Source organism: Oppia nitens, unplaced genomic scaffold (assembly GCF_028296485.1).
Source record: "Oppia nitens isolate AA-2021 unplaced genomic scaffold, nextdenovo-longstitch-racon4-pilon3 scaffold9_pilon_pilon_pilon, whole genome shotgun sequence".
Classification (NCBI taxonomy): Eukaryota; Metazoa; Arthropoda; class Arachnida; order Sarcoptiformes; family Oppiidae; genus Oppia; species Oppia nitens.
In genome coordinates this window covers 2,460,451-2,694,409 of record NW_026533253.1, presented here as the reverse complement: position 1 = coordinate 2,694,409, position 233,959 = coordinate 2,460,451, and the positions used below count along the sequence as shown (strand labels likewise).

The following is a 233,959-nucleotide window of genomic DNA, read 5'->3' as shown; positions in this document are numbered from 1 at the left end:
TTCATTTATGAGATTTGTTATTTGCATCAAATATGAACAGAGGATTCAATTTGCGGATTCAGAGAATCCAAGTTTTGTTTTAATTATAAAAATTATTATATGAATCAGTAATTATTTTACTTATAAATAATAATTGTATCAATTTTATCCAATAGTACATAATTTTAATAACAGTATATAATTTTTATATCTATATAGTATTTTGAATTTAAAATATATTTTATTTATAATCATTTCCAAAATGTAATGCTAAAACATTTTTTGTTTGATGTGTAAATGTTTGAATGTTTGAATGTTTGAATATACCAATTTTTATTATATTTTTATTTATTCAGTTATATACTAAACTTTAAATTATTTATTAATATTATTATGACGACATATAAATCATATGATAAATTTATAAAATTTTATGAAAACAAAATTGAATTGATTTTTTAAAAATAAAATATCTTCTTAATAATTGTAATACTTATATACAATGTTAAGTTTTATCTAATTCTATGATAGTTTAATCAAATTTTAAAAATGGATATTAAAAATTATATTTTAATACTATATTTTGAATTTAAATTTTATTTAATAGCAAATTCAATACACTACTATTGAATTTCATATATATATATATAGGGTTAAGCAAGGTTTTGGATTTTAGGGGGGTAGACTGGGGTGAAATTTACAAAATCTTGGGGTATAGACTTTTATTGCATTTTTAAACGGCAATTTTTTCACAAATCCAAAATCAAGGGGGTCAAGAGAAAATTCCCTAAAAATTCCTTAATTGCCGAATATTCCCATGTAAATTCCATAAAGTTCCCGTATAAATTCCGAGGAAAATAGGTAAATTTCCCCAAAATATTTTTAAAAATTAAAAAACAAATTTTAACAAAAAATAAAATAATGTATTTAAAATATAAAAGTAATTGATAAAAGCATTAATGATACACTGAGTTATTTTTAAAATTTTAATAATTAAATAATAATTAATGTTTATTGGTACATAATTTTATTTTTAAAATGTTATTTTTATATAAAAATTGACTGAATACTAATTATTTAACTTAATTTTTGTTAAAGTTTTAGTTATAATAATTATAAAATTGAAAATATTTTTTAATTATTTAATTAAAATTGTAAAAATTATTAATAAACTTTATATTATAAGTATTTATTGTTTTACTAACTTTATTTATCTTAAATTTCTATTTAAATTGTAATATGATTACTGTCTTTTGACAAATAGGAAATTTTTTATTTTTTATTTGAGTATTTTAATTAAAATAATGTTATTTTTAGATGAGTTTTAACGTGATTTTAACTATTTTACTTATTTTTAATTAATAATTAGATTTATATAAATTTTAAAAACATAATAACATTTATTAAAATAGTATTTATTAAATTTAAAATTTTCATAAACTTCAAAAAAAATTCGGCGCTTTTGGCGGGGGAGTCATTTCTTCTCCTTTTTAATCGACAATTTTTTCAATTTGGTCAAAAAGTCTGGGGGTAAAATCTCGATCTTAGGGGGTATTTTGGCCTTACCCTCTACCCCTTACTTACTTACCCCATATATATAATTATAAAAATTATTTACTGAATTGACAAAAAATACAATTTAACTTAAAATAATTTGAAAGGTTTATATCTAAACATTACTACTACTTATTAATGAAAGTAATTTACTATTCAATACATACATACAAACTCTTAATATGAGGACAACTATGTGACCGACTCTGAGATTTTGGCAAATATTTAGAGCAAATCTATAATTAATTTTAATTTTAATCATATTATTGTAGATTAGCTTTTAATTAATTTTGAATTAAAATTATAGAAAATAAATGAATATTATATTATATTATATTTTTAAATATTTATTGTGTATCTATAAAAATATAAATAGATTATTATTAAACAAAATAAATTATTACTCATAAAGATTAAAGAAAAAAATAAAAAATAAAGTTATGATATGATATTAATTTAAGTGATTTTTCTTTAAATATTAATCAATTTATTAAAAATTCATTTGTTTATAAAAATTAACTGTATTTTTATAAATTGAAATCTTTTGAATAAAGTACACAATCTATAAATAGTGAGGCCATCAGATAAATGTATGTTTTAATCATTTTTGATTTGAAAACATTTATTTGATTACAATTTTTAACGATTAATCAGAGATTAAGAGCAATGAAAGTGAATGAAACAAGAATTACAGGAATTGATGTAAACATCTTAGAGGTGATTCACATATTACGTTCTCGTTTGGAGGAGGGGTGTCGACCAAAGCGAACTTTTGCAAACGAAAGGGGGGAAGGGTAGAACCAAGGGGTAGATCTTAAGAACCTTTGTATGTAAATAATTTCAGGAATTTAAGGGACCGCTGAAACCATATCTACTTCGGATAACACCACCGGTAACTAATTCCGATGACCACTTCGATCACTATTTCTAAAATTATTTTCGATTTAAACGATTGGTTTAATTTTAAGTAAATTGTTTGTAAATATAGTGGTATTTTAATTTATTTCTTAGGGGTGGGGGGTTAGGGAGATGCGAACGTTTTTTAATGACTACATGCGAACAATTGTGAATATAGGGAGGAGGGGTCTAGATTTCTTAAAAAGTGAAATGTAATATGTTAATCACCCCTTATATGATATTAATGTAATTGTCAAATAAACTAAATTATTTAATTATATGTGACTTATTTCACGTAGATTTCAGAATTATACTAAAATCACTTAATTGTTTAAATATTTACTTTTACTTAATTTTATCATTTTATAGCAAAAAATCTTTATTTGTTTACATATAGTATTTGTAATTAAGATTCATAATAAAAATTATTTTAAAATAATTGTAACTTCAATTATATTATATATATTTAAGAATATTATAATACATTTACTATAATTTATATACAGAATAATACATTTAAAAATCATACAACAAATTTTATCTTAACTTTAACAATAAAAATTAAAAATTTTAAATATCATAAATATAGCATTTTTCAAAATTTTATACTTATATTAATAAAACAGCAACTTTTGATTGTACTGTATATTTATATGTAAATTATATAATATATCGTCTATTTATAGTTTCCACGGAGGCTCTGATATTGGCATTGATTTAGTGGCGAAAGTATAAAAATAATGAATGGATATAATAATTAAATAAATGAAAACCTTATAAATGTTAAGAAAAATCACTCACTTTTACAGACAAATCTGTGTTGACTCCAGTTCTCTCTTTTGCATTCATCGCTACAATACGTGACTCGACTACATAAGCGACACTTGAACTTAGGATTTCTATAACAACCCGGGTTATCGCATAGCGAGTCAATTGCTATTACATTATTTGGTATATATATATATATACATATATTTAAATGCGAGAGTTTAATAATAAAATATAATAATAAGTAACATATTATAAGTAATATATTAAAAATAATATATAATAAATAATAATTACAAGTAAAAAAATTTGGCATTTCTTCCAATTGGCCGCTTTCTACCTGTGCCTGTAGTTGTAGTTTTCGGCACAGGCGGATTCGGGTTCGCGGCGACACTACAGGCGATGCCATTGATGTCGGGGTCAAAGAGTATGGAGAAACTGTCAGTGTCTCGGTCTCTATAAACTAAGTGAATATCAATTTAAGGCTTTCCTTAACACATATAACTTATACACCAAATGCATACCTCTTTGAGGATATCTTTGAGGAGTTCTTTCGGTTATATAACTTCTCTTTTGTCTATCAAATGTATTTCTTTCGTAACTTAACTGAGAGTTGTCATCACTTTTTGAAATGCTATAAACACTTGATTTTTTTATACTTTTAAAATTATGTCCGCTATTATTGCTATTATTATCATAAATACTATTTCTTTTTTGAACACTTTTTGGTATCGAATAAATACTGTCTGTTTTTTGGCTTAAGTTTCTAGTATTCAATCGATTAGTATTATAATTATCGGTATTTTCAATGGCATTGCGGTTAGCGGTTCTGAATTTATTTTTGCTTCTGTATGCGAACGGAACCGATTCAGTGCCGGCATTGAATTTAATGAAAATTCCTTGAGTTTGGTAGACTTCATCTACCGGTGTGTATGACTCGTTCATTACAACCAATCGATACGATTCCGATAAGAATTTGAATTTACGTTTTGCTAGATTTCTGATGTTTTCATCGGGCGATTGCATCAAATGATATCTCAATTGTTCCAAAGTTATCCTTTTTCTTGTCGGTAATGTTATCCTTCCGACGCACTCTTTCTTTGTGTACGGATTCGTCTCTTTAATAATATACAAGAAATACTTTCTCTCGTTGTCTGTCCTGAGACCGACATTTCTTTCATCATAATATGGGTCGTTCTCATCGATCACAGCTCCGGGAATGTTAGCCCAACTAATATTAGGAGACGTTTGGACCGCAGTATTATGAGATGAATGAGTAGAAGAGTCTGAACTTTTGATCTTTCGAGTAGGAGATGGACTCTTAGGCAGTGAATGACCAAAACTTTGAACCGTTTTCACCACAGAAGTTATTGATGTGTTTGAAAGCATTTTTGAAGGACTCGATGTTTTAGATTTAGGACTACTCGACCTTTTATGCAAATCTATATTTTGCTCGTCTATCATATTGTTTTAGTAATATAATAGCAATTTTTAAATTAATGATAAAAATATATAATAAATACTAACCGTCCACTTCTGTTAACGACTCTAGAATTTGGTTTGATATGTTTTCTTCATGTTTGGCCTTATAAATGGACTGATTCGGCACCGAATCATTCAATTGTTCGGCAAATTGAGTGACAGATGGACTGTCGGTTGGATCGTAATGAGTATTGTTTGAAGTAATATCGTGAGCACTACCTCTGACACCACCGGCCAGTCGGGTCACACTCTGTACTTTAGTTATCGGCGACTTTATAGATGTTTTTTGAACCTCTAAATCTGTTTCCGGACTTTCATTTGACTTATAATTATTAGTTTCGGTAAGTTTTTTGTATTCATTTTCAATATTAGAAATATTATTATCATTAACGGACTCTTTTTTGTTGTCCATTACATCTTTTTGCACCTCTTGTACGCTATGTTTCGATGATTTGGATGAGAAAAGTGATTCTTTATCTGAATTGCGGGTCCGTTGTCTTCCTGAAGTCAGAAATATAATTAATATCTAAATAACTGGATTTGAAAATAATTTAGTATAAAAACTAACTCTTTTTGTTTTTCCAATAACAATAAAAAACAAATAAAACAAAAAGGAAGACAAGTATTGCATTGATAATAATGGCTGCAATCCATGGCAGAGGCAGTGAATTGGACTCATTATCACTGATTTTGCTTTGTTTTTGGTACTGAATTTGTGGACTTCTTAGTTGAAGACTGTGAACATAATTTTCGACATTTATTTCATAAACAATTAAACTTTTATTTTCATCACTTGTTAGTTGAAAATCATTAAAAGTTGGTTTCAAATCAATGAGTGAATCCTTTAAAGAAGTAGAAGAAGTAGTCTCTAATGATTTATTGCTTATTTTCATTAGGAATACATTTAAAACACTAAATCATTCACTGAATGATTTTTATCGCAAAATATTTACTTAATAAAAATATTTTACCATTTTTTATATATATATTTTACATTTATATATTTGTCATATGTATATAAATTATATGAATAATCGGTAGAGTAATATAAAAAATTTTAATTTTATAAAACAAAACTATTGGTCTCTAAACTTGATATAAATATGAAACTATGATTTTAATAATGAGAATCAATAAAAAAGTCTATTTAGTCGGTTAATTGGGTCAACAATAGTGTCCAAACTTTTGTGAAAAGCTTTTTTTGCGCACATATATGGCATATACTATACATATGTACGGCACGTGAGGACCGATATCTCGACAAACAGAGGAAGACCTCAAAAAGTTAATTATTAAGCTTTATATTGGGCTCAGATATCACGTTTGAATTTACAGTAGTGAATACAAATGTAACTAAAAAACTGAATACATAATTAAATTGATGGGTTCTGTAGTTAGTGTCAACAGTTTTACAGACAAACATATCGAGCAGTGGCCGCACCCACCTATAACTATACATTACTAAACATACCAGTGGTCATAAACGATCATCCCTTAGGATTCATACAATTATTAACTCTAGTTTTATATTTTGTTTTTTAAATTGATAAATAGTTTTAGTTTTACACTTTCGACACACTTAATGAACTATTTTAAATGCATAATGCATTCATTGAAGTCCAATATAATTGACAATTTTATATTATATTAGTTATGCTAGTTATTAGTAATGCTTTCATATCTATTTTAAATGTATATTTGTATTTTATATTGTTATTTAATGATAATATAGTATATAATTAATCAAATCAAATATAATTATTACAACTGGAAAAAATCTTTAACTTTGTTTACAAAATTAAACAAAGTATAAGTAAACAATAAATATAATAATTATAATCTAAAATACTTAAACAAAAAAAACAAGTGATAATAAAATATTAAAATAGAATAATATATTTTGTTATTTTATTATATATTTATGTGTTTTATTCATAATATTTATATAAATATAGTATTATTTTTGATACAAAGCACTGATTCAGTGAAATTCAGTTAATAAATGTGTTGTTCTATTGAAGAATACTATAAATAAAAAGATACATAAAATATATGTTATATAAAAATTTTTGGATAGTTTTGATATTAATTGAACGTAAAATGAATAAACACGATATACAGTAAAATATATTCTAAATATAATCCATAGTATATACTGTATTACATTATATACTGTATAAATGCAATGAAAAAATTATAGCACAAACACAATGATACACTACTTACACATTAAATATATATCTATTTTTCGGCAAAAATAGCACAAATCGATATTCATTTTATAAAAGCTTTTTATTTGACATTTATTTATTATCTTATATATTGGTATTCTATGTACTATAAGTTATAGTTTATAACATAATGTGGGCTTTTGTTTATATGTATTTTGTATATAAATTGGTATATTTTGTGAAAAGTAATCTTAGTGTCACATTAAAGGGTTTATGATATTAATGTTACTCATATGATGACAAATGGACCAAATAATGACTAAAAACAGTGAATACAATCTATAATTATAATAATTATATATTTCATTCATTTGACGTTAATGTCATTTTTTGTCAAATCCTAATCATATTTACTCTTAAGTAATATTAATTTTTAACATTAATTATTAACAGTATTAATATGTATAAATAAAATCTATTATAAAGTAATTTAATGACTATAAATAATATATTAATTTATTTAAAAGTTATACTTTTATCAAATCAAACAAAGATTATTACAGTATATACACCATTGCTTAATACCTATGCCTTGACTTTAATCGACAGCTTTTTTAGTGAAATAAATATCCGACAAATTGGTTCAATGAAATGGGTTTAACATTGAATTTTAATAATAAAGCGATGTTTCAATAATTTAAAGTAATTTTCAGTAAATGTCATTCATTGCTATTTTGTGTATACGTGTGTTTATAAATTAATTTTTTAAATTTAAATTAAAATTACTTAAATAATCATTATTTGAGAAATCATTAGAAAAACACCACATATTGCTTAATATTATGTGTTTTGTCTATTGATATTATATCACAAGAAATTAAATAAATACAAACATTAAATAAAAATAAAACCTTGAAAAATATTTCTTAATTAAAAGTAAATTTCTATAAATTACAGGTACAATATATTTCTAGTATATTTCTACTTATTTTTATTGTTATTTTTATAACAGTTCATTGAAAATGTTTTCCACTAAATATAATTATCATTATTTTTAAACTCTTGAATTCGTTGAATATAATTAAATAAAAATATTGTATTAAAAATTTAATAAAATATTAATTAGATCTATAAAATATTCATAATTTCACTTTTATTAAAATAATAAGAAATTTATAAATGGATTTTTGCATATTCTATAATATAATTATAATATTTATAAGTAATAACAGTTGAGAATGCTATATAGCATCGCCATAACGAACTATTAGCAAGCATATTAAATTGTTGTGTCTAAACAGTTAAAGACAAAATACTAGATAAATAAAAAATGACATTTAATTAACATTAGCATTGAATTACAAAAATAAAATAATTCTTTAATTAGAAAATTTACTTTTTGATGATTGTGTTGAATCACTCATAAATTTTATCGCTTATAATTAGTATAGTATTCAAAACAAATATTTAAACATCTAAATCAATAATGAAAATTGAATAATTATATACTTTTAAATAATAATAATAATTATGTTTAAATTATGTTAAAACACAATAAGCTTAAGATGTAATATATTAAATTTTTAATGAGTAACAAAAAAATGTACAATTATTTAATAAGTTTTATATTTAATATAAAATAAATAGTATCTTAAATTTATGAAAATTTAATATTTATAAAAATATTATATTACTAATTTTAATATAGTAGTAATTCTTATATATTGAGTAAATAGTTTTACTTAAAGCATATTTTTTATATTTATTATTATAAAATGCTGTTATTTTAAAAAAATGAATTACCTGTTTGTACCAATACTTATCATTGATTTTTTTTAGTAAAATCTATTTAATTATTTATTCAAAATATGATTTAATTAATTTAAGAATTTTTTCATAAAATTTTATATATTAAGAAATACATGTAATCTAAGTAAAATAATTTCGTTAAAACAATTATCATAAATATACCAAATATAAAAATAATTGATTTAAATATTGATCCATTATTTATTATTTAATGCTTTTATCATTTAAATATATAATATTTAAGTACATATAATCTATTTAATATACAGTTTAAGTATACTGTGGTATTAATAATTTTATCAATATAGGGATAATTAACATATTACGTTAGCACTTTTTAAGAAATCTAGACCCACTCCCCTATGTTGGCAAGTGTTAGCATGTAGTCATTTTAGAAAATTACGTTTGCATGTCTCTAACCCCTGACCTCCCACCCCTAAAAAAATAAAATAAAATATTATTTAAATGCGAATGTTCTTAAGGTTTCTACCCCTCCCCTCGTTCGCAAAAGTTCGCTTTGGCCGACACCCCCTCCCTAATTGCAAACGTAATATGTGAATCACCCCATATTGAAAATTATCAATTGACAAAATGTTGATTAATATTATTAATACCATGTATTTAATATTAAATTATAATTATATATTTTTAAATTATAATAAAAATATTGTGTAAACATGATAAATATAAAATAGTAGACTTGTATTTAAATTATTTATCTTTATTAGTATTTTAAAATAATTTTTATTATATTATTATTTATTGTAAATTAAGAGTAATGTTTAGATGCGAGTCTTTACTCATGTTATTATTATTAAATCTATTTTCGACTTTTGATACAAATATATTAGTTAATCACAATTATATTATATTTAGTTATATTACAAAAAATCACATTTTTATTTTAATTACTACCGATTATGTTAAACTTACAATACTTTAATATATTAATATATTTTATGATACAACATTAGATAAGTTATAATTTAGAAATTTTAATCAATGAAAGGGTATTTTGTGTAAAGTAAAAGTTAATTCATCTATAGATATACTGTATTTCCAAAATTAATAAAAAAAATAATAAGACATTAGCCTTTAATCGTGAATTGAATAAAAATACTGTAACTTATAAGCCATCTTATATTATTCAAACACTTGAATAAAATTTATAGTTAAATACAGTATACAATATACAGGTATAGGGTATATAAATATATAGTAATAACTGAATGACATTTTTAAAGAGTAAATTTGTGTTGTGGGCCTCATTAGCCCTTAAAGCAAAGCACTATATTTAACGATAATGTAAATTATATGACTATTAGACTAAATAATAATAATTCAAACCATAGTATAGTTACAGCCGTAATCAAAACGACGACAACTTGTCTGGCAGTTTAATCAATGGCTAAACATCACACATCACACCACTAATTATAATATCAATTACTGAAATCTAAAATATTTGTGAGTTGTTTTAGTTTTTAAAATATAAAGTTTATTTAAGTTAGCAAATGAATCGCCAAAAACCAGAATTCAATGGTTTTCGCTCCGAGGCTTTTGCAATAAAAGTCAAAGTGATTATCGAAATAAAATAAATAATAAAAAAGTGATTTTCAAATAATTTATTGAAGACGTGCTCATCAACACACTGTCCACAGTGTCGATGACGGCTCACATTAATTATCATTTGACAGATAATCAATCAAAAAATTTATGTCTCATTCATTGTATGAATTTCATACACTTTCAATAAACAATAAAAAAAATAAAAACTTTCAAAATGATAATGTTTACATAATTTACATATTAACCAAACATTTAGTGTATTCATCATTCAATTACTTATTCATATAATTTATTTAATACTATCTTAAATTAAATTAGCGGTTTGGGAAATTTTTATTTAATTTCTCAAATAATAAACTTAAATTGTTAGTTTATTTAGTAAATTAAATTAAAATTAACAAGATTAAATTGTGATTGAATTTATAGTGAAAACTATAATTAATTATTTTATATTAGATCAATGTTTACGAGAATCAATATTTTTTAGTTTGAAATGTCAAATAATGTAAGTATTATACTGTAGTATAAACAGTATTTACTATATATTGCTATTGTATATAATTGATATTTACTGTGAAGTAAATTGTTTAATTAAAACTTATATTGATTGTTATTTTGTTATTATTATTATTATTATCACAACAATAATAGCCTTTGGGATATAGTATACTAAATATAGACTTTTTATGCCATCTAAATGATTATATCCATATAAATGCAGTATATACAGTATACTGGTATACTACAGTATAACATCAATCAATAGTATTAATATAACTTAATGTGTCCGTTAAATATTAGTAATTATTATTATTATTATTATTATTACATAGAAAGACAAACTTTTATAAAGTTATGCCCACACAAACTTATATTGACTTATCTATCATTTATTAATATCTAATCATTTACTGTATCTCATGTGCTGTTAATTTAGAATTTTTTTAATTTGATTAGTTTTTTGGAAAAATAATGTTTTATTTTCAAGTAATCAATATTGATGTATATATTCATACATTTATTTATTAAAAATACTGTATGTTATAAATGAATGGTTTCATCTAACAGGTTATAGAGTAGTGGCAAACTTCCTGAGTTTCTCCCAGTCTTTTATATGAATTTATTTCTCCCTCACCTCCCTCTGCTTACTCAGCTCAGGTAGTTTTCCATAAGTTGACCGATATTTTTGTTAATATGTTTTCTCACCAAAATGTTGATCTGGTTTTAAATACAGTATATAACATATACTCTATAATATATGGTATAATATATTATATAAAACATTTGCGTTACAATTGTCATCGCTTTACCGTTCAATAGGTAACGAGTACTGTAGTGACAAATGTCTTATGCATAGACTGTTAAGCTCACGGACTTACCTGTCACTGGATTTTACCGTTTTGTTTGCTATAGTTAACAATAAATATATTTATTTTAAAAGGAAATCAATTGTTAAGTGAAATCATAAACAATATTTGACATAAAAAAGTGATGCAAATAGTTGTCATGTGTATGAAATATATAAAGTTTCTCCAAACGTATTGTGAATGTTTAACTATTTTTAAAAATTTTAACCTTAAATTCAAATTTTTTATTATATTATTTGATAGCTAAATTATAGCACATATTAACAATTAATAATTACCTGATCTATCAATAGTAAAAAATATTCAAACTTTTAAATATCAAATTTACATAATACCTAAAATCAAAATATTTAAACTTTTATTTAAACTTATTTAACCAATTCATATGACCCATTAATTTAACTTAATTGTTTGATTATAATTATTAAAATTGTAATTTGATTAAATTTACTTTTTAAAATGTTTTATTTATCTATTACTTATTTAGTGTATTAAATTATGTAAATAATAATTTGTAACTAAAATTACATTAATATAATTTATTTTATATAATATAAACACAATTAGATTAAACAATAATGATTTAAGTGTTATAAGATGGTCTAATGATATTCAAAATTTTGACTTTAGGTTTTATCTATTGAATCTAATATGATTTAAACAAAATAATTTAATAACAATATATGACAAATTTAATTACAATAATAATTATATTATATAGAATATTATATTATATAAATTAATATATAATATAAATACTGTATTTATGTTTTATGAGTATTACTGTATATTTAATTATTACAGTATAATCACATTTATACGATCGTGCAATAACCGAGTCATTTATATTAATAATAAGTCCAGTACTATAAGTATTATTTATTATAACTAATTCATTTATTTTAATAAATATACAATTATTTTGTTATAATACAAATTTTATTTATCAGATTTATTTAATTTTTAATTATACTTATAAATTCAATAATTTATTTAAAATATATTTTTATAATTGAAAGTTTTTACAAACAACTGATATCTGTTTTAAAAACAGTGAAATTTATTTGTTTTAATTAAAATAAAATATTTTAAAGGTGCAAAACATTATAATCATTAATTAATATATTTATAATAATAACTTATAAGAAAAACTAATGAATCTATAAATAAATAATTTTATGAAATCAAAATACAAAATGACAATGAAATTGATAATAATGTCTATGTATATAAAAATTAAAAATAAATGATTGATAAAACAATAAAAATAAAACATTTTCTAAGAGTTTCACAGATAATAATAATACAAAACATTACATAAAAATAATAATATTTTTGTTGATAAAAACTCTTTGTATTAAATATTTATTATCAGTTGACTCTTAAAATAAATAGTTAAACTAACATTTATTTTGAAACTAATACTGCAATCAATATATTGATAATTAAATTAGTCGCCAATAATCTCGGCTCTTATTCGGGACTCGAGATTATTGTTTAATATATTTAACTTTTCACTTATGATAGTAAACTTGAAAATAAAAATATCATTTAAATCTCTAATGTATTTTTCTTTATAATTTATGTTTTTGTCATTTTTGTTTTGTGTCTTAAATTTATAATTTTTATAATAATAATAAATTTACTTAAAATAACTCATTTTCTGTCCTCAGGCTATTGAAATAAAAAAAAGTAAAAAATTAGATTTTAATTTTTAAAATTCAATTGCATTAATACTAATGATTAATAGACTTACAAGAGTTGGATATAGAAATAGGGTAGTCCTGTCTGAGCCGTGCTGGTTGTCAGCGACGCACATGTAGTTTCCCATATCATCCCACGACAAGTCCCGTATTACAAGGTCTCCGTTCTCTAAAATTTTGTACTTTTCGCTATTTGTTAGCGTATTATCTTCAGGACCGACCCAACTGATTGTCGGTGTGGGCGTACCGCTGGCCCGACACAGGAGTTGTACATCAGACCCTATTAGCTCCAGTATGTTATGAGTCCACATATGAATTCTTGCCGGAGAACCTATTTATACATATATTGATAAATTATCAATGATAATATACAGTAAATTATATGTTTTACAATATATATACACTGCATAACTGTAAAAATATAATATATTATCGATCATTAGCTAAATTACAACATTAAATATATTTCGTGGCTTATTTTTTTATAAACACAACAAATAATTTTTATCATACAAATAACATCACTAAAATACTCAAATAACAATTTAGCAATATTTAATTTATAATAGATCAAAATTTGTGTAAAATTAAATTTCAATTATAATAGTTTAATTGTGGTTATATTGTATTTTTAATAGTTATAAAATAATTTTTAAAAACCTATTCATGATTCAAAAATGTGATAATGATTACTTTAAATTTATTTTAAGTTATATTTTACACATTGATATTTTAATCAAATATCTTTATTGAAATTTTTAAAAATTGATAAAATAGTCTAAAAATTTAAAATTTAAGACTAATAGTATAGTTAAATTCATAATATAAATGAAAAATATATTAATTTTGCAATAAACTGAAAATAATTTTATTTAATATCAATTTTCATGTTTTAGTGAAGATTTATTATATATAAATTTTTTGTGTTTTATATAAATTAATTTCCGTTATATTACTACTGCCATAATATAAATATAAACTAAAATATAAAATCAATTTTAAAATATGCAAATGTTATGTGATATTCAATATTTATAAACATTTAATTAAAGATAAAAGCAATTTTTCTAATCATAAAGAAAGTGTCGATTTTTTGTTTTAATTCAATAAAATATAAGATTTATCAAAAAAGTTTGTCTGGATATTATTTTCAAATTTAAAAAAAATATTCACTCTTTTTGAAAATTATAAACAGTATATTTTAATGTATACACTTAATTTTAAATATAAACACTAATAATATAAATGATTGTTAATTAACTGCATTAGTATTTAATTTTTTGTTGTTGATAATTATATTCAAATACCATATAACAGCAATAAGTTATTTATTTATTTACCGATTTTTATGTGCAATTAAAAAAGCCGAGATTTTATGCAATATACTGTGATGTTATAATTTATAAAACTTTATAATTATATAATTAATTTTATTTTTTAGAATTTATAAATTCAGCATGATATTTGCCTTATATTTAAGATATACTTATTTATTATAATATATAATACTGTAGTACAGTGTATTGAAATTATATAAACTTAAATACACTTTTTTGGGATAAAATTTATTACTCAGAAAACTCATACAACAAAAAATTATTTCCGATAATACTGTATAATGTAAATAAAGTTTGGCTTTTTATTAAAATATTCAATGAAATTATATTTCACTTAATTTATAAACATTATAAATTATTATAATGTTAGTATATTTTCATGTATTTTAGTACATTTAAGGGGAAAAATTAAACTCAATGGCAATAAAACATAGCTTATCAAAATCGGTAAATTCATGAAAAAAATTTTGTTTTATCAGCAAATTATCGGGAATTATCAGCAATTTAGCTAAATATTATAGATAATAAAATTTTTTATTATTTAGGACATACCATATGATTTCTTTGTTAGACATTTGGCAATATTATTGTCTTCATTTATCAAATCATTGGATGTCCTTAAATTGGGAATCACTTTCAGATGCGTCTCAGCGCTCACGCGATTAGCCGGTGAAGAGGCGACACACGTGTAAATGGCCTCATCTTTTGGATGAACACAGTCTAAGAATAGTCGAGAACGAGTCATACTTAGACTGAGCTCTCCTTTCTTAATGTTATCGTCGTCGTCATCATAGGAACCGGTGTCTCCCTATATATATATATATATATATATATTATTTACTTATTAATATTGAATTATAACTTATAAATATATTTAATATTAGAGCAAATTGAAAACATACTTGATCAATTTTGTTTCCATTTTTGAGCCAATGAATGGTAGGAGTGGGTGTACCCCCGGCCTCGCACTGTAGTATATGTGTTGAAGTCTCGGTGGCTGTTATTTCAGACTCTGGCACTTCTCTGAGTCTCAAATATGGATTTCTATACGATTTATTAGATTTTGTTGATTTATCTAAATTTAATTCCTTTAAATAAATAAAAAATTTAAGTATAAAATATCTGTAAAAACAATTGTTTTAAAAATAACACTTACTTTTGAAAACCTCGTTTCTCTGCCAAACAATTCAAAAGTATTTTTAGCGGAATTACTTCGCGGACGACCCTCTGATGGCTTATAATTGATTAGTATTACGCAAACCATCAAAGCTATTACCAAACGATTTATAAGAGATGAAAACAATCCCAAAGAGTAATTGTTATTTGATTTCTTCATTGTATTTATTTTTAAATCGATTCAATGATTGACTTTATTTCTAATCAATAATAATATGATATATTGAATATTTTATAGAATTTATCTGAAAACTTGTACAGTATTTGTCAAATAAAAGTTTGTAAAAGTAATTATCAAATCAATGATTACATAGATTTAGTGAAAAAGCACGTGAATTGCGAAGCAGTAATCGTGTTGTTAGTTAAACTGTAATTCAAACCAAGTTTTATAATAATTGTAAACTCGTTTTGTATGACAACACATATATTCAGTACAAACACACTGTTTGATAGCCAGAGAGATACTACTTGTGTAATGATATCGCAAGGAGTTTGTGAACTGAGAGGACTGTTAGTTCAAAGTCTACTAAACTTCTCAATCATTGTTCACTTGAGATGATGTACTGAATGAAGAATCGCTATAATTGCAGATTTTATGGGCAATTGTTGAGTCAGATCTGTCTGTTAGAGGTTAAGCTGTGATGAAATGTTTTCTTGTGGTCGTAAGTGTCGCCTATTAGATGATTCAGATCAGTATATACTAGGCTTGACGTCAATTTGGCAGTCCATTGGACAACCAATTGCATGATATGCCATCACTTATACAACCAATACAACCGACACATACAAACACACACACACTACCATCACATCCAAACTCAATTCAACAAAAATATATTGCTTCTCTCCCTCCCTCTCTCTCTCTCTCTCTCTCTCTCTTTCCTTTCCTATCCATTCAATTGCTTTAATACCCAATACTCTCATCGAAAACTAATAGTAAGAGATAAAACATTTTTAAAAAGAAATATAAGACTAATTTTGGCTCATTTCCAGAGATTAAAAAACTTTAATTGATTATATTTTATTTGATAATTATATATAAATAATTAAATATATATTTATAATTTTGAAAGTACTGTACAGTAGTAATATAAATATTTATACAGTATAAATAGCATTACATTTATTATTAACTAATTAGTACCTTAATTATTCTAGGTAACCTAACTAATTATCAATACTTCACTATCTCATTATTTATAATACCAGATAACAATATAAATAATAATTTAAATATTTATCAAACAGTTATATAATTTGATATATGATATACTAATACATTCATATTTAGCAATAATTAGTGGTAAGTCCCGACTCGCAAATTAATATAATATTGTATAGAAATTTTAAAGTTATTAAAAATATTTCTATAAATTTATTAAAATTTAATTTCAATTTGTCTACTATTACCATATTTAATTAAATTTATATCTAATTTTATAAATGAGACATTTTTATATCAATTATATATTAGAATACAACAAATTAAAACAAAATATAATATACCAGAAATTAATTTTTATTTAAATTTTAATAAATCATTAATTTATATAATCATAAAATATATGCTTATTATAAGTGTAATTAATTGATATATGATTTACTGTATATCTCATATCATTTGGATATTTGCGCCTTTCGATCATCTCTTCGCCATTCATTGTCATCATCGGCCTGACCTCCTGTGCCTGACCTTCGTTGGCCATCCATTGGTGATCTATTGTCACGCATGGGTCGATTTGATCGCCAATTGTCTGATTCTTTATCATCAACTCTTCTGTCATCTCTTCTAAATTTGTTTCTGTCTCGATCTCTGTTCCCATCTCGCCATTCATTGTCGTCATTCTGGGTTCTTCGTGATTCCTCTGGAGGTCTATTCTCTCTAAGAGGTCGATTCATTCGCCAACTGCCTGATTCTCTTGAATCGCCATCTCTTTCTAACCTTTTATCATCTCTTTTATCTTCTCCTCTATCGTCTCGTCTGAACTCTCTTTTGTCATCTCTATCATCACGTCTAAAGTCTCTTCTGTCTTCAGTTCTATCATCTCTTCTAAAATCTCTTCTGTTATCACCTCCTCTGGGATAACTTCTTTCTCCCCTATCATCACGTCTGTCATCTTTTCGTTCAAATCGTTTATCCTGTTGTCCACCACTACGCCATGTACTGTCATTATCTGCTGGACCTCTTCGCACACCTTCAGCTGGCGGTCTGTTGTCACGAGTAGGTCGGGGTGTTCGCCAACTATCTGTATCCCTTTCCTTTTCTATTCTTCTATTATCTCTTCTGTCTCTATCTTTAACTCTATTAATTTCTTGCCAATCATTATCTTCATCAGCCGGAGCTCTGCGCGGAACTTCTTCCCGTTTGCGCCAATTCTCCGGTTCTCTCGTATCTCTTTCTTCAACTTTGAATCGTTTTTCTTCTTCTTCTTTTTTCTTTTTCTCTCCGAATTCCTTTTCTCTCTCCAACTCTTTTTGACGAATTTTCTCTTCAATTTCGAAGTCTCGTTGTTTTTGTTTTTCTAGTTGTTCTTTAAACTTCGCTTCTCTTTCTTCGTCCTGCTTTCTCTTAGCCTCTTCATGTATACGCCTCTCTTCGGCCTCTTTTTCAGAGATATATTTCTTTCTTCGCTCTTCTTTACGTTTTTCGCGTCTTTCATCCAAAAGTCTTTTGCGTTCCAAATCAAGTTTTGTCTGAAATTCAGATAATTTGTCGACAAATACATTATGTCTTTCTTTGATAATTTTTTGGGCAAATATCTCTTTGTCGTCCAAAACTTTTCTCAATCTATCTCTACATTGAAGGGCTAAAATCCTCTCCTCTTTGATCTCTTTGATGCGTTCTTCTTCCATTTGATTCCATAATTCTTTATCTTTTACTTTCCATTCCTCGACAGATTTCTCAAGAAGGGGTATTTCTTCAATACGTTTTGCGCGTTCCAAGTGATCCACTTTGCGCTCCAATTTTCTCTGTTTACTTAATTGATCTTTTCTTTCTTTCTCTAATTGTTCAATTCGTTTAACTTGAATCTCTTCGGGTCTCATTTTAGCTAATTCTTCGTCATCCAAGTCCAACAAAGCACCTCCAAGTGAGCCTTTCATCATAGATATCTGATCCTTTGCCATTTGTTTCTTCAGTTCGATATCCTGTTTCAATTTAATTTGTTGTTCCCTCTCTTTCTTCTCAACCATCATTCTTTCCTCTTCTGCGGCTCTGATTTTCAACTGCTGTTCTTCAACTTTTCTTCTTTCCTCTTCTTCTCTCTTAAGACCCAATCTTTCCAACTCTTCTTTTCGTTCCTCAATAACTCCTTGTCGTCGAAGAATTTTTATGTGTTCTTCATTTGCAGTCATGTGGTAAGCCTTCATAATTTTGCGTTTAATGTCTTCCCTCTGAACCTTAACCCTATCGGGTTCTATCATATTGCGAGCCTTTTGTAATGTTGAATACATATTAACCAATTGTTTCCTTATTTGCTCGGAAGGCATTGATTGCAAATGCGGGCCTTCAATCACTTCCTCGCCGGTCGAGACACGTAATTCAGTGCCAAATATAAGACAGCCTTTTCTATGATCAATGCGAACTTGAAGATCATTTCTTCGGGCGGCTTCGACCACCATTTTCTCCAAATATGTATAGTTTGCAAAAGGGCAAAGTTCAAGAAGTCGTTTAAATTCAATTGTTTGATAAACCTGTGAAACTTCTTTTAATAAACGCATTGCTGTCACGTCTTTTAGTGCTGTCGTGTATTGTTTTAATTCAGGATAATCTGTATTTTCATTCATCCACTCTATAATTGTCTGAACGCGACCGCAAAGAACTAATGGATGAAAGTCTATCTCAAGATATCTATATAATTCTTGAAGTTTAGGTGAAGCACATTGAAGAACACCCATTCGCTTAAGGTCTTTGATGAGCGAACCTCTATTGGGAACACTAGAAGTAAGGCCTAAAAGTGACGCCAAATTTCGTTGATGAGCCTCAACAACATTTTCCTCTGTGTCAACCAATTTATCAATTTCCGCTCTATTGGGAGGAATAGGTATAGCAAGAGTTGCGGTAACAACTCTAGTGGCCATCTTTTGAATGTCTTCGGAAGTAATGTTTTTACGTAATTCTTTAGATAAGTGAAACAACCGGAAGAGTGCGGCGGAGTGAAAGAGAGGACAGTTAGCTTTCTGGAATACAAGCGACAACTTTTGATAATAATTAGCCATTAATTGAGGTTTCGGTGGTTTCTTAGACAAATTCATTAGACCAAAGCGTTTGATATCATCAGTAGCTTTATATGCCTCCTGCCATAACTCCATCTGAATTGCATTATCCAACTGAACGAGTCGGGTCTCCAAATGCATAGCTTGACTCTCAGGTGAACTCAAATTAATAATATTTTGTTGTTGATGTCCAACTTGTTGTTGCTGTTGTTGTTGTTTCTTCAAGATATCCAAATGTGTGTGTAAATTGTCACAAAGCTTACGAAACTCTGTCTTTCGGTTATAGTTAATACAAAATTTGAACGCTTGGTGTGCGATGTCATGATATAGACGTTCAGTACGTGAGTTATTCTTAAGCAAATCCAGACATTGACGATATGACTCCCAAAGAAACTTAACCCACGGAATGAGTACCACACGATCGGTGCGATCCTGATTGTCTTCATTGCTAACTGCACTCAACAATATATCCTCCGGTGTTTGTGCGTTATCCAAATCATCGACATCGAGAACCGTTTGTTTGCTCTCTCGTTTGGCAGACTCGGCCTTCTCTTCAGCCATTTCGATGTATTTGCGGACCACCTCTTCAAACGACTGTATATATGTCTGTTGACATATAATCTTATACTGATATATGCCTTCTTTGGCCACATAAGACTTCTTGAGTTCGACACATAATTCTAAGTACTTCATCATAATGTCTGGATGTTCCTTCTGCCAGGTTCTGTGTTTCCGTGACCGCAACACATCGCACAATATCTCCAAAGCCCGTGGCTTTTTGCCGACATCGATGAACTCTGAAGATCAACATTTGGGATATAAAAAAAAGCAATCAAACAATTTGTTAAATAATAATTTCCGGCGAAATGCCGGTCAAACAAGTGATAATCAAATTATATAATAATAATATATTAAAATAATAAAATGTATTCAAAATATAATCTTTTCTTTGATAATAACAACAAGTGATATATAAGTTAATTAAGTAAACAATTTATAGGCCATTGATTGACAATAATTGTTATTATTATTAATATATTGATTACGACTACAAATCAATTATTGTCACACATTTGCATCAATTATACAAACCATTAGCCCTTTTGAGGGCATTTCCCAATCGATGAAAATAAATGGGCATATCTTGAGACCAGTTTTGGTGATAATAGTGACAAAAATATGGCAAAAGTGGTGATGTGTTGTGTTTGTTGTGTGATATTTAATATACGGCTAACGCGTGTCAATCACACAATGCGTGTTATATTCAATGTGTCTCTCATTTTATGACACGTTTTAAGCACTCATTGCCAGACATTACATACACTTGACATACAATACGTGTAATAATTATGTATTGTTTACGTTATCTATGGATTGCATTGAATCACAAACAACACAAACGAGTGATTCAGTGATTCAGCACTTCATCTGTTGTCGACTGTGTTTGTCATTCAAGAAGAAGTACTTATTATTTAAAGACATTAACAATGGTTTTGGAGAGTACTATCATTTGGTAAGTCATTTGATGACAACTTTGATAAATAATTTATATTTACAATGACTTGTTGTGGTGACCAACAGTGTGGACAACAGTGAGTTCATGAGAAATGGTGACTTTGTTCCCACCAGACTTCAGGCACAACAGGACGCAGTGTCGATGGTTTGCCACTCGAAGACCCGCTCTAATCCCGAAAACAATGTTGGATTGTTGACTATGGCGGCAAACCCACAAGTGTTGACCACTTTGACCACTGATGTCGGTCGCATATTATCTAAACTTCATGCCGTCGAACCTTTGGGTGAGATTAATCTCATGACAGGCATTCGTGTGGCACATCTGGCACTTAAACACAGACAGGGAAAGAACCATAAGATGCGAATCGTTGTATTTGTTGGCAGTCCTGTCGATGCCGACGAAAAAGAGTTAATAAAGTTAGCTAAACGTCTCAAGAAAGAGAAAGTTAATGTCGATGTCGTCAACTTTGGTGAAGAGGCCGTTAATACGGAAAAGTTGGCCGCTTTTATCAAAGCTCTTGAAGGAACGGCTTCACATTTGGTGACTGTTCCGCCGGGACCTCATCTTTCCGATGCACTCATTAGTTCACCAGTAATTCAAGGCGAGGACGGAAGTGGAGCCGTTGGTATTGGCTCTTCGGGCTTTGAATTCGGTATTGATCCTAATGAAGACCCAGAATTGGCGCTCGCATTGAGAGTTTCAATGGAAGAGCAAAGGGCGAGACAAGAAGAGGAGGCCCGTCGTGTTGTGACTAATACTGGAGAAGAAGTTACTGCCAGTTCTAGTAGTGGTGCGGGAATACCTTCTGGAGACACTTCTGAGGCCCTTCTTGAGAAAGCTCTGGCTATGTCTTTGGAAACGGATGACCATCAGATGAGTGCTAGCAATGACACGCCATCAATGCCTGACTTTGCAACGATGACTGAAGAGGAACAGATTGCTTACGCCATGCAAATGTCTCTTCAATCGGCACAGGAATCGAGTAACAAACCCATCGATTCTCCCGTTCCGATGGAGACCGACGATACCGATGACAAGGTTTGTACCAAATATTTAGAAAATTATTTAAAATAAATTTTTATTTTTATTAGAAAGAAGATAAACAATGATTAAACATTGGGTTATGGATGTCAACTGAATACTGTTTATAATAACTTTTTATTCATATATTTTAATGTATGATTAGTAATAAAAAATTATTCATTTTTTTCTAAATAAAAACTTTTATTTATCAACTAATGTTTATATTATTATATAATTAAGTTATCAATACGTTTTTAAATAAAATTTAATATATTATTTGAAATTATGGTAATTATTAAAAATCAGTATAAATATATTTACTTTAATGTACTGTAATGTTTGTTATTATCGGTAAAATACTTATTAAAAATAGCATATATTTATAAAAGAGTACAAAAATACAATACATATGTTTTATTTGATGTTACGTCACTAAATTGGTTGACAACAATTAGTTTTATTTTCTCAAAAGTTGATTTAGGCATTGCTTTAAAATACGTATTGCAAAATATTGTATATTTTTAAAGAAAGATTTTAAAATTTATTTATTTATTAAAATCAAATAAAGTATTTTAAGCAAAACAGTATAAAATTTATTATTTTTACAGTTTTATCAAAGCATCAAAAATAGTGTTATTTATTTACATAAAATGCCGATTATTTAATCAATTTTTTCTATCTATAGATATTGAAAATATATTTTTTATTTATTTAAAATTTATTTATTTAAATATTTTTTACGATTAGTTAAACTGTAATACAGTGTTTTGACAATACTATTGTACAGTATATGTGTGACACTGCATAACACATGAATTAATATAACCAAACAGTTTTTTACAGTTTACTACAGTCTATTATTTGATATAAATTTATATAATTATTATATAAATATTGTATAAATAATTTTTAAAAATGACTATTGCTACTTAGTATAAATTAGTGTTTAAAAAATGTTATTAAATTTATTTAAAATATATAATTTATAAAAAAATAACAATAATATAAAGCAAATAGAGATAAAATAGTGTGAGTCTACTGTATAAAGCAATACCAGTAGTGCATCAATGCATTGATGTTATTGAGTATTGAATGTTATGTTTAAAAAAGTTATGACAATATAAACAACACATTGATTGACATCACTATTAGTATCAAATRATTAACACATTTATTGTTATTTTTAATGATAATTGTTTTATTTAATTAACATATTTATCATTTATTTGGTTATACGGTATAATCTAAATGATTATTATTGACGATAATGTGTGGCAACAATGACAGTCACCGATAACGTGTCCACTGAGTGGTCTTCAAATGAGATTAAATGATTGCCGAAGTGTTTGTTGCAAACAATATCTTATTATTAGTTTAGACCAATTGTGCCATAATTGTCATCAGTTGTGGTGATAATTGATTGCTTACTCAAAATGCAAGAAACGTTATCACCTGCAGCTGATCTCAATAAAGAGTCTCAACAACAACAACAACAACAGCAATATTTACAACAATTAAATAATGAAGAAAATCATGAAGAAAGTGAAACAAGGGATCAAATTAATACAAATGATAACGAGTTAGCAGTTAATTATGAGGAAAGCCATCATTGGTCACATCATATCAATTACTACAACAATATAACAATCGGCGATTGGTCTATTGGTGGCGGATCTGATTACGGACAATTGCCATATCTTATAGACTCTGGTGATATAATCATTGAAATTGATGGCACAAAAGTTGCGGGTCTCACCCGAACCGATGTCTGCGAGATCATCAACTCGAAGACATCCCATTCTATTAAATCAGTTCAGGCATCAAATGCTTACGGACTGCCGATTGAGTTACGCGAATATCTGGCCCGAAGGTTTGCCAGAGGAAGTATTGATCACGAGTTACAATCGACTATTCGGGACAATGTCTATATGCGTACCATTCCGTGTACAACTAGACCTCCGCGACCTAATGAATCGGATGGTGTTGACTATAAATTTGTCACTAAAGAACAGTTCATTGAAATGGATCGGTCGGGACTTTTACTAGAGTCTGGTGTCTATGCGGCACACTTTTATGGCACTCCATTGCCATTAACAACATTTCCGACCAATGATATGTCAAACAACGTGACAAACAATATCCCTAACTATGAACAACAATCGATGAATAGCTCGATGACATCATTAGCTGCGAAACGTCGTCGTAATCGGTCAAACATAGCGGCCATCGATGCGGCCTCTCTTCCTCACGGATGGGAACGCATATCCGATGCCCACTACGGTATCTATTATATCGATCATATTAACAAACGAACTCAATATGAGAGGCCATATGAGACTGAGCTTATCAAAGGAGTGTCCGGTTTTGGTTTTACGCTTATTGAGATCGATAAAGGATTGGTAGTCGTCAAAAGTATAATACCTGGAGGACCAGCACATACAGCCGGTACTATACAACCGGGTGATGTACTCGTATCAGTGTCTGGTGTATCAGTGGCTGGTTTGCAACACTCAGAAATTGCCCGATTGTTTGCCACGTTTACAGTCGGCGATCGTATTAAACTGACGTTTGCTCGCGGATATCAATTGCCCGCTGATATCAATGATGAAGAATATGATATTTTGAGTATTACTCTCACTAAAGGAATGCAAGGCTTTGGCTTTACTATAAGTGATGCACATTCGGGTCAAAAGGTCAAGAAAATCCTTGATATTGATCGATGCGGAGCTCTTAGACAGGGAGACATTCTTATGTCTATCAACTCGATCGACATGTCAAACATGTCACACTTGGAAGTGGTAGATGTTCTTAAGCAGTGTCCTATCGACGAACCGGCTGTTCTTATGGTTAAACGAAAAAAGAGATTTCGCTCAAAAACTCCATTAATATTGCAAAATAATTGGGAAAACGATGGTTATGTTCAACCAATCCGTAATTGTAAGACACCTAACGCTGAAATGATAGGACGGATGTCTAACACTTATGTCGACAACAATGACTTAATGATTAACCATTCAGTATCTCAATATTTACCAAATAGTAACTCATATCCAATCGATGGCTTTTATGTGAATCAAAACAATCTCAAATCACAATCCGCACCATTACTTCCTACTTTAACAACATTGTCACCAGAAATGCAAATCGAAACTCCACCTCTTCAGCCATCAATAACCAATTCAGATATGACAGCATCGAACTCTCTCGAAGAAGATTATGAATATTTTAGGGCATCACTGACTCGCTCTGAATCAGGTTTTGGTTTCCGGATTGTCGGTGGCGCTGAAGAGGGACGAAATGTTGCTATTGGTTCGATAGTCATCGGCGGTGTTGCCCATAGAGATGCCGTTCTAAAAGCCGGCGATGAAATTATATCAATAAATGAAAGGAATGTAATGGGCGCCAGTCATCAGGAAGTGGTTCAACTTATGTCACAAACGGGACCAATGGTCTCAATTCTGGTCAGACGTAAGCGTAACGCCGATACATATGAAGTGACGCTATTTCGCGAAGACTCTGAAGGTTTTGGGTTTGTTATTATATCGTGCGGTGACTGTGCTCTCATCGGTCGCATCATTGAAGGAAGTCCTGCGCAAAGATGTCAAAGACTTCATATTAGGGATCGAATAGTAGCCGTAAATGGCTTTGACATCACTTCACTCTCTCATCCGGATATTGTTAATATGATTAAAGAGTCGGGACAGACACTCAGTTTGCGTATTATTCCCGCTGATTGTTATACCGTTGAACTAATTCGTGGCCCAAAAGGCTATGGATTTTCAATCAGAGGCGGAGCAGAGTTTAATGGTATGCCTCTCTTCATACTCAGGATAGCACCGGACGGTCCGGCCTTTTCACTGCTCAATGTTGGCGATGAAATCATTGAAATTAACGGTTATTCAACTGTAGGTCTAACACATGCCGATGCAGTTAATGCCATTAGTCAAAGTGGACCCGCAGTTAAGCTAAAACTTAGACACAATTATATTACTCCTATCAATTGGGCCCCAAATATGTCTCCCTTTCCAACATTGCCAACATTTATGAATTAATTTAATTTGACATTTGGTTTTTTTACTGAAAATAATACAAATAATGGTTTATTTATTATTTATATTGAATTTATTTCAAGTATATTTAATGTATATTTATATTTTTATTGCAATCAATTTATATAAATTATATATAAATTGATAATCATTTTAGATATCATTTGCTCATATAATGTGCAAAAATCACTCAAATATTATATAATTTACATAAAATGAAACTGTATTTTGTCTCAATAATTATTGTGCTTTATTTCTACACTTGTAGTTATTACTAAATTAGTGAATCATTTATACATAATACCCTAATTTTTGACATTCAAACTGTTTGTTATTCACCTTTTTTCTAACATTTTGAAGAAATTTTGGGCTAAATATTTTATACTTTGTTTTTCTTCATATAATGTTATATACATTTAATTAATTGTTTATACATTTGAATCAATCGTTTGTATAAAAATAGATCTTATTTAAAATAAATTTTATATAATTCAAATTTTGTTCACTATAATTAAAATTAAAAAAAACACAATAAGACAATGTTTATTATAAAAGGAAACTTTTATTTCAAAACAATATTAAATCTTTTTTCATAAAACCATCAGAAATATGACAATGAAACTAATTATTTTTATAAATTAGTTAAAATTATTATTAAATAAAGAAAATAGTGAATTACTTATACAATGATTATAAAATCAATTAATAATATAACTTAGTAAAGAAAATCTAACAAATAAAACAAATAGCATTTGATTTTGTTTGATGTTATAATTTCATTAAAATCACAAAATTATGAAAACGACTAAAATATGTATTACTGTATAAATGGGATAACAAAGGAGTGCCCGACAATTAGCTRCTAATTTGACGACAATTCAATCATTTAATTATAATAAAGTACAACAGCTTTTTCTAATGTGTTTAATATCGCATTTATTTATTTAATATGCTATTCTCCAAAATAAATATTTCATTGTAAAATACAAATGAGATTTTAAAACATTAACATCAATACAATTAAAAGCAATTTGTATTTTTAAAATGTCTGAAAATGATGTTTAAAAATCTCAAAAACATTGAGTAAAAGATGATTAATAATAATTTATATATTTGTAGTGTATTTACAAATAAATATTATTCCCAAATAACGTTTAAATGAAACAATTGTCCTCATTATAAATTTGTTTTATCTTATATAAGGTAATAATATAGTCTTTAAAAATTCATTAAATTATTATTCAATCAATATGTAAATATAATATAATTTAATAATTATCATAATTTCAAATCTAAAATTTGAATAAAATGAACGAATAATTAAAACGCTTTTAGGCCTAAAATAGTCTCACTTTTGCACAAAAGTAAAAGTCTTAAATATATTAATATTAAAGATATATATATTTATTTGTCATTCAAAACAAAATCTTAGTTGAAAAACAAGAGTTTTAAGTCTGCCATAGAGTGGAAGTATCTGTAAAATACTTCAAATTGTCTTATCATTGGTTCAATGTAGGCGACGGACATCTAATACTTTTTTAATTTTTCCTCTCATAAAACAAATTGATTTATAACTCAAAACAATTAGAGAATATATTATAAATAATTATCATTTCTTATTATTTCAAATGGATGAGCAATAAATCCAAATTTATATATATATTTAATGCAACTTTGATGGAAAAATTGAGAGAAAAGATAAGCGTATGAAGTAATGGAGTTTAAAAACAAATATTCAACGCTGTGTTCAAAAAGCTTTTTGTGGCAGTCTTTTCATCAATAGATGAGCGAAGCATTCAATTTGTTAAATGAATTTTTAAATGCAATAAAACTCTAAAATGTCTCTAAAATTATGCCTCAGTTTTGTCTTTATCTTTCTTGTGTTTCTTCTTCTTAAGAAAGCTTGGCGTCCGAAAGCCTTTATCTTTTTTATCCTTTTTGTCTTTTTTGGATTTCTCCAACTCTTTAACAGGCGATCCCTTTAATTAATCAATAATCAGTCAATCAATTAGTGATATAAAACTTATCAATCAATTAAAAACATGTAATAATACCTCTTTACTGCTTCGGGAAGCACCTGAAAGGTCACCTAATTTATCTTCACCATTGACTGCTGTATCACCTAATGATTAATACATTTTCAAATTTAGATAATTGTATAAATCAATGTACAGTATTATTGTAAATTATTTCAAATGTTTTTTTAAATGCAAATAATTTAGTTATTTATTAATAATATTTACTTTCTATGTTTTAATAATATTATTTGTTTACTAAAACAAACAATTAAATCAAATTATAATTACATATACAAACTTAAATTACATCATCTCATCAAATAAGACAATAAAATTAATGACAAACCAAATCATTACAAAACTTACTGGTGCTCTGTTTATTTGGTTTACGTTCAGACCTAAAGCGGCCCCGAGAAAAGTACTTGTCCTCAGCGGCTATAATGATCGTGCAAAACATAAAATAATATAATTCATGCAAACAAAAACAAAATAATAAATAAATTCAAAAGCAATAACAATTAAAAAAAAAAGATAAATAATTCATAACTCATTGATTCAAACTAAAAAAATACATAATTATAATATAATAGGCTATCAGTTATATTATGAAAATTCAAATAAAATTAACATATGATTCATTCAATTTATTGTTTAATATATCATTTAAAAATACGCCTAATTTATACAAATAGTAAAATACCTTCAATTTTTTGAGACTCAGAGAGAGTAACTTTAATATTATCCATAATATAGATAAAGTGATGCGATATTTAAAAAGGGAAGAGAAAAGAAAATTTTTAGACAAATCATTAAATATTACACACCTTGAGCTGCGAGTCGGGCCGAGTGCGACCGGTGCACCCTATTATTGCTAGATATAGATGCTATCAAATGAAAAATTCATGCAATTTAAATATTTTCATTTAATTTAAATTTTAGAAAGTATTAGTATTAGTTGAAACGGAAATGTTTTAAAAATGCATTGCGAAAAGTTGTTAGATTTAATTAAGTTATGTTTTATGATTTTAACAAACATATCATTGCTGTCATATTATTGTTAATTACAAACATAGTTAGACAAACAAAATCATAATTTGTCATTTGGACTAACCATCACATGACGGTGTGATCACTATCAGTGGTTCACTTGAAACGGCTGAACTTTTGCCTATATTTTTATCCACATATTTATTGTAATATATAATAATTTTTATTCATTTAAATATTACTTTTAAAAGTATAAAAGCAGTGCCCAAACCACCATAAAATATATTCCCAAATCAAAGTTTAATAACACATTGTGTTTGAATGTGTATTAATACATACCATCATCATCAGAAAGTGGTGATGTGGGTGATGTAGGACTAGTTATGTCTTGTGTGGTTTGATTTTGAGAAACCGGTTCAATGAGGAGATGTCGCACATTGTCGGGCACGTCATCTACTATGATATCAATTTGTTTATTAATAAATACAATATATATATATATATTATAATGACAAACCTAATTCTCCCCTTTGTTTTTTCTCAACAGTTTGTTTGTAATCTTCAATTTCCTGTTCCGTTATGTTATCGAACGGATTCTTAGCGTAAGCACTCTTATAGACCATAGCGTTGTGTTGATATTCTCTCTGAATAATACCTTTAGATGCGGCGCCAACTAAGACAACCTGATCACCACTTTTTTGTTCATTCATATGCCTAATCTCTTCCCACGTGACACCCTCCAGAATATGACTTTGTGGTCCACCGGATATCTTATTTTGGAGGCGAACTTCTTTCATCTATTAGTTCAATCAACCAATTGTTTATAATTAAAAAATAAATCGATAAAACAAACAGTTGTGACAATGTCTGACCTCCTTTTGTTTTCGTTTGAATTCATTGGGATCGTGATTGACCGGAACAAATTGGTGAGGAGTTTCTATCTTAATAGGAGTGCTGTGTGATGGAGACCCATCCTGAATCCACTGCAATCAATCATAACAAAACATATCAATTGGTTTATTAAATAACACTTAATGTCAAATAAAGCAATTTATTTAAGCATATAATCTATTATTTTAAATATTTCATTTAAATATTTTACAAAATGAGATTACATTTAAATTGGAGTTTTTTGTAAGAAAAATACATTTTGATTACAATTAGAGATTTATATAATACAATTATCACTAAATTATTTATCATTCTATTGTTATTTAGTTAATAAATGTGGCCCTAATTGTCATTAAGTGTCAAATGAAAGCTATCATTGAATTAATTTCAAACCTTAGTTATCTTTTTAGGGTCAGGGGTTCCAGTTTCAAGAACTTCAACTTTTTGGTATACATTCGGCGAGTTTACCCAACGAAGTTTGTCTTGAGTCCGTTTGCCTTCAACTAACTTCTTAAGTGGACTCAACCATTTGTCCTCTTCGAGGTAATGCGCTAATGAAGAGGCCGAAGGAGGCTCTTCAACGTCATACTTAGTTCGTGTCTGATCTGCTCGAAGAAGTGGCTGCCGATATAGATATCCCGTACGAAATCCCTAATAATAAACAATATAATAAAATAATCTAAATTATTAATAGATTATATTATTTACCGCATTGTCTAACATTCGCATCTGTGCCTCAAACTCCAGATCCCAAACTTTCCATTTCTTGAGCTTCTCTTTGTGTTCGTTTTGGTCCGAATTTGAAGCAACAATTGAATCATCAGTTGAGGGCTTTCCCTGGACTTGAGAACCGGAGTGTTTGATAATAGAGCGAACCTGTTCTACGGCTTCTGGTGTCATAATACGAATGTTATCCAATCCACAGGACATTAACTTAATCTGTGTCTCGCAAGCGATCACTAAGTTTTGCATCAGATAAAGAGCTTCTTCTAAAGACTCGCCACATGTAAGGACTCCATGATTTCGTAAAACTAAGACCTGTTAAAAGTAATGGTCAAAAATTTATAAATTAAATTATAGGTAATTAAAGATCAAATAAAAACAAACAAACTTTTTATACCTTATTAAAAGGACCCAAATTTCGGGCTATTTGATCCTTTTCTTCGGGATCTATAAGTATTCCTCTGTAATCGTGATAACTTATATCACCTAAAATAGCTGCCTCTTGACTGGCGGCTAGTAATCCGCATTTCATAGCAGAGACGGCAACACACGGCGGATGATGTAAATGAATGATTGCTCTAATATCGGGTCGAGCAGAATGAATGGCTGAGTGAAGCACAAAACCGGCCCTAAAATAATCAAATCATTCATCACATTAATCATTATAATAAAAACAAAAGTTATAAATAATAACTATTATCTATACCTATTGAATGTAAAGTTAGTCGTGCCGGGATCAAGTATGTTGCCCTGCATATCGACTTTGAGTAGTGATGATGCCGTCACCTCATGATATTGAAGACCAAAGGGGTTCAACAAAAAATGTTCGGCATCTTGACTGACACGTGCCTATAAATTTGCAAATCACTCATAAAATACTATAATATATTATAATTGATTCATACAGTGATGTGATTATAAATGCCTTCCGACCAACCATACAGTTCAACGAGTCTATAAACAGCTGCGAGTTTACATCGAAGAGGTTTCTCTCCTTTTGCATAACGAAAAGCATCGACACCTCGAATGTCGTTAATTGGCATTCCTGAGTGACCTAACTTAGACAATGATGAACCACGAGCTGATTGCGGCAGTAAGAGCTCAGTTACTTGTTGTAGTGCCGATAGACTGGCGGGTAAATAGCCCTCATTTAGCTGCGATTCAATGATGCGTTCGAGTTCTTCCCTAAACACTTGGCTATTCATAATCATTTCAACCCGTTTCCTGCGATCCATTTCCTTCATATCGGCGTCAATATCGGGTGGTCTCCACATTTCTCTTTGGCATTCGGGGTCATCCGGATCAAACTTAACACTTCTAACACCGTTCTGCTCCACTCCAGACATACTTTATTCAAAACTTTTCTATAAAAATAATAATAAATTTTAGTTAATTTATAGTTCACTTATAATAAAAATAAGTTATTGAGATTATCAGAATAGTATAATTGTTAATTAGTAATGTTATAAAAAAAATTATTTATTTATTCATAAATTTATTTTATTTCTAGTAAAAATCATAATTTATAATCTATAAACTATTATACAGTCTAATCAATAGCAACAGTAAATTAGACTGATCATAAAAATACATATATACAGTATACACATATTAAATAAATGTGATTTAATCACTTATTTATTGGTTAAACTAACCGTAAGTTAAAAGTGATATTTTGGACAATTGAGTGAAGGAAAGTAGTATTGATATATCTTTTCGAGACACATGTCCAATATATCGATTGTAAATTAAGGTTTACTAAGTTTAGTCAAAAAGTAAGAAAATAAATCACTTTTTTTTATTAAAATAAGTGCAAATTACACTAAAATTTGATTTAAATCTATAACAACTATTTTTTTATTTGATAGTAAAAATATAAACTATAGTCTATAGATTAATGGATTAAATAAAGATTTTTTTCTACACTTCTATTTATTTTTTACTTAAAAGTTGTTCTAATATATTTAATATTAAACATTTTTAATACTAATTTTATAATACATGTAAATTATTGAAAATACAAAAATATGATTAAAAAATTGGTCACTCTTTAGTCTACACAATATACAAACATCATTGAAGATATAATATAAAATTTGAGTAAATGTGGCACAACTTTAGAGAAGTCCAACCCCTCCTTTAAAAACAAAGGTCGACGGACTCTAAATAATAGTCATTTAAAGTTTGATTATTGCATTGAATTTTATTACATTTGTAAGAGTTATGTGTTACCAAATAAATTACAAAATTAAATGATCACTATTTTATCTATACTTTCATATCAAATAAAGTTTTGCTTGTTTTGTATTTATGACTATTTTTGTTATCATTTCTAAAGTACTGTAACTTACATAATATTTTTGGGTAACGTTGAAAAAAGATAAACATTTATAGACAGTGAAAGCCACAGGATATGACTAATAAATATGCAACAAATGTAAAGATTTTACGCTTAAATATTATCCAATCTATCTAAATGTTTATTATAATCTAACAAATTAAATAATGGTTAACCTAATAATTATATCTCATCGTTAAGTCCTTCACTACAAATAAACATAATTAACACTATTTTTTAAGTATATTATTGTCTATTATTAACTGAGAAACAAACATAAGTCGAGTGGTGTTATATTTTAGTGTAAATATAGATAAGTTTTAGGAATTTAACAAATGTCTCGACAAACATGTAATACATTATATAAATTTATATAATATTTATTATATATATTTTATGATAAATATTTAAAAAACAAAATTAAAACAATAATATACTTTAATGTTAGTCTTCTGTTAACAAATAGTTGTGAAAATATATATTTTTTTAAATAAAAATTTAATGATAATTAAAAAATCACTCACTTTTATAATTTTATAAGTTATTTACATAAATGAGAGGTGTGTTCAAAACATATAATTAATTCACTATAAAATGTTGATTAATATCTAATCGCTTAGCAATAATTAACATGAAATATATATTTAAATGATTATTTTAATTAATTATTAACTATTAAAATTTAATTCACTGTAAATATTGTTAATTAAAGAAATTAAAATTTACACAAAAATTAAAACAATAACAACAATAATGTAAACATTAAATGTATATCAAATTAAGTGTGCAATTAATCAAATAGCAAGTGTTTGGTTACAAATCACGACTATTCACATCATGAGAGCCAAAATAAGACAACTTTTAAGACCAGTGCCGCTATTAAGGAGAAACTCGTTTATAATAATGTGTTTACTATATTAACAATACATCATATATATAGTGTTGTAGTCATAATCAAAAGGTTTATATTGTATTATAAACTTTATAGACAATACAACATTTTTGTACCAATTGTTGTGTAAGCTTTTACATACAACAAGGTCTGAGAGTCAACACTAACTTAATATTAAAACACATGAAATTCAGTTAATATACAAAACAACAAAAAACAAGACAACCCAACACTGGTTTAGAGGTATGATCTCATGGCTCAACTGTTTTACGAGTAAATCATTATATTTTTCTTTTATTACGTCCTTCTGACAGTTACTTTAAGACAACCCATATCTCTACCATTTTATTAAACATTTTTCATATTTCAATAAAACTATTTTTTATATTAATAAAAATTTTCAATATATTAAACAGAAACTGTTGTGAAATTAGATGTCAAATCAAAAGATGATAATCAAATCAACAAAGTATAGCCACTGTTTTAACACATCCCTCAATGCATTCAAATGTATACATAAAGTGCTGTTTAAATGTGTTTGTTATCACAACTGGTTTGACAAAAATCAGAAAAGATAATACAATCGCATAGCTCTGGCATTAAATAAGGCAAACCAAACCATACTATACCATCCATACCATAGTCCAACCCATCCCACAAATCAACACAAGCAATATGTTTAAAATATACATACATTCATAATATATTGTATTTTAAATGCGTGTATGCATCAGCCTTACGATTAACAATAAATATAATTTATATATAAAAATAAAAAATTATAGTCAAAGGAAATAAAAAAAACTGCAAATATATAATACATAAAAATAAATATAACATTCATTTGTGCTAACATTGATGCGTCTCATACTATCATACTATTGTACACATTATTTATATAATTTATGCTTTATTTTAAAATCACATATTAAATAACAATAGTTTAAAAACAATAATTTTGAAATAGAGACATAATATAATAATATATCCAATTAATCTTATTATTATTTGTTATATTACTGTTATTGTGATTACAATTTACTTTTGAAAGTTTTAATAACTCTTTAGATAAAATACTAAAAGTTATAATAGTATTTAATAACAAATTCTAAATAGTTTGAGTTACTATGGAAATCAAATAATTATTATCATTTATAAGGCAATCCTCATATTATACCACAATATAATATATGTTTAATAACAACACTGTTAACTAATATAATATATAAAATAATTCAGTTCAATAAAGAGTCAATACATTCATTAATGTTTGGGATGACACACAAAATAAAGGGCTGATAGGGTGATAGGGAAGGGGATGAAGGACTGCAGACTAAAATCATAAATGGTTTTCAAACATTTGCAATAAAATATAAAATGTTATTTTCATTGAAACAAATGATAATAGACTATTAAAAGCATCGACAAAATATACTTTTTTGTTGATTATACTATATTTCTTCAAAAAGAAAACTTTATTATATTTGTAATTTCAAGGCTTCACATAATAGCATTAAAAAGTAAAATATATTATTAAAAGGCTAATACAAGTCACTCTATTTAGCACTTCATTGACAAACATTTATACAAACTTATCTGAAAACTTATATTTCGGACAAATTTTTCAAATATAATCATCAATAATAATATTTAATATATTTAATAACATCTAAAACATTTTGATCATATATATTAAATATTACAACTATTAAATATTGATAAAATTATATATATGTTCATTGTAATGAGATTTTATTGAAAATTGCATTTACTATTCATGTATTACTATAGATAACCTTAAGAATATAAAACAAGTATTAAATACCTTAAATAACATTTAAAATACAATGTATTTTCTAATAGTAAAAGTGTATTTAAATTATAGATTATATTCATTCACTTTATTTTAAACAGTTTTGTGCTCATTTTTAAAACGCTGTTTAAATATAGCAATTAAATTAAATAACAAATAGTGCAAATCATTTTAATGTTAAAATACTATATATATATATATATTAATTATAAAAAATAAAATCTAATTAAATATCAAATATACAGTTAAACTAATAATTAATTCTAAAACGCTTTTAAAAGTATATTCATTGAATGCATTAAATTGATTATATAATAATAGTATTATCAGCTATTATAAGTAGACAATAACTATTATAAATATCAGTAAATTATTTAATGTAAATATTTTTACTAATATACGTTAATTAAATAAATTTTTATTAAAATGCCATTATTTGCAAACACTAAGTTCAATATTCTTCAATACTAGTATTTAATGACTTTATTACAGACAAATATATAAATAAATGATTCTTAATAATAGACATAAAAATGTATTTATAATATTATTGCATTAATTTTATTATATAATATTTACAACAAAAATAAACTATTACCACATTATACTTTATATAATACTATACTATATATAAAATAAAACATCAATTGTTTTTAAATATGAATGACAGTATATTAACTGTTAAATTATTTTCTAAATGTTATATTCAATACAATTAAATATGATATGACTAAAAATGACACTAAAATATATCATATAATGATTCGGGGTTTCAGTCAAAATATGTCAAGTATTGCATAAAAATAGTTCAGACATTTAGACAAATTATATTACCTATTAATAATAAAAATTTAACGGTTAATGTAATATAATTTTGTGGAAATATAGTATAATATTATCATATATTAAGTAATTTTAATTAACTGGCGATCAGTGAAAATATATCATATATTATATAATATTATTATCACAAATGAAATTCACTATTTTTGTCCTATCTTTTTATATAAACTAATCATCAATGAATTTATCATAATATATATATATATATATATATATTTATATACCTCGTGTAATCAAATACTAGTATATATATCCTAATGTATAAAATTATATGTTTAATATTATAATATAAATATATTAAATTGTATGTCATATTAAATATAAATGAATTCAAATGGCATTCAATAGCATCGACAGAGAATATCATAGTATTTATGTTAATATTATATTATTGCTGAAGCAGTGAAACACTGTTTTAAAAATAAATTGTATTCAAAATAGACTTACCGTTTGAACCAAATGTTTGACTCGTTTAATAAAAATGGGTTTTAATTATATGTAATAGAAATTTATGTCAAACAAGTGTCTCAATACATATATACAACTAATGGTCACTTATAACAGTCAACAGCACTGATAGCTGCTCTACAGTCAGCAGTGGACAGTCGGCACACAGTGTCGGCTGTACTGTTGGGGCGAACTGTGTTAGGGCGCGGCACTACACATACAGACAGACAGACACATACATACATACACTACCCATCCATCTATAATAGTAATGGCCGGCAATGAGGCGGTCCCTATCAGACAGCACTGGCATTAATAGTCAACTGCACCCAAACACACACTTAAACATCATTACTATTTATAGGAGTGTTTGATATACAGTTCATACCCTATAATGTAATCAATGCTTACAAATGTTTAATATATATTTTAAACATAAACTTTATGAATGACTCAATACAGCATTAGTAGTAACGCCTATTAGTAGTACATTACAGTATATACAGTAATACCAGTGCTTTAGTTATTATATACCAATAGTATATGTTTTGGCGCTTAATATAAATTGTCAGACAATTATGTTTACAGTAAATACTAGTCAGTGATTGGTTGAGCGCTTAATGTCATAGTATTGGCGCCAATATGTATGCAATGACCCGCTCTTTGCAATACAGAAGACAATACTTGAAAGTAATGACTGATAACAACAACTGTTTCCTTTAAATTGTCTTCAAAAGTCTTAACCATTTAATTGATTGTTTTAATTATCCATAAATTGATTACACAGTTATTGTAATCAAATATAACAGTAATATAATTGAGTAAATCTATTGGATTTAGTTGTCATTTGAGTGATCGTCCCGTTAAACCAATTGTTGACTTAAATTCAATTGTGTGACAACAAAGACATCACAGAAAAAGGACAATGAGTTTAACTAAAGAAGATCTCATGATTCAGAAGCACAAAAAGTTTGCCATAGATTGGGCTGAACTGTGCGACTCCGATGAAGACGAAGACCAACAATGGTCTCATGTTTTTGATCGTATGTTAGGAAAGTCTGTCGACAAATCCATTATTGAGCCACAAGTCGAGGGCCCAAACAATGAAGAGGGCAACGAAAATAAAGATAATAGAGATGAAGCGGTAGTGAAGACAACTGATGGAACCATAGATGACGATGAGCTGATGACTGATATGACTGACACATTCAAAGAACTGGATTCAGGTCTCGGCTACAGTGAAATCTCTAGCGAAGACTACCGACACTTACCGGCTATAAGTTCGACACCGAAGTGTGTCCTACGAAACACTACAAATATAGACCAAATGTATGATATTTTCAATTCTCCCAAATCATCACCCATTAAGAAATTGCAGGACGAATCCGTCACTGACAAGACAAAGAACTTTGAGTTCAGAACTCCTAAGCCTAGTCGTGTTCGTAGAAGTATATTTGGCAGCGAAACAAACAACAAGCGATCATCTGGTGGTTCATCTCGAAGATACCTACAGAACAGATCGTTGGACACTTCGGTTGAATACGAAACCGATTTGGCTATCATTCGCCGTCGTCAGAAGCAAATCGATTACGGAAAGAATACTATCGGTTATCAGAAATATCTAACTCAGGTTATGAAAAATAAACGTAAACACGAAGACCCGACAACACCCGAAAAATTCATTAAATATAGCCGACGCTCATGGGATCAACAAATCAAATTGTGGCGCAAAAGACTTCATGAGTACGACCCACCGGAACTTAAAGAAGCCAATCAAGACATCGACGTATCGGACCTGTTGTCCAATTCATCATTTGATTCATCAATTAATGACTTGTAGTCGACATTGATATAAATGTTAATTAATGAAGACATCATAAATAATTTTTTAATAATTTTATTTATACTTTTATTTAAGGCATTATCACATCATTATTATATACTGTGTATTATTATTATTTGATAGATTTTTACATTATATTGTATTTTAGATACAGTTTGCGTCCCTTTTAATGCTCTTTTTCTTTAGTTATATACCGTATATATATATATTTAAATTATTTTTAATGTTTTCACAAAACTAAACATAATATCATTTCTATAGACAATTTCATTGTCCCGATATTTAATTTTTTTAGCATTTGGTACAAAAATGTATGGTTTTTTGTTCAATAAATGATTATAATTTAAAAATATAATTGAATCAAAATATATCGTACAGTATATTGGAATAATTACTGCATTAATAATGTTATATTAAGCTAATTATTTTGTTTGGTTAAACATATTGATTACATTACAATAATATGTGTACGGATTGCACCTCAAGATAATAATAGGAAGAACTTATAAAACTTAGTTAACTATTAGTTTGTAAATACAGATAACGATAATGAAATGCAGTATTAATTGCATCGTTCAGTTAGCAAATGCTAAACATATGATAACTTAATAATTGTTATTTCAATTTGTTTTTAAAACTATTTCTTGTTAACCGGTCTTACAATTTTCAGTCAATACAACCGGTGCAGTATTGCTGTCCATTAATATATTCAAACATTAACACTGTATTTGTTATATGAAAATAATAATTATATAATAAATGTAATAATAATATAATAATAAATATTTATAAATATGTTTGATGTTTTAATGACACAATTGGATTTTAAATTATAGAATTTAGAATTAATATTAAAATTGATTTTTAAATTATGGTAGTTTTAATTTTGAAATAAACAATTTATTCTAACCCTATTGAATACCAATCTAAATAAGTATAAATTATTGGTATTTGTTAGCAAAATTGTAATTATTATATTTAAATCATAAGCCACATAAACAATTACGGGTTAAGTTAATGTGTAATACATTTTTAAATGAAAGTACTGTAAAGTTTATTGCATAAGACTGATAACAAAAGTCCTATTATTGTTAAAAGAGGACACATTTGATAGCACTGTATATAAAAACCTGAATAATGGTGAAAGTGTGGCAAAAAAGATCAGATTGTTTTTAAAAGGGAAAAACACCTTCAATTAAATTATTATTACAATCTTAATCGTGTCATCAAAAGTAAATCATCAAAAACAATGTTAACTTAATTTTTTTCATGAATACCAATTAGGTCTGACTCATTGAATCCACTGATATATAGGTTTGGTGTCTTGTAATGACTTGTTTGGTTAGGTTTTCCTGTTTATATAGAGCATCGCTTTTATACTGTTTTCAAACAGAGCGCAAAATTAGGTTATTATCAATTGGTTTAGGTTTGAGGTCACAACTATTATATATCAGTCATCAATGGCCAACCATCGGCATACAACATATATTACAATTAATTAATTATTTAACAATTACAATATTAAAATAACCATTGATTTTTGAGGCAAAAATAATTATTATGAGATCTGAAATAAGTTCATAAAAATTGTCGTATTATTTACAAAAATATATGAAAAACTCAATAAAAATTTAATTCAAACGGTTTGACCAATTGTTTACTCATCTAAATGTTGCGCTTCATTTGGCCTTTAATTAAATTTCATCAATGAATTAAATGTATAACAAATATTAATTTACACTATATGTAAATTATATTCGACATTTAAGAGATAGTTTCGACATTATAAAATGTTGAATATAATTTAAACATAAAACTTTATAATCAAATTATCGTATAAAACAAATATTTTATAATAAAACGGAATTATTTTATGGAATAATACTCTTTGTAAGCCATTATATGGCTAATTATAGCTAATGTGTTGTAATTACAAGTTTTTAAAATCAATAGTATTGAAACATATTTACTACAATTTTTATAATAAAAACAAAATTACAATTATTTAAATACAATCAAAATTAACTAATTAATAACTTTAACACTGGTATTCACAAACTACATCTCAAACAATACCTAATATTTTGAAAAGTTTTAATTTGATTTAATTTTTTAAAAATTACTTTTAAATAAAATAAAATATAATTTTTTGCTAAATATTTTAATGGTGTTTAAAATAATTTTACTATCTAATAAACTCATTCATATAAACTTCAATTTATACCACTACAGTACACAACCAAACTTACTTAAATAAATAAAACTTCATTATTTTAAATGTTTAATATGTGATAAAAGTCAACAATTGTTATCAACATTTTTGTTGAATTAAAATTTTGAGTACGAGTTTGAGTCTGTGTTGTAAATAAGGTTTAAGTTGTATTCAAGTTATAGTTATGAATACCAGTGTTAATGTCACTGGGATTGAACTTCGAGGAAAATAAGTGAGTTTACTGTATCCTATGGTAAGCATAAAATTGAAATAACAGACAGTTATTACAATTTAATAGTATTTCTAATCACAAATATATATATAAAAAAATTCAGAACTTATTTGCAAAATATATATATATTTGGAAATTTTAGGCTAAAAATAGTTGTATTTATTATTTTCACTTTCCATTATTATAAATATCAAGTGCTCGACAAATATGTTGAGCATTTACTTGTTGTTGATTATGTAGTTTTAAATAATTGAATGTTGCGTTGCATTACGTAATCAAATTAATAAATGGCACAAACATATCAACATTCAGTCCGATTCATGTTCTGTAAAAGAGGCGTCGCCACGACATATGGGACACGTCCTGTTAGTCTATACATCAATTAAAATTATAATTAAAAATATGAATATAAAAAATATAATCAAACTATAAATTTATATAAAAACCCATACTTTAAGCCATTTGTCGACACATCGGACATGAAATTCATGAGCACAGGGAAGAACGCGAAGGTTTTGTTTGGCTTCAAAGTCACACATACAGACCACACAAGTTGTTTGATCCGATTCGTGGGCGTTCTCAGGTTTGTATCGATACGATGGCAACTGTTCGATCTCATTGCGCGCTAAACCTCTAGGCTTGGCCTCTCCCAGTCGTTCCGCTAAACTGAGCAATGCTTCATAATTTTCGGCTTCAGGTGACTCTGGATTGCCTACAAAGTCTCCGACGCCGAATGTTCCCATAGGCAACTGATGCTGTTGGCTTGAAAACATGGCGGCTAACATATGAAACATTGCTGGAACATTGGTAACAGGAGGTGGTGTTATCGGTTGAACCGGCATTATGTTTTGATATGGCGACGGCACCGGAGAGGCATTAAACATATGTGATCGATGAGACCGCCGCATATTTGTCCGTCTCTGCATTAGACGTGGACTCTGTATGCATAGGTAATCATTAGGCTGTCCGCCGTCTACGTGCATAAAGTTGGTTACACTCGGAATGGAGATGTGATGTAGAGGTGATGAGGACTGAATGTATTGTGAATTATGAGCCGTTGCCGAACCAATATGTGAATGTGTGTGGTGTGGGAGTTGTTGTTGTTGCTGATAGTATTGTTGTGAGGCAGCTGCTGCTAATGTCGCCAAATTAAGAGGTAGATTTGGATGATTCGAGTGACTGTAACCGCGGATGCGATTCGAGTCGATATCAGGCAATAAGGTTGGCTCCGAAAGTTGGACTCCAGGAGGTGATCGACAATAAGAGTTAGTCAAACCTAATGGAAAGTTTGGTAGGGGTGGCGTTTGGGTTAAATTATATTGTCTCGCATTCGGAGATCCAAATAAGTTTGCATAAGTCTGAGCATTTCCCGTCGGTGAGACCTAAGTTTTAAAACAATAAAATTAATACATTTATTATACATCAAAGATATGAATTAATTACAAACCTGAGGTGATGCCAATCTGAGCTGATGGAGACAACACATGCAAACTGATTGCGAGGCAATGTTTGAATTGTGAGGTGTATTGTGAGGGTTCTGTATATGCGATGAACGGTATGAATGAGATCCAGATTGAGAATCAATTTGGTTGTGATTATTGTTATGACTCGTGTGACTGGCATTTATTAGTTGTGCATAAACTGCATTTGTATTGGAGGCCTGAGTCGGTTGAAGACTATTTTGATGGTTTGTATGAGGATTTCGATGATGGCTTTCGCGGTGATGTTGACTGTTCTGATGAGATTCTAAACTATCCATTCGATAGGAGGATGCCATAGATGCTGATCCAACAATACCAGCATAACCACCAATACTTGATTGACAAGTATTTTGATTCTGAATCGTTTGTAGAAGAGGTGGTGAAGTGCGCGCATATAGACAGCAGCGTCGAGCAGATGGACTCCGCCGAAGTCGCGGTACATTATGTCGGTCAGCAATTGGAGAAAAATGATGATTATGTTGACCACTGTTGGCAGTCATTGCGTTTATTGGTCGTCTCAGATTAGGTGTACCAGAATTACGGCTACGACTTCTCAGAGTTCGCTCCGAATTCTGGTCTATAAGATGACCACTATATCCATGTCCTGCTGGACCACAATTAGGCGGTGGACTGTCTGTTAGTGTGTTTAGTGAAGTCCGCCTTCTTTTTCTACTCGGACTCTCACTCTATATATCAATTGATTGTATGAAAAGTATCGATCAATATATTGAAACAATCAATTAGTTTGTGTTACACTCTATATAATAAATATTAGTTTTTTATAAATGTCAATACTTTTACCATTATTTGGGTGAAAGCATTGACACAAATTAAATATTAATTATTAAAAAGTACTAATTATGTGATATTTAGTGTATGTCTTAATTATAGCTCAATTACAAACCTTCCTTCCGATGCCATCGCTTGTATGTTGGATGTGCTGGAAGTGATTGGGAGAGTGTTGCATGTGTTGCGAGTGATGGTGTGGTTGTTGTTGTTGCTGTAATACCATTGTGTAGTAACTGTTCAAAAAAACAGCCAACAAATGAGTCATTCATTAATATTTGGCAAAATTGGTTTATCTCATACACCCATATATTATAAATTATAATATAATATATTGTGTTCAATGGGTTGTATTTCACAATACACTATACTATACAATATAACCTTAACTACACTTAAAATACATTAATATTTCATTCAAATTAAGTGTTACGTAAACACTCTTATTTGAAACTTAGTTTTCTTTTGTTAAAATCGATAATTTGTGGTCAAAAATGCACCGAAAATCTGTTTTAAACAATTGTTGTTTGCTATATATATTTAATTTACAATTATATTCAAAATACAATTAACTATTATATACTGATATCAATAGAAATGCGTTTCAATTTATATATAATTATGACTTATTTATAAATACTGTATATATATATATCATATTTATTACATGAGAGTATTAAAGTGTTTATTCAATACTTTCCAACTATCGGTTACTAACGATATGTCGGAAACAAATATCTATTTTTGATTTGATATAAATTACACATATTGTGAGAAATTTAATTTTTTAAATTCAAATCAATATTAACTAATTAATCAAATTTTTTATTAATATTATTTTATAATTGTATTATAAACCTAATAACAAAATGAAACCTAAAAAGTTGTACAATAATATGGGTTTTCACACTATATAATAGCATTAAAAACACAGCCATACATACAAATATATGGCTTTCCTTTTGGTAGACTTTTTTTTGGTGAACTGATTGTCATTTAGACTTTAAAATTAAGGAAACTATTCATTAAATTTAAAATAATTTGAATATTTTTGATACAAAGTCAAGTCTATGGACTAATCATATATTGTCTATAACTCAATGCCTACAACATTAACAACATATCTAACCCTTTAATCGACGCCAATGTGTGTATAGCTATTTGAAAAGTAATCAATAGTTGATTGCTATATATATTTATCATTTTATTAATTTTGAAAACAGCGCTAATCAATGCCATATATGATTATTAATAATTAATATATTAATATGAATATTGATATGAATTAGTGATCAATAGTTAACAAATTCAAAACTATGCGCTCAAAAAGCTATTAATATGTAACATAACATATCAAACATATAGTGTATATAATATCAAATGGATTGAAGAAAACATTAATGAAAACAAAAAACTAGACTTACTTTCAATGGATTGTTGTTTGTAATGACAAAATCACTTTAGTTTAGACGTCTTTATAATGTATATCCAATGGTATGTATGGTCAGTGTGTTGACCGATAACACGATATATTGTCCACAAAGACTTATAGATTCAATATCTTTTAACACAACAACTATGAGCTGATCTAAGAGTTAGTCTTTGTGGTAGAGTTTGGCACAAATGCCATAAAATGTCTCACAAAACACTGGTATACATACTATACATACAGTGACTGCCTATTCACAGGCTGTGCCACTGCCTAACTGAGAGATAGAGAGAGAGTTCCTAAGCTGTAATGCCAGTGCTTTTCAAAATCTAATGGCAAGTGTAGTGTTAGCACTGGTAGGAGAGAGCGCCAGTATTTAATTGTATGGCATAGACTCGCATGAGTTGTGTTGGTATACCAGTGCTGGCAGTGCCAGTGCTGGGCGTTTGAATCCAAGGGCATTACGTTTTGCTATTAGTTTTGGCATTGCTTTCCTATTTTACCAGACTTTCCAATACATACACATTTTGCTGGTCCTCTCAATGGCACTGGCATTACCTCCCGTCTCTTACTACCACTGGAACTGACTGTTTTCAAGACATATCCACACCATTTGACAATAGCCTTACATTAGACACAAACCCTATTTTATATTACATGTTGTGTTCATTATTGCCATATATTTATTCTCTATTAATCTTAATGTATAGTATATGTGATTCTTATGATTCATAATTATTCCACAATTCAATAAACAATTGATTTGTTTGATATTTATTAATATTTTTAATCTTTAATATAAATAAATATAAATAATATTTTAAACATTTTCTCCAATAGCTTTCAATAGCATTTTCTTTTACATTGTCATTAGTAATACTCTACTACATATTGTATAGTATTTTATTTTTATGATAAAACAATATTAATCATAAAAATAAAATAAACTATGTAGTTAAATTGAATAAGAAAATTAAAATATTAATAAACGTATTTTAATAATGTAAAAATTAATTAAATCTGATACAATGTATCGAAAATATGCCTGTTTTGTATTACTCTAGTATTGATGAATGCATTGGTATGGGAGTCCAGTCCATGTCGACAAAGACGGGTAGTCCCGTGTGTTTTTGTAAGTCTAGTTTGGGAGAGACCACTGGCACTACACATTCAATGCCGTATTCAATGCTAAACATTGTACAAAAACTATGCCATTGCTATGTATTATATCCACAATTGCTTCTATGGTTTGGTGTATAGTATACACAGTAGTATAACTTAGTATTATATTGTAATGTATTTATTAACCATTATTCAGTATATTTCGATAAAACTATTAAATATAATATACAATTCATTTGTTATTATATTTCTATATTTTTTCTAATCATTAATATCTAAATTGTTTCACTTGTTTTTTAAAGCAATGATAGAAAAACAGCTAAAAATTAATTACCCGAAAGCACTACAAACTAACACATGAAGAATGCATTTCTCTCTTTCTTTCTCTCTCTCTCTCTCTCTCTCACACACACTCTCTCACTCACTCACTGACTCACTCGCAAACATAACAATAGATAGCAATTCAAGTATTTTTACCAAACAAATAATTTGAAGTAATAGACAACTATTGGATAAGAAATACAATATAATGTATAGTAAAGGTATAGAAAATAATGATTAGAGTTTAGAGTATAGTTTGTCTCAAACTTCAACTTCAATGATAAGGTTTGTGCCGTTGCGTGAAGTTTCACACAATGTATAATCAAGTGATGGTCTCAATGCTAAAACATTTTTAATCTAAACCACAACTAAGGGATTACTAATGTATTTATTTGAGATAATGTGTTGCTTAAGAAATTGAAAGCATATATACTTTGTATTCATAAATCGTATGAGAAAAACATGCGATTCATTGCAGTATACCATTGAATGCATTGGCAAACAACACTTGTCTGGCATTTATTTATTCACAAAATAATTATTTTTAATAAATAAGATGCGATTTTTAATGAGAATATTGCAAACTTGATTATACTATACTATATATACTGTATGTGCAATAGTATTGAGCAAACGTTTGCCTAAAAATAAAATGCTTTTTGTAAAATATTCTGCAAATATAAGCGAAACTCAGAGAGTGACTGACAACAAAAAATTGGTTGCTATCGGAATATGGCTGATATAGTTTAGGGGAACGGCAGACAAAACAACTGAATTGTCAGGCTATTAGTGCTTTCCTTAGAGATCCAGTAATTCAAGCCATGAAAGTACGGCTCAACTCTCAAAAGTGTATTCAAGTTTTCGGAGGGTTTTATATTATAGCCTAAAAATTTTGAGCACTTCTGAAAATATGGGAATGTTATACATTTGGAGAGAAACATTGGGTCTGTTAGTCAAATGAAAAATCTTTAGACTAGAGTTCCGAACCGATCAGAGAACTGTTGGCTATATTATTGGGTGTGGTGTTAGTCACTGTGCTTTCATTTGATTCGCTTTAAGGTCAGGTCGATTCGGGCTAATGCATACAATACACATTGCACTGGCAGCTCATGTTTGGTACTGTATATACCATAACTTATATACGAAAATATATTGTATATATGCTATACATCGTAGCAGTGATGGAATGGGCGACTAAACCCACGACAACACCAAACAAAACCTAATTCTAACCAACACTTCTCTCTCATATTATTATTGTATGAGTAATAAAACTCATTTACTTTGTATTTAGTACTCAACAATTATTTTTACTGTATTTATATATTTTTATATATTCTTAAAAACAATATTCATTATAGTCTTTATAAAATTTACAAAATAATGATAATTGACAAAAATTAAAAGTTATGGTTTGTTTTGTAATTTATTGAAGCATTATATTTGCTTTTTAAGGAATATTTAATTGAAAAGTGCAAACATTTTTTGCATTCGCTGTTTCCATAGCTATGCCAGTGATTGCCTTAAGCTTATCGCATGAAAAGTACTGTAGTATTAGTTGCGAGAGTTAGGGCTCACTATTATTAGGGTCTCACAGACATCGACTAAAAGGGAGAGAGAAAGAGATTGAGATCAACACATATACAGTACATGTATAGTATGGTAGAGATGAGAGAAAAATGAGAGAAATTGCAAAAAAAATGATTAGAAATTGGTTGAAATTTTTGCCAAAAATATATTAGCAAAAAGGCATTCATTGCAAAAGTGGTGAAATCTGTAATAATTTAATCAATATTTCAATTGTTTGTAATTTTTACATTTAACTAATTGAACAAAAAACTATTAAAAATATAAATAATTATTAGACAATAAGCATTTCCCGATTATTGTTAAATTGTTAAAAATATAATATCAATAGTATTTGTCTTTAATTTTAAACTTTTTGCTGAAAATCCCGAAATTTGACAATTAAGTCTAAATTTTACCATATTATGTATTATTAATATTTTAAATTAATGTAATATAGTAGATATACTAATCATAAGCAAAAAACTAATTGTAGTTTTTTAATAGTTTACCAAATTATGACAATAATTTGATTAAAAAAATGTCTTAAGTTTCCACATTTGATGAGATGATCTTATTATTTGAACATTCGTTTTAAATTTTTTTATTTGTATACTAATTGTAAATTTTCATCAAAAAACACTGTTTTGAATACTTTATATGAATTGGTTGTATTAAACTTTTTAGTAAAATTAAAAATTACAATTAATTATTAAATTAAATTTATTTCAAACTATAGTAATAGGATGTTATATAGACAAAGATTTTACAAAATTTAAACATAAAAAATTTAAAAAGAGGTTGAGTTAACAAATTAAAATTAATATAATATTATTTAATTGTATTATACACTTTTTACATCTTTAATATATTTTTTTTATAAAACTATAAACATTTGTTAGTTTATTTACTAAATGTATAGAAAACAAAAGTATTATTATTTTTTGTTACTTGAATCGGAATTCAATTTTATCTAAACAATTTAAAAGACAAATATAAAGTTAGATTTATTTTTTTTGTTAATATTTAAAAAAATAATAATTATCTTTAGAATACCTATAATAATAATAATATTAAAAAGTAATTTTATATTTTAAAAAATTAAATATAATTTATTTTTATTTTATTTGATGATTTGAATACAATATAATTTATATACTGTAGTATAAGTTTGTGTCAAAATTGTTAGCTAAACTCCTTTTTGAGACAAAATGTCGCGACTAATGGTTGATGAATAAAGTATTTAAATTTTGGATAAAATTAAAAATATATTAAAAACCCAAATTAAATTAGTGTTAAAATTTTACAAAATAAGATAATAAAACAAAATATATTTTAGCAATTTTGTATGATTTTTAAAACTAAATACAATTATATAATTTCTCGATAATATCCGGAATTTAATACTGTATTATTCATATGTATCCCCCAAATAGCGACGATTTCGATCATTTTATTTTGTGAAAACTATATTTTATAATAATTATTGACACATACAATATTGACCATCAATTAACAAACATTACTAAAGACAAAATTAATTAGGACTTAAAATTGTTAAATTTATAAAAATATTACATAAAACAGACATTTTTAGTACTTTTTCAATGATTTTCAATTAAATTTTTTATTTAATATATTTAATATAATTTATAATACTGTAGTATAACAATCTTCATTAGATTTTCTGTAGTTTAAATAATTGACAGTTGACTTGAATTTTAATAATTATTATTAGTTATATTTTATCATTACTTTGTTTTCTCTAATATTTGAAAAAATAAATCAAAATATATCGACGTTTTTTTAGACTCTAGGATAAATAATTATGACATATATATGATATCTTATAATAATTATATTTTAAATTACTTAAATTTTATAATAACTATTATTTTAAATGTAAAATACTATGTACTGTGTTTTACTTTTTTAAAATCTTATTACTGTACAATAATTTAAATATATAAGAAAATTTAAATTATCAAAATTAAATAAAATGTTATAAAAACTACAGTATAAACGTGCATAACGTTGAAATGAGTGAATTTAAATGTATAATAAATTTACAGTAAAAACAATAACTATTAATACAGTATAAAGCGGAGCCTTGAAAACCTATGACTATCTATAAAAATAATGACAAACGGATGTGCGCTGGTTATGACCCAACCAACCATTTTTTGTTGGGGTCGACAACTGATACTGTATTCAAATATAATTACCAAACCTTAGGGACAGGAAATTTCGGTGAATACCTGTTTTACCCGATTAAGCCCAACGGCTGTTAATTAACTTTATAAGTGTCCGATAATTATGAGATTTCCAATGTTTTTTGTATTAAATTCATTTATTGATCACTTTATTTAGATCTTAACAACAAAAATCCTTAATCAATAAATATCTATAATATTTAATTATTACAATTATTGTAATATATTTATGTATTATATAAAAACATATCATATCGTATTCATACTGTATTTTAATTATCTAATTGTAAAATCAACTAAATTACTATTACATACAGTATATCATAGCTAAAACAATACTAATATTTTAAAAATTCACAATTGTATTGTACTTTTGTAATAAAAATGTTAAATTATTTAATCATAAAATATTTAATAATGTTAAAAATATCATTCATATAACATTAAACATACCATATATTGTAATTAATTAATAATAAATAATAAAAGTAAAAACAAGTGTGTAATCAATAAGCTAATCAACTGTACTATAATTGTAGGGTTAATACAATATTGTGTATACTATTAATGATTTATAAATGATTAATATTATAGTTATAGTCATTAATATAATATATGTTTATTTAAAAAGTTTGTATTAATATAGAGTTTATATACAATTAATTTGAATATAATAATAGTAAACATATTTACGTTATTTTTACTTATCATTGAAAATTGCAATACATATTAAAATGCAATCAGTATTATAAAGGCCTAAATGTTAGACATGTAACTAAATGTAATGAATGCTATGAATAGAGAGTTAAATTAGGAACTATTTGAGACAAGAATATGGCTGAATGAGTGAGTAGTACTGTATTATTGTTGCTATGCTTTGTAGTGAATGTATGTATTGAATGATATTATGATTCATACAATAGTTGTATACTATTATTGCAATCATTTGTTTACCTCTTTGTTGATCACTTTGTCTGAACCGATATGAATCAAATTGTCAGCCATTGATGACAATTGCCAATAATGTCAGAATCAAGTCCATCGCAGCCGTCGGGTGAGTGCATGACTTTATGGATCAAATTGTGTGATAGTTATTGATTTGAATGATCAATGCAGTCATGTATGATATAATGTCGAGCCATAAGAAACATAAGTTGATGGCCATCAGCAATGGTCACAACGGTCACAATGGCCAATCCGGTCATAGTAATGGTCATAATGGACATAATGGCCACAAACACTTTGCCGGTTCTCGATTTATGGAAGCGCCCGACCCGTCATCATTGCCTCGACCACCACTAGAGTGGCTCAAACATGACTTGACTGTAACCACAGATATAACAACAGAGTCCTCATCAGTGACAACAATAGTCAACAGATAACATATACATGTTTTATACAAAGTTTTATCAAATATGTTTGTGACCCGACTCACCATTTTGTTTATATTTGCATTTCATAACCTATTTTAGGTGATCTTATTATACATTGTCTTATTTTAGGCTATTTTACAGATGCATTCATCAAATAAATGATCATTTTATTGATATTTCTGTACAATCATTAGTTTCTTAATTATATCACATGTTTTAATATAACATCTCTAGTAATAGATATACAGTACATAAAAATAAATAAATTTTAAGTTAAAAATAACAATTGAATCACTTTTTCCTTCCGGAAAGTCTCTCAATTTCAACTCCCAATGTATTAAGATTTTCCTTTATAATTGTTAAGTGAAAACAATATAATTGTTATTTTTTGATAATTATTTGTAAACATTAGATTAAACTTACTTTTAATGTGATATTCTTTAAAATAGTATCCTCTAAGACTGCCTGTAATTTCTTGTTGATCTCAAGAGACAATTCTAGTGTCATATTGGCGTCATTGGGAGCGCTGTTATATAGCGAAGACATGATACCAGTGCCACGTTTGGCTAATTGGTGCTAAAAATTAAAGTTATAAAATATCACTTAAATTAATAACATTAAAAGTGGTGAATAAAATGTTTTATATATCATAAATGTTTTACTATTTAATTGAATAAATACCTTATTTTTATCCTTAAATGTTAGCAATTAAATGAAATATTATAAATTAACATATTTTTATCAAAACAAACGGTAACTTACTTTATGATTATCCATTGATGAGGTAGACAAAGCTCCGGATTCCTCTCTCATTATATAAAATTGAATTAATTTTGATTTTTTCTTCATCTCTTCCAAGAGTTGATGATTATGTTCTTCAAAAAACTCTATTTTTTCATTTTTCTTTTCTAATTGTTTCTGAAATTTTATGATGCGATCAATTAATAGCTGTTTGTCGACGTCTGGCAAAGCCGTCATATTGTAAGTGGAAGTATCAGAACTGTTGACTGAATCAGTACTATTGGTACTATTTGTTTGATGACTACAACTCACTGATGGCTTAGATGTCTGTGCTTGTGATGAATGAGATGTGTTGGAAGTGTGCGATGAACTTAATGGTTCATTCAATGAATTCAAAGAACTTGTTCGTGAGCCAAGACTCACACCATCAGTTTGGCTATTATTGGAACCGACATCCAAGTGTTCGGTTCGCTTTCTCATTGAAACTAACTCTTTATTGAGTTCTTTAATACTGGTAATGTGTTTCCTTTTATTGATTCGGATTTCATTTTCTAATTCTTCGACTTTAACTTTAAGTTCATCACTCAGTTTAGTCTTTTCAGCCAATTTTTTGGCTAAAAGTTGAATCTCTTTTTGATGCAATTCTTTCATTTGTCTGATTGTTTCATTTAGTGTTGAGTTTTCTTTAGTTAAATCTTCGCATTGCTTTTGCTGTCTTTCGATATCGTCTTTAAGTAACTGAGATTTCTGTTCCAAAAGATTGTGTTCGGACTGCAGATTAACAGTCTTAGCGGTCAAGCGTTCGGTAAACTCAAGAAGTTCTCCTTCTTTATGTCGACACGACTCCATCTCAGCTCTCAACTCGTTGTTAGCAGACTTTAATCTTTCAATTTCTTTCTGCAAATCTGTTGATAATTGTTTTTGTTTGTCTAACTCAAGATAAAGTTGTTCTTTATCTCTAAGTTTAGCCACATATTCAGTCATTTGTATTTCCAATTCATTGACTGATTGTTTCCATTTGCTAACACTGTGTTCGTAATCAAGTCGTTCTCTCTCAAGATTTTGGATTTTTGTGGTTAAACTTTGATTTTCTTCAGTAAAAATATTCACTTTTTTCTTATAAATTTCAATTTCATTATTTAATTTATCTATTTTTGAAATGACAATGTCATCACTTTCATCACAATTATCGTTATTTACAGATTCAATATTATTAGTGTTCAATAAGTTGTCTACTTTTTGTCGCAAACTCTCCAATTCTGTCATTAACTCCATTGTCTTTTTGTTGGTCGTCTCGAGTTTAGACTGTGTCTCGATGTGAGCCATCACTTCATCATTGAATTTATTAGTCGTTTGTTTCCATTTATTATCTCTATCTTTGAGCTCATCCTTAATTTTATCGAACTCTTTCTGAACTGTCGTAAGTTCTGACACTTTCTTATCAAAACTGGTCATCACTTGTGTCTTCTCTGTAGTTAACGTTTTAATTCTCAATCTGAGACCTTCTTTATCTTTTAATATATCTCTAAACTTTTTCTCGTAATCATCTCTAAGTTTCTTGAGAAGAATGACCTCTTTTTCATTGTTTGCGTACTTAATAACCATAGACTCTAATTCTTTTTGTGTCAAATCCTTCTGTTTAGTAATTCTCTCCAAGTTTTCCTTCAGACGATTCTTCATCTCATTAAACATAGACTCCTTTTCAGAGAAACCTTTCTTAGAGTCTTCCAATTGGTTCTGTAAATCATTTCTTTCTCTTTGCAGACAAAGTATTTGACTCTCATATTTGTCTTCAATAAGTCTAATATCAAACATTAATCCATTCTTGGTATTCATATCTTTAGTTATCTCTAAATCGGTTGAGTCGTTGCCATCGTCTTCATTGTTAAGGATATCATCATTTAAGATCAAATCCATCGACAATTTATCTTCATTTATCTCACAAATCATCTCATTATCATTATTAGCATTTGTTTGGTTGTCCACAATTTCATCGGTGGCCGAACTGTGGTCGCACAGAGAGATGTCGTCAAATGAGGCGCAAACGTCACTATCTTTTTGGTCTGATGTCACTAAAGGCTTATCTGGTGGTAAATCCTTGGCAGAGATGTCCTCCAATTGGTTATCAGTAGTCTTATCGTCGCTCATATCGTCTTTCAGTTAAAAGCTATCAATTAATGCTATCATTTGTTATAATTTGGCAAAAAATGGTCATCAGATTTGAAAAGAAAATGACAAACTCTTAATTGTAAATCATTTTTGATGACAATGTCAGTGATTATTAGGTGACAATCGGATACAAATGTAAAACATCTGTTGTGTTGTCACTAAAGAGCAATCACTGACACAATCACTATATTTGTAAACATTGTATTCATTTTATTATAACTAATGTTATTATACTGTAGTCTCTCTGTTGACTATAGTCTCCAAATAAACTACAAACACATCATTCCTGTTATTTTCTATCAATAATTTCAAACATTTATTTATTACATTAAATTAACTTTTAATTGAAATTTTTATTTTCTAAAATATGTAAATTTCATAATACTTTCAAATTTAGATTAAATAATGAATCCAATTGATTGAAAATTATATTAAATAATTAAATGATGATATTTTAGTCACTATACTTTTACCACATCTACTGTATTGTATATTATTAGTGAATCACTTGGATAACTAATAATGTACTAATATTTCCTCTTAATTGACATTAATTAAAAATTAAACAACAAATTAATTAGTATTAATAAATGTATTGATATTAATACATTTTATTATATTTTTAAAAATTTATTATATTTTTTAAGCAACTTTTGTAAAATTTAAATTATTTTACCATATAAATAAAATCTAATAAAAAATGTCATTGAAATAAATACTTGATTTAATTAATATTGATAATAATTTTAATGTTATTTGATGTTTTAACAACTTTTCAAATGAGCTTTTTTTAGTTTTATAAATAGTTTATACATATTTAATTGAATGTTGGGCTATAATTTACAAAAATAAATTATATACTATATTATATATACTATATTAATAAAAAATTATTAACCAAAATAATAATTTGATAGCAAAAACCAAAATGAAAACAAATGTGAAAAATCATATTAATTTGTGAAATCATATAATAATTTATAACGTTGTCTATTATAAATTCAATCCAATAATTTGTTAATAAAAAATGATTCAAATGTCTTCATCTGTATCACCCATTTCAGGAAAGTCACCGATAATGACATCATTTGGTCGAATAAATCCTCCGTACTTTGGTTTACACTGGAAATATCGGTGACCATCGACTGAACCGTCATTTTTCCCCAGAGGTTCATCGTATTCAACACCAATCCATAGGCCAGGTTTGAAGCGAGTGGTGCCCACATACTGGACAGTTGCCCGACGTTTAGCCGCTCCCTTAACACACACTTCACATCGCTGACCAACATTTATGTCACATTCCGTCATTTGGTCGTCGGTATTATCGCCGGCGCCGTCTATTTGAGCAAATCTTCCCAATTTGTTATTCATTTTAAAAGCCAACACAGAATCTGTTCGTTTTTCATAATCTTCTTGTGGTAATTCAAATTTCTCGACATTACTTACGTCTTCAAACTCGCCGATACTCTTCTGACTGTCGATCACATGAATGTTGACTTTGTTTTGATTGTCAATCAAATAACTCTGGAGTTGTCGTGAGTTGTCATCGAGTTGTGCGACTACTTCTTGATTGTTGTCTAACAATTGTATAGTCATTGTGTCGCTGTTGGCGCCGGTAATCAACTCGAGTTTGGCTTTCAGTTCACAAATGGTCACATTTGCCGCAAATCGGCGTTCGCTCGCAAATGAATTGGTATTTGTGGTGATAGTCAGCGAAAGTGTTTGACCCGTCGATAATATATTATCTGACATTGTGTTGGATGTGATCCGCTATAAAGTGATAATTGATGTGACAATAGATGTGAAGATCGATACAAATGATTATAAATAACAATCAAATTAACTCTTGTTTTGTGAGCTTTCAGTGACACGACTGCTGTCAATGTGTGGGTTGTGTTGTCATTGCAGTCAATCAAACCATTCAATTCATAATACAGTATAATTCACTTAGAATTGTCAGATCAGCTAATATTATATAACAAACAACAAAATCTACACTAAATTCAAAAATGTCAAGTAATTTACAAAATCATATTAAAAGTAATATTAACTAACATTTAAATAATTTTTAAACTTAAAAATATATATTTTCTAAAATTTATAGTTAAGTAATTCTAAATAAATCTAAAATATCTATAAATAACTTAAATTATTTCAAATAACTATATTTATTATAAAAATATTTATTTTTATATAATTTCATGTATTTTTATGCCATAATAGTCAAAAATATCATAAATACTGTACTGTAGAACTGTTTTCATACAATTTATTTAATAACAAAATTTATTTAATTCTAATTTTGCTATTTTTATATACATTACTGCAAAGTAGTACTGTTTATACATAAAATAAATATAAAGTTTTAAAAAACTAGTATTTAAAATTAGTTTTGTTTATTATATAAAATAATTTCAATATTTATTATTTTAAAAAAATATTATTTATTAATTATATAAATATAGAATTATTGTTAATCTGTAGTGTAGTCAGTGATTGAATCTCTGGTATAATCCGGCAAAAGTGAATAACTGGTTGGCAATTGTAGACACAATGTATATAATACTTATAAACACTGTATGCAATCATTTACATTATCCAATAAATCAAACAATATTAGTGTTATAATAAATTGATTTAAATTTGTAAAATTGGAGAATTAAGGTATAATTATAATATTATATAACAAATTTAATAAGTTTTGATAAATAGTTAAATTTTAGAAAATAGAGTTATTAACAAAAAAATGAATAAAAAGAATTATATTTATGGTTATTGTATTGATTAATAAGTTATAACTTATAAAATAAGTATCAAATATGTTATTATTTTTATCAAATTTATTAATTTAATTTATTATTTTAAGATTATTGCAAATATATAATGTATACAATTTATATAATTTTACTTAATATTTGGTGAAATAAATAGTATTTTGTGTCTATAAATGAATTATTATTATGAATGAAAGATTATATTTAGATTTTTATTGTTTTTCTTTATTTCTATTTATATTATTATATATTATTTAATACTCGGAAAACTCGTCAAAAGGTTAACATTTACCGACACTTACCGATAACTTAATATTATAAATAATACCTGATTTTACAATATGTTGCAATATAGTATCAAGGTAACAATACTATATTATTGTTTTTATAGAACTTATTTTGGTATACAAATTGTAGTTAACAAATTCAATTACAATTATCATAATTTTTAATTTGCAAATTTCAGTTTCTAGTTGTAATAAATAACAATATTTTAGTAAAATAATATTTTATTATTACAAAATATCTATAAGAAAATGTACGTTAAATACAAATATAATATAATATAAAATTTTTCTGTTATCAAACATATTCTTTGAGATCAGTTATTAATCCATCATTTCTTCATAGAGAGCCTTATTTATATTGAGAGCCAAACAACACGACAAACCCATTCCCAAAATCTACACATATTTACAATAAATTTACGATAATTGTAATCAAAATAATGTATAATTTGTGTGTTAAATACCTGAAAAAATGCCACCAAAAGCATACCGATTCCAATACCACTCAAATTATTACTATTTAGAGATAGAGATATATAAATATTACTAAAAAAACTTAAAACTTTCAAAATTTTCAATTGAGAATAGGTTTGGAAGACTATATGTAGAACTTTGAATCACATTTCAAACTTTGCTTCGGATTATGACCTAAAACTGTCCTCAATTGACGACATTATAATCAAAGTAATTGTAAACTTTAAACATAAGTTGTGATCATAATGTGATTTTAGATCAACAAAAAACTTGTAGTAAATAAATAAAAATTTTCAAAACAATTGATTTACTTTAATATTTGCAAAATCTGTTGATAGCATCCGTTTGGATACAACTGCTCGGAACTAACATAATCGCAAACATTTGGATCCCGACAACAACTTAAAGGAAAAGTCCGGTTCTCGTTTGCCCACTCAGTGTATATCCAGTCTCTAAATCCGTCGACACCACAACATTGCAACTGAATAAAAATTATTGATTTAGTTAATGACAATTAAATATCAGATAATTTATAAATATAACATACATTTTGTTGAATTCTGTCCCAATCGGTGTCCAATAAAGTTCCCGATCCGTACTCAAGAATTGTTTGATTGAGCGACTTATGTAAGCCTTCTTTAAGATTATCTCTATAGACATAACCAGAGATTGAAGCCGAGAATACAAGAATAAATACAACGAAGAAGAATATCGATAGCTATGATAATAATGATATCATTTTAGTTATAAATTGTTATTTAGAATAACAGCAATAAATTATTAATTATTTCATTTAAATTTTAAACAATTGAATACTAACTGTAAGCAGAAGTGTTGGCTTTTCATGTGCTGTACAACAACAGGCAAATGTGCCGACAATAATCATCAGTAGACCAGTTAGTATGAAAAGTGTGGCCAAACCAAAGTGAAACTGTGAAACTTCAAACACACGAGTTATCGATGCTCTCATCCATACGCCTGATATTATTAATATTAAGCCAATAATCTAATAATAAAAATCAATTATTTTTTATCATATTTTTTTACTGATTTTATTCATTATATATTAACAAATATCCAGTTAAATAAAATTGTTCAACAAATAATATATATACTGTATATAAATATACAGTATATATACTCTATATTTGTAAAATAATAAATATATTACAAAAAATATTATTATACAATATATAAACTAAAAATATTAAATATTAAAGTGATTTAACATATTAATAATTTTTAAAAAATCATTGTTTTAAAATTGTATATAAAATATGCTTTTATTTATTTTACTATTTTTAATATTCACAGTAAATTAGAATATTTTTAATTAACAATTAATGGGTGTATTTACATATATATTTCAAATCTTTAATTTTAATAATTTATATACATATCCTAAATTCAATCACTTGTCATTAAATTTTAATATATTGTACAAAAAAAATTGTCAGTAAATAACAAGTAATCATAAATAATTTAATAAATCAAGACAAAAAACTTTCGGTATCTCTTAAATTGAATTAAATTGAATTATTTATTTTGTGTGTCTTTCTTATAATATTTATTTGGTATAAATTAAACATATAGTTATTAGTTAGCTATTAGATGTTAGATATGTTTGTGTATTGTTGTTTAAATTTTTATAAGAGAAATTACCGTAAATGCCAAAATAATGTGTCAAATTAATAATTGACAATATTTTAAATGATAATTATTGTCAAACATTTTTCATAAGACTTTAATATAAAGTTTAGTTTCTATGCATTAAGATTGTAAGTAAACGGAAATAATGAAAATTCAGTAATGATTTATTAGTAATGAATATTTTTTTAAAAATCAATTCAATATTCAATGATGTCTATAAATTATCAACTTATGAATATAAATATCTATAGTTTTAACAAATTTATTTACTACTTATTTAATTTTATATTTAATTAGTCAAATTAATACAGTATATTAGTATAAAGGTATTAATATTATTGAACATAATATTAAGCTTTTATTAGTATTAATATAAATATTAAGAATGCATTAATAACACTATAATAGTATCACTACGTTATATACATATATTGTATAAATAGTACAATAGATTTTATTCCGGATAACTTATCCATACATTAATTCAAGTCAGGGATATCCCAACACATGACCTCACACTATAACCTCTTGCAAAGTCAATGAACTTTGTTTAGCATTAAATTAAAAACATTATTTAGAGTGCATTTAAATGATTATATAATATATAAAATAAATATTAAACATATATACTGTAAGACATAAGACATACCCAGAAGATTATATTAAACAACATCAGGAAAGTCTTTGCGCCCGCAATACAGGCTTTAGTTTGAAGACGTCTTTTAGATAAACCTTGCATTTTGGACATTCAATACACTTAATTCACAGATAGTATCACTAGATTTACACTTAATTTATATAATTTAATTAATATTATATAAATTACAACTAATATTTTTAATTAATAATTTATAATATAATATAATATTAATATTGGGTTTTGAATTTTTGTGAACATATGTCAGAAAGATATATAAACCAAATATCAATATTAAACAATTGATTTGAAAATAATAATATATTTATAATTTAAGAGTTGATAAACTGGTCACTAATATGTCGATAATTATCAGATTTATGACTGTTTTCAACAAAATTATGCGTCTCTTTTACAACACGTAATCAAATTAAATTTCATCTCAAATACTATGATATTGAAGTGGATATACAGTATTACTGTAAGCATTACATCCCAGAGCTGGCGATTACTGTCTACAGGTATTTCCAGTGAATGTATTACTGTATGAAAACATTGATCACATAAATCTCACTTTTCAAGTTTGCTGTTGTTTATCATTGCTATACAAGTATCATATTATAGTACACTTTTAAATACAACTTTATGTTAAATTTTATAAAATATGTTTAATTTTTATAATTGAGATCACTTTTGATAAGTTGTTTGCATTGAAAACAAACACATTTTAATTTATATTCAATGAGTAATTCATTGGATAGTTTTTAATACAATGCAAACCTATATTCATTTGATGTCAAATATCAATACATTAAAAAAATTAATTACTAATATTTTAAAATATTTTTATAATAACTTGTGTTTGAAAGTTGTCTGTAATGTGTTTTATTATTTAATTCAAACATATATATGATATTACTTTTTTAAATAATAGTTTTAATAATTTTATTTAAATAAAAGGAATTAATCGCATTTAATAAGTTTTTTACTGATTTTTGTCAAAATTACATATTATTTTAAACGTAATTAAAGATTTATATTGATATAAAATTTTGTTTATAGTGTAACGGCAAGAGATACTCAAATAAAATATTAGTCTTATTTTTATGGTTTAAATTTTCATAAAAAAGTTATTATCTATTGAATAAATACAAATGAATTAAGAATCTTAATATTATTTATATGATAAAAATAAAACATTATTGTGAATAATAACATGTAATGTGAATTGTAATATTTATATTACAATTTTCAAAAAGCATATTATTTGACTTTTATTTATTAATAGTATTTATTTCCAAAAAAATCGTATCATTTTTTGTTAAGTTGTTTATTATAATTACTATTTAATAATCAAAATCTCATACAATCTGACACTTGAATGTAAAATTTTGTAACTCAGTGGACAGTGTAGGATATATATCATATGTAATAATATATTATATTAATAGTATATTTTTATCTTTTCATTTAAAAAATCATAAACTAAAAATATTTAAAAAAAAATTAGTAGATATTAATTTATAAATAAAAAATTAATTTTTTTACAAAATTATTATAAATAATATAATCTCGATATTATCTAATTTAGTTAAACCATGTATTTGATAAAATTGATATTTACAGTACATGATTGTGTTAAACAATTGGTTAAAAGTTTATATAATATATTAATTTGATGTATAGAAAAATCAATTGATTTATTAATACTTGATATTTATTGATTGAAATGTTGTAAAACTAAGTGATATAATACAGTATTGACTTCAATATATTGTTATTATTTGTTATACTGTATTAATATTTGCATTATTTGTGTATTGATTTTAAATTCATTAATGAATTCATAACAAACCATATAATAGTTATTAAAGTTTTCAATCATTCAAATGACTATTGAAATCAATTTAATATATTGTTTGTAATGTCATCTCAAGCTTTAAACCGACGGAAAATAGCGACCAATAATAAAGAGCCGCAAACAGTCACTAACAGTGATCGACAACATGTGGTCAATGATAGGACACGCAGTGGTAGTCTTATTAAACAAATGATGTCCAGAATAGCCTTAACGGTGACTATACTTGTGGTTGTTTACTATATAACCGGAACCGATGATCATAAAGAACTTGTGATGGCGTCGGCCTCAGAGTCGATACCGGGTTCACCAAAAGGTCAACAAGTTATCTGTTCTAATGATTATAATGAAGATCGACAAAGATTCGGGTCGTGTGCTCCCAAATTGTGCGGTCGCTTCGTATCAGATGCAGTGGTCACTGAATCAGAGGCCAAGCACTTACTATCGGTGGCTAAAAAAGGACTTTCATTGGGTGGCTCTTCGGGAAGCGCATCAATACTTGACTTGCATTCGGGCGCCCTCTCAATGGACACTAATTTTGTCAACATATATAAATTAATGAAAAAGATGTCCAAAGAGGACATATTCACAGATAAAGACTTTGAAATATACCGAACGGTGAAGAATAAGATTTTACAGACAATTGCTATACATTTCGGTATATCCGGTCAGCACTTGTTTTTAACTGATCCGACATTCTTCTCGCGTTTGACCTCCGAAGCGGCCAAAACCAAACACGACGAGTATTGGCACAAACACATCGACAAAAACACATACAAATCATTTCATTTCACGTCTTTAGTATATCTGTCTACTTATGGCCGCGACTTTACCGGCGGTCGCTTTGTTTTTATTGATAAGACTATTCAGAAAAACATTACAATTGAGCCTAAATTAGGCCGACTGTCGGCCTTCACTTCGGGTTCAGAAAACGAACATTACGTCGAACGGGTGACCAGTGGTACCCGATTTGCTATTACTGTATCGTTTACTTGTGATCCCAAGTATGCAATCAGTGATCCGATGATTGCAACAAATAATATATAATAAATACATTTATGAATGAATACATTCGATAATTAAATTAAATGTAATTAAAAATGAAGTATAAGTTATATATTTTATTGATTTATATAACCGGTGTATAAGTGCTATCATTATAATACAATAATTGATATTAACTTTAACTTTATAAGAATTAACAGTTAATTTGTACTTAAAATTCAATGCAAAAGTGACAAAGCTTAAATAATAATTATTATTTAAAAAAACAGTTAAAATATGTGCAACTAAACGATAGTAAAAATTGAAACAAATATATTTTTTATACAAATTATAAATCATAATACAAAATTATTTGAGCAAAATATCATATAATATCTATTAAGTAAATCATTTTACGCATAAAATCAGTAATTAATCAATTATTAAGATAGTAATAATAATAAAATGTGTGTATAATTTATTATCATAATGACTAAACTAACGATAAAAACAAATTATAAATTAAATACAATATTGCCTAAAAGTGACTTTATATATGAGTAATAAATAAATATATAACATTTGTTAATATTAAAAAAATTATTACTTAATTATTGATTAAAATATACGGTAAATGATAAAAAATAATATATAATAATTTAAATTTCTCCAAAGTTTATGTGTCCAGTTTCGAGAGCGTGAGACTGGGCCTGACTGTTACCGCGGAGTCGGGCGTTACACGCGAGACAACGCAATGTAAAGTTCTGGACATCAGTGAACTGACGGCTATTTTTGGCCTCATTTCCGATTTCTAACGCCATCGACAAAAGCGTCTCGTTTGCCACCGGAAAGACGGTTTGTATTGGATTTTTGTTGTCCAACGGTTCCCACATTAAAGGATCGTAATGTATGCCATCGTATATAAGGAATATCCTTTGTGAGTAAGACATATCTTCGCCGAAACGGTTAAGTCTAACGTTTTGTGTATCGATAGCAACGATTTCAATGCCGTAATACTTCGATAAAATGGACAGTTCTATAGCTCCTCCCCAGTGATCTTCATTGAGAATCCAAGTGCAGTACTCGCGGTTTTGTTTACCCAAAAATGCTTCGTTGTATGTCATGGGATCGGCCGCCACAGTATCGGCAATGATTTGCCTTAAAGCTGAACCAATTGTATCGTTGTACTCACCGCCAGAAAGTGCGAAATATACGGATATAAAAAGACACGAATTGTTGGCCGCAACCACCCGACGCAAGAGGACACCGGCGGGTATACTATCCCTGGTTGAGTTGGACTGCATTACATCGGAATATGAATTTATCAACTGATTGGATGTGCTCGACGTCCGCGGACGCGACCGACGCTTATCTGATTTATAATAAAAGATAAATAAAATAATTATCATTAATTGTCATCTCAACCATAAGAGATCAATTAATATCAAACCATTGTCAATGATTTCCTCAATAATAAGTGTTTCTCTGTTTTGATGGTTTAACAGATCGGCTAACTTCTGAAAGTTGTTTCGGAGATTTAGTTCTCGCGGCGGGAAACCAACCAATACTCGAAGACCATTGGGATCAATACCAGTGATACTTAAAAGAATTGCCTTCAGATCTTCAACATTATTATCACCGGTTAAGCACTCAATCATATGTTGGCCTTTCGGTGTTTTACACCGTAGAAGAAGTGGTCGATTGAGTTCAGCCATCGATTGGTAAATAATGTTGTTGTTGTGTTGGACCAGTTGTTGGGTGATTAACACAAGATATATATAAAAGATTTAAATTATAATTAAAAACTATTTTCTAAACTTAAATAACATTGAAATCATTAAAAACTAATTTGAATTAAAATCTAAAACAAAACAACAAAACAATCTTCAATTGAGTGACACTTTTGTTGTGTTTATTGAATTGATTGTCAATACAAATACATTTCAATGCCATCTCATGGATAACACGTGTAGTTAACTATCGATTCATTTCATTATAAATAATAAATCTTTTATTAATAAAACAAAAGAAATAATTTAATTAATAATTTATATTCATTTAAAAATTCATAACTTTATAAATAAATTATTTTTAATAAATATTTTACTTTTTATTGCAATAAAATAAAACAATAAAAAATCAAATCTAACGACAAATGTTAACGTAATTTATATGATATAAAAAGCGCCAAAAGTTTGACATCTTTTCAATTTTGATCATTGATTTGAAACAATTGATTACAAGATCTGTTTATCGGGTAATTGAGTGTTCAATTAGTGACCATTTAATACCCGATGAAAATGGATACCAATATTAATGATATGATTAATGAAGTGATCGCTGTTTGTAACGATTTGGGTCACAAAAACAAACTCTTGGATAACAAATACATATTGAATAAGAAAGACTGTCATCATGTGCTTAAAGACCTGATCCGCTTCTTAAGGAGCGATAATAAAACACATTTTCCCGTCCGGACACAGTTGGGAACATCGGATATTGTAGACAATGATTTGATCCCAATTGTTGAACAATACTGTTTAGAAGACATTCCTTTGTTTGATAAAATACTTCGTCTGTTAATTGATTTAACAAATCCGGTAATACTTCTGTTCAGACAAACGACACCAACGGATAAATCAGAGTTACAAAAGTTTATTGAATTACAAGAATTTCTTTACTTATATAAAGTATCATTTGGTTCACACAAGAGATTCTGGTCAGTGATAGCTAAACACTTGACGCGAATCATTGAATTGGAGGCCGAGAACCGTCAGGTGGAGGACGGACTCATGTTTGAGCGCATTCTTATACTCATCAGAAATATTCTTCACATTCCCATCGATGGCCAACACATGAAAGCCGAAGTACATACCAATCCTCACGACCACTTACTACAAGTGCTACACAGTTCGGGAATCGCTGATCTCATACTTTATTTAACCAATGATGACGCCCATCAAGAGTTTTGTTTTCATTTAATTGAAATCATATCTTTGATGTTTAGAGATCAGAGCGCAGAGTTTATCGCTAAAAGTGTAACTAATTGTCAACAAAATGAACAACAAAGAAGTGATTTCGAGAAAGAAGTCGACAGAAAGGAGTTGAAAGAATTGAAAGCCAGAGATATTAATAATAAAATTAAAGTAAAACCAAATTTAAATCGATTTAATGGCACATATAGTGTGAAGAATATGAAGTCGATTAGCGATCGCGATATGATTTGCCACAAAACTCCACAAGACTTAACTCAATTGAGTTTTGACGTCAATAAAGACATTAAACGTAAAAATCGATTCAGAAAACCAATGGCAGACGAATCGGCAAACAAGAGTGCTATCGGTCCACAAGTGATACATAAGTCAACATTTACTGTCAGAAAAATTTTATACGATTTTTGCGTTGATTTTATTACCAATTCATACAATCTATTTATGAAAACAATTTACGAGAACTTAAGTCGAAATCTAAACCAAGAAAACGATGAAACATATTATCTTTGGGCCATTCAATTCTTCATGGAATTCAACAGAACTAATCCCAAGTCATCCGACAGTTTACTGGTGACCCAAACGATGACAGTAACGACCTTTCACTTCTTGACCACACAGTTTGAACGTTATATTGATTTTCTTAAGACACAAAAGGAAAATTTGTCTCTTTGGTCAAAAAGACTTCATTATGCACTGAAAGCATATCGGGAACTGTTGTTTAGTATGAATTGGTTTAGTTATAACAAAGATGAAAGTATCCGATCGATTGCTAAGCAAATAAAGAAATATATTTTTTATGAAGTAGAGTATAGAGATCTGTTGCTTCAATTGATTGGTGATTATAATGAGTCAAAAATGACAAAATCATATCTTAAGGATCTTATTGAGACAAATCATATATTCCTAAAAATGTTGGAACATTACTATAGAAGTAATACTAAGATTGTCGTCAAAGAAAAAATAAAAAAATCTAAGAGAAAGAAGTCACAGAAGAAGAAAAATGATTCAAAAATACCTCCTGAAGATGTTTGGAATGAAATTATTAGTATTGTTTCCGAAGCATTATCTGGAAGTCTAGATCTTCCGTCACCTCAAGAAAATGTCGAAATTCGAGCATTTGATTCAATTTCAGGAAAGAAAATTGAAGAACAAAAAGGTGATGTTATGCAACGCATTCATAATTTCTTATATGAGAAACGAGTTGTTGAAGCCGTCAGCCTATATAGAGATGCAAGAAGTTGTTGGGCCGGTGATGAAGACAACGCCTTTGGTAGTCAAGACATTCTTCCTGAAGATGAACTCATTTCATTAAATGAAATTTTAATGACTGACTTCCCTAACGAACCATCAGTTGAAGAGGTAAATAATGACGAAGAAATTGAGGAAAAAGACATTGAAGATAACGAAAGCCGAACACAAATAAGAGAACGAGAGATTGAATTTACTGAAGTAATCAATAAGTATTGTCGTCCAAATGTGATCACTAATTATTGTTTGCTTTTAAGACATTTTGATTCAAATACTGATGAAACAAATCATTGTATACTAAAAATGTTACACAGAATTGCTTTTGATAGCAAAATGCATGCAATGCTATGTCAGGTATCACTGTTTCGTACACTACAACGCATTTTGTCGGATCCGATAAGAGATTCATCAGCACTTAATGAACTGAAGAAATTTGCCAAATTTATTGTAATGAAATTTGTTGGAATAGCTAATAAAAACAAGAAAGTCTTTATGGAAATATTTTTCTGGAAGAACTGCAACGAAGCTTATCAGGTGGAGGAAGGATACACTGAGAGCAGAGGCACCAAAGTTGCCAAACAATTGTGGACTGAGGAACAAGAACACGAACTAACTGTTCTTTTTGAAGAATATAAAGACAAATGCGAAGGCGATAAGGATTACATCGACTTTATTCTTGAACATATGATCGACGATACAAAAACTAGAAGACAAGTGATTAAACAACTTAAGCAACAGGTTTAGCCATTTTTATCAATTTTATATAATTTATATAATATTTTTTAAAAAAATTAATTCATTTAATTAATTAAAAAAATATTTTAGGGACTTTTTATACCACTTAAAGCTAAAAGAACGTCAACTAAACGATCAAAAAATAAATCTGAGAATCCATTCGATGAGTTAAGAAGTGATGAGGAAAGCGATGAAGACATGAATGACAATTTGAACACTAATTATAACAACGAAGAGATAAACCATCACTTGAATGAGTATAATAAGGATGATAATGAAGTTAATGACGTAAACAGCGAAATAGTCAAATCATTAGAGGATGAGGTGAGTGAAGATAATGACGATAACCATAACAGAGATAATGAAGAAATATCAGAAAAGAGAGAGAATGAAAAAATGAAGTCAAAAGATAGTATCGATATTTATAGAAAAATTAAAAGAAAACGTCTTATAAGTGATTCAAGTGAGTCATCATCTGATGAATTACCCGTTCTTACTATCGATGAGTTGTCTACAACTGATGGAATTAAAAGAACTATTGATGATTCAGATGACGAAGTTGTGGTCAAACCTAAAAATAAGAAGAGACATCTGATCATCGATGATGAAGAAGACGAATGAATAATTCATTTGCCTATATTAACAATTTATTATTTTAATTACCGGTATATATATATATATATATAATTATTATTATTTTAAATGCAATAAAATGTGACTATTACTGTAAAATTACAATTTTAAATATTTAATAAATTTTCCAACATTTTATTTCAATTTTATTTAATTAATATAAAAAATTATTAATAATATTACGGTACGATAAAACTGTTGTCAAATGTCAATCAAAATTGTGATTTCAGATTTGGACAGAAGATTAATAAAGTAGAATAAAATCTATTAAATAACAGACAAAAAGTATATGAATTGGAGTAGAGGTTGTTAATTGTCAGTTATAATTGTTAATTATAATTATTACGGAAATTTCCTGAAATTTTTGAATATCTATAATTATAGCTTTAGGTGTTAAATTTTACAGAAGACATTCAATAATTTCTTAATAACATTTTGTTATTTAAAAGTTATAAATTATAATTTTAGACTTATTTGATAAAAAGATAATTAATAATATTATTAAAACTATATGTTTATTAAAAATAATTTATATAACAAAAAAATCCAACTATTAAAAACTTGTATCATATGATTCGTATGTCTAATTAACGCAAAATATACTGTATATATATTTTATTTATATATTTTTTATATGAATATTACTAAATAATACAATTTGACTGAAAAATGTAAGTTATATTGTTAATAAAAATGGGATTTCGACCTCCACTTCAATAAATTTAAAAAAATATATAAATTATAAATGTTTCCTATTTCTAAATAACAAAAGAATAACACAACAAAATATTTAATAAAATAATTTATGTATTGAAGATCACGGAAATTGTGATTCATTTTTCTATTAATATTTAGCTATTTTAGCAAACAATGTGTAACTAAAATATGCACAAAATTTGATGAAAACATATATTTTTTGGTTTATTTCCTCTCTAAGTCCGGATCTATCTTTATTTTACTGACCAATTGTATGAATGAGTTAACTGTTTTGTTTAGCATTCATAATATGAATCTCATATTATCATTGAATATGTTATATGAAGCACAAACTGATTGTATGGTTAAATCATACAAAAGCTAAAGTATGGGTTAATGAAACCAATGCAGAGTTTAACTGTCCCTTTGAATAGCCATAAGTGACTAATTATAGTATGTTTTAAAAGTCATGTCAAAGACATCGACATTGATTTTATTGATATTATTTAACTTTTGCTTAATAAGCGTTTTTTCATCACTTTATTCAAACATTTGAAAGTCTAGAGTTCAATCAAATAGGTTGTTGTTATTTGACTAAATTTGTGCTAACATTTGCTATACATTAAGTAATTATAATGGTAATGAAATTTTTTGATATATTAAAGGTTAATCAATTAATATCAATATTATAAATATATATATATTGCTAAAAATAGTGATATTGATGTCTGTTTTGGACACTTTATGTCCATTTGCGTCGTCTCAACAAACTATACCTTAATTCACATCTTATCCAAGCATTTGATAACCATATTCTTGGAATTAATTTAATTTTGAATAATTTATATATTATTATAAGTTTTTAAAAGTTTTTAAAAAGTATTTTTTGAAATATTAAACTAAAATAATGTAAATGAGAGACAGTATTTGTTTTGTGAATAAATAAAGTCATTGTAATTTAAATATTATAATATAAAAAATTCAGAATTTTAATTATAATTTGGATTTTAATAATTATGATATTGTTTACAAAAAATAAATATCTTTTATTTTTATTGCTATTTATATGTAAGTAAAAATTTTAATTATCTATTTTTTAGTAGGCAAATAGTTATTAAATTATATATTGTATTTCAAAATCAATGTTACAATTTTTAAAATTACAAAATTATTCTCACATTAAACAAACAATTGAGTTTAAAATTTAGTTTTATTAATAAAAATTTCTTTATATATTGATATAAATTTATAAAATAGTATATATATATATAATATATTTAATTATACTTTTTTTTGGCAATAGATTTATCATTAATATGGAGAGTTAGTGCCAAATCTAAATGTTATGAAAGATTGAATAATTGTACAGAAATGGTAAAACCATATCTCGAAGATATTCGATATATGTTTCCCACAAACCTGGAGGATGTCGACCAAATGTGTCGGTTTGTCAACAATTTATTATTATTTTTAATTTTTATCATATTTTATTAAAGTTATTTATTGTATATATTAATCACTTGATACAAATAGTTATTTTAAATAGTTATTTAAATATTGCTAATAAAAACTTAAACTTAATATAAACAATGATACAGAATGTGGAGTGAATTTGTTGATTGTGTCCGCAAATATGTTTCCCATTGTTTTAGTGAAGAAAGAAAACTATTATTTCAAAAATCAGTGGAGAATTCAGTCGATACGGTTCACGCCATTTGCAGTTCTCAACACTACCAAAGAGGTATGTCTTACAAGAAATTAAAAACACATTATTATGTAATATAAAATTTATATTCAATATATATATTCATATTATATATATCACTATTTGGATATTATTTTATTGGGATTCAGAGTATTTATCAAACGCCGTATGTTTTAAGCGAATATCAATTGATAATTGCGGACAATATTATAAGCAACTCGTGGCACATGTGTCTAATCCCAGAGCTCATGACGACCATATTTGTTGGTATGTTTGATAGTTTATTCACAAATGTTATCAATTTTGATAATTAATGTATCAGTTTTGCAAACCGTATATATACTACAGTTCATACGGCAAATTCAAGAATTGCGTTAACGATCCATTACTTCGGGAATGTGGTCGAAGAGCCAGAGGTTTAATGGATCATTCGATGGGATTTTTAGTGTCTCGATGTCCACAAACCAATTTGTATGAATCAAATTTATTAATTCGGGGTTTTTAAAAAAAATTAATTTCTACTATAATTTTTAGTGTAATAAATCGGTGTCCAAATCCAATGCCCACCACAACTGTTACCTATGAGATAACTGAAGAGTCATTTAATCAACAAAACGATTTGTCTGACAACAGAGCTCGCGCTGACCGTTCATTTGATACGGAAATGGCCGAAGAATCGACAATAAGTTGGACTCCGTATACAATTGCCTATACATTACCCCCTGAATCGGAAAGTCAAACGTCAGGCAGTTTTTCACTGTATTATAGACTCATAAAATCATATTATTATAATCTATTCGTTTTATTTGTCATTATAAAACACTTGTAAAATAAAAACTGAAAAATATTTTGTGATGTTTTTATTTAATTAATTGTTTAATAATATATATAAGATTAATATAAATATAAATTAAATTCTTATATAAAAAACAACAACTTTAAAAATTTTAAATATATTTAAATGTAGAAAATACTGTATTAACAAAAACATTTAAATATTGAAAAATAGTGTTTCTTAATATCAAAATATTTTAAATAATAAACAATTTTTTTTGGGAACCGATTCACAATTGTTAGTAATTGACTCCAAAAAAATTGATTTGCTTTGCAGATCAAAGATTTCAATTGTCATCGAAATGTTTTTTTAGATAATGTCTTATATTTTGCCACCAGATTGTCGACCTATAGTTTCAGATAACCATTTTCAAGTCTCTGACAGTCTGTAACTAAACTTTAATATATTATTAGATTTAATATCTGTAAGCATTAAAAAAATATGTAATAATTTCTGATGTTTTATGATATAAACAACTATTTAGACAATAATTGATGTTATGGTCTAATAATAGTTGTTTCAAAGTATTTATAATTAGTACCGAAGTTATAATAATCTTAAGTTTAATTAACATTTTATAACTTATCCTATACTGTGATGCCATCCAATAGAGGCCACTGTTTAGTGTTATTGCAAAATAACATTAAAATAACATTTTATTTTTTATGTTAATTTAATATTATTAATATAATAGTACAGTATATTGATGTTTGCTATGTTAGTGATAACCAATTGATGCAATAATGTCATACCGAGGAAGAAGCTCTTTGTCAGTAATTTTTGAAAGATTTATTGATTCACTTAAACCAAAACATATTAAGACAAATACTAAACACATGGGAACCGATTATTTGGGTAACAATTACTACGAATGTCTTCCAAAAAGTATTTATCAATTTTTAAAATTTTTTTTATAGCGATTATCTTAAATTAAGATTTCAATTGATATACAAATATTTTTTTGACAATTGATTTACACAAAGAATTATATGATTCGCGACAACAACCGAGACGATGGTTTAAACCACCGAATGAAGACCTTTGGGACAGACAATTGCCTCCCGAATGGAATGGTAGACATGAGGACATTGTCTTCATTTATCATTTTTTAAAATTAATCCAAAACTTTATTTTCATTAATAGCTTGGCTAAGAATGATGCGAAAGATTCCGCCGACAATTGAAGAGATTGAATACAATCGTATGATTGAAAATAAAAAACAACAATTTAGTCAATCAATAGCTGATCCAAACACTCAAACAAACAAACAAAAGGTTCATCCGGTCTCTGGTTTTCCAATTTATGACGAATACAAACACTGAATCTATAATTTAGTGACAAATATTGTAATATTTTAGTTGTAATACTGATTAACATTGTATTTATTGATTAACATTAAATATTAACTAAATTTAAAGTTAAATACAAAACTAAGAAAAGTGAAAAAATAGGCAAACATTTTAAGTAAAAAGATAATAAAAAATAAAACTTTTAAAATATGTTTAAATAAATTGTGACTAATTTTGTTTCTTTCGTTGCTTTATATTATCGATACGTTTGTTCTTCAGTCTTAACTTCTTGTTTTGATTGTCTATATGTTTGGATAACTTCCACGAAAGGTAAGCACTGATGACGAATAGCGGCGACAATATTATCAAAACGGTGTACAAGAATTGGCCCGGATTTTGGACACACCAGACGGACAACCATCGCATCCATGAAACTAATGACTGATAATATATATATATATAACATATTATATGATTTCATCCATTATTATCATTGTATACCTCAATCATTTGGTCCAATAATTAATTAACAATTCAATGGTTAAACAGTTAATGACAATCAATACAATTCATTGCTATTACAGTAATGAATATAATTTTGTATTAAATAAATAAATACATTATTTCTATTTATTATTGTATTGTAAATAACAGTAAACAATATTAAGTGGACTAATGGCAACTAAATTATATAGCCTTCAAAATGTATAGCATTTTACGTATTTGTATTCAATAATAGTTTAAATATTTATATTTTAATACAATATTAATATAAAACTTATGGCAACAAAATAATGAATCCCTTTAATTAAATTTATTAATACTTTAACTCAATTGAAATCAATTGAAATCTATTGAAATCTATGATAATTTTGTTATAATTATTATTAGCTTCCCTTTTGTAACGATATATATGAATATCACGTGATATACAACATAAACACATCAATGGATGTCAACAACAATAGCAACAAAAATATCCCTTTAATTGATTACTTGTTTGTGATTACAGTTAACTAATAATAATAATAATAATCATTAATATTATTAATAATAAACTAAAACATCAGTTATTTGTTTGCATTGATTGTACTATTAATCAAAATGTGACTTAAATTGCAATCACTTGTCATTGAATTTGATGTGATTTTACAAAATATATATAAATTGTTTTTAATAACAAAAATGTCTTCATTTGGATCATTAATGCATTCATTGATAACACAAAAGATAAGTCAATTGATATGCATTTTATGGACCATTTCGGTGATGATTGATATGACTAATGGCGACATTGCAGTCGTAAGTAATAATTGGTTGTCTTTTCGCATCATTTTTTTGATCATACTTTGGATAACTTTTGGCGTTTTTGTTGACAAAACACAGATATCACCAAACAATAGGACTGTTGATGTTTTCGTCGACTTTGAGTTAGGTTTTGCTGCATCTGTTCCTTCAGAAGGCATTCTTGTAAATACTTAAGTTATATAAAGTTTATATTAATTGATAAACTAATTGAATTGATTTTAAGGGCCGATTTGTTGTCGGTCAACCCGAAGATGGATGCTCTCAAATGGCAGGTCCACCACAAACCAATCAAACGGGTATCAAATGGTTTGTATTGGTTAAGCGCTATCCGTGTCAGTTCACTACTAAGGTATGTCTTTAAATGACTTAAATTATAAAAATTTATTAAATGTTGCATTAATTTAGGTTCAAAACGCTATGAACGCTGGCTTTGATGCCGTCATTATCTATAATATTGATGTAATGACAGTTAAAAAGTATTCATTAGTTCATTCACCGCAATCTGGTATTACATTTTGGATTAAAATTAGATTTGAAAATAGATTAATGAGATTATCTCTAAAGCTGTTAACTATTATAAAATAGCAGAAAATGGAGTCACAATTCCAGCTCTTTTAATCTCATTTGAAGACGGATGGACTCTTAAGAAGGAATATCTCTGGACTAATGGTTTTTATCTCATGATATTACCTGATCTACCGTTTAATTTGAACGCATATTTGTTGCCATTTGCTATTGTGATTGCCGTCTGTCTTATATTAATGATATCATTTATGGTAAACAAAACATATTGTAATTAAAATAATTAATTATTGAGTCATTAGATTTTTCAGATCGTGAAATGTTATCGCGAAAGAAAGAGACGACAAAGACATAGATTGTCTTCAAGACATCTCAAACAAATACCTATTCAAAAGTACAGAAAAGGTGATCAGTACGACACGTGTGCCATTTGTCTCGAAGAATATGTCGACGGAGAAAAACTTCGAATTCTTCCCTGTGGTCATGGTTTGCAATTTTTTTATTATTATATTTATAATGATTTCTACAGTAGTATTAGATTTCCAGTATAAACATAATTTTATATTAATAGCTTATCACATGAAGTGTATTGATCCATGGCTCACAAAGAACCGTCGAGTATGTCCCGTATGTAAGGGAAAGGTAGTACTTCCAGGTATGAGTGATATAAGTGATACTGAATCCGAATCAGAAGCACATCATACCGGTGCCAACGAGAGAACGCCACTATTGTTTGCCGATAGGGCTCACACTCGCCATCGAAGTAGACGTCGTCGTAGATCTTATCCACAAACAAGTGCTTCTAACGAACAAACAAATCAAACCAACTCTGAAATGACAACCAACTCTGAAATTATAGATCAGACAAATGTTGGTCAGAGTGCTACTGATAATGTAGTGAATGTTAGCGCCAGTGCACCAAATGTACGGCTCGTCGAAGTGGACATCGTCCCAATGATGGCACCCACTTGTCTCTCAGTTAATTGTGATTCTGAAGAGTCAATCGTTGAAATGGCTGATGACGTTAATCCAATGACCACCACTACTGTCATTACAGTTAGTGCTCCGCAAACAGATACTAGAGCTTCGAGAAATCGACGACAAGATGTGATCGTTTAAGAGTAGCGTTGAGAAAGTTTCAGAGTTGTATTGCAGTTGTAATATACTGTATATTTGATTGATTTACTATTAAATACATCAATAGATCATAAAATACATGAAATTAAAAAACTCATTTTAAGTGATTCATGTTAATCGTATCATATATTACTAATTATGTGATTATTGTCTACCAATATAGCAAAATATATAGGATTTATATATTATTATTATTTAGTCATAAGTCATGTAAATTTATAAAAATTATACACATTTTATTTGTTAATGTCATCACTTGAATATTTGGATCTATATATAGGCTCTTATTTTTGTGCATTTTATATATATATTTCTCGCATTATTTGCAATATATGTTGTTTTTGTTTGTTTTAATTAATTAATTTTATCGTAACTAAAACAATGATATTTTTCCAATATTGATATAAATATAGACAATTGTCACTTTGTATTGTAAGTGTGCAACAATTACTATACGATTTTAATTAATCGTATAATTTGTGCAAATTTTAATATTAAGTCAATAAAAGTTGTAATACTGTATATTGCAATAATTATCATACATTCAGTACTGTATATTACGGTTACAGTAAAGTGTAAATACAGTATTTTTAATTAATAAAAACTAAAATAAACTAGATCAAAATAATTTTATTTATATAATTATTATATACCGGTATATATATTGCTGGGATTCATATAAATTATCGAAATTAATAAAATTAACATAAATACGACTAATTAAACATTTTTTATTAAAATTATATTTTGTTTTACTGTACTCTAATTACAATACTTTTAACAATTATTAGATTTGTTATTTGATGATTAAATTATTAAAGTAAAGTAATTAAAAAAAAAACTATAATTTATAAGCATTGAATCAATTGAAGCAATGATCAAAAGTGAATATTAAGTGCTTTAAAATTATAAAAAATTTTGAGTAAATATTTCAAATTTTTAAATAGTTATGTAATCACATATGTTTGACATTAAAACAGTGTTTAAAATAATGAGAAATATCTCATAAAATATTAATCGACATTCAAGTGACTAAAAAAATTGAATAAAAATCATAAAATAATTTTATTTAAAAATAAGTTTTACTTACATTTTGATGAGAAAACATTTGTCAATCACTATAAATAATATTAAATATTAAATAATGATAATGTGTTTATCACTAAACAGTGTTAGTCAGTGATAGTGACTATACTTTATATCCAATTAGTCATGAATTATAAATTATAATTTATTAAATGATTATTAATTAAATTAAATTACTGTACTTTCAGTTAATTTATTATATATTTGATGGATATTACAGTAATTTAACATTTATTACAAATAAAAAGTATAAAACATTTGTGCGAAACATGTATGACATCATTGATGAACAATAAGGTGTCAAACATTTGGCGCAAATCAATGACCGTTAAGTTGGGAATCAATTAACAGTTTAGTGAAGTTAACTCTCAAGACATGAATTGCTTTAATTTGGATCAACTGTTGGCTCATTTCGACCAAAAGATATCACTTATCAATGAGTTGTTCCCATTGAGTCAATTGTACGACAATGAGAGTAATGGTAACGACAACAACAATGAATGGCAAAGAAATGTGATTAACACTCACAACAGTTCATACGATTATTATCAACAAATGGCTTACAAGAAACCAGATCTCAAAGAAATGTCACAAATGGTGATTGAAATGAAGGCTATGACTCAAGAAATTAAATCACTTCTTAGACAAGAAAAACAAAAAATGCTTTATTTTAATAACAAATATCACAACGATTTGGATATAATTGGCAGACATTGTGTTCATATCAATGACAATATACCGACATTTCTGCAAAAGAATGAACAAAATAAAGGTATCTTTTAATTGCTTTACAATTTGATACTATTTCTCAATTTTAATCCATATTAAGGCAAAATCAACGAAAACCAATCAACAAAACGACAGCCCATTAAAAGTAACAATCAGTCAAACAACCGGTCAGTTGTCTCTAAAGTGATGCCAAAAGCCAACAATAAAGTGATGACAAAGAGTATGACAAATATTAAGACTACACAAGAATCAAGAATTGGTGGCAAAAGTATCACAAAGAAAACGGTCATTAAAGAGACCAAATGCTTACAAACGCCGAATATTTCTTTTATTACAACTGAAGAATTTGAATCTATTCCACAGTAATTATACAAATCATTGATTTATAAAAAAGTTTATTTTTATTTAAAATTATGATTTGTTTAGATATATATTGGGACGTCTTTCCTATGAAGTGATGAACAGAACTGTTGCTGACTTTAACCGAACAATTGCAGCAAAATATAAGATTATTGCCAACTATTCGACCAAATATTCAGATGAAGATATGAGAAGATATTCTCACTTTAAAGAGCAAGAAAATAGTGAAACTGATGGTATGTATTGAGAAATATAGTGATTTACTGCTAATAATACAATTAATTTTGAATTTTAGGCGAATTTTTTTGTACAATCAATGATTTGAAAGACTTCAGTGATCTTAAAGTAGAATTAACTATTCGTAAGACACTTACATGTCTTCGACACTGCAAACGAATTAAAGAGATTCGCGGAAATCCATCCAAACTTATTAGATATGCCATCGTTAAGGATAGTTGTTCTCTCGATTTTAACGATTATCAGTAATATTTAATAATAATACTGTATTTTACATATTTTTTACCTGTAGTTAAATAAAACTAAAAAAGAGTTTTCATTTTAATTCCAAACAACTACTTCTGTATATCTTTTATGTAATAAAATAAATTGTTTATATTATTGATAAAAATATTTAATATATTATTTATTAAATAAATAACTTAATTAGTGCTATAAGTTATAAATGTTGGTATTTTGTTACTAAATTACCGGTAAATGTATAATAATTGTCAGATTATTATAATAATTAATGCAATGATGTAATCATTGGACATAATTGATGTGCAATACGACTGTGTATTGAATGTATTGAGTGATCGTTGAAAAGGCGCCACTATTTTGATGTCAATCACTGATTGACGACGTCTTCACTGAAAACACCAACACATGTGTTATGTGTTTCATATTTTTCACTGATTTGCCAATTGTTTTGACAAAACAATTGATTTATTGTCCAAATTAAGTGATATTTTTATTAATTAATTTAAATCAAGTGATATTTATTTTGTTTTTATCAAATGGCTAACGATTTTCAGCAAATATTAACCAATTTATTGAATGTCGACAACGATTTGAGGACTAAGGCTGAGGTTTGTCTGATAAACACAACATATTGACCACTGATGACAATTTGTCTTAATTTTATAGCAAATATATGATGCCATCAGTCCTTCAGAAAGATTACAACATTTGTTTGGGACACTTGTCGACGGAACCAAAGATGAAGAGGTATTTTATGGCAATAGCTTTGTATAAGAGATGTCGTCAATTGATTGTCGATAAATACAATCAAAACAATAATACAATTATAATTAATAATCATTTTAAACAACAAAAAAACATTTTAAAACTATAAGACAATAGATGTGATTATTGACTGCTATGTGTATTTAATGGCATATTATTGGTTAAAATTATCATTTATGATATCTATATATTTATCAATACATTTATGCCATAAAAGTCTAAATTTATGCATTTGATAGCGTTATGATATATTGTTTAAAATTTATAAAGTGTTGGCAAATAAACAATTTTTAGTGAACATTAATTTTAATGTTAGGTATAGTAAGATATTCTGATAAATATTCAGATAAATTGCATTTTTATCAAATAATATGTTTTACATTTTATGTTTACCGGTAATTATTTTACAATATTGTATCTAAAATACAATGTTATACAATAAGTACCGGTGAACCCAACTGCTGGTAATTACCAGTAGTATCTCATATAGTGTTTTTTATTATACTAAATCACTTTAGAAAAAAACTAAAAATGCATTAAATATTTACGGATAACCAACAAATTAGTTTAATAATATAGTAATATATTACTTATTAATATATAGCTTATAATATTAGAGTAATTATCTAAAATATATATAATATTTGATATCTCTATCTTATATACTTTACAACTAAGAAATCTTTTCAGTCTAACGGTAATAATTGCTAAAATAATATATTTTGTAATAATTATTGTAATATTGTATTCTAGTATTGTATCAAATATGTATAAAAATTAATTTATCGTTTATAATCATATAGTTTTAATGAGTTTACAAATATCTGATTACTTAACCAATAGGTGCGTCAATTATCTGCCGTTTTATTGCGGAGACTTATATTTAGTAGTTTTGAAGACATAATTAAGAATATAAATCAAATTTCATTTAACCAAATGAAAGATCAATTGCTACTATTTTTGAAGACCAATATCTCAAATAATTTGAGACGAAAAGTGTGTGATGTGGTCGCCGAGGTGTCCAAGAATTGCATAGGTATTACTTGTAATATATGTTAAATTTTATGAAAACTAATATTTTAAATATAAAGACGACAACGGAAACAACAATTGGCCCGAAATATTGCAATTTATGTTTGAATCGGCCAATTCTCCCGACATTTCAATCAGACATTCGGCTCTTTTGATATTTGCGTTAGTTTTGGTTTTTTAATCTTATTTTTGAATTATTGTAAAAAAATTAATAAATCATTCAATTTTATCAGTTCTGTTCCGGGAATTTTTGGTAGCGAACAGAGTAAATATCTGTCGGTAATTAAACAAATGCTTATCAATTATTTATGTAATGATTCCGATGAAGAAGTGAAGATATCTGCAGTTAAGGCCACCTCTGCTTTCATTCTCGCACACGACAGTGAAAAAGCAATTATAAAGCAAATGAGTGAATGTATACTTCCAATGATTCACATTATCTCTAATTGTATCGACAATGAGAGCGACGATTCAACATTGAAATCGTTTATTGATATCTCAGAAAAGTGTCCGCAAATACTTAGATCACAATACGAACCGTTGACTGAACTTTGTTTGAAAACACTATCCAATACAGAGAAGTCAGACTCGTGGAGACATTTGGCACTTGAGATCATTATAACTTTTGCAGAGAACGCCCCGTCGACTGTCCGCAAAAGAGGCCAACCATACCTTTCACATATTGGTGAGAAGTGAGAAATACATTAAAAATTGATAATTTTATCAAATTTTATTTTAATTTTTAGTTTCTCAACTGTTATTAATGATGACTGACTTAGAGGAAGATCCAAATTGGGCTTTAAGTGATACTACTGAAGAGGAAGATGATTCTGAGAGGTTTGTATTAAATATTAGATTTTATTATATTTATATATAAATTGTTTTTTAAATAGCAATTCAGTGATTGGTGAGAGTAGTCTGGATCGGCTCTCGTGTTCAATCGGAGGCAAAGCTATACTTCCTTTGGCGATAAATTCAATCTCACAAATGTTACAAAACACTGATTGGAAATATAGATTCGGAGCCTTAATGGCCATATCAGCAGTGGGTGAGGGATGTCACGATCAGATGATTTCTCTTCTCAATCARATTGTTGACGCAATTATCCCATATTTGGCTGACACTCATCCACGTGTTAGATATGCCGCTTGTAATGCTTTGGGCCAAATGGCTACAGACTTTTGCCCAATATTTGAAAACAATTATCACTCAAAAGTTGTTCCCAATTTGTTGATATTACTCGACGATTATAATAATCCTAGAGTTCAGGCTCACTCTGGAGCAGCTTTAGTCAATTTTTTTGAAGAATGTCCGCAAAAAATAGTTATTAATTATTTAGAAAGCGTTGTAAATAAAATTGAAGTCGTCTTGAATGCTAAAATCAAAGAAGTGAGTTATAACTTATAACAATGTTTTGTTTTTTATTATTTTGTTTAATCCGTTTATTATTAATATTAAAGCTTATGGAAAGGGGAACTAAACTTGTTTTGGAGCAAATTGTTGTTACATTAGCTTCTTTGGCTGATTCAGCTCAAGAAAACTTTCATAATTATTATGATAAGTAAGAATTTGTTAAAAATATGTTTAAATATTTTGTATTTAAATTAAAATATTGATTTAATTATTAGGTTTATGCCTTGTCTTAAGTTTATTATTCAAAATGCAAATACCAAAGAATTGCGTTTATTGAGAGGAAAGTGTATTGAATGCGTAAGTCTTATTGGTTTAGCCGTTGGAAGTGATAGAGTATGTATACTTTGGACATATTATTTGATAAATTAACTAATTATTAACTAAATTACATTTAATTATTTATAATAAAAGTTTTGTACGGATGCGTGCGATATAATGAATTTATTGCTTCAAAACCAAACGGGAGAACTCAAACTTGAAGACGATGACCCACAGGTAAAGCATTTTTATTTATTATTGATAAATATTAATAAAAAAATAATAATATATACAATTAGTTTGCAAATAATAACATTGATTTCTTAGTTATCTTATATGATTACTTCTTGGGCACGAATTTGTAAAATTTTGGGAAACCGTTTTGAGCCTTATTTACCATATGTTATGCCATCAGTTTTAAAGGCGGCTTCCATTAGAATAGAAGTAGCACTTCTTGATCGTACGTTTGCATCAAATTTATTACAACAAAATATTGAGTTTTTTTTTAATTTAATTTCACAGAAGATGACATGAAAATTGTCGAAGAAGATAATGATTGGCAATGTGTTAATTTGGGTGATCAGGTATTGGATGTCAATTTAATTAACTTAAGAACTTAATTACCGAAAGTATTATTTAATAATTTAGCAAACATTTGGAATAAAGACGGCCGGACTCGAGGAAAAGGCTACGGCTTGTCAAATGTTGGTCTGTTATGCGCGTGAACTCAAAAATGGATTCGCCACTTATGTTGAGGACACACTTAAGATAATGGTTCCAATGTTGAAGTTTTACTTTCACGATGATATCCTTTTTTTAAATAACTAATTATTAACTAAACATTTTATTAAAATTTTTATCCTTAACTTATTAAACACGCGTCAGAGTAGCTGCCGCTGAAAGTCTACCATTTCTTATAGAGTGTGCAAAAGTTAGAGGAGATCAATATGTCTTTGAGATTTGGACATTCATTTATCCCGAACTCATTAAAGCCATAGAAACTGAACCGGAAAAAGAAGTTTTGGCTGAATTAATGACTTCACTTTCAAAAGTAATTTTATTTATAAAGTTAACTATTTTTATATTTACCGTTAATTGTATTATTGTACAAAAGTGTATCGACAAATTGGGACAAAATTGTTTAAATGAAAAACAAATGCAAGATTTGATAAGAATTCTGGAAAATCATTTGAAAGAACATTTTGAAAGGTATCGACTGCGACAAGAAAAACGAAACGATGAAGACTATGACGATGGCGTTGAAGCAGAAATTGTTGATGAAGTATACCATTGTGTTGAGTCATATATTGTTTTAATGTTATAACTAAAGTATTTTATGTCTAATTAGGACGACGAAGACACTTATGTATTGAGCAAAGTGGCCGATATATTGCACTCACTATTTATTGTCTTCAGAAATGACTTTTATTTGTATTTTGATTTGATATTTCAACAAATTATCAATTTAGCGGTTAGTTAATTGAAAATAGTATGTAATTAAATAATATAATAGTAATTTTGACAAAATTTGAAAAAAGGCTGACAGCAGACCCTATACCGACAGACAGTGGGCTATTTGTGTGATGGACGATGTCATAGAACACGGCGGCGAACATTGCGTTAAATATCAAAACTTTTTTTTGCCACTTCTTTCATCTGGTATTCAGAGTCCACACGCGGAGATCAGACAGGCAGCTGCTTATGGTATAGGAGTGTTGGCTAAACACGGAGGTCTCTCATTTGCCCGAACCTCAACCGGTAAATAATTTGATACAATATTGTATTTATTAAAGATGTTTATGTTTGAGTTAATTTGAATTTTTTATAATTAGAATGCATTCCACTTTTGGTTCAAATGATAAACGATCCAAACGCCAGACTCGCCGAAAACATAACGGCCACAGAAAATGCCATTTCAGCCGTCACTAAGATATTACAATTTAATAACTCTCAGGTATGTTATAATTATAAATAAAACTATCAGTAAATTAAATAACTATAAATTAGGTGGACGTCGATAATGTTCTTCCTGTTTGGTTGAGTTGGCTTCCCGTCTGGGAAGATGAGGAAGAAATTCCTCACATCTATGGCTTTCTATATAGTCTTTTAGAAGGGTTTGTCGTTTTTTATTAAATTTCATTCATTCAATCAATTATTTTTTAATTTATGAATAATTTTTTTTATAAATATAAAGAAATCATTCGGTAATAATGGGTCCAAGTAATAGTAATTTACCGCACATTGTGGCCGCAATTGCCGAAGTGTTGGCTCGCATGTCGATTGACTCGAAAAGCGATTTGGGACAGAAACTAATATCATATTTACAATTCATTAAAGTATGAAATTAATTATCATTATTATATAACTAAGTAATTAATTGTTTTTTTAATAGTCGGATACAAATACTTTTAATAATTGTTATCAACGACTAACTACTGAACAGCAACAGTCGCTAAATCAAGTTTTACTTTAATTTTAATAAATCAATATATGTTGCATGCATTATAAATTTGACAAATAAATTACCTATTTATAAATATAAATTTATTGTTTTTATTTATAATAAGATAATATCAATAATAATATAGCATTACCAGTAAAAATGGTTTATAAATTACATGTTTATAGAGATTCGTTGTTTTAAACAAAACAGTATAAATTCTATAGAAATGTGTATATTGTATAACATAATAAGTTAAATGCACTTGGTAAAATATTACGGAACTGTTAAAATATTGGTTTAATATAATAAATTAATCAAATGAATAGTCATTTTTGATCAAATATTTGGCAATTAAATTGAAGATAAAGTAGTATTCAATATATCAATAGAATAATAAATATAAGTTCATATAATTTGTTTGGATATCAGTACCGGTACTAAAAATTTGCAATATTTGACACTTTTATAGATTTTTTGAAAAATGTGTTACTCTTTGGCAGTTCTTTGGATAAATTTAGTAATTATAGAGTAATAAAATGATTTTTATGGTATATTATTCATCAATTTGATTATCTTTAATGTTTTGTTCTCCACTTTTAGTATTATCCGAAACCACATTTAAAGACAATTCAATTGTTGATTTATCCGTCTATTATGTAATAATAAAATCAAATAAGAAATATAAAAATTTGAAATTATATACAAAACAAATATTAATTACATTTTGAGTAGTTTTCAATTCATGGATTTCCGATATGATATGACGAATGCCGATAAATACAAACAATGCATTCTTCAGCAAAAATATTGAGATTTCTTTCTTGATTGAGATCCAGAAAATTATTCTTAATATCATATAAGGTATGTTCACAAAAAGCATTCGCAAGAAATTATGTAAAATATCAATACGAAGACTAACACTATGGGAATACATCCCACTCTTACTTAATTGAAATAAACCAATGGTTGGCAACAAAAGATTGATTGTCGCCAACAATACCACAAACGATGAGATCCACTGATTGTCTAAATTAAACTCTTTACTGTCTGGAAGTAATAGGTCTAACAAATCAATGGAATCAAAAATTTCAAACACAGCTAATGTTGTCAGTTCTTTGATACACTCTTTGGATTTATTGCTGCGATAATTGCGATGAATTTCAATCCAACAGAAGAAGACAACAGTCATCGCCGCTAAACTTATATGAATAGTAAACGGATGGAAATCCTCGACATTCTTCTCCTGTTTGGTATTCAAACGATAGTACAGTTGTATAATATCATTGTTTAATAAGTCTTTAATACCTTATTAATGGACTTCATATACAAATTCGGTGCAATATTCTGAAGATGTAATATAAATATTTTGGTAGAAATCAAAACAGTGTACAAAATCCAACAAATCCAAAGAAGTGGCAGTTTTCCCAATACTTTGGGAAATCTTATATTAAAATGTTTATTGTTTTGTGAGACACTCTTAACATTGTTGTCAATGACTTCCAGTCTTGTTTGTTCCGCAGAAGAGTCGCCAATATTTGATCGCTTAAAGACATGATATTTACGATAATAACGAATTGCAACAATTGATCCATAAATGAAGAGAAATATAACAATAAAGTCGACCAAAAAGTAGAAAAACCAGAGATTGTTGTCTTTGTTATGAAGAGTTAAACAATAGCTGAGAGAGTAGTTCTGATACGACAACACCACTAATAGTATGATTGTATCCAAACATCTATAGATCAGACCTAATGAGTCCAAAGAAAAAGACAAACATTTGTTCCGACGATTGTCTGCACCACCGATGCTCTCATGTCTTGACTGTCAAATAAAACAAGACATGAATTGATATAATAAAACAATTAAACAAACCATTTGTCAACTCTTAAGTTTCTTCAGTGTCTTTAATGTCTAGTTTATTGTCAACACTTTGTCAACACTTTGTCAACACTTTGTCAACACTTTGTCAACACTTTGACAATCAGAGCCTTTGTTTGTCAAACAAGTGGTTTGTATTCAACAAAAGTTATTGAAAGCAAACTTTGATATAAAGTAAGTTTAAAATAGTCATCACTTTTGGTATAAACTTTGAGTTAATATAATGTCAATTAAGTGACAAATAATTAGTGTTTAAATAGAATTTAAAACTAATTTTATAAATAAATAAAATATAAATTTTTTATTAAATTGAAAAAACAAACAAAATATGACATCATTTATGAATTGTTTTGTTTGTAAACATTAGGCAATCAATTGGTTGTCAAATATATTGATTGATTCAATCATTAGTGATATATCAGTGAATTGAGTCCACAAAATGAGTGCAAACGAGACCATCAAAGACACGGATAACGAGTCAACAATAAGTCCTTTGAGTGCTAATGAAGACCAGTTCGGCAACGATTTGATCACTTCTTCATACAATGAGATCTCCTTCTCTGATCAAAGCGATGACCAAACAGACGGCGAAGCGGCCGAAGATCTCGAATACTGTGATAGTGACCAACAAAAGAGTGATAAAAAGTTATCATCGAGTTTATCGTTACCACAATTGTCTTCATCGATCATTAAATGGACGGAACAAACAAAAGCCAGTTATGAAACGGAAAACTTGCGGCCAAATGTCACCTATGGATCAGATCCTAACGAAACTCCCGATTATGTTTCATATGACGGAGATATGGTGTCATACGTTACACAAGATTTACACCAAAAGATTAAACACAGCTCTTCTTCGCCATCTTTCGATGGTTTGATCCAATTGTTGTTTAATGTTTTAGAAATAATTGATTTTTATTATTATATATTTCAGACAATTTATCTCAACAGACGTCTACAGGAATTGAATTCAAATTATTAAATGATTTGGAAAAACAATCAAAACATTTGTCTAATAATATCAGTTCAATGTTAAGACATATCTATGAATCAACACATAATGTATTTGTTTATAAATTTATAACATATCATATCATTTATTATTTATTAATAGTATTTATTTTTAAATTAAATCATTGTTTAGATTACATCCCTAACTGTTGAATGTATTTCTACTTACGAGACAAGTCTTAATAAGACTTGTGATGTCATTGACGCTAATATTAAGGTTTAACTAAATTTTTAAAATTATAATACCGTATAATATGTGGTCTTTAATTGTATTTTCATTTTTAGTCAATGTATCAGTTGATGGCTAAATGCGAAGAATTAAATCAATCAATGAAACCAATAACTAAATTAACTGAAGAATTGTATGTATTTTATATTTAAATTAAATAAATATTTGTTATTTTTGTTTTAATTAATAGGAAAGAAGTTAAACGTTTGTTAGAATTATTTGAAAAAACGGTCGACTATAGGATGTGAATATAATATAAAGACAAATACTGTAATTAAAATTACTATAAATTTGTGTATTTCATTCATAATAATCACAAATGTTAACAAAAAATATATTTATTTATAACAACATTAATTTGAATCATTTAACAATTATTATTATGATAACTGTTAGTATAATTTTTTAATTTTTTTTATTATAATTTTGTATATACTATTTTAATATAGCAAATTTTTACTAATATATTATATTTATATGTAATAAAACTTATATTTAATCAATATTACTATTAACGGACAAATATTACAATACAATCCGCTGTATTGTGAGTTGAGGTAAGTTTGTATAAAGTGTGTCTTATTAATGTGTTATTAATGGGGGGCTTAGAAATAAAATCATCAATGAATTAAATATTGTTAAGACATTATTTGATATACTTTCTATAAGTTTGTTTTGCCAATGCTATAGCTTTCAAAATTTATTTTTCAAAATTTAGCAAGGTTAACTAAGAGTTAACAAATTGTCACTTAAAACTATTGCTTTATATTGTGTATAATATATATGAATTTAATTCATTGTAATTCATAAGTCAATGTTTTAAATTCATCTTAAATACAATTTTATGTTAATTACAAAAACTAAATATCAATAATTTTTATTAGGATTACATAAAACAATTTTTAAATTTCTGATCAAATAATTTATTTAATTTTAGTGACACATAATTGTACCTAAATTTAGTAATTATAACTTAATGTTGGTATTCATATCAATAATAATGAATATTATATTCAATGATTGTATAAATTTAATTGATTTAAACTTTAATTTAATGACAAATATTGACAGCCATTAGTCCATTGAATATAATGACATGAGTTTAATAAGTATTATATAATAATATACAATACCTTATAGTAAACACCCATAAGTTTGGCACAAATACAACAATAATTTGAGTCTAAAAATAGTAACTTTAGATCACTTGTACTGTATTTCCATAAATAGCAATACATAGCAAAACATAGCAATACATGCTTTAAGTTATTGTATTTATAAAACATTATAATATATTTAAATATATAATTAATTAATTGTTATAATAATCTCTAATATGAGTCAATACGAGGTATAAGACAATTGTCAACAATATTATCATTTGTTTGATTCAATTAGTTTTTCTTCATTAAATAGGACACCGAATGGACAGATATATTGAAAAAACACGGAATCATTAAAGAGGAACCAAAAGTAGACACAAAAGATGAAGAAACGCCACAAATATCAACGTTTGAAAAGAAATTAAGTGAAATTCAAACCGAAGACGATTTGCTTGAATTGGATGAAAGCGATGAATGTATACTAAGAGAGTATCGTTTACGAAGAATAGCTGAATTAGAGGCTCAGTCGATGACACCAAAGTTTGGTGACGTCCGAGAAATAACAGCCTGTGATTACGTACAACAGGTCAACAATGCCGGACAACACATACCCGTCGTTCTACTTCTTTACCAATCCGGGTATCACTTGATTTGATTTGTAATACATATCTTAATTCAGTTTAGCCAACCATTACATATCATTTAAACTGTAGTATTCCTGAGTGCACTGTTATGTTGAGGATATTGAATGAGTTGGCCGTCAAATACCCGACCACGAAGTTCCTCAAGAGTATAGCCTCTCTATGTGTGGCCAATTTTCCCGATTCTAGATTACCGACAATCTTTCTCTACCAAAATGGTATACTTAAGAAACAATTGATTGGTTCGCAAACGTTTGGCGGAAAAGATAACATTAACATTAAAAGTAAGCGTTTGATATAAATTGATATAAATTGATATAAATTGATATTATTTATTATCAAATAACAATTCATTTAATTTATTATAAATAATAATCCATTTCTTCAATTAGCTGTCGAATGGCTTTTATCACAAAACGGATTCATAAGTTGTTTGGATAAAGAGTCGCAAGAAATCGATAAGAAGTCAAATAAATTTTATGAACAATACTAATGATTATTAGAAACAATGCGACAATAAATATATTAAAATTATGATTATATAATAATAAATGCCATTCACAGTAAAGTATAAATTATAATTACATTACATTTCTCATCGAAAATGGATTTTATGATGAAAATGATAATTTTGGTAAAAATAATTTTATATATACTATTCAGTTGTTAACATTTAATAAATATTAAATAATCGGCTCTTACAGCTTGTAATTATTATATTTATTAAAGTAATTTAAAGTCCAATATTCAATGTTAAGCTACATATGTATAAAGTTTCCTATAAAATACATAAATAATTATTTATTATAATTATAAGTAAGAATTTAGTATTCAATTGTCACTGTCATACCTGTCCTCAGGAGTTCGGGCCAAATATTCGCGTTCAATAAGACCTTCAATTCGTTTCTTGATAACAATAGGACTCGGAAGGAACCGTGTCTTCAACTGTTCCGTGACTTCAGCCACAAGACTCGCGTGAGACATTCGTTTTCTAGCTTTCATTATCCTAACAATAGCCGCCTCTATCGTAAAGTTAAAAGTTAAGGAAAATAGTTTTTTTTTTACAATAATAATAATAATAATAATATGAAGATTAATTAAAGGATATTCATGTTTGCGGTCTTCATCTACTTTAGATCGCGTCTCTTTGCGCTCTGGCTCTGACTCTCCCTTAGCGGTCACTAAATATATATATCAAATGATAATTACCGGTAAAAAATGTATAATAAAATAAGTATTTTAATGAGTAATACCCGCTTGGATTTTGACGCGATGTAGTTTCGATGTAAACCAATCGTTAACCATAAATACATGATTGGCTTCTACTCAATAACATTATTAAATATAATTAATAAATAATTGCTAATCAAATGAAATGCACAAACAATACCCATCTCTTTAGTTTTAGGAGTCTTAATGAGCACTCTTTGAGTTGCTTTTCCCATTGCTAGTGATTGAAGTGCTCGAACCAAATCCTTTTCAGGAATATCAGTCTCGTTGGCGATGTCTTCATAAGTAATTTTTTCTCTTGTATTAAAAAGCATAAGAATACACATCTGATGTGTTGACACTTGAATGATGTGTTTTCGAGGAATAACTTTTGCTGAAGTATTAGTGTTATTTGAATTGATTTGGTTTGTTGGTGGCATAGATGATGAAGTGCTGACAGTATTGTCGAAACTGGTAGTTGAACTCGAAGAGCACGCATTGGTGTTTGCATCCGTTAAGTTTTCTTCTCTTTTAACGCCATAGAAGACAGCATTGAGATCAGCCCAACCAAGTTGTGACTGAAGTGTTAATTGTCTTCCACTATGTTTTCCTAAATAAAATCTACGAAACGCTTCAAATGCATTTCTAGGTGACGTCGGAATGTTACACTTGGATAGTGTTGACTGAGTTGGCCAGAAACCAGTGGTCAACACCCGTACATTCAGGTCGACTCCATATAAATTTATCTGAAATCATAAGACGTTTGCAATCAAGTGATTAAAGTCAAAATAAAACATTAGACATACTTGTGATGAGTTGACGTGTGATTTGAACTCTTCCATCATTGTATTGGAAACAGAGATATCTTTGAACATACCCTCCAATTTGGATGTGAACTGACAGCCGCACTCTGTCTTCAATTTGGAAATCATATTCTTCTCTGAGTCGTCTGAAACACTTTTGTTGAGCAAAAGACGTTTAGCTAAATGTTGTTTATAATAGCGTTCAAATACATCCTTTTCTTGAAGATAACGAAACAAAACCATTGTTTTGTCCAAAACCTGTTCGATCTCTTGTTCAGTCATCCCTTTAACGCCTTTCTTTAGTTTGTCATCAATGAAAAGTGACAGATATTCGGGTGACTTAGGGTTGAGATTCAAAAAATATTCGAAATCTTTTGCTATCATTTTAAGAAACTCTTTGTCTCCGTTAAATGAATTCGAAAGAAAGGTATCGAATCGGTCTTTTAAATCAAGTAATGACTAATCAAACAAATTAATTAATTAATTCACTATTCAATGGAACCGATAAAAGCAAATACCTGAACAAAGACAACAGCATCGCCTTTAGTGGCCTCTTCTTCAGTTACCAATGCTTTTCCTTGTTCTCGAAGATAAGCACTGATGCAAACAATGATTGTTTGAAGACCATTAGGGACGCGACAAAACAGTTTATACATACAACACAAATCTATTATGAATTACACACAAAAAGCATAACAAATATTTATTAGTGCTTTAGTTTCAGCAAAACTTATGGACAAACAAACAAACCTTCAGTCTTCTGGTTCTTCAACATGTGAACGACTCCGGAATTTTCCATTTCAACGATTGTCTTCATATGTTTGCTAATTAGTTCCTCTTCAACGACCCGAACTATTTCATCTTCAGTGGATTTGTCGAGATAGTGTTTGGCCCGCTCTGCCTCTTCATTAATACGTTGATCCACTTTCTTCATGTAAACAGAAGCACTGTTTTCTTCCAAAAACTTTTGACTTTCAAACTATAATTTCATAAATTATTTTAAAATTAAAGACAAATTAATTATGTGTTCAAAACAACGTCTAAACATACTCTATAAAATTCGGCGGACTGTTGAAGGAATGGTCGTTCAAAGTCTTCTTCATAGACCGATCGCGACTCAATACCCAATTGCATAAGCATTTGACAGGCATTACGAACGGCCAGCCTATCGATGACCTCTCCCTTACGCTCTCTCATAACCATTTCGAGTAACGTTTCCCTCAAATGGTCGCGAATATTACCGTATCGGACCACATGATCGCGAAATAAATTTAAACCCAAATTGTAGACATTATCGACATTGTTTTGTTGAACATACACCCGATCCTTTTGATAGATAATTGTTAATCAAATAGTCAAATATAGTCGACAAATAATATATATGCCTACCATATACATGAGTATATCCCTAATCATAGTCATACTGGTTTGGTGGTCATTCCAGGCAAGGTTTAAAGTTTGTAAGAAATTGTTGTTCAATGCATTCAAGACATCGACGCGAACCTAATATATTGTTATTCATTAATATTGTTATTCAGTATAAATATAACGAAATGATGCAAACCTTTGTGACCAAATGATCTTTGACGACATCCCTGAGCCCGTTATACAGTTTCTCTCCGTGTTTATGCAAAACCATTGTATAGGCGTTGCGATACAGCTCTTCAAAACTGAGTCCACTGTTGTTCTTCTTTTGGATCTCTTGTATGGCATTCTTCAGCAAATTCCATATATTCTGCACATACTTCTCGTCCATCGAAGTCTATAATCAAATGAAAAAATAAGATTCATATTAATATCAATGACCTTAAGTAATGAAAAGTGTGGATCACTTACAGGAAAGGCTCTGATTCTCATTTTGGTGTCTTTTTTGGTCGATTTCAAAGAACTCATCATTTAATTCAACGCCAATTGCTATCTAATCGCCAGTAAAGACAAAAACAATTAGCATTTAAATGATGGCACGTGAGGTGCAAATAATACGTGCGTACAGTAAGTGATTGTTGTAGTGATTTAGCTGTCAATCACTATTAAGTGATGGCATCCGTCACTCAAGTGATGATAATCACTGAAATACAAAAATCTGTCGAAGAGTCCAATCTATCACTGCATTTGTCGCTCAAATCATTCAATGAGTCGATCACTATATCATTGATTCAATCACTTAGTGGTAAACTCTTTGCAAATAAATTCAAACTCAAATCAAATGCAAACCAAATGAAAGTAAAAGTAGAGTTAAATTGAGACCAATTGTCACCAAAATCAGTGTTGAGTCCAATGTTGTCAAACATTGAACATTCAATTGACAACTCTATGGCTTTTATTCACTATTTTTGTTGTTATACTACAGTATACAGTAAATCGCTATTTAACTCAATACACACACAACACACACAATACACTAAATATATTACAGTATATTACAGTATAGCCATTCAATTGAGCCATACATACATACATACATATATATATATATTCATTCATTCATTCATTCATTCAATAGTGTAATACAGTATGTCTTTTACTATACATTAATACTGTAATATCACAAATGCATTGAATAATCATTGCATACAATATATACGTCAATCAGTTTTTTCTACCCTTTCATTGTAAGACAATGTTGTCTAGCATTTGATTTGAATCAACATTTGGCATCATTTTTGATATAAATTTATATAATAGCTTATATACTGTATATAAGAGAAAATATAAATTTGACTAAATTTATATTAATAATTATAATACTGTAATAAAATTTATTTTATCTAAAATTATGTATATTATGTATATTCTTCTCTACAATAATAATATAAAAGTTTAAAATAGTCGACATTTATATTAATCAACAAAGTTTACTATTAAATAACTTGTAAAAGTGCTCAAGTTTTTATAGATTTCAATTCATAGTTTACCCATATATTTGTATAACTTTATACAGTATCATAATTTACTACAGTATATATTTTATTTAAAAAATAAAAATGTTATTTATTATAATTTAAACACATGTATTATACAGTACATACATAGGTTTGATATATTTATAGCATAATTGTTATTATACCGTATATTCAACTAATTATATATCATATAATTTACGGTATATTTTCTAAATCAGTATACTGTATATGCAATTCCCAAATAAAATTATGCTTATACTCAACTGTATTATAAATTTTTACTAATATCCAGGCTATATACTGTATAATTTATACTGATATATTGATATTATATTTTTGGACATTATAAAATTGGTACTAAAAATTGGTTTTTAAAATAAAATATATAAATGTTTTTTATAGCTACACTGTACTGAAAATCAAAACATTTTTTATACAACAATGAATTTTAGTGACATATGATATACTTTAGTAAGTTTTTATGTGCAGTTTTTTCTGTAAAATTTATTATAATTTAGTATAATTTTATTTGAAAACTATTGATTTAAAATAAATATAAAATTAGTTGAATTTTCTAAATTATCCAGGTACACTTAGATATTTAGGTTATTAAACTTATTTATATTATATAAAGTATTGTTGTGATTAGTTAGTATATATTTATTAAATTTATTAATAATTATTGGTTAGACTTAAGTTAAAAAGTTTGTTGATTGACGTCAAATGAAATGAATTATCAATTTGTTTCAAATAAGGTGTTATCTGACTCTTGATTATACAGTAGAGTAGGGTTTATATAATATAATATAATATAATAAGTGTTGGATTACAGTAATAATTAGTGTGTAGAAGATGTCATTAACAGTGGAACCAATTAGTGATACTAAATACCATTTAGCTGAGGGTCCTTTTTGGGATCATAAACATCAAAATGTCTATTTTGTCGATGCATTTGTTGGTGATATTCATCAATTTGACATTAAAAATAGTAAAACAAAGACATATCAACTCAAAGATTTGGTTACTATTGTTATTCCTTATGAAGACAATTCAGATATTTTGTTAATAACTCTAAGCAACCAAATCATTAAATATGACACTAGAAATGGCAATCAAGAAATGTTGGCATCGATTGCATTACCAATTGAAGGCAAAGAACGTTTCAACGACGGAAAAATTGATGGAAGGGGTCGACTATGGATTGGAAGTGTTGTCAATGGATCCAATGGTATTGTAGCTAAAATGGGTAATCTTTATAAATTTGAAAAGAATCGGATGATTAAAATGTCAGAAGGATTTACCATTTCTAATGGTATGACTTGGAATCAAAACTATACGAAACTTTATTTTAATGATTCTGAAGACCAAAAGATTTATGTCTTTGATTATGATCTGCAAAATGGATTAATAAGCAATAAAACGATTTTTGTAAACATCAAGACAAGTGATTACTTCAAAAGCAATGAATATCCCGATGGCTTGACTATCGATGTTAAAGGATATCTTTGGACGGCATTATACGGTGGATCAAGAGTTGTTCAAATCGATGTCGAATCAGGTATTAAATTATATAATAATAATAATAATAAGTTAATTATCAATTTTTGACTAATTTTACAATTTATTAGGAAATGTAATAAATTCAATAACAATTCCGTCGCCTCTAACGACATCAGTTGCTTTTGGCGGTCCAAATATGAATCAATTGTTTGTCACTTCTGGAAATGAAGGCAAAGATGAATATAAAAATAGTGGTCAAGTATTTAGAATTACTTCAAACGATCCAAACTTTAAAGCATTAAGATTTGAACAATATTTTAATCCAAACTCTTGATTATAATAAATATTTAATTTTTAGAATCAAAAATCATTATCGAAGGAAAACAAATAGTCTAAAACAGAAAAGTACTGTATATTAAATGAGATTTTTATTAAATAATTGTAAAAATAATTTATTTGCAGATATATAATAAAGTATTAATAAAAATAATAATAAAACAATATTGCAAAAAAGGATAATGACAAACATTATTTAATAATAATTATTTTTAAAAATGTCTTAAAACATTAGATCACAGATGATTGCTATAATTTAGGATCACTATTCCAATGGTAAAGATAGTCAGTCCACCGACTATTACTTGAGCTAGAATTTGGATCAACTGATGTAAACGTTTGGAATAAATTCTGCTCTTCAGGACTTAACTTAAGAATTGTAGCCAAAACTGGAATTAGACGCTGTCTTTCTTGTTCACCGTTTAATGTAATAAACTATTAAATAATTTAATGGTATATTAAGTATCATATCATAAGAATTAGAGGCATATATATAAACGATTCAAATCAATGATACCTTTACGACAACATTCTTCAAATACTCCAAATTGTTAGCCACTTCTGTCCTTTCAATACTTCTCTCGAGTCGTCGGATCTCTTCTTTAAGAACTCTATTTTGTTCACTAATTAATATATTATTACTTTCACTGTCTTCTAAAAGCTGTAAATAAAATAATTTATTTTAAATCAAAAAATCTATAATTTAATGATTTTTAATCTATTTATTCTGCTAATAGTCAAACCTGAGTTAATTTTTCAACTTTATTTTGAGCGAATGTTAAATGTTTTGTAAAATCTTGATTACTGTCTATATTAATCAAATGTAAAATTAATTTACCGCTAATAAAATTATCTAATTTAAAAAAAATATTTACGATTAAATTCTTGCGATTCATTATTATAAAGTATATCTTGCAATACATTGGATACTATTGATGTGGGAGATGTCGATGCTTTCTATGAAACAACCAATTTATTAAACATATAAAATATTTAACTAAAATAAGAAATTTTAATTTAATACTTTTTCTGAGATGGAAATTGTTTCAATACTATCTAAATCATCTAAATTAGTCAATGATTGTTGTAATTTGTTTGAAGACTCAATTGATTGAATGCTTGTTTGATGTGAATATCTATTCATTTCATGTTTTAATTCTTTCACTTCATTTTTCATATCATTTAGTTGCGTCTCAAGTGATATAATATTTTTATTATTATTATCCTCCAAATCAGTTAACTCTTTCTAAAATACATAACAAAATTTATTATAAATTTGAAATATTCAATATATATATATATATAAAACAATAAATCAATAAAATTGTCGTAAACTATACAAATTATATGACTAATTAATAATCAAAATACAAACCTTATGTTTAAGTTGACTTTCTTTGCGATCATTAACGAGAGTTAACTGTAGCTCACGAGATAGGGATTTGAGTTTTTCGTTGTTAGTCTTATATTCATTTAATCTAATTATTTATAAATATAAAATTAATAATAAAATTTAGTAAAATAAAAATGCAAATTAATGATTAATATAATTGTAAGTATTGTAATGGGCTATTTTTTAAATTTTATATAAAATAATATAAAAAATTAATAATAATAACCACTAAAATACTAGAAATAACAGTTATTTTAATATTCATTAAAATTAATGGGAATTAATATTCTTGATAGCTTTTTTAGATAAAATATATCTGAACTCAAAATTTAGTATACAATAGATTAAGTATATTTGATATAATTGTTTTATATTTTCTTTAATAGTTATCGGTAATTATTTTTTATATTAAATAAAACGCATGAAAAATATATGGATAAATTTATAAACATATAATTTATAAATACTTTACTAATTCTAGCCAAAACTTCTAACAACAAAAATAGCCAACTTATTATACAATGTTAAAGTATCATGCTAAATTAACCGTTAATTTAACTATAGTTTTGAATTAATTTAGTCAAAGTTTCATATTTTTAATAATAAATAAGTTTAACAATTTGTATAACTCGTTTGTGTGAATTTTAAATGATATTTTTTAATAAATAAATTTTTTATATAATTTTTCCTCATTAATCAAAATAGAAATAAATATTTAATTTACTATTAAAATTAATAAAAAATTAATTTGCAATAAAATTCCAACATTTTTTATCAATTGTGTCTGGTTAGATGTTTTAATTATATTTACCGGTAATTAAAGTTTAGTAAACTCTACTAACTGATTGAATTATTCAATTTAATATTATTAGTTAGTAGTGTTATAGCAATTCTTTAATTCACATTATAATTACCGTACTATTAAATGACGCCATATTGGATCTGATGATCACATTTATACAAATTTCCAAACAAATCCTCTTTAAAATAGTTTTTATTTTTTCATTTATAACATTTATAATATTCATATAATAAACTAATTACTTTGGGATACACTTAGAAACACTTCATTATACTGTATATCCAATACACTAATTAGGTTAACATTATCTATACTTTTTTACAAATATTATAAACTATTTTCTAAAATTTGAATTATTCATTTATGCAGCAAATATATTGTTTGATAATTTCAATAATAGTATAATAAAAAATAAAATTTACATACCTTTCCTTTAAAGTATTGTATTCAATCATTTGATTTTTTAATAGATTATGACTAGAATTCAGTTGAGATAATGTTTTCTCTAAACTTTCTTTTTCACGCAAAGTCACATCCAATTGATCTCTAAATCACAAAATTTTAAAAGCATAGATGAGTATTACCGTAATTTAAATCCGATAATCTGTTTAATACCTAATAGTATTCAATTGTTGAGTCAAATCATCGATTTGTGTTTTTAGTTCTTGCATATACTGAGTGTTCACTTCATTAGTTTGGACATCATTTTGTTGTTTAAGAACTTTACAAACTCGATGTTTGTATTCTTCAAACTTGTGATCTTTGTCTTTAAGATCCACTTCAAGATCACTGATATGTTGTTGCAAATCATTGACTTTAGTCTCTAAGTTCTTAACAGTAATACTATAGGTTTCACTGTTAGTGTTTGATTGCAATTGCAATGTTTGCATTTGTGCCGTCCATTGACAGCATTTAATTTTATAGTCTTCTAACTCAGATAACTGTGTTTCCAATGTTTCCTTATATTTGTTAATGTCTTCATTAAGAAATTTATTATCTTTTTCTAAATTCTCAACTCTACTCAACAGTCTATCCCTATCACTACTGATCTGTTCAAACATTTTGCTTTCATGGCTTGAATTTTCTAATTTATCGCTTAGATCTATGATTTCTGTGGTTTTTTCATCCAATTGGTGCCGCAATTCACTAATAGTCTGTCCCAACCCAGTGTTGGCCACATTTCGTTTGCGCTCCAAATCCAAGTCGTTCTCCAAAACAATAATTTTTGATTCAAATTCTCGTTTCTTTGCTTCCAATGATTGAATCTCTTCTTTCAATGAATTGATATTAGATTTATAAGACTCGATGTCTTGTTTAGATTCGGCCAATTCCTCTCTAGTTGTGGTCAACTGAGTGATAGCATTGTTTAAATCTCTTTCCAGTTCCTTATTCTTCAAATTTAATGAATCGCTTTCGTCTTGGATTTTGTCGTATTCTGTTTGCAAACCCTTTTGAAAGAAAATCAATTCATTTTTTAAAACATTTTTTTTTAATTCAAACAATACCTGAAAGTTGCGGAACAACTGTTGATATGATTGAGAGGTCTTCTCCTTTTCGTGTCCTTTAAGTTGACATTTAAGTTCATTGCAATCAGATATCGATTTCGACAGCTTTTTAAAATGAAAAATAGTTTATTAATCAAAATATAATAAAAATATTTAACATTTGAAAATAAATCAATGAAATAGTATTGCATTTTATGTATAATTGTTGGCAAAACATTACTGTTAAGCAATCAATTGACACATAATTTGCATATTTTTTAAACCAACAAATTATTATAATATTATTATTATAGGCATTGCATTAAAACATGATAACTATAGCCTATAGTCTATAGGTGTGACCACTATATGATTGAATCAAATCAATTACATAACGGTATAAATGCTATGATATTAAACACAATGAATGTCATAATGTTTACCATTGATGACAATTACCTGCTCTTTGGTTTCGTTGAGCTCTTTCTTTAATTTGACGGCTAATGTCTTAAATTTGGTTAACTTGTCTTCAGTTTGTGTAAGTCTTGTGTTTAACTCATTAATATCATTGTTGTCTTCATTGTTAAGACTTTGATCATTGAATGTCTTATGGTTTGAATGATTCAAACCGTTAACTAAATTAGTGTTTGACTCCATTGACAACTCATTTAGATTGTAATGTAATTCATGTTATCATTAGTTATGTAATAATAAAACTCAAGTTTGTTGTGTCTATTGAACGCATGCGTCGACTTGTGTTCGGGTATTAAATGATTTCAAGTCATAAACTTATCTCAACTAACATACCGGTGCCCACTGTCAGGGCTATAGACATACAGGACAATCAAAATGGCATTAATTTTATTTATAATTTAATTTATTCATTTAAATATATATTTTTATAATATAAGGCAATATTGCAATATAATAAATATACAAATTTGAATATAAGTTATTAACAAAAGATTGGCACAAATGTGGATCAAAGCGTTTGTTTGATTTACAATATATACCACAATATTATAATATAATAGTATTTAGCATTAAATACAGTCAAAAATATATGTATTGACATAATTTACAGACAAATACAGAAAATAAAATATAGAAAATGTCGTAACTATTAAAGTCTCCAATTATTAGTATAATGATTAGGATATCGTTCTTTTTCTGATCGAAGAGCTCTTATAATTGAGTCCTAAATGATAAAAATAAATATCAAATTATCAACAATTTAATTGACAGTTACGGTAGTCTTCATGCAAATCAACACATACTTTGTTCGTTAGTCGAGAATCTATTTGTTTGAGTTGTTCTTCGAGATTGAGATTCATTTTATTTGATTCGTTGGATTCGTTTTGTGAATTCGTTTCATTCGTTTGACAACTGCTTTGTGTCAACTCTTCTCTTTTCGATCGTATGGTTGATAACTGAGTACTTGATTGAGTCGAATGGGAACTAGTAGTCGATGTGAGTCCCATAGTGCTGGCAGAGCGGCCGTGTCTGTTGGGCATCCGTTGAGCCAAAACAGTCTTATGAAGAACAGCGTCCTTGTCCTGTGAGTGTTGTCTCAACACTTTAATCATAGCATCCTTTTCAGCCAATTTAGACTCCATGTCCTTAACTCTGCCCTCGAATTCGGCATTCTTTTTGTTGGCCACATGTAACTCATCCATATGTTTAAGTCTTTCACTTCTTGCTTCAAGAATTAATTTCTCGCTTTCTTGAGAAGTGCGCTCAAGGGCTGCAATTTTTGCGTCTCTGTATATAATTATCACAACATATCTTTGAATACATAATTCATTTTTAATTATTTAAAATACTATCACTTACTTTGGTGCCGACGCAGCACTGACTTCAATAGACCTAAGAGTGCATTCTTCAAGATATTTCTGCTCCCATTTTGTGACCTCAGTTTCCAATGAAATTATCTTTTCTTCGTAATCACGAATAACTTTTTTCATGTCTTCAAATTCATTCTCCGGTTTGTTTCCAGATTTATTACCAGACAATTGCTTTTTTAATCCATCGATTTCATTCTCTAAATGATTTCGGGCCCTCTTTTCCATAGTAAGCCTCCTATCGCTAGCCAATTGTAAATTAGATAAAGCCTTTTGTAATTGTACCGCTCTTTCTTCATATGCCTGCTTTTTGCGACACTATTGAAAAAAATAAATCATTGTTTTAATTAAAAGTCATAACTTATAACCCAATGTTTAAAACCTCTGTTTCTAATCTAATGACATTGTTTTGAGTGCTCATCAAAGCACTGTCCAAAATGTCGATATGATTGCGTTGTTCTTCAAGTGTTAATCTCTGAGCCTGTAATTCAATATCTTGTCTTTCTTTATCGTTAAGAAGCTCTTTATCTAAAAAAGGATAAAAATAATTAAAATATTTGTTTATTTAAAAATAATTTTCAAATAAATACTTTGTGAAAGCAATTGTGCAATCAATACATCTCTTTTTCCAATCTCTTTCTTAAGCTCACTATCATCCAGTGATTCGCTTATCTATTTGTTAGAAATAATTATCGATATAATTAAAACAAATTTTAAACAATTAAATCAAATCACTTACCGGTCGTTTTGAAATATGAGACAAAGCACTTTCAAATTGAACTGTAAAAACAATTTAATTTTTAAAAAAATGATATTTTATGATAATATTAAAGTACTTTTAAGATCTCTGTTCTGATCCTGTAGTCTTCTGACATCGATTTCCAACTTATATCTTATGACTCGCTCTAACTTCTCTTTCTTTTCAGAAGATCTCATAAGATCTTCATGCGATTGATGTACTTTTTGTATCTCAATCTCAAACTATTATTAAATTAATTCAATTGTTATATTAAAATATAAATAATTTATAAAACATTTAATAAATTAATAATATAAACCTTTTGAAGTTTAAGCACTTTTTTATAATAGAGCTCTAACTCTGTTTTTAGGGCCGCGTTCTCAGCGCTTAACATTTCAATCATATTGTATTTGGGAATCATATCGTTATTACATTTGGTTTCTTTGAGTGCTATTTCGTCGAATTTAGTCAGATCCGGATGGGATCGGGATGTCGGCAGGTTCTCAACAGATTTTGATTCAGGTGTCGTTGAATTAGATGCTGAAGTTGAGACAGAGTTAGGACTCGAGTTACTCCATTGTCTCTCATACTCTGGTGGTGGCGGCAAATGTAAGTTGTGTTTGAAGATATCGTAATTGTTTAAAGACTCGTTACCATTCTTCCAATGATTGGACAATGAGTTCAAGTAATTTGTAAGCATTGGTTGTTGCAATCCCGACATGTTTTCAATACCCGAATTATTCAACTGGAAGTGTTGAAGAAGAGCTCTATTAAAAGCATTAGGACTCGAAGGAACTGATTCGCAACTCGATGTTCGGGTGGGACTTAATTGAAGATTAGGAGGCGATTTGGTCCTAATTAACACATTATTGATATGTGAATTACTTTTGTTTGTCGACAATATCGATGCCGATTGTGATGTTATTGTAGTCATTGATTGACCTTTATTTGTCATATCATTTATATTATTATTATTATTATTATTATTATTACAATTTATTATATTATTATTATTACTATTATTTAAGTTATTGCTATTATTATTGTTGGTGTCATTAATATTGTTATTAATACGTTGTCCGTACAGAAGTGGTGACACAGATTGATATTGCAATCCATCCAATGATTTGTTGTGATGTATTATTAGAGTATTATTAAGAGATATTGTGTCCATCAAAGGAGTCGCCGATATAAAGGCCTCCTCTCCTTGTGGTTCCTGTCGGACACCGTTTCGGAGAACATACCGTTCCTCAGGAGTCAAGTTTTCAATTGATGTCGACGTCGAGACATCCGTTTCACTGCCAGAAGAGCTCTGTTTGACGCTATTGTCTGCAAAATACAAAACCAAATACAAATAAATTAATATCTCATTTTGTGACCAATTGGGTAAATATTTCGTACTTGAGGTCGACTTCGGGCCCATTGGTGTCAAATAAGTGGTCACTGTTTGCATAGCATTACTGTTATTTCCGTTGATTTTTTTGCTTTTATTATTCATTATTTATATAAATAAAATTTTTATTAAAATTAATTAATGAATTGTAAACTGAAATAAACGGAAAAACAATTGAATAATAAAAATAAAACGAAAAATGAGATGAAATTAAAGTAAATAAAAATATTGTTATTTAAATCATAGTTTACAAGCGTTTAGTTATGCCATCAAATGTACACAACACTAGTCTATTGTCAATACATTGATCACTGTCTCATCATATACTATAACATACAGTACTATCATTATATTAAAATCTATATCAATTAACTACAGTGAGTCCAATATAATCTATTTATATTTATCATTCAATGTAGCCCTCAATGATGTACACAAATATTTCAGGAATGTTGATCTATACAGTCATATCTCAATCTTAATACTTTTATAGTTTTATTAGTTTTATCAGTTTTATTATATTTTTATAATATTTTATATTTATATTATTAATTCTAACATAGTTTTCAAATTTTTAATAATTATTAAATCGTTTAATTATTAATATAAAATTATTAAAATGATAACAAATTGTGTAAACTGTATGACAGCCTCTGGTATTTACAATGAGATTATATTCATAGCTCTGAATTGTAAAGCATTTGAATGTGCAGTCAGTGCTCAGTATTTTCAATGTATTTCAATAATTATATTACACTTCCATCTTATATATCATAAGTTATAAACTTGTCGTTCATATGTATAATAATTATAATAATAATAACAATAATTGTATAGCTATTCAATGAGACATTCATATGATTATTAAGTTTTTAATAATTACATCAAAATTATCTATTCGTATCAATTATGCAATTATTTAATTATATATCATTTTTTATATATATATATTTAAATAGTTTTGTTTATACTTTTATGCATTAAATAATTTCTATTAACTTTTTAAATGTAATAATATTTATACAGTTATTAATGTATTGCCTTTCGTATAGATAACTCTATTAAAGTAGCGGAAAGTTATAGTCTATAACTTATAGAGGCTTATAGATGACTATCATTTACTAAACAATCAATTATTATGAATATAATTTTGCTAACAAATGTCAATCTACTATATATTATATATTATAGATAATTGATATGTTATATTCAGATTTAAATTCAATACATTTAAAGTTATTTCATTTGAGATCAAATACATAACTGATTGATAAGATATCATTATTACGGTATAAATTGTTAAACAATTACCAAAATATGAACAAAAGGATCAAACATTTAACATGTTTTTGATTATGATTTAATAAAAATGTTTTCATTAATCTTATGTATCAAAATTAGGTATTTTATTGTGTAATCTTCATTAACTATATATTTTTAAGTATCTTTAAATTGTTTAAATATCTTAAAAATTAAACCAAATATTATTGATATTGAATTGTTTGCTTATTACCGGTTTTGCAAAATTAAGTATTTCAAATATTTATTTTAATTTAATATAAATATTTTTTCACTCAATTAAAAGTTTAAATAATTTTTAGGTCACATATTTAATTATTATTTTTTATTATAATATGAAATATTTTTGTTTTGTCGTCAAATGTCGATAAATAAAATCTTAATATTAATATATAAATGAAAATAAGATTTACATACAGTATATGTGTTATAGATATTTATACCGATCAGTAAAATTCAATATCAATGCGAATCATATAATGAAATCATTTAACAATATATACTCTAGTTTTACATAAACGGCATATAAATACATATTTTAAACAATAAATACATTTCCATAAAAACTAAATTTATATAAATTGTATTATAAAACAATAATATGCTTATAAATACCAATAATATAGATAATATTTAAACAAGTGTTAGGCAATTATTATTTTATTAATTATTATTATTATTTATATGTTTTTAAATATTTCTATATTTTATGTAAATGTTGTATACACTGTATTGCATATTATACCTGTATTATTATACTTTACATTGTATTACATGTAATATTTTTGTTGTAAAACTTTGTCATTAGTATCGATGTTTAACTGTTATATCATTGAAAAGTTATTAAACAAATATTTATTATTTTAATGTATTATTTGTAATACTTTTAATAAATTCTATTAATTATTTTTAAGTATATATTATAAAGATATAACAAAACTGATAATTCAATGTATTTTTATGTGTTATATATAAAACAGATAAAGCTATTAATTCATTAAATATTTGCTAAAATATAACATTTTATAAATTAATAATAAGATTTATTTTGAAATTTATAATTTCCTCTATTTTTGTGGTCAATCAGTCAAACTCTTTGACAACTGAACCACAATTTCCAATATTATATTTGTTACATAACTACTGTATATTTGATTTATATTTGATTTATATTTTTAGAGAATACAATAAATACTAGTTTTTTTCATTTATAAGTTAGATATCATAAATAAACATAAAATCGATGAAATATTTTTTTTTCGTAATTAAGTACTTTAAGTAAATAAATTGATTGTAAATATTAATACAGTATTATAACTGTATTTCCAAATACTATAAAATTATTTTTATTAATTTACAGAACTCTATATAATTTGGTTTTTTTATCAGAAATATTTTAAGACGTATTTTGTGTCATAACTACAGTATTTTATTTAAATGTTTTAATTTAATATTTAATTTAATTAAGATTACTATTATTATTATAAATGTTGATATTTTATATATTCAATATTAATATTATTAATAATACCTTTTATTTTTAATGACTGTATACAGTGTATAGTATTAAAAACTGTATTGACTTTGAAAAAATCTAAACTAAGGTATATTTACCGAGTCTTCCCGATTACTAATACATAGAGAAATACAGTAACCCTATGATTGACAACAATTTTTATTATGTTTAGTGACATTATAATAAAATTGCAATTTTTAAATAAAACAATAATAATTATTCTAAAATAAATCTATATATTAATAACAAAATTAAGTTTATTTTATTTTATTAAACATTTATTTGGGAATTCCTTCCTTATAAACAAAGTGAACCATAAATACAGTATAGACTCTATAGACAGTATACTATAGAGTACTTAATATATTGCTATTAGAGTATAAATTAAATTAACATTTACTGTATATTTACTGTACTGTATATTATGAATAATACTGTATTTTATGCAATGTTTTGTAAACAAGTGTTTGAGTCATACATTGATTATCAATGAAAATGATTTGATTGATTGATTGATAGCGTGAAAGGTGTGTCCGATTTGTTGGTCAAGCAATTGGTCACTTGAATTGTGCGGACAATGGGTGCAAATGCTTCCCAATTGGAGAAAGAGATTGGTTCGGATCAGTTCCCGGCAAATGAGCATTACTTCGGTCTGGTCAACTTCGGTAACACGTGTTACTGCAACAGTGTATTACAGGCCCTCTATTTTTGCCGACCATTTCGGGAGAAGGTCTTGGATTATAAGGCCCGCAATAAACGCCAGACCAAAGAGACACTATTGACGTGTTTGGCCGATCTGTTCCACAATATTGCCACACAAAAGAAGAAGACGGGAACCGTTGCGCCCAAGAAGTTCATCGGAAGGTTGCGAAAGGAGAATGAAGTGTTTGACAATTACATGCAACAGGACGCTCATGAGTTTCTTAATTATCTTCTCAATACCATTGCTGATCTTCTTCAGGCACCGGACAATGAAAAGACTAATAGCAATACCAATGTTACCACTAATGCCAACATCAATGTCAACACAAATGTTAGCACTAATGCCAATATTAATGCCAATCCATCAAATAATTGCAATCAAAGCAACCAGTGTTGGGTTCGCGACATATTTCAGGGCACACTCACCAATGAGACCCGTTGTCTCAACTGTGAATCCCTGTCATCAAAAGATGAAGATTTTCTTGATCTGAGTGTCGATGTCGACCAAAATACATCGATAACACATTGTCTTCGAGTGTTCAGCAATACTGAGACTTTGAGTTCAGAACATAAGTATTACTGTGAGAAGTGTTGCTCCAAACAGGAGGCACAGAAACGGATGAGAATTAAGAAGTTACCAATGATTTTAGCACTTCATCTCAAAAGATTCAAATACACTGAATCACAGAACAGACACACAAAACTCTCATACAGAGTGGTCTTTCCTTTGGAGTTAAGGCTCTTTAATAAGACATCTAATGTCGAAAGTGATGACAAACTCTATGATCTCGTGGCAGTTGTTATCCATTGCGGAAGTGGACCAAATCGGGGACATTATATAAGTATAGTTAAGTCATTTGGATTTTGGTTGCTTTTTGACGACGATTTGGTCGACAAAATCGATGCCTCGACTATTGAAGATTTCTATGGTCTACCCAGTGATACACAGAAATCTAGTGAATCCGGATATATATTGTTTTATCAAAGCAGAGACTCTTAATTGTATAGATTTTTAATTTACTGATAATAATAATATTGTTTTATTGGTTGTAATACTGTATAATGCAAAATAATTTGAATATATTGTACTATAATATTCTATTAATAGTTATTATGATTTTATGATTATTTTTAAATAACTCATTCCATTATAATTAGCTATGATTATCATAAACTACTGTACATTATATTAAGATATTTACTTATTATATGTTAAAATGCTTTTAATTATATGTTAGCACTGGTATGAAACCAATTATTAAATGATATTTTTGTATTATAAAAGCTTATTATTAGTCAATAGCAGAACTTATAAAATCTGTTTATATTATGGGACAAAAATATAATTTAAGTGAAATATAAAATAAAGATTTAAAATTTTATCTAATTTTTTCAATTCATTTTTTACTTATACGTAATTTGTAATAATTTGATTAATATAAATAAAATATAATTTTTCATTATATGATTCAAATTTTATTTTAATTATGAAAATACAATAAATTAAATAATTTATCAGTATCATTTTTATAGATACAAATTATTTTAATATAGTGTAATAAAACAATTTTCTGATTATAATATAATAATACTGTAATAAATATTGTATCGTATATATATATAAAAATAAAATACAATTTATACAATACATTATTATTTGAAATAACTATCATAATAGATAATACAGTTGAAATCGTTTAGTATTAACACTGTTTAAAGCTTTACAATAGGTATACAACATTGAATTGTGTCAAATATAGTTATCATTTATAAAATGTATAGCAAATTAAAGCAAATCTAATTTATGATTATTTTTAAAACTTTAATATGTGAATATAATCAAAAATATATGTATTAAAAATATACAGTAAATTGAGAAAACATTTACCAATTTTTGAGTATTTAAATTTTTTTCCATTTTTGCATAGAATAACGCAAATTAAATTTAATTCAGAGCAATACTAAAAAATTGAAGAAATACGGCATTTTTTAACTTTACTAAAATTACATAAAAAATATCATAGAGAGACTAATAATTTAAATATAGATTTAATTATAATAATTTTAAAATCTATTTTTAAATATCCATTACTAGTACTTACCATTAGTGTAATATACCATTCCTTTGTTCATAAATGCAAAATTATAGTGATATTAATAAATACTTAATTGTCTATATAATAATAAATTTGTCAAAATTGTAAAATCAGAGATTCTTTTCGTATAATAAATTGAATAAATTGAATAAATTTTAAAAATTGTAATATTGTATTACAATTACAATTTAAACATCAAATATTAGATATTATTTTTGAAACATTCACTTAAAACATTCCCAATCGATCGTTCTCTTTATTGTTAGACTTCTCGAAAAACATAAAATCCTATATTTATTTGTAATACAATTTTAATACATACTATTAAATTAGTACAGTTTATTAATAATACATTACTAAAAAAATAATAAAATTACAAAACTTACAATTAGAAAACATGCTCCTAAAAGCACTGCTTTAATATTGACGTCCAAATCCAATGGAAAAGTTATACCAAAATGGTCTACAATTTTATTTATTTTATATAAAAAGTCAATAATAATAATAATAATTCAAATTAATTAAATACCGGCGTCAGTAAAGGCTTCTCTGATAAGACCTGCCCATTGTTTAGTTATCTTTCCGACATTAACTGATCCGTCTCTTGAAAGTATCTGAAATTCTACGTCACCGCACATACTGAATGTACAGAAGGGACCTAACAATACATTTACCGGTAATTTGATTATTATTAGTCTTTTTAAAATTATAAATCATTTGAATTAATTGCCTTCAATTCTGAGTACACATTCACCAAAAGAGTTTTCCACTCGAAATTTAGGTACAAATATACTCCATTCTTGAGTTATGTAACCAATTATATTACCCGAAGCACTCACTTCTAATTTCTTTATAAAAAAATTATACATTATATGAACATTAATTTAAAAAGTAGTGACAAATAAATTAAAGGATAGCCAACCTGTAGCCAACACGGAAACAAACACGAGTCACATCTTAACGGACGATATAAGTGAATGACTTCACGCTGAGTGTTGTCCAGAATTTTCATATCAAACGGACGAATATTTCCGCAACAGTTTCGAGTACAGCAATCGTTGTCTAATTTTGTAATTAATAATAAATAATAGCTTTCATTACCTTAAGACCTAACCTTCAATTGCGTGATAGACTTTTTGTCCCAAACTATTCTTCACTGAATACTTGTTAGCGCTTTCATAGCCGACAAATGCTATTAAATAATATATGTTTTAATAAATTTTTACCGCAAATTATCTTTTGTATGACAAACCCTCAAGAAGTTCTACTTTCTGATGAACTAATAGTTGATCGATTTGTGTCAGATATTCGAGACCCGGGGGACAGTTAGGTATACCCATCGGAATGTTCATCCATTGCTCTGCCAATTGATTTATTACATTAATAACCAAAAATTAAATAATATTGTCGTCATACCTGCTCCCTGTTGTGGTGGTGGCTGTCCGTAACCGACATTCATTGCTGGCGGTTGTGGCTGTGGTTGAAAGCCTGGCATCGAGTAACCACCAGTTTGTGGTGCAGGATATCCGGGCATACCTGGAGGTGGATACCTAAGTGTAAGTAAATTGAAGACACGATAGTATATCACGAGTTAAATCATTGTTAAATTGAGTCTAATTGTCATACATTGTATTATTTGGTGGCGGATACGGTACATACGGTGCTCCCGATACAGGTTGACTATTGATGGCATCGGGAGGCGGGTATGGATAAGACATTTTTTCACTGTTTACTGTTTATGAAACATTTAAAACAATTAACATTTTATTCAAGTATTTATAAATAAAAGATAATATTTAACTTTATTTTTACTTTTATTCATTCAATTGATTTATTTTGAGATAATAATAGAAATAAAGCTTTTAATATAAAAAACAAATCTTATGATTGTATTGATTGATATTTATGTTAATACTTACACAAGTGTTTAACCAAACGATATTCAATACAATCAATGTTATGGCAAACTATGGTATAACTAATGTGTTGACAATCGGATCAATTGATTAACTGTTAGTTGATTTGTCAGCCAATGTTGACAACTAATCTATAATGACGTCTATATACAGTACAGTGTAATACTGTATAAGTATTTAAAACAAATTAAATGTATTGTATTTACTGTTAACGTAAATGTATTACATTTAATGTATTGAGTATTATATTCACTATATTTACTATACTTTACATTAAGTGTAATGTTTGACAACATTGTGTGCAATACTTATGAGTGATTCACAAATATCGTGACTTTTAGTGATATGTGTTATGATGTGACCGATAGTCAGGTGTTTTGGTGTCAACTCGTGAGCGATGGGTATCTGATCTGTGATTGCCATCAGTGGAGACAATAGAAATGGAGGACAACAGCGAAAAGCTGGACAAAGCCATCAAAAGTTTGGATGCGTTCAAAGATTTGCTCAACAAATCTGATTTACAGACGCGACAAATGAGTGTCATATTAGACAACTTCAGCGAAAGACTGTCGCGATTGGAACAGACTATACAACCGGTCTATAAAGAGACGGGAAATCTTCAAACAGTTCAACAAAATATTGTCTCAACACTTGAACGACTCGACTATGTCATCAAGTTTTACACTGTGGCCAATGAGGTCGAGGCCAACATTACCACCGGACCTAATGATTCATTGGACATATATATCAAAAACTTGGATCGACTTAAGGAAGCCATTGATTATTTTGAACTCAATAATCACGACAGTCCTGAACTAATGAATGTCGTATGTATTGAATGTAATAGCCATGGGATCAGCTATTGATTACTTATTGTTTATAAATTGTAGAGCGCTTTGTATGAAAAAGGAGGCAATTGTATTGAAAGAGAGTTTAGACAACTGTTGGCCAGACATAGTGTTGCCGTTCCTCCCGTTTTGATCTATGATTTAGTTCATGAAGAGGATAATCAAGATAATGAAGAGTCAGACAAAACTATTTTAGAGCAATTGCCAGGTATTTGATTAATACTTATTAAAGTTGATCTCAACTAACAATAAATCGGATTTAAATTGATTCACTTATTGTAGAGAAAGCAAGGGATGAGTTGAGACAATTAGCGCAATGGCTTTGCGTTCATAAAAACGATGACTTTATTACAGTTTATGCTAATCTTCGTTCAGAAGTTTTATTAAAATCACTTCAAGGGCTCAGAGATCACCAAAAGTCATGTAGCGGTGGATTCAATATAAACACTATAAATATGAGTCATTCTTCGCCAGCGATGAGTCGGAAAAATGTTTCTCAATTTCGAGAGTCGTCTGCTGTTCGTCGGACACCAAAGAGCATACAACAGGCGCTTATGAAGAAACTTCAAGATGTGATTCCCGGCGATGTTTTGGGTAATAAATCAAACCAAACAACACTTGAGGTAATAAAAGATGAATTATCTATAAGTGAACGCGAAATCGTCGGTTACTTGACGTGTGTGACAGCTCTCTATAAACTAATGCAAAGCGAACTGAAACTTATGAACGGAGTTATTAGTATTGAACATCAAAGACCTATATTTAGTCGTTTGGTTTATCCATCACTTGAAAGTGTTGTCGGAGAAGGAGAACAGTTAGCTAATAGAGTCAAGAAGTGTGTTGTTCGTCAAGATTTTTCTTCAGCTTTGTGTTTGTTCCCAATTCTTAGACATCAGGCTTCTATGAGACATAACTTTGATATTCTGTTTGATGGATGTAATCTTGAAGTTCAATCAAAATTTCAAGGATTAGTTGTTACACTGCAGACAACTATTTCTCGTTCATTGGAAGAGTTTATTGATTATATAAAAAGTGATGTCAACACAAAAGTGCCTAAAGATGGAACTGTTCATCAGTTGACAAGTAATGTAATGATATTTATCGTTCAATTACTCGAATATTTGGATATTTTGTCGCGAGTTATAACCGTAACAGACATTCATTCGCTGGAAAATTCTTCAGATAAGAATAGATTGGCTTTTGCTCAGTATATCACTCGAATACTGTCAGCACTTGGACTTACTCTTCAAAATAAATGTGAATTTTATAACGATTCTCATCTTAAGGCTATATTTAAATTAAATAACACTCATTACATATTAAAGGTTTATAAATTTAGATTTTAATTTATTATTTGTCGATAATTATATATTTTTTTGTCTATATTTAGACTTTAAGAAAATCCAATTTATTGAATATCGTTGAGATGTATAACCCAGAGATAGAGTTGGTTTATGAAGAACAGATGTTAGACGCAAAACGTATTTACTCTCAAAGTTGGAGTCGTATACTTCATTATGTCCTCGAAATGGATAAACCGTTTTCACAACAAAGAACTTTACCCGAAATGAATAATATGGCGAATATGAAACTTAAAGATAAAGATCGGCAGAATATTAAAGACAAATTTGCGGTATTTTTTTTACTTAATTTAATGCATTTATCATTAATCTAATCAACAATTTTCTTATACAATATGTTGTATAGGGTTTTAACAAAGAGATTGAAGAAATTCAAAGAATTCAAACAGCATTTGCTATTCCAGACTTAGAGCTCAGAGAAAATCTTAAAAATGAAAATAAAGATTATATTATTCCTAAATATAAACTATTTTTTGATAAGTATGTTTAGTATTTATATTATTATTATTATTATTTGTAAATTAATTTAATTTGATTTAATATTTATAGGTATGTTAACATCGATTTTACCAAAAATGTCGATAAGTATATCAAATATACTCCCGAAAGAGTTGCCGTTATTATCGACTCATTCTTTGATTCGACGGCTTAATATTGTTTTTGATTGTAATTTAAATTAATTATTTTACTTATATATAATTGATTAGTATTTATAACTTATAAATATAAAATATTGAAATCAAATTTTTTTTTGAAAACAAAATGATTAAAAAATATATAATGTCTTATTTTTTATTATACATTATATTTGATTAATGAACTAAACATATGATAATAAATATTTACTATTATAATAATTACTGTATTTATTTGAAACTATTTATGAAAATTTTTCCTAATAACGAAACTTTTCCAACAAAACAAAAATAATAGTAATTTAGTAAAAGTAGTGAAATTGTATGGAAATCCCTTGCGGTTATAATTGACTGTTTTAAGTTAGAAACACTTATAAATATTTAAACTCATTTATAAAAGTCCTATATTTAAGGATTTAAGGTTTAAGGTTTAGTACTATTTATGATAAGTCATGAATTAATAGGTGGTTTCTGACTTAAATCAGTCAATTTTGGAAAATGTTTAAAAAACTGGAAAAACGGGATAACATTTATTTGGGAAATCCCTACTATTTTACAAATATTATTACGTAACAAATACTATCTCTTGCATACATTTAATGTGTACTGACTTTTAATGTATGTTTTGTTGCATTATTTTGAATACTAGTTTTGAAATTTTCTCTACACTGTACTATATAGTAGTATAATATTATCACAAGATATGGCCTATTTTCTCAGTAAAAATTAAGGTTTAATTGATTGAAAAACACAAGTAATAAAAGACTAATATTTAGTATTATTTTCAAACATTGATATTAAAAAAAATACATCTTCAAAATTTTAATAATAATAGAGAATATTCTTTGAATTATTAAAATTATAAGTAAGCAATTCAAAGAATATGTGAATAAATAACTTATTGAATACATGTTTTAAGATAATTGACTTTATTGTCATTATTAATAGGATATGAAATTAATGTCAATTTTATATAAATCTAATATAATAATAATAATATTACAATACATTACTGTATAAATATGTTAATACTTAAAATTTTAGGGTAATTTATTTCGACTAAAAGTACTGTATATAAATTGGGATTATGTTAGGTAAGCATAAGTTATAATAATTATTCATAACTACATAATTATTATAGAGGGAAACTTTTTATTATATATAGTATAATTTAATAACAACTTTTTATTAATATAAAATTAATTTAATTCAGACAATAATAAAACAAATTTTATTTCAATTAAAACATTTAAATATTAGTGATATAATTGGTATAGTGTTAAACAATTCAAGCTTTGCATTATCATTACTACCGTCCTATTGAACGGCCCATTGAACTGATTTAAAGCATTACCAATATATATATTAACAAATATATATATATATATATATATATATATATATATATATATATATATATATATGTTATATCAGATTTCACCTCAATTTTCAATTATAATATAGACTTCCGTTAAAAATGTTTTGATAATCAAATACTGCATTCCATTAACGCTATACCCGTCTCTCATTCACTCTAATCATTAAATCATTAATTATTACATTCAATAACTTATCAAAGCTCTGTTCAAACAGTTTTACAAACTTTACAAAATTCAATGAAAATGCCATAAAAACAATTTATAATATAATAATTAAACATAATTTATATAAATATATAACATTACAAACTACTGTATAAGTGTGATCTGCTATACAATATTAATGACATAGACTTTATAAAAAAATATGGATTAATTTTATAATATAATTAATAAATAAATAAAGCATTTACATTAATTGGTATTTGTGATCAATATTAATAATATACAGTACATTATCACATTTTAACTCAGTTTTCAATTTTAACATTTTTTAAAAATAAAATGAATGCCATTTATAGTGAATTTGACGATAATATCAATAAAACAAGTTTTAAAAATACATTAAATTGAAATAATTATGAAAAAAAATCAAATGATAAGTGAGTCGATGTTCAAGTGATTATAGAGATGACGCGTCAATGTCTTCTTGATATCTGGAAGACAGATAATCAGCCGAATCGGCTAATTGATGAAGAATTGTATGCAACCCCTGTAAGTGATGCCGAAAGGCAGCGGCCAAGTGGGAGGTGTGTTCATCAATACTATCCCTATCGGTCATCAAACTATCGGCCTCACTATCAGTGTCCTGATCTGAAGAACTCGATCCCACTGTTGAACCAAGACTTCCCAAACTGTCATCAGATGGTTGTCGAACGTGCTTCAGATCTCGAGGAGAGGTTCGCCCATTAAATGCCATTAAATTAGTGTTGTGTTGAGATGCCGGTCCCCATAATAACTCTTTCTTGACGTCGTTGAGCATTAAATAAAACGAGTGAAGGTCTGTATTGGCCAAAGTTGGAGGAATAGGAGGACATCGATTCGTTTTAGCCGATGAGGCCATATCCATATCACGCAATTTTGACGGAACCAAAACAGTTGAATCCATATTATTCACGGCTTTAACAAATCGGTCCATCGCTGACAGTATCGACTGTTGAGAGCACATCAACGTGTCCTGAGATACTTTACTTGACCGTCGGCTCATACGACCGGACATTGCAAGACCCCTGAAGATACTGCTTAAGATACCTCTGAAGATACCCCGGATGTGAAAGTGTTTCTTCTAGTGATTGATGTGATGGCTGTTGTTGTTTGTGTGTTGACTCAAATGATGCCAAATGTGGCAAATCTGATGTCAGAGAAACACGTCTTGACTTTTGATTGAAATCCAGTTGTTGTGCCATTTGTTTGGTGTGTTTTAGGTCTACAATCGTCTCATATTTGTCTCATATTTGTCTCATATTTAGGTCCAGACTCTAGAGATTGTCTATTAAAGGATTAATCATTATTTTATGGGTTATCCCTAACTATAGTACTATTTATTTCAATATATATTCAAATAATTTAAGTCAAGTTTTAAGATTACAATCAAATAATTCTAAGTCAATGGTAGTCAATGGTGACCCCCTTAGCAATAATGGTGACCCCCTTAAGTGTAATGGTGTGACACTACTAGTCAACACATTGACGGCCAATAGGAAAGACCCAAATATGAGGCGATTGTGGGCCTAAACATCAATACTTTAGGGGTATCTCTAATCATATGACTTAATGCTATGACTTTTATACTATAAGTGCATCACTTGTCACACAAACGTTGCTTATTGTCATTGGTTTCGGCTTTAGTACTGAAATAATTTGATTTAAAGCTAAATGTTTTGATAGACTGACTGATGTTAATAGCAATCAATTCATTGCATTGCAGTTAGTATTGCATTGAATCTCATATTTAGTTAAATCTCGAAATGTTTCAAATATTTATATTATTTAAAGTATTTATTAATAAATATATTTGTTATTTGGGGTAAATTATAATTGTTATTATAATTGTTATTATAATTGTTATTATAATTGTTATTATAATTGTTATAATCATTAAATGTTTGAAAGTGACAACAGTTTGAATATAAATTAGTTATAACTCTCTCTCTCTCTCTCTCTCTCTCTCTTTATAAGTCATGTTATATGAGTCTAATAGCAATGTTGTTTGTGATGATAGCCGGAGGCAATCCTCCAGTTTGAGGCCGAAGAGTGGGCTGAGTCTTGAAGAGAGCCAACAAATGGCACAACAACTGAATTTGAAGCAAAAGCCAAGACGTGTTTCTCTCACAACAACATCTGGTCTGACACTAGATTTGCCACATTTGGCATCATTTGAGTCGACACACAAACAACAACAGCCATCACTGCAAACACTTTCACGTCCGCACTCATCGCTCTCTACTCTGACCACTCAATCAGCTGTTTGCGAGTCGTTGACCACATCTTTAGTGACCAGAAAGTCATCCCGTAGTGAGGCTCACGTCTATAATCAGTGCAATACAACTAACTCAACAACTTTTTGTGCAAATAATATAATTAGCAATAATTGTAATAATAGTGTATTAAATAGTGGTTTCAGTGGTTGCTCTGGAGTGGCGTCCATAGCAATGCTGCCATCATTTGCTTATGACAACAATCTAGTTATGCCGCGATCATCACTGGCCAACATCGATGTGACTGCGATGTCCGGTCGTATGAGCCGACGGTCAAGTAAAGTATCTCAGGACACGTTGATGTGCTCTCAACAGTCGATACTGTCAGCGATGGACCGATTTGTTAAAGCCGTGAATAATATGGATTCAACTGTTTTGGTTCCGTCAAAATTGCGTGATATGGATATGGCCTCATCGGCTAAAACGAATCGATGTCCTCCTATTCCTCCAACTTTGGCCAATACAGACCTTCACTCGTTTTATTTAATGCTCAACGACGTCAAGAAAGAGTTATTATGGGGACCGGCATCTCAACACAACACTAATTTAATGGCATTTAATGGGCGAACCTCTCCTCGAGATCTGAAGCACGTTCGACAACCATCTGATGACAGTTTGGGAAGTCTTGGTTCAACAGTGGGATCGAGTTCTTCAGATCAGGACACTGATAGTGAGGCCGATAGTTTGATGACCGATAGGGATAGTATTGATGAACACACCTCCCACTTGGCCGCTGCCTTTCGGCATCACTTACAGGGGTTGCATACAATTCTTCATCAATTAGCCGATTCGGCTGATTATCTGTCTTCCAGATATCAAGAAGACATTGACGCGTCATCTCTATAATCACTTGAACATCGACTCACTTATCATTTGATTTTTTTTCATAATTATTTCAATTTAATGTATTTTTAAAACTTGTTTTATTGATATTATCGTCAAATTCACTATAAATGGCATTCATTTTATTTTTAAAAAATGTTAAAATTGAAAACTGAGTTAAAATGTGATAATGTACTGTATATTATTAATATTGATCACAAATACCAATTAATGTAAATGCTTTATTTATTTATTAATTATATTATAAAATTAATCCATATTTTTTTATAAAGTCTATGTCATTAATATTGTATAGCAGATCACACTTATACAGTAGTTTGTAATGTTATATATTTATATAAATTATGTTTAATTATTATATTATAAATTGTTTTTATGGCATTTTCATTGAATTTTGTAAAGTTTGTAAAACTGTTTGAACAGAGCTTTGATAAGTTATTGAATGTAATAATTAATGATTTAATGATTAGAGTGAATGAGAGACGGGTATAGCGTTAATGGAATGCAGTATTTGATTATCAAAACATTTTTAACGGAAGTCTATATTATAATTGAAAATTGAGGTGAAATCTGATATAACATATATATATATATATATATATATATATATATATATATATATATATATATTGTTAATATATATATTGGTAATGCTTTAAATCAGTTCAATGGGCCGTTCAATAGGACGGTAGTAATGATAATGCAAAGCTTGAATTGTTTAACACTATACCAATTATATCACTAATATTTAAATGTTTTAATTGAAATAAAATTTGTTTTATTATTGTCTGAATTAAATTAATTTTATATTAATAAAAAGTTGTTATTAAATTATACTATATATAATAAAAAGTTTCCCTCTATAATTTGAGTATATAATGCATTTTGATATTAGTTTGAACATTAAGATATACCGGTGTATAATTTAGTAATATATCGTAAATATTATTAATACTATTATTTTAGTTACTTTAATGACAATAAAGTCAAATTGTGTTAATATTTATAATTATAGTATTCATTGAGTTATCTGTTTGCTTATAATTTCATAATTCAAAGAATATTCTCAATTATTATTGAATTTTTCTTATAGTTTTAAACATTAATGTTTGGAAATAATACTAAATATTAGTCTTTTATTACTTGTGTTTTTCAATCAATGAAACCTTAATTTTTTACTGAAAAATTAGGACACATCTTGTGATAATATTATACTACTGTATAGTGTAATCAAAATTTCAAACTAGTATTTAAAAAACTCAACAAAACATATTAAAGTCAGTACTCATTAAATTTAATATGAATATTGTTTTTTATTTAATAGTTGAATAATTTGAAATATCAGTACAGTATTAATAGTTTTTTATTTATTTAAATATCATTTTCTCAATTACCTGTATTACGATAAAATACTTTTTTACTTAAATATAAAATAATTTACATATTAAATTTATAAAATTGTTGGTACTATTATAAAAAATAATAACTTTCATTGTGTCTATTTATTTTTGCAAAATATAATTAAAATAAATGTTTTTAATCAAATAAAACAAACAATTAAATAATAGACAAACTGTAGTTAAAAATGTTAAGTAATTTTTAACAAATTAAATGTACTTTATTATATACTTTACTTTATTATATACTTTACTTTATTATATACATTACTTTATTATATACTTTACTTTATTATATACTTTATTATATACTGTATTATATACTGTATTACATAATATCAATTATTATTAATGTTAATTTAGCATGATCAATTAGATTAGATACTGATGGACACAATCATTGATTGGGCCATCAATGAGCAAATAAGTCAACTATAATGACTATTTCAATACAGTATTGACTGATATAATGAAAGCATTGTATTGTTGTTAATGTTATATATGTATTGATACGTACAGTGTGTTGCATATGATATGTTTAATCATAAGCCACACCTCAATGCCAGCCATTGTGTGATTCATTGATTGAGTGATTGTTTGTGTGATTTGTATGAAAACTACAATCAATTGGTCATCAATTGGTCGCAAATTATTACTTGTTTTTGTCAACATTTGATCCAATTATTCAATCGATATGATGGATGATATTAAAGATCGCAATTCAAATGGTTTGGGTAATGATAAGGATAGAGACCGAGATCGCGGTCGTGACCGGCGGTCGAGTCCAAGTCGTCGTCGGAGATCTCGATCTCCAGTTAGCCGGCGCTCTGACGATCGATCCGGTGGTCATTCAGGTCGTGATAGTCGTGCATCTCGTCGGGTATATGTGGCCAACGTTCCGTTTGACGTGAAATGGTCTGACCTGAAAGACTTGTTCCGCGATAAGATTGGAAACGTAACGTATTGTCAGCTGTTTGAAAATGAGGACAATAAGAGTCGAGGCTGTGGTTTAGTTGAATTTGCAGACTCGACTGCGGCCCGAAAAGCCATCGATGTTTTGCACAGATATGAGTATAGGGGACGAGAACTTGTTGTCAAAGAAGATCTGGATTGTGAACGAGACCGTTGCGGTCGACTTATTCTTCCATCTCGTAGAGGAGACAGAGATCGAGGAGACCGTGAAAGGGAGTACCGTTCAGACGCCTATGACTCCAGTGTTGGCAATAGTCAGTCGTACAACACTTACGGATTGAGTCCACAATTTCTTGAATCGCTCGGCGTTAAGGGTCCGCTCAATAATCGTATATTTGTGGCAAATCTTGACTACAAAGTGGGCGAACATAAGTTGGAAGAGATCTTTAAATTGGCCGGAAAAGTGACTAACGTTAAGCTTTATACTGACGCCACCGGCAATAGCAAAGGTCACGGAACTGTTGAGTTTGAACATCCAGTAGAAGCAGTTCAGGCCATCTCTATGTTTCACAATCAGAAGCTGTTTGGTCGGGCATTAAGTGTACGAATGGATAAATACGATAACGACGAACCACCTCATGAGGCAATACCATCTAAATTGCCTCCAGGTCTCGATGGTGTCGGTAAAGGTCTTGGTATTGGTGGTCAACCGTTGAATATCCAGAAAAGTATGTTAAGTACGTCTTCGAATCAGCCGATAAATGCCATTCAGAGTCAACCGCCTCCCGTTCCCGCACCGAATGCTGCATTAAGTGCTTTAACTAATTTAGCACAATTGCCATCATTTGCACAATCGTTGTCTCAGTTGAACCAAACACCTACAGTTGGTACAGTAGGTACCAATCAAGTGGCTAATAATGGTCTCAACATTCCTGGTTTTGTTAGTACAGTTGATCGTTCGCTGTCCAGTTTAGGTCCGAATGCCGGTTCCTCTCTAAACAATTTGAACCAAAATGTGAATCCCGGTCTCAATTCAAATTTGAATTCATTTGCCAACACAGCACAGAATGTATTGGCCTCCCTGTCCAATGTTAGCTCTCAACCACTTTCTGGTATTAATCCATTACAGATGTCTAACTCTCATAATCCCCATAATCCACACAATCCTCACACACAACATACAGGTCTTAATGCAAATAATGGCAATTTAAGTGTTTATAGCACTTATGAGAGAGAGTTTAGAGATGATAGAGTTCGGCCACAGACTACTATTTCGGACACAATAATTGTCCGCAATTTGCCGCCGACTTTCAGTTGGCAAAACTTGAGGGACAGATTCAATGAGATCGGAGAGGTTAGGTTCGCTGAAATGAAAAGTCACGGTCAGGCTATTGTCCGATTCAGGTCAGATCGGGACTCACAACGAGCCGTTGATCTCATGAATGGCATCCGCATTGATAACCGACCGATTGAAGTCAATATATATTAGATATTGAAATCAATATACAATACATTACAGAATATACTAAACATTTTTCATCAATTTTTTCATTTAAATTTATGTAACGTTATATTTGTACGAATGTGTTGTTTGGTTGACAGTTGAGAGTGAATGACAAATACAATTGAATTGAAATACTATTGAAATGTATTGAAACACATAATCATGTCTTAAATATAGTTGAATTGAAAACTAATGCAAACTTCCCTCTCATTTGTGACCCTTTAATGAAACCATTAATTGATTGTTTGATTGATTTTATATCCAAATTGTATTGATTTATCAATTGTCCAAATATTAGTCTAAATTATATCTGAAAATTGTGTCACACTTTCACTTTTACACAACTATTATAATAATAAAACATTTGAAAATTGTTTGTCATTTTTGATGATTTTGTTTGATTTGTTTTCATTTGATTATAATTGTCCAAAACTATCACCATTTGATTTAATTTGTTGTATCCAATGGATCACTCAAATAATGGTAATTATTTAATCATATTTTTATATATAAACTAAATATAAATAATAATAATAATAAACTTGACTTTAATCGACAATTTAGTCGGATATCAATTGTCGGTATTTTAAATCAATAAACAATTATCATTATATAATAATAACACGATATATGATATGATTTATAAATATATTAATAATATTACTCTGTTTTTATTAATTTATAAATAAATAAATAATTTAATGTTAAAAATTTGTAATAAAATTATTGTTTTAATTGACAGACAACGAGATCTGTGATACAAACGAAGTAAAGAGATTGTCAAAGACATATCAATTATGTTATGAGTTATATAATACCGAAAACAATTACGTGAATATCTTGAAGGCCATCATTCGGGTAATTGATGTTTTGATTTACTCATATTGTCTTATAGTCTTACAAACGATTTGTTTGGATTCAGATTATCAAAGAACCATTAAGAGTGCAAACTGATGGATATCCCGATGAGTTTGAAATAAAGGCGATGTTTAGTTGTTTGGATCCCATTATCGATGTCCACGAAAAGATTTTACATAAACTAAAGATTATTGTCGATGACTGGAGTGATGATAATGAAATTGGACGCGTATTTCTTGATCACGTAAGGAGTAATGATTTGTATTTAAATTTATTTGACTAAATGCTTATTAATTTAACTGATAGTCTCAACAATTATTGACTGCTTATCCACAATACGTTAATTTTCATGAAAAAACTAAAGAAATGATCGATAAATGCATTGAAAAGTATCCCAAATTTAAGGACTTCTTGAAGGTTTCAATCATTTATATTGATATATTTTATACTGTTATTTAGTTATTGAAAATTAATTTAATTCAATAGACATCACAGTCTGATCCTCAATGCGGACGTCAAACTCTGAAGGAATTACTTATAAATCCAATACAACGTCTACCAAGAGTTCAACTTCTTCTCAAAAGTAATGAATGGATATCTATTAGTAATTGTATTATTTATTATATGATGTATTTTACTTTAATTAGATATTATTGATAAAACCGATGTATCAAAAGCTGACTATAAGTCCCTTAAAGAAGCTCTAAATACTATAATTGAAGTGAATAAGTAAGTTATTATTAAATAATTAACATTGATTTACAAAACTTAACATTACTTTATTGTTTATAATTAGACGAATTAATAAGGAAAAAGAGAAAACAGAGGGTCAGCTAAAGTTGTTTGATATGATGAATGATATCGAGGGCTGTCCGCCGACAATCATTTCATCTCAACGACAATTTATTTTCAGTTGTGATGTCAAACTATTGATCAAAAACGATTCAAAAGATACGGATGTGTTTGAGTTAATACCGTTTGAAAATTATGTGTTTACACTGCTTTTGTTTAATGATCTAATACTTGTGAGTTATTTTTATTAATATGAAATATATTCTGTTTGTATCAACGGCTAAGAAATATTATTTATTTTTTAAAAAATTATTTAAATAGTTGTGTAAAAAGAGAACAATAAAGCGAACAAATTCATTAAAAGCATCGATTAGTAGTCATAACTCTGGAGTAAAGAAAAATTTAAAGAAGTCATACAAACATATCGAAACCATTGATTTATCGTCCATTAAATGTTTATATTATGAAGATTCCGATGGTATGAATTTAGAGTCAATTAATTAAATTATTAATAATTAAAAAATTGTTTTTATATAGAATTTAAGAATTCATTTGTAATCGTGAAGTATCCAAACCATGTCGACAGAACGTTCCCAGTCTTACCCTTTGATATCAAGTCGTCTGACTGTAATCGCAACAAAGTCCTCACACATATCACTGATGCTATCAATGATTTAACACCGGATGAAGTGAAAGTACTGCTAATCAATGATAACAATACTTACGGTAATAATCATATATTTAATGTTTATTAAAGGGAAAGGAAATACAGATTCGTTACGAATTTAAATCATTGGCTAATGTTATGGATTACGCCAACAGAATCGCACAATTCACCAGTCGGTCCAAGTAATGGTTGATTGTATTGATTATTATAAGATATAATTTATAAATATATTTATTTGAATAGATATTCATTGATGAAAACCAAAGAAAAGCTGAATCGATCACTTTCGGTGAAAAGGTCTTCATTAATACCATCCATGTCTTTAGAGTCTCTTCAAGTGCCTTCAACGTCACTTCCGCCGTCCTCACCGTCCTCTGGAAGACGAATCAGTCGAATGTTTTCCAGTTTCTTGAGTCCAATGGGTCTTCCAAATCGTAATTCAAATCGTTATCTCACATCAATGACATCAATGACGAGTCTTAACGTATGATCTTTTTTAAATAAAAATATTATTATAAATATTAAGTTGCGTTCACACAATTACGGTAATTAAATAATTAAAAAGTTTATTGGTTTTATTGGGTGATATTTGTACACACAGTAGTTAGTTACTGTTAAATCAATTTATTTTATAAAAAGATATTATATTTAGGAATTAAATTTTAATAGTCTTACCGGTATATGGAAAACATTTAATAATTTGTAGAATATATGATTTTAAATATATAATTCATTAAAACGTGAGATACTTACCGAAATATTATGTAACGTAATCACATCTCAGTGTTTACTAATACTTTTACAAATTAAGTTTATAATAAAATTTATAGACTATATTATAAACACATAAAATGACTGAAAACTACTTGCCGTAAGTTAATTGTTGTTTAAGTTTGTCTAATGTGAACGTATCTCTAATAATTATATAATATTTTTTATTTATGTTTATTCAAGTAATTTGTTGATCTAATGAATTAATAATATACTGTATTTTTAGGAGAACTCTGACATTGAAACTGATAATACTTTTAGTCTTCCGACAACTCCGGCACCGCGCAAGAAAAAGTGTCAAACAATTGAACAAAATTGATAAACAAAACTATTTATATATTTTAAACACATATACACCGCATTTTGTATAGTTTTTTTTATTAAAAAAATTTCTGAAAATGTATTTTATTATGTTGTAAATTGTTTTAAACATCTTTCACATAATTTTATGAAATTCTTAAATACTGTAATTATTTAATTGAAAATATTTACAATAATTCTTATATAAAATTTATATAAAGTATTTTATTATATATATATTTAATACTTGAAAATAAAAGACAATTTAAATATTTGAAACAAAAAGTTTGTTTTAATTAAATAATATACTTTTGAGAATATAATTACCGTAATTGGTTTGATATAATTATTGAACAATTTGTTATATTAATGATAACGTAAAACATTTGTTATTTACAAATAATAATAAATATCTCATTGATTATAATGTCAAATTTGAAATGAGTTTTTTTTATTAATATTTTGACAAAATATTTATAAAAGCGTTTATTCATTGAGACTATTGTGACTTACATTATCATACGTTAAACACTAATACATGAGTGGCATTCAGTAAACTTATGGATAATACATAAAATAATTGATTTAATGAAATATATAGATCTCTTTGCTTCTGAAAGTGTAGTTTGAATTCATAACATATACAATATGTTGCCATAGGTTTCAGCAATTTGTGTGAATAACAGTACAAAAAAATGTGGTTTAATAATAATTATAAGCATTAGTTGTTTTGTAAAAAGTGTTCAAATATTTAATTCATTGCTTTTTAGTCGACTGTTTTTTATTGTTAGCCTTTTATGTTTGCATCGCTTATCCATCACAAGCACATCCAACATACTGTACTACTTGTATAGAATCTATACTGTAGTCTAACGAGACAACAACCAGCATAAACACCAATCCAAAGGCAAAGGCAAAGGCACTGCCAATTGTCAAGACTTAGAGCACGCAATCGCCACAACATATCATACATTTGAGTCTTTAATACAATTTTATTTACAGCACAATATATAAGACAAGAATTGTGATCAAAAACCATTTGAATAAAAAAAATGCTTTTAATTGATATATATTTTTAAAATAAATAATATTATATATTAATTATGATAATAAAGGTTTGTCTCGCAGCGTATCAGTTGATTGATTCAATCGATTCATTACTTATATTATTGTTATTATATAAATATGTTAATTACAATAAATTCTGTCTACAATTTTCAGATTATTAAAACAGAATTAGTGCTCAACTAAAGTATTCAACAATTAATTAATTATTATTTTAATCTACTATTTCTTTATATTGTGGAATCACTTAACATATATTTATGTTAATAAATGTGTATTTGTTTCAATTGTAATTACAACCCATTTATTGATTGAGATTCTGATGTTAATTAATTTCAATTAACCAATAGATGCAATTGTATTCCGACTAAAATTTTATATAATATTAATTTAATTATTTCTCACATAAATAATCATTAATGACAACAAAATATAGCACCGATTCTTTCAGTTAAAGAAACTATTTTTACAGAATATTCATATTATTATTTCTAATTGAGTATAACTCTACATATTTGTATATTCATAAAATGATATAATTTCTCATAAAAATTGTATACAATTGTGTGCATCGTTTGGAATTGTATCTTCATTTTTAAAATTGTAAGATATTTTATATTTAATCTAAAAATAAATAATATTTTAATTTATTTATTCATAACTTAAATAATATAATAATTAATAATAATAATTAATAGTTGAAATAAATATAAATTTAACAATTTAAAAAAAAATAATTTTAAGATGGTTATTTTTAAATGTATTAATTTTATTATATAACATAACCCAGGGCACATTTAGGTGCCATTCAAAAGTATTAATTGAATTTTTGCTGACTTTCCATTACAAACAATACTGTTTCCGGAATAAAATAATAATACATTTGAACACTTTTTCACCGATGGTTATCTAAGTTTGATTTAAATTTTTTAACGCTATTAACACAAACACATACATACATACACTTATCACTCGATCATTTTGTGTAAACAAAATATTGTTTATAATATTGATTGTAAAAATATGTCAATTTTATGGACAAAAATTGATGAATATATGCACAAAAAAATGTCATGTCATTTATTTTCTTAATTTATTTTTTAAGATTACTATTTGTAAAATATTTTTATCTTTTTTATATAATACTCGAAAAATAGTTTAAAAATCTATAACAATTAGAATATAACTATTATATAACTATAATATAAATAAATCTAATTTATGTTATTATAAATCAGATTTAATTGCCACTAAATGTCACATTTTTTCTTAAAAAATAGTTTATGTAATTGCGTTCGTACTGAACGAAGACCACTGCTATGCAAAAATTAGTTGATATATCTCTTATGACAAGAATTAATATCTTTTACAATGATTAAGAAGATATCACTACCGAGTTCTTTAAGATCCGGTGGTAAGGATTCGGGTAAAGTAGTTAAGTATACGCCGTGTAGTACTTCAAGTAGACATCTGGACGACGACTTAGATGAAGTGGCAGTTATTAGCAATGCTGCGCCAGAGAGTATCATTTATGGAAGCGGACAACTGTCCACTGCTAACGGACCCCGAGTTGTTCCCGGAATTATTACATCACATTTAGGAGGTGTTAATATACAAAGGTAATATTTCTTTAAATGTTATACATATTAAAAATAAATTTAATATTTTTTTAATAAATAATTTTCATTTTTTTAGAGATTACAGAGCAATGAGCACAAGCAGTGTATCTGCGAGACCATCAATATCTCAAATACAGATCCCATTATCAGTTGCTTCCACTAGTATAGTGTCGGCCCGACCAGCGGATGGTCAGAAATTGAAAGTCAAATGTGCGTCACGACAATCCCTTATAGACACCGTTACCGGAAAGTTTCCCCCACCGTCTGGTGGGGTCAGCAGTTTGGCCGGTGTTGGCACTTATATAGGCAATGGAAGGGGTAGTGATGCCAAAACCAAACCGCGAGGATCTATGGCCGGTAAGAAATATTTTAATCTTTTTAATAAAATAGTTTATTATTATTAATGTTATGGCTTAGTATACTTTAGTTATATATATATAGTTTAGCTCAATTTATTACATTATTTTATTTATTTATTTATTTATTATTTATTTAATTAACTTTATTTTGTTTATGTTTAAATTAAAAATATTAAGAATTTAACAGAATTTCAATGTAAATATTATTTAAAAAAATAAATATAAAAATTTATTAAATATAGTAATTTATTAAATATGTTTATTATAATATGAAATATAGCAAATTGTTATGAAATGTTTGCTCAATTGATAATAAAAACTACGATAAACTGCAAACGCATTAGCGCTTGAAAATTGATTGTCAATTGTGTCAGTCTTTATCATAGAATTTTATGACAAATGATTAATATATTTATATACTTTTAATATATTATTTTTATAATTATATTACAAATTACAGTATAATAGACATATTTTTAAAAAAGTATTTAGCATTTTATTAAATGATTAAAGTAATATTAATTATAATTAATTAATTATTAAATTTTAATTAAAAATTAATTATATTTATATCAAAATTTATTGTGTTTTGAGAATATACTATTCTAATGTGACAAATAAATAAAGTATTGATTTATAGTATGAATTTTATACTGTATTAAAAATTATACATTATTTATATTTTTAAAATAATTAATGCATTAAAAATAGTTATTATTATTATATAAAAAAAATTTACAATATGATCAATTTTATTTTTATATTTATTGTTTATAATGTTAGTGATTTCTATAAAAAAAATAAAGTATTATTAAAATCTATTCTAGAAAATTATAAAAACTAGAATATATATATAATTTTAGCTAAAATTTGGATAAAAGCTATTACTAAACAGTTATATATATAACTACAGTATATATCTGTAAAATAAGTTTAATTAAATTTATAGGTTTAATAACAAGAGGACACTTGAGTTCAGACTTAGAAATACCAAAGAAAACAAGAGAATTGCGACGAAAAGAGATTAAAAAGGAGTTCGAGAGATGGGAGACGTCGACGTCGACCAGTGATAAGGGTGGCTGCAACTGGTCTTTTGTTTTTGACCCGTCGGGTCGTTTGTGTTATTACTGGTCAATGGTTGTGAGTGTGGCATTTCTCTACAATTTTTGGACTATTATATACCGGTGCGCTTTTCAAGAGATTAATGAGATGACAGTTACCACTTGGTTTATATTAGACTATTTATCGGATTTTGTTTATATATTGGACATTGCGGTCCATTTCCGGACCGGTTATCTTGAAGAAGGTGTGCTTCAGACAGACGGCATCAAACTTCGTCAGCATTATATGAATTGTACGATGTTTTACATCGACTGTCTTTGTCTTCTACCTCTAGACTTCCTATATTTATCCATTGGTTTTAAATCAATGTTAAGGTGTTTTCGTTTAGTAAAGATTTACCGATTTTGGGCTTTTCTCGACCGCACAGAAAGACACACAAACTATCCAAATGTTTTCAGAACTGTGTCTTTAGTTCACTATATTTTAGTTATATTTCACTGGAATGCCTGCTTGTGTCAGATCATACATCTCAACCATGGTTTCGGTTCTCAGGACTGGTTTATTGGCACTAAAAATCATAATTATTGTGATGGCGTTCAATGCGATTACTTGCAGTCCGTATTCATTATCTACTATTTAATTCACTACTCATTAAACTTTTATAACTCTAAACACATTTAAATCTATTTATAGCGCAATGTATTGGTCTGTTTTAGCATTAACTACAATAGGTTTGTATTGTATAATATAATTTATTATATAATTTATAATTTACTGTACATTCATATAATAATATATAACATTCAACCTTTGACCCCGACTGACCTATAGGTGATTTGCCGACTCCGCGCACTAAAAGCGAGTACTTTTTCCTCGTCGTTGAAATAGTCTTCGGACTCTTTCTCTTCGCCAGTTTGTGTCTTCATTTACCATTCATTTTATATTAATTGAAGTTATAATCAATCAATTAATTGATTTATGTTTTACAATACATTGCAGCCGTATTGGGATATGTGGCCAATATTGTGACCAATGTTAGCGCCGCCCGTAAAGAATTTCAAGGTATTTAAACATTTTCTATTTATAAATTGTTTATATCTTTTAGTTTATATACTTTTACTTTATTTTTATACAAAAAAGCAATAAAAATGCAGATTTTTTTTACTTTAATAATACTGTATTCATTGTATGCATGTTATGGTTTAGTTTATTTATTGCATACAAAAAAGAGACATTAAATTATAAATACAGCAGTAATGCAAATGTAAAGAAATGAAAAATAACCATGGTCTAATTATATTATACAAATATTTAATTATATTTACTATATATTCATTTTTATTTTATTCTATATATATATTACTCATTCAAATATAATTCAATAATCATATGAGTATCTTATAATCACAATTAATGTAATCAATAATTAACTGTCGATTAATTAAAAAACATTATTTTCTTCTATTTTAGTAATTTATTATTATTGACGGATTACAGTGATTCTGAACTATATTTTAATGTAAAAATTTTACCTTATCTTAGGTTAAAAGTTTTGTATTACTATGTAAACAACAATACAAAAACAAATAAATTTTATTTAATATGAAAAATTATGACATTTTATAAAGTTAATTATTATAATGTAAATTTTTCATTTACGTGCTTATTTCATACATTTTAATTTAATCAAATGGCTTATATTTAATTATAATATTTTGAGTATATTTTTTGTAATTAACTAATTTATAATATAAAGTAAAATTTTTTAATATGCTTATAGTTTATAGGGATGTAAGTGATTGAAAATTTAATTTTTAATATTCAGAAAATACAGCTAAATGTTCACGGGTTTCAAAATAAATTAATTTACTCTCTCTATATAATTAATTTAATAACACAAATAATTATTATTTTAATTATTTTATTGTTCAGTTTTATCTTTTTATTTATAATCGAAGATTATTTGAAGATATTTTATTAAATTAATTAAATTAAAATTTAAATTTAATTATTTAATATTATTACTGTTTTATAAATTCAATAAATTATATGAATTTTCAATTGAATATTCAATTTAAAAATAAATTCAGCTGAATTCTGCATCACTAATAATTTGGTTACCCTATATTAAAAATAAAAAATAAAAATGATATTTGCAAACATAATTAATATATTAAAAGTATAATTTTTGTGAATAGAGCTAAATATTAATCACTTTTATAAATCTCATTTTTCTATTAAACGATATAATAAATTGTTTTAACTTATATAATATTACACTATAAATGTCATATATTATAATCCCATTAATCTAATTTATAATAAACTTCTAGAACTTATAATATTTTTTATACAATATTTGATGTCATTTCTATTGAATATATTAATCTTGATATATATAATTAATTTAGACTGTGTTTAATAAATAATTACTTTATTAAAATCTAATAAACAATTTGTTGGACAACGAATAGCAATGCAAACAATTAGATAGGTTTGCGATTGAATGACTTTTGAGAAAGTGATTAAGTGATGGTTCACTAGATTTGTCTATTGAAATGTGTTTAAAATTTACTGAACAATTGCAACAAAATTGTAACAATTGTTATATTTATGGGCACTTGAGCTTTACTTTACTCTATAATTAAATATATATTTTTAGGCAAAATAACATAAAATGATCATTGCTTTCAAAAAAATTACTTTAATTGGATTCCTTTTTATTACAAAAATAAAGTATATTCTGTTGAAAATAAATTAAGAGAAGTTTATTATATTTATAAAACAAAAATTCCTTAAGGATTTAGAGATACATTTCCGTGATATACAGTATAACATATAACTTATACTAAATTATTATATAATAACAATACAGTAATCGTGTAGTAGTAGTAGTAGTATTGTACAGGTATTATGTTTGTATTGACATGAAATTGATATGATATGTGTATGAAATAACAGCCAAATTGGATGCCGTCAAGACATATATGCGTATGCGTCGGGTTCCGGACCACATCCAGACTAAAGTCATTCGTTGGTTCGACTATTTATGGATGACTCAGAAATCATCGGATGAAGAAAGATCTGTTGGTTGCCTTCCAGGTATTTCACACACATTTAGTCTATTATTATTACTATTTGTATTTAATGCTTATTTAAGACATTTTAACAAAAATTAATTAATTTTTCCCTTAAAAAATTATTTTATATATTTGCTTTACTAGACTTTATTTGTTAAGTTAAATTAGATGAACTAAAAGTTTAGTCTATTTCTGTACTAATTATATAAGAAAATTAAATGTGAAAATTAAATAAATAATACATGAAAACAACTAAAACAAACAGATTCTGATATAAAAGAGAGACAAAATAAATAAATTTATTAATTATAAACAATCTTTTATACCGTATAGTAATAGAGTATCATTTAGTATAATAACTTAATAATATGAATATATTTTTTTAAATTACAAACTACTGTACTATCGATAATAATCATATAATGAAATAAAATACTAATCAATATCTCATTAACTCCAATGAATTGTAGACAAACTAAAAGCCGAAATTGCAATTCACGTACATTTGGATACTCTTAAGAGAGTTGAGATCTTCCAGAATACCGAAGCCGGCTTCTTATGTGAACTGGTTCTCAGATTAAGACCTGTCCTCTTTAGTCCCGGAGATTATATCTGTAGAAAGGGAGAAGTCGGCAAAGAGATGTATATTGTCAATAGAGGCCGGTATGAATGGGTCACTAATATTTTGATTAAATTATAGCCAATAATGATTGTAAGCTTTTTTTATTTATAATCTTTATTGAAGATTACAAGTGGTAACAGATAATGGGAAAACAGTGTTAGCAACTCTGCGTGCGGGCAGTTATTTTGGCGAAATAAGTATACTTAATATGGGAACCGCTGGTAATCGTCGCACTGCTTCTGTTAGAAGTGTCGGATATAGCGATTTATTTTGCCTCAACAAACAGGTATTACTAACTATAGTTTATTACTTATTTATATTCATAACACCATTTTATTATAATTAAATAAATTTAATTATACGTAATATAATTTTTATGAATTTATTAATGTAATTATAAAAACATTTTGAAAAATTACAATTTTGAATAGAGATTATCAATACTACAATATATCAAAGTATATAAATTTTTATTAAAATTACTTTTTAGATTTTACGGTTTTAAAGTAATTTTATTTTTTTACATTATATTTATAAATATTTAAGCAAAAAAACATTTCTAAATTACTTTAATGATATACTAATAAAATTCAGGATATGTGGGATGTGCTTAAAGATTATCCGGCGGCCAGAGTTAGGTTAGAAGCTATTGCTGTTAAGCGGTTAGAAAAGTATCGCAAAGAACCGCTCAAAAAGAGTGAGTCAAATAACTTGTCATACAATTTGTGTTATTTATATATATATAAAAAGATAACATTTTTTATCAATTTAGTTGCTATGGGTAGGAGTAGATCAACTCCCGGTTTGGTTGAATCTAAAGGTAAAGTACCTGTCAGTGAAAATCATGTTAACCGTAAAGAGCAAACATCGGCCTCAACGGCCACACTCTTAACAGATGATGAGTTGGAGAGAGAAAGAAGAGAAAAGGAAAGGGAAGGTCTGGAGAATGAAAGTATTGGAAGTGATTGCAGTAATAAATTAGAGAACACACAGTCATCACAAAAAGCTAATAATAATTACAATAATAATAATAACGGAACCAATATATCTCAATCAGGGAGTGGAATAATGGGTTGTTCCCCATTGCCCGGTCTCATAGCCACAACTCAGTCACAATTGTTATATTCGCCTCAGATCTTAGGCCCGAACTTACAATTAATTAGTTACGACCGCAACTCTCCTCAGCCACAGACGGCCCTAATTTCGGGAAGCATTCCATTCTATCCGCACTCACCCGTCAGCTCAAGTATGCCGCCGGCCTATTGCGGTCTAAGTCCAGCCGCTTCGAGCACTCATTTAGCCGTACCTCATGCCATGTCAATGCACACACCATCGCCGACATTAAGTAGCGATAGTTATCACATTCAGATGTCTCAGCCAACATGTGGTGACGCGCCTCAGGAAGCAATGCTTTTAGCAGAAATTAAACGCTTGAGAGAGCGTCTCATGAGCTTAGAGACTGAAAATGCATCGATGACTATAAAATTAAGTCAACAACAATGGGAAGTCGAAAATAGGTAACATTTATTTTTTTTATATCATTACTATATATAAATGTTTCAATTATTTATTAAATGTTTTAAAGGTTGGCTGAAATTGAGCTTCAAATATGTAATGCAACAGCAACTGGCAGCACATGTGGAGGAGCACCGGGATCTCTGAGTAGTAGATCCAGTAGTAGTGGTGATGAAAACGAGAGAAATAAAGAATCTGTTATTTAAATGAATGAATCAAATTGTATACTAAAAGTTATGTAAAAAAATGAAATCTATATTATATTAAATATTGTGATTCCTTTACTGTTAAATGGATTAAATTGTTGATAATATATGATATTATATTTATCGACATTCATTTCCATTACAATTATTATACAATAATGTGTTACACGAACACAATATTTAAGTTTATTATTATTATTATTATTGTATATCAAATTTTATATAGCAATCTGTGTTTTACTTACTTTATATCTTAATTATAAGCTAAACATATTTCATTCAAATACAAATCATAGTATTTCATAATTATTTTTCATTTTTATTAATATTGTATTATATAAATTCTCTTTATTTCTCTATTTATGTATAAAATATCAAAATGTATGTATATTTCTAATTCATAAGTCATAAATCATTTCCATTTTTAAAAATAATTATTTGATGTTTTTATTAGTAAAATCTAACAAAAAGCTGACAAAAACATTTGGACAAAAGCTTTCATAAAACGATTACTATATTTATATACAGAACTATATAATATATATATTATATATACAGTATATATAGTATTAGGTAAAAACAAACTCTTTATGAGTGAAATTGATTTTCAGTCAAAAATGATTAAATATTTAGACTTTCTTTAAATAAATATTACTTTTTGAAAATTACTGTAATTTATTTTAGTATAGTTTAAACTATTTATTATTTTATTATATAATTGTAATCACAATTTATATAACATCACAATTTTTAAAAAAATAATTCATAAAAACAACATTTTTCTATAACTTTATTTTTATTTAATAACTATTAAAAACTTTCTATTTTAAAACTATTGATTTTATGTGATTTAATTTTTATTATTTTAATTTATAAAAAATAAAAAAAACTATATTTATGCTAAATATAAAATGTTCATAAGATTATCTAAATTTTATATCAATAATAATTAGATTATAATATATTCCATTTTCCCGTTCATCATTTATATCACATATTTTTTATCATAATATTTTTTAATTAATTAATTTTATGTATTATATGTATCTATTATGTTTTATAATCTAGGTCAGTTATTGCCATTAAATGCTATCATGATAGATTTTTATCTAGGTTAGTTAGGTTAGATCATTGTTAAAAATATTTCTAAAACAATTAAAAAGTATAATGGTCTTAATATTCCGAAATATATTGAATGTTGAATTTTTGTCTAATAATATTATATTTGTAATGCAATTCAATACAGATTTATACATTTACTATACAGCACTAAGTATAGTACAGTACTATACTTACCTTATTTGGTATTTAAAAAATATAAAGCATATATTATAGCAATATATTTTTGCAACTGAATGAATGTTTTAAAATTTTTATAAAGTTATAAATATTATATATTTATAAAAATAAAAATTGTAATATAACTAAATTATTAATATAATGTACACAAATTATATACATAGTTATACAAAAATATTAACATATAGTCATATACTTAAGTGACTATATATATCCATAATAGATATCATAGGTTATCTGTAAGTGTTGTTCATTTTATTAACCCTATCTCATAGTAACTTCTCATAAGTCTACCGCCTTAGCCTCGACTACCATTCAAATACAAATTTATATATATATATATATATATATATATATATATATATATATATAGAAAGAGAAAGAAAGAAAGAAAGAGAGAGAGAGAGAGAGAGAGAGAGAGAGAGAGAGAGAGAGAGATCCAATAGTTGGCTATTACTTCAAATTATTTGTTTGGTAAAAATACTTGAATTGCTATCTATTGTTATGTTTGCGAGTGAGTCAGTGAGAGAGTCAGTGAGAGAGAGAGAGAGAGAGAGAGAGAGAGAGAGAGAGAGAGAGATGAATGTCAAAAATAAAATTAAGTGATACAATAATGTGGTAATGAAGTAGAAAAGTGTAATAATTATTATATTTTAAATGCTTTTTATGAATAACTGTTTTAAATTTATTACTTTCTAAACTGCATTTATTTTTATTTTTTAATACTATATTTCAAAATAAGCATGTTTATTTTCATTAATTAAATTGATATTATTTTTGTATTAAAATTTATTTTTAAAACATTATTTTGATTAAATTATTAATAAAATTTGAATAATTGGTAAATAAATACAATTTGATTAACATATAGTTTCATATAATTTCCACAAATAAGAAGATTAATTGTGAATATTCTAGCATTTTCTTTATTATCCATCAATAATGTCAATGCATTTGTTACCCTCAATTGATTCACTAATTGATTACAATTGTATTAAATAACCCCTTTGTAGACGTAATTTATAGAACAATAGTTTTAAAAATCTAGAATAKAGTAGAAATTAGTAGAAAGTATTGGAAAAGAGAGTCAAAGCATATAAAAGGCTCAGAGAATGACTGGAAATGCACTTCAAGTTTAATACTGTTATAACTTGTGATTACATTGACTGCTATAAAGAGTCTAAACAATTATAACTTAGAAATTGTTATTTAATATAGATTTTGTAAAAAAAAGTTTTATTACAAAATTGATTAATAATTGACAAAATGTCAAAAGTTCCGGCAATTGGTATAGACTTAGGAACGACCTATTCATGTGTCGGTGTGTTTCAAAACGGAAAGGTCGAGATCATAGCCAACGATCAGGGAAACCGTACGACACCGTCATATGTGGCCTTCACGGATACCGAGAGACTGATCGGCGACGCGGCCAAGAATCAGGTGGCGATGAATCCCACGAATACCGTGTTTGACGCCAAACGACTTATTGGTCGCCGATTTGATGACTCGGCAGTTCAGTCAGATATGAAGCACTGGTCCTTTGAAGTGATTCAAGAGTGCGGCAAACCTAAGATTAAAGTGGAATACAAGGGAGAGATTAAGACATTCTCTCCCGAAGAGATTTCATCGATGGTTTTGGTGAAAATGAAAGAGGTCGCTGAGGCATACCTGGGATCTCAAGTCACTAACGCTGTGATTACAGTTCCCGCGTATTTCAATGATAGTCAACGTCAGGCCACTAAAGATGCGGGAACTATATCTGGTCTGAATGTGTTGCGAATCATCAATGAGCCGACGGCTGCTGCTATTGCTTATGGTTTGGATAAAAAAGGAAAGGGAGAGAGAAATGTCCTCATCTTTGATTTGGGTGGCGGCACTTTTGATGTTTCCATTCTTACCATTGATGATGGTATCTTTGAAGTTAAGGCTACCGCTGGTGACACCCATTTGGGAGGAGAAGACTTTGATAACCGAATGGTTAATCATTTCGTACAGGAATTCAAGAGAAAACATAATAAGGATTTGTCTTTCAATAAGAGAGCTCTAAGAAGATTGAGAACATCCTGTGAAAGAGCGAAGAGAACTCTTTCGTCATCAACTCAGGCGTCCATTGAAATCGATTCACTTTTCGAAGGAATTGATTTTTATTCGATGATAACGAGAGCGCGATTTGAAGAGTTAAACGCAGAACTGTTTAGAGGAACATTAGATCCCGTGGAGAAGGCTCTTCGAGACGCAAAAATGGATAAATCGAAGATTCATGAGATTGTTTTAGTCGGTGGATCAACAAGAATACCAAAGATTCAGAAACTACTTCAGGATTACTTTAATGGTAAAGAATTAAACAAAAGTATTAATCCCGACGAAGCCGTGGCCTACGGAGCAGCTGTTCAGTCGGCTATACTTAGTGGCGATAAGAGTGAAGTTATTCAAGACTTGCTATTACTCGATGTAACGCCACTGTCATTAGGTCTTGAAACGGCCGGTGGTGTTATGACAACACTAATTAAACGCAACACAACAGTCCCAACCAGACAAACACAGACATTCACGACTTACGCCGACAATCAGCCGGGAGTTTCCATTCAAGTCTATGAAGGCGAACGCGCGATGACTAAAGACAACAACCTTTTGGGTAAATTTGAATTGACAGGCATTCCTCCCGCACCAAGAGGTGTACCACAAATTGATGTCACTTTTGATATCGATGCCAACGGTATACTCAATGTTTCAGCTGTTGACAAGAGTACCGGAAAGAAAAATAAGATAACAATTAATAACGATAGGGGAAGACTTTCTAAAGAAGATATCGAAAAAATGGTTAAAGAGGCCGAAACTTATAGGGATGAAGACAACAAACAAAAAGACAAAATTCAAGCAAAGAATAGTCTTGAAGCGTATGCTTATAATATTAAACAAACGATTGAAGACAAAAAACTTAAAGACAAAATTGGAGAATCAGACAGAAATAAAGTGTTGGACAAAGTAAATGAAACTATTAAATGGTTGGACACAAACCAATTGGCAGAAAAAGAGGAGTTCCAACACAAACAAAAAGAACTGGAATCTCTTTGTAATCCAATTATGACTAAATTATACAATGAGAGCACATGTGGTAATAGTGCTGCTTCTGGAATGGCTTCGGGATCTCCAAACGGACCGACAATTGAAGAAATGGACTAAATATATATCAAATCATTTATTACTTATTTAAATATTTTCTTATTTAGTTATCAGTAATTATTATTTATTTTCTTTGTATTATATTATATGTTATTAAACTTATATATTATATATATTAATGTAAATATTTCTAAATTAATAAATTATTGATCATATGTTTAATATTTAAGATAAATTTATTTGAATACTATTCGTTATTATTAATTCAATATTAACCAATAATACAATATCTTTTTTTATATATTAAATTACCAAGTAACAATTCTAATTCTACAAAATGAGTCTAAAAACTAATAAACTAAATAAGTAATTTTTTTAATTATTTACTATTTGTTTCATTTTTCTTTATTTTTGTCCAATTTTAAAACAAACGTTTTTTAAATAAAATTTAAGATTTTAATTTAATGTTAATTTATATTCAATTATAGGTTTAGGTAATATTTAGTTTAAGGTTAGTTTAGATTTAGTTTAGGATATTTAATGTTAAAAGTAATTTAATTGTTGTAATTAATAATTGGAGACTAAAATTTGGGACGAGATCTACAGCTTAACCTAATATTGTAATAATATCTATAGATTTAGTCTAAATATTTAGATATATAAATGATATTAATTAAAACTGCTATCAATTATCAGGAATAATCATTAAATACATTAAGCATTAAATACATTAAGCATTAAATACATTAAGTATATTACATTAAGCGCACAATGAAACCAATAGTTTAAAAACAACAATTGTATAGTTTATTATACGATAGATTACATCATGTAATTTGTAACACATAGACAATCATATTATTTTTTAATGTTTTGTTTTCAAAGTGTTGGTTTCATTGTGCGCTTAATGTTATATAAATAAATATATAAAATAAACTATTTATTAATGTATTAAATGTCTAACACAAACACCGCTTAAAGCACTGGTATGTCTACGACTATCAGTGCAAATGTATTGGTGAAGCGGTACTAAATCAGTACCGAAACACTAGTGTTACACAAATCAACTAAATTATTGTTGTATAAGTGTTATCAAACTTATTAGTTAGTTATTTGTTAGTTAAACTTATATAATATTTTTATTATATTTTAAAACTATTATAATTTATTAAAATATTATAACAGATGTCGCGTTCAACACATATACTCATAATAAACACTATAAACCAAAAAGCGATAGAAAGTCAAACAATAGGTGTATTTAATATTATTAATACTGTAAATGCATTACTACTGTACTGTATAGTGCTATTAATGTATAGTACTATTAATATATAGTACTGTATACAGTATACAGTGTATAGTATTGTATTACTATTACTAGAGTACGTCATGACTGTGAGTGTCATATTAATAGTGTTTTGAGTATCACGTGATTGAGTGGAATGCAAGTGTGGATCACATTCTTTCAATTGATTAGTGTTTTTGTTTCTATTGTTTTGAGTTAACAATACATTCAAACAGTTATTTAATTTGATATGTATTTGGTTTGCATTCAAATGATATGAATGAATGTAAACAATAGTTTATAAATGATTTGAATGACAACAATAAGGATGTGTTGAGTGATGGATGTGTTGAAGTGGTCTTACAATTGTTGACCACAAATGTATGCAATGATGTGCCAAATGAAGATAGTATTAGTGGTACAGATAGTGATGACATGTATCATGTCTTGTGTCCACTCGATGTGTCCGCGCGGTTGTCATTGCGATGATTCCCGATTGCGGACAGTCTGTCAATCGGAGGCTGAGCTGCAGTTCGTACCGCACACTCTGAATCCTGCACTCAAAGAGCTGATCCTTAAGAACAATCACATCCGAGGTGTTCAGTCATCGCTATCTGTTTATCGAAGTCTTGAGTTACTCGATATCTCATTCAATCAGTTGACAGATTTGGGTGAAAACAACTTTCTTGAGAGTAATCGCATCGAAACTATGGTTTTGGTCACAAATTCGTTGACAACTCTGAAGAACTATACGTTTAATGGTTTGTCTTCATTAAAGAAGTTATACTTAAGTGACAACAAATTAGAAGAGATTAACGCAAATGTATTGAAACCATTGACTTTACTTCAGATATTGGATTTATCTCACAATCAAATTAGATATATATCTTCGGCAGCTTTTAATGGATTAACAAATTTGATTGATTTAAATCTAAGATCAAATCAATTGAATGCAATTCCGAGCAATAGTTTTAAATTTGTGCCAAATATTAAAGCATTAGATTTGGGTTCAAATATGTTAATAAATATCACCAAATCTTCCTTCGCTTCGTTGGCCAATCTATCGGAGCTCCGACTCGACGCGTGTTTTATCAATTATATTGATATACATGCCTTCAATAGATTAAATAATTTAACAATTTTAAGACTAAATAACAATAATTTAGAGGTTAATATTTGACATTTTATATTAGAAAACGTTATGTATTTATCATTAAATTAATTTTAATTAATAGGAAATACCGACGAATTCGTTTGAAGATCTGATTGCTTTAGAAGAGCTAAAGATTGGAGAAAATCATTTCGTAAATATTAAGTCAAAAGTATTTTCTAATTTAATTCATTTGAGAACATTAGAGATCACGAAAAGTCATTCATTAAGTGTATGTATTTTATGTTAAATTATTGATAATTTACCTTTAATTGAATTATTATTGTAAATAACATATTGTTTTATTACAATTATTATAGTTTGTTGAATTGGGCGCTTTCTATGGCTTAACACATTTGGAGCGCCTGGAGTTATCACATAACAAACTGCTCACTAATATTGATAATAATGTGTTCAGTGATACCCCGAACCTTCAATACCTTAATTTAAGAGCCAATGGTTTCGTGACATTACAATTGGGTTTTGTCAACACATTTGATCGAAAAATATTTTTAGACGTTAGAGATAATCCATTACATTGTAACTGTAGTCTTGAATGGCTTTACAATTATCTCATGCAATCCAACACATCATCTGTCAAACAAGTAATCAATGGCTCCAATGACTATATTTCGTATCCCTTTTTTGATTTATTGGGAACTATTGTTGGAGTTCAGTGTGAAAGCCCTCCAAGTCTTCAATCAAAACTAATAACAGACTTACATCGCGACGATTTTGGATGCTTTGAATTGGACACAAAGATACCAATAATAATAGCCATTTTAATTGGTATTCTAGTGTTTAGTGGTGTTATCATTATATTTGTGATTCGTTGCAAATATGGTCTCTCAGGACTCGTAAAAAATCAATGGTTTGCCGCCGATAACAATACCATAAGTGGTGGTTCTCATCGAAATGATCTCAATTATAGAAAACCAGAGTTTGTTTTTATTCCAAACATCGATATTAATATCGATGAAAATAACAGTGCACTCGAAGAAACAATTCGTTACCCTTTGAAAATGACTCCAATAACTGAACTGTGATTTTATGTATTTGTTTTAATTATTCATTTAATTTTTTTAGTATTAATATAAATATTTCAAAATTAAGTTTAGAGATTAATATACTTTATATAATTTATATACCGTGTATATACTGTATATTGAAAAAGTCGTCCCAATGATTGTAATAATATAATTCGTACCACAATTTAGCTCTTGTTTTAATTGTTATTTTTATTTAGTGAACTTTATTATTGGTTTTTATATAGACAATCATTAGACTGACTTTTCAATTATATATGTTATACATAATAATATACATGTAATGTATAAAAATATGCAAACATTTCCATATAAATAGACATTTTTATGATATATCGTTACTAGAGCTCTAAAATGAAATTCAATTCATTTTAACGATAGATTTAATTTATTGTTACATTTTTTAATTTATTCATATCATATAACTTAATTGATTTTAAGTAGCTATTGAACACAGTTTACATTTCCACAAATATTCCATTTTTTCAAATACAGTATTTTTATTTATTCATTTGATTTGAAACTAATTGTGAAAGTTATAAAATGTTACAAAAAATTTAAATAAAAACTAAATGTATCATTCATTAGCTGTAAAATGAATCTTTGATTTTTAATAAGTTGTATATATATTATTTTTAATGAATTTGCAGCATATTTGAATTTAAACACAATGTTTGATAATATATTTTTAAATTTGTAAATTTCACTAGTGTTTTTTTTTTTGATAAATAAAAATTCAATTATTAAATTGACATTATTTAGCATTTAAAATTATTTTTTTTAAATTACCTGAATATTTAAATGTTTTTTTCTATTATTAGTTAATTTGTTTAATTTTGATTCTTATTTTATCAAAATTAAGTTATTCATTAACAATAATTTTATTATAAATAATTGCAACCAAATTACAATCAACTAATATAACAACAATAATTACATTTTCAAAATATTAATATATGAAAGTAATAATTAAATTAATATTTAACAAAATTGATGTTTAATAAGTTAACATATTTTAAGAAAATTAAAACTTCTTATTATTTAACATAACTTTATCAAATTAAACAAATTTAAAACTTAATAATAGAATATTATTATTATTATTTTCAAATTGATTGATTAGAGATTAACAAGTTTTAATATAATTTTATAAATTATGTAATATATTATAATTACTAATATTTAGCATTTTATTAATCCTTAACAAAAACAAATTATATTTTGATAAAATTATATTGATAAAAATACAATGAATAAAATTAATATTTTTATAACTTGAAGACAATTTATAAGGTGATTATATATAAATTAAGTTATTAAAATTTAACCAAACGCTATTAATTAATAATTTTTATAAAAATTTATAATTAATCATTCCATAGATTCTCCTGAAAATAACAATAATATATTAATTAATAGATTTTTATCATTTTTATTAGTACTGTATATTCACTTCTATTAATTAGTACACTATTAGATTAAACAGCATTTATTAGATTAAATTTTTAAAAATAATTTTAAATATGTTTTTGTGCCATTAAAGCAAATGCAAGCTTACATGCAATCTTGTAATTAATGAATTATACAAATTAATAAATTTTATTGTGAAATCAATCATTATTAAAATATTAAGTTAAATAAAGTTTTATAAAAAATTAATTAATTTTATTAAATATATAAATTAAAATTTTCTCAAATAATATGTGATAAATTCATTAGATTAAACAAGACTATAAATAACGAAAATATGAAAATAACTAAATTGTAAATTATTTACATTACAAATTGCTTACATAATTTCTATATAAAATATATTAAATTTTTATTTTAATAGTTTAAATTTGCATATAAACTTATTACAAAATTACATTAGCTAAATTTGAAAAAATAACATTGATAATTTTATTCCGTACATAATATTAAATACAGTTTTATAATTAAAATTTAATAAACAATATTTAAATTATAACTCATTTTTTGACAAAATATCGATAGCTTTTTGCAACACTTGTGTCGGAGATTTAAGGGCTCCAATCAAGTCATCACTTTGATTGTCATTTTGATTGTCATTATTATTATTATTATTATTATTATTATTAGATTTAGAAATAGAATTAAAATGTGAATCAAAATCTAATTTATAAGACCTGGCAGTAGATAATGGACTTCTTGTCATTGATACTGATCTCCTGCGAGAACCTAATGAAAAGCTGTCTTCTGGCGAATCAAGACTTGAAAAATGGTTTCCAAATGAAGAAATTCTGTCAATTCTGTCATTAGATAAATCTTTCAATAGTTGTGAAACTCTTGACTCCATTCGATTAAACCAATCACTAGAAGAACTGGACGACGACTTTGATGTCACAAAGTTATTGTCAAATGAACAGCTATTTCTGAAACTCGAAGACCGACTACATTGTGGAGGTTTTGAGTTGAGGGCCAGGTCTACATCATTGGCATCGATATACGTACGTCTTCTCGTATTTCGAGAACGGTTGGAAAGAGTAGGTCTGTCGTCATTAAAACGCGAGTAAAAGCTTTTGCGATGAATTCTTTGCTCAACTGATTCATCACAATTTGCTTTCTTAATAGTAGTTAAGTTTGATTTGACACTCGAATTATTTTGTCGAAACCGCACATCTGTTACCACCGGATCAGTCAGACAACTACGAACAGTACTTCTTGGAGTCACATCAATGGGTTGTTTATTGATATACTGATCGTGTGGACAGTCAGTCACAGACTTATCACTAAAACTGTTTCTAATGTCTATATGTTTGGTATAATTTAATGAATTACAAGCTTTAAACTCATTATTATTATAAATATCATTATTATTAGCGAATGTATTACTGGCAACAACAGAGTGAGTGTCTGTTATATTGTCAGAGGTATTGGCACTGGAAGTAGTCATTGGGTTAGTCTCAACCATGCATTCATCGCATGCTTTTCTATTGCCATCAATAAGACGTGAATAACAGCCTAAAGCTCTTTTACCTCTTTTATTGGTGACATCGCTTTCACTAACATTTGTATCCAAATCACTGAAAAGTGATGAATCAGACAATCGTTGACTAACTATATTACGATAACCATGAGTTCGTAATTGATCCAAAAGTGACGAACTTTCGGGTAATATTATATTATCTGATTCAGAGCTCTGAATGTTATCGGTGTTTGCTTTGATGTCTTGCGTTTCATTGCTGTCAATGTTTGATGGATTTAATGTTATCCTCATTTCAATGACAGAATCGTTTGGAACCGATGTCTGAGTTATAAGCATTGGATTAGAGAGTTGTGACTGTTGTGTATCAGAGTTATTGGCCAATGATGTCATATTTGATGTCGACGTTCGGCCACTAAGTGTACGTAAATATCGGCGGACACCTCGCGGACCAATAGTTGCATACATTGAAAGCGGATTCCGTGAATCCATTTGTTCAGAACTATCATTAAAATCATTACTATTATCTGATTGAAGCCATTGTTCTACTCGTTTTCGCGGAGAATCAAAACTATCAGTTTGTCTTAAATCGGAAAATAATTGATCCGATTCACGCATATTATTGTTAGAGTTGCGCGCAAAAAATGATGGCATATCTTGGGTAACAAATGGATCAGTAGTTCTTTCAGATATTGTTTTAACACCTGATTGCGGATCAAAAACCAGTTTAAATCCTTTTGGCTGAACACGTGATGACAGTGATGAACGGTCTTTACTCATTGATCTCTTCATATCGTTAAATGAATGATTAAAATCATCAAATTTGCTAAAACTATCAAAGTTTTTAGAAAATCTATCCAATAAAGACTTTTGAGGCCGACTTGTAGGCCATATATTCTTCGAGAAGAATGACTCGTTATCATCGACATCGCTGTCCTGATCCGAAAAAATTGCAGATTTCTTCAAATTAAACCAATCGTTGACATTGCGTTCACAACTCTCTCCACGAGAACGTCTTCTCGATTTTTTATGTCCGGCAACGCTCTGCAAAAGTGACCGCATATTTGGAAATATTGAATCTCCAGTCCAATGATTATCAAAGATGTCATCAAATATATCCAAAGAACCCGAAGAACTTAGACTATCAGATCTTTGAATACTTTGTTCGCCAATCTCTTCATTAGTGTTAACTAATTCTTGATTTTCAAGGGATGGAAAGTGTGTTACTTTGCTTTTCTTTTCTATTCGAGTATACGAGCCATCGGTGCCTTCGGATGAGTATATTTTGCCGGTTTCTGTAATACGTGCGCCGTCTTTAGTAAAGATCACCTTTTTATAACTCCGAGCCATTGGTGCAGCTTTTGTCTCTTCAGTTGTCTGCAATGGTTTTTCATTGATATCTACTTGTGATACAAAGTTTTTTCTTTCTTTTTCAGATATCTTACTTTCATTTTTAATTTCATTAGCAATGGTTTCTTTAGATGAAGTTTTACTATCTTTATCTTCAATGAAAAGTCTTGGTTTTCTAAAGAATGACGGCTCTGACAGTATCGACACATCAGGACTTTCCATAGGAGTAATGATTGCAGAATTGGGTTCATTAGATAATTGTCTTTTTTCCATAAGTCGTGCCTTTGCTATAGATTTCTTGAGAATATCTTTAGCCATAACTTTGTCCATAACCGGTGATGTACTTAAATCTTTGTTATTTTCATTGTCTTTGGTTTGTATGGTTTTCAGAATATTCTGTGACTCAGTTGTAGTTTCCTCAACAACTTTACATTCAGTTTCCTTATTGTTTAACATTTTAAGCGCAGCTGTCATTTGTTGAACCTTTTCAGGCGATTCTAGCATTTCATTTAAGCTAATACTTCGAGTATTTAATTTAGGATTTCTTGTTTTTACAGAATTATTATTATTATTATTATTAGTAGTAGTAGTAGTAGTAGTAGTGGTAGTAGTAGTAGCAGCAGTAGTAGTAGTAGTATTAGTAGTATTAGAAGTAATGTTTTTAGAGTTTTCTCCAATAATTGAATTTCTTCTTTTCAAACCAAAAGATGACAAACAATTGATAGGAACAGAACAACGTCTTTCAAAACTTCTCTTTGCGTCCGACACTCGTAGGCCGACCGGAATAAACGGTATTTTTCGATCAGTTATCGATTGATTTGATTTATTAGTGACTTTATTATCACCAGATTCTGAAATATCAAAACTTCTATTCCAGAGGTTAGGTATCGATAGTTTTCCGGGTCTTTTGCCGACATTAGACAATTCGCGTTTCTTTTTCTTCTTTTCGTCGTTATCTTTGTCTTTATCTTTATTATCACTTTGAATAACTTCATTCAATTGTTGATCATCTGATTGTTGAACTCCTTCTAACTTTTGTGACTCTTTAAAATCAATTACTTTTTCATTTTTGTCGGCATTTTCTATATTTTGTTTTTCCGGTTGTTTTTTAGGTTCACTTTGTTCTTCACTATTCATCACATTCTTGTTGTTTGTGTTGTCGACTATAACTTTGTCTTCTGTTTTATTTTCAGTTTTATTTATATCAGATTCAATTACATCCTTTGTTTCATTATTTACTGCAAGTCTGTCATTATTTTTAGAAACTAATTCATCATTTTGTAGCTTTACTTCCACTAAATTTTCATCCAATTTAACTTCTTGTTCAGCAATTGGTTGTGAATTTTGTTGTAAATCTTCGAACATTTCATCAGAAACTATAGTTTTATTTATTTCATTAATTGATTCGTTAGTGTTTTCAATCATTTCATGACTTGTGATATCATTATTGTCAACATTTCTGTTGATTTCTTCTTTAGTTTCATTAGTTATCTCTTGTGAGTCATTCTCTGATGTTTTCTTTGTTTTCTTCTTCTTTGGTGTTTGTGTTTGAATTTTGGACAAACTTTGATCAAATGATGGATTCGCTTGTCTTTTCTTAATATTATCTTCAGATTGGTTTGCATCGGAGTTATTGTTATTCTCAATATTTAAATCTGTGTTTTCATTTAATACTCTTTTGTTGTCATCGGTCGCAGCAATAGGATTGGTGTCTAACTTATCGATTGACGGCGAGACGGGAGCCAAAGCCAACAAAATTTCGAGTCTAACGGGAGTCAAGTTTGCCATATCTTCTGCCACCTGAAGTAATGAGTGCTCGTATCCAGAATTAACCCATATATCAGTACAGATGTCAATAATAGTAGCCCTTTCCTTGGGATTGGGAGTCAAAAGCTTTTTAATAAGATGTGATGCCTCTAATTGAATAAATAAACAAAAATTTATTAAATGCTATATCAATACTACCAAAAAAATATATATTTATTTTAAGTTATTCAAAAAGTTTTGATTTTTGAATGTCTAATCAATTAATTAAAACTATATAGTACTTCAAAAATTTTATTTAATAAATCTTTGTTTTTACCTGATTTTTGTTTTGGCTCAAAATAATTAGATTCAGATATTTGTTTAACTAATTTCTTGAAATTGCTGCCATCGAAAGGCATCGCACCGTAAACCAGAGTATAGAGAAGTACACCCAAAGACCAACAATCCACCTGACAATCATTTATTTATTTATTTATCTATTATTCAAATTAATATTAATTGTTAACCTCTGGTCCATAATATGGCGATCCTTTGACTATTTCTGGTGAAGCATATAAAGGACTTCCACAGAATGTTTGTAAATAATGTTTTTCATCAAAAACATTGGATAAACCAAAATCTGCGATCTGTTAGATGAAAATGAATGAATGATTGATTGTGTTATGTAATGGTTGATAGTCTTGTTTTATGACATCCCATGACATCCCATGACATTACCTTTGCGTTTCCTTTTTCATCGAGTAATATGTTTTCAAGTTTCAAATCCCTGTGACATATCTTATTCTGATTACAAAATATTTTAAGCAAATATTAAGTCAATATATTTTAAATCAGTCTATCATTATATATAAATTTATATTTAGATTATATCAATATTTAGATTGCAATATATATACTGCATATATTGTATAATTTATTTTAATTTAATTTATTCATTTAAATTATTCACAATACTATAAAATAAAATACAAATTAAAATGAATTCAATTTACACTGAAATACATTAAGAGATGATAAATAGCAAAATATTATTACATAAGATATAATATATAAGTTTATTGGACTAATGTATAATAATTTAAGCCAAACCTTATGGCAGTAGTAGATAGCAGTAGCTATTTGTCGAAATAGACGTCTGGCCTCATAATCGGACAGTACTTTACGATCGCTTACATAATCATATATTTCACCGCCGCTGGCGTATTGCATAACTAATACAATTCGGTCTTTATTTTCAAAAACTATAATTTAAGTGATATTTTCACAATTAATACAATTGTTTAATAATATGATAGTATATAAGTTAAAGTATGCCTTCATATATATGAATGATATGCGGGTGTTGTATGGATGACATGATTTGAATTTCTCTTTTAATGCGAACCAAGTCCTGATCGTTCTCTACTTTAGACTTCTTGATTGTCTTAATTGCAACCTTTATATTCAATAGTATTTTCATATATTTTTTGTTTTTTTAAACTAAGTTTTTATAATATTTTTACTGTATTTTTAATTTTAGTAACTTTAAAGATAAAGCAAAATTTTTTAATAAATGTATCGTTATTATGCTATAGTAAATTAAATGCAACATTAAGCTGCTATAACTATATTATAAGTTGTAACCTTTATCATAATATTTATTTTTACTCTAACTAAATACAGTATATAAATAATTATATATATGAAATAATAAAATTGTAATTGCTTAAATTTACAGTAAATAGATATTTGCCAAGTAAAATAATATTAAAATAAACACTAAAATTGTTAAAATAATAGTAAAATTGCAAATCATATTAAAAATTTAATTTCTATTATATAACCATAAAATTTATGTAATTAATTAATTCTATTATTAACTTATAATAATAAATAAATCCCTACCTCCTGTCCCGACTCTTTATTGATGGCCAATTGAACCTTTCCATAGGTTCCCTGTCCTAACTTTTTGATGACTTCAAACCGTTGCTTTAATCGATGTTTTTTCTCGACTTTGGTCATAATTTTCAAGTCATTTGAATCATTAGACTTGGGCTTTGGTCGCACAGAGCGAACCGTAGGTTTAGTGACTTCATTGACTCCCATTTTTTACATGGATTCAAATTTTTAGTACTGATTTACACTAAAATATTATTTAAAATGTGTTTAAAACAAGTGATTTACAATTTTTTGTCACATTTGCGAACAGTTTTGCGGTTATTTAATAACTGTTTTGTTGTTACATAAACTCTGCTGAACTTACAGTCAATGGAGTTGTTATAATGTTGTTTGTAATCAGTAGTCAAATGAACTAAAAAAACTGAATCAGTTGTTGTAATGTTGAATATAATCAGCAAATTGGCACCAAATAAGTGACGAGAAGCCAATCCTACGCCTATTCCCTATTCAATCTCAATCTCTATCCCTATCCCTATCCAAGAGGTTCGCCTACGCCTTGCCTTTGGTTGTTATACTTAAGCTTTACATAACGTTACAATTAATGCTAATTTTAAATTTGGTTTATTTTCAGTTTGAACCAACACATAACAATTTATTTATAATTTCAACTTTATATACTAAATATAATAGATTTAAACACAATACTATATAATTTATAACATATTTACTATTAATAATATAACATAAGAACAACAAATAAATCACATTTAATATGTATAAGTATTAGTTACTAAATAAGTTGAACTTTTTTAAAAATATACTTAATTTTTGTCAAAGCGTTTATAAAATTTTAAACACTATAATAAATGCACTGTAATTATATTATTTTCAATATTAAAATACATCATAACTTGAAATATAAAATTTCATAAAATATTGTATTTATATAACATATTATAAAACATAAAACAATAAGAATTGGTGTTATGGTTTGCGATGAGGTTTGCATTCATAGAGATAACAAATAGTCGATGGTTTCTGAAAGTGCTTTAAACTGTATTAATATATTAGTTGTTATAATTTACTATAATATAGTAAAAAGTCAGCACATATTTGCATTATATACGTATTATTTGCTATGCATTTGCATCTCAATCGCATCCTATACCATCGCTTACATCCCTTTATAACTAATTTTTAAGCTATAATTAGAAAGTGATGTCTGAATATTGCAATCACATCATATAGTTGTTGGATGAAAGCCATAACTTGTGACTTAATAGGAAAGACATAAAATCAATGAAATTATTATACTTTTGTCATTATAACTGAAAAACATTTGTTTAGTTATTGAACTCAAATCATTGCTTACGAATTTAGAGAAAATTGTTTGATATGACATCAAATTAAAACATCAAAACTATTTAATACAATGCATATGTAGTTAATAAACAATATAAACAAGTTATGCAAAATATTTTTTAACAATAATCAAAACTAATAGGCGTTTCCAGCAATAAGTTTTGCATTCAATCATTACAATACCATAGAATCTATGACATAGAATATACATGTAGTATACATCATAATATTATAATACTGTATATTACACACTGTGTAATACACAGTATAATATTACTGTAATTTATAAGTAAGTATAATAGTATATAACTTACCTGTACCTATAAATTACTGTACAGTACAACAATCACTGATTTTGTTTATACTTTATTTTGACACAAAATATTGTATTTATTGATATTATAACAACAATTAGACATTATCACACAAATACAATCTCAGGTTATAATAATTTATATTAATAAACTACATAGTGTATAACAATTTAACAACAAAACAATTTAAATTATCTGTTAATATAATTATTATAAATATGAAAATAAGAAGAAAAAATATTATGTATTTATTGAAAAATATATTTATAATTATAATTTAATATACTGTATTAATTTCTATCAATAAAATACAAATAAAAAATTCATTTTTAGCACTTTATGCTTTAAATTGATAACTTATACATTAAATATATTTACATACAAAATTTTATTGTAAATATTTATACAAACATTCAAAATATGACAACAATTTAATCAGTAACTACTAATCACAAAATGCTAAATAACATAAATTTTATTTCAACTATGATTATACAGATAAACACATATGATTATACACAGACACACATTTGTAATAAATTATTTGTATTGTCATATTAGTAAAATATATTTTTTAAAATGGGTATAAAAATATAAATTATTGCCGGTAAAAATATTTTAAACCACTACTGAAAATCTTTATTTAATTAGGGTAATAATATATTACTATAATTAGAACTTTTATTACATTTTTGAAAACAATAGCATATACAGTATAGAAAATTAATATATAATTTATATATTTACTGTATATAATATACTTTTATATTTAAATTATTTATTAAAAATAAATTATAAAATTTGGTAATACTATAACAATAAATTTTAAAAACTAAATATAATATCATAATATAGTTTATGTACTGTATAACTAACCATTAAATACTCAAATGCATTACGGTATATCATTATAAAATTTACAATACTATTAAATTACTTAAAAATTTGATTACCATTAATGCCAAATAAGTGCTAACATTCTCACATTATTTTATCATTAAAGTACAAAATAATAAAATTATTATTAAAACATCTTAACAAAAATAATTATATATTAAAATAGCTCAAATGAATAAAATAAAATTTAATAAATTTGTTAGTTTTAAATTTATTACTACAATTCATCATTTAATTTCATTTGAACTTCATTTAGATTTGATTCAATAGTTTTAATAATTTTAAGTGAATTATCAATAAATTGTTTGACATAAACTGGATCTTTGGAAATTTGTGTAACGTCTAGAGGTTCGGTATAACTAATTATTGAATTAATTGTCCAAATTTTAAATAATATTATTGCATTTAAAAGCAAACTAAAAATTAAAGCAATGATTATTATTCTCAAAACAGTTGTATTACTTATTGAGTAAATATTTGAAAAAAATAAATAATTAGTTGCAGTGTTTGAAGGAGAGTCTACCACTTGACCGATGCTTGCGATGGAGTTTTCAATAGAAGATCCGGTTGAGTCAACTGTCATAAAAGATATATTATTGGCGTCTATTTTGAGATCATTTAAATGGTTAGTGATTCCTAAGTTGTTCTCCATTTTGATCCATTGGGGCAATTGCTTAGTGACATCAGCGCAGAAATCAGTGATGCCTTGAAATGAGTTCTTCTCGATTGTTGACTTCATTAAACTCAAACCCCAGACATTCTTCTTGAAGATGACATTACTGTAAACTTTGACTTTTGTCATATTTTGTGTTTCGCTGGTTAGACAGTATAAGGAATGCATTGAAAAAGTGTCACAATAAGGAACACCTTCGTTAGCAGCTTCTGATTTGATGGTATAGTAAATGCCGGCCGAACTACCAATAAGTCGCTGACATTCAACAGTTCGGGCAGACTTTACCAGAGCGTGATTCAGTGCTACCGTATAATTAAGTTGTCGTACTTTATCTTTATTATCCTTATTATTTGAATCATCCCATTGGGTTACTTTCAAGTCATATGTTTTACGCGATTTATGCAAATTATGAATAAATTTGCTGTCAGTAAATAGTAACTCAAAAATCCTATCAATGGGTGCACTAAATGTTTCATTAATTATGAGTTTGCCATCGTGTGAATCGCATCGACACTTCGCACAATTACTCTTAGGGTCTATAATCTGATCCAAATTTTCTCTTTCAGCATTTAATTCGGCTTCAATTGATGTGTTTGAATCTGAGTTATCCGTATGGGTCAGTGGTGGTTGAGTTGGTACTGTTGTCACTAAATTATCGCTATAATACTCTTCATCATCATCTGACGTTAATCCAAGATCTTCACCATAACTATAATGAACCTATAAATATAAATCCTCATTAATTTTGAATATCAATTTCTATTACACACAATTAAAATAATAACAATTATTATTATTAATTCAGTCAATTCAAGTATTAAAAAATCACTTTCAAAATAAGTGGATAAGTTTTTTTTGGGAATAACTTATTTCTGGTTTAGAATTAAATCAAAATATTTTATTTACATTTTTGGTTTTATTTGAAGTATACATTGGTATAACTACAGTACTTTAGATGTATATGAGCACAGTTAGGCAGTTACCGGTATAATCTATATCTCAAAAATTGTTTGTGATAATTGTATTTTGTAATACACAAATTATAATACTTTAAAAATTATTAAATACCTATTTTACTATTTAAAAAATATTTATTAGTTTTAAGTAAAATACTCTTAATCATGAAAAAATGCAATTTTCAACATCTCATAAAATAAAAGTGTCAAGGTATTTTGTGTTGTTGTTAATTTTACTAAATTTTATATTTAAAATAAAACAAATCATCTGTTTATTAATATTTGCTAGCTTATTTATTTTTAAAGATATTATAATTTATAAAAAAATAATTCATAATTAATAAATATATCATTTGTCATATTTTAAATATTAAATATATTAAAATTAACAACATAAAAACACAAAATACCTTGACACTTTTTATGAGACGTTAAAATTTGTATTTTTCGGTATTATGTTATGCAATTTGGTTGTATCGGACAATGTTTAAAAATAAAGATAAACTACTGTATATACAGTATTGTATTTAGTTATATAACATTTGTGTCTAATTTTAGATATTATTATATTATTAATTTAAGCAATAATTGTCTTTAAATCTATTATTATAATATAATAATTTCATTTAAATATCGGGACGGTATTTATAAAACAAAAGTATGTATTTATTTATTTTTGTCATTTTAAACACATATTTAATTACCGGTATATGTTTTTTTTTAAAAAAAGTGTCTATTATTGTGACATTATGTTAACATTTTACTAATAATTATTACTAAAAAATTAAAATCTAAAAATACATAAACCACTTAAACAGTGGCGACGGCGATGCTATTAATTTCAATTATCTGGTCAACAATACGTTTGATTTAAAAGTGACCATGGGCAATGTTATAGATAATTTTAAACTAAATAAGATTGTAATTGATCATTTTTCAATTAATTGTATGATTGGGCAGATAATTGCAGTCGACTGCATATTATTTGACCAAATTAATTAAAAATGACCAATTACAATCTTATTTAGTTTAAAATTATCTACATTGCCCATGGTCACTTTTAAATCAAACGTATTGTTGACCAGATAATTGAAATTAATAACATCGCCGCCACTCTTGTAATTGTAATTACGGAAAATTTTAAATACAATTCATACCCATTGCCAAAGTTGTGCTGAACTCATGGGTTGGTCTAAGAGAGCGTTTTGCCAAATCCTGAATAACATGACATATGTCTTATCTCTGGCTGCAAATGATGTCAACACGTTTTTATCACCCGAATTGGTCACCACTTGTATAGCATTAGGTATGACACGAGCTGTGTTTGCTTTAGTTACAGATGTAATATCTCTGCATTTAATCACCTGAAATACATTTTATATTCAATTAATTTAATACAAACTGAGATCAAAATCAATAGTAATCAGCAAATCAACTGACAAGAGTTGTTTCCCATTTAAAGATATTTGCGTAAAACGATATGTAATTTAAAGATATGTAAAGTCTTCCGTGAACTAAGATCTCCTTCTGGAGAGCACACGAATAGTCGACAACAAGTCTTTCATTATTTGGTACCAAATTAGAGAACAATCGTCTGAACTCATCGTGTCTTGACTTATAAGTTGGGTTTAAAATATTGAGCCACGAATTGTTTGACTTCTTCTTCTTCTGGCTCTTCTCTACACTTTTGCGTACATCTGTTACACTTCCGTTGAGATCAGTGGCCGTTGTATTGGCCAATGGATTCGTATCATTGGAAATGTCCGACAATGGTGTTGACGGTGCACTTGATTGTTGATTATTGCTATTAGTCAGTGATTCTTGAGAACCATTTGTGGTGACATCAGTGTTCAATGAAGTCATCTCAATATCTTCATTATTATTACCACTAATTGATCTGCGGATGAGTTGCTGTTGCGGTGCAATCATTGAATTATTTGAGACAATTGTGTGTTAAATGTCTATATAATCGATGGTATAATCAAAATGTTATCAAATATTCATTTCTATTAATTCATATCAATTGACATAACATTTACACAATGTTTGCCTTAACTACTAAAGTATAGTAATAGTAGTAATAGTAGTACTAATACACAGTTTATTAGTGTTTACTCACATATCATATGACTCAACACTACAGTACAATACAGTAGTTTAACTGTTGATCACGTGTTGTGTGATCACTGATCGCATCAATTAATTTGTATAAACTTATGATAATAATTGTTATAATTTACAGTTTAAGCCATCAATTGAATGGATCAGACAGTCAATGGTCAGGGATGTCAGTCCCGGACATTACTCTCTAGTTATATACTATATTAGAGTAATTCATTTGAGAGATGATTGTTACTAAACTTTTACTGTATTAATGATATAATGTATCATTTAATGTGATAAAAGGTATAATAAATTCATAATTATATCATAAGTATATCAATATTATTAAATAGGCTGTAAAATACATATAATAATAAATTTAAGACAGTTTACAAAAATAATTAAAATTTATATTAAATTATTTCAAATAAATTAACATTTTTTTATATTCATATTCACGATTAAAAAATAAGATATTTATGATTAATTAATATAAAGATAAATAATTAAATGATTGATTATTTATGTGATTAAAATAAAAGTTAGTTTTAATATCAATTACTAGAAGACTTTGCTATTAAATAACTATTGCTTTGGTATTACTATTTAAAATGATTAGTACTATTAGTACTGTACTTATCAACAGTTGGTTTGTTTGAAATAAGCGCTTATTTAAGTGATTAGTCATTGAATGCATTGAATAGATTGAGTCCATAAAAGACAAAAACATTGAAATTTCATTTATTTTTGAACCGCTATTACATTGTATTGATTGAATGAATCGATAGTTTGCTTAATCATTGATTTAATTAATTAATTAATTAAGTGATTGATTTAGTATTTGATTGATTTATTGTGTCCTCAAGTCATTGGACGACATGTCAGACAATCAGCAAATGTCTGAGTCATCGATGTCTTCAGCAATCGATCAGTTTTGCAGTTTTACTGGTAATGACCGCTTAAATGATGACCATTTGATTGTTAACTAATTGATATTGAAATGATAGGATCGACCGAATCGGTGGCCCGAACGGCACTGGAGTCGTGTAACTGGAATATAGACTTAGCGGTCAATATGTTTATTGATCAAAATGATGGCCAAAACGCTGTGGTGGCCAACAATGACACAAATCATGTATCGACGGCCTCATCGATGGACACATCAAATCCCTTGAGTTATAATACAGAGTATTGAAAATCAATAATTATTAATCAGAATATTGATTATAAATGAGATATAATTATCATCAGAGATGATGTTCGACCGCCCATTCCTCCGGTACGTCAGGTGTTGGTCGAGGACTTCCCGACGGCTTCATACAGTCACCCCTTACGTCGCGGGGGCGCTAACTCTGTGTTTGATGCCTTCCGTGACTTTGAACAGGAGGCCAGTGAGTGGTCGACATAGAGATGTCAAATAAATAACATTTTAATGTGTCTTTTGTTATAAAGGATGGCACGAACAGCAAATGGACAGCGAGTCGTCCTCCAACTCATCGACGAATCCGACGACCAACAAGAGGAAGACACTCGAAGACTTGTTCCGACCGCCACTCGACCTGATGTGTCGCGGAACTGTTGAACACGTATGTCAAGTGAGTGTTGTATATTATGTCTAATTATTTTATTTATAAATTCAGGCCAAAGACGAAGGCAGACGACTTAATAAGTGGCTTATGATTAACATTCAGAACTATCAGGAGTTTTCGTGTCAAGTGTTAAACAGAGATGTCTGGAGTAATACTGCCGTTAAAGACATAATTACCGAACACTTTATTTTTTGGCAGACATATCACGATAGTTCCGAAGGCCAGCGTTTTATGCAATTCTATAAAGTGAAAAACTTTCCTTATGTGGCAATTATTGATCCGCGCACTGGTATTGTCAACACATTATCATTAGTTGAATAAATATATTATTTATGTGATAATAGGTGAAGAATTACGTTCGTGGACTGCCATAGAACCCGTTTCGTTCTGTGATTTGGTCACTGAATTTCTTCACGATATGCCATCGCCTTATGGTTCAAGTAATGCCAATGAATTGATTAATCACCGAAAATCAAGTCCTGAAAAGGTATTATCTATTTATTATTTAAACCTCATAACTAGTAATACTTAATCAATGATTGTATGTTAAGGCTCTCTACGAGGAGAGTGAAGAAATGCAACTAAAGGCTGCCATCGAAGCCTCACTTACTGATGCCAGCCATCAAACCACTAACAATGATAACGATGACAGTGATTGTGAAACATTTGATTCTGACAATGAAGACAATACAAAGTTAAGCAACAAAGTGTCCAATTTGTCACATAAAACCAAAGAGATGACCTCATTCTCAAATGTTAAGCCTTCGACATCAGTTGTTATGCCTTCAGCTTCAGTTGTTAAACAAGAAAACATTGAAATAGAAGACTATCACAAATATTTGGGACCAGAAAATGGCTCAAAATTTGAATTTGTTGTCAGATATCCCGATGGAAACAGAGAAAACATCACATTTCCATCTGATTCACGAATTAAGGTTTTTTAAAAAAATATTTAATGACTGATTATAATTTGTAAACTAAATATACATTTTTTATTTCTAGGCCTTATTTATCTATTTATCATCAAAAGGTTATAATATGAATGATTTTGATTTAATCACAAATTTTCCCAAAAGAAATCTAAAAGAGTACTTTACAAATGAATCGGATGTTATAACTCTGGAATCGGCAGGTATTCACTCCAGAGATACTCTGTATGTTCAACACAAGACATGATGTTTTTACAAATGTATATATAATTAGTGAAAAATATTTCTATCATTTTATAAATATAATAAAAATGAACGTTTTATCTAAAATACTAATTAAAGAGCCATTTTTCTGCCCTCAATACTTATGGGAACAGCTCTTTGAACTTTAGTTTGTTTTTGACGCTCTCGAAAGTTTCGCATGTGTTTGTCGATACGTGAATCCATTGATCGCTTACTGGATCCGCTCTAAAATGTGACAATTATAACAATGTTATACAATGACAGACAATCTCAGCGAATGATCAATTGATACCCTAAGCATATCGACATCATTTGATGATTTCGGACGAACCACATAATCCTTCATTGAAGGCAACGGTACCCGAGCTCTGGGAACCCAACCCTTTTCGCCCGGTTTTATGAGACTTCTAATTATATTCAATTGAAAAGCATTAGAGTGTTGTATTGTATTATACTTAATAATACTGTAATAATATAGTAATCTCAATAAAACATACTTTTCTTCCGGTTGTTTGGTTTTTGGAGTAATGGTCGGACTATCGGTTTCACTGAGAGAGTCGGATCGGATTCTCTTAGTTTTGTTCATATGCTCTAAATCTCGTTTTTCTCTCTCATCTTTACTCATTGAATGGAAATCAGTGTCTACATTGAATATAGGTCGGGACCAACTGGCGATCAATTGTGAGGCCAACCTTTTATTCTCTTTGGTTTCTTTTGGGTGTTTAAACAAATACATAACTGCTTTTCCTATACCACTGGCTTTGATTCTCTCGACGTCATCGATGTTAAACTAAAAATAACAAAATGTTTGAATTGTATATATTATTTCTCATTTAAAAAGCAAAACAACTGACTTCAAGTAATATCTTTAACATATTGTCACGAATTTGAAGATGAGGTAGACTTCCATCAGGTAGTCGTGTCAACCAATCGGTAATAACTCCAAGAACTCCTGCATCTAAAATAGCTTCTCTTAAATCTAATTTTCTAAGTTGTGTTATCACTAATGATAACATTTTGAGTTTTCTGGTTGCAGTCATTCGGTTTTTATTTAGCTCGAAGTCGTCCTAAAATTTTAATTACCGATAAAATACAATAATGAAGATTAGGATTAAAAATGTCACATAAAGTCAATAGATTTACATCTGCTGCCTGTTTCATCTGTTGTATCAATTCTGCGATCACATCGTCGTTATCATTAATTATATCAATATTCTTACGTTTCCGCCGCCTCTGACTCTCTTCTCTCTTTCTTTGAAGCATAAGATCAAAATCATAGACCATTTCATCCCTAATAATATAATTATGTTTTAAATTTATCACTTATGTATCTAATAGTAAATTAATTACTGTTTTGGTTTTCGTTCGCCGTCTGACTCTTCATCGGATGACACGTCTGGAACAACATCTTGAGAATCAAGTCTTCCACTGTCATCGTTGCCTTCATTGTCATCATTCTTCACTTCATCATCTTTATGTTCATCATCTCTATCTTCTTTGTCTTCATCGTCATCATCATTGTCATCGTTGCGATCATTTTTGTCTTCATTATCATCGTTGTCTTCATCGTCTGAGATTATCCTTCTTTTGACTGGTCTGTCACTGTCACTATCGTTGTCTTTCTCGTCGTTATCATTGTCTGAATCATCTTTTTGTTTGTCACCACTTTGTTTGTTGCCTTCAAATCCCTATAAATTAGAAATAATCAATCAATCAATCAATAAGTCTGTCAAATATCATCATCTGATGCATGTGTTGTCTAAAGACAAACCTCAAACTCGTCTTCACTGTCATCGCTGTCGCCAAAGATATCTCTTACAATAGTTTCGGCACTCATTTGATAGCAATTTAACTCTCAATTAATATTTTTTTTAAATATCATAAATTAATGGCTAATATGACTTCAATTTAAATGTAATTAAATAATAATTAAAACAAAACACTATTCAAGTCATTGATTACTGTTTGCAAACACTTGTAATCATTAAATACTTTATATATTAATACAAATGTATAGAAATCAGTCAATTCATGCGCTAAACAACACAATCAATGATGTGTTTGTTCGCAATCATCGTTATTATTGCAATACAATTGTGTATTCAGTATTGGGTACTATATATGCGTTACATAATTGCTGTTCATATAAGTGTTGTGACTATTAATACCGTACAGTACTTTCAATTAGATATTACTGTAATAATTGAATGTAAAGTATGTATCGTTTCATAATGTATTGCAGTATTGTATTCATTGATGTTATGTTTGTGTGATTTGATTTTTATCATCATATTTAATAATATACTGTATTAACGTAATATATATTAAGATATATTGTATATCAATATTTGTCTATTATTTTATAATTTAATTTAATTGAAATGTGTTTTGTACTAAATTTAATCAATACTATATGTTATATAATCATCTAATATATACATTATATAGGGTTAGCCTCTAAACCAATGAAAGCACATGTCATACAATGCATTGGTATTTAAAAATTGATCAATTGATCAAGCTACAAATGCATTATATATACAATTTATCCTATAGTACTGTATAAGTAGCCTTGATTAATTATACTTTAGTACAATTGATACGCATAATAATAATAATAATAATTTTATATTGATACATTTATTCATTAATTACAACTTTAGTTAATAATTTATTATTTAATTTCATTAACTTTCCAATCATAAGGCAATTCAACACAATTTAATGTTTTGTTTTAAATGTCAATATTTATATCAATTAGTTATTTCATAAATTTATTTTTTAAATCAATTAAGATTAAGTGAAATATATATTATATTTAAATTTTTAAGTTTCGTAAATATTATGTGCAATTAAATGTGATATCATATATGAAAATTATAGTAAAGTATCATTTAGTATAATGTTTATAAATAATAATATGTTGATAGATATTTGATACAAATTATCAAATGTACACAAATATTAATGTAATAAAAATATTATAACATTTTATGTGAATATTTAAAAACTTATTTGACGTTTCCACTTTGTATATCATATTAAGGTATGTAAATTATAATATTATAGTATATGATATTAATATAATTGAAACATTTTTTAGATTAAAAAAAGATATAGCTATTTATAATTTTTTAAAAAATTAAAAATATGTTACAATAATTTTTTTTTAAACGCATTTACACTTTTAGATCTTTAATATATTAAAATAAATAATTTCAAAAATATGTATTATTTAAATTATTTATTGTAAAGTATCTAATTATAGATTATTACTTTAGTTTGTTAAATACTCATAACTTAAATCAAACAAATTGTTGTTATAATGTCATTAAAATATTGTTATTCATTATCCTTTACATTCAAAACTAAAATAAATACTGTATTAACTTAATGTAACTTTTGATAAATTAATAGTTAATTAATAATTATTATAATTATTAAATATCATATTTAGTTATATATTAACAAATATTTCATATATAGTATAAATTGAATACTAATAGATGGTATTAACTAAATTATATACAAAATTACAAATACAGGTATATAAATATTTACATCTACTTTTGAAGTACAAAATGTTAATATTTATTAATTATCAAGTATTATATACAGTACTGTATCGTATAATACATTAGATGATAAATTTAAATAAATAATATTATTGAACAAAAATAAAACATTTTTACTAAATAATAGACAAAAGATGAATCTTATTATTTGTTGTTTAATTGAGTAAATAATGTTTTGTGTATTTATATAATACTGTATATCCAATACTATTGATATAATATTTTAATGAACATTATAACAGTAATTAAATCGTAAATTATTCTAATAATTAAAAGTCAAATTAATATTAAACTTCAATATTTTGAATAACAACTAATAGTATCCCATGTTCTCAAGTTTTATAATAATAGTTATTATTGTAATGTTGTTTAATGTTAATAACTATTAATAGTTTATTTTAGTAATTTGAGTATTATTACAATTATTTTAATTGAAAATAAAATAATAGTATAAAATTTAAGACATTTTAATTATTTTGGAGAAATATATTAACTGTAATTTAAGGGTTGGAATAAAACTCAAATTAAATTTCAATTATAATTACAATCTCAGTAATATAATGTATAGTTTAATTTATAATGTACTTTAGATACAGTAATAATTATTTGTTAATTATGTTGATGTTATTGTAATTAAAATATTGATTATTTTGACCATTTTATAGCTATTTTCCGATCTATTACTTGTAGAATATATTGTTAAAATTGAATTAAATTTTGAACAATAACTCATATGAATGACTAATACTATTACTATTATACATGAATTCCCAAAGTATTTCCTATAATAGAGTATTTCTATTAAATAATACGATGAGCCGTCACTCCTATGACTTCCCGACCCAACACTTCTATTGAAATTGTTTTGATTGACTCACGCTTTGGTTATCTCTAATCTCATTGTTTGCTTACTGTTTCCCTCAAAGATCTGGTCGCACGTGTTGCTGACACTCAGATATATATATATATATACTATATGTACTATAAATGTTATACAGTGTCAATATATATATATATATATATATATATAACAAAACTTAAGCTTTTTAGGGGAACCGAACCGAAACCAAATATAAAGTGAAATATAGCGAAAACCGGATAATTATTGTTTTTATAATCACTATTCCTAACTATCTATTATATAATAATAATAATATTTAAACATAAAGTATTCAAATATTAATGATTTACAAGTAATTAGCAGATAATTAAACAAGTTTACTAATTATTAGTGGTATAACTAATAATATTTATTATATGTTATAATTATGTGATAATTATATATCGAAAAAATTATACATTATAAATCCTAATTATCAGTACAGTATATAAGCTTATTTGTAGTTTAATATGTTAACCATTGCATCACTTTATATATTCTTAATACTAAATATATTGGTGCAAAATATAGTAAATTAAAAAACTTTAATAATATTTGTATTAATTATAAAAAATATGAGTTTATATATTAAATATGTTTGCTCTATATATATATATATATATATTAAACAATATTGTTATTATTAATATGAATGAATGGATGTTTATTTAAGGCAATCATTCATTGAATCGATTTTCTATCACCAGTTGAACCACAGAAGCAAACACTAGACACTAGGGGTTGGTTGGGTTGGGCTTACATTCAAATGCTTTGAATCACACTTAGAGTAGATTTGAAAGACATAACAACTGAATTGATTTAGAAATTTGTTTTTTTCTTGAAATTTTCTCAACAGAAAAGTTGGTGTCAATTGTTTTGTTACCCATTGATTACAAGCCGTGATGTCAGCCATACAGTCATATGTATCGGTTGTGATACTATTTATAATAAATTTGCTCAATTATATGGATAGACTGACCATCGCTGGTGTATTAAACCAAATTGAATCATATTATGGTTTAAATCACAGTCAATCTGGTTTATTACAGACTGCTTTCATATTCTCATATATGATATTTGCGCCAATATTTGGTTATTTAGGCGATCGATATTCACGTAAATGGATTATGATATTTGGTATCATATTATGGAGTTTAGCAACATTTTTAGGATCATTTGTGCCCAGTTCCTCACCAGGGTTATTTTTTATATTAAGAGCACTGGTAGGAATAGGAGAAGCAAGTTATTCAACGATTGCGCCCACAATTATTGCTGATTTGTTTGCACCCGAAGTTTGGTCAAAGATGTTGGGATTCTTTTATTTTGCAATACCTGTTGGTTCTGGTTTTGGTTATATTGTCGGCTCAGCCGTAGCCGAGAAAACAGGCAATTGGAAGGACGCTCTGAGAGTGACCCCTCCCTTAGGCATTGTCTGTGCTTTTATGATCTACTTTTTGGTTAGAGAACCGCAAAGAGGAGAATCTGAAGGCATTAAAGAAACACAAATAAATACTTCAATTAAAAAGGATTTAAAATATTTAATAACTGTTCGCTCATATATTTGGGGCACTATAGGCTTCACTTGTGTATGTTTTGCTGTGGGTGCCCTTTCCTGGTGGGCGCCCACTTATATGAAGTATGCTTATGATGTAACCAAAAATCCTAAATCTGATGATTGGTTTGTATATATATATATTTTTGTTTTATTAATTTAATTATTAAATACTAAATCATTTAATAGGATTGGACTTATATTTGGTGTGATTGCATGTATTGGAGGTATACTCGGTGTTATTATAGGAGTGGGATTTTCTCAATATTTCAAACAATTTAACAATTTTGGTGATCCTATCATTTGTGGTGTTGGCGTTTTGGCTGCCGTTCCCATAATTGTGTTGTCCTTAGCTTTGGCTCATAAATCAAGTGTTGTGTTTTGGCTCTTAATATTTATTGGCATAACATTGTTGAGTACCAACTGGTCAATAGTGGCCGATATGTTGCTGTATGTGATAACACCAACGAGACGTTCATTTGCACAATCGCTACAAATACTGACCTCACATTTGTTTGGTGACGCCAGCAGTCCATTCATTATTGGACTCGTGAGTGTTGACCACACTATAAGCAAACAGTAATCTAAATTAAAAGATCATTGTTTTTATAGATCGCCGATTCGGTTAAATCAAACAATTGGGAGGACAGCAACTTCTGGAGTCTTCAATATTCATTATATCTAACACCAGGTATACTAATATTTGGAGGTTTGGCCTTCTTATACACGGCTATGTTCATCGTCAGTGACAAAGAAAATTGTAAAATACAGACACAAGAAATGGCGAGAAAACAAGTTCTCGATGACAACCAATTAGCCATACCTTTGGAGAACTGCGACAATACTAATGGCATTTAACTGTTCGCCGGTTTTTAAATATTTATTATATATTTTAAAGTTATTTATTATGTATTTATAAATTATAATAATTTTTATTTAAATTATACTCATTTTAAGCCAATTTTATGCTAAACTATCGGATAATAGTTTTCTATATTTTTAAATACAATATAAGTTATATATATATATATATATTAATAGAGTAATTGTAATAAAAATCTCATTTTCTAAATCAATGAACAAATAAATGAACAATTTTTGAGTGATTATATCATTTGATAGCAAAATGATTAAAACAATTGACTATATCTTATGAAACCATTTAAACAAATATAATATTTGTCTAAATCCTGTCTTTTGGTGGTTTGAGACCAAAGATATGCGACTGTCGGTCGGCATCTGAAACATACTCGTATCCGAGCGACTGTTTGCCAGTCAACGGGTCGACCAAATGGCCGGCTCTGTAGACAACTTTTTCTGCCCGATGGTTGACTCTTAGGCTTAACGGTTGGTCCAGTTGTCTGATAATAAGCCAATCCCCGGGTTTACACTTAAGTTTGTTGTCGTCGACCAATAATTGTTCATTTTCTCTGAAATACATGTTGAAGAAGGTATCAAATTTGAGTCTTGGTATCGACACTTTGATTGTGTTATTCAAAGGAGATCCCAAACACTTAGCCATCAACAACATTGTCGATACCATTGTCATCAATACTACTATTAATTTTAATATCTGTTATTTGTTTACAATTTGTCCATCAATTCAAACACATGTGTTATGCAATCGATTCTCACATAAATTACATAATTTTCATAAATAAAACTATTTTTTTAAATTACTGTATAAACTATTCAATGATTTTAAAGCATTATTGTAAAGTAAAATACTGTATAAACAGTAATATAAAAAGTATTAATACACTTACTGTAAATGTTAATAATTAGCGGTAATGTATTTTATATACCATTAATTAGATTTTGAAAATTATGATATAATAATTAAAAACCCATTTCTATTAAAGTATTTAATGTTTATTAAAATAATTGAATTCAACAAATGATTATACATCTGCAATAAGTTTTAATGAATATTATTTTAAAATATAATATTAAAAATTCAAAACATTATTTATAACTCATTCGTCGGCTTCTTTCGATTTCCTTTTCTTCTTCTTTTGTTTCTTAGTCGGTGGTTCTTCCTCTGGTTGACCATTGGTCTCCACTTCCTCATTATCTCCATTAAGAGTATTATTTAACTCTTCGTCATTATCGGCGTCTTTCTTCCTTTTCTTCTTCTTCTTTTTCTTGGCACTGCTCTCCAAGAGTGTCTTCGCCTCTTCAATGGCCTCTTTCATGACATCAATGTTTTTCTTCGGAATATTTCCGCTTTCAAAAAACTTGAGTCTGTCTTCGACTTGTTCTTTGAGTTTTGATCCAAAAACATCGGTTGGAAATTCATTGAAGCAATCAATACGCGCAGCAATTGAACATTTATTAGCCAAGAATCGTGAAATTCTTCCTTTATTCTTAGCGCCGGCGCGTCCTATAAATGTCGAGTGAAATATAAGACCATATTTAGGTGTATTTCCACGAGTTTTCAAAGCTCTGAATAAAGCCTTTTCAGCTCCTAATATCTGAACGGTAGAGGCCGGGTATTTGGCTAAATTCATAAGACTACCCGCATGTGATATGAGTCGGGCACCAACCTATCAATTTCCAGTAATGGGATGAATATTAAAAATGCTTAAAACAATCAATAATTTAAATATACCGTTTCACCAATAAGTGTGGCCAGATTTGGTGCAATGTTATGCATACGTGATATTAAATACTCCATTAATTGCTTTCGATATTCAGCTAAACTGATTACTTTTGATGTAAACATTTCGATATTAATTAAATCAATTTCTGATATATCCATTCCCATCGATGTTTTGGCTGCACTTATAATAGCCTGTGCTTTGCCGCTATCCATCAGTATTTGTTCCAATGTTTCCACCAAATCTTCTTCATTATCAATCGACTCTTTTCTGTTTTTAATAACTTTTGCTACCTTTGCGTACAAATAGTTGTCGTTAACAATTTTGACGAGTTCTGGGAAATGATATGAATACCACTCCCTTAACCTCATAGCAAATGTATTGATATCTTTGTCGAGTTGATCGACAAGACTTATGCTCTGAATGATCATATTGTCGGCTCTGTTGACATTAAACTTTACTTTAGATCGCGAATAACTGCGGCCAAGACTACACTCGGCAGAACCCATGGCCTGAGTGGACAGGCCTTTGATAAGTGTATGGAAATTATATCGGATGCCTCTAATAACCTCTGGCACGACATCCGTGTGCTGAACACTAAATCCCAACAACTCCTGTATCGAAGCCCCGATTTTACTGTCGGACACTCCTAACACTACTTTCGACTTTTTGGTCGATTTGGGAACATTTGTTTCGAGAAACACCTGAAGATCTTCGTGAACAATACCTTCCGATATACTATTAATATTGTCCAACGCATTAGTTCCCGATTTAAACGGCGCGAAAGCAATCAATTGGACCATCGTTTGAAATTTATTGCCGTCCATTGCCGCCCTCTCGACCTGCGGGATAAACATCGACACCTCTTCAAACTCTTTAACCTTAAACAAGGCATAACCAGACGCGTGCTCGAAGAGGACAACCACTTGCTATGAATATTCAATTGAAATCAATTCATAAGATTTATAAAAACCTTTGTTTTAATTAAAATATAACTAAAAAACAAACCATTTTGTCTTCTCGTCAAACAATTTATGAAACAATTTATATTTGTTTTTAATTTGCAAACAAATAACTAAATGTTTTCATGTATTGACTATCATTGACATCTCATCTGTGGTAAGATATAGTAAATTGTGTTTAAAGAGTCCAAATCAATGTGTTTTTCAAAGCAAACCCAATGAATGTCTTTAATGGCAAAACACGTGGAAATGAAATGCTTAGTAAATGTGCAAAACATGACTGTATTGGACATCAATTATGTCAAACATTTTTACACAAATCGTATCAATAATATTGTCATTTATTAGACATACTTTGTGTTGAAATATATTATTGATTTGTATGTAATTTATATAATAATAAATATTTTGTTTATTTATGTATTTCTTTGTTATTATAAAAATGTTTTAAATTTTTTGAATGACTGAAACATTTGATTGTATTTTATAAATTGTTTGTAATATTATTTGATTTATATATAAATTTATTAATTTTTTATACCAATTGACGCCAAAACACAACTATTGATTACATTTGTTGTTAGAGATAACTGAAGACATGGAGCGAAAGATCCGTCTGAAGTCATTGAATCCACACATCACTTGTAAGATATGTCGCGGATATCTGATCGACGCCACGACTGTCACCGAATGTCTTCATACATGTATACCATTGATTGACACTTCTTTAGTCATCAATTTGTTTCAATGATTGTCTGTTTTTCTTTTGTCTTCACAGTTTGCAAGAGTTGTTTAGTTAAGCATTTGGAAGAACACAACTCGTGTCCGACGTGTGAGATAGTCATACATCAATCACATCCTCTTCAGTACATTTCATTTGATCGGACAATGCAAGACATTGTCTATAAATTGGTCCCAAACTTACAGCAAAGTTTGTATTAGTTTTAAATATTACTAATGTGTAGTCAATTGTTTAAATTTATTCATTTTAGATGAAACAAAACGAGAGCGCGATTTCTACCGACGCCGTGGTTTGCCTTATCCGAAGGCCAACACCGATAAGATGCCTGAAAAAGATGTATACGATTTCCCGATGAATACGACAACAAAAGATGAGAACACAGATTGTCATCGAAGTGACGAACAGGTGAACATTCTTCTTGAGACAAATCAGACCAATCATTTGAAACCAATGAAACGCAAATTTATCCGATGCTCGGCTCAGGCGACAGTCACACATCTCAAGAAATTTGTGGCCAAAAAGTTATTCAACAATACAGACCGATATAAAGAGGTTATTAATATTGAATTATTTAATCTTATTATTGTAATACTACTACCGGTAATCTATAAACTAATGATTTTATTTATGGATTTAATTTTGATTTTGGTTTATAGGTTGAAATATTATGTAATGAAGAGATATTAGGAAAGGATCACACATTAAAGTTTGTTTGTGTCACTCGTTGGCGATTTAAAGTATAACTTAATATTTACTTTAATTACTAAATATTTCTATTTATGAAATTTTTAAAATATATATAATATTTTTGTTTTATAGGAAACACCACTTAAATTGGTATACAGACCACGACAGGAATTTTGATATCTAAAGTTTAAATAACTAAATTAAATTAAAAAATAAATTCTAAATAAGTTTATAATTTATTTCATGTATTGCAATATCATGTCATTTATATATTCATATTTATTTATTATAAAAATAAAATCATCGAAAGATAAAAATCTATTTGTGCTTTATTGGTATATAAATTTAAATTATATTAGTTTTTAATGTTTGCGTAAATATTTTACTATAATTTTTGATAACTAATTTGAATATTTCCTTCTTTAGTATTATTATTAAATGTTTACTAATTTAATAATATCGCACACAAAGAGTGGGTGAGTGAATGAGTGATTGATTGGATGATTATATAATTAGCATAAGTTTGAACATTAAATTTGTTTTATTAATATTTAAAATATAAATGTTTTTCGAGTTTTATGTGATAATAAAAAGAAATATTTAATATAAATATATATATTTCTATATTAATTATGTCAAATGTTACTTAATATTTAATTAAAAATTTGAATTAATTTTTGTGTATTAATATTAAAGATATAAAACGGGAAAACCCAATATATTATATATATAAAGACTAGCCTTCATATGATTAGGAAAAGTGAGCGCTTCGTTGACCTTAATATCAAATAAAACATTAGTTTTTTGTGTGATATTTAGCTAACATTTTGTCAGAGCTCTCAGTTTAGCTATAGTTTGATAATATTTCAAGTTCTCTCTCTCTCTCTTTCATTGATAGCTAAGTTTGAAAAGTTTTGTTTGAAAAAAAACTTTTTATTTGTGTCCCAAATTTGATTACTTGTTTTTAAATGTCAAATAATTTTGCAATATTTTTCATTTAGTTTTGTTTACTCAATCGACTTTAAATTAAAATCAATTGTGTATTTTCTTAAATATCAATTATTATAATAATAACAATAACAATAATATGTCTAATTTTAGTGATTGTGATGAAGGATTTGTTACAAGTGTTGCTTGCAATCAATCCAACCATAGCTTTCAGGTATTTGTTTTTATTAGATATAAGTTTTATATTTAAATATAAATATATAATAATGATAAGCTATAAGTATCAATGAGTTTATTATACTGTACTGTATAATTTATAACTAAAATAATATTTTTTAGGTAACATTTGTTTATAAAAATATAACTTTCTACAAATTTATGCAATTTATCATGATAGCATACAATATAATAAATTTATATATAGTAATTTCATATAAGATTTTCAAACTTATATATTATTTTACTTAGTTTTTTAATTTATGTAAAATTTTTACAAAACTTAGTGGAATTTTGTTAATAAATGTTTAAATATATATAAAACAATAATAAATTTAAATGTAAAGTTGACATAAAGGGACTATTTTAAAAGTTTTTGAACTTTTAACCCCAATTTCTAAGTATATAATTTATAATATAAATCTATTAAATGCTTTTTTACTTTGAGTCTAAAATTGAATGATAGTATAAATGTTTGGGAAAATACAATATTTGGAAAAATCCCCAAACATATTAAAGCTTAACGTTTTAAATACTTAAACATAATTAAGTTTTTATAAAATTTTTGATTAATTTACTGACATTACAAAAATAAAAAGTATCTACAACTAATTATATTTTTTTAATTATTATTTATATATATATATATATAATTATAAATAATATATTTATATGTTTGGTTAATATAATTTCATTTAAGTTAACTTTAAGCTTTATATAATAAAAACATTTATTAAAAATAAGTTCTATAACTTAACATATACTGTACAAACTATTATTTATTTTTTCTAACTAATAATTTACAATAAGACTGAATTAAAATATTTGTATATTATTAAAACTGTTAAATTAATTAGTTTATTATCTATAGTTTAAAATTTATTAAATTATAAATTAGCGCGAAATCAATATAATATAGTATTGCTATATACAATGGTATTAATTCATTAACAAAAAAATATTTATAGACAAAAAAAAATACTTTAATTTATAATTTTATACTTACTTAAATTTATAAATACTATCATTTATGACTATTCAATTGTGATAAACATTATTGTATTTAATTAATATTATGGATTCAAGGCTTTACTTGTTATTTGAAGGATTTTCACTTATTAATACTACTATTTTGGTAAATGATTTAAATATTTTTAATAATGTTTAATTTTGAACGCCTGAATATAAATAGTATTCATAAAAATTATTATTCAATTTTGTGGTCAGAATATGATCGATAAAAGTTTATCTGTTATAAAAATTCTCAATTTTATAAATTCAAACAAATAAAATTTACTAATTCTATATATGCTATAAAAATTATCATTTATTTAAATAAAATATACTGTTAAAAAATATATAAGCAATAATTAATACCAATATATTAATAACCATTATTATAAAAATGCATTTATTTGCAAATTATATTTATTTTTAAAAACTAAGATTATTTATTTAAGCAAAATTAATTATTGTTTAATTTTTATTTAATATTTACTTTATTATGATATTAAAATGAGTAAACTATTTATGTTACAAACATTTATAATATATTTTTTGCAAGTTTATTAATTATTTCTTTATTGTATTTATTATAGTTTTATAATATTATTTAGATTTGAAAATTTTCACAATATAATAATATTAATAATAAATTAGAAACAATAATTATAAAATTTACAATAAACTAATATTTACATTATATTCTACATTATGAAACAAAAATATTTATTTAAGCTCATTAAAACAGGAATAATAATGTATTTTTCTTTAAAAAAAATCCCTTAAGTTAGATTTTTTTAATATATAATTGTTTGTATGGAAATTTGTAATATAGTTTCATGAAAATGTTTCATTAAAAAAATTGTGTATTTTTTAAAAGTTACCAAAATGTTATATAATTTTTACATATTCCGGTATTTTTCTCTGTAAATAAATCATTACAAGTAATAGTGGGCAACACAATAGGTAAAATCCAATTGAAATAATAATTAAAAACTATTAACATTATAGAGTGCAATATTTTTGGTAACTTTTAAAAATAATAGTTTACTATTTTGTATGTACATGTATAGTAAAGTTTTTAAGTTTGCTATTTATTTATTTTTTAAAATTGGATAACAAATATGGTAAGTTGATTAAAAAACATTTGATTTATATTATTGTTTATGTATGTTTATTTGAGTAAATTGAATTTATTATATGATAAAATAATTAATTCTTATCATTAACAAAAAATACTAATTATTAACAAATGTAAAAATGTTTAAAAAATAATTATTTGTTATTAAAACACTTGAAATACTATACAATTATTTGCATTTATATTGTAAATATTTTTGGCAAAACTTATGAATTATGAGAAGCTATAGGATCTGGTTTGTCGCGTGTGATATAGCAGTCAAATCAAATGCATTGATTATACTGTACTCCAAACTAAATGCACGTGAAATAGGTTTTATCTTTAAAATTATCTCTCGATTCGTTGATTTATTATTTTTTGTTTGTTTAGGTAAGGTTAGGGTGGGTGAGTGGGTGAGTGGGTTAGGAAGTGATGTATTCTGTGAGTTGGTGTAAAATGGGCTTAAGTTTTAAGTAAAAAACAATTTTATTATTATAAAAAAAACTTATTTAAATAAATAATTTATATTGATCAATTTAAAATGATTGTTGTAACTCACACGACAAACAAAATTGTCATATTATTTTCAATTATAAATGTTAACCAATTAATAAATTAAGTATTAATAAATACAAATAATTTTTGTTATTTACTTTTCACATATCCTTAAAAAATTAATTTATATGAATTAGTTTTAAAAAAAAAATTGTTTTAATGAATAAACATTAATGACATTTTGTGAATCAATTAATTTTTTGCATTAAGAAAATAATATAAATTTATTTATTTATTGTCATAACAATACAAATAATACTTTATGCTCTATTACTGTAAATAATTTTGTTTGAAAATTTATTCTAGTATTAAACTTTATTATAGTTTGTCATTAAAAATTTCTAACTAATTAACTTTATAATATAGTAAAAATAATCTTGATTATAAAAATTTATTTATTTAAAACTTATTGTTAAAAAATAATTATATATTTTTAATTAGAATATAAAGAAAGACAATTATGTTCAGGAAATTAAAACAAATGACAAAATTAAATGCAATCAATGTTTGAGACTATTGTCACAAAACAGTGATTTGATGAATGAAAACATTAATCTTAAAGAACTCAATAAAGAGGTATTGTTTTATATTTTTATATTTACAAAATGTTTGTAAAATATTTAATGTATATAAAAACAATAAAATGTAAAAAAAATATTACTAAAACAGTTATACGATTTGGACCAAAAAAGACAGAACTATGACATTGAAAGACAAGATTATATTTTAAGATTATTAAAGACAATAAAGAAATTACAGTTGAGATCGAGTCGTATGATATCAAGTGATTGTCAATCAACTAATCACAAGAAAGTTGTCGACACAAATAGTGGTGAAACTGGAAGTGATTATAAACTAAGAGGTGAGACATCACTTCTGGAACAAAGCTATCAGAATGCTCTTCGAGAGAATGTTAGTCTAAACAAGGAATTGGAGGAAATCAGGTCTAACTTCGATAATTTAGTCGAACAGTTAAGCAAAATAGAGAGCGAACACATCCAAGTGCTTCAAATGCAGGCAAATATACATAAAGAAGACTTTGAATGTGAACGAAGAGATAAACAAATGTCTGAAAAACAACTGAAAAAAGTTACAAAAGAAATGCAAAGATTGGACACTATTTGTCTAAATTATGAGAAAAAATTTCAATTACTTATGAAACTCTGCAAAATTAAAGATCCATTAAATAATAATAATAATAATAATTCTGGTCAAAGCAAGAATGGTATTACCGATGAATCCATTAAAAGTAATTCACTGCCAAATAAATGGAAACATAAAACTAGCGATAATAGTGAAAGTGATTTTAAAAGTCAATCAAATATTGAAATTTTTAGTTCAGATGAGATACTCGAGTGTCCCAATTGTCGACTAATATTTCCCATTCAATTTCATGAACATCTTTTGCAACATTTTGAAAAATGTCAACAAAATATTTGATTAATTTGTTGTACTCTTTATTATCATATAATAATGTAATCTTATAAATTAACGGGTAATTTACATACAATTGTATTTTAATATTGATGTCAATACATGTCAAACATAATAAAATGTTTACCGAATTTAATATTATTTTGACAAATCAAATATAGCAATGTATTTAGATATTCATAGTGTAAATGAAATAAATGAAAATATAATCATAATTGTAATTAAATGAAAAGTTTTATAATATAAAAAAAATTAAAAAATATATTAAAATATTATTTAGAATATATTTTGAGCGCTCTATCCAATGATACTGAAGCCAAATAACGGGAATCGCGTCCAAAACGAACGCCAGTGGCGGCAGCCGTGTGATCGGCAAATGTCTTCAAATTTTCCCACTGTTTGCTTATACTCTCATAAACTCTGACATCAGTTCCGGCGACAGCCAAATAAGTACCGCTTTGATCAAAGCAAAGATCTTTGACCTGATAATTCTCATCCAAAAACAATGTCTTAATATTCTTCAATTTTCGTAAATCCCAGAGCTTTATAGTCGAGTCATCGGCAGAAGTGGCCAAATAATAACCATTTTCAGAGAAAGCCATCGCTGATATAGAACCCGAATGTCCGGGAAAGTTGGCGACATTACTGCGCTCTTTTAAATCCCATATCTTGATTAATGAATCCGAAGTTCCGGTGCCAAAGATAAGTCCGTCGGGATGGAATTGGGCGGTTGTCAATGCATGCGGTGTTGTTGTATCGCCAACTTTGGTCAGCACTTGTCCGGTGTTAATGTCAGAAAAAGCCCAATATTCGTCAGTGGATGTGCTCAACACGTAATCACCCGTTGCGTGAAGTGATATAGCAGTGATGGGTCCGTCGTGTGCGCGGACAACTTGAATGGTCTGAGTGGTGGGTAAATGCCAAATACGTATCTGACTGTCGGGAGATGCAGTGATAACGTTGTCTTGATTTGGATGAAATATAACTGATGTCACTTTCTTTGTGTGGCCTTTAAGCGATGCAATCACTTGTTCGTTATCTTTATTGAAAACAATGGCTGTCTTATCATTACCACCCGTCAGTATCTTATTTGAATCAGTCGGACAAATATCGACCGCTAATATTCCGGGAATACTAACACTATGGAGACCCGAATGAGAAGCAACTGCAGTATATGTTCGAAACTCTTCAGGTTTGACAAGATCTTCGGGAACTGATTTTCCTCTTCGTTTACGTTCAGCTGTAAGAACAGACGCCTTTTGTTCCAATTTTTCCAATACTTCTGGTGTTATACCCGCTTCAACTGTCGGTTCTGCAGTTGGATTCAAATTTGGTTGATTGCCACCCACTTGTCCGCCACCACCACTGCCTCCTGGTTTTGGTTTAAGAGTGGCCAATGCTTCACGTGCGGCGGTCACCTCTTTGGTAAGTCTAGCGATGACACGACAGGCGGCGTCGTGTTGGTAGAGAGCGTGAGACAGTTCCTGACGAGCCGTTTGCAACTGTTGTCTTAAAGTAAAGCTGTGAAGCATTACAGCATCCCATTCGTCTTGAAGTGTCTTCAAAATGGCCGGAATGCTTGTGGCCGACGGCGGTCTCGGCTTCACAATAGCTGGTGTCTTAATTTCAACTAACATGTCTTCAGATAATTTGTCGCCATTGATTGGATCGGTTCCGTGTTCTTCGATATATTTGACAATAAGTCGCTTCTCGAAGATCGCACCCGAAGTCGGCGACACAACGGCCACTTCGGGCACTTCATTGCTTATGGCGCAACACAACGACATGACAGTTAGTCAATCACCTCAATTGATCCAATGTTTAGCTCAAACACAACAACGAGTTGTCAACGATTCACATGTGTTTGCAAACCATTGACTGTATTGTCCATTACTTACAATAAAACATATCTATTAAGACATTAAGTGTTATTTAATTTCTTTATTTAGTTAAAAATCCGCTAAACATGACTAATACTGACAACAATTATTTAATTAATATTTTAATAAAATCTCATTTAATATGTTTTAATTAATTAGATTTACAGGTAATTAGAAAATGTATTAATAAATAGATTGTATTGTAAAACAAGTGTTATATCAATGAAAGTCAATAGATGTGAGTGAATGTACTGTACTTTGAATGCATTGCTTCACATGTTTTACATGTCTTTGATTTGGAGGCAAAAGAGTCTGTCAACTGATTCAGTGATGTCATTGATTTGATGACAAACATTGAGTTGAGATGATGGTCACCATCAGGAGTAAGACATGCGCCAAACTTTTGATAATTTGTCTTCTTTCGTGTCTAATCCTAACCATTTGGATATCCATCCAATTGTCACCGATATTGACAATGTCTTTAAAAGATAACACATCCGACTGTAAGTGCCAATCAAATGAAGTCATTGATGACCAGAATTGGCGAAATCGTCAATCAGGTCATAGATTGGCAGTTGTGGTGCCATTCAGAGACCGTTTCGATGAATTGCTTGTATTTGTTCCGCATTTGACTCAGTTCTTGAAAGAACAACAAATTGATCACAAAATCTTTGTCATCAACCAGAAGGATATCTACCGATTCAATAGGGCTTCCCTTATAAACGTGGGATTTCTGATGTCTCGTTCCTCCTTTGACTATATGGTTATGCATGACGTGGATCTGCTTCCGCTTAATACTCAACTTTCCTATCGATACCCAATCGACGGTCCATTTCATGTGGCGGCACCTCATTTGCACCCGAAGTATCACTACAAGACATTTGTCGGCGGAATACTTATCATAAATCGGGAACATTTCGAGAGAGTTAATGGACTGTCAAATAATTACTGGGGTTGGGGTCTGGAAGGTATGACATCTCATATATAATTGATTATAAAATATTCATTAATTGCATAACTTTTTGTCTTATAAGACGACGAGTTCTACGCCCGACTTAAAGAAGCCAATCTTGCCGTAAGACATATGATATATATATTAATTTAATTGTAGTAAAGAATTGAATTATTTATAGGTCTCAAAACCCGAAGGAATTAATACAGGAATTAATGATACTTTCCGTCACATTCATAATAAAGTTCATAAAAGAGATACTTTTAAAATTTTCAATCAACGAGAGGTTTTAATTATTATTATTTTAATTGTCATTAATTAATATTAAGTGTTTGTAATTAATATTTGAATATTAGATAACTCGAAGAAGAGATCGAAAGACAGGTCTGAATACTGTTAATTTCCGGCTGTTAAACGTAAATCAGTTATCAATAGACAACTGTCCGGTCACTCTATATAATGTGCAATTGATTTGTGATATATCATCGACACCGTGGTGTCAAACCAAGGAATCATTGAACAAAAATCGTGTCAATGCATCCAAATCGTGATACAAATTTAGCGCCCATTGACTTAACATATATTTGCCAAACACTAGACGGAGCGACAGACATATGGGATGTGCTTATCGTATGAGTCAGAGAGTGGTTGCGCTCTAATGGTTACAAACAGTTGGAAACGTCATCCGAGTCTCGATCAAGTCGTTTACACCACACATACAGTGCAAGTGAGTTAATGAGTGGAATAGCACTCATAAACCATCACTTGATAACTCTTGAGTGATAACAACTGCTTGTGATGTCCATCAAAGTGATGCCATTTGTACTGTCAATCTCTTGTGGCGAATCCATTGACACAACTTTTGCAATTCACAAAACTTATAACCGAAATGATTACTATTATACTCTTCAGACGTATTGTTTAGATTATATAACAAATTATGATTAATAGATAATATCAACTGTGGTCTCATTGCGGCCATTGAATGCATTGCAACGATGACCACAATTAGTGATTTATTTATTTGTTTTAAATTTTCATTAATTTATCACTTATTTCAACAATTTATTAAAGTTTTCATAATTTTTAATTGTTTTCTACAATTATGTCATTCATATAATGGTTAGTATTAAAAATATATATTAAATTTATAATAAGTTTTTGCTTTAAAATGTTGCATGTACAATTTAATTTTAATCGTAAATTTTTATTTACCTAATTTAAATATATTTTATATTGTTATGTTTTATTTAAAAGTGATGATAAATTATTTGAATAAAAGTTGCCATAATTATTTTTTAAATATTATTTATCAATAATTTTTTAATAATTATAAATTTTTAATAATTTATTTATACTTATTTTGCTACAATATTATACTATATTTACTTATTTAGTAGAATATATAATTGTTATACAATGACAACCAACTAATGATATTAAGAAATAGCATAAATAAATGTTTAAAAATGTATTTTAGCACAAGTTTGTCAATTATAACATGATTTTAATAATATATATATATATATAAATTATGTGAATATGTTTACTGATTATAAATATTTATATTTTAATCTAATAGTTATCCTTGTTTTTATTAATTAAGTTTATCATATGATTTTAATTTAATGATTAACTTGAAAAATGTCATTTTTCTTGGGAATGACTGATGAATAATATGGTTTAGTAATGGTTTAAATAATTTATTAAGAAAATTATTTTTAAATGATTTAACAAAATTATTTCAAGTATTATTAGATATCTTTGCCCATCAGTTTGTATTTAGTCATCAGATACTGTATTTTCTTTATAATAGCAAATAATGCATATTTTGTTATTTTTTAACATTAATGCAAACATTTACCAGTAAAACATAAAAAACATTAACTCGTAAGTTAAGTCCTATATTAAATTATATAATAAATTGAAATATAATCTATGTTATTATCATAATATGGTAAATATATTGTATAGTTTAACTAGATTTTTATAACACGAATATTAAATTATTATAATGTACCAGTTTTTTGACGGATATGAAACATAAGTTTACTTAGTTTTTTTACAAAGTATATCTACAGTACATACAGTATAATATACTATAAGACAAACAATTTTTATTATATCAATTTAATAATGCGAAACATTTTGAGAAAATTTCTTATGTGACTCATAAATATGATATGCATAACAACATTATGTAATATCATTATATAAAAGCTTTAATAATTAAACTATATATCTAAAAGTATTTTTCAAAAAAGTCTGCAAAATATATAATAAAATGATTATAAAAGATAATAAAAAAGTAATAATCATTAGATTCACTTCTATGTGATACACTTTCTATTATAATTGTCATTAATGATTGATATTATTTTTAAAATTTATTTCATTGAGTTATACTGATATCTAAAGTTTTTGCATAAAATGTTTGAAATTAAAGAATAATAAAAATATAAGTTTATTTTCATCATTGTATTGTATTATTGACATGAAATTAATTTTAATTATCGAAATTGTTTAGTTACATATGTTTATTTAGTTTTTTATAAAAATTATATTGATAACTTCATTGTTGAGATACATTAATAAAATAAAAACATTTAGCTTCTTAATAATTATAGTAATAATAATAAGTATAAATAATAAATAGTTTCAAATTATGTTTATGTAAATTACAAACTGTTGTTTCTGACTATTGTTAGTGTTTGAGAGTCGTTATAATTTAACATTAAGTTTAATTAAGGTTTTGAACACAAATCTATATATTTAAATTAATTTGTATGAAAAGCACGGTTTCTTATCAGCAAATATTAAGTAAAATATTAATTTTATTAATTATTTTATATTAATTAATTTATTAAAGAATAATAATTTTATAATACTTGATAAAACTAATGTTTTTTATATGTTGATTAATACTAAAAATAGTATTTTAGTTTTATTAATTTTTCTATGTATCAAATTGTGATATTAGACTAAAGATAATAAATATTGATATTTTGTTTTATTGATAAATAACATTATTTAGTATTTATGTAATAATATTATTATGTTATCAAGAAATAGAATTATTTAATTTTTTATAAATTTTATATATTAATAATTATATTTTTTAAATTTAAAATTGATTTTTTAACGATAACAATACAATACAACAATTATATATTCTAAAGAATATCTAAATATTAATTTTACATATTTTGAAAGCAAATATTAATGAACAAAATGAACAATATTACGAAATTTATAGTATTTTTGTAATATTGACTTAATTTCTAAGATATTTTACCAGCATATCATAGTTTAATAAATTATATGTAGTTTACACTAAATCTAATTTTGCACTTTTAACTATTATATTTGAAATTGTTTACTGAATTAAACAAAATAAAATTTTTGATTTATTAATCCGAGTGTTTGGTTAAGTGTTTAAATGGTTTACATAATGTTATGTTGAATTTGTTTACCGGAATTAGTTATAAACTGTATATATGTATATATTAATAGTGTAATTGGTTTATACTTACAACTCAGTATATACTACTTTATAAATTGTAATATATAAATTTATCTAGATTAAATTAATGAAATTTAGTAATAGTAATAAAATTATAGTATATAATTTTTTTTTTAAATTATATTTTTTAATACAACTATTCTTTCTATTAGGAAATAAAAATAAATTGTTTTAATTTCTCGCTGATTAATTTATCAAAATTAAATATATAATTATATAAATTTAGATTGTCATAAAAATTTCCTTATAAAGGTTACTCATCTTTCTATATAATAAATAATATAAAAATTATTTAATTTTAAAATGTTATTATTTAGAATAATTACATTATTTTTTGCTTTTATAATATTATATCGTAAAAACAATTAAAAACTAAAATTAAAAACAAGGATAATATTAAAAAAAATTGATGTAACACATGATTTTCTCAAAGCATTTAACTTACTATACGATTGTATAAATAATATATGATATGATAAACAAATGATTATTGTTGACGACAAATGGCATTCAATTTAAGTGAGAAAAAATTGAATAAATATATTTTGTGTGACTTTTGCATTCAAATGCATTCATTTTACGAGAGAGAGTGTCAGTCAATATATCGTAGTTTTTGATGTCAAGTGAGAGTCAAATAGTGAGAACTTTTGTGTACTTTAAGTATAATTTTTGAAGCTATTAGAGGAAAACAGAGGTTAAGAAACTTGAGTTTATTTTCTCTGTTTATTTAATTTTCTAACAAACACTATAATATAGTACTAATGTATATATACTGTATATACTAATATTGGCAGTTAATTAATAATTTTCGTGTTTTAAAAAATAAATAAATATATACTTTTCAAATGCACTGACATTTACGTACATTAACTGATCAATCGATGTCTTCGTTTAGAAATTTAAAGTAACATAAATACTGTAAATACTTTAAATAATGACAAAATACTAACAAATTTATGTCAAGTAATGCAAAGTTTAATGAATATATTGACTTTGACCTCAATAAAAGGTAAAATATTTTTTTTAACTGAATAAAGACATTACATAAATTCAGTAATAAGTTTGTCGGTCACTTGAATAGTACTAAATGAAGGACAACCATAGCTATGATACATGTTTTTAATATTAACGTAATATAAAAATTTTTCTACATTTTATTTATTTATTTTGTTGTTAGCAAAAAAAATTATAGAAAATAGTTTTGAAAATTATGTTTATAAAGTTTGCGTAAATCATATATATATATAAATTACTTTAAGTAAGACTTTATAAGAAAATTTTATTGACATTTTTAATAATAAATTACTGTCTATACAGTACAGTATATTGATATAAATAAACTTCAGTTATTTAAATTAAAAAATATATATAGATATTATATAAGCAAACATATAATCTAGCATTTTAGATTGCTTAAATTATAAACAAATAATTAATGTAAATTTTATGTATTTAAAATTAACATGTTAACTATTTGAGCTGACAATTTTTTATTTTAGACAAACTTAAATAAAGTTTAAAAATCTATTATCTAAATGTTTTTGATAATTTGTTCGCTATCATACTTTATACATAAATTATATTAAAACAAATTCAAAAATGCATTATTTAATAATTATTTTTAATTTCCGTTACAATATAAACATTTGATAAAAGTTTGGCTAAAATAGTAAACTATAAAAAAATGTTGGCTCAAGTTCTTTAAATAATAATTTTAATAGAAATTATCAATAAATAATAATTATATTTTGCTTTTTCATGACATCATATAATTTATAGATCCAATAAAAGAGTTTTCAAAGCATGAGATTGTTTTGCCAAAAGTGTTGCCACCATTTAATCAAACTATATCTGCTTCACAGGTATATTAACTATTAATTTATTAATATTAATTACAAATTACTGAATTGTTTAAGTATTATATTTTAACAGAAACTTTATGAAAATCAATTGAAAATTGTTATAAATGCCTTTAACAATACATTTTTACTAAATTTATGGAAAAATTCTGAATTAATTCCAAAAAATTACTTTGAAAGGCATCAACAAAACGGAAGTGATATCAAATCATTGCCTCATTTAGAGGTAATTATTATTTATTAATATTATACAGTATTTGTAAATATATTGTTATTGATAATACACTGCAGTATTACTAATTGAAATGATTAATGCAACAGAATGTAGAGCACTGTCACTATAGGGGAACAGTAGATAACAATATCGAAAATACCTGGTCTGCTATATCAACGTGTCATCAGTTAATTAGCGGCTTATTTAGTGATGGACATGACATATATCATATTCATCCTCAAGAAAACAGTTCATCAGTAATAGTAGTTAGAGATCAAGATTATATATCATCATTTAAATGCGGTATTGAGTTAATCACACAAAAGTATAGGTCAATTATGTAAAATTTTAATTATATTGTTATAATGTTTAGGTTTTTTAAATGATACAAAATCACGGGAATCTCTGATTAGACGTTTTCGACGATCAATATCTATAACTGATCCGTACGAAAGTAATAGTGACACCAGATATGTTGAATTGGTTATTGTCAACGATTATGATGTGGTGAGTACTTCAACTCAAATTAAAATAATTAAAAAAACTTGTTTGCAGTTTAGGTATTTTGAATAAAAAATATTATAAAGTTGCATATTTGAAATTTGCAAATTTTTGAAAAAACAATTAACAATACATAATATTATCCTATTTATGTCAGATTTTGAATTTCATATTTAAATTTATTACATGATATACCAATAGGAATGCATTTACTGTACAGTTGTATATAGTTTTTAAAAAGTGGATTACATATACAATAGATAACTAAAATCAATTTAAACTGAGATTATTATTTTTTTGCAGAAAAAAATATTATTTTTAAAATAATATTTAATAAAAATTTCAAATGAGACAAATACTAAATTAATAAATAAAAATCTAATTATTAATCTTTTATTTAAAGTATACACAAAATAAAAGAAATAAAGCGACTGTTTTTGATCGAAGCAAAAGAATTGCTAACATTGTTAATGCCGTAAGTATTTTAATTGACTAATAATTTAATTAACTGTTTGATTGATAACTTTATTATTATTATTGTATAAAAAAAGCTTTACAATCAATTAAATATATTTGTCGTTTTGGTTGGAGTTGTTATATGGACTGAAGCCAATCAAATAACGTTATCGACTGATGGCGACCAAACACTGACCAACTTTTTGCATTATAGAAGGGAACGCCTAATCCGTGAACATCCCAATGATAACGCACAGCTTATTACTGGTTCATCATTTGATGGCGGAGTAGTTGGTAAAGCACTTAAAGGATCCATTTGGTATGTTTTAATTATTTCAAATAATTTTCAAATAAATAATTTTAATTAAATTCAATATTAAGTACATTTGAATATTCTGGTGGAGTCAACACAGATCACAGTCAAGTGAGTTATTTATTGTAATATATGTTTAATATTATAATAGTTATAAAATATGATTTATGTTTTGTTAGATTACAAGTCTTGTGGCGACAACTGTAGCCCACGAGTTGGGCCATAACTTTGGTATGGAGCACGACTCGGATAAGTGTCGGTGCCCTAATGACAAGTGCATAATGGCACCGTCTTCTAGCTCTATCAGTCCTAAACACTGGTCCTCCTGTTCTCTCGAATATTTGGAACATTCCTTCAAACAGGGAATGGATCACTGCCTTCATAATAAGCCAAGAGATCTGTTTGGACCAGTTTGTGGTAATGGATTTCTCGAGGAAGGAGAGGAATGCGATTGTGGCCTCAAATCTACATGTGATAATAAATGCTGTAATGCAACGACCTGTAAACTGATGCCCGGCGCCCAATGCGCTGTTGGTTCGTGTTGTGATAAAACTAAGTGTAAAATTGTTGATAAAAGTCAAGACATGGTTTGCAGACCAGCAAAGAGTAACTGTGATTTAACTGAATTCTGTGACGGAATATCCGAATTTTGTCCCGAAGACCTCAAAGTACAGGACGGAACCGAATGTATTGAGGGATTTGCTTATTGTTTTGCCGGCAAATGCGATACACGCGAGAGTCAATGCAAACTATTGTGGGGTAAGACTGGAGAAGTCTCGGACTACAAGTGCTATCAACAGAATATTAAAGGAAATGCAAACGGAAATTGTGGTTATTTTAAACAAAATCAAACTTACATTTCATGCAAAGCACAGGATGTTATCTGTGGTCGACTTCATTGCTTTCATCAAAGCGAACAATTGAAATATGGGACAGAAAGTGCTGCAATATTAGCAAGATCATTTATTCCTAATAAAGGAAAAGTATTGGCCTGTCGTTCAGCAATGGTTGATCTCGGCATCGACATCATTGATCCGGGTTTAGTCCCTAACGGTGCTAAATGTGGCTCCAATTCCATGTGTATCAATCAAAAGTGTGTTTCTGTTAAAGACTTTCTCCAGAAGAATGCCTGTGCAGACAATTGTCATAAAAATGGTTTGTGTGATAACAAAGGCGTTTGTCATTGTTATCCTGGTTTTGCGCCACCGAACTGTTCCCATACTATTACCAGCAAATATTTGCTTACGATTGCAATGTATATCTTATTTTTTGTAATCTTACCATTGACTGTAATCGCTGTGTTATTAATATATAAATATAACGATACCATCAAAAATTGGTGGTTCATTAAGGCCCGTAAATCGGCTATCAAATCACGAGCCAAACAAGTAACTCATCGAAAGCATACCAGACCTCCCATTAATTTTAATACAGAATCATTAGAGATATCGTCTCCCATTTCACTTGAAATGGGGACAAAAAATTCAAATAATTTATCTGATATCAGATCTAATTCAAACAATTCCGATATAACATCGCCCCTCACCAACACTGAAAAGGCGAGTACAACGCCGTTAAGGCCCATACGTACAGCCCCTCCGCCACCGATCTCTAATCATTCATCTATTTCGCGGACCTCAAGTATGCGCTCATCCAATAGAAGTTCATCGGGAATACAATATAACCGTCCATCGCAACCTCCTCCACCTCGACCTCCGAGGCCTCACAACTCTACTCAAGACAATAATTTATCAAATATTCATCCATTAAATGTACCCGAATTTAAAGCAGACAAACCATTGCCTTCTCTTCCTAAGCCTAATATAAGTGTCAAATACACGAGTAATACACCGAAGCAAACGTCTGTCGCTAATTTGGCCAAAAAATTTGAGAAACTAAACAATTAATACAATTATACATTTATTATGAAGAACTTAAACAATTTACTAAAAAATTGGCCGAATTTCTAGTCTAAATAAGTCGCCTTCGAGTATATATTTTAAATATCGCATAACTTTTATTTATATTTAATTTATTCCCAATTTTTTTAATATGATTTTTAATTTCTTGAGAGGATAAAACTTTTTAACTATTCTGAGAGCTATTAAATAAATATATAGTTTTTAATAAAATATTTTAAGATAATCAAAATAAATATTTTGGGCATAAATTTAATATTTATAAATTAGTAAATTGTAAATGTCAAATTTTAATGTTATTTTATTTATTAAAAAATCAATACATGGATCGTATATATTAAATAAAAATATATAAAATTTATTTATTTCTTTTTTGTGGTTTTCTTTTTCTTTTGTGTCGGTCTCTGTTGTCTCGGACCTTGAGGTGAGCTAACAGTTGTCGATGAAGTTTTCGGTGTCGTTGCTTTAGTTTCACTTTAGTTTAGCAAAAAAAATAATAAACATTAAAATATTATTAAAATAATAACGGTATCTTAACAGCACATACACTACTCCTCCAACTGCTCCTTGAGTTCCCTTTCCTATAGCGTATTGTCCGCGTTTGTCTTTCTTCTTCTTATATGTTGATCTCTCATATCTTGGAAGCCATCTTTCGGGATCGGGTTCTACTTTTGGATCGTAATTCTTGGGAAGTTTGATCTTCTTTTTCTTTTTCTTCTTTTTCTCGGTCTTTGATTGTTGATTAGCATTCGGTGTCTCTGTTTTAGTCATCTTCTTGACATATTTAACACCCAAAGACCAATTGCTAGTCTCTAACAGTTGTACATCGATTTCCTCAACAATACTCTCAATTGGTGGCAGATCTTTGCTTATTCTAAATTATTAGAAATAAATATAAATTTTAGGAAAAAAATAAAACCATAACTAATCTAAACACTTACTCATTAGCTTTCTTGGGATCAAATCTTGAGTACGCACTTATCAAAAGTGACACTATTTTAGGACTTTTTGGATTATTTTTACGCAAACGTTCCAAAAGATCGACCGCTGCTTTCGGTTGATTTGTCTCTAACAAGAATCGGGCGTTTTCTCGATATAACGAAAATAACTCTGAACTTTGAGGCTATTGTTAAAAAAAATATTATTCAAATAAAAGATAATTTTTAAAAATTAGCTATAATTTCAATACCATATTCTTTTCGAACCAATTGACAGCATTTGTCAAAAGATTTGTCGCCGATTTTTTGTCATCCAAATGAAGATATAATGTAATTAATGTGGAAATTATTGCCGGTTTATATGTTAAATCTCCCAATAAGTTCAACACTTTACACGCGTCAGCAATGTCTCCATTTTTAATATAAAGTTGTGTCAAAATCAATGACACTTCAAGATACAGACCTGGCTTATCACTGATTGATTGTTTAAGAAATTTGATGGCATCGCTTACTTTCTTTTCTTTACAAAGAAGAGCTGCTTCTAACAGAAGAGCTTTGGAGGTCTGTTGAGGATATTTTGTTTTAATTTCTTTTAATTGATTGCGAAGTAAATCATTTTGGTTTGTATGAAGAAGTAAAAGGCAATTATTAAAAACAATGGTTTGTTTCTGGATATGACTTAATTTTGATTCAATTAAATCACTTAACGCTGATTTCATTTTCTTTCGCGAGTCAAACACATTCTGGTCTTTATTTATGGAAACGACATTATTTGATACAACGGCTAACAGAGCGACGTCGTCGGGTCTGAACAATCAAATAGTAATTTAAATAATATTAAATAATGACATAACAGTTAAAATTCAATGTATTCTTACTTCTTCTTGAGAATTTGATTATACATCCGAAGAGCCGTTTCCTCCTTTTTCTGCATTTGATAGCAAAACGCTATTTGAGCCCTAATTATAGCCAATTCTGAATCAATTTCTTCTTCAGTGGCACCTTCTTCTTCCAATGTCTTTCGACACATATCTGAATTGTAAAATAATTTTAAATAAATCCAATATTATAATATACGGTAATTATAATACCTTCAGCAGTATTAAGCATTTGAAGCGCTTCCTCATAGCGTTGAGCACCCAATAGAAAGCACGCCTTGTTATAGCAGAGTTCATAAGTCACTTCTTCGATATCGGGTTTGCTTTTTGTCCAATTGCTGTCACCGTTAATACTAAGACTACCGACAACTGCAGCCAAATTTGTTTGTCTCTCATCTTCATAGTCATCGTCAGAATTCTTAATCAAATCCACATAAAAATCGTAACACTCTTTAAATCTCTCCAAACGATATAACTATAATAATTAATAATAATTATATTGATTTTAGCGATAGTATTGTATTTATTTTATTTTTTAAATCAAGTGATTCACTGACTGCCTGTGCTCTCAATTCCTTAACGTGAAAGTCTTGTTCTTTAATTAAATCTAATGTATTGATGGCTTCTTCAACATTATTGAGACGATATTCGCAATAAGCCTTTTGATACATTAAATCGTCTCTAAATTATCGCCAAAAAATTAATCATTTTATTTAATAATTATTATAAACAAATGACATTAAAAAATAATTTCTAACTTAACGTACGAGTTATTGTTGGGACAATCATTGATTTGTTTGATGGCCTCTTCAAACAAACCCAATTGGATTTGACAGACAATTCGACACTCGATGGCCTTCTGATTGTCCTTTTCTTCATTTAAAACTAAATATCAATTAATTTAATTAAAAAAACAAATTAATTATAAAAATCTATTTTATTGGTGAATAAAATCTGTGGTTAATATACTCTTATCGGTCACTTTAATGGCCTTTTCATATTCGCCTGACTGATCCAATCGATGCAAATCGATGAACAATTGAGTTAAATTGGGACCAGATTTACCACTCATGTCTTAAACTAATTGATTCAATGAATGCCACGTGTTTTATGCGATTATTTACCACTTATTTGGATATATTTTCCGACAATTAATAGTAATTTCAATTATAGTAAACGTCTTAAAGTAAATATAATATCAGTGCTTATAATCAATTGGTAACCAAATTGAAGTCACAGATAATATCACTGTTTGGATCAATTGATGGACAATTGTATCAGTGATGACAACACACATACAAACAAAACATCATTTGTTGACACATATTATAAATATGAAAATCACAATAAATATTAATTATAAGTATCAATACATAAGAATATTCCTAAAAAACACTTATTTCAATAGCAATTAATTATTAAAATATAAAATAACTTTTAATTCAATTGATAAAACTTATTATAAATTAATGGATTAATTATAAAAATATAATTTTAATTAATCTCAAAAACGTATTAATAAAGTGTGTAATACTGTAGATAATGTATAAATATGTTAACATCTCTAAACAGAATAGAGGTGTTGACTAGAAATGCGTGACAACAACAACAACACAACAATTAATTGTATTATAATAACAAACATAACGTAATTAAAGCCATTTTGTTAATCACTTATTACCGATGTTTTGACCAAAAATCGGTACCAATTTAGTGATCAATTGGTGACCACATTATTGATATTAATTATTGAATTATTAGTAAACCAATTGATCCATAATTTTATGTGTTATCACGTGTTTTATACTTAATGTTTGTCTAAATTGGTTATCGCTATCGCATTCATCCATAGATTATCAAAAAGAGTTTACCATTTACTCTGAAGATGTCATCAAATGTGTTCAATACGATGGACGACGAAGAAGACGTCGAACAACTAAGACTAATGGCTCTCAAGTCAATGACTCAAAAGAGGGAACAAAGTTCTGTGACAAGAAATGAATGGGAAAAGTCTTCAGTTGAGAAGAAGCGCACAATTAATGGCAAAACTCAGAACAACTTGAAGTACACGAAGAATAATATGAGAAAAAATGGTTCATTAAATGCAAATCTAATTGTTTTGACAAACAATTGTGACAAACAACCTATTGATTCAAAAACAAATAGTTTTACTGAAATTAAAGACTCTAAGACTAATGACATTAATAAAGGAAGTGTTGGTCCCGAGAGATTCAATCGGTGGGAAAGGGATGATAGTGACGACACCGATGAGGACAGTGATGATAATATTGATGATTGTGGGGTTTCTAGAGGTGCCACCAATTATGATGAAACAACAAACGATGAGATTATTTCTAATTTATCATCAAATGATACCAACGATAACACAATAACTAAGATATCAGACTTAAATGAAACAATTGTTGAGTCAAAACATTCAGAAAGTGCACAAACTATTGAATTAAATAATACTGAGACATATGTGATGAGTAGTCCTGTCATCGATGATAAATGTGAAAGAGTTAAGACCAACGATAAGATAAGACTCAACTCTAATAATGGTGTCTCAGAATTATCAGCATTTGAAAGAAGAAGATTAAAATTTGGACAAACAATTGAATGTAACAGTCATTGTGGTATAACTGCCATCACTAGCGAGTCATCTGATTTATCCATTAATGATACAAATATTAAAAATAATAATATTAAAAGTCGTTTGGATTTGAATTATGCAAACAAACGAAAACGTACGACAAATCATTCATCAAATGATAGACATTCAAACAAAGCCACCGGAAGTGATGACAGACGTCAATCAAGACAACGAACGATCCAAAGAACGAATTTCAACGATGATAACGACGATTGTGATATGTCATCAAAGAAAAGGTTACGCTCTTTAGTGGTAATGAAGTGATTGAGCAGTTTTTAAGGTAATATTTTAAATGATTTGCTAATTATTTTTTATTGTGATATTTATATATCTGTGATATTATATTAATATTACTATTAATTCTTATTTAAATTCTTGTTTAAATCACTTAAACTATATTTTTACTCAAATTATTTATAAATTTATATAAGTTTTTTAATGCAATTTACAATTATTTTATTGACTTTAATAATTCATCAAATATTTTGTTTAAATGTTTGGTGACTTTAGTGTTAATTATTGAAACTTTAAAATTGCTTTCACTCTCAGGTATTGTTAAATTGTGTTTTAAATGAAATACATTTCATTTGTCAGCCAATTGGGATTATAATGATCGTCAAAACAACAAATTTGTATATAAATTTTATTAATAATAATAATAATCTTATATTTAAAAATCTAAACTTTTTATGTATTATTATGAAATTATGTAAATGTATTGTACTTTAATTTAATTCAATAAAAATTATTTATATTATAAATAAAAAACGAAAATATATATTTTTTCATTTTATTATCAGATATAATATAAATAATTAAAAAATACTTTTATGTAAACAAATGAATGATAAACTATTATTGAAAATTTAATTTATATAATAGAAATTGTCATTATTATAAAATTTAAATTATTTAAGTGATGGTTGAAATAAACCACAATATTTATTATGAGAACATCCGGCACTTTGAGGATAATCACAAACAGATAGTTTACGATTAAAATGTGTTCCGTCGGCACATCTCTGCCTAAATGGTCGACAATTATGACAATTATAGAAATGACAGCAATCTGTTGGATCCATATTTAGACCTATTATTAATAAATATATGTTGAATGTCAGAAATTGATTGAATGTTATTACAACTTAATTTATTTAATAATTAATATATGAGTTTTAAAACCGTTAGATTTAAGGCATGGGTTGTCTGAACCACAAGATGAGGAATATTTATAATTTTGACGATTTATTATAATATTGCTTGATTTGTGTATCAATTTAGGTGATGGAGTGTCCGTTTGCTTAAAATAATATTTGTCATACCATTCCTTGAGTTTTTTGTCACCCTATAGATGAAAATGTAATGAAAATAAATGTTTATTGCAATATGCAGTAAAAACTTACATTTATTGTAATAATAATACAACAGAAATAGATTAAATAAATATTTATTATACTTATATTCATGATTATACTTATAAATATATTGTAATATTATTGAGAATAAGTCAATATAATTTATAGCTTTAATTTGATAGATATAAAAAATTTTTGTTAAGGAAAAAAAATCAAAAATATTTTCAAAGTTTTTATACAGTAGTAATCAGTCATCAATGGTGTCAGTCATCCGCCTTAAAATGTCGTTCATGTGTTTCCCGTCGCTCTTCTCAGAGGATAAAAGCAAATCCCAAACATATATACTATTGTTGGATCCGATGACAGCTATTTGTTCAATATTGTCAATTGTATTATATACTAAAGACTTTGCTAATACATTGTCTCCAATTGAAAAACTGAACGAAGCGTTTGAAATTGTTGTGTAATTGATAGTATAAATATAGACATTGCCATCGGATCCAACACTGGCTATGTTTGCACTGTATGGAGACCACTGACCTGTTAAAAGTGGGACATCAGTATGAATAACAATAATGGGAACCGTTTGCAATAAATTATAGATTCTTAGTTCACTATCAGAACTGCAAGAGAAGAATATATTTCGTGAAACGGGCGAAAACTGCACTGAATTTATATGCGACCGATGGATGGCATACGACATCACTATTGGATTCTTGTATTCAATATTCTTGTACTTTGAGTTAATTCCAGTACTGAAATCATTATTTACTGGTTTATTGCTGTTTAATGAGCACTGAAATATTGGTCCTCCAATACAACCAATAATAAAAATATTTGAATCTTCACAATTGAAAGACATGGAGACAATGGGAACTTCAACATTGCTTTTATTGCCTTTAATTTGTATATTTCGTGGCATGTCTTGAGCTGTTAATGCAAATGCTTTTTCCAATTGTATTGATTTTTCGTGAACTTTCCACACAAACACTTTGCCATCGAAACCACAACTAATAATTTGTCCCAAATCTGTTGTATTGTTTGGTTGACACCAATGAATACCCGACACTTGTTGTTGATGAGCCACAACTGATGCAAACAAGAACTCGTTTTCTTTGTTTCTGATATTCCAAAGAGATATCTTTCCATTTAAAGATCCCGAACAATAAACAGATGGAAGTGTTGGATGACTAACCAATACGGAGACACAGCCATCCAAATCAAACTGAAGCGATGGTTCTTCAGTTTCTGTGGCTTTAAACAAATTCCAGAGCAAAATATAGCTTTCATGAGTACACCAATCGGAGTGATGGTTCACTTGATGACCGATTGCCAGAACCGATGCGTTACAGTTCCAGCAAAGAGCTGATACATTATACTGGAAATCATTTTTGGTGACAATTGAATCCAATGCTCTAAAACCAAATTTTTTATTTAAATTGGCCTTAATTTTAGTCCTATTTTGAAATTTATCTATTTTTATATAAATATAATTTCCGTTTATTTTCTTAATTTCATTGATTGTTATTTCTGAAGCTTTAGTTAAAAATTTCAATAATTCTGGTGAACTAAATGTCTTTAGCGGTCTATTTCTTTGAATATCATCTAAATTTGTGGTCTGAGTCTCAGTATCTTTCAAAAGGTTGTGTTGAACTTCACTATCGACACAATCAATGCTTTGTGTTTGAGTTGAAGTCTCAGAGCTGATCATACTTTTCCTCCAAACCGAAGGAATATTGATTCCATCGAAATGTGTTTCAGAAAAAGACATTTCATTTATAATTATTTTTAAAATCAATTTACTGTTAATGTTATTACAAAACTTAATATTTGATGAAAAAATATTAATTACAATATTATTGTTCAGATTATCAGAAAATACTTTATTGTCTAATAATTAATGTTTCTATCGTTACTCAAAAATCTTTGCCAAAACAAACTTTTTTTTAAATAATGTATTTCTAACTAAATTATAAAATTTTAATAATTTATTTTATATAAAGTAAACACATTAAAGTCTAATTTATTATTAATTTCACATTTATATTAAATATAGATATTAAACATATTAATATAATATAATTTAATTATGTTATAAATTTTTTTAATTTGAATAATTCATTGATTGAATTCATAAAATTACTTTTAGACAAAAAAATTTAGACTAAAAGTTCGATATAAAGTAAAATATTTTATTAATTATTTCATTTAAACATTATTTAAATAATTAATTAATTTATTATATAATATAAATAAATTAAAGTTTAATTATTAAACAAAACTATTAAACAATAAATTATCCGAAAATAACATTTAATATAACTGTAAGACAAAAGTAATTAACTATTGAATCAATAGATGGAGTCATTTGTTTGTTGTTATGTTTGACAGTTTGGTTGACATCTGTTTGCAAATTATTTGTTAAATTATCTGTCAATTGATCTCTTGTGGTGATCTCGGCTCAAGACATGGAGTTCGCTGAACTAATAAAGACACCCAAATTGGACTCTATTAGAGTGTTTTATCCGATCGATCAGTCAATGGAGGCCACACTTTGCATAACTAGTCATCATCTGATTGTATCCTCAAGAAGTAACGCATCTCAAGAGTTATGGGTATGTGTTTTGAAACACAAGAAACTTAGTGTCGATGAAGTTAATAGTATTAGATATTATCTATTAATACAGTTATTGCATTCAATGGTTGATGTTGTTGAACGAAAACCCAACAACACGTCTTCGGGCGGAACAGTTGGGTTGAAATGCAAAGACTTTCGTATAATTGAGTTGGAGATCAATGGCTGGACTGACTTCAACAACATTTGCAATTCAATTGAATGGTTGTCTAACTTGGATGACCCGCGACTCCTTTATCCACACTTTTATCGCGCGATGTATGAAGTGGTCGAAAACGGTTGGAATGCCTTTCAGATTGAGAACGAGTTCTCACAACTTCTTATGCTTTCTGATGACTGGCGGATCAGTTATGTTAACAGAGATTTTGCGGTAAGTTTTCAAAGTTTGACGGTTTGTTTGTTTTATTGATTTACATTTACTATATTTTGTTTTATATGATAGGCCTGTTCCTCATATCCAGAAGCAGTAATAGTTCCCAAATCTATTGATGACGATTGTCTGACATCTATTGCGGCGTTTCGTTGTTTAGGAAGGTTTCCAGTCCTAAGTTATTTCCATAAGACAAATAAGGTTGTGATTAATTGGTCTCATATTAAATTCATTTGAATACTATTAATAGATATTGTTTGATAACTCTATTATAGACGGCTTTATTAAGAAGTGGTCAACCAATGGTTGGAACTAATTCAAAGCGATGTAAAGACGATGAAAAACTTATTAATACAGTGTTAGGTTCGGGAAAACGCGGTTATATTATAGAGACGCGGACACAAAACTTGGCACAATTGGCCCGAACTAAAGGTATATAATTTTATCTAAATTTTTGATCCACTAATTAATTAGATATTTACAAAAAGGCGGTGGATTTGAACCCGAAGTTCATTATCCTCTTTGGCGTCGCGTCCATAAACCTATTGACAGACATTCAACTCTTTTAGATTCTTTGTGTAAATTAATTGAAGGTTTGAAATATATTTAATCCATCTCTTAATTGCCAAATGATGACAATATTTTTTCAACAATTGTTTATAGCCTGTAATGACTCGAAGTCATCAATGGATAAGTGGTTATCGAGATTAGAGTCATGCGGTTGGCTGACACATATCAAAGATGTTCTCAGCAGTGCATGTCTTGTGGCACAATGTCTGGACAAAGAATGTAATAATCATTATTTTTTATTGATTTGTTAAATATTTATTTTTGATCCACTGATCAGTGGCTTCAGTATTAGTTCACGGATCCGAAGGAATGGATTCAACACTTCAAGTCTGTTCATTGACTCAAATCATTCTGAATCCCGACTGTCGTACAGTTCATGGATTTGAAGCACTTGTAGAGCGCGAGTGGTTGCAAGCGGGACATCCATTTGCTACCCGTTGCAAACACAGTGCTTACACCATAACTAGTGCCCGAACTCGAGAACAGTCACCAATATTTTTAGTCTTTCTCGACTGTGTTTATCAAATCTTTAACCAATTTAAATGTTCGTTTGAATTCAATGAGAAATTTCTAATTTATATCTTTGAACAAACATATGGCTCACAATTTGGTACATTTCTGGGCAATTGTGTTAAAGATAGAAAAGAAATGAATTTCTCAAAGAAAACAGTTTCGCTTTGGTCTTATGTAAACAAACCCGAAATACTACAAGATTTTCTCAATCCATCGTATGAACCAAACAATGCTGTCATTTGGCCATCAGTTGCACCGCAAAGTTTGGTTAGAATTTATGTTTATATGTTTATTAGGATATATTTAAACTAATTTTTATTTAATAGGAGTTATGGAGTGGACTATATCTTCGATGGGTTGTCGATCAAACTGCCAATGAAAAGGCTTGCAATAGATTTGCAGAAATAAAAGCCAAAGAGAAAGAGCTTAAAGCAAAGGCAACACAATTGCGACGGTTTGATTGATTATCAATTGTTTTTATCGATTAAATTTAATAATTATTTTCAAATTTTTTAATTAGAAAACTCATTGATTTGGTATCTAATCAAACCTCGAATAAAACCAAAGAATTGTAATTAATTAACTATTAAATTATTTAACATTTTATATAATAATAGTGTTTAATTTAATTAATATATTGAGAATTTATAATAATTATTGTTTTTATCAAATATTATTTAACAATTATTTTATAATATAATAATATATTGTATTAATAAAAATATTTATTTAAATTATTTATAATATCATATTTTAAATTTTAATAATTAATTTAGAAATGTCACAGGTAATTTTAATACATTTACGATACATGAATTTAATGTACAGTAAACAATTCAGATAAAATATTAATGTAAAGGGAGGGGAGGGGAGGGGTTAATGAAATTTGAATTAAAAAGACTCATAGAGTATGGGTCAACAAATATGGACTTGCATTAAAAAATAACCATGCTTCTTTTATTTCTTTTTAAATTATTTTTGTATATTTATATAAATATGTATAGATAGCGTTAATGTAACTAAAAAATTAGTGATTGAATGGATGCGAGTGTTTTTTGGCAATCTTTGCAATTTTATCCTATATTTCTCATAATATTTTAACTATAATTCAAAGCAATTACTTCCAGTGATTTAATTTTACTCATTAACACATTTATTTAGTATTATTATTCATTTATTAAAATTTATTAAAAAACGATAATTAATTAATATATATTAAATATAAATATTTCATACAAATAATATAAGAACAAAATGTAAATATGATATAAAATACTAATATATTCATAATTGTGATAAAAATATTTTTGTTTATTATTTAAAAAAACAATTTAATTATCGAAAATATTAAATTACAATAATTATGTATAAATCATTTACAACGGGCGCATATTTATCAGTATAATATATCAAAATATTTTTATCATATTTCTGGAAAATTAATTTTGTTTATAAATTTTATTAATTTATTCATATCTTTTTAATAACACTTATAGAACAAATACTGTACTAAAAAATAATCAAAGTCAATATAATTTTATTTGCTATTGTTTTATTAAAAATTATAATATAATGTATATTATTAAAAATGTAATGTATTAATGTAATAATTTATTTAATACGACTGGGTTTAGACTAGGTTAAGGAAATCAACAATTGTCTAAAAATCTGTACTTTTTATCTGAAAGTTATTTTTAAGCTGAGTTTAAGTTATATTAAAAACCATTTATTATTTTTATATCACTATTATTGTTAACCATATAAATTAGAGACAAATAATGGATAAGTTTTTCTTCAATCAAATCCAAGCAATTCATATATGAATTATAACTTATATTTAAATATAATTTCATTTCAAAATTTCTCAATTTAAGTTTAATGAATTCAATGTCATTATATTTATTATTTAATCTTTTAATTACTATAAATTTCTATACATTATATAAATTTGTCTAAATTGATTTATAATAATGTACATATTTTTTCAAAATTATTTGTTTTTAATACCACTATATGTGATGATTTAACACTATTTTTGCATTAGAGTAATATTGCAAATGCAAACATTTTAATAATAATTGATTGTTTTAATTTTTGAACGAATTGTAAAAACTGAAATCAAAAACAGTTTTCTTTTCAATTTTCAATTCAAGTTTTGCTGTTTATTAAAAATTTTGTTTTTACACAGATTTTGATTTTTTTGTTTACTTAAAATCATTAAAAAATTAATATTTAATAAAAAACACGTTTATAGAAATCAAATTATAATAAGGCGATCAGTTATTTTAACAAACATAAAATGTTTAAAGCTTTTATTATTAATGAAAATGTTATATAATATATGGTTTTTAATAATAATAAAAAATTATTAAAAGTTGATTCGGTTTGATTTTTACAGATTGGTTTCGTTTATATTTTTTTGTTTCTAAAAAATGTATTGTTTGTGATTTAACACTTATTTTACATTGGTCAAAATTTATAATTCATTTTTAAATATGCAATTATTCTAATATTATAGTAATATATATATATATTTAATAAATAATGTATGAAATAATTACATTATTAATAAATCTGAATTTTCGATAACTAATGATTAATACATTTCAATTACTAATCTGAATATTCTATAAATAAAAAATATATCTAAAATAAAATACTGTATTTATTTTATAAATTTATTTAAAGTGACAATCAATTGTGGTTTATGTTACATTGTATAAAATAATAATAATTTTTATGTCGTGTAAAGTAACAATTTAAAAAACTACAGTATTAATATACATCAAATAATAGATATATCGATTATTTTTTATCAAAAAACAACTGAATTATTATTTATACTAAATGTGATACTATATATTATATTATATATTATATAGTCTATATATATATATTATATACAGATACTATTTTTCATCATAACTAATACAAATAGCTATATATAAATAAAGTTGTTATTAATTAATTATCTAATAAATGGTCGATAAAATATAAAATAACATATATTTCAATGACTAGGCTTTCACTTTTGAAATCATGGCATTTGTAAGCAATGTGTCTCTCATTTGATGTCAATTATTCATTTTCCTATGAGATATCAAACATACATATAATATATATCACCCAATGTTTGCACAAAAATCAGACTCGTATTCATTCAAATGGAAAACATTTCCCTCTTTTTAATAAAGGGATTAAATTCTTTAGATATAACAGTAAAGTCTATATTGTAGTGAATAGTTAGGTAAAGCAGTGAATAGTAGTGTTAAGGGTTTGGTATATAACAGTAAAGCCAGTGAAAAGCGGAGTGCATTACGTGAACATACAGTACTATTTGCCGCACAAATTATCAGGCATTACATGCATCAGCTATAAGAGGGGACTCTCATATTGTCTACTATTATATCTCTATTTTTACATACATTAGTTGATCCAACTTATTTGAAACCGATTTGTTGTGAATATTATGTTTTGATTATATGTAATATTTCAATAATGTGTAACATTAGAAAATGTATCCATAAAAATATAAGTTATATATTTACAAATATATATGAAATGTCATAACTTATAATTTATAAGTTACTTTACTTTATAAATTATAATATAAACAATTCATTTAAATACAGTATATATAAATAGCCAATTAAATAAATATCTAGTTTTAATATTTAGTTGTTATATTATGTTTAAGTACTCAAATTTAAGCAAAAATATTTGTTTTGTGTGCAACAAATTAGACTAACACTGTATATGTTTACAAATACTGTACTTTAATTACATGTCACACACAGATTAGTATAACAACTACAGTATAGTATAATATAGTGGTTTTTGAATTGATATTTTGAAAGTTTTGTTATTTTGGTTTTATTAAAATAGTAATATATTTTTCTAGATTTGCATTTTGAGCTAAAATAATGATGATTAAGTTAATGATATATTTATACATTTTAGTTGATGTGAACAAAACTGAAAGATAACATCACTTTTAAATTTACGTTTCCCTCGAGTGTCAGTCAGATGTGTTAACAATTAATTTGTTGCAAAGTATTGCTTACGTTATATAGTTTGGGAAACGAGAGTTACTGACACACATGTAGAGGAAGTATAGGAAAAGGTGACACATCTTAATCAATGCTATCGATTGAAGCATCAGGTATTGCAATGTATTGCAAACACATGACTGTGCGCTTTACAACCAAACCATCCAATGTCTGTCTCTTCTAAAAACCGAGCTCAGGCTACAAGTGATGCTTCTATCAGTCATATATACAGTATATATACTGATATATATATATATATATAGAGCTTCTCTATGTATGACTCATACAGTATTACATGTTTTGTTGAATTAAATGAAGGCTTCCTATAGTATAGTTGTGTTTACAATAGTAGTAGAGTTTGGGCACAATTAGAACATGAGATGAGATGGAGAAGCTATGAAAACATACCTTTTATTAAACTTTTAGACTAACAGTTGTTGCATTGTTAGCACAGACAGAGAACCGTTAGCTTTGAAAACATGTCTTTTGTCTAAGTTTTTATGAATTTACTATTTTTCCACTTTATATTAGTTTCTCATTTCTATGACAACTAAATATTGAGTGAAATCTCATAAAACATTAATACCTTAACTATGAGTGAAAAGAAAGCACTTGAAAGGTATCGTTAGTTTTATTACTCAATTCATATATAAATATTGTCTTTTCAATTGTATTAACACTAATACCATATATCTATAAAATATCATAAATTACTACATTATTTGGCATTTTTATCAAAATAAAAATAGAAAATAAAATATTTTTGTATACAAAATAAACTCTAAATTCTTTTATCATAAAATTTATCACAAAAATGGATAAAACATTTTTACAAAAATTATATTCAAAACATAAAAGAAATAATGAATTAAAACCTATTTATAAATAAGTCTTTCAGTGAATTACTATTGAATACAACATAAGATGTGTTTTCCCTCTCAGAGAGAGAGAGAGAGAGAGTCGTCTCTGAAGAGAGAGAGAGAGAGAGTCAGTGCTTCTCTATATTGAGACTCTTTTGCAAACTTTTATTAATGCTTTAGTATTACTGTTGACGGCATACGGATTGCCACTAAATCTTTATACCTGTATATGAGCTTTACTTAAAATAAATTTATATTAGTCTATATGTTTTGAATTAAAACTTTTTGTTAAAATTAAACACTGTGTTATCAATGTTGTCACTGTTGTTGTTGTATGTTATCGTTAAACTAAACAATGGCCAAAATTGCTTATAAATGTGATTTTATGTTAAATAACTTATTTTATTATCGTTTTCATCGCATATTCAATGTATTCATAATTATATTTATCATCATTCATTTATGTCATAATGGTTCGTATATTTATTTGTTTTATCATAATTTATAAATATTCAAAATGTTTTGTAAAGCTCTAATAATTCAAAAAATATTTTTGTTATACTATTAATTATATAAGTTGAAGCAATTTTATACTTATGTATGTATATATAATACATATGTATATCATATTTGTGTATGCTACTGTAAATATATATTTGTGACCATAAATTTATATATGAATATAACTATAAAATAATTTATATATGATATTAAAACATTTTAAATTTAAAGTTTTTATGCAACAAATTATAAATTTTAATATATATAAAAATACAGGTATTACCTAACAGTAAAAACTTAATTATTGTAAAAAATAGTGCATAATTAAAATTTTTGATAAATAAAATAATAAAATATTTATGTTTACAATATATAGATATATATTTATCATATTATATTATAGGTAAATATTTACTTATTTTATGTTAAACTTTACTTAAAACTATTTTTAGCTTTTTAACCAACTATTTATAATTTGAAATGATTACAAATATTTCTTACAAGTTTTAATACAGAATAATAATTATTAACAATAATATATTGGTTAAAATACAAAAATGAATTCATTATAAATAAACTCATAATTGTGTTTCAATTTTATAAAATGTCAATTTTCATTCAAAAACACTATCCATTGGCTTTCATACTCTTTCTATTAACAGTTACAATACCAGTAGCTTTAAGCGATAGGAATAACATATCACTAATGCATTCAAACATCAGTTTACACAGTACTTCCAGATAATTAATAATCTAAAAAAAAAAATAATTTTAAATAATAAACATTTTAAAGGTCAGCACATAAAAAATAAATTTCTAAAATTTATATGATAATTATTTTTAAAAAATAAAATGTAAATTTTAATTATTAGTAGTTATAAAAGCAATGATCTAATTATGTATCCAAATACTATTTCGCATAATTAATTTATAAAAAAATATATAATTTATAAGTAAAATAATATAAACTTATGAGTATATAATTAATTACTAGAATAATTTGTCGCTAATTAAATAGATTATACCTGTATAATTAAATGATTAATGTAAAAGTAGTATTAAATTATCATACAATACAGAAATATTAAATAATTATTTGATAAATCAAAATATATTTAATAATAGTATGTCTTTTATAAAAATAAGTGACCATTAAATAAGCTATTAGTGATTTTGGACAATGATTTATAAAATTTTATGGCTTTTAGTTCATTAATTAATGCRTTACTTGTTATGAATGCACTATTATTGGGCACTTTTACTATACACTTGAAAATTTTGTGTAAACTAATGTATTATCTCTTTTCACTGTACAATACAATCCAAACAAATGTTAAAATCTGCAAATTTTGAGTATTTAGTACTCATTACTAATGGAAATACATTGTTAATGCTTTACTAATCCTTTAAAAGCTTTAAACTATGCATAGTATGCACAATGTATTGCAATGCATACAATAAGTTAGTCTATAGTGTCTACACTTTGACACTACCTATTGACAGGTGTGTTGTTATAATGATTGACCAAAACTAATAATACAACTCAATAAATACAAACAAATGAATGCATTGTATTAAATGAGAGACACTGAATGCACTACAACTATGAATAATAATAATATCAATAGTTTATTACTAATATAATTTTATAATTTATTGTATCCAATGATAAAAGATAGTATTAATAATGGCATAATAATTATATACAATTATTATAATTATGATTTATTTATTTTTTATAAACATTTCAATTTTGAAACATTAGCCGAACCGCCAAAACTTTTTGCAAAGTATTTGGGAAAAAGTGAGCGACGAGTCATCAAATTGGGAACCAATGTATCGCTTCAATGTCCAGTCGATATGTCTGAAAACGACGATATTTACATCGATTGGTATAAAAATGGAAATCAGATCCAAAGCTATGATAAAAGAGTGCGAATCACAAACTCTGGAATTCTTAAGATTAAGAATTCGGTGACAGAAGACACGGGAAACTTCCTTTGCACTGGTCTTTAATGTCTTTAATTATATTTATTTTATCTTTAATACAGTATTTAAGTTATATTTATTATTTATATACTGTATTAGTTATCACTAAAATTTTAACAAAACTTTTCTAAATTTAGCCGTAAATGGTTTCGGAAGCGTCAAGTTTTTATTCACAATTACTGTATTAGGTATGTGTTAAATATATACAATATGTATATTATAATATATAAATATTTATAAGCTATTATCAAAATATTATAACCTAACTGTCAACTCATCTCATCTCAAGTAAACACATATGACTTTTCAAATATTATTATAGTAAAAACAATTTACTCAGTATTATAATTTTATTATTATATAATTAATACAATATATTTTACAATACTAAAATATTAATAACCTATAAAATATAAGTATTACATAAAATTTACTGTATTTTTAGATATTCAATATATTTAAACTACAAAATATACATAAAATCATTTGAAATTACCAATACTTATATGATTGTTAGGTTGTTATTAAAGTATATACAGTATTATAAGTGTTGCATTAAAAGTACTTTATTTTTAAAAAATATTGTATAATAGCTAAAATATTTTAGAGAATACATTATCAATAATAAAATAATAATAACAATAATTTATTGATATATTTATATGCATAATATATTGGTAAATTATTTCAATTTAGTAATATTAATGTTACACAATAAAATTATTAATATACAGGTATAAAAGTTAATTGTTATATAGCAATTGTTATTTTTAATGTTTATTTGTATATTATTATACAGTATAATAAAACTTAAATATAAAAGTACTTTTGCTTTTATGTAAAGAAAACAATAAATAATTGAATTATTTAATTAACCCCACAATGTGTTTACTTTAACGACATTAATTCAATACTGTCTTACATTTAATTCTTGATTATACTGTTTAATAATCGAGTAAAACAAAACAATTACTTTACTTATAGTACAGAATAATGTAATTTATATGAATAGTACACTTGAGATGCGAAATCACTATTCTTATCATTTCTATTACATAATTGTCGTTCAAATAACTAGTTGTAGTAATGTATAAACATTAGTATTTTTAGCAAATCGTAACAGTAATCCATGAAATAATAACCTGAAATAAATCTAGAAATTTGTATTTTTAATGTATAGATACTTTTAAAAAAAAACTAATATTAATTATTGAATATTACTGAATATTAAAACTATTTATTGCAAACTAGAATATAAGTAATATTATTAAGATATAAAATGAATTATAATTTTATTGTTGTTTATATTTTAATTTATATTAACAAAAAATATTTATAAATATATTTTTAAACCATGATTATAATATGTAGTATATTATTATTAAACGTTATATTAAGAAAAAATTATCAATTAATTATATTAATAAGATTATTTTTTGATAGAAATTTAAGATTAAAATTTTTAGATAAAAATAAAATAAGATATTTTTTGTGTAATCTTTTCATCGAAAACACAGAATTTATTGGTATATACTGTACTATAAACTAACTAAATTTAGAACAACTATCTATAAATTTAATTAAATAAAAGTAGTTTTTTCACAAAACATTTATTTTGATGATATTATTACCATATATTCTTAAATTGATTTTAACTTTAGATACTCGTTAATAATTAATGTAAATAAATATATTTTTATAATAAATTAATAATAGATGAGAACTACAGTGATATCGCATTAAATGAATATTTGACGAGAAGTTCATCAGATTTAGATCACTCAAAGACAACTGAATTTTCAGGTTTGAGTTTGTTTTGTCACTCAATATATTTCTATATATTCTAATATACTCTATATTTCTATGTAACTCTTATTTCACATATGTTTGCTTAAAATTCCCATTTGTTTCCTATTTGTTTTGTTTTCATTTAATTTTATAAAGTAATACAAATTGAGTGTAGTTTTTGAAAGTAAATAGAGATAAAGTATAAATATTTGTAAATATTAGTGTTATTTTAGGGCAAAGACATTAAGTGTTTTTCGAGCCATCTTTCCATACTCTCAACCGTCCTCTCTATATATTTATCACATAATATTTAAAGATATTATTGAAATATTTTACTCTTATTAACTCTCTCTCTTTCTCTCTCTCTCTCTCTCTCTCTCTCTCTCTCTCTCTCTCTCTCTCTCTCTCTCTCTCTCTCTCTCTCTGTCATAACATCCTCTTAAGTTAATGATTTAATAAATTATAGATTCATATTATATCTAAACATTGAAAATATACTAAATAACTATAGACTTAAAGCAAACATTGATGATAATAGTGTATCAAAATTATGATTGTTGTCTATATTTTATTCTAAAAATTACAATTCAAATGATAATCATTTGTAGGAAACGGAAATAACATTTCAATTTTACTTTTTATAGATAAATCTCATCAATTATCCAATACATTCAAAGAGGTGCCAAAAGTTATAATAAGTAAAACTGGAAGTGATTTAAAATTGAAATGTATTACTAATGGGAGTCCAAAGTTATTGTCTGTTAAATGGTTTAATAATAACAATGAAATGACAGCACACGGAGACAACTCTTTGATTATGAAAAACTTAAATTCTGAAGACAGCGCTAACTATACGTGTCAGACAACCAATCAATTTGGTGTAACCATTACTAACAGATTTATTCTCAAAGTTATTGGTAATATTGTTTTTTTCAAACATTTACATTAAGTTTATTGTTTTAATGTTGTTTTTTCTTCAGATCAACCAATTGATAAGCCTTACATTGAAGGTAACGATCCACGAAATACTAGTGCACCCATTGGTGCTGACGTAACGTTGGTCTGCTCTGTCCGATCCGATGCGGCGCCAAATATTGAAGTAAATTAATTATTTTAATGATTGAAATATTTTTAACCTATTTTATTGAAATAAATTTTTTTTTATATAATCAGTGGCTTAAAAGTATGAACTCAATCAGTGATTTTGGTGAAGAAAATTTTCAATACACTAATTTCAAAGGAGAAGATTATCGGATGCTTACCAATGAAGTCGTACAGACATCAGATAATTCATACATCAGTAACTTAATTATCACTAAAGTTAATGAATTAGATGCTGGAAAATATGTGTGCCGTATGTTTTACATTCAAATAATCTTAAAAATTATAATTGTTTTATTTAAATAAAAATAAATTGATTACAAATAATTGTTTGGTTATAGTGGCTGGCAATGAACAGGGTTCTAATTATCGAAATGCTTTTGTAACTGTATATTATCCAGGTCTGTTATATTTTACTAATTAATAATTAAATTTATCAATTATCTAATATTTGATTATATATTTGACTTTACAGTACAAGTAAATCAAGTGAATGGTATGATGAAGGAAGAGACAGCACTTCCTGTGCCAATTGTGGTGGCATTTGTGTCTGTTTTTGTTATTATTTTGTTAGCATTAGTGGTTTGGATGTCCACGTGTTTGTGCCAACAGACAGACAGACCAACACAAGTACCGGAATCGGTGTACGATATGCCGGCCAAACATTCACGTTATATATCATCAAATGCGAGCTTATCCTATAATCAAATGGTTGTCAACAATAACAGGAGTTGTATGCCGTCCAGTGAGTTGAGAGCCTCATCCCCTCTGTATACAGAAATCCAGAGCACAACTCCAGAGAAACCCCTTACAAATGTTTACCAAATGTATACAAATCTTAAGGATGTGAAGACACATAACAAACCTTATGGTTATTTATGTTGAGTCTCGAGTCTCACGTCTTTGTTGTTAATCACCAATAAGTCTAGTCTTTAGTTTTTTTTATAAATACAATACATTTTTTCATAACAAACATCTGTTTCATATAATTATAATTAATGTAATAATTATTTTGTGTAATGATTTTTATAAATATATTGATTTTCTAACATCACTTAATATACCGCAATATTATTGTAATATTCTATTTAATTATATTGTAAATAATTTTTTCAATATATTATATGATAAAATAAAATTTATATAAATAAATAAAACTTTTATTTAATAATAATACTGTATACAAATTTAGTATTTGAATACACATTTGATTAGTTATATTATTTAATTATTTTTTATATTACCAGTAAATTAATATAATATTTGCATAAATTTATTTCCATATGATTTTTGGTGCTTAAAATTTCAGAAAATTTGTTATAAAATAGTTAATTAAAATTATGAATTATTATTGCAGTGATGTAATACCTATTCATTTGCATAATAAAATTTTACATTAAAATACTTTTGACTAAAAGTTACATAAGTGGGCTCAGGGAGGTATAAACATAACTTGACAAACATTTACTAATATAGTTGCGATATTATACTGTATATAATGTTAATTGAATTCAATTTACCCGTAATTATCGATAGTTTGTTAAATTATGTATTAATAGTACAGTACTTACTATTACTGAGAAAATATGATACGTTATCAATGAATGACTCATTTGTTTATTGACTGTAAAACTAGTAAAGCATTTGATTTGATATATGAATGATATTCTTAAGGATGTCTTCATTGATATTATCACTAAACAAGTTGTTTGTGTCCAATGCTGTCCACACGCGACCCATCTTTACGTCGGCCTGTCTTATGGCTGAACCCATGAGAAAGAAGAAACGAATTGATCCGCAACTGTTGAAGAGACGCGAAGAAAGAAAACTAAGAAAATTAGAGAAAGAGATCAAACGTCTTGAGGCGACACCAAAACAATTGAAACCTATTATTGAATTACAACTAACACCACAAGTAATCAAAGAATTAGAGCAAAGAAAAAGACAAGAAATTAATGACCAGAGTTTGCAGGAATGGCAAAGAATACACAAATTGTGGTCAATCTATAAATGTGAACAAAGATTGGCTGAAATCAAGTCAATCACATCAATGGTTAAGTCACAGAATAATGCACTTAAAGTGTTGAGAAATGAATCCGAAGAACTATATCAGTCGGCCATTAGTATTGACGATAATTTAATACCCTTTAAGACAAATAATGTCAAAAAAGAAACGCCAAAAGTGGAAGAATATGTGCCACCGGACGGCAAAATGAATGATATCACCAAACAGTGGGCCATGTGATGGATCAGACCATGTGATGGATCAGACCATGTGATGGATCAGACCATGTGATGGATCAGACCATTTGTCATCAACAAAAAATTGAAATATAAACTGTTTTTAATTTATATATCATATAATAATAGAGTATATGGTAATGATAATAATACAATGCACTTCATTGGTGTCTAGAGTTAATTAAGTTAAAAATTTTAGATATTTGTAAATATGTTTAGTTAATTAATTTTGATTTTAAAAAATAATAATTAAGTGATTAAATAAAATGAATTAATTATAATTGACGTTAACATAGAAATACAATGAATTGATGTCAACAATAACTTTACATATACTGTACTATCTGTGCCTATAGTTCACTGTAAATATTATTTAATATACAAACTGTAAATTAGAATACAAAATGAATTTTGGTTTGGGTTTACGTTATATTATTTAAAATATATATAAATAATATACATTTTAAAAACATATTTACAAATAAAATAAATAAATAAAATATTTAAAGTTATTATGAAAATCAATATTAATAATATAGAAATTAAAATCAATTTCATATATTAATATCTATTTAATAACAAATACCGAATTTGTTTGGTTTGGTTCTAAAACAAAGTTTTCTACTCTAATACACATTTATTACATCAATTGAGTGTTTGTTTTGATTTCAGAATTGAATATTTTTTTGGACACAAATTGATTGAATGATATATACTGTGTGTTTGACATCACATTCATCTGACACCACATTTGTGTGAAGACATCATTGATATTATCACCAGTTTGTTTGGTCACTGTGTTTGTGAGTTAATCTATTGAATTATCTTATAGTCTGCTGTTTGTCTTTTGGTATGCATTTATAACCACAATATTGACAACAACGACGACAAGTGATGACCAGAAATTGTGGTTACAATTGGTATGTATTGATAATCATTATCTCAAGAGCGCTGAAGAAAACTAATCTAATTGTTTATTTGATTCACTAGACTATCAGTAGACTGTTATTTGTTTGAGACGATAACCACTATATTATCATCAAATTTAATGAAAGATTTGAGTGATATTTGTATTGACAATCATTAGGTGTATATATATAAGTGAAGATCAAATCAAACACACACTCAAAGACGACAATGCAGTCACTGTTTAATCCATTGAACTCTAAGTCTGTATTAAAGATACTATCATTGTTTGGACAACAAAGTGGCTATCGATTGATGAGATCGATGACATCATCGCAAAGAACGGATTTAAGACAACCAATTGATTATCACTTTAACTCATTATTGACTAACAAGAGAGACAGTGCACCTAATTTGCCACATATTAGATGTTATGAAGACATCTTTGAATGTTTGAAAGCAGAGGACAATTCTCTCATCAGAACATTAGATGTCTGTCAATGGGTTCAAGACATTGATAACAGAGAAATTGGTTAGAAAACTGATGGCCAATAAAGTTGATTAACATATGTTATATATATATATATTAAAAATGCATTTATTTTTTGTTTAATTAATCATTTAAACAGATATTTCAACCAATAATCTCAAGTCTACACTACTGTCCACAAAATACTTCACTACCGAAACAATTGACCACTTTTTAAACGTTAAGTACGAAAACATGGGTCCTCTTGATGTGTTGTCTCATGATTTCTGTATTACAGGTATTTTACTTTTTTTTTATTTACACAAATTTATAATATAAATAAAACCCCTTTAATTTAATTTTATAAAATAAGTGATAAATTTATATCATTTTGTTTGTTTGTGATAATGATTTTAAACTATAAATTATTGAATAAATATTTAATTACACTTTTACCAAATATCTCCATAAGGTTAAGTGATTTAAAATTCAGTGAACTTAGAAAATACTTTAATTATAAACCAAATACTATTTCATTGACTGACATTTCAATAAAATTATTTATCGGTAATTATTCGTTGAATATAATGTTTATTTTATTTTGTATTATTAAGTAAAAAACAAAAAATTAAGAATAACTTCTTTAATATATTAATTTTTAAATATTTTTATAATTTATTGATTTTTGATTTATTCAGACGATTTGAAATATTGTGAAGAATTGGTAACTAATTGTGAGTTAATTAACGATTTAGTGATATCTATGAATAGAAACTTTGAATCAAAGATTCGAAACGAAGACGATGTAGTTGTCTATTGTAGGACTATATTAAAACATTTAAAGTTTGGAATCTACGACAAGAAGACTAAATGTCCGGTTAATGAAGAAATCAAGAAAATTAATCTCAAATTTAATATAATCGAAGACCAGATAACAAATGAAATGAGTGGTAGACCTGATATTGTGGTCAAACATAACTCCGGACTAATTGGTGTTGTTTTCGAGTTGAAGTCATTACATATTGGAGACCGTTTGGCGCTCACAAACAAATCGTTTGCACAGTTAGTCGGAGGACTTGTCGCATGTGTTAGTCATAATCATCAACTGTTGTCTCAATTAAAAATTAGTAAAGAATATCAAATACCTATTTATGCAATTCTCGTCACATCTAATATATGGCACTTTTATTCGGCAAATGTGTCAAAATGTTATTTGACTGCATTATCTTCGAGACAATTGAATACATTGAATACCGACAGATCAAGTAGTGATCCGACTCTTGTTATTAATTATTGGCAAAAGAAAAGTGGTTTGGATTGGAATGACTTAAACCAGAGAAGAATAATATTAACAAATTTGTTGTATATAAGAGACATAACACGCAAAACATTTAATATATTTAACAATAATTTAAGTCATATATAACAACATATCATAAAATATTTTTTTATTAATATTAAACAATTGACTGCAACTATACTATAAATATTTGTCAATTTTATCGATTATCCAGAAATCCAGTCTTTGTCGATAACAGTTATATTTCTATTTAAAGTTTAATAATATAATTATTATTATAAACAAAATATTAGTAAAATTGTTTGATTATATCTGACCTCATATAACATTTGGATGTCTGAACTAAATCATTAAAAATAATATATTCTGGTTTTGTACCGAAAAGACAGGACGACGGATGGATAAACACCTCTTGTTTTGTTGATTTCTAACAATAAGCCGACAATAGATATAATGATATGATATTTATTAAGAAAAAACATACGGTTTTATAATAGCCATCCTTTTGTAGTCTCGACACATTCATTATGAGTCCATCGCACAGACATTTGCGGATAACTTCAGTATTATTGGATGAAACCAACGGTATATTAGCCGTAACGCACAGATTTGCCAATTGTTTTCTGATTTCTGTCGCATATTTCATATTATTTTGATGAATAAAATTTTCGAGACACCATTTCTATCAAATAAATAATCAAATTTAAATAATATTTAATTTTTAAATACCGGTATATTTTTATTATATAATTACCTTATTTTCTTTGGCAGTCCTATAGTCTCTGTATATTTTCAACATTTTAATCAAATCTCCTTCACTTGAAATAAACTTTTTGTGTACTTCAGTTGCAAAATCTTTCTGTTTGTAGATTTAGTTTCAATTTTCAAAACAATTATAATAATGTTTACCTTAATTTACGGTAAATACCTGATTGGCCGGAATGTAATAGATATTATCCACTGATAAAAGTGATAAAATAGTAATAATTTCTTCACTAAATTTAAAATTATTCAATAATTTAATAGAATATACTGTATATATATATATATAATTTTAATCATACGTGCAATGATGTAATTTAGATGAAATTATTATTTTTGAATATTTAGGTTCAACTGGAAATAATACCATTGATTTTCCCGTATCCGTCATCTATATTATATAGTAATGATTAGATTATTATAAATAAATTCATTAAATATTATAATTGTGTAATACATAGTAAAGATTGTTTTTGTCTTCGATGGCACCAAAATGAATCAATTGTTGAATTGCGTTAATTATATTCTATAAATTTAATTACAATTTTAAATCAATTTAACAACAGGTAAAAAGTATTTACTTCTTGAGATGGTTTGTCAATAAAATCAAAACTCATGACATCATTAATACCAATGGCTATTAAATGCAACAAAACATTTGCTAAATTACTTCTTTGAATTTCCGGAATCGCATGATCTCTAAAAGTGTTATATTCCTCTTTAGTGTAGAGACGATAACAAATACCACTGTTTTAAATTATAAATAAAAAAATTTTATTTAATAAATATTACGGTAATGTAATAATGTTATTGAATTTAATATCAATAAAAACCTCATTTCCCTTCCAGCTCTACCTGCCCTTTGACAGGCCTGTGCTTTAGATATAGACTGAACTTTCAACGTTTCAAATCCGGTCATTGAATTAAATGTTCGGGACTTGACTTTTCCCGAATCGATCACATATCTGATATTCGGTATAGTTATTGACGTTTCAGCAATATTTGTGGCAAATATTACTTTTCGATGTCCATCCTATATTAATTAATTAAAAGCAATTATATTTAATTAGTTGACCTTAAATAATATATTAGAAATAATTTTTAAATACTTGAATTTTATTAAAAACTTTTTGTTGAATATGTAAGGGAAGAGCTGCATAAAGTGGTAGTGCTATTAATGGATGAGATTCTGTAACATATAATTAATCGACACATAAATATAAAATTAATATTTTATCAATTATTACGGTAGTTATCAAACACAAAATATAGTTAACCTGAAGATAACAGTGGAACCACTTCTTTGACTGTTCTTATCATGGATTCAATCTCCTCCTGTCCCGTACAGAACACAAGAATATCACTTTATCACAAAAATAGACAATTGATTTAAAAACAAAACACTTTTAAAAATGATATATTCTTAAAAATACCCCATTTCTTCATTTTGATGAATTTGAAAAACAGAAACCAGAGCTGAATCCATATAATCGCTTTGTTTTTCTTTCGTATTCATTATCTATTAGTCAGATATTAAGTAATTTCTATGTAAATACATGTTTAAAGTCAATACAATTGAAGATTTAATACCTGAATGGTGTGCTGTCGACCTAATATGTAATGAATGGGTGAATCATTAAAATATTTGGCGAAGTGGTCGCAATCCATTGTTGCCGACATCACTATCACCTTAAGGACAGGCATTTGTTGATTATATCTGAGTTGTTGTGCTTTTTTGATAACACCTAATAGTAGATCCGTCTGAATGGTGCGTTCGTGCGCTTCGTCTATAATAATGACTTTATATTTATGCAAAAGAGGATCACTTATAGCTTCCCGAAGAAGTGTACCGTCAGTTAAATATTTAATTTTTGTCTCATTTGAAGTCATGTCATCAAATCGTACGGCATATCCAACAACAGAACCCAACTGTACATTCATTTCAGACGCCACTCGTGTGGCAATAGAAATGGCGGCCACTCTTCGGGGTTGTGTTACACCTATCATACCATTGTTGTGGCCATTCTTCGGCACGAAATTGGTTTCATACAAATACTGAGGAATTTGTGTAGTCTTTCCCGAACCGGTTTCACCCAAGAAGATGACTGTCTGATACGTCTTGACGACCGAAATAATTGCATTTCGCACTAAACTTATCGGCAAATCATTTGGTTTCACAGTTACCGACATTTCATTTGTCGACAGATGTTTCAAATCGTTGCCAAATGTTTTGATATTTTTGGCCAATTTTTTATTAATTTTTTTCGACTCATTCTTCTTAAACTTCTTCGAGTATGACATCAATTGTTGGCCAAGACTTGAGTTAATTAATGACTCGCAGTTGTCATTCAATTTCATAATTAATTGATTTATTTATTTATCACTCAAAACACATTGCATTTAAAAAACCATTGAATTTAATTGTAAACATAACACACATGTCATACACGCGTCGTAAACATTGTATTCATAAATGTTTGTAAACATTGTGTAAACATAACAATAACGCAATCAATACATTAATACTGTGTTTGACATAACATATAATTAATGTTTGTCTGAATAAAACCAAATAATTATTTATAAGAAAATACTGTATAACATAATAGTAAAACTAATACAATGTTGTAATACAGTACTAAATAATTGCATATCTATTAGATAAAGCCATCAAAAATTTAGATTATCATTAATTAATAAGTTTTTTTCTTGTCTAATATACATTAACATTATAATAAGTATAATTATATATAATAAATAAAGTAATTTAATATTGTATTAGTTTTTTTGTGTGTAATTTATTTGCTAATTATTACTATTAAATTAATTTTATAACTTTTTTCAATGAGTATGTGTTGTACCGAACTTTTAAAAAAAAAATTTTAACCAAAAATTATAACGATTGATTGAAATAATAAATTGCTTAAATACACAAATTAATTATTTTTCTGTATACATATACCGTAAGCTGTATTAAACACACTGTATTAAGCAATGATAAATTTTAAATAAAATTTAATATTAAACTAAATATTTGGACACATTTTTGGCAATTGCAAAGACTACAAAAAAAACTTATATAGAAATATATATATATATAAATTTATATTTAGAAAATTTTATATACCATATAATACTAATACTAATTTTTATTTTTATTTTGTTAATATATTTATGTTTCCTTATGATATAAGTATATACAGTATTCGTAACATATTATGATTTTATACTATATTGAGTGTGTTTATATAAATATGATAAATCAATTGTATAAAAACTTCAACAGAGATCAATTCGGTGAAGAATATAATAAAACCAAAGAAGAAGTGGTGCACAACTAAAGCAGACAACAAGTATTTTAACATTTATCGAGACTATCACATCTGATGGTAACTCAGATGACATATAATAAGCTGATATAGACATCCATATGATTACAATTATAAGACCTAACAATTCTCTCCCCTCTTCACTATTTAATGGATTATATTGTTTGCTATTATAGGTAACCAACACATACTCATATAATATAGTAAATGTGAATAATATATATGCGATTAATAAAACACGAATAACAATGTTAAAGAGATAAAAGCGATTGATAAATGGTGTTAACAATTGAATAATTGATAAAATAGTTGGTATGGAGTATATAATAATCCATAGGATAGCGTCCACATCATTGTGCTGTACATATGTGGCAAATGCAAAAAATATACTCATCATAGCATTTGATAGTTTCCAGTGAATTGCCATCACTTTATAAATGATTTTTGTTTTATCTGCAATTTATAAATAATTCATGTTTATATATTATTATTTAAGTGCTATGCAATATAAAGTTATATATCTGTAAACAATAATTTTGAAGCACTTGTTTTTATGGCCCAATTATAGACTATATATATATATACTGTATTGTATATATACAGTATTGATAATTAAAAAAGATGTTAAAATATAGGTTGTGATAAATTTATAGGGAAGACAATAAACATGAATTGAATTAATCAATAATTGATTGATTGATTAAGAGAACAGAATTCTCAAATAAACTCTTTTAATTTAACAAAAATATCAATTTTTTAATTAGTAATAATATAGAAGAGAATTATAAACTGATTGTTAGGATGTCTAACAGTCATGTGCTAATAGTGCTAACGGTGCTAACGGTGCTAATACTTGTTTTTTAAGGCATTGGGTGGAAAACCAGAACTGGTAGGAGTAGTGGTAGTAGTAGTATGAATGCAAAGCATACATATACAGCATTCTTAAGTCTAGTCCAAAACATGGGGTCAAAAGTTTAAATGCTTCACTTAAACGCATTTTATAAACTTGAATGATCCGGGTTAACAACAGTAGGAAGTTAAGGCACTTTTTATTTAATTTTCATTCAATATTTATCTAAGTTTATTAACACACAACTAATACATATTATTAAAACATTTTCAGTATTATAATATTTGTTATTTTAATAAGAATTATTTATATTTATATATTTTTTAAAATAAACATTTTACAATTATTATTATTAAATATTAATTTTATATTATTAAAAATTCAATTCTTTTATGTTTTATAACATAAGTTTAGAAAATACAAAAGAAAACTTATAATTATAAAAATATACTTAAAAGATAGTAAAACAATAAAAACTAATAGTGATTTTGACATATCATTATTATAGCATAAAAAGTTAAATCATGTAATTCATATAATTATGTGCATCATTTGGTTTGAATGCTTAAACTATTAATATAATATGTTTTAATGGTACTTAAAGGGCTATAGTGTACTACAATAATAGATAATAAGTGCAATTTACTCAATTTACTTGATTTTTTGTTGAAATGACAAATAAGTAATGTTTAAATTAATTGAATTGACGTTATGTTTAAAATGACATTTAAGAAGAGGAAGCGTTTAATGAAGAGAAGCGTTCAATAAAAAGAGTCGACTATTGACTGCTCTTTCAGTGTATTTAATAAGTGTTAAGATCTCTGCAAACGATGTTATTTAATGTTATTTACTGTATTTAAAAAAGTCAGGTATGATAGATATGATGTTTAGGGGACAGGTATGGCATGCATGACAGGCATAGAATACCTAAATATAGAAACTTGTTTCAAAAGTTGCATTCAATGTTAAGGTTAGCCCTAGAATAGGGGCGGAAATTATATGCCATTGAAATGACTGAATCTACTGACCTTATAGTTAACGGTTACCAAAAACTATTACACATTTTACACAATTTTTAGTCATCAAAGAAACCACTGCTAAATTTGTCTTTTATTTTGCGTCCCATTTATTTTGAATGTATTTTCTTATATAAGACTGTCTTAATAGTTACTATTGTTAGTCAAAAAATATTTTTATTGTGTTAACGCTTACTAATTGTTGATCACTTGTAAGTACAGTAAATATATATTTAATTTGTAAAATTGTATATTACTTTAGTCTCAAATTTTAATACATAATAGATGTGTTTATAATTACAAAATTAACCAATAAAAGTGTGATCTTTGGATAATATACAATATTAATTCTTTTTTAAATAAAAAAATATCAACTAATAAATATCTATTTATTAATTTTTTAGTTAAATATGAGTTATAAGTTTCAAGTGATTTTAGTAACACTGCTGTTATGCAGTGTTATGTGTTTTGCAAACCAACAAAACACTGCAAATCAAAGACAAGGAATGACAGCAACTGCTGGAGGAATACTCAGCACTCTTGGATCACTTGTTCCCGGAGTTGTAAGTTATAAGTGATTTCTTTGGTTTATTTTCAAATACAATTATTTCAAATACAATTATTTCAAATACAATTAATTTTATAAAACATGATTATATGCTTACGCTAAAAGATGTATATATATTATAACTATATTTAATGCATATATACTATTGATTAATAATTTTTTAAATGTTAAAACTTAACTCATTGTAGCCATTATAGTACATTTTTATTGTAATGATGACAATAAGTTAAAGCTTAGAATAAAACTTATTATTATAAAAATTGTAAAAAAATAATTTAATAAACAGGTCTCCAATTTATTGCCAATGGTTTTTTTGTTTGGTTTGGGAGCTCTTATGGTTCCAGCATTGGGTATGTATTGAAAAATCTAAACCAAACTACTATACTATTAGACGATTTGATTAAAATTAATGCCTCAATAGGTTTGGGATTATTGTTGCGCGAAGGGAAAAGAAGGTGAGCTCACATAATATTTATTTAAAAAATAAAAAAAATACAATTTAAATGAAATCCCTACTAACTTATTACTAACAATAATACTTATAAACATTTTCAGTAATTATTATAACTATAGGTCATTTCCATCATTTAATATCAATACATCTGCCATTGTTGAGGGCGTTCAAGATGTCTTCGAGAAGGTAATCAAAGCCCTCGACAACGTCGACAAGAAATACAACTAAAACTTATATTTTTTAAAACATTTTTTTATGAGAACGTATACTAAAGTGAAATTCCTATACAAACATTGCTCACTAAAATACATGAATATATATATATTTATGATTTATGTTATTTAATGTTTTCTTGATTTTTAATATTTTATATGTTGTTAAAAAAAGTCATTTATATGCATAACATTTATTATTATAACATAATACTCTAGAATATTACTTTTATAATAATTTGAAAATTTTTATTAATTTAATATTGAACACTATTTATTAATATAACTTATTTATTTATTGATAAATTCATATTACCATTATTATTTAAATATTTTCACTATTCAATTATTCTATCTATATCATTATTTACCAAGATAATTTCAATAAAAATTTTATTTAATGTCATAAAGTATAAAACTTACCAAATGTCGTACAAACTCTTTAAAGCTTTGTATTAATGTTCACTCAAGCGATTCAAACAGTTTTTTCAATGAGAAATAAGTTTCATTGCTTTATATATATCTCTAAAAAATCAATTTGTTTTGTAATTCAAACATTAATTTGTAATCAAATAGTATGCAAACAAAACATTAATTATTAAAACAAATATTTTTTAAGAAGTATCTGTTCAAACAAATAAAAACAAAATAGATTTGTAATATCGTATTACAATTTTGCTTATAAGTTTCAAATTACAAATAATATATATTTGATGTTTATTTTGTTAATTATTTATAAATTTATAATGTAATTCATTCATAAAAAAATAAAACCTGTGAATGTTGAGATATACATAAAATTTAAGTTTTGTTTATTAATTTATATTACATAATAATAATAAAGCGGAAACCAATTCATATATGTATTTAATAATGAATAGAAGTTTAGCGGATACTAATAAGTTATGCCTTTTTGTAAATATTGTAGACTATTGTAGATATTTATCAGTATAACTAATGAACCTTTTTTAATGATTCAATAAGATCTTCGATACTCTATTGTAAATATAATAAACAATAAGATTTTTAAAAATTTATTAGAATTTTTTATGTCGAGACACCTATATATATAAAGGCAGATAAAAAAATTATTGCTTATTTCACAAAATAAAAGTTTTTTAAAAAATGTTTAATTTGCAAATTGCATAAAATTATAGTAATAATACATAAGTTATATATTGTTTTTGTCGTTGCAAATTATGGATAAATTTATATTAAACACATTAATATTTTATATAACATTATTTGGTTCAAAAAACTTAGTATTGAGTTTATCACATAATTCATCGATAAGTCAAAGATCCGCTGATGGCTTCTATGGACCAAATCTTATGGACAGACAGTTTCCCGACGCATCGTTTTTGCGTAAATACGAGATATAAACTTATTATTCAAATATATGTATAACCGATAAAATATAATTAATTGTTTTCTGTAATCAGTTCCTCATTTAATTGTCGGAGTTTTCATTCCGATTGCAGTAATCATAGGAATTGGAGTCGTTTTGATGAAACTTTTTATTATTGGTTTTATGCTTTTCGGTAGAGGTATTACAACACAAAATATTGACAATTGTATTAAACAATAATTAATAATATAAATTGATGTAAAATCAACTACTAATTAGGCGGTTATGGATTTGGACAAAATATTGGTGGATATTATCCGTGGAGAGTTGACACACAACAACAGCAGCAACAAAGTGCAAGATCTATGTTTGACAGAGAGGGAGCACTGATACCTAACTATCTGAGCTCTACTATATGGTCACTGGTAGAGAAAGTGTCGAAATCGTTAGAAAAATTTGAAAAACACAAACTTTAATATTTGTAAGTTTATTAAACATATTTTGTTGTTAACATTACTGATTTTTAATGACAATCTAAAGTTTAAAATTTTTTAAAATAATAATATCAATAAATATGAATAAAATACAATTAATACTGATATTTAATATTAATCATTAACACAATACTTCTAATGTTTAATTCTCTAAAGTGACCATGATCATTGCCATATTTTGTTAGATTTTAATCATTTTATTAAAATTTATAATTAATGTAAGTTAATTAAGAATAAAACAATAAACAGTCTATAATAAATAAATAAAATTATGTTTATATAAAAAATGAATTATAAAATATAAATAACTATAAATAAAATAAATAATGACTTAATAAATATATTTTAATTGGTATCAAATGTTTCGATGTCTTCGTCGTTGATTTCATTTTCGAGCTCTTCTTCAAACTTTTTCATTTTTTCGATGGCTTTTTGAAAATTATTAAACATATTTTGTAAATTATTGGCCCAATTGGTTATCGGAGACCTCTTTTTTCTTATCATATTAGTATCAATTGGACTGTCTTTTGATCCAAACTAATTGAATAAACAAATTAGTTATTTAAGTTTAGATAACTTTTAAATTTGTCGAAATATATCGACAAAAAAACTACTTACTCCTCCCGTAACTGATGACAAAAATAGTAAGAATAATGCGGGCATTGCAATGCCTGTCACTAAACTAGACTTATCCCAGTCTTGTGGTAAAAATGATGACATATACTGTCGGGCAGTCCTAGCAATCAAACCAATTGAATTATCCTTAGGCTCGTCATCGCGGTTTCGGTTCGGGTTTGTTTTGGCGAGACATACGCCGATTAACACTAATAATATGATTGTAATAAATCTAGAAAACATTGTACTAATAGTTATCTAATATCAATGATTTATAAATAAGACAAAATCGTAGAAATAATTGACAAACTTATGGTATGTTTTGCTATGAAGAGAATATCCTCTTATTTATAGATTTTATATTCACTTCAAACCTGTTTAAGACTTGAATTATCTGTTATTTATTAACATTTATTGCTAATTATAAGGGGAAAGCAATTTAGCTATCGATTATCATTGTGTTGACAAACACTTTAGGTAAATGCTATTTAAATTTTGTTATATATAGAAACTAGAAATCAATCAGGAAATAATAACATAAATTGTATTAAATAAATTAAATCAATTACAAATTTATACATTTAATGTAGTTTTTAAAAAAATATTGAAACTATCTTATTTTATATTAAATTATGGGCGTCAATGACCTTACAATAAAATTAGAGATACTTTATATACAGTACCTGAAGCAACAAATATGATAACTTTCATTATCAATTTATATTATTAAATGTTTTAAATTATAAATATAATTTAAATTATGTTTTTTGAAAATATTTTTTTTAACATATAATACAGTATAATACTTATAATATTCAAATAAAATATAAAACACAAAAAATCATGAATTGGGAACATTTAAAGATAGATCTGAAATGGATTGTCCATTAAATATACGATTGATTGCATTTGCAAATACATTACTGACATCAATGACCACCAGTTTATTACAGCGCTCTTTATTAAGATGCTGTGGGACTGTATTTGTGACAACAAATCTTTGTAAACACGAATTGTTTATCAAATCAAACGACTGTTCACTCAGTACTCCGTGTATTACAATTGCATAGACTTTCAAAGCGTTTGATTCCTCAAGTTTTTGTGCGGCACTGACTACTGTCCGACACGTGTCGGCCAAATCGTCCACAATTATGACGACTCGTTTTTTGATATCACCCACTAATACCATGGATTCAATTTGTTTATTTGATTTATTCTTATGTTTATGAATTATAGCAAAATTAAGTCCCATTTTAGTGGCCAATGAAGTGACTCGTTTGGTTCCGCCGGCATCGGGCGATACTATGACTGACTTTTCCCAATTAGGAATCGACTCTTTAATATACTTAATAATTAATGATTCAGCAGTTATATTGTCGACCGGAATATTGAAGAATCCCTGAATTTGAGGCGACTTTTTGATAGAAATAATAAATTTATAAAATTAGTTTCTATTTGTTGCATATCTAATACAGTATAACATTGTGTTTGCATACATGCAGATCCATTGTGATAACACTGTCCACTCCCGATACCTGGAGTAAGTTAGCAAATAGTTTGCTTGTTATAGGAGATCGAGATTTTTGTTTTTTGTTTTGTCGGGCGTATGGAAAGTACGTTAAAACGACAGTGATTTTGTGAGATGAGACCAGTTTGCAGGTGTGGCATATGATCAACAGCTCCATTATGTCATCATTAATACAATTACTCTTCGATTGAATTATGAATATATGCTTTTCTCTTACGGATTCATTGATCTCAAAGCTGGTCTCACTGTCCGGATATCGAGTAACCAGTGAATCAGTTACTCGTATTTTCAATTTTTTAGCAACACTTTCGGCAAACGAGTAATAAGTAGAGCCACTAATTATATTCATATCTATTTGATTAATGAAAACAATTAATTAACATAAATAGCTTTTTATTAATTATCCAAATTGACTATTGCTATCATTATTGTTCAATCTTTACATACCATTAATATTTTTATCAAATTGTTTAAATATATGGTATGCAAAATTGGGTTTCAGTTATTATTTGATAGTAGTGTAAATTTAATTATTAAAATTTTTTTATTGATCATTATTGAATTTCAATAGCTCGCAGATATCTATACATTGTTATTCATTTATGTTGTATATATATAATATGATATTCTGTCATAAATGAGATTATAGTAAATTATATACAAATATTATTTTCTAATTGTTTTCTCTGCGGTATAATTATTGAAGTTTTATTGTTTGCGAAATCATAGTACTTGTACTGCACTTCACAAATAAAATAGATTAAGAATTTATTTCTATGATTAATATAATAGTAATACTGTTTTATAAGTCATGTATAAAAAATCATATAATCTATTATTTTATTTATCTAAAAAAGATTTTATTATAAATATATTTTAGTAAAATAAATTAATGAATTGTTAGTATGATTTTTATTAAATTACTTTAAATTCTAAGTATATTATTAAATAAAATTTATAAGAATTTTTTTTTACTAATAATCGGTTTGATCGACGATCGATTTGATAAAAATTAATTATATTTTACAATTACTGTAATGTTTTTAAGATTATAAGTAAAGATTTTAAATATTTTAAAAATATGAAATTTGATTTTGATAACAATACAAATAACAAAAAATGTCAACAATTAGCTAAATATTAACCATAAAATTAAATAAATACAAAACGAAAGTTCATATTTGATAAAAATTTCTTTGAGTTAACTGAAGCCATGAATTTGATAGACGTTTATATTCATTGATGTTTTCAATTAGAGCCCACCTTTCCATCCGTTTCAATAAAAAAGTCTTACATTAATAGTCACCCGAAAGTGGCAAACAATTGCCAACATTTGTTATTCAACAAAAAATATATGTTTTATTGGATTCATAAGTGAAATGCTTTTCATACACGCATTTATTGTAATCAAATAGTTTGTCATCAAAAGTGATGAAAGGATTTTCACATTTAAAAATTTATTATAAAAAATAAGTGATCCATACATTAAAAGACAAATTATTTATATATAAAAGTTTTGTGTATTTTGTCACTCGTTTTGTCCAATTTTTATGGTTTTAAAAGAGACAACATATAAATAATTTTGAACAGATAGGTATTCACCAGTTTAACCGACACTTGACTCAAACGATTTCGAGTTTGAAGTCACTAAACTTATTAAAATTAAAATTTATGAAAATTAATATTTATAAATAATATATTTATTTCTAATAAAATTTAAATAATGTAAATGTGATAAATTTCATTTAATAAAAAAATAATGTTTTTAATTATAATTGTTTATAGTCTTTGTATTCACCAAATATGTGCCCAAACGTCTACCACATCATCCTATTACCAATCGGATGGTTACCTAAATGACTATTCAAATCAATTTGAATATCAAAAACCACTTTCAAAATACTATTATTTTTTTACTCCACGAACTCAGTCGCGACAACTCACAGAACAAACCGAGAATTTTATTGAAGACCGTGGATATGATTCTTGTATTAAAAAAAAAATATTTTTATATTAATTATCAATTTTTTGTTTTAATTAATCAAATCTTAAATATTTCATTTTAAAAAATAATATCAAATATGGTTTGATTCAGATGAGGGATATGAGGCTAAGTGGCCGACCAAAGTGGTTACCAAAGAAGTACAGCCAAGTAATTATCAGTAGACTATTAGATAAAAACATATAATTATTTTTGTGTACTAAATGTTTGAGTTATTACAGTTCATGTTCATCACACAGCGCCCTATCATAAAGAAAAAAGTGAATACAGTTATCTGATCCCATTGTTCCTGTTGGCACTGTTACCCTTTATCATCGGAGCACTGGTATTGTTACCCCTTTTGTTTAGTAAGTTTGTCAGTCAGTTATTAAATGACAATATAATTAATTTACAACATTTTCAGCCTTTTTTACAAATATTCTTCAATTACTGGCATTACTTCAACAGGTTTGTACACTACATTACATTACATTACACTACAATAGACTATATTGTCTATTGTTTTATATAAACATTTTTCGTATTACATATTTTTTATTTATTAAATTAAGTTACATTTTAACTTAATTATACTGGGGCTCAATAATAAATGTTATAACTTTTATATAGCTATAATATTTATCTAAATTTATTTATAATTAGAAAATGTTAGAATATTTTCATTAAATGGTATACTTTTTATAATGCATACAATTAGACAGTGAATAATTTGGGCCAACAAAACAATAATATTGGCGGCGGTGGTGGTCGAAGAAAACGGAGAAGCGATGACACTATAAATCCTGTACTGACATCCACTTTGTACTCACTCGTCAATAAATTTATTTTATCTCAACGTAAATTTAATGATAATTAATTTTAAAAATTAAAGTCATTTATTAAAACCATAATAGAAAAAAAACTTCAAAATAAATGTTTTTTAGTCAGTCTTCTATAGTGTATAAAACATTTAACAGATAAACTACTGTCAAAGTTTATCATACATAATGTAAGTTAGACTTATATTTTGTAAAATTGATAAAATGTTAAAATTGGTTAACATATTTATTAGAAAATAAATTATTAATACAATATTGTTTAGTTTTAACTTTATTGAGTACAATATAATATAAATAAGACTATTATAGTCAAGTATGTTAGTATATACTAATAAAACAAATGTCTAAAATAATAATAATTTTGTAACCATTGTAATTTTGTAAGTGCAAATTGTAAACATATATTTTTAATCATAAAGCAAAAAGTAGATAAAATAACATTTTTTTATTTAATTTATATTTTTACCATCTATAATTATGAAGTCAGCATACAATATATCTACTGTAATATGAAATAAATGAATATGAAAATGCTAAATATAGAAATATGATATTAATGCACAATTTAATATTTAAAAAAATTATTACAACTAATGAAAATTTCAGGTCCAATAAATAAATAAATAAATTTGTATCTAAAATAAATTTGATTTAATCAAAAAAACATTATTGAATGATATTTGATTTATAGAGACTGTGCTTAAAAACTAATATAATCTTATAGTTAAATACAATAACATATATACGATAAGTTTGATCTCTTGGAAACTAATGAACGCCTCATTGATCCGATAATAATTAGTTTGTGATATGAAAGCACCTGATTGTCATCAACTTCTTGCTGTAAACACCGCAATATAAACACAAGTGTCAACACATCCAATGGTGAGATACATCTTACAAGAGGTCAATATGGTATTGGTTTGGAATTTCCTACGACTTTCATAGTTGGATGATCTGAGTCTTTAGGATAAATTTGTTTACAGTATAACCACATTATAATTATAAGCCATTGAAGTTTTTTTTGCATCAGTTTTTTAAGATTAAAAATTTTTTTAGATTTCCGCTAATTTTTCTCATATATAAAAGCCATTGTCTGATAGTTAGATTAGAACAGTGTCTATCAATTAATCGATGGCATCACTACACCAAACATGATATCATTGCAAAATCTTACAGTACAGTCATAGTTACTAAACTTGTGATAATTTATTGATTTCATTTGATTCAGTGATAAAATGTTGCAAATTAATGTAAATCTATATATTGTGTATTCAATTATTTGCATTATTATATTAATTAAGGAAATTAGTACCGAATCTGAAACGCCGACCCATTCATCCCATTCGTACACAAACGAGGATAAAGAGTTTGACAGAAAAAGATCCACTGTTTCTGATTATTGGAAAAATCATAACAATTATGTTAATTATTTGTATACAAGAAATCGGGATCTTCGCGAAGCAAAGTCCAACAATGAGCCATATTTTACTGAACCTAACAATAATAATGATCCGTAAGTTTCAATATTATTTTAAATTAAATTTTTAAATTTTATATTATAGTTAATCTACAATATTTACAATTATTTCCCATGTAATCAAAGAAAATCACAAAATTGCGATTTATAAAATTTGCAAATCAAATGCTTATTACAATTTAAAAAATTATTTAGTGTTTATTATTTTATATTAATATAATTTATTAGTTTGTATATCTGTTGTTTAGAAATATACTGTAGATCATACCGGTATATAAATTATAATGTTTTTTTATTAACTACATATGATTACTCTTGCATATAATTTAATATATAGTATATACAGTAATATAATGTGTTATGGTCATTTTAAACACCTATTTTATTTTTTATTTTAATACTTTTCACTTATTTAAAAATTTATACTAATTTATTTTAAAAATAAAATTATAAGTTATTGAATTATTAAATATTAGAAAGCTAAATTACATATCACTAAATTATAAAAAAAAATATTTATATTATGTTAATAAGATTGTAAAGTAATTATCAAATTTTAATTTTAGTTTATGTTATAAATTTATAAATTATAAACTAAATAATTAATATTTTATTAATACTATTTTATTAAATGTATAGTAATGTTAAAATTATATTAATATTGAATATAATTCTTCTAGAAAATAGTAAATTTGTAAGAATATAATAAAAATTTAGAATCTAATCAAAAAATAGATTATTTAATAAATTAAAATTTTACTTTAATATTAAATGAAATAATTTGATAATTATCATTGAATAATAATTAATATCTCACAAAATTTATTGATATTTTTAGTTATGAACCTGTACCCAGTACTATACAAATAACGGCACTTCCAGGTATTTAATTACATAATTATAAAATGTTATCATCAAACTAATAAAAAATATATATAATGTTATTTCAATGCAAATACACAATTGTCTTTTAATTATAAAGCTGGTGGTGCCTTTGCAAATCCACTCGGAGGCGGATTTGGAGGAGGTTTTGGAGGTGGCTTTGGCGGAGGCGGATTTGGAGGGTTTGATCAATGGAATGGTATTAATCCTTTGCAAAAGTTTCCAGTGTTTGTCATAAACAAATCGGGCGGAAAAAGTGATTCATTTAAATGGTTGTTACCGTTATTATTGTTATTGGGTTTGCCATTACTTTGTGGACTATTTTTGATACCAATAGCACTTCAGGGAATCTTCTTTATATTTACAATTGTTCGCAATCTAGGTATGGATTCTACGAAAAAAGTTAATTAATTAATTTATTTTATTTTATTTTATTTAAACATTAGGTTTTTTACTGCCATTAATCCCAGCCATTACAGGTCAACCCGCGGGTCCTATAATACCAGCCGCTGGATAATTTAGTCCGTTATTAATTTTTTTTTATATCTATTATTATAATAACTTCATAGAAATATTATTTATTATTATCACTTTATTTATAGGTATAAGCAATATGTGATTTTAATTTTAAGCATTATAACAATATTAATGTTTATGTAAAGTAAATATATATATATATAAATAAATATATTTTTTGTTTAATTCTTTCATTTAAAGTCAGATTTATATAAATTTTTGTAAGTTATTGAAACAAAAGATTAGTAAATAAAGTATGAATTGTGTCATCAAATGATTGTATAAATTTTCTAATAATAAAGAGGTAGGTTTGACCTAAACATATGATTACAATAAAACTTAATTAAATTTTTTGATATAAATTTTAATTAAATTTCTGCATCAAATCACTTGTCTAGTATTTAAATAAAATATTTAAATTGCAAAAGTCTTAGTCTTCTGATTGAATTTTTTTGCAATAATGTTACAAAAAATCCACAAATTGTTTGTTTTATTTTACATCTTTAATAATATACCAGTAAATTTGTGTTATACTACTGTACAAGAGTTATCACCAGTTGATCCAAATCATCTACAATATGGCCAATACGAGCAGCAATTGCCGAAACAACAATACATTCAGCCAATGATCACTTCCGTAAGTCCGTCACAAAATATTTTATTACAAACAATCGATCAATTAGTTTATAAGATATTTGTAAATAATTTTTTTTGGACACAGAATTCCCAAAAAACAAATGTTGGAAATTCTGGTGATTTACGTTTATTTCCATTTGTAATTGATCCACTTATTATAATCGGTTAGATATTTTTTTTAAAATTAAAAACTATTTTAAAATTTTGTTTTAATTAAACCACAATTATTTTAATTAGCTTTGATTGCTTTGCCCACAATTGGATTATTGGGCTTATCGTCATTAATTATGCCACTCATCCCTATTGCTATTTATTTAATTCAGGTAATTATTTTTAGTTATTTTTTTATTAGTGTCATAAAATTAGCAATTATCAATTAAACTGTTAGGTTTTATTTAATAAATAAGTTTCACTATATTATAATATTATTTTTTAATTATTGCTAATTTGCAAATATTCAAAATAAAAATCAGTGTAATGTGTAATTAATATTTACACAAAAACTATAATTAAGCAATTAAGCAAAAAAACCTTAATTAGATTATTTTATTTATTTTCATAAAAAAATTAATCTATTATTTTTTAACATATAATTTGCTACAACTTGAATATATAAATTGAAAATATGCTAAAAAAATGTTTGCATATTTATAGCTATTTTTTCCCGTCGGAGGATCGGGTAAAAGGAGAAAAAGAGAGATTATAAACAATAATATGACATCAATTATTGGTAATCAATATTATAACAATGAAATGCAACTTTTTGTAACACATTTGAGTAACGCTTTTGACAAATACATGTTTTAGTAATAAATGAAAAAAAACATTATTTTGTGAAAATACTAAACTAATCTAAATGTTTACTTTGTAAAGTAATATAATTATAAATAAAAATAAATATTTTGTGGGTTAAAAATGTTTTGTGTTATTCATAAAATTTTTATCTCATCTTTTTTTAAAAGCTTAGGCATTCAGTTAAAAATTTTCATATCAATTTATTATTTGAAAATTTAGTACAAACTTACAATTTTTGTTAACATCTAATTGAGGTCAAATACTATTTTGAATTTTGTTAAAGAAAATAACATCAAAATAACATTAATTATATATGAAATTACTATTATATTGAATAACAATTAGATTAACAAAAATCAATAAATTTACAATAAAGATGTAACAGTATATTGCATTAGAGTAAATCAATTTAATGTAATAATATTAATATAGTATTAATGGATATATTTGTTTATTTTATAAAATAAGTTATATTAAAATTTTGTACAATAAATACAATGACCATTTATAGGGTAGATTGTCTATTAGTTTTTAAAAATGTTTTTTTATTAAGTATTATAAAACGTATAAATATTATTCAATCAAATATTAATAAAATACTTTAGTTATAAATATACTGTACTTAATATACCAATGCATACATTAAATGATCTATTAAATAGCCCTGTAGCTATTTTTATAATTTACAGTATTATTATTATTCACTTTTCTATAGATTTTAAGCTAATCTTAAAATTAATAAAAATATCGACCAAATTGATTTCACAATCACATTTATGTAAATAGTTTAAAATAAATTTTTACAATTATTATAAATAGTTACAATAAATCAATTATTTTAAATAAAATTACATATACAATTATTTTTGGATATATTAATAAAAAATGTATTACCGTAATATATATTGTATATATAACACATAAATAAATCATTCAACTTGATAAAATTATGATTATGTTATCAATAGGTCAACTTTTTAATGTCTATTATTAACTAACAAATATATGTAAATTTTATATATCATTTATTAAAATATAAAAATAGTTATAATTTTTATACTCTACTGTATAATCTATTTATTGCGTCAAAATTAAGCTAAATTAATGAATGTTATCGATATATAAGTTAATCATATTGTCTATAAAAAATCAAGCATTTCATTATAAATGATTCAAAATTTAAATCAATAAATTTAGTAAATTAACGCTCTTGATCCTAACAAATATATCTATTTTTACCTTATGTTACTAAATTATTAAAGCGCGCGCTAGTGTTTTATTAATT

At 27.0% G+C, this 233,959-nt stretch overlaps 57 protein-coding genes across 70 annotated transcripts; 33 read left to right on the top strand and 24 right to left on the bottom strand.

The window, feature by feature from the left end:
* Positions 1-13,207: 13,207 nt before the first annotated feature.
* LOC128964482 (zwei Ig domain protein zig-4-like) lies at positions 13,208-16,442 on the bottom strand. Of its 2 annotated transcripts, XM_054311080.1 has the most exons (6): positions 16,123-16,442; positions 15,793-16,012; positions 15,539-15,724; positions 15,189-15,444; positions 13,353-13,630; positions 13,208-13,270 (listed from the first exon to the last, which is right to left on the bottom strand). In XM_054311080.1, exons 2-6 carry the CDS (start codon positions 15,970-15,972, stop codon positions 13,253-13,255), a joined length of 918 nt encoding a protein of 305 aa, XP_054167055.1. In that variant the 5' UTR covers positions 15,973-16,012; positions 16,123-16,442; the 3' UTR covers positions 13,208-13,252. The 2 variants fall into 2 exon arrangements, with proteins under 2 accessions (XP_054167055.1, XP_054167056.1); XM_054311081.1 differs by lacking the exon at positions 16,123-16,442 and having other exon boundaries at positions 15,793-16,075.
* Positions 16,443-17,322: 880 nt separating this feature from the next.
* LOC128964473 (eukaryotic translation initiation factor 3 subunit A-like) lies at positions 17,323-21,267 on the bottom strand. The gene is made up of 2 exons (XM_054311063.1): positions 21,120-21,267; positions 17,323-20,824 (listed from the first exon to the last, which is right to left on the bottom strand). Exons 1-2 carry the CDS (start codon positions 21,166-21,168, stop codon positions 17,430-17,432), a joined length of 3,444 nt encoding a protein of 1,147 aa, XP_054167038.1. The 5' UTR covers positions 21,169-21,267; the 3' UTR covers positions 17,323-17,429.
* A 125-nt stretch (positions 21,268-21,392) lies between these two features.
* LOC128964480 (26S proteasome non-ATPase regulatory subunit 4-like) lies at positions 21,393-22,771 on the top strand. Its single transcript, XM_054311077.1, has 3 exons — positions 21,393-21,540; positions 21,609-22,581; positions 22,635-22,771. Exons 1-3 carry the CDS (start codon positions 21,515-21,517, stop codon positions 22,650-22,652), a joined length of 1,017 nt encoding a protein of 338 aa, XP_054167052.1. The 5' UTR covers positions 21,393-21,514; the 3' UTR covers positions 22,653-22,771.
* A 904-nt stretch (positions 22,772-23,675) lies between these two features.
* Positions 23,676-26,618, top strand: LOC128964475 (membrane-associated guanylate kinase, WW and PDZ domain-containing protein 2-like). The gene has a single exon (XM_054311065.1). The coding sequence runs from the start codon at positions 24,000-24,002 to the stop codon at positions 26,616-26,618; it is 2,619 nt and encodes an 872-aa protein (XP_054167040.1). The 5' UTR covers positions 23,676-23,999.
* A 1,338-nt stretch (positions 26,619-27,956) lies between these two features.
* Positions 27,957-37,822, bottom strand: LOC128964476 (protein hu-li tai shao-like). 6 transcript variants are annotated; one of them, XM_054311067.1, is made up of 14 exons: positions 37,568-37,822; positions 32,140-32,598; positions 31,941-32,083; positions 31,632-31,863; positions 31,220-31,549; positions 30,905-31,162; positions 30,493-30,603; positions 30,138-30,417; positions 29,960-30,076; positions 29,745-29,801; positions 29,458-29,517; positions 29,000-29,068; positions 28,670-28,737; positions 27,957-28,594 (listed from the first exon to the last, which is right to left on the bottom strand). In XM_054311067.1, exons 2-14 carry the CDS (start codon positions 32,578-32,580, stop codon positions 28,466-28,468), a joined length of 2,295 nt encoding a protein of 764 aa, XP_054167042.1. In that variant the 5' UTR covers positions 32,581-32,598; positions 37,568-37,822; the 3' UTR covers positions 27,957-28,465. The 6 variants fall into 6 exon arrangements, with proteins under 6 accessions (XP_054167042.1, XP_054167044.1, XP_054167043.1 ...); XM_054311069.1 differs by having other exon boundaries at positions 29,960-30,073; XM_054311068.1 differs by lacking the exon at positions 37,568-37,822 and adding an exon at positions 32,890-32,931.
* Positions 37,823-38,246: 424 nt separating this feature from the next.
* Positions 38,247-40,107, top strand: LOC128964483 (histone RNA hairpin-binding protein-like). The gene has a single exon (XM_054311082.1). The coding sequence runs from the start codon at positions 38,493-38,495 to the stop codon at positions 39,405-39,407; it is 915 nt and encodes a 304-aa protein (XP_054167057.1). The 5' UTR covers positions 38,247-38,492; the 3' UTR covers positions 39,408-40,107.
* Positions 40,108-41,580: 1,473 nt separating this feature from the next.
* Positions 41,581-46,223, bottom strand: LOC128964447 (E3 ubiquitin-protein ligase RNF38-like). Its single transcript, XM_054311034.1, has 5 exons — positions 45,546-46,223; positions 44,240-44,357; positions 43,302-44,021; positions 42,307-43,236; positions 41,581-42,225 (listed from the first exon to the last, which is right to left on the bottom strand). The coding sequence occupies exons 2-5, from the start codon at positions 44,345-44,347 to the stop codon at positions 42,163-42,165; spliced, it is 1,821 nt and encodes a 606-aa protein (XP_054167009.1). The 5' UTR covers positions 44,348-44,357; positions 45,546-46,223; the 3' UTR covers positions 41,581-42,162.
* A 5,372-nt stretch (positions 46,224-51,595) lies between these two features.
* On the top strand, positions 51,596-52,318 carry LOC128964856 (proline-rich nuclear receptor coactivator 2-like). The gene is made up of 2 exons (XM_054311506.1): positions 51,596-51,826; positions 51,889-52,318. Exons 1-2 carry the CDS (start codon positions 51,796-51,798, stop codon positions 52,152-52,154), a joined length of 297 nt encoding a protein of 98 aa, XP_054167481.1. The 5' UTR covers positions 51,596-51,795; the 3' UTR covers positions 52,155-52,318.
* A 72-nt stretch (positions 52,319-52,390) lies between these two features.
* On the bottom strand, positions 52,391-55,256 carry LOC128964851 (coiled-coil domain-containing protein 186-like). Of its 2 annotated transcripts, XM_054311500.1 has the most exons (4): positions 55,127-55,256; positions 52,908-55,053; positions 52,569-52,721; positions 52,391-52,493 (listed from the first exon to the last, which is right to left on the bottom strand). In XM_054311500.1, the coding sequence occupies exons 2-4, from the start codon at positions 55,032-55,034 to the stop codon at positions 52,437-52,439; spliced, it is 2,337 nt and encodes a 778-aa protein (XP_054167475.1). In that variant the 5' UTR covers positions 55,035-55,053; positions 55,127-55,256; the 3' UTR covers positions 52,391-52,436. The 2 variants fall into 2 exon arrangements, with proteins under 2 accessions (XP_054167475.1, XP_054167474.1); XM_054311499.1 differs by having other exon boundaries at positions 52,908-55,256.
* A 793-nt stretch (positions 55,257-56,049) lies between these two features.
* Positions 56,050-56,979, bottom strand: LOC128964855 (tubulin-folding cofactor B-like). The gene has a single exon (XM_054311505.1). The coding sequence runs from the start codon at positions 56,805-56,807 to the stop codon at positions 56,088-56,090; it is 720 nt and encodes a 239-aa protein (XP_054167480.1). The 5' UTR covers positions 56,808-56,979; the 3' UTR covers positions 56,050-56,087.
* Positions 56,980-58,385: 1,406 nt separating this feature from the next.
* On the bottom strand, positions 58,386-61,021 carry LOC128964854 (tetraspanin-6-like). The gene is made up of 6 exons (XM_054311504.1): positions 60,890-61,021; positions 59,411-59,596; positions 59,138-59,308; positions 58,902-59,071; positions 58,581-58,632; positions 58,386-58,512 (listed from the first exon to the last, which is right to left on the bottom strand). Exons 1-6 carry the CDS (start codon positions 60,986-60,988, stop codon positions 58,438-58,440), a joined length of 753 nt encoding a protein of 250 aa, XP_054167479.1. The 5' UTR covers positions 60,989-61,021; the 3' UTR covers positions 58,386-58,437.
* A 1,673-nt stretch (positions 61,022-62,694) lies between these two features.
* On the top strand, positions 62,695-63,782 carry LOC128964852 (2-oxoglutarate and iron-dependent oxygenase domain-containing protein 3-like). The gene has a single exon (XM_054311501.1). It carries the CDS (start codon positions 62,802-62,804, stop codon positions 63,780-63,782), a length of 981 nt encoding a protein of 326 aa, XP_054167476.1. The 5' UTR covers positions 62,695-62,801.
* A 596-nt stretch (positions 63,783-64,378) lies between these two features.
* Positions 64,379-65,640, bottom strand: LOC128964853 (ubiquitin thioesterase OTU1-like). The gene is made up of 2 exons (XM_054311502.1): positions 65,170-65,640; positions 64,379-65,091 (listed from the first exon to the last, which is right to left on the bottom strand). The coding sequence occupies exons 1-2, from the start codon at positions 65,432-65,434 to the stop codon at positions 64,379-64,381; spliced, it is 978 nt and encodes a 325-aa protein (XP_054167477.1). The 5' UTR covers positions 65,435-65,640.
* A 259-nt stretch (positions 65,641-65,899) lies between these two features.
* On the top strand, positions 65,900-69,357 carry LOC128964877 (protein timeless homolog). Its single transcript, XM_054311529.1, has 2 exons — positions 65,900-68,698; positions 68,786-69,357. Exons 1-2 carry the CDS (start codon positions 66,014-66,016, stop codon positions 69,314-69,316), a joined length of 3,216 nt encoding a protein of 1,071 aa, XP_054167504.1. The 5' UTR covers positions 65,900-66,013; the 3' UTR covers positions 69,317-69,357.
* Positions 69,358-71,348: 1,991 nt separating this feature from the next.
* LOC128964762 (uncharacterized) lies at positions 71,349-73,055 on the top strand. Its single transcript, XM_054311399.1, has 6 exons — positions 71,349-71,469; positions 71,677-71,765; positions 71,879-71,996; positions 72,078-72,200; positions 72,264-72,488; positions 73,049-73,055. Exons 1-6 carry the CDS (start codon positions 71,396-71,398, stop codon positions 73,053-73,055), a joined length of 636 nt encoding a protein of 211 aa, XP_054167374.1. The 5' UTR covers positions 71,349-71,395.
* Positions 73,056-73,254: 199 nt separating this feature from the next.
* Positions 73,255-73,917, top strand: LOC128964880 (NADH dehydrogenase [ubiquinone] 1 alpha subcomplex assembly factor 2-like). The gene is made up of 3 exons (XM_054311533.1): positions 73,255-73,449; positions 73,548-73,637; positions 73,708-73,917. Exons 1-3 carry the CDS (start codon positions 73,308-73,310, stop codon positions 73,884-73,886), a joined length of 411 nt encoding a protein of 136 aa, XP_054167508.1. The 5' UTR covers positions 73,255-73,307; the 3' UTR covers positions 73,887-73,917.
* A 1,057-nt stretch (positions 73,918-74,974) lies between these two features.
* LOC128964878 (E3 ubiquitin-protein ligase RNF13-like) lies at positions 74,975-76,972 on the top strand. 3 transcript variants are annotated; one of them, XM_054311532.1, is made up of 7 exons: positions 74,975-75,155; positions 75,240-75,323; positions 75,385-75,510; positions 75,567-75,666; positions 75,750-75,937; positions 75,986-76,169; positions 76,255-76,972. In XM_054311532.1, exons 1-7 carry the CDS (start codon positions 75,039-75,041, stop codon positions 76,800-76,802), a joined length of 1,347 nt encoding a protein of 448 aa, XP_054167507.1. In that variant the 5' UTR covers positions 74,975-75,038; the 3' UTR covers positions 76,803-76,972. The 3 variants fall into 3 exon arrangements, with proteins under 3 accessions (XP_054167507.1, XP_054167506.1, XP_054167505.1); XM_054311531.1 differs by having other exon boundaries at positions 75,747-75,937; XM_054311530.1 differs by having other exon boundaries at positions 75,726-75,937.
* Positions 76,973-78,164: 1,192 nt separating this feature from the next.
* On the top strand, positions 78,165-79,517 carry LOC128964601 (spindle and kinetochore-associated protein 1-like). The gene is made up of 4 exons (XM_054311230.1): positions 78,165-78,678; positions 78,736-78,997; positions 79,062-79,231; positions 79,291-79,517. Exons 1-4 carry the CDS (start codon positions 78,282-78,284, stop codon positions 79,479-79,481), a joined length of 1,020 nt encoding a protein of 339 aa, XP_054167205.1. The 5' UTR covers positions 78,165-78,281; the 3' UTR covers positions 79,482-79,517.
* A 367-nt stretch (positions 79,518-79,884) lies between these two features.
* LOC128964849 (importin-5-like) lies at positions 79,885-85,463 on the top strand. Its single transcript, XM_054311498.1, has 21 exons — positions 79,885-80,083; positions 80,142-80,222; positions 81,084-81,276; positions 81,332-81,434; positions 81,506-81,957; positions 82,019-82,109; positions 82,166-82,661; positions 82,733-82,833; positions 82,901-83,018; positions 83,097-83,180; positions 83,271-83,403; positions 83,466-83,527; positions 83,592-83,748; positions 83,822-83,994; positions 84,058-84,225; positions 84,292-84,414; positions 84,482-84,701; positions 84,776-84,897; positions 84,951-85,057; positions 85,138-85,279; positions 85,336-85,463. The coding sequence occupies exons 1-21, from the start codon at positions 80,012-80,014 to the stop codon at positions 85,414-85,416; spliced, it is 3,279 nt and encodes a 1,092-aa protein (XP_054167473.1). The 5' UTR covers positions 79,885-80,011; the 3' UTR covers positions 85,417-85,463.
* A 353-nt stretch (positions 85,464-85,816) lies between these two features.
* LOC128964610 (uncharacterized) lies at positions 85,817-87,372 on the bottom strand. Its single transcript, XM_054311238.1, has 4 exons — positions 87,259-87,372; positions 86,692-87,207; positions 86,108-86,629; positions 85,817-86,035 (listed from the first exon to the last, which is right to left on the bottom strand). The coding sequence occupies exons 1-4, from the start codon at positions 87,259-87,261 to the stop codon at positions 85,940-85,942; spliced, it is 1,137 nt and encodes a 378-aa protein (XP_054167213.1). The 5' UTR covers positions 87,262-87,372; the 3' UTR covers positions 85,817-85,939.
* A 234-nt stretch (positions 87,373-87,606) lies between these two features.
* LOC128964650 (BLOC-1-related complex subunit 6-like) lies at positions 87,607-88,752 on the top strand. Its single transcript, XM_054311281.1, has 5 exons — positions 87,607-88,136; positions 88,199-88,326; positions 88,409-88,492; positions 88,561-88,637; positions 88,695-88,752. Exons 1-5 carry the CDS (start codon positions 87,704-87,706, stop codon positions 88,750-88,752), a joined length of 780 nt encoding a protein of 259 aa, XP_054167256.1. The 5' UTR covers positions 87,607-87,703.
* A 1,081-nt stretch (positions 88,753-89,833) lies between these two features.
* LOC128964556 (phosducin-like protein 3) lies at positions 89,834-90,798 on the top strand. Its single transcript, XM_054311182.1, has 4 exons — positions 89,834-89,855; positions 89,921-90,246; positions 90,321-90,532; positions 90,641-90,798. The coding sequence occupies exons 1-4, from the start codon at positions 89,841-89,843 to the stop codon at positions 90,739-90,741; spliced, it is 654 nt and encodes a 217-aa protein (XP_054167157.1). The 5' UTR covers positions 89,834-89,840; the 3' UTR covers positions 90,742-90,798.
* Positions 90,799-90,923: 125 nt separating this feature from the next.
* On the bottom strand, positions 90,924-94,695 carry LOC128964652 (cullin-3-B-like). Of its 3 annotated transcripts, none has more exons than XM_054311285.1 (13): positions 94,252-94,695; positions 94,097-94,178; positions 93,825-94,022; positions 93,650-93,763; positions 93,311-93,586; positions 93,011-93,239; positions 92,779-92,927; positions 92,264-92,719; positions 91,639-92,203; positions 91,502-91,570; positions 91,357-91,429; positions 91,099-91,275; positions 90,924-91,026 (listed from the first exon to the last, which is right to left on the bottom strand). In XM_054311285.1, the coding sequence occupies exons 2-13, from the start codon at positions 94,154-94,156 to the stop codon at positions 91,002-91,004; spliced, it is 2,391 nt and encodes a 796-aa protein (XP_054167260.1). In that variant the 5' UTR covers positions 94,157-94,178; positions 94,252-94,695; the 3' UTR covers positions 90,924-91,001. The 3 variants fall into 3 exon arrangements, with proteins under 3 accessions (XP_054167260.1, XP_054167259.1, XP_054167258.1); XM_054311284.1 differs by having other exon boundaries at positions 91,099-91,429; positions 94,252-94,403; positions 94,475-94,695; XM_054311283.1 differs by having other exon boundaries at positions 91,099-91,429.
* A 1,290-nt stretch (positions 94,696-95,985) lies between these two features.
* LOC128964560 (putative sugar lactone lactonase YvrE) lies at positions 95,986-97,039 on the top strand. The gene is made up of 2 exons (XM_054311185.1): positions 95,986-96,721; positions 96,792-97,039. The coding sequence occupies exons 1-2, from the start codon at positions 96,016-96,018 to the stop codon at positions 96,995-96,997; spliced, it is 912 nt and encodes a 303-aa protein (XP_054167160.1). The 5' UTR covers positions 95,986-96,015; the 3' UTR covers positions 96,998-97,039.
* A 205-nt stretch (positions 97,040-97,244) lies between these two features.
* Positions 97,245-101,400, bottom strand: LOC128964871 (GRIP and coiled-coil domain-containing protein 2-like). The gene is made up of 10 exons (XM_054311522.1): positions 101,138-101,400; positions 100,700-100,804; positions 99,810-100,642; positions 99,621-99,740; positions 98,375-98,477; positions 98,024-98,245; positions 97,875-97,956; positions 97,743-97,807; positions 97,517-97,660; positions 97,245-97,434 (listed from the first exon to the last, which is right to left on the bottom strand). The coding sequence occupies exons 1-10, from the start codon at positions 101,333-101,335 to the stop codon at positions 97,249-97,251; spliced, it is 2,058 nt and encodes a 685-aa protein (XP_054167497.1). The 5' UTR covers positions 101,336-101,400; the 3' UTR covers positions 97,245-97,248.
* A 396-nt stretch (positions 101,401-101,796) lies between these two features.
* Positions 101,797-104,971, bottom strand: LOC128964761 (angiomotin-like). The gene is made up of 10 exons (XM_054311397.1): positions 104,660-104,971; positions 104,253-104,587; positions 103,578-104,204; positions 103,356-103,500; positions 103,259-103,299; positions 103,110-103,191; positions 102,902-103,047; positions 102,512-102,837; positions 101,956-102,439; positions 101,797-101,876 (listed from the first exon to the last, which is right to left on the bottom strand). The coding sequence occupies exons 1-10, from the start codon at positions 104,754-104,756 to the stop codon at positions 101,802-101,804; spliced, it is 2,358 nt and encodes a 785-aa protein (XP_054167372.1). The 5' UTR covers positions 104,757-104,971; the 3' UTR covers positions 101,797-101,801.
* Positions 104,972-107,875: 2,904 nt separating this feature from the next.
* On the top strand, positions 107,876-109,224 carry LOC128964872 (ubiquitin carboxyl-terminal hydrolase 46-like). The gene has a single exon (XM_054311523.1). The coding sequence runs from the start codon at positions 108,044-108,046 to the stop codon at positions 109,166-109,168; it is 1,125 nt and encodes a 374-aa protein (XP_054167498.1). The 5' UTR covers positions 107,876-108,043; the 3' UTR covers positions 109,169-109,224.
* Positions 109,225-110,473: 1,249 nt separating this feature from the next.
* LOC128964511 (phospholipid scramblase 2-like) lies at positions 110,474-112,353 on the bottom strand. The gene is made up of 10 exons (XM_054311124.1): positions 112,184-112,353; positions 111,891-111,996; positions 111,681-111,814; positions 111,517-111,624; positions 111,379-111,456; positions 111,187-111,326; positions 110,995-111,112; positions 110,794-110,922; positions 110,651-110,727; positions 110,474-110,552 (listed from the first exon to the last, which is right to left on the bottom strand). The coding sequence occupies exons 2-10, from the start codon at positions 111,980-111,982 to the stop codon at positions 110,493-110,495; spliced, it is 936 nt and encodes a 311-aa protein (XP_054167099.1). The 5' UTR covers positions 111,983-111,996; positions 112,184-112,353; the 3' UTR covers positions 110,474-110,492.
* Positions 112,354-112,484: 131 nt separating this feature from the next.
* LOC128964459 (exocyst complex component 7-like) lies at positions 112,485-115,047 on the top strand. Its single transcript, XM_054311048.1, has 6 exons — positions 112,485-113,007; positions 113,071-113,236; positions 113,311-114,353; positions 114,419-114,661; positions 114,736-114,869; positions 114,939-115,047. The coding sequence occupies exons 1-6, from the start codon at positions 112,621-112,623 to the stop codon at positions 115,039-115,041; spliced, it is 2,076 nt and encodes a 691-aa protein (XP_054167023.1). The 5' UTR covers positions 112,485-112,620; the 3' UTR covers positions 115,042-115,047.
* Positions 115,048-116,775: 1,728 nt separating this feature from the next.
* LOC128964811 (mid1-interacting protein 1-like) lies at positions 116,776-117,889 on the bottom strand. The gene has a single exon (XM_054311450.1). The coding sequence runs from the start codon at positions 117,620-117,622 to the stop codon at positions 117,026-117,028; it is 597 nt and encodes a 198-aa protein (XP_054167425.1). The 5' UTR covers positions 117,623-117,889; the 3' UTR covers positions 116,776-117,025.
* A 349-nt stretch (positions 117,890-118,238) lies between these two features.
* On the top strand, positions 118,239-119,976 carry LOC128964810 (uncharacterized). The gene has a single exon (XM_054311449.1). It carries the CDS (start codon positions 118,584-118,586, stop codon positions 119,724-119,726), a length of 1,143 nt encoding a protein of 380 aa, XP_054167424.1. The 5' UTR covers positions 118,239-118,583; the 3' UTR covers positions 119,727-119,976.
* A 1,641-nt stretch (positions 119,977-121,617) lies between these two features.
* Positions 121,618-123,553, top strand: LOC128964847 (myelin expression factor 2-like). The gene has a single exon (XM_054311496.1). The coding sequence runs from the start codon at positions 121,815-121,817 to the stop codon at positions 123,519-123,521; it is 1,707 nt and encodes a 568-aa protein (XP_054167471.1). The 5' UTR covers positions 121,618-121,814; the 3' UTR covers positions 123,522-123,553.
* Positions 123,554-123,663: 110 nt separating this feature from the next.
* LOC128964848 (protein ECT2-like) lies at positions 123,664-126,981 on the top strand. Its single transcript, XM_054311497.1, has 12 exons — positions 123,664-124,019; positions 124,279-124,394; positions 124,459-124,638; positions 124,701-124,811; positions 124,881-124,977; positions 125,042-125,123; positions 125,191-125,419; positions 125,508-125,664; positions 125,724-125,881; positions 125,944-126,035; positions 126,097-126,337; positions 126,851-126,981. The coding sequence occupies exons 1-12, from the start codon at positions 124,001-124,003 to the stop codon at positions 126,941-126,943; spliced, it is 1,575 nt and encodes a 524-aa protein (XP_054167472.1). The 5' UTR covers positions 123,664-124,000; the 3' UTR covers positions 126,944-126,981.
* A 2,318-nt stretch (positions 126,982-129,299) lies between these two features.
* Positions 129,300-136,452, top strand: LOC128964884 (cyclic nucleotide-gated channel rod photoreceptor subunit alpha-like). 2 transcript variants are annotated; one of them, XM_054311539.1, is made up of 13 exons: positions 129,300-129,608; positions 129,685-129,965; positions 130,917-131,643; positions 131,723-131,760; positions 131,861-131,941; positions 132,029-132,091; positions 133,991-134,131; positions 134,580-134,772; positions 134,855-135,017; positions 135,326-135,428; positions 135,504-135,551; positions 135,627-136,248; positions 136,317-136,452. In XM_054311539.1, the coding sequence occupies exons 1-13, from the start codon at positions 129,361-129,363 to the stop codon at positions 136,450-136,452; spliced, it is 2,844 nt and encodes a 947-aa protein (XP_054167514.1). In that variant the 5' UTR covers positions 129,300-129,360. The 2 variants fall into 2 exon arrangements, with proteins under 2 accessions (XP_054167514.1, XP_054167513.1); XM_054311538.1 differs by having other exon boundaries at positions 135,504-136,248.
* Positions 136,453-138,875: 2,423 nt separating this feature from the next.
* Positions 138,876-141,013, top strand: LOC128964885 (heat shock cognate 71 kDa protein-like). The gene has a single exon (XM_054311540.1). It carries the CDS (start codon positions 139,018-139,020, stop codon positions 140,932-140,934), a length of 1,917 nt encoding a protein of 638 aa, XP_054167515.1. The 5' UTR covers positions 138,876-139,017; the 3' UTR covers positions 140,935-141,013.
* A 1,157-nt stretch (positions 141,014-142,170) lies between these two features.
* Positions 142,171-144,424, top strand: LOC128964886 (slit homolog 1 protein-like). Its single transcript, XM_054311541.1, has 3 exons — positions 142,171-143,330; positions 143,398-143,544; positions 143,633-144,424. Exons 1-3 carry the CDS (start codon positions 142,542-142,544, stop codon positions 144,356-144,358), a joined length of 1,662 nt encoding a protein of 553 aa, XP_054167516.1. The 5' UTR covers positions 142,171-142,541; the 3' UTR covers positions 144,359-144,424.
* Positions 144,425-146,321: 1,897 nt separating this feature from the next.
* On the bottom strand, positions 146,322-152,978 carry LOC128964760 (probable serine/threonine-protein kinase nek3). The gene is made up of 10 exons (XM_054311396.1): positions 152,662-152,978; positions 152,304-152,541; positions 151,734-151,854; positions 151,509-151,660; positions 151,137-151,202; positions 150,926-151,045; positions 150,736-150,868; positions 147,356-150,568; positions 146,506-147,127; positions 146,322-146,403 (listed from the first exon to the last, which is right to left on the bottom strand). Exons 2-10 carry the CDS (start codon positions 152,502-152,504, stop codon positions 146,322-146,324), a joined length of 4,710 nt encoding a protein of 1,569 aa, XP_054167371.1. The 5' UTR covers positions 152,505-152,541; positions 152,662-152,978.
* Positions 152,979-153,306: 328 nt separating this feature from the next.
* LOC128964759 (protein Aster-C-like) lies at positions 153,307-158,606 on the bottom strand. The gene is made up of 4 exons (XM_054311395.1): positions 157,940-158,606; positions 157,657-157,863; positions 155,187-156,263; positions 153,307-153,351 (listed from the first exon to the last, which is right to left on the bottom strand). Exons 1-4 carry the CDS (start codon positions 158,426-158,428, stop codon positions 153,307-153,309), a joined length of 1,818 nt encoding a protein of 605 aa, XP_054167370.1. The 5' UTR covers positions 158,429-158,606.
* A 259-nt stretch (positions 158,607-158,865) lies between these two features.
* LOC128964620 (UBX domain-containing protein 7-like) lies at positions 158,866-161,438 on the top strand. The gene is made up of 9 exons (XM_054311249.1): positions 158,866-158,905; positions 159,469-159,550; positions 159,610-159,790; positions 159,854-159,993; positions 160,055-160,188; positions 160,243-160,480; positions 160,536-160,678; positions 160,743-161,126; positions 161,194-161,438. Exons 2-9 carry the CDS (start codon positions 159,481-159,483, stop codon positions 161,365-161,367), a joined length of 1,464 nt encoding a protein of 487 aa, XP_054167224.1. The 5' UTR covers positions 158,866-158,905; positions 159,469-159,480; the 3' UTR covers positions 161,368-161,438.
* Positions 161,378-163,350, bottom strand: LOC128964622 (protein IWS1 homolog). The gene is made up of 7 exons (XM_054311252.1): positions 163,135-163,350; positions 162,714-163,051; positions 162,507-162,654; positions 162,218-162,430; positions 161,861-162,153; positions 161,656-161,770; positions 161,378-161,588 (listed from the first exon to the last, which is right to left on the bottom strand). Exons 1-7 carry the CDS (start codon positions 163,198-163,200, stop codon positions 161,457-161,459), a joined length of 1,305 nt encoding a protein of 434 aa, XP_054167227.1. The 5' UTR covers positions 163,201-163,350; the 3' UTR covers positions 161,378-161,456.
* Positions 163,351-164,340: 990 nt separating this feature from the next.
* Positions 164,341-168,265, top strand: LOC128964621 (protein spinster homolog 1-like). Of its 2 annotated transcripts, none has more exons than XM_054311251.1 (4): positions 164,341-164,409; positions 166,675-167,496; positions 167,560-167,920; positions 167,983-168,265. In XM_054311251.1, exons 2-4 carry the CDS (start codon positions 166,721-166,723, stop codon positions 168,226-168,228), a joined length of 1,383 nt encoding a protein of 460 aa, XP_054167226.1. In that variant the 5' UTR covers positions 164,341-164,409; positions 166,675-166,720; the 3' UTR covers positions 168,229-168,265. The 2 variants fall into 2 exon arrangements, with proteins under 2 accessions (XP_054167226.1, XP_054167225.1); XM_054311250.1 differs by having other exon boundaries at positions 164,349-164,409; positions 166,492-167,496.
* Positions 168,266-168,533: 268 nt separating this feature from the next.
* Positions 168,534-168,990, bottom strand: LOC128964627 (uncharacterized). The gene has a single exon (XM_054311258.1). The coding sequence runs from the start codon at positions 168,917-168,919 to the stop codon at positions 168,554-168,556; it is 366 nt and encodes a 121-aa protein (XP_054167233.1). The 5' UTR covers positions 168,920-168,990; the 3' UTR covers positions 168,534-168,553.
* Positions 168,991-169,234: 244 nt separating this feature from the next.
* On the bottom strand, positions 169,235-171,226 carry LOC128964619 (nucleolar protein 56-like). The gene is made up of 4 exons (XM_054311248.1): positions 171,148-171,226; positions 170,979-171,084; positions 169,982-170,899; positions 169,235-169,916 (listed from the first exon to the last, which is right to left on the bottom strand). Exons 2-4 carry the CDS (start codon positions 170,979-170,981, stop codon positions 169,347-169,349), a joined length of 1,491 nt encoding a protein of 496 aa, XP_054167223.1. The 5' UTR covers positions 170,982-171,084; positions 171,148-171,226; the 3' UTR covers positions 169,235-169,346.
* Positions 171,227-171,392: 166 nt separating this feature from the next.
* On the top strand, positions 171,393-172,604 carry LOC128964626 (polycomb group RING finger protein 3-like). The gene is made up of 5 exons (XM_054311255.1): positions 171,393-171,636; positions 171,711-171,863; positions 171,925-172,226; positions 172,331-172,411; positions 172,494-172,604. The coding sequence occupies exons 1-5, from the start codon at positions 171,531-171,533 to the stop codon at positions 172,536-172,538; spliced, it is 687 nt and encodes a 228-aa protein (XP_054167230.1). The 5' UTR covers positions 171,393-171,530; the 3' UTR covers positions 172,539-172,604.
* Positions 172,605-173,448: 844 nt separating this feature from the next.
* Positions 173,449-177,642, top strand: LOC128964757 (probable E3 ubiquitin-protein ligase bre1). Its single transcript, XM_054311394.1, has 3 exons — positions 173,449-173,523; positions 176,644-176,778; positions 176,872-177,642. The coding sequence occupies exons 1-3, from the start codon at positions 173,449-173,451 to the stop codon at positions 177,640-177,642; spliced, it is 981 nt and encodes a 326-aa protein (XP_054167369.1).
* Positions 177,643-177,891: 249 nt separating this feature from the next.
* LOC128964618 (pre-mRNA-processing factor 19-like) lies at positions 177,892-179,542 on the bottom strand. The gene has a single exon (XM_054311247.1). The coding sequence runs from the start codon at positions 179,421-179,423 to the stop codon at positions 177,909-177,911; it is 1,515 nt and encodes a 504-aa protein (XP_054167222.1). The 5' UTR covers positions 179,424-179,542; the 3' UTR covers positions 177,892-177,908.
* Positions 179,543-179,738: 196 nt separating this feature from the next.
* On the top strand, positions 179,739-181,020 carry LOC128964625 (beta-1,4-galactosyltransferase 7-like). The gene is made up of 4 exons (XM_054311254.1): positions 179,739-180,484; positions 180,551-180,591; positions 180,650-180,754; positions 180,825-181,020. Exons 1-4 carry the CDS (start codon positions 179,881-179,883, stop codon positions 181,017-181,019), a joined length of 945 nt encoding a protein of 314 aa, XP_054167229.1. The 5' UTR covers positions 179,739-179,880; the 3' UTR covers position 181,020.
* A 422-nt stretch (positions 181,021-181,442) lies between these two features.
* LOC128964616 (zinc metalloproteinase-disintegrin-like EoMP06) lies at positions 181,443-189,451 on the top strand. The gene is made up of 9 exons (XM_054311244.1): positions 181,443-181,590; positions 185,771-185,853; positions 185,924-186,076; positions 186,172-186,367; positions 186,438-186,571; positions 186,969-187,040; positions 187,117-187,340; positions 187,403-187,445; positions 187,514-189,451. Exons 1-9 carry the CDS (start codon positions 181,467-181,469, stop codon positions 189,239-189,241), a joined length of 2,757 nt encoding a protein of 918 aa, XP_054167219.1. The 5' UTR covers positions 181,443-181,466; the 3' UTR covers positions 189,242-189,451.
* Positions 189,452-189,523: 72 nt separating this feature from the next.
* LOC128964617 (signal recognition particle subunit SRP72-like) lies at positions 189,524-192,393 on the bottom strand. The gene is made up of 9 exons (XM_054311246.1): positions 192,039-192,393; positions 191,837-191,954; positions 191,627-191,750; positions 191,283-191,544; positions 191,070-191,223; positions 190,443-190,998; positions 190,195-190,376; positions 189,801-190,127; positions 189,524-189,727 (listed from the first exon to the last, which is right to left on the bottom strand). The coding sequence occupies exons 1-9, from the start codon at positions 192,139-192,141 to the stop codon at positions 189,616-189,618; spliced, it is 1,938 nt and encodes a 645-aa protein (XP_054167221.1). The 5' UTR covers positions 192,142-192,393; the 3' UTR covers positions 189,524-189,615.
* A 256-nt stretch (positions 192,394-192,649) lies between these two features.
* Positions 192,650-194,343, top strand: LOC128964624 (putative uncharacterized protein DDB_G0282133). Its single transcript, XM_054311253.1, has 2 exons — positions 192,650-194,002; positions 194,272-194,343. Exon 1 carries the CDS (start codon positions 192,955-192,957, stop codon positions 193,984-193,986), a length of 1,032 nt encoding a protein of 343 aa, XP_054167228.1. The 5' UTR covers positions 192,650-192,954; the 3' UTR covers positions 193,987-194,002; positions 194,272-194,343.
* Positions 194,344-195,324: 981 nt separating this feature from the next.
* On the bottom strand, positions 195,325-196,848 carry LOC128964756 (cytoplasmic dynein 2 intermediate chain 2-like). Its single transcript, XM_054311393.1, has 2 exons — positions 196,647-196,848; positions 195,325-196,550 (listed from the first exon to the last, which is right to left on the bottom strand). Exons 1-2 carry the CDS (start codon positions 196,846-196,848, stop codon positions 195,325-195,327), a joined length of 1,428 nt encoding a protein of 475 aa, XP_054167368.1.
* A 588-nt stretch (positions 196,849-197,436) lies between these two features.
* On the top strand, positions 197,437-199,740 carry LOC128964755 (myotubularin-related protein 9-like). The gene is made up of 9 exons (XM_054311392.1): positions 197,437-197,692; positions 197,765-198,082; positions 198,155-198,283; positions 198,358-198,514; positions 198,571-198,675; positions 198,746-198,871; positions 198,930-199,432; positions 199,492-199,619; positions 199,686-199,740. Exons 1-9 carry the CDS (start codon positions 197,546-197,548, stop codon positions 199,738-199,740), a joined length of 1,668 nt encoding a protein of 555 aa, XP_054167367.1. The 5' UTR covers positions 197,437-197,545.
* Positions 199,741-204,475: 4,735 nt separating this feature from the next.
* On the top strand, positions 204,476-210,378 carry LOC128964614 (fibroblast growth factor receptor-like 1). The gene is made up of 9 exons (XM_054311242.1): positions 204,476-204,547; positions 206,341-206,583; positions 206,702-206,752; positions 208,281-208,367; positions 208,997-209,269; positions 209,333-209,451; positions 209,526-209,706; positions 209,795-209,854; positions 209,929-210,378. Exons 2-9 carry the CDS (start codon positions 206,436-206,438, stop codon positions 210,336-210,338), a joined length of 1,329 nt encoding a protein of 442 aa, XP_054167217.1. The 5' UTR covers positions 204,476-204,547; positions 206,341-206,435; the 3' UTR covers positions 210,339-210,378.
* Positions 210,379-211,039: 661 nt separating this feature from the next.
* On the top strand, positions 211,040-211,861 carry LOC128964563 (39S ribosomal protein L40, mitochondrial-like). Its single transcript, XM_054311190.1, has one exon. The coding sequence runs from the start codon at positions 211,114-211,116 to the stop codon at positions 211,696-211,698; it is 585 nt and encodes a 194-aa protein (XP_054167165.1). The 5' UTR covers positions 211,040-211,113; the 3' UTR covers positions 211,699-211,861.
* A 595-nt stretch (positions 211,862-212,456) lies between these two features.
* On the top strand, positions 212,457-214,495 carry LOC128964883 (uncharacterized). The gene is made up of 5 exons (XM_054311537.1): positions 212,457-212,476; positions 212,527-212,614; positions 212,685-213,132; positions 213,230-213,367; positions 213,768-214,495. Exons 3-5 carry the CDS (start codon positions 212,832-212,834, stop codon positions 214,493-214,495), a joined length of 1,167 nt encoding a protein of 388 aa, XP_054167512.1. The 5' UTR covers positions 212,457-212,476; positions 212,527-212,614; positions 212,685-212,831.
* Positions 214,496-214,554: 59 nt separating this feature from the next.
* Positions 214,555-217,588, bottom strand: LOC128964882 (ATP-dependent RNA helicase DHX33-like). Its single transcript, XM_054311535.1, has 13 exons — positions 216,722-217,588; positions 216,565-216,650; positions 216,409-216,494; positions 216,241-216,320; positions 215,965-216,164; positions 215,713-215,878; positions 215,589-215,657; positions 215,434-215,522; positions 215,298-215,364; positions 215,124-215,228; positions 214,854-215,051; positions 214,687-214,796; positions 214,555-214,615 (listed from the first exon to the last, which is right to left on the bottom strand). Exons 1-13 carry the CDS (start codon positions 217,487-217,489, stop codon positions 214,576-214,578), a joined length of 2,064 nt encoding a protein of 687 aa, XP_054167510.1. The 5' UTR covers positions 217,490-217,588; the 3' UTR covers positions 214,555-214,575.
* Positions 217,589-224,858: 7,270 nt separating this feature from the next.
* On the bottom strand, positions 224,859-226,026 carry LOC128964754 (ribose-phosphate pyrophosphokinase 2-like). Its single transcript, XM_054311391.1, has 3 exons — positions 225,993-226,026; positions 225,514-225,896; positions 224,859-225,431 (listed from the first exon to the last, which is right to left on the bottom strand). The coding sequence occupies exons 2-3, from the start codon at positions 225,892-225,894 to the stop codon at positions 224,859-224,861; spliced, it is 954 nt and encodes a 317-aa protein (XP_054167366.1). The 5' UTR covers positions 225,895-225,896; positions 225,993-226,026.
* Positions 226,027-233,959: the final 7,933 nt, after the last annotated feature.

Excerpts from the sequence above, each read along its gene's own strand:
- LOC128964482 (XM_054311080.1), bottom strand. The coding sequence starts at position 15,972 with ATGAAGAAATCAAATAACAATTACTCTTTGGGATTGTTTTCATCTCTT. Across the intron at positions 15,725-15,792 it reads GAGAAACGAGGTTTTCAAAA|GAATTAAATTTAGATAAATC; the intron begins GTAAGTGTTATT and ends ATTTATTTAAAG. Across the intron at positions 15,445-15,538 it reads ATGGAAACAAAATTGATCAA|GGAGACACCGGTTCCTATGA; the intron begins GTATGTTTTCAA and ends ATATATATATAG.
- LOC128964473 (XM_054311063.1), bottom strand. The coding sequence starts at position 21,168 with ATGCCCATTTATTTTCATCGATTGGGAAATGCCCTCAAAAGGGCTAAT. Across the intron at positions 20,825-21,119 it reads TGCCCTCAAAAGGGCTAATG|AGTTCATCGATGTCGGCAAA; the intron begins GTTTGTATAATT and ends GTTGATCTTCAG.
- LOC128964480 (XM_054311077.1), top strand. The coding sequence starts at position 21,515 with ATGGTTTTGGAGAGTACTATCATTTG. Across the intron at positions 21,541-21,608 it reads TTGGAGAGTACTATCATTTG|TGTGGACAACAGTGAGTTCA; the intron begins GTAAGTCATTTG and ends GGTGACCAACAG.
- LOC128964475 (XM_054311065.1), top strand. The coding sequence starts at position 24,000 with ATGCAAGAAACGTTATCACCTGCAGCTGATCTCAATAAAGAGTCTCAA.
- LOC128964476 (XM_054311067.1), bottom strand. The coding sequence starts at position 32,580 with ATGTCTGGAGTGGAGCAGAACGGTGTTAGAAGTGTTAAGTTTGATCCG. Across the intron at positions 31,550-31,631 it reads ATTTGGGTCCTTTTAATAAG|GTCTTAGTTTTACGAAATCA; the intron begins GTATAAAAAGTT and ends TACTTTTAACAG. Across the intron at positions 28,595-28,669 it reads CTTCCCGAAGCAGTAAAGAG|GGATCGCCTGTTAAAGAGTT; the intron begins GTATTATTACAT and ends GATTAATTAAAG.
- LOC128964483 (XM_054311082.1), top strand. The coding sequence starts at position 38,493 with ATGAGTTTAACTAAAGAAGATCTCATGATTCAGAAGCACAAAAAGTTT.
- LOC128964447 (XM_054311034.1), bottom strand. The coding sequence starts at position 44,347 with ATGGTATTACAGCAACAACAACAACCACACCATCACTCGCAACACATG. Across the intron at positions 44,022-44,239 it reads GCGATGGCATCGGAAGGAAG|AGTGAGAGTCCGAGTAGAAA; the intron begins GTTTGTAATTGA and ends ATTGATATATAG. Across the intron at positions 42,226-42,306 it reads GTGTCGACAAATGGCTTAAA|ACTAACAGGACGTGTCCCAT; the intron begins GTATGGGTTTTT and ends ATTGATGTATAG.
- LOC128964856 (XM_054311506.1), top strand. The coding sequence starts at position 51,796 with ATGTCAGAATCAAGTCCATCGCAGCCGTCGG. Across the intron at positions 51,827-51,888 it reads AAGTCCATCGCAGCCGTCGG|TCATGTATGATATAATGTCG; the intron begins GTGAGTGCATGA and ends TGATCAATGCAG.
- LOC128964851 (XM_054311499.1), bottom strand. The coding sequence starts at position 55,034 with ATGAGCGACGATAAGACTACTGATAACCAATTGGAGGACATCTCTGCC. Across the intron at positions 52,722-52,907 it reads CATCAATGGATAATCATAAA|CACCAATTAGCCAAACGTGG; the intron begins GTAAGTTACCGT and ends TTTAATTTTTAG. Across the intron at positions 52,494-52,568 it reads TAAAGAATATCACATTAAAA|GAAAATCTTAATACATTGGG; the intron begins GTAAGTTTAATC and ends ACAATTATAAAG.
- LOC128964855 (XM_054311505.1), bottom strand. The coding sequence starts at position 56,807 with ATGTCAGATAATATATTATCGACGGGTCAAACACTTTCGCTGACTATC.
- LOC128964854 (XM_054311504.1), bottom strand. The coding sequence starts at position 60,988 with ATGTCCAAAATGCAAGGTTTATCTAAAAGACGTCTTCAAACTAAAGCC. Across the intron at positions 59,072-59,137 it reads GGGACAGAATTCAACAAAAT|TTGCAATGTTGTGGTGTCGA; the intron begins GTATGTTATATT and ends ATTTTTATTCAG. Across the intron at positions 58,513-58,580 it reads TTTTGGTGGCATTTTTTCAG|ATTTTGGGAATGGGTTTGTC; the intron begins GTATTTAACACA and ends AAATATGTGTAG.
- LOC128964852 (XM_054311501.1), top strand. The coding sequence starts at position 62,802 with ATGTCATCTCAAGCTTTAAACCGACGGAAAATAGCGACCAATAATAAA.
- LOC128964853 (XM_054311502.1), bottom strand. The coding sequence starts at position 65,434 with ATGGCTGAACTCAATCGACCACTTCTTCTACGGTGTAAAACACCGAAA. Across the intron at positions 65,092-65,169 it reads TGAGGAAATCATTGACAATG|ATAAGCGTCGGTCGCGTCCG; the intron begins GTTTGATATTAA and ends ATTATAAATCAG.
- LOC128964877 (XM_054311529.1), top strand. The coding sequence starts at position 66,014 with ATGAAAATGGATACCAATATTAATGATATGATTAATGAAGTGATCGCT. Across the intron at positions 68,699-68,785 it reads TTAAACAACTTAAGCAACAG|GGACTTTTTATACCACTTAA; the intron begins GTTTAGCCATTT and ends AAAATATTTTAG.
- LOC128964762 (XM_054311399.1), top strand. The coding sequence starts at position 71,396 with ATGGTAAAACCATATCTCGAAGATATTCGATATATGTTTCCCACAAAC. Across the intron at positions 71,766-71,878 it reads TTCTCAACACTACCAAAGAG|AGTATTTATCAAACGCCGTA; the intron begins GTATGTCTTACA and ends ATTGGGATTCAG. Across the intron at positions 71,997-72,077 it reads CATGACGACCATATTTGTTG|TTCATACGGCAAATTCAAGA; the intron begins GTATGTTTGATA and ends TATATACTACAG.
- LOC128964880 (XM_054311533.1), top strand. The coding sequence starts at position 73,308 with ATGTCATACCGAGGAAGAAGCTCTTTGTCAGTAATTTTTGAAAGATTT. Across the intron at positions 73,450-73,547 it reads CTACGAATGTCTTCCAAAAA|AATTATATGATTCGCGACAA; the intron begins GTATTTATCAAT and ends ATTTACACAAAG. Across the intron at positions 73,638-73,707 it reads ATTGCCTCCCGAATGGAATG|CTTGGCTAAGAATGATGCGA; the intron begins GTAGACATGAGG and ends TTTCATTAATAG.
- LOC128964878 (XM_054311530.1), top strand. The coding sequence starts at position 75,039 with ATGTCTTCATTTGGATCATTAATGCATTCATTGATAACACAAAAGATA. Across the intron at positions 75,156-75,239 it reads CTAATGGCGACATTGCAGTC|ATATCACCAAACAATAGGAC; the intron begins GTAAGTAATAAT and ends GACAAAACACAG. Across the intron at positions 75,938-75,985 it reads TATTAATGATATCATTTATG|ATTTTTCAGATCGTGAAATG; the intron begins GTAAACAAAACA and ends TTGAGTCATTAG.
- LOC128964601 (XM_054311230.1), top strand. The coding sequence starts at position 78,282 with ATGAATTGCTTTAATTTGGATCAACTGTTGGCTCATTTCGACCAAAAG. Across the intron at positions 78,679-78,735 it reads AAAGAATGAACAAAATAAAG|GCAAAATCAACGAAAACCAA; the intron begins GTATCTTTTAAT and ends ATCCATATTAAG. Across the intron at positions 78,998-79,061 it reads GAATTTGAATCTATTCCACA|ATATATATTGGGACGTCTTT; the intron begins GTAATTATACAA and ends TGATTTGTTTAG.
- LOC128964610 (XM_054311238.1), bottom strand. Across the intron at positions 86,630-86,691 it reads ATATGAAGTCCATTAATAAG|GAGAAGAATGTCGAGGATTT; the intron begins GTATTAAAGACT and ends AATACCAAACAG. Across the intron at positions 86,036-86,107 it reads AATTGAAAACTACTCAAAAT|ACGGATAAATCAACAATTGA; the intron begins GTAATTAATATT and ends ATTACATAATAG.
- LOC128964650 (XM_054311281.1), top strand. The coding sequence starts at position 87,704 with ATGAGTGCAAACGAGACCATCAAAGACACGGATAACGAGTCAACAATA. Across the intron at positions 88,327-88,408 it reads TCTATGAATCAACACATAAT|ATTACATCCCTAACTGTTGA; the intron begins GTATTTGTTTAT and ends ATCATTGTTTAG. Across the intron at positions 88,493-88,560 it reads TCATTGACGCTAATATTAAG|TCAATGTATCAGTTGATGGC; the intron begins GTTTAACTAAAT and ends TTTCATTTTTAG.
- LOC128964556 (XM_054311182.1), top strand. Across the intron at positions 90,247-90,320 it reads CTACTTCTTTACCAATCCGG|TATTCCTGAGTGCACTGTTA; the intron begins GTATCACTTGAT and ends TTTAAACTGTAG. Across the intron at positions 90,533-90,640 it reads AGATAACATTAACATTAAAA|CTGTCGAATGGCTTTTATCA; the intron begins GTAAGCGTTTGA and ends TTCTTCAATTAG.
- LOC128964652 (XM_054311283.1), bottom strand. The coding sequence starts at position 94,156 with ATGATGAGTTCTTTGAAATCGACCAAAAAAGACACCAAAATGAGAATC. Across the intron at positions 93,587-93,649 it reads GGGATATACTCATGTATATG|GATCGGGTGTATGTTCAACA; the intron begins GTAGGCATATAT and ends ATCTATCAAAAG. Across the intron at positions 92,928-93,010 it reads GAAGAACCAGAAGACTGAAG|ATTTGTGTTGTATGTATAAA; the intron begins GTTTGTTTGTTT and ends AATTCATAATAG.
- LOC128964560 (XM_054311185.1), top strand. The coding sequence starts at position 96,016 with ATGTCATTAACAGTGGAACCAATTAGTGATACTAAATACCATTTAGCT. Across the intron at positions 96,722-96,791 it reads TCAAATCGATGTCGAATCAG|GAAATGTAATAAATTCAATA; the intron begins GTATTAAATTAT and ends ACAATTTATTAG.
- LOC128964871 (XM_054311522.1), bottom strand. The coding sequence starts at position 101,335 with ATGGAGTCAAACACTAATTTAGTTAACGGTTTGAATCATTCAAACCAT. Across the intron at positions 98,478-99,620 it reads TACAATACTTTAAAGGAAAG|ATTAAATGAATATAAGACTA; the intron begins GTATGTAAATTT and ends ATAAATAATTAG. Across the intron at positions 97,957-98,023 it reads CAATTTCCATCTCAGAAAAA|AAAGCATCGACATCTCCCAC; the intron begins GTATTAAATTAA and ends GTTGTTTCATAG.
- LOC128964761 (XM_054311397.1), bottom strand. The coding sequence starts at position 104,756 with ATGAATAATAAAAGCAAAAAAATCAACGGAAATAACAGTAATGCTATG. Across the intron at positions 103,501-103,577 it reads AAGTGCTTAAACTTCAAAAG|TTTGAGATTGAGATACAAAA; the intron begins GTTTATATTATT and ends ATTTAATAATAG. Across the intron at positions 103,048-103,109 it reads TGCACAATTGCTTTCACAAA|ATAAAGAGCTTCTTAACGAT; the intron begins GTATTTATTTGA and ends ATCCTTTTTTAG.
- LOC128964872 (XM_054311523.1), top strand. The coding sequence starts at position 108,044 with ATGGGTGCAAATGCTTCCCAATTGGAGAAAGAGATTGGTTCGGATCAG.
- LOC128964511 (XM_054311124.1), bottom strand. The coding sequence starts at position 111,982 with ATGTCTTATCCATACCCGCCTCCCGATGCCATCAATAGTCAACCTGTA. Across the intron at positions 111,457-111,516 it reads GAAAGTAGAACTTCTTGAGG|CATTTGTCGGCTATGAAAGC; the intron begins GTTTGTCATACA and ends ATTATTTAATAG. Across the intron at positions 111,327-111,378 it reads AGTCTATCACGCAATTGAAG|ACAACGATTGCTGTACTCGA; the intron begins GTTAGGTCTTAA and ends TTACAAAATTAG.
- LOC128964459 (XM_054311048.1), top strand. The coding sequence starts at position 112,621 with ATGGAGGACAACAGCGAAAAGCTGGACAAAGCCATCAAAAGTTTGGAT. Across the intron at positions 113,237-113,310 it reads TATTTTAGAGCAATTGCCAG|AGAAAGCAAGGGATGAGTTG; the intron begins GTATTTGATTAA and ends CACTTATTGTAG. Across the intron at positions 114,662-114,735 it reads ATATTAAAGACAAATTTGCG|GGTTTTAACAAAGAGATTGA; the intron begins GTATTTTTTTTA and ends TATGTTGTATAG.
- LOC128964811 (XM_054311450.1), bottom strand. The coding sequence starts at position 117,622 with ATGTCCGGTCGTATGAGCCGACGGTCAAGTAAAGTATCTCAGGACACG.
- LOC128964810 (XM_054311449.1), top strand. The coding sequence starts at position 118,584 with ATGTTATATGAGTCTAATAGCAATGTTGTTTGTGATGATAGCCGGAGG.
- LOC128964847 (XM_054311496.1), top strand. The coding sequence starts at position 121,815 with ATGATGGATGATATTAAAGATCGCAATTCAAATGGTTTGGGTAATGAT.
- LOC128964848 (XM_054311497.1), top strand. Across the intron at positions 125,882-125,943 it reads TAACACCGGATGAAGTGAAA|GGAAAGGAAATACAGATTCG; the intron begins GTACTGCTAATC and ends TGTTTATTAAAG. Across the intron at positions 126,036-126,096 it reads CAATTCACCAGTCGGTCCAA|ATATTCATTGATGAAAACCA; the intron begins GTAATGGTTGAT and ends TTATTTGAATAG.
- LOC128964884 (XM_054311538.1), top strand. The coding sequence starts at position 129,361 with ATGATTAAGAAGATATCACTACCGAGTTCTTTAAGATCCGGTGGTAAG. Across the intron at positions 129,609-129,684 it reads GGAGGTGTTAATATACAAAG|AGATTACAGAGCAATGAGCA; the intron begins GTAATATTTCTT and ends TCATTTTTTTAG. Across the intron at positions 134,132-134,579 it reads ATCTGTTGGTTGCCTTCCAG|ACAAACTAAAAGCCGAAATT; the intron begins GTATTTCACACA and ends AATGAATTGTAG.
- LOC128964885 (XM_054311540.1), top strand. The coding sequence starts at position 139,018 with ATGTCAAAAGTTCCGGCAATTGGTATAGACTTAGGAACGACCTATTCA.
- LOC128964886 (XM_054311541.1), top strand. The coding sequence starts at position 142,542 with ATGTATGCAATGATGTGCCAAATGAAGATAGTATTAGTGGTACAGATA. Across the intron at positions 143,331-143,397 it reads TAAATAACAATAATTTAGAG|GAAATACCGACGAATTCGTT; the intron begins GTTAATATTTGA and ends TTTAATTAATAG. Across the intron at positions 143,545-143,632 it reads CGAAAAGTCATTCATTAAGT|TTTGTTGAATTGGGCGCTTT; the intron begins GTATGTATTTTA and ends CAATTATTATAG.
- LOC128964760 (XM_054311396.1), bottom strand. The coding sequence starts at position 152,504 with ATGGGAGTCAATGAAGTCACTAAACCTACGGTTCGCTCTGTGCGACCA. Across the intron at positions 151,203-151,508 it reads CTATCTACTACTGCCATAAG|AATAAGATATGTCACAGGGA; the intron begins GTTTGGCTTAAA and ends TTTTGTAATCAG. Across the intron at positions 146,404-146,505 it reads AGTCCATTATCTACTGCCAG|TGATGACTTGATTGGAGCCC; the intron begins GTCTTATAAATT and ends TGACAATCAAAG.
- LOC128964759 (XM_054311395.1), bottom strand. The coding sequence starts at position 158,428 with ATGATTGCACCGCAACAGCAACTCATCCGCAGATCAATTAGTGGTAAT. Across the intron at positions 157,864-157,939 it reads TTAAATGGGAAACAACTCTT|GTGATTAAATGCAGAGATAT; the intron begins GTCAGTTGATTT and ends AATGTATTTCAG. Across the intron at positions 156,264-157,656 it reads CAGCACAACTTTGGCAATGG|GTTCATTATAGTTATGGTGA; the intron begins GTATGAATTGTA and ends TTATATTTATAG.
- LOC128964620 (XM_054311249.1), top strand. The coding sequence starts at position 159,481 with ATGTCAGACAATCAGCAAATGTCTGAGTCATCGATGTCTTCAGCAATC. Across the intron at positions 159,551-159,609 it reads TCAGTTTTGCAGTTTTACTG|GATCGACCGAATCGGTGGCC; the intron begins GTAATGACCGCT and ends TTGAAATGATAG. Across the intron at positions 160,679-160,742 it reads GAAAATCAAGTCCTGAAAAG|GCTCTCTACGAGGAGAGTGA; the intron begins GTATTATCTATT and ends TTGTATGTTAAG.
- LOC128964622 (XM_054311252.1), bottom strand. The coding sequence starts at position 163,200 with ATGAGTGCCGAAACTATTGTAAGAGATATCTTTGGCGACAGCGATGAC. Across the intron at positions 162,655-162,713 it reads GGCGAACGAAAACCAAAACA|GGATGAAATGGTCTATGATT; the intron begins GTAATTAATTTA and ends TTATATTATTAG. Across the intron at positions 161,589-161,655 it reads ATGATGTCGATATGCTTAGG|AGCGGATCCAGTAAGCGATC; the intron begins GTATCAATTGAT and ends GTCACATTTTAG.
- LOC128964621 (XM_054311251.1), top strand. The coding sequence starts at position 166,721 with ATGTCAGCCATACAGTCATATGTATCGGTTGTGATACTATTTATAATA. Across the intron at positions 167,497-167,559 it reads AATCCTAAATCTGATGATTG|GATTGGACTTATATTTGGTG; the intron begins GTTTGTATATAT and ends ATCATTTAATAG. Across the intron at positions 167,921-167,982 it reads GTCCATTCATTATTGGACTC|ATCGCCGATTCGGTTAAATC; the intron begins GTGAGTGTTGAC and ends TTGTTTTTATAG.
- LOC128964627 (XM_054311258.1), bottom strand. The coding sequence starts at position 168,919 with ATGACAATGGTATCGACAATGTTGTTGATGGCTAAGTGTTTGGGATCT.
- LOC128964619 (XM_054311248.1), bottom strand. Across the intron at positions 169,917-169,981 it reads CCACACTTATTGGTGAAACG|GTTGGTGCCCGACTCATATC; the intron begins GTATATTTAAAT and ends GGAAATTGATAG.
- LOC128964626 (XM_054311255.1), top strand. The coding sequence starts at position 171,531 with ATGGAGCGAAAGATCCGTCTGAAGTCATTGAATCCACACATCACTTGT. Across the intron at positions 172,227-172,330 it reads ATACAGACCGATATAAAGAG|GTTGAAATATTATGTAATGA; the intron begins GTTATTAATATT and ends TTTGGTTTATAG. Across the intron at positions 172,412-172,493 it reads TCACTCGTTGGCGATTTAAA|GAAACACCACTTAAATTGGT; the intron begins GTATAACTTAAT and ends TTTGTTTTATAG.
- LOC128964757 (XM_054311394.1), top strand. The coding sequence starts at position 173,449 with ATGTCTAATTTTAGTGATTGTGATGAAGGATTTGTTACAAGTGTTGCT. Across the intron at positions 173,524-176,643 it reads AATCCAACCATAGCTTTCAG|AATATAAAGAAAGACAATTA; the intron begins GTATTTGTTTTT and ends ATTTTTAATTAG. Across the intron at positions 176,779-176,871 it reads TTAAAGAACTCAATAAAGAG|TTATACGATTTGGACCAAAA; the intron begins GTATTGTTTTAT and ends TTACTAAAACAG.
- LOC128964618 (XM_054311247.1), bottom strand. The coding sequence starts at position 179,423 with ATGTCGTTGTGTTGCGCCATAAGCAATGAAGTGCCCGAAGTGGCCGTT.
- LOC128964625 (XM_054311254.1), top strand. The coding sequence starts at position 179,881 with ATGATGGTCACCATCAGGAGTAAGACATGCGCCAAACTTTTGATAATT. Across the intron at positions 180,485-180,550 it reads CTGGGGTTGGGGTCTGGAAG|ACGACGAGTTCTACGCCCGA; the intron begins GTATGACATCTC and ends TTGTCTTATAAG. Across the intron at positions 180,592-180,649 it reads TTAAAGAAGCCAATCTTGCC|GTCTCAAAACCCGAAGGAAT; the intron begins GTAAGACATATG and ends AATTATTTATAG.
- LOC128964616 (XM_054311244.1), top strand. The coding sequence starts at position 181,467 with ATGACCACAATTAGTGATTTATTTATTTGTTTTAAATTTTCATTAATT. Across the intron at positions 186,368-186,437 it reads TATATCATCATTTAAATGCG|GTTTTTTAAATGATACAAAA; the intron begins GTATTGAGTTAA and ends TATAATGTTTAG. Across the intron at positions 187,341-187,402 it reads GCACTTAAAGGATCCATTTG|TACATTTGAATATTCTGGTG; the intron begins GTATGTTTTAAT and ends TTCAATATTAAG.
- LOC128964617 (XM_054311246.1), bottom strand. The coding sequence starts at position 192,141 with ATGAGTGGTAAATCTGGTCCCAATTTAACTCAATTGTTCATCGATTTG. Across the intron at positions 191,545-191,626 it reads AGGAATTGAGAGCACAGGCA|TTATATCGTTTGGAGAGATT; the intron begins GTCAGTGAATCA and ends TAATTATTATAG. Across the intron at positions 189,728-189,800 it reads GGAGCAGTTGGAGGAGTAGT|TGAAACTAAAGCAACGACAC; the intron begins GTATGTGCTGTT and ends GCTAAACTAAAG.
- LOC128964624 (XM_054311253.1), top strand. The coding sequence starts at position 192,955 with ATGTCATCAAATGTGTTCAATACGATGGACGACGAAGAAGACGTCGAA.
- LOC128964756 (XM_054311393.1), bottom strand. The coding sequence starts at position 196,848 with ATGTCTTTTTCTGAAACACATTTCGATGGAATCAATATTCCTTCGGTT. Across the intron at positions 196,551-196,646 it reads TAGACCGCTAAAGACATTTA|ATAAATTTCAAAATAGGACT; the intron begins GTTCACCAGAAT and ends ATATAAAAATAG.
- LOC128964755 (XM_054311392.1), top strand. The coding sequence starts at position 197,546 with ATGGAGTTCGCTGAACTAATAAAGACACCCAAATTGGACTCTATTAGA. Across the intron at positions 198,515-198,570 it reads ACAATTGGCCCGAACTAAAG|GCGGTGGATTTGAACCCGAA; the intron begins GTATATAATTTT and ends ATTTACAAAAAG. Across the intron at positions 199,620-199,685 it reads AAGGCAACACAATTGCGACG|AAAACTCATTGATTTGGTAT; the intron begins GTTTGATTGATT and ends TTTTTTAATTAG.
- LOC128964614 (XM_054311242.1), top strand. The coding sequence starts at position 206,436 with ATGTCTGAAAACGACGATATTTACATCGATTGGTATAAAAATGGAAAT. Across the intron at positions 209,270-209,332 it reads ATTTATTCTCAAAGTTATTG|ATCAACCAATTGATAAGCCT; the intron begins GTAATATTGTTT and ends TTTTTTCTTCAG. Across the intron at positions 209,452-209,525 it reads ATGCGGCGCCAAATATTGAA|TGGCTTAAAAGTATGAACTC; the intron begins GTAAATTAATTA and ends TTATATAATCAG.
- LOC128964563 (XM_054311190.1), top strand. The coding sequence starts at position 211,114 with ATGATATTCTTAAGGATGTCTTCATTGATATTATCACTAAACAAGTTG.
- LOC128964883 (XM_054311537.1), top strand. The coding sequence starts at position 212,832 with ATGCAGTCACTGTTTAATCCATTGAACTCTAAGTCTGTATTAAAGATA. Across the intron at positions 213,133-213,229 it reads CATTGATAACAGAGAAATTG|ATATTTCAACCAATAATCTC; the intron begins GTTAGAAAACTG and ends TCATTTAAACAG. Across the intron at positions 213,368-213,767 it reads TCATGATTTCTGTATTACAG|ACGATTTGAAATATTGTGAA; the intron begins GTATTTTACTTT and ends TGATTTATTCAG.
- LOC128964882 (XM_054311535.1), bottom strand. The coding sequence starts at position 217,489 with ATGAAATTGAATGACAACTGCGAGTCATTAATTAACTCAAGTCTTGGC. Across the intron at positions 216,321-216,408 it reads GGTTCCACTGTTATCTTCAG|AATCTCATCCATTAATAGCA; the intron begins GTTAACTATATT and ends TATATGTTACAG. Across the intron at positions 214,616-214,686 it reads ACATCCAAATGTTATATGAG|AAATATAACTGTTATCGACA; the intron begins GTCAGATATAAT and ends AACTTTAAATAG.
- LOC128964754 (XM_054311391.1), bottom strand. The coding sequence starts at position 225,894 with ATGAATATAATTAGTGGCTCTACTTATTACTCGTTTGCCGAAAGTGTT. Across the intron at positions 225,432-225,513 it reads TTATCACAATGGATCTGCAT|TCGCCTCAAATTCAGGGATT; the intron begins GTATGCAAACAC and ends TCTATCAAAAAG.